Source organism: Ictalurus furcatus, chromosome 17, assembly GCF_023375685.1.
Source record: "Ictalurus furcatus strain D&B chromosome 17, Billie_1.0, whole genome shotgun sequence".
In the NCBI taxonomy this organism is placed as follows: domain Eukaryota; kingdom Metazoa; phylum Chordata; class Actinopteri; order Siluriformes; family Ictaluridae; genus Ictalurus; species Ictalurus furcatus.
The window spans coordinates 12,348,789-12,572,309 of record NC_071271.1 but is presented as its reverse complement, the minus strand read 5'-3'; the positions used below and the strand labels follow the sequence as shown (position 1 = coordinate 12,572,309).

General features: G+C 39.4%; 1 protein-coding gene across 2 annotated transcripts; it reads left to right on the top strand.

The window, feature by feature from the left end:
* Positions 1 to 6,277: 6,277 nt before the first annotated feature.
* Positions 6,278 to 116,767, top strand: dph1 (diphthamide biosynthesis 1). Of its 2 annotated transcripts, XM_053646422.1 has the most exons (12): positions 6,278 to 6,399; positions 10,614 to 10,763; positions 46,528 to 46,591; positions 83,422 to 83,543; positions 89,387 to 89,541; positions 96,527 to 96,648; positions 101,831 to 101,899; positions 102,741 to 102,897; positions 106,983 to 107,083; positions 111,164 to 111,242; positions 114,296 to 114,427; positions 115,596 to 116,767. In XM_053646422.1, the coding sequence occupies exons 1-12, from the start codon at positions 6,351 to 6,353 to the stop codon at positions 115,647 to 115,649; spliced, it is 1,254 nt and encodes a 417-aa protein (XP_053502397.1). In that variant the 5' UTR covers positions 6,278 to 6,350; the 3' UTR covers positions 115,650 to 116,767. The 2 variants fall into 2 exon arrangements, with proteins under 2 accessions (XP_053502397.1, XP_053502398.1); XM_053646423.1 differs by lacking the exons at positions 6,278 to 6,399; positions 10,614 to 10,763; positions 46,528 to 46,591 and adding an exon at positions 77,390 to 77,731.
* Positions 116,768 to 223,521: the final 106,754 nt, after the last annotated feature.

The following is a 223,521-nucleotide window of genomic DNA, read 5'->3' as shown; positions in this document are numbered from 1 at the left end:
TACCGTGTAAGTTACCTCTGTTTTTGGAACTGAAAGTTGAGGTTATCCATGAACTCTGGAGTAAATTTACCCAGGTAAATCACGTAATTCCTTCCCCAAATTGGCCCCATTACTGCTTGTTGCAGTTCTCATTTTTGACCACTAGGTGAAAAATGCAATAATACAAAAATAATGTCATAAAAGCTAAGTGGGGCAGTGATCATGCCCAACATCTAGAAAGTTGAGCAAATCAATTGAACATCTGCTTATCTGTCAAATACTGACATTTAAAAAAAAGTCTTTGTTAAAAAAAGGTGAACAACTGATATAAATTTGTTGAATGACTGATATATAAATGGTGAGGATCTGCACCGGCCCCTATGGATGAGACGGAACTGATACGAGATATAGACATATCCATAGCTTAATTGAAAATTAGATTCATTGATTGAAATGAGAAATTCCTTTATAGGGGACGTTGCTTTCATGAAGATGTAGCAATATAGATAAATGGCAGATTAAATAAGAATGGCTATAGAACTACCTCTTTAACATCACATTAACATTGCTTTTCATGATATTGTTTTTTTTTTCCCAGAACCTTAAAAGGTTTCTGAACATTGATGCACATGATGTTCCCAGAAGTTATTGGGCTTTGATATTGTATTAAATATCCTATTAGTTTGCACAAGGAGTTCTGCTGATGTTATCAGGGCTTCTCTAGGGGTTCACAAACGCACTTTACAGTATGCTAATAGATAACATTATTTAGCATTTTCATGCATTTAATTTTCGCTTCTCAGGCAAAAATCTAATATATGGATTATTCATACAGACAACTTAGAGATACATCAGTAATGCTCATTTAGATTTGAATTATATTTCGAGTTTTGACGTTCAGACTCACTATAATGTTGCTGTTACAGTTAATATAAAATGATTGATGATATCAGAAGGTTTCTTTTAGATTTTAACTCTAAACTGAGCAATTAACTTAGACATTTTAAGCCATACAGCATTGTTGCTGGCAGGCCAAGTTTGACCCAAAGTCCCAACACTAAAATGCATTAAATATTTGCAAAGGCTCAAGGTCTGTTTCCTCATGTGATTCTGTTAGCTGCATAAACACTCATTAGGCTAAATTTACATTTACGTCATTTGGCTGACACTTTCATCCAAAACAACTTACATCAGAGAGAGGATACAACTGAGCAGTTGAGGGTTAAGAGTCTTGCTCGAAGGTCCAACAGTGGCAGCTTGGTGGTGCTAGGATTTGCACAACCTTCTGATCAGTAGCCCAATGCCTTAACCACTGAGCTAGCACTGCCAAACATAATCATGAGCACTTGGTTTGCCTCTTAAATTTATATTCCACTGTTTTAAAGTGCTTCAACAGATGATGCCATCACCACCATCCGACATCTGGCCCTCACCCACCTGGACAAAAAGGACACCTACGTTCGAATGCTGTTCATAGACTTCAGTTCAGCATTCAAAACAATCATTCCTCAGCACCTGATTGGAAAGCTGAACCTACTGGGCCTGAACACCTCCATCTGCAACTGGATCCTGGACTTCCTGACTGGGAGACCTCAGTCAGTCCGGATTGGGAACAGCATCTCCAGCACTACCACACTGAGCACAGGGGCCCCCAAGGCTGTGTCCATAAAGACATGGTTTGGCAAGGTTGGAGTGGAAGAACTCGAAAGCCCTGACCTCAACTCTATAAACACCTTTGGGATGAACTGGAACACGAAAATCTAGTGGACAGCTTTCCCAGAAGGTAACAGCAAAGTGGAACTACATCAATAATGGAATGTTCAAAAAGCACACATGGGTGTGATTGGACAGTTGTCCACATACTTTTGGCCACACAGTGTACAGTTGACAGTTCACTGACTGATTCATTCATCTTCAGTAACCACTTTATCTTGGTCAGGGTCATGGTGGATCTGGAGCCTTTCCCATGAACACTGGGCATGAGGCAGGATGAAACACCAGGGCAATTTCAGGGCACCCTGCACACACACATTCCTTCATACATGTACCTAGGGACAATTTAGTATAGCAAATCCACTTATCAGCATGTTTCTGGCCAATGGGAAGAAACTGGTGAACCAAGCAGAGACCAATGCTGACAGTATGAGTGAATTTGTGAAATAACCAGTTGAGGAGCAATTTTCTTAAAGGAAACTGTATATAGATTTTGATTTGCTTTACATATTCACTTTATGATTATTTGGCTTTGTAACTGGTCCCATCAATGCTGCCATTAATTCTACTCGTTTTGTTTGGGTAAAATATAATGAACACAGAAGACCTCACTCACTAAGGTCATTATACTTATGGAGTGTATTTTTGACATATCATGCATGTTTCTTAAATGTGTACCCGTTAAAGTCACAGATTTTTTATTAGTCATTCATAATCATTCATATTGTTTAGTAAGTACTATGACTTATCTACTGAAAGAAACAGCATATACTTACAAGACTGAGCAATGTAAGTTCATTTTTTATTATATTTTACTCTCTATTCAAAAGAGGCCACATCATGGAACTAAACCCTAGATTACATAGATGATGGTAAATTTTTGTCACCATTAAAGCTATTAAAAATGTCCACCTTGTTATTATAGTATATATATATATATATATATATATATATATATATATATATGTGTGTGTGTGTGTGTGTGTGTGTGTGTGTGTGTGTGTGTGTGTGTGTGTGTGTGTGTGTATTATGGTTCAAGACATGTCATGTGATGTCACCACAATGCATATTCAGCCAAATCCCTCTTCGATTCACATGCATCGAACATGAGTACAGCATAAAGGTCTTATTTACCAACAAACATCACTGCAAAAGACTGTGCAAAACAATTTCATGCAAATGCAATACTAATTTGCCAATTCAAGTAGTTTTCTGCAAAAAAAAGCACACAACAAAACAGAAAGTTGCATCGCAAATTTTGAAAAAAGTTGCAGGAAAATCGAGCATTTTTGGCCTCAACAATAACGATTTTTTTTTCTAAAAACCTCCGCAAAATCCTGTACGGACAGCTCATTGCTTATTTTTTTTTTTGTTATCTCTAACCGTAGAATTTGCAACCAAGTATTCTTCAATCACAGTGGGACTTTATACTTAATTTTTACAGCAGCCAAAACTATTGAAATGTTAGACAGAGTACTTTAAAGATTTATTTTAATTTAATAATTTCACAGGGAACATTGTTCAGAATGTATTTTTTTTATTATTAATAATTTTATGCACACATTTTTGTAAACTATAATATTTTTCACACTATGGTTGGAGTTTAAAATCCTCACCAGAAACTCCAGGAACAGCGGTTTCATTTTGGACAAAAAAAAAAGACTCAACAAGGCTTTCAAATAACAGAAATGCACAACAAGCAATTTCATTCTACTCTCTTTTGAATACAGCGTCACTTTTGGGACAAACTCTCAACAGTTTGGACGAATAAAGCTGCACACACTTCAGCTCAGCAGCAGTGCTATCTTAACATTCCTGTCTCTCTTCAGTGTATAAAATGCTGAAATGCAAAAGCTTTGGAAGTAGAAAACATGCTGTGACACACTGTGGGCCTTCCAGCCAGCCGGCAATCTGAAGAACAGACAAGTGACTCATTTTTATCACTTCTCTCTACTTTCACAGCCAAACCTGTACCATCCAAGCAGCACATTAGTTAAAGAGTCACCGTCAATATACAAGACTCTTATTCACAGTTTGAGAATAAATTGGTTTTGTGAATGCTTGAATAATTGCAATGATTCAATTACAATGAGCATTTCATTAAAATAGATCAATTACACACATAATGTAGAATCTAGTTAACCCTAAAATGTCACTGAATCTATTTACTTTTTTTCTTTTTTCTTTTTTAATCTACAGTATTAGTATGAAAATTATAGAGTCTAGTCCTATTCCCTACATATTGTAAATTCCATTATGGGAATTTCCCCAGTGTGGGATCAATAAAGTTTTTATCTTATCTTATCTTATGGTTTCAAGGTAACCCATAGACTACATCATTTGGACACTAGGCTATTGCAGTGCTGTGTGGATTTTATTTTTATTATTTTTTATTATTTAATTATTTATTTATTTATTTATTTTTACAGTGGTGAAAATCACAACCCACTTTTGTAACAGTTATTATACTTATTATTGAATTTTTCTAGTTAGCCTATTTGACCGGTCCCTTAAAATGGAATAGGTTTATTCCAACCTTCAATAACTGAAAAACAAGTAGGCCTGTAAATAATGTTAACTTGAACCTAATGTGTTCTGAGCTTGGGTTAGTGCCTGTGTGGAGTTTCCTTTGGGTTCTCCGGTTTCATCCCACTGCCAAAAAACATGCCGGTATATGGATTGGCTAAATAAACTGCCCCTAGGTGTGTGTGAATGAGTTTGTGTGTGTGTGTGTGTGTGTGTGTGTGTGTGTGTGTGTGTGTTGCCTTGTGATGGATTGTTATCCAATTCAGGGTGTATTCCCAGTTGACATCTAGTATTCTTGGGAAGGTTCCAGATCCTGACCAGGATAAAGCAGTGAGTGAATGAATGATTGTTGCACAATTGTAAATAATGTTAATGAAATTTGTGCTGCAGAGGTCTGCATCATTTATTTTACTTTTAACATTTATTTTAGTGATTCTCGGTTGGGGACACAATGTCTTTGTGGTTAGCATGCTTGCCTCGCACCTCTGGAGTTGATGGGTTGAATCATCTTCTGTCCCGTGTGAGCAGAGTTTGCATGCTCTCCCTGTGCTTCCAGGGTTTCCTCCGCCAGTCTAAAGACATACATTGTAGGTTGATTGGCATTTCCAAATTGTCCGTGGTGTGAGATTGGGCCCTCCGATGGGTTGGTGCCATGAGTTCCCTGGGATAGGCTCCAGACTCCCCCTGTGACCCTGTGTAGGATAGGCTAGTCTGTTGGTTTATGGTACCATATGGAATCATGCTACCAGAAGTACAATGACAAGAATATACAACCCCTATCTCATGGAATGCGGAGCGCATTGGAAATTGGTCGGGCCCATCAGGCAATACAGGCAATACCCCCAAATAGTGAGTCTAATTCGTGGGTAAAGTGTGAGTCTAATTCACAAAAAACTTTTCTCTGGATCTCGACTTAATTTTCTTGTGAGCTTGACATAACCAAAAGCTGTTTTCTCACAACGTAATTTTATTGCGAGAAAATCTTGCGCTTTGTGTATGGGACTGGTGTTACATGCACTTTGGCATCTTCGCCATTATAAATGTAATAATTCCCTGCTGTAGAGATGGACTTTTTCTCCACCTTAAGAGAGAGGTGTGTGTATCCCCTTCTCATGTGTTGGACACTAATGTGGAAGTCGTCAATCCTGAGGGATGGGGTATTTTTGTAGGCCAACCCGGAAGTTAGCATCACACTGGTTCCCTCCACAAAAAGCCAGTAGGGGTTTTCCATTGGCTTTTGGATTATTGCAGGAAATAGGTTTATGATTCTTACATATTCCCTTCATTAAGATAAGATTCATAATTCTTTCACTTTGAAGCCTATACACTCACCAGAAGTAAAAAGCTAATGTTAGGTTATAAACGAACTACACGACAGTCGCATGACTTCAACGTCACACCCACTAAGCTTCTTGACAACTCTTTTCATCTTTAATAAAAAAACAAAACAAAACAAAAAACAACACAATTGGAAAATACTATAAGCTGATAAATCTACAAGTTGGAAAGTTCGAGTTGAAAAAGTGCGAATTTAAACACAACCAGGATGTAACAGAGAAGTTTTCCTGTTTGGCGTGATGACGGCTAATGTCCCTGACAACCTCTGTAGTAGCATTTAGCCACTTGTTAGCAGCCGTCTTTTTCAAGACACGTAAAAGCTTTGTGAGTGGAGTATTACTGATGTATTTTATGTGTTAGTATAAAACGTGAACATATATTGAGCTTGTGTTAACCACAGGCCTTATTTCAGGCATGTAACCAAAAACCCATTGACTAGGGGATGATGGATGTCCAGTACACAGGAAAATTAAATTAAAATGTTGAGATCAGGAAAAAAATAACTCGAGATCAGAAGAAAACAAGTTAGAGCTTCCATACAAACATGATACTCATGAAACAATTTAAGATTGATTCACCTAAATGAGTAGTATATACATTACGGTCTATTTATTTGTTTATTTATTGAACTAATAAGATATTTCAATGTTCTAGCTAAGTATATTCAGAAGGGCACTACGAAGCCAGCGGCAATGAATGGGTTTGGTGTCTGATGATATCGATGCGCGTTGAATCGCTCGGTGCTCCACTGATGATGCCTTTCTTCACCTCACGTGGAGGGGCTATGCGCTAACATGGCGGCGCCCAGTGGAGGTGTTGAAATCGTCAGTAAAAAGCCGACAGGTAAACATGCGTGTGTTTTTATCCTGATTATTCTGAATGTCAGGATGCAGTAATCTGTGATGTTTTATCGTCACTGCTCTCGCTGTAGATTTACAGCGTCTGTGAAGCAGTTTGTAGCATGCTGTACTAATGTGAGTGTGAGCTGCCCAAGACTGCTTGGTAGCCTACTAGCAATGGAGATCACATATATTATTCAATTAGCTTAATAATAATAATAATAATAATAATAATAATAATAATAAGCCACATGGGTGCCTTTGGCGCGTTGAGTTTACAGACACTTAATGTTTCTAAAGAGCACCTAAAACTTTTAGCTGTTTCCTCTAAACTCCAGTCAAATATCTGAATAACTGTCAGGGTTCTGTCACTCATTGTAATTTCCACCTTTCTAGTGCTTCACCCATGTAACTGAAACATTTAATGATCTCAATTTGTAATAATTTAACCATTTTAGTGTGTCAGATGTGTTTAAGCATTATATTTTAATACACATTCATATGTAGCATCTCTACCTAATATTGAGATTAAAGGAAACCTCCATCCTGAAACACATGCAGTATGTTTATATTGTAATAGTTGTGATGTGCTTAGGGATTTGTTGCTAATTTTTGGTTGGTGGTGTATCTTCGTTATTCCCATGAGAAATTACTGGGTGTCTGTCACTCTGACGACACAGTAAAAGGAAGGAGTTTTCTGTAATATATAAAACAAGGGATTGGGTTTCACAGTAAGGTTATATCCAGTGTAAAAAAAAATAGTTGAGAAAGTTAATTTTAGGCTCAAAGGTCCAGAATGCAAAGCAGCTATGTGATGCAGATGCATTATGTTATCTTAGATGCTTGCCTCCACTAGTTAAACTATGAAATGATAAGCATGATGGTGTTGATGGTGGTATTAGCATGAAAGCTTTGTTTGAGCAAAGTGTATAGATGAGGAGGTGAAATCTGGTCAGACTAAAAGATTAAAGTGCCGCTGCACCGTTTGCTGTAGGTAGAGATGATGCAAGGCTTACATCTTGCTGGTGTGAAAATCAGTGGGTAGGAAACCGAGAAAATAGTCCTGAAAGACATTTAAACTAAGAAAATCAACTTGGAATTTCTTTATAAAATAAACCTTGGACACCACTGAAGATCACCTGCTAATTATAAAGATAAACGTTGAATTTGTTCAGGGTGGATTTTTCTTATAACATTATCTTGTGACTGTAATCTGCTGATCATATTTTAGTGCTAGGCAAAATGGGTTTTTTTTAAGGATATATTCAACACTTGACGAATCTCTGCATGAATAGTGTTTGGTAGGGATGGGCAACATGGACTTAAAGTATATCATGATTTTTACTAGATAAGTAAAATGACATAAGATCTTGTTTTCTGAAAGAAAAAGATCATCTCAATTGAGTTTTTGCTTGAAACAAGCAAAATGATCTGCCAATGGGGTAAGAAAAATAATCTTATTCAAATGGAAAACAAGATTATTTTTCTTGTCTTACGGTCATTTGCTGTACATCTGATTTTCTGTAACCAAACCAGTCCCAGATTGTAGAGGTAGCTCCTCGTTTAGTGATAAACTCCTCCTCAGCTTCACGTCTGCCTTCCGCCGTACTTGTCTTCACTCTGCACGTGAGCTGCGAACGGGTCTCAGACCGTCGCACACAAATACGTCATCAACTAGGCTTTATCGTTATTATCGTGGGAAGACTAATTCTTATTGTGGGGAGAATTTCTACCGGTATTTCACACACGATAAAATATCGCCCAATCCTAGTGTTTGGTATCTAATATTTCAGGGATTCATCTGTAACTCATTATAAAACTTTATCCTGGATTTCTGTGGTTTGCTATAAATGAGCTTACAAGATATCGCTTTCACAATAATGCAGCAGAAACTAACTAATAACTTTATTATTATTATTTTTTTTTTTTACTTGTCACCCCTATAAATAACTCCAAAAAGGCCTCAAAATGAAAATTCTTACACTGTTTAAAATGAAAAGTCTGTAATTGAATACCATTAGTGAGTTTTAGACCAAAACATATGACAAAACATAATATCATATATCTATCTATCTATTTATCTATCTCTCTATATATAGAGAGAAAGATAACATCTGAGACATACATATACACACACACACACACACATATATATATATATTTCATATGTGTGTGTTTATGTATGTATGTGTGTATATATATATATATATATATATATATATATATATACACACACACACATACATACATACACACACACATATGAATGAATATATATATATATATATATATATATATATATATATATTCATATGTGTGTGTGTGTGTATGTATGTGTGTGTGTGTGTGTGTGTGTGTGTGTGTGTGTATATATATATATACACACACATAATCACAAAAGTGAGTACACCCCTCACATTTTTGTAAATATTTGATTATATCTTTTCATGTGGCAACACTGAAGAGATGACACTTTGAGATGACTACAATGTAAAGTAGTGAATGTAAAGTAGAGAGATGACTACAATGTAAAGTAGTGAGTGTACAGCTTGTGTAACAGTGTAAATTTGCTGTCCTCTCAAAATAACACACAGCCATTAATGTCTAAACTGCTGACAACAAAAGTGAGTACACCCCTAAGTGAAAATGTCCAAATTGGGCCCAATTAGCCATTTTTCCTCCCCGGTGTCATGTGACTTGTTAGTGTTACAAGGTCTCAGGTGTGAATGGGGAGCAGGTGTGTTAAATTTGGTGTCATCGCTCTCACACTCCCTCATACTGGTCACTGGAAGTTCAACATGGCACCTCATGGCAAAGAACTCTCTGAGGATCTGAAAAAAAGAATTGTTGCTCTACATAAAGATGGCCTAGGCTATAAAAAGATTGCCAAGACCCTGACACTGAGCTGCAGCACGGTGGCCAAGACCATACAGCAGTTTAACAGGACAGGTTCCATTCAGAGCAAGCCTCGCCATGGTCGACCAAAGAAGTTGTGTGCATGTGCTCAGCGTCATATTCAGAGGTTGTCTTTGGGAAACAGACGAATGAGTGCTGACAGCATTGCTGCAGAGGTTGAAGTGGTGGGGGGTCAGCCTGTCAGTGCTCAGACCATACACCACACACTGCATCAAATTGGTCTGCATGGCTGTCGTCCCAGAAGGAAGCCTCTTCTAAAGATGATGCACAAGAAAGCCTGCAAACAGTTTGCTGAAGACAAGCAGACTAAGGACATGGATTACTGGAACCATGTCTAGTGGTCTGATGAGACCAAGATAAACTTACTTGGTTCAGATGGTGTCAAGCATGTGTGGCAGCAACCAGGTGAGGAGTATAAAGACAAGTGTGTCTTGCCTACAGTCAAGCATGGTGGTGGGAGTGTCATGGTCTGGGGCTGCATGAGTGCTGCCGGCACTGGGCAGCTACAGTTCATTGAGGGAACCATGAATGCCAACATGTACTGTGACATGCTGAAGCAGAGCATGAACCCCTTCCATTCAGAGACCGGGCTGCAGGGCAGTATTCCAGCATGATAACGACTTTTGCCTTGCTCAAGAAGCTGAGGATGAAGGTGATGGACTGGCCAAGCATGTCTCCAGACCTAAACCCTATTGAGCATCTGTGGGGCATCCTCAAATGGAAGGTGGAGGAGCACAAGGTCTCTAACATCCACCATCTCCGTGATGTCGTCATGGAAGAGTGGAAGAGGACTCCAGTGGCAACCTGTGAAGCTCTGGTGAACTCCATGCCCAAGAAGGTTAAGGCAGTGCTGGAAAATGATGGTGGCCACACAAAATATTGACACTTTGTATACTATACTAAATATATATATATATATATATATATATATATATATATATATATATATAATAATATTAGATGTTGACTTGCACTTATTTTTCTAGCTGCGAGGTTTGCAAACTTTTTACAGCCAGGGACCCCATAGGTAATAACTATAAGAACTTGATAATAAATATAATTATACTGTCGTTTGTTTCTGACCTCCTGGCTATGCTTCATGGACCACCGTTATAGATAGCTGTATATTCTAGGATGCAGACAAAAAAGATGTAAAGCTAATCATTCGTGTTACAAGGCACCTAAAGTATTTTTAAACCACGGGACAAAGCAGTAAAAATACGTATTACATTTTTGTTTTCACAACTTTGTCTGAATGCATGTATGCTGAAACTGTATTGCTTTTTTATTACTGTGGTTTAGTGAAAGGCCCGAGGAGGGTTGCGAATCAGATTCCTGATGAGATTCTCAAAGACCCTGAGCTTCAAGAGGCAGTTAGTGTTCTCCCTTCCAACTACAATTTTGAGATCCACAAAACGATATGGAGGGTGAGACAGGTGAAAGCCAAAAGAGGTGAGTCAAATGGAGAGTTATTGATATTGTAAACAGCAGAACAGTAAATGCAGCAAGGAGGGTGTTCTGAATTGTCTGCCTGTTTCAGTGTGTGAAAAATCTGCTTTTTTTGTTTGTTTTTAAATGGTCTATGAATGTGAAGTTAATAATGCATTTCGAAGAAGGTGGGTGTCTTTTATATAAGAGTTGGACAAAATAATGAAAACACTAGAGAATGGATTTGAAAGTCAGATTTAAAAAAATAAATATATATATATTTTTTGCTTGGGAATACCAATTATTTTTCTCCACTAATATAGGAGAGATGACAGTATCAATAATCATTATCATTATGGATTCACGTACCAATTAGTGTTTTTTTTTTATTTTTTTTTTATAAATATTGTGTAAACTGTGCACCCTAAATAGATCATAAAATGATTTGGCTTGTATACAGTGCTGATTAAACACCATAGTTTAATCCACAAACATAATTCAGACTCCCATGTCATAGGAAATAAAATAAAAAAGAAAATAGAAGCTTGCTGCTGACTAAGAAGACTTAGCCAGAAGCAATATTCCACCTGTTTTTTCCAATCATCATGCCTAACGATCTGAAACTAACGTCCTTCCAGCTTTAAGTGTATACCCACAAGGCCCAATTCCATTGAATTTACTGCCATTGTTGACAGGCTACATACTCATTTTTATGTCCAAAGTACACCGTTTAGACTTCCAATAGAAACCTTGCTGATGTCTCCGGATTTAATTCTACTTAATTATTCTGGCAGGAGATTTTCAAGCACTGGATTTTTTTTTCCATCAATACCTGTAAAAGAGACATTTCAAAAACACACAAACATCACTCTACTTATGGAAGGAATATACAACCTTGACAATTCTCAGCAAAACGAATGACACTGAGATCGAGTGAGCAGATAAAGTTGGGGCAGATTTTGTATGGCGAGTAGACCTCTATATATCAAGGAAGCAGAGACACAACTTTCTGATACTGTAATGGAACCTGTAAATGGCACTGTAATGGCAGATTACTATGCAAATCTCTCCACTGGATTGTTGAGAATACATTTATTCAGCAAATTAATGAATATGTGCAGACACCATTTCTTAGATACATTGATGCCATCTTCAGCATCTTCAGTTGTTGCATAGTTTTTATTTCCTCCAGCGAAAGCTAGAGGTCTGACTTGTGTGACTAGCCTTCTTGAGATCCTATGGAGCACAGTGCAAAGTTTAGTTCCAAGTTTTTTTTTCTTGAATAATGGCCAATATTTGCCTATAACCCAAGTATTTATTTAGGATTAAGGCCTAACAGGATGAGCTGGGCTATGACTGACCTCACCATTTATCATACACTTTTCTTCCTCTCCTGTTGATTCTGCCCATATTGCACAGAATTCAGCAACTAGACCACAGTGAGTCCTGCTTGTGGCCCCAAAATGGCTGGTAAGACCTTGGTTTCCACCACTGCTTTTGTGAGTGGTTGCTGGCAGCTTCTTCACTGAGTAAATTTGCTCAGAGATTTGCCACCGTCAGCCAAGTCATCTGTGACTATTCGTCTTGCCTGTTGGACTGAAACACTAAGGTCTACAACCTTGTATACCCTTAGGTGGATGCATTGCCTGATTCCCGGTGGATTCATTATTCTGATGCATTGCCCTATTCAATAGATATTAACTTTTCTTTAGGGACTGCTAGAGAGCGGCAAATCCCCCTCTATGCTGAAGGACTGTGGATGGCATTTCTCTGGGGCCTCGTAGACTTATGGCTTTTCTGAAATAAGCAAAGCTCTTCTATCGCCATGATTCCCACTGAGCCCGACATGGGATCTACCTCTTGTGCTGGAGTACCTTAAGGTCCTGCTTTAAGCGCCTATGCAGGATGAACATCTCTGAAATCTGCAATTTAGGATTAAGGTCTAAGGGATTCAGGGCTACTAAGTGGTGTATATATAAGTAGCACTATTCCTACAGTGAGACTCCTTACCTTGGTAAGCCTGTATTGAGAGAGAATTATGATCTCTTTGTATATTAAGTTCCAATTTGAATAATACCTATTAGATGATTAGGCATTTCCAGAACAATTATGAACTTTTCTGGGAAAACTGCTGAAAGCGAATGATTTGACTTGCTACTTTAGGGTAAAAATAGTTGCTGGCTGCATTATTCTGTGCTCCATTCTTGTGTTTACCTTTCTTACCTTTTTTTCAGCTTGAATAAACTGCTGTCGTGTTCTGTTCACCTAGACACTGAGATGGAAAACATTCATATCTCTAGTTTGAAATTAGGGGAGGCGAGAGCGTATTTCCCTTCTAACTTTGGCACTTCATTATCCAATTCAATGACTGCACAATTACAATACAGAGCCTCTAGAATGCTCTTGGAAATCTCTTTCCAACTTTTCCACTCTGCATCCCTCCCCAGCACACACTCCAGAGCCCAGCACACATGTCCCAGAGCACAGCATGGCTTCTTGTCACTTTTAGACAGGTGAGATTATGAGTCATATGTGTTTTGCTATTAAGTAGTCACACACATTCAGCAAGCGAAGAATGGTGAGAAGGTTGAGGTGAAATCAGAACATTGGCAGATCCATTGAGAAAGTGAAATGTTGAGAGCACATTGCTGAATGAAGCCCTCTCAAGCCCACGTTTAAGTGAATCACAGCAAATAGGTGTTTGATATAGTGTGTTAGCGGGTGGCTTGTTTTGTGTGCCAGGTCCTTTCTGGGATCTCTCCAGGGGAATGTGTGCTGGTGTTTTGTTGTGTGCTCTGTTCATAAGAAAGGATCCTCTATCCATGGATATACAGGACAAAAACCATCTTCTCCTTCCCAAACCACATTTCATTCGCACTCTAAAGCCTATTCAGTCTTTTCAAATTATTACTTGTCACACTATAGGAGATGATCCCAAGAAAACCTTGGCAAAATGATATAACAGGCTGTGTCATAATGTGTTCTCCATGTTAGATTATATGACGAAAATCCTGTAAGGATAGACTAACAATTAAATAAACGTACAGTTTGTTTACATCATCAGTCAGCATGATCATTATCATGATCATTTCTATCATGGGTGGCTGTGGCTCAGGTGGTAGAGCGGGTTGTCCACTAATCGTAGGGTTGGTGGTTCGATTCATGGCCCACGTGACTCCACATGCTTGAGCAAGACACTGAACCCCAAGTTGCTCCCGATGGCAAGCTAGTGCCTTGCATGGCAGCTCTGCAGCCATTGGTGTGTGTGTGTGTGTGAATGGGTGAATGAGAACCAGTGTAAAGCACTTTGGAACCACTAAGGTTAAAAAAGCGCTATATAAGTGCAGACTATTTACCATCTTCATTAGTCACATAAACAGAAGCATTCTTCGAAATGAGCTTGGGATAACAAGGACATTTTTTCTGTCCGTTATTTTGTTTTGGTTACATTTTGCTGTACTTTTAGCTGTCCTGTGACTTTTGCGTAATTGTATGCTGTCTTCCTATTGGTGGCTTTTAGACAAGCTTCATAGTAATACTTATGCTTACACAGCAGAGATTTTGATGAATTAAATTTAGATACTCCTACAACTGGCTGTCTTTGCCTGTCTCTTGTTACGATGCTATTTTAATTGGCCACCAGTGACATTTTTGTCTATGGCTACATGCACATTAATCCGGATAGATCTGAAAACTGCATTCTTATTTCAAAATGCTCTCCGTCTACACTGGTGTTTTCACAGTTTACAAAAATTGCTCATCCTCACTGAAATGTCTGAAAATGCTTACATCCCTATACTGTTCATGCGTAAAAATGTAAGAAGCTTTGGTCTGGATCATTTTCATCAAGTTCTTATTTAAAAAGGAATCTGAAGGTTGTACAAAGTTAATCTTTAATGTTAATATTTAACAGTGCTGTCAAACTGGATTGGATGCAAGATTGGGGCAGCTGTGGCTCAGGTGGTAGAACGTCCACTAATCGCAGGGTTCGTGGTTCGATCCCCGGCCCACATGCCTTCACGTGCTGAAGTGTGGAAGACAATGTAAGACACTGAACCCCAAGCTGCTCCTGATGGCAGGCTAGCACCTTGCATTGTGTGAGTGTGTGTGTGAGTGTGTGAGTGTGTGAGTGTGTGTGAGTGTGTGTGAGTGTGTGTGAGTGTGTGTGAGTGTGTGTGAGAGTGTGTGTGAGTGTGTGTGAGTGTGTGTGAGTGTGTGTGTGAGTGTGTGTGTGAGTGTGTGTGTGAGTGTGTGTGTGAGTGTGTGTGTGAGTGTGTGTGTGAGTGTGAGTGTGTGTGTGAGTGTGTGTGTGAGTGTGTGTGTGTGTGTGTGTGTGTGAGTGTGTGTGTGAGTGTGTGTGTGTGTGTGTGAGTGTGTGTGTGAGTGTGTGTGTGAGTGTGTGTGTGAGTGTGTGTGTGAGTGTGTGTGTGAGTGTGTGTGAGTGTGTGTGTGAGTGTGTGTGAGTGTGTGTGTGAGTGTGTGTGAGTGTGTGTGTGAGTGTGTGTGTAAGAGAGCGAGAGAGTGTGTGAGTGAGTGAGTGAGTGTGTGAGTGTGTATGAGACACAGTGTAAAGTGCTTTGTAGAACCGCTAAGGTTAAAAGGCACTTTATAAGTGCAGACCATTTAGCATGTGACATTGCCCACCTTCTTGTTTGTTTTGAGTTAAATGGGTCACATGACTGATGCGTCAATACATCATGGTTCTTGAATATCTCTGTTTTCTTATTCCACACTACAACGCGAAAACGACGTTTTCAAATGTATCCACTTTTCGAAAAACACCGTGTCAGTGTGGACGGAAGGTCAAACCATAGAGAAAAAGTTGCATTTTCAAATTTATCCAGATTAATGTAGACATAACCTATAACAGCAGCATCAGTCTGAAAAGTCTGCTGACAACCCCAATGTTTTGAGGGTTTATTTAGGCTTAATATGTTGTTTTCGTATGTAATAGACATAACAGTTGCAATCAATGTTGATGCGATGAAAGATTGAAGACCCAAGTCACTAATTGTGTAATGACTAATACTTCAAAATTCATATTGCTATGTTTAATTAAACTGTTAGCCCATATTCATCTTGATTGAGACCTATCAAAAGCTGTAGACACTTCTCTCAAAAGAGCACTAAGCATAATTTATATCCATCCACTGCAATTAAAATATGACACCACTCAAAAGTTACTTAATGGAATCTAGCAATAAATAGCAATTACGGCTAATCTGAATTTGATAATTGTGACTAACTGTTTCATTAAAGCACTAATATTATTTTAATTGGCTGACAGTAAAAACAATTCGGTTTTACTTATCATGTAAAAGAATACATGAAAAGTCTTGGGTAAATTAAGGAGATCTGGGAAAACTTGTCAAATGTCACTGTGGCTAATTTCAAGAAAACAAATCCATTAAAGGTGAAAAATAGTTAGGTTTTTTTTCCCCTGCCTATAACATGCTTATAAACTATAAATATATTTTACAAAATTTACACAGGGATGATTTTAATTAGTTTTTAATCTTGCCTATCACGTTGGCTATGGAGCCAGTTTAAAAAATGTCATGGTAAAAATAGTCTGCATAAAGCTGTCTAAAACCTTGCTAGCTAAGCATGCTTTCCCCACAAAGTGACTGTCAGGCTTTAATCATGTTTGTTGGATTTCTACGTACCGTAAAGAACTGGACGTTAGCCTAATCAGTTTAGTTTGTAATTGGATACCGGCTGTCAGATCGATGCTCCTGCGCCGCAGTGTAATCTTTAAATGCAGTTTTCTTCATTTTCACTTTTGGGGTAATCGTATATTCAAAACATTCTACCTTTACTTGTGGTTGAGAAGTGTGCAAAAGAGAAACCTATTTTAGTTCAGGAAAGACTGTAGTTGTCAGAACTATATCTGAAGGGTGTGAAGGGTTTTCCAGGCCACCACCATAAGCCAAGAGTCATAAGGCATTCTGCATTCATATTAGCCTCCATGCTATATAGTTTGTTGCTCTAAAGTCTCCAAAGTGAGTATGACTTGCACAGTAACAGATTTGTCATTTGAAAATGTTTCCTTTAGTGCTACTATACAAGAGTTCTAGAGAAGCAAAGTGCGCAGAGTAGAGGTGTATGAGCCAGAGTAGGGTATTTTTTTTTTTCTGTTTTTTTTTTTTTTTTTTTAAGATTAATGTGGGGTTGGGGTTTTAGGGGTTAGTGAAGTGTTCATGGAAGAACGGAAGAGGTGGGTCTTTAGCTGTTTTTTGAAGATATCCAGATTCTAAGTTCATTCCACCACTGAGGAACAGTTAGTGTGAAGATTCTAGAAAGGGAACTTGAGCCACGCTGAGTAGGCACTATTAAGCGTCGGTCATTAATCGATCGCAGATTGAGTGAGGGAACGTAAGCCTTCAGGAGAGTGTTGAGGTAGGTGGGTGCTGTTCCAGACAAGGTCTTGTACGTGAGCATCAAGGCCTTGAAATTGATACGGGTGGCTACAGGAAGTCAGTGGAGGGAGATGAAGAGGGGTGTGATATGGGTTCTTTTGGGCTGGTTGATTCTGTAACCTTCTGTAACAGAATGTCTTGATCTTTGCTCATTAACAATTATATAGCATTATATAGAATTATGTAAAAATCTCTTAGTTTACATGCATTTACATAAATTTACATTTATGGCATTTGGCAGATGCCCTTATCCAGAGCGACTTACATTTATCTCTCTGAGCTGTTGAAAGTTAAGGGCTTTGCTCAAGGGCTCAGCAGTCGTAGCTTGGTAGTGCTGGGATTTGAACTCATGACCTTCTGATCAGTAGTCGAACATAGCTAGACACTAACAAGTCTGTGATGCCACAGTTTGCTGTTCTTTCCACTGCTGAGTGAACAATGTACCTGTGCTGAGTTTGGATACTCTTCCTGCTCCAGGACGTGTTGGCAAAGCTGGAAAATAGTGCAGAATGCTGATTAGTTACATGTAACTGTAACTCAATCACTGTCAGTTTTAGAAAAATAAAAAGCTAGAAACGATCAAACTACAATCACACTTCTATACAGTGCTTCCAGGATTTTGGGGTTTTGAGATCGCAAACATGAACACACAATCAAGCAAACTCTGCAATATTCAGAGTAGCTTGCCATTCATCAAATTTACCACTGAATTGGGCCAAGACGCATCATGTGACATCATCACAACAAGCATTCAGCCAAATTCATCTTCGATTCACGTGCATCGAACATGATCACTGTGAAAGAGCATGCAGAACAATTTTGTGCAATTGCAGTTTCGCCAGTTCAAGTAGTTTTCAGCAATACAGCACAAAACACTGCTCAAATTGCATTGCACATTTTGGAGGAAAAAAAAAAAGCAGCAACAAAATCTAGCATTTTTGTCCACAACGTTCACAAAAACTTCTGTATGGACAGACTACAGCACAGTATGGTACAGCAATCTGGTAATACTGTCATGATCGTCTGACAAACTTTTATTCTCAGTTTTAGGAAGCGAGATTGTAATTTGTCATTCTGTTTAGTAATTTTGGTTCATTTTAACTACCTGCCTGCTGGAATGGTTTCTTCAGAGTCTAGTGCACTAGATGCCCAAGAAAACATGATTTGAGATTCAGCCACAGTAAATGCACTGTGTTGTTCTAATGTTGTCAAATCTTGCACCCAAGTGTCAAACCCCCCCCCCCCCCCCCCCCACACACACACACACACTACGAATAAAGCATTGGCACACTTGGCTTTGCGTCACTTGTCACAATTACAACAAACTCACTGTCTCATGCTCAGTAGTGGATCCTGTGAGGGGAACACTTGAAAATGCCATGCACATATTAACTTAATATAAAAAATATTATACGTGATTTTAATATTTTATTCTAAGTAATTTGTAAAAAATTGTTTTTTTATATGATGAATTGTGATGGAAAGCATGGGTGTTGAGCAGGGTACAGGTAATCCTGGATTTGTAACTGCACTGTGCCGTGCCACACTTTCTAGTGGGGGGAAAAATATTTATGTTCCTTACAAGTGTTTTATCTTGCAAAGACTTGTGCCCCTGCCAAGTAATTCATGTCTACATATCCATTAAATTGCCAGATCTGGGGGGAAAATAGAACGCATACACAAAATGGATAAAAAAGTATTTTACTAAGAGTATAACCAGTAAAATGGTCACATTTTCTTTTAAAAGTATACAAGTTCTCAATGTTGAGGGTATGAAAACATTTCTATTTAGTAAAAACCCTGAGGTATGCTGAAATGTACAGCATTTGCTTTAAAAGCAAAGAGGGGAATTAAAACTAAAATCAATTTAGGTAGTACACCTGCACTGTTAATTCTTGTAATTGGATTTACATCCTTGTGAATTGCTGCTCCTTCTGTCTTCTTCTGATAATGTCACTGCTAGGTTTTGCTGACAGTTTAAAGATTATATCATCAAAAGTAGCATCAAGAACCTCACCTCAGACACAATACAGTGCTTGTCTGCTAGTCACATGAGTGCTGAACAAATACACGGCACTTCCAGAGAAGTCAGTGCAGGGAATGTATTATATGTTATAACATAATTTATTATACAGTACTAATAATATATTAAGAGTATCACACTGCACATGTGGGTTAGAGTCAGGTTCATGTGTATAAGGGATCATTTAATAACTTCCTTTTTTTTTTAGACAGCGGCTATAATCGTATATAACCTTCATTTCACCGGTGGCTTAGCAAGCTGCTAATTAAAGCAGATCTCACCAGAAAGGCTAATCGGATTAATTTGTCTTTGTGCTCAAATAATCAGCTGAGCAATGAAATAATTACGGTATGATGTACAGTACTGTGCAAAAATCAAAGGCACATGCAAAGAAATGCTGTACAGCAAAGATGCCTTCAAAAATGCAGAAATTAAATGTTTTTACATGAATAAATACTATAAAGTTCAGTAATAAATTGTAATAAATTAAACAAAGTCACAATTTAGTTTGACGACCTTTTGCTTTAAAAAGAATGTGTAGTCTCAGGTACACTTTCTACAGTTTTATAAGGAAATGAGCTGTAAGTTTTATTGAGCATCTTGCAGAAGAAGCCACAGTTCTTCTGGAGATTTTGACTGTTGCGCGCGCTTGTTATTTTTTCAGCAAAACCCAGCAGCCTTCATTGTGTTTGTTTGTTTTTTGTCTGAAAAGTGTTCTCTTATGTACTATACTGCTTTCTTTACTGACATACAAACAGTTTTCTGTAACACTTAATTTTGTGCTGGAAAACAAATGTTTGGAAATCTAATTTGTACTGACTCAATAATGTAGAAGTCCGTAAAATAAAAAATCTATAATAAAGTTTATGCAAAAAAAACAGCATGCTTAAGACTTTTGCACAGTACTGTGTATATGTGTGTTTCAGCATATCGCATCAGCAATTTGAAGTACAGTATAAGTGCTGGATTATAATCATGCTTAACCTTTTGACCATTTATTTTACCAAAAGTCTTTTGGTAAAGCTTGCGTTTGCCTGCTGCGTGGAATTATGCCTATTTATAGAACACACACACACACACACACAGAAGCACTGCAAATCTTGCCAGTAGAGTGTACAGAGTCCCAGAGCTGCACGCGGAGTCCATTTGACAGTATGATAGGCAGTAACATTTTGTTCTTTTGTCTGTGTGCAATGTTTCCAGTTATAGCAGCAGTAAGCACACTTGTGTTTTCACATCCACAGTCTTATTCCTCGGTTCTCTCCTTGTCAGCTTCATCTACTAGCACCTGGCATTTCGTCCCTTTCTTATGGCATTTCTGAGTTCATCACTTTCAATTGAGCAGAGCCTGGCCTTCTCATCACCTCCGAGTTGCTGGAAGGATGGATGGACGGATGATTAGAAGGATTTGTCAGCTTGTGCTGAGCTGAGTAACCTTTTACTGTTAATAAACTTGCCCTTTCCCAGGTAATGACCTGCCTCTGTATGTCCAGACAGAAGGAAGACCATCCTTTAACCTTTTATCAGCGAGGTGTAGGTGAACTGTTTTTCTTCCCTCCCTCCTCAAACATGACTCCTTTTCATGTTTCTGCATTTATTGCTTGTCATCAATTCTTTAATCATTTTGTAATTGTTCTTTTTCTTTAGCTCAGGCCTGTTAAATTAGTGTTCCTTTCATATTTCTGACTGTAATGTCCTTTCTGTATTTTAGAATTATTTATGCTATTTAATAGTTAATTCCCAATGAAAACAAAAAACAATACTTAAAAAAAATTATGATAATGCATTCCATGAATATAGTGCCTTTCTAACACTCAAGGTCGCTATACAAACACGTACACAAAGCAGGAAAAAGTAGTAGGAAGAATGAAGGTAAACATCTTGGGAGAAAAGGTATTTTTTTTACAACCCCAATTTCAAAAAAGTTGTGACGCTGTGTAAAATGTAAATAAAAACAGATTTGCAAATCTCATAAACCCATATGTTATTCACAATAGAACATCGAAAACATATCAAATGTTTAAACTGAGGAAATGTACCATTTTAAGAAAAAAATAAGGTAATTTGGAATTTGATGGCCACAACACATCTCAAAAAAGTTGGGACGGGGCAACAAAAGGCTGGAAAAGTAAGTGTTCCTAAAAAGAAACAGCTGGAGGAACATTTTGCAACTAATTAGGTTAATTGACAACAGGTCAGTAACATGATTGGTTATAAAAAGCGTATCTTGGAGAGGCAGAGTCTCTCAGACATAAAGATGGGATGGAATCTGGATGGAAGCATATGTTGCTCTAAATCCTGTATATACCTTTCAGCATTGATTTTGCCTTTCCAGATGTGCAAGCTGCCCATTCCATAGGCACTAATGCAACCCATATCATCAGAGATGCAGGCTTTTGATCTGAGCGCTGATAAAAAGCCAGATGGTCCTTCTCCTCTTTAGTCCTCTTTAGTTTAGAGGACGTGGTGTCCATGGTTCCCAAAAAGATTTAAAATTTCAATTCCTCTGACCACAGAACAGTTTTCCACTTTGCCACAGTCCATTTTAAATGAGATTTGGCTCAGAGAAGACAGTGGCATTTCTGGATCATGTTCACATATGGCTTCTTCTTTGCATGATAGAGCTTTAACCAGCATTTGTGGATGGTATGGTGAACTGTGTTCACAGACACTGAGTTCTGGAGGTGTTTCTGAGCCCATGCAGTGATTTCCATTACAGAATCATACCTGTTTTAATGCAGTACCGCCTGAGGGCCCGAAGATCACGGGCATGCAATACTGATTTACACCCTTGTCCCTTGTGCACAGAGATTTCTCCAGATTCTCTGAGACTTTTGATGATATTATGTACTGTAGATTATGAGATATTAATAGTCTTTGCAATTTTACATTGAGGAACATTATTCTGAAATTGTTCCACAATTTTTAGACAGTTTTTTGCAGATTGGTGAACCTCTGCCCATCTTTACTTCTGAAAGACTCTGCCTCTATAAGATTCTTTTTTTTTTTACTCAATCATGTTACTGACCTGTTGCCTATTAACCTTCGGCTGTTTCTTTTTAGTAACACATTTTTCCAGCCTTTTGTTGCCCCGTCCCACCTTTTTTGATACATGTTACAGCCATCAAATTAAAAAATTACCTTATTTTTTTTTAAATGGTACATTTCCTCAGTTTAAACATTTGATATGTTTTCTATGTTCTATTATGAATAACATGGGTTTATGAGATTTGCAAATCATTGCATTCTGTTTTTATTTACATTTTTTATTTACGTCCCAACTTTTTTGGAATTGGGGTTGTAAATTGAGTCTTAAAATGAGAGAAGAAAGTATAGACACAAAGGATCTGGGGGATGGCATTCCTAACGTTTGGGAGCTGTGGTGCTAAATGATCTTCCCCTCAGTCTGGTCTTGAGCACCACCAGTAACCCAGTATTGGACCAGTAAAGGACCTGAGAGTCAGAGATGTAGGGCAGTAGAAGCTCATAAAGATAAGGAGGAGCAAGGCCATGTAGTGCTTTGTAAGCGAGAAGCCAGTGTAATCGGCGGAGTATGTAACATTTTGTTTGAGTAAGGAATTTGAATGAAATATCTTCCCCAGCCTTCCCAGAATGTTACTGATTAGGCTCACAGCATATTTGTGCACAGACACTGTTATTTGTGTGTGTTCATTAAATGAGACTGCAGGTGTTTTGTGAATAAACCACTGCACCATTTGCTTAGCTTAATTCGGTTGTATGTCATTTCTGAATGTCTTGGAGTAGGGTTTTGTGTTGGGCTGTGTTTTTTTTTTTTAAACAATTCTTTTTATCCTTTACCGCATGCTCCTGAAGGAATTCTGATCGGTCCTCATCTCTCCCACATACACTCTTGACAAGTGGCACTCTTTCCTGGACATTTGATGGTGGCTTTATTTTTAAAGCCCTTGCCAACCCATTATAATAATCAAATTCTTACTGTTAATTATACCTCCCATGTGAAAGTCTACCACCGACTGGAAAAGGTTTTCTAAATTTCTTTACTCTGATATTTTCCTATGGCCAATTCAAGTTTTCAATTCAAGCTTCCAAAATACCATTCAGACTTAACCATCAGCTCCTCTTTGACCCCAACCACAGAACTTCTTTCCTGCTTACTTATCCTCTTTGTGCACTACTTTAGTGTAGAAGTTTGTGTGGTACTGGTGAATAGCTCTAACTTCCTTTTTTAACCATTAAAAGGAATGAGAGTTAGCATTATATAGTGGGGGCAATAAGTATTGAACGCAAGATTTCTGTCCAGGGAGTCAGAAGAATGGTCAGAAGAGTAGCCCAAGCGCCAAGGGCAACTCAGAAAGAGCTCCAGAAACACTTGGAGGCAGTAGGTACCATCGTCACAGAGAAAACAATAGGCAATGCACTCCACCGCCATGGCCTCTATGCACGCTCACCCCGCAAAACTCCATTACTAAAGAAAAGGCATGCCGAAGCTCGTTTACAGTTTGCTACAACTCATTTGGACAAGCCTATGAAATACTGGGAGAGTGTAGACTCTTCAGACGAGAGCAAAATGTAACTTTTTGGCGGTCATTCTACACACCATGTTTGGAGAAGAAATGGCACTGCACATCACCCTATAAACACTAATGCAACAGTGAAGTTTGGAGGTGGAAGCATCATGGTGTGGGGCTGTTTTTCATCGCATGGTACTGGCAGACTTCATATAATTGAAGGAACGATGAATGGAGCCCTTTACCGGGAGATTCTTGAGAAAAATCTTCTGCCATCCACCAGGATGATGAAGATGAGACGTGGGTGGATGTTCTAGCAGGACAACGATCCAAAGCATACAGCAAAGGAAACTCTCAATTGGTTTCAGAGAAAAAAATCAAGGTGTTAGAATGGCCCAGTCAATCACCTGACTTGAATCCAATTGAACAAGATTTAAACAAGACTTAAACAAGATTTAAACAATATATTTAGAAGAATGGGCCAAAATCACACCTGAATACTGCGGTCGAGTAATTTCTTCATACAGGAAGCGTGTTGTAGCTGTCATTACAAACAAAGGCTTTTCCACTTAGTATTAAATAAATTTCAGTTAGCGTGTTCAATACTTTTTTTTCTCCTGTATCAATTACTTTATTACACACAACTTCATTAATGGACTTTAATGTTTGGATTTCTTTATATGTGTGGATTTCTTGAGTTAGTACCAAAGTCTGGTGAAAATTTCATGTGCATTCTCATTGGAAATATATTTTATGAAAAAAAAAAAAATGTTGACGCGTTGATGTTGTTCAATACTTATTTCCCCCACTGTAATTATGCTGCACTGCAATTGCAATAATCAAGATGCATTATACTTGCATGTGGGCACATTGAAATGCCAAGAGAGTATTGTTCATGTTTGTAGAATAAAATCTCACAACTGAAAAAGTGCAACAAAGTTAATATGATCTTGCCTAGTTTCAGTGGCAAAATTTACAACCTTAACAAGCCACAGCTACCATGGAATATTAGATAGTTAAATGAGAGGACAATACAGCTAACCAGTGGAGTGCATGAGCAGCAATCTTACCTGATTTTGCCTCTTTCCATGAGCACAGTGCTTTACTAGTATAAGGTTCTGATCTGTACAAAATACACCATCAGTGCTTGGAAATCATAATTTGAAACACATTTCTAGTACTAGCATTTTCTAGCACTTTTGGTTTCTGAATTATTGACACTGTCACGGAGAAGTCTTGGTCATGTTGTCTCTAATTTTCCAAAAAGTTAAACACAGCTGTTATATCATCAAGTACTTACATCAGTTTGAGTATGACAAAAAACACAGTGAGCCGTGAGTAGGAAAAGCAAGGGTTTATTGCTGCTCACCACACGAGATCTGCACAGAGGGATGTCCCAGAGTGATCTGAAAGTCCCCTGAAACGGGGCTCCCTTTTTATACAGTTGAAACACCCCTGGTTTGCCCAAAATACCATTACATCTGATGTCTGGGTGATGTCTTGTCTGGGTTTTTTAGATTCTTTCCAATCCGGTTATTTTTGCCTCAGACTTCTCGAGACCTGTTGAGTTTGCATTTACTCGATCCGTTCTCCTTTTGTTTTTTAAAACCAACTTCTGCTTTTTATGGCATTTCTGAGCTGACTTTGAGTGAGGACATTTATCACCGGTGTGCTTTTTCTGCTTTATCATGGTTAAGTGTATGATTTTTCAGCATTGTCATTAGCATATGTACAGTATGATTTAGCAAAATAATGATTAGCCATTACTTTGTTATTCTGTTACTCTGGGTCTGTGTATGAGTGAGTTCATGCTCTTGGGTGTGTGTGCTGTGTGTTGTACTTTGTCTTTTTGGTCAGGCCCTAGGCCTTGCTATAATTAAGTTTTAAGAGACATTGTCTATATTATCAAAAATTCTTCATCCATCCATCCATCTTCTATACCGCTTAATCCTTTTCAGGGTCACGGGGAAACCTGGAGCCTATCCCATGGAGCATCGGGCACGAAGCGGGGTACACCCTGGACAGGGTGCCTATAGATTCTCATTCTCCATATTTTATTGTCCTTGTGTTTTATTTCTATCAAAAATCTTATCCGACACCATGCAGTACACAGTATGTAATCTGTCATGCCCACACAGTCAGGCATAAAAGGCAGTTTATGTTATAATTACATAATTAAGATTAGTTACAATTAAATAATTGTGAAGAAACTGTCTGTTTCTTGAATCTACCATTGGTAAATGCTTATTTAATGATCTTCAGCATCAGAATGTTTGAAAGTGTGTTGCCAGGGGCTTTTCAAAGAGTTCTGTTCAATCCTAATATACACTATGTGGATATTTCCCATCCCCTTAGCCTCAGAGTCCAAGAAATGTAATATTGTCCGGATTAGTAGTGGGCAATAGACTGCAGTTCTTCTCACAGGTAAGAAATAAACCTGGTGGCAGGTCCAAGTGTGGTGGATTTGTAGTTTAGGTGATACTGGGAGGAGTGTGGAAGATTGGAGGGTGTTTATGTTGGATATCATGGTTTAAGGAATGATCATAGATCACTATGGTTAGACATTTTTCCCATATAATCTTTTTCTAATGCAATACAGCGGGGGGAAAAACAAAAAGGCATTTCTTTGTTTTTCTTTCTTTTGTATTTCATTTTGTATTCCGATGTTCCGCAAAAGTGTTTTTTCTTTAATGCAAAGTCGGTAGATGGTGGCAAGCACCAGTTATCAGGGAAAATTTTATTTAAGGACAGGCAACAGAATCTATGTGAATAGAAATTAAGCTAACAAGCTCTGATTTAACAGCAGCATTCCATTTATTTGTTTATTTTGAACAATGCATGGTGCTCATGAAGATACTCGGGCAGTTCAGTGTTTTTGTTCCATGAATTGTTTGGCAAATTGGATATCCTTCTTCTTGGATGACACCATGATTATGTGTTGTTATCTGAAATGCTTCCACATTGTAAATTTAAGTTTTCTTTATTATTGTTTATTTAACTTTTTTTTTTTTTACTGAATATTTTGGTTATTGTATCCTTCTGTATTGATGATGTAACAATTATTGAGCAAGCAGCACAGCCCACATTTAACATGACCTGCTTGTATGAGGGCAACCTGAATCTTAAATTCCCTACAGTTTGTAATTCATGCTGTTTTTAGTTATGTTTGATTGTAATCTGTTAAATCTCATCATGTCTAGTTAGGATTCTGCTGCTCTGCTCTGCTCTGCTCTCTCCATTACCCTGGCCCGGTCTTTCCACTTTTGACCCTGAACGTCATTACCAAAATGTGAAAAACTGAAATTGGACAAAATGTAAATTTGTTCACTGTGTGGAAGAACTGATATTTTGATAGAATTTTGTGAACCAATAGAAATGTTCAGATTCCATTCTTGCTACAATAGAAACTACACAGTGCACCTTATACATTTACCACAGCTATATCTTGACCTGCCCATAGTGCATTATAAACTCCCAACTTCTGTTCTGCCAAGAGCTTATTTCATATCCCATGAAACATACCATTACATTCTGAAATTTTGGTAGCCAGATTTTCATGTAATGATATAAATATATCGTCCATGCCAAGCCTCTATACATAATAGCTTGGGATCCGCCCTTCTACTTGCAGGTTCATTTTTTTCCCTTAAAGACGGAAACACGCACAGGGCACAATCGAAAAACGGGGCAGGGATTCAGACAGGGAGGAGTTCATGTCTGTTTGATAAATGACTGCCAACTTGCACAAACTGCTGCACAATGTTTCACAAACTGTGGCACAATGTTGGACAAGCTAAAGCACAGCGTTTGCCATGTCTGATTGATTAAGCTTTTATTATTACCTTTTAGTAATCACATAAATTACAGGAAATCAGCAAACTTAAATGGAGGTTATTTCACTGAAAAGAGGAAAAAGCAGCACGGGCACTAACACTACTCCACGTTAATAAATTACCTAACAAGTTGGAAGCTGTTGTTTAAATATAGTGTGTTGAAATATCTACAATGGCACCAATCCTGAAATATTTCACAAGTGATGCCTAACAAACTCTAACATAATGGTGTGATCATAGTGCATTAAAAGTTAAATCTATATGGAAATGGGAGTTAAGAGTAGTGCTGAAAGAGTGTTGTAATAGTCCTGCTCTTGTGCTTGCCTTAGTTTTGTCTAGTTGAAGGTTGTCCATGGAACACATTCATACAAGGTACAATCATACAAGGACCATGACCCTACATGCAGTTGGTGTGGTATTGTACCAGCAGACCTTAATTGCAATTAGTGGTCTTGGATGAAACAAAACAGTGTACAAGTTTGCTATTGATGACACTTTTTCACAGGTCCTTGGATTTAGACTTAATCTGTGCCCTACAGACCTGCTGTTTTGCACTTCTAGCAAGATGGATACAATTGGCTTTGCCTTGCTTTTACCCTGGCTGAAAGATGTGTATTTCTGAGACCTTGAGAAGGTCAAGTACTTGCTCTGGGGTTCAAGTGAGCTGCTTTGCCTCTCAGCATATTTGGGTGGATGTATTGGTAGGTGCGTGGTTGCATTGAGGCCCCCTCCTTTGTCTTTGGCTGATATTCACAGTATTTGGGAAAATCTATTTAAAAAGAAAATAAAAAGTAATGTGGAGCCATGGTTTATTATTATTATTTTTTCCATTCATGATTTATTCATTTTTTTAAAGGAAAGAATAAATGTCTCAAAAAGCAGAGGCTCCATCATAGGATGATGGTTTTATGGATAAAAACAGAGAACTTCAGGGGTAATGACATACTCGGTTATGAATTTTGTGATCCTTTTTCTAATTAACATTTTACCAATCACTTTCTACAGCAACACACGCAAAGGATAATCAAGGAACAGGATAGGGATTTAATAAAAACATAAATAAATGGTCAGTGGCTGTGTGTGAAACTATTTTGCTGTATACAAGCACAATATCGAGAATCTCTATTTGAATTAAATGAATGTATCTTATATACAGACTCCAAAAATGGGCCTTTGCATTTGAGCACCTGAAATTAGCGGTGTATATACTCTCACTGGCTGTCACGATTCCCCCTTTAAGCAGCGTGCTCTGCCTGGGACATTCAGTCCAGGGGGCCGGGTCCGCCAATTAAATGGGATGACTCATGGCACTCCGGGAGTAGTGCCTTTTGGGGGGGTTCTGTCACGATTTCCCCTTTAAGCAGCGTGCTCTAAGCGCGAATGCGCGAGCACCTGCTTTTCCGTTGTTGATCGTAATGACATCTGGACACGTGTGTTTTGTTTATGTTTCTGTCATGTCTCCTCCCTGTTCTGTCATTGGCTGGGATTTCACGTGGGTCTGTATTGCTCTCAGCTGCAAGCAGTTTAGACGCTGATTATGTCCACATATATACCTCCCATCACTCAACGCGGAAGATTAATAATAATATGTTAGCGTTAGTTTAGTTCGTATCGTAGTCATAGTCACAGTTCATGTTTAAAGTTAGTTTGCGCTGGATTATCCGCTTCCAGTCCCTCGTCATAGTTCGTTTCTTGTTTTGTTTGTCAACCTAGATTCCTGCCTTGCCCCGTGTATGCCTGTTTGCCAATCGCCTGACCTCTTGCATGTTTTTGGATTACGTTTTGGATCACGTTTTGGATTTGTCTGCCTGTCTCTCTTTCTAATAAACAACCGTTCATCCTGCACTTGCATCCGTCCTATCTCTGCACCGTCACGATTCGTGACAGAATCTTGCACCAAAACATGGATGCAGCAGGAGAACGGAGGAGACGCAGAACCCGGAAGTCGACGCCAACCGTCCCCGCTATGGACTCTGTCCACTTCCCACAATGGACATTTATGGAGCTTCCTGATCCATTTGATGGATTTTTCGGTGCCCCTGAATATTTTCTGGTAGACTGTCAATACTATTTCGCCAGCCTGTTAGACCCTAAGCCAGAGGAGAAGCAATGGCTCCGATTCATGTGGTCCCGGTTCTTTGGACCGGCCCGTCAATGGGTGCAGCTCAAACTGGATAAGCACTGTAGGAACCTGGACAGTGTAGAACAGTTTGTGGGGGAATTCATGATGCGATTCGGGAGTCCGGAGGCGAAGGACGAGCTAGAACAACTTCTCAGGGGGGTAAGTCTGGCAGGCGAACCTGCCCTGCCGTTTACCCACTACTACAGGCAACTTCATGCAGAGCTCAACTCTGAAATCCAAGTCAAGTCTCAAGTCCCTAAGGTCCAAGTCCAAGTCAAGCCTCCAGTCCCTGAGATCCAAGTCAAGCCTCCAGTCCCTGAGGTCCAAGTCCAAGTCAAGCCTCCAGTCCCTGAGGTCCGAGCCAAGTCTCCAGTCTCTGACGTCCGAGCCAAGTCTCCAGTCTTTGACGTCCGAGCCAAGTCTCTAGTCTCTGAGGTCCGAGCCAAATCTCACGTCCCTGAGGACCGAGCCAAGCCTCCAGTCTCTGACGTCCGAGCCAAGTCTCCAGTCTCTGACGTCCGAGCCAAGCCTCCAGTCTCTGACGTCCGCGCCAAGCCTCCCGTCCCTGAGGTCCGCGCCAAGCCTCCCGTCCCTGAGGTCCGAGCCAAGCCTCCCGTCCCTGAGGTCCGAGCCAAGCCTCCCGTCCCTGAGGTCCGAGCCAAGCCTCCCGTCCCTGAGGTCCGAGCCAAGCCTCCTGTCCCTGAGCTCACGTCCAAGCCTGCAGATCCAGTTGACCAAGCTCTGCTAATATCTCAGCCTAATGACCAAATGCTGCTCGCGCCCCAGTCTGCTGACACGCACAGCCAAGTTCTGCTCGCGCCCCAGTCTGCTGACACGCACAGCCAAGTTCTGCTCGCGCCCCAGTCTGCTGACACGGCCAGCCAAGCTCCGCCCGCGCCCCAGTCTGCTGACACGGCCAGCCAAGCTCCGCCCGCGCCCGAGTCTGCTGACACGGCCAGCCAAGCTCCGCCCGCGCCCGAGTCTGCTGACACGGCCAGCCAAGCTCCGCCCGAGTCTGCTGTCACGGCCAGCCAAGCTCCGCCCGCGCCCGAGTCTGCTGACACGGCCAGCCAAGCTCCGCCCATGCCCAAGGTTCACCTGGTGACCTCAGAGCCTCAGCCTCCCTGTTCAGCTGAGGACATCGCTCAGCCTCCCTGTTCAGCTGTGGACGTCGCTCAGCCTCCCTGTTCAACTGTGGACGTCGCTCAGCCCGCCTGTTCAGCTGAGGACGTCGCTCAGCCCGCCTGTTCAGCTGAGGTCGTCGCTCAGCCCTCCTGTTCAGCTGAGGACGTCGCTCAGCCCGCCTGTTCAGCTGAGGTTGTCGCTCAGCCCGCCTGTTCAGCTGAGGTCGTCGCTCAGCCCGCCTGTTCAGCTGAGGTCGTCGCTCAGCCTTCCGGCTCCATGGCGGACATTGTCTCCCCACTACTGCTTCCTGGAGACCCACGCTCCTCTCCCTGGCCGCACGGAGACCCACGCTCCTCTCCCTGGCCTTACAGGGGACTTCGCTCTGGCTTCCAGTTCAGCTGGGGTTGTCGCACCGCTTTCATGCTCCACCGAGGACTTCGCTCAGCCTGCCTGCCTGGCTGTGGACGTCGCTCTGCCTTCATGCTCCGCCGAGGACGTCGCTCTGCCTTCATGCTCCGCCGAGGACTTCGCTCAGCCCGCCTGCCCTGCTGTGGTCGTCGCTCTGCCTTCATGCTCCGCCGAGGACTTTGCTCAGCCTGCCTGCCCGGCTGTGGATGTCGCTCTGCTTCCCTGCTACGCCGAGGACGTCGCTCCGCTTCCCTGCGCCGCCAAGAACACTGTGCAGTTTCCTGGCTCTGCCTGGGACATTCAGTCCAGGGGGCCGGGTCCGCCAATTAAATGGGATGACTCATGGCACTCCGGGAGTAGTGCCTTTTGGGGGGGGTTCTGTCACGATTTCCCCTTTAAGCAGCGTGCTCTAAGCGCGAATGCGCGAGCACCTGCTTTTCCGTTGTTGACCGTAATGACATCTGAACACGTGTGTTTTGTTTATGTTTCTGTCATGTCTCCTCCCTGTTCTGTTATTGGCTGGGATTTCACGTGGGTCTGTATTGCTCTCAGCTGCAAGCAGTTTAGACGCTGATTATGTCCACATATATACCGCGCGCCTCCCAGCACTCAACGCGGAAGATTAATAATAATATGTTAGCGTTAGTTTAGTTCGTATCGTAGTCATAGTCACAGTTCATGTTTAAAGTTAGTTTGCGCTGGATTATCCGCTTCCAGTCCCTCGTCATAGTTCGTTTCTTGTTTTGTTTGTCAACCTAGATTCCTGCCTTGCCCCGTGTATGCCTGTTTGCCAATCGCCTGACCTCTTGCATGTCTTTGGATTACGTTTTGGATCACGTTTTGGATTTGTCTGCCTGTCTCTCTTTCTAATAAACAACCGTTCATCCTGCACTTGCAGCCGTCCTATCTCTGCACCGTCACGATTCGTGACACTGGCCACTCTGGGCAAAATTCCCCCATATCTTTCATGGCCCCCTAATAATCTCCATCCCTGAATTGGCTACATCACTCTCCACTCCTCTCCACCAGTAGCCGGTGTGTGGTGGGTGTACTATGGCTGCACTGTGGCTGCACTATGGCTGCTGTCACATCATCCAGGTGGATGCTACACACTGGTGGTGGTTGAGGAGATTTCCCTCCATACTATGTAAAGTGCTTCGAGTGCCTAGAAAAGCGCTATATAAATCTAAAGAATTATTATTTAGTAGGAAAGCAACTAATAATTGTTAGGATCTTCTTTGCGCTCAGAAGAGCCTCAACCATTTTGTGTCCCAGTCTGGGTCCATGGATTCATGCTCTAGATGCCAAATTCTGACCCTACCACCTGTGTGCCTTAGCAGAAATTGAGATTCATCAGATCAGGCGACTTTCTTCCAGTCTTATACTATACCATTTTGGTGATTCTGTGCCCACTGTAGTGTCAGATTTCTGTTCTTGGCTGACAGACCTGGAACACGTTGTGGTCTTCTGCTGTTGTAGCCCATCCGCCTCAAGGTTTGATGTGCGTTCTGTTTTCTGCTCACCATGGTTGTATAAAGTGAGTTGCTATAGTCTTCCTGTTAGCTCGAACCAGTTTGGCCATTCTCGTCTGACCTCTGTTGTTTCCGCCCATAAAACTGTTATTTGCTTAGTTTTCACATCATTCTGTGTAAATCCTAGAGACTGCTTTGCATGAAAATTCCAGTACATCAGCAGTTTCTGAAATTCTAATATCAGGCCATCTGGCAGCAACAACCATGCTATGGTCAAAGTCACTGAGATCACATTTTACCCCCAATCTGATGTGAAATGAGAACATTTGCTGAAACTTTTGACCTATCTCTGTATGATTTTATGTATTGCACTGTTGCCACTTGATTGGCTAATTAAATAGTTGCATGAATGAGCAGGTTTACAGATTGATTGTATATGTATAATTAGCATATTGTTGCTACGTGTGGATCTGCATATATGACATCATCAGTACTCTGTGGATGTTGCACGTGCCGATGTTCAGTTGGCTTCGGCTTGTTTAAGTTTTGTGGTTCTTCTAACTGAATTAAACCTTCAGCTGTTTGCAAGTATTCAGTTGGGTATTTGGACAGTGACACAATTTTCGTAATTTTGCTTCTGTACACCACAACGGAATTGAAATGAAGCACACAAAATGTGACTGAAGTGTAGACTTTCAGCTTTAATTCAAGGGGTTTATTTTCCCTCCATTTTCACAGGCTCAAAAGTAACTGGACAATTGACTGATAAGCAGTTTCATGGCCAGGTGTGACCTGCTTCCTCGTTATGTCATGACAAATTAAGGAGATAAAAGGTCTGGAGTTAATTCCGAGTGTTAAATAGGAATTTGGTAGCTGTTCATGGGAACTCTCAATATACAGTCCAAAGAGGTATTGATGCAAGTGATGGAGGTCATCATTAGGCTGAAAAAAACAGACCTATCTAAGAGATAGCACCTAAAGTGGATGATCTCAGAACATCCATTCACAACATCTAGCCAAGTCACTCTGGAGGAAGTAGGCATATCACTGTCAAAGTCTACAATCAAGAGGCACATGAGTGAAAATAAAAAACAGAGAGTTCACCTCAAGATCCAAATCACAGGTAACACTCAAGAACAGAAAAGCCAGATTAGACTTTGGTGGAAAAATCTTTAAAAGCCTGCCCTGGAACATGATCCTTTGGACAGATGAAGCGAAGATTAACTTGTACCAGAATGATGGGAATTGAAGAGTATGGAGAAGGAAAGGAAGTGCTCATGATCCAAAATATACCACATCATCTGTCAGACATGGAGTAGGCTATGCTATGGCATAGGCATGTATGGCTGCAAACAGAACTGGTTCACTGGTGTTTATTGATGATGTGACTGCTGATAGAATTAGCTGGATGAATTCTGAAGTGGTTTGAGCTATACTGTCTGCTCAGATTCAGTCAAATGCTGCAAAACTGATAGCACGGTGCCTCCCAGTACAGATGGATAATGAACAAATACATACTGTGAAAGCAACCCAAGGGCTTCTTATGGCAAAGAAACTGAATGTTCATAAATGGCGAAGTCGGTCACTTGACCTCAACCCAATTAAGCATACTTACTTAATTCACTTACTTAAGACAAAACTGAAATCTGAAAGACCCACAAACAAACAGCAACTGTGAAGGCAGCTGCAGTAAAAGCCTGGTAAAGCATCTCAAGGGAGGAAACTCAGCATTTGTTGTGTCCACGGGTTCCATACTTCAGGCAGTCATTAAAATAATAGTAATAAAAATAATCCTTATATTTATAATTGTTCAGTAACTTTTGAGCCTGGGAAAATAGAGGGACTCTGCAAAAAATGGCTATAATTCCTAAACAGTTGATGTAATATTTTGTTAAAACCCTTGAATTAAAGCTGAATTAAAGTCTATCAATCACATCTTGATTACTTCATTTTAAATTCATTGCAGTGGTGTACAGAGACAAAATTACAAAACTTGTCAATATCCAAATACTTATGGACCTGACTGTAAATGCCAAATTCCTAATACAGTCTGCTGTTAGCATTTTTTCAGTGAACATTTTGATGACAAAGGCATGCTGTGTCTTCAGTAAGCATGACTAACTGCAGCTAATGGCAAATGCCAAGGTTGTTTATTATACAAGTCCAACTCTGAAAAAGTTGAGACAGTATTGAAAATGCAAAAAAAAAAAAGAAGAAAAAAGAGTGTCATTTGAAAATTCAGTTCACCCTGTACTATATTGAAAACACATTATTAACACATTATTTGATGGTTTACTTTGTGAGTTTAATTTATTTTTGAAAATAGACACTTGTTTCAAATCTGATGACTGCAACACTCTCCAAAAAAGTTGGGACAGTAGACTGTTTTCCACTGTGTAACATCACCTTTAGGACAGAAACAGATTTTGGAAGCTTGTTTTAATCACATTTCTGTGATATCCATGTTGAGATCTCTTTTTAATGTGTACATTTAATGTTCTCTTATTGTCAGAAAGAAGTGAAACTACCATGGATGAAGTGGGACTACCCCATCTTCAAAAACCCAATTTTACCTCTGCTTTTGTTGATCATACCAAACGCTCTTGACGGCTTGATTAAAAACAATGAGAAAATGCTCTGATGTCATTTTGCTTGAACACAGATCTCATTCTTCCTCCTGGCTTTGTTAATGTGCTTCTGTCTCTGAGACAAGTCTATCACCCACCCTCTTTTGTATCTTGTCTCCCTTATCATCTCGCTCATCCCGCTGCTCTTCCTGTTGTTGTTTCACTTGCCTGTCAGGGAACAGCAACTCTCACCTGATCTCACTACAATAAGGAAATTCCTGTTGCCTTAACTAATAACTGGAGCAAGTGGAAAACAGTTTGTGTCTATCAGAACAATGCTTACGGATCAAATTGTTTCACCAGGTAGCGAAGAGACTGTAAATGTAAGTTTAAAAAGTCATGCAAAACAGGTGTTTGACATTCTGATACTGTGTAATAATACATGGATATAATTTATACACAAGCATTTCCATCCTGAATTTAATTTTTAGTAGAAATTTTAGCTCGGATTTATGCTCCTGTGGATGGTTTTGTATAGATTTTGTAACTAGCTGTGTAGATCGTGCCTTCATATTGCACTATTCAGGCCATAACTGCAATGTCAGTGCCCATTGCAGAGCAATGTGAAGCAATTGAGGCAAAACAAAACTCAATACACAATACAACACTGCTGTTGTGTATACCAGGAAAAGTGCAGCGAGTACGAAGCAGCTGTGAAGGACGTGAAAACAGCATGCCTTATAACACTTTGATGAACAGGACAAATGTTCAAGTCTTAAGACCCTCCCTTTTTTAAGTGTTAGCCAGTACACAATTCATTAGTAGATAAAATGACTAGACAATCTTATTTTATCTGGTAAGAACTTGAATTTATCATGAAATAGGTGATTTTGCATATGTTCTATAGCTAAATGTAGTTTGTATGGACATATCGCTCTAGCCATGCACCAGCAGCTAGATAGGAACGCCTACTAATGACCAACAAAGAGCGACTTCAAACATAAAGCGAAAATCATGACTAGTATGAACACAGGATAGAGAGAAGGAGAGAAATATACTTCTTGCTGGAAATCAGAGCCAATCATGCTTACTTGCAGTTTTCTATGTACTTAGTTATGAGTCTGCTGGGAGTTCTGAGTCTTAGGTTTCTTTCCTATAAAATATTCAAAAGCTACATAGCCACACAGATACCACTACATTCAACTGCTCCACAGTAGAAATGTACAGTAATTAGACGTTCTTTGGGACTCAGGGTTTATGCTACTAAGACTGATGATGGTGTGTGATGATAAACATACCACTTGTAGTTCGAAATCAGTTGAGCAAATTGTAAACTTGTGCTACTTGGAAATGAATTCTGGATATAATTTGGATGCACATGCAGATTAATAAGTATAACCCACTTTCAGTACGTTTGGAGTGGCTCTGTTTAAGAAAGTTTTCATGGTTTGACAGTAATAGTGCGTGGTCATAACCTAGACTTAGTGATTCAGAGCAGGTCAGAGATCCCAGATGCAGGTCACAAGAGCTTTGTTCTTTAATGAACAGAGGCCAATGGTTTGACCTTGATTGTGTGTGTGTTTTTTTTTTTCTTCTTAAATGGTAATTTGTTTGAGAAAATGGGAATATCTAATTAATTAGGCAGTTAGAGCCTGGTGGCATTTTTGGTGTATTAGTCAGAACAACCTTGACACAACCTTTCAGTTTCTGAAAGTATCTTGTACTTTACTTTTTTTTTTTCACTTAAGACTTTTACTCAATACATTTCAGAAAAGAAAATCTTTACTATATAAAATCTGTATCTATTCATCACATTTCAACAACAAAAAAAGATCAGTTAATGTATTTTTGGAAATTATAAGCTGACTTTCAAGCAGTTGATTAAAATTCCCAACGAATCTTAAGGGGAACCTGTTGTGCAAAATTCACGTTTAATTGGTCTTTCAGAGAATCAGGGTTACAGACAGTAACCTATTGTTTTGTTGACAACCTAAGATGGAAATGTTCAGAGATTTTTGTTTCATGATGAAAACAAAAAAATAGAAGTAGCCCCTGGACCCATGAAAGTCTCTGATGAATTGTTTCTTCAACGCATAAAACTGAAAATGTCTGAAACAATCTACTGGACAAAAGTAAAACGTCTCGAAAACATTGGGATTTCATTATCTCAATCTAAACAAACAATAAACAAATAACTAAAAATGTTTCGACTTAGTCCATATCCAAACTCTCACTAACAGAAAGGGCTTACTAAAAGTAATGTTTAAAAAAAAAAAAAAATGCTTAAATAGTGCATGGTTTAAAGAAAGACATTTAATTTGTAACATAAAATAAGTTTCCATTTTGTACTTCTATTAATTATTTGATTTTAGAAAGAAACACCAACATTCAGTGCAAACATTCAGTACAAATCAGTTCATTATTAATAGACAAGATATTAAAGAGATGGCTGCAAGGTTGACATGCCCAGTCTGTAGTTAGCAGATATGTTCATAAGTCCCTGAGGTCCAAGTCAGTTCAAGTCTCAAGTCTCTGAGGTGGAGTCCAAGTCAAGTCTCAAGTCTTTGTTGTATTTTTAGCAATAGTTCTTTCAGCTAGTTATTGTAATTAACAGTGTATGAGGCTACAGTAAATCAATTTTGAAATATTAAAACTGAGTACTTCTACAGAATGTCTTGTTCATTTATTCAAAATTGTCTAATAAAGCACACAAGGTTTTACTTAAATCATTAATTAAATTTTAATACACAGTCAATTACAATCAGTTTAGACCATTTGGAATGTAGAGACTGTCACCATGAGAAAAAAACCTGCGGTGTATTTTGAGCTATTTGAGCTGCCTTAGTTTGCTGGGAACTTTTTGTAGTTCTCAAGTAATGATGGGTAAGGTAGTTTTCCAGTGAGCCCCAGTGGTAATAAAACCTCGTATTGTATAGATGCAATAACTTGGTAAACTTGTATATTATATGCATATGGTAGCTAATACCTGGGCAGGGGGGGGGGGAGCAAGAAAGGGACATGGAAACATTTGCATTTCTTGTAAATGGACAGCAAGCAATCCCCTGACAGCCGTGTAACACCGCAGCTTTCTTTGGATTAATTGACTGCTTTTCAAATTAAATGACACGACGATTATCACAAGGTAAGACTTGGCTATATTATTGTTTGTTGTTCATTTATATACAGTAGCAGCACTTCCAGTGGGTGATAAACACGTGCCTTCAGATGCGTAACGCGTGTATATAATAATGCTGCCTTGGTGTGTTTAGAGATGAATTGTTGTGATATTTGCTGCAGCAGCACATACTGATAGGGAAGGAATGAATAGCAAAATGGGGTAGTAAAGAGAGAACGTAATCGGGAATGCTGAACCAAAATGACTTGGGGTTTTTTTCACGATACTTGAAGTTTTGAGTTAGTTGTTCACGAGTCCAACTCAAGTCGCAAGTCATTTTTTTGTGACTTAAGTGCGACTCGAGTCCAAGTCACAGACTTGAGTTTCCATCTCTGGAAGTTAAACAAGTTGGACTGTATGCAGAAGCTAGCAGCTTAATAAAGCTTTTTCTTTCTAAAACTTGTTCACACAGAGTTTGTAATTCTGCTTCTCATTTGTGGAAACATCTGTCACATGTTCTGGTTTCAGATCTGTTTCCATGACAACAGATGTAAAAGCGTGATGGTAATGTGCCTGAAGACGAAAATGTATGATTTTGATTGTTTTCCAGATTTAAATTTTTATTTGTGTCACATTTATTTATTTATTTATTATTATTATTATTATTTTACAATAGACATTGCCACAAATTTAGATATAGATTTAGATCTTTAAAGAGCAAAGCAGAGATGACAGCGGTGAGGAAAAACTCCCTGAAAGAACAGGAGAAAAAAAAACCTCTAGAGGAACCGGGTTCAGAGCGGAACACCTCCTCTTCTGGGTCACATGAGAACTAGCTTTTGGTCCCATATAAATAAATTATAAACATATAAACAAAATAAATAATAAATATTTGGAAACTGAAGGACATGATGTTACAATAGCACAATAGTTTGACATCTCAAATTCTCATTTGTAATCTCATATGTATGAATTAAAGACTATGCTGTGTTCTGTACCTTGTACAACCCCAATTCCAAAAATGATGGGACAGTATGGAAAATGCAAGAAAACAAACAAAAAGAGTCATTTGAAAATTCAATTCACATCGTACTATATTGAAAACACATTATTTGATGTTTTACTTTGTGAATTTAATTTATTTTTGAAAATATACACTCATTTCAAATCTGATGACTGCAACACTCTCCAAAAAAGTTGGGACAGTTGATTGTTTACTAATGTGTAACATCACCTTTTCTATTAATAACACTTATTAAGAGTTTGGGCACTGAACACACCAGTTGCTTAGGTTTAGCAAGCAGAATTTTCCCCATTCATCCATTATGCATTTCTTCAGCTGCGCAACTGTACAGGGCCTTTGTTGCCTTATTTTGCGCTTCATAATGCGCCACACGTTCTCAATCGGAGACAGGTCAGGACTGAAGGGAGGCCCTGCTAGCACCCGCACTTTCTGCTTACGCAACCATACGCTTGTAATCCGAGCAGAATTTGGTTTGGCGTTGTCTTGCTCTGGATGGCAGCATATGTTGCACCAAAATGTGTACATATCTTTCTGCATTAATGCTGCCCTCACAGATGTGTAAGTTACCCATGCCATGGGCACTGACACAGCCCCATACCATGACAGACGCTGGCCTTTGGCCCTGATGCTGATAACAGCTTGGATGGTCCTAACATACTGTGTTTCTCTTCCCATGCTGGCTCATTTATTTTCGCTAGTTCCTTCCAGCTCATGGTGTGGACAGGTAATTCTGGACAAGTCTCTACACAAGCACACTAGGAATATCCCTCTGTCTAGGTACAATAGGTTAGTGGCATTTGCCACCCACTGTAATTTTTGCTTTAGTTAGCCTTGTTTAGGCAGGATTAGGAGTTATCTTTTTTCTTTTGCTTGGCACCATCTTTGGGTCCGCCTGTGTTGTTTGAATGGGTAATGTACATATTTGTGTTGACGCTAGCTCTAGTCTTTGTATAGTTATAACAAACCTTTACATGTACATAGTTTTGTTTTCCTTCCCTTCTATTTTTGTATATATTGTCAAATATTTGGGACAGTGCTTATTAAAAAATGCATGCCACTAATCTTGCCTTGCCCATGTCCATCTTTTCCCATCCATTGTCACCAGCTCTTCCAGTTGTTACTGCCTCAGTAACCCTAGACATAAATAGGGGCACATAACAATGACCATGTGATCCAAGTACAGATGTGTTCATCCCTGTTTATAGATAGTGCAGTACATTAGTGTATAATGAGTAATATGCTTCAGTTTGTATACAGTAGCTCATCTCAGACCAAATGTAGATTTTTATTGGAACGTGGAAATCACACTTGATTGATTGACCTTTCAGACAGCCTGCTATGGTTTTCTATTAATTTTATTACATTTATTACATCATTATGAGAAATTCATCTTAATTGTTTTTTTTTGTTGTTGTTTTTTTTTTTTTTTTAAACCTTGAGGTTCCTCTGAAGCCTATTTCAAGGAACACTGTGAAGTATTTATTTTTTTCCCCCTCTGTAATTTAGTCACCTTCCCTCCTACCAGCCAGCTCTCCCATCATACGACAAGCTACCAACCGGGATAGCTCCGAGACGCGTGGAGCTGTCCAACTGCATCTTTTAAAACTGCTGCACATACAGTGTCACAGGGCAGCATAACACAATCCAAGGATAGCACTATCTGCCCTCTTCCTCATATGTGAGCTTGCAGACCAGACCCTCCAGGATGTCACGATTTTGCGATCACATAAATGAATACAAAATCAAGCAAACCCTGCAATATTTGGAGGAGCTTGCAATTTGTACAGCAGATTTGGGGCAAAATTTGTCATTTGACGTCATCACAACATGCATTCAGCCAAAGCTCTTTTTGATTCAAGTGCGTTGAACATGAGTACAGCTAAAAAGTCTCGTTTACCAGCAAACATCACTGTGAAAAACTGTGCAAAACAACTGTGTGCAATTGCAATTTCGCCCAATCAAGTAGAATTCAAAAAGCACAAAAAACTTTGCAAGTTGCCTTGCAAAATTTGGAAGGAAAAAAATAACACAGCAAAATCAAGCATTTTTGGCCGCAACAATCACACACACGAGAAACAAAAAACTCTGCAAAATACTGTACGGACTGACAGACACATGATTGGCTAGTGTGACTGTGATTGACAGGGGAGAGAGTATGAAATCCCTCCCACTCAATATTTTTCTCCCTTGACTCTCGGCCATGAATGTGTGTGGCAGCGCCACCCGGGAGCCCTTGAATTGTTTTTAGAGATTGTGTTGTTTTTCACTCTTTTCATTTATTTATGCTTTTCTGCTAAACTGTTGTCATTAAATTACATGGATTTTGTCTTGACACAGCCAGGAGCCAGTATTCTAATTAAAGCATCATTTATCGATTAGCTTTGCTTGCTGTCACACTAATGGACTCACTCTTGCCAGTTCTCATCTCTTTCATACTGTTCATAGAAGCGTGTTTGTCTAATCCATGTTTGTTTCACACTGATTTGCTTTTTCACTCCACTGACCGTCTTCAGCTTTCTATATCAGATGTTCTCAGCATTTCATTTTGTCTATAAAGGATTAAAAAAAAAGGCCAGGGTTTGTGAAACTTTTTGTCTGGGTTCTTAAGTGTAATATCATTGCTCGCCAGAAAAGAGCAATTCAGCTATCCCCCCCCCCATTGAGAACCTGTTGTTTATTAAACCAGGCTATATTTTTAGAGCAACAGTCCAGACGATTAGCATCCTAATTTCCTAGAATATGGTACGTATAACCTCAAGGGTGCATCAGTAATCTGTGTCAGTGCTGCAGTGTGATGCTGCTCTGCTTACTAGAGCCACTCGATAGATCATTTCTCGTTTGTTATTGCCATGTTGTTCTCTGCATTATGGTGAAGCAAGAGAGAATGGTATACAGTACATGCAAATTAGAGTTCTAGCAAATCAGAGAAGTTTGTGCTGTGCTCTGTGGGCATGCTTGCCAGTCTCAGCGGTTCCTGACGAGAGTTCTGTGAGCATTCTGACAGGTATTCACGTCAGCCAACCAAACGTACAGGATGTGTTGTGATAATCATACAGCCCTGTCTTTAGTTATGTCACACTTAATTATGAAATGTTCAGCAATATTTTGTTGATCACAGTATGTAGAACTCCGATCACACTAAAGGCCCTTTCACACTGAGCATGGCGCGAATCGCCGATGAACGGTGCTTTCACACCGAACGTGTAACGATCAATCGCCTCCGGCTAATTCACGCCAGCTCACTAGGTGGCGCAACCCACTATTCAGCTGACAGGCCTATCATCTTTGACCACTGAGAAAAGAATTACTTACATTTTGGCACAATGCACCACAACACAAACTGTTAAGAAACACAGAAGCTAACTTTTCTTATTTTATGAGTATTCTACCCAGAAAGGGAGGCAGAAAGTTTTTTTTTTTTCATGTTTTTTGAACAGCACCATCAAACTATTTTAGCATAAAAGAAAGAATGTGAAATATAATGCAACAACACAGTTGAGGGACAAAACCTGTTTATTTGTGCAAGATAAATAAAAATAATTTTCCAAAAATTTAAGTTTTTAAAAGAGTATCAAATATAAGATATGTATATACAGATGAAAGAAGAATAATAATTATAAGAATAAAGGGTATTATAATTCAACACTATTTAAAAAAAAAACAAAAACTTTTTTATCAATGTTTTTGTAGTCGCTGTGACTTTTATCCCAGAGTTCTCTGTTCTCAGACACTAATGATAACAAGAACTCAACATCCATTCTCTTCTGGAATTCTTTCCTTCTGTATTTACACTGGTTTTCAAAACAGCTTTCTGTGCTATAGCGTGACCAATCTCGACCAATCAGCAGTGGCTCCAGGCAGGTGATCTAAAGCTCAAATCTAATTGTATAGCCCGTTTCATCACGGACCGACGGGGGAAAAATCGACACACTGGTCGAAAAAAACATCTCGCTTTGGTCCACCGTGACTGATCGCGCCCGGTGTGAAAAGCTCCATAGAGCTCTATTGTTTCAGTTCAAGAGCGTCATCGTGTCATACATTCGTGTTGCTTAATCGCGGTCAGTGTGATAGGCCCTGAACAGCCTTCTATTATATATTACTCTAATCATATCTAGACTATAATCATTCCATCATTCCAAATGTAAATCTCAATGGAGTGCAAGTACAAGCCACCCACCTAAATTCTGCCTGCTTACGTTTCTTTCTTGCATTCATTCTATTAATATACCCAGAACGCAGCAGTCTGCAGCACAATCCCCATTTTTAGTGGCTAATTTTACAGTAAATTCCAAAGTAAGATGTGTCTCACTTTGGAATTTCCGTTCTACTCAGGGACTGCTGAGTAGAATGATAAAAAGGCACCAATTTCAAAGATAAAAAATCCATATAAGATTATTTGCTTAATAAGTGTCTCAAGCCAGATGAATGTGGACTTTTGTGGAACAATACCCCAAGTGTTTGAACAAAAAATACAGAATACTGTGAAGCTGAAATACAAAGAATGGTATGAGCTGATTTGTTTCTAGCCCAGACTGTAGATACATGCAGCCTATCAGTCACAGTCGTGTCACATGATTAACCCGAGTGAAACTTGTGCTGATATTTGCTGACACATTCATAGCACATCATCAGCATTGCTTGAACATGAAACACAGTCGCAGGTGTAATGAACATGAACGAGGTGCATTATTTACTTTGTCATCCAAAATGCCTTTGGAGGAGACACTGAAAGTAGACAGAGTGAGTGCACATTGTCCACTCAAAGTACAAATTACACAAAAGGACAGATGGCAGAACTATCAGTTTTTTGGCTTCAGTGAAAGGGTTATAATTGTTCTGTTTAACATGTTTGGTGTTGAGTGTAAACAAAGTGGACCATTACGTACTTGAAACATTAAAACAAAAAATCACAAATCACAAATGCAGCTGCCTATCTGTCGTTAAATGTGTGTAATAGTTGCCCCCCCACCCACATTATTCTTATTATATCATCAATGAGACCTTATGATATGACACATGTTATCAACCTATTGATTTTAGCCCTTCCATCTAATATAATGACCAGCCATCACTGGTTCTACTGATAAAATAGAGCATGTAGTAGGAATCCACTGATCTCTCTTTTTCCATTTTTGATACAGGGCTATGAATATTAGTCAATAAAAATTTGATACTGACATCCAAGGAATTCTGCCAGTCTACCAACACAAAGCTAGCGCAAACAGCACAATAGCAAATGGACATCCATTAATTAATGCGTTATATCAATATGTAGATTAACCACAGTCTCGTTTTCCATTCACCACCATACAGTATTGCAGGCAATGAAACAGTGACATCTGTTATTAAATCTGTTATTAAAGGGTGCTGAAACATTTGAAATGGATTTTTATGTATAATCATAGAGTAGCCTTACTTCATTTCTGTAACCGAGATTCCAGTAACATTTAGTTTAAATGGCTCAGATGTTTGTCCTTTGTACCCCACTTTCTCAAAACATTACAAAAAACTTTCCAGCATTCTGTAACACCAAACTTCAATATAACTACACTGTGGTACATTGTGGAGAAGTTCAAAATGAATGGGTGTTTCATATGAGTACTAATTATCCATAGTATTTAAGATACTTACTGATATTATTATTATTATCATTTTTCTTAGCCATATTGTTATATATGTTGTATACTATATGGGGGGGTTTCACATTGGCTCTAGCTTTGCTTTTGCTTTGTGTTTTAAGACGAACGTTTAGGTATTATTATGTGTTAAAGCGCGGAATCTGTGTTGTCTCAGTGAACATTCACGACATAAAACACAACAAATTGTCATAGTATGTCACCTCACCACATGACGCAGTTAATGTTTGTATTTTTATCTTACAAACATAAGATGACAACACTGTCATAGTAAAAACTACAGTGTATGACAGTATAAATCACATCATGGTATGGTATATAATATACTGTATGCTGTTTAGCAGTATAATCACACCAAATAGTAACATAATGTAGCTATACACACTGCAATGTGTGCTCCTTACCTACTTGGTAATCTGTACCCCTGCTTATTCATGCAACTAACCAATCAGCCAATCTTGTGGCAGCAGTACAACATAAAATCATCCAAATACAGGTGAAGACTTTTAAGTAATGTTCATATCAAACATCAGAATAGGGAAGAAATTTGATCTTCTTGATGTGGACTGTGGCATGCTTGTTGGTGCCAGATGGGCTGGTCTGAATGTTTCAGAAACTGCTGATCTCCTGGGATTTTCACTCACAACAGTCTCTAGAGTTTAACAGAATGATGTGAAAAACAAACAAAAAAACCCTCCAGTGTATAGCAGTTCTATGGATGGAAATACATTGTGATGAAATCAATCAAGGAAGGATGTCCATATCGGTTCAAACTGAGGAGAAATTTCCAGTAACCCAAGCAGTCACTCTTTACAACCATGTTGAGCAGAAAAGCAAACTGGACAGGTTTTTTCAAACGATTAGGAAAACATGGCCCGTTTTTTTTCCCAATTCTGATGTTTGATGAGAACATTAACTAAAGCTTTTGACATGTATCTGCATGATTTGATGCATTGTGCTGCTGCAACATGATTGGATGATTGCATGAATGATGTGGTGTACAGGTGTTCCTGTAAAGTGGCCGGTGAGTGTATATATCCTGGATTTTAGCAATTCTAATTAATCAAGCAGTGTGCTCCTTGTAAATAAGGAATAGACTGTGAGAAATGTTTGTTTTATTGGAAACAATTCAGATCTAATTGTGAAAGATTGTTCCTGATCTTCAGGTTCATCACCGTGAGCCGCTTATAGCAACAACATGTTATTGTTTTACATTTGATTGTATCTCTGGAGTAACCTGATTTTCTCTACAAGTGCACTGGCCTTTAATAAAGCACTAATTTTGCAGTCCCATTAGGATCTGAGAGTAGCCAGTTATTTAAGTCTTTAAATAAAAAGACTGAGGCCTTCGCTGCAATATTTGTTTTAATATTTTTCCTTATTTAACTCTCATTTTGTATCTTATATATTTTCACAGATAGTGGTACTAATAGTGACTAAACTCTTTATAGTCACAGTGTGCTATATTGCAGTACATCTGAAACCCTAGGCCCTTCTGGTGTCACTCACATTTCCGTATTGCATTAACCAAGACTCTGCTTCTCTGCTTCACAGTGGCTTTGCAGCTTCCAGAGGGGCTACAGATGTTTGCCTGTGTAATTGCTGACATTATTGAGAGGTAGGTATACACACACTCTAACTTTAACACAGTCGCTCACCTCCCTGAGGTGAGTCGATCTGATATCGATCAGCTAGTCTTATTTTTAGTGAGTATGTACTGTGCAAAGAACAGTGCAAAGGTGGAAAGTTGATATGGATGGACAGTGTCAAGTCTAGGCAGTGTAAAAAGATTATTAAAAAGTGGGAGCTCACCATAATTCCTCACTGCAGCTAGAAATTAGACGCGTTTGCCAACACTAGCTTGCTTGCTACACTAGCTTGCTAGACTGCTTTACTTTGAATTGCACAACGAGAGCAACACTATTTTTCTTTTTAACTGCATCGCATTGCAGCTTACATAGAACATATTGCTTATGCATTCTGCCTTAAACAGGCAAACACATGTTTACAGCCAGCCAAACAGAAACTCGTCGTGTGCCAGAGAGAGGCATCGCTATAGCACCTTTTCAGCTCTTTTAAAGGGCCCACAAGCATTTACACAAACATGTTTACATGCCCAGTACGGTTTCAGTATATAACATATCTCAAATAGAGTTTGAGCATGTGCGTTGTGTATACGAGGTTGATTTATGTTGTATTTTTTTTTAATTATTATTCCTCTCTTCCTCTTTCCTATTAGGATATCCTCATATTCATGAGCATAGACATATCCTAGCCATCTATCTTGATACCACCACCACCTCCATGGCATGGAGCATGCCGTTAAAGGGCAGGGTGGGAGGCAGGACACTTTACAGCTGAAAACACTGCACACTGGGCATCACCATACACAAGATCAGCCAGTCCTGTTGTAGTAGAAGTACATGCTTCAGTTCCACTTCCCACCCCCCAACCTTTTTTGGGACTTTGGAGCAGGCCATTTGGTACATATCCACCTTTCTCTCACATCTCATGATGAATTCAGAAAAGAGCTTCCTAACACTGTAGCATGCCATACAATTCATCAGTGCAAGGCTATCACCCTGTGTGGCAGACATTATGGGGCTTACCATTCAGATTGAGTAGGCTGCCATATGCAGTGCAATCTTCTGTTGAGCATACTAGGACTGATGACAGCAGACACAGCAGTAATTTCCTTAGTTTTTCATAAGTGGGTTACCCAGGCTCTAGCTTTCTGGAGATGCGCCATTTATGATTAGCTTCCCTAAGGGCAAATCATGTGCCTTGGTTTTATAATGATCCAGTGGATGGACGCAGGGGCATGGCATCTCAATTTGTTGATGGACCTTTTCGCCAATGCCAAGTCAACACGTTACTAATTGTGGCTCTCCCAGCCAGAGCCAGATAGAATGCACTGGCCCATAACTGACTTTTCCACCTACTACATGCTTGTTCTGATCTGCTGTCTCAAATGGACAGAGAGAATTGACATCCTCAGCCAGGTCAAATGTGCCTATTTGAGAGGCTCGACCTCTCTTGAATCTCCAACTGCAGACTGCAGCATACCCTTAGGTGGAAGCTGTTCTGTGAATATTGTGTACGCCATGGGCTGGATTCAGTACATTGACACATCCCCCCCCCCCCCCCCAAAAAAGGAAAACTTTTCTCTAGGGACTGCTAGACAATGCTATAGTTCCCCATCTGTGCTAAAGGTCTACTTGGCTGCCATCTCTGTGTACCACAGCACCATGGAGGGCATCTCTCTGGGATCTCATAAACTTATGATCTTTCTGAAAGTGTTGAGGCACCAATACCCACCATGAATCCGTAGAGGCCTTGGTATACTTTCAGCTAAACAAAGTTTATGAGAAGTGTTGTGAGAAGTTTCACACATTCTGCAGTTTCGTTTTGGCTGTTGTGAATGAAAGCCTCAATCACTGTCTTTGTCTTGTATTGTATTTGTCCACGTGCATGACACAGAAAGCGAATCCTCTGCACGTCATCTGCAGTTGTTCATTTTCTCTGCCACATGAACATTTTCTCAGCAAGAAATATACAGAGGCCTTAACAGCATGGCGTAGGATATCCTCTTAATGCTGAATATGCTCAAGGCACTTATTAGCCTATGCAAGTTGCTGACCTGAAATGGATGTCTATGAAATCTGCCTTTTTTGCTAGTGATCAGTTTGGCAAAAAGAGTAGTAGAACTACATACCCTGGCAATAAGATTGTCTTGGATTCGTTGGTGGCCAGATGACTTATGGGAAGACTTTGTTGTCAGATCACACAAATTTTTAAGTCAATCAATGAATCTTGCAGCCCTCTAAAAAGGCAAACCAGCACATGCTGTCCCTGCTATGTGCCCTGTGGTATTATATAGACCAGATGACAGTTGTCCAATCCTCAGATCAACAGTTTATCAGGCACATAGGAATGTCTCGGGTGGTTCTTGTCTAAGCAGAGGCTGACCCACTTGGTGGAAAACATCACGACAATTAACTGTCTGGATACCCAACTCCTATAATGTCCTGCCATGCTCTGAAATGGGCATCACTTAGAGGCATAGATAGCACTGCTACCATCGTGATACGAGTGATGTCATTGCAGTGGTCATCTCTGATCACCTTTCAGGTTAGTCCTAAGGAGTGCCCTGTTCTTCATGACTTTGTAAACATACATTATCCATATGATTCTCGTACAGGGTCAAAGAACCACAGTTACGTATGTAAGTACCATTTTTAATTTTTCAACCCTATTAACCACTCATATTTCTTGTGCCAACTGAGTGAGAACTCTGGGAGAAGCTACCAGTGAAAGATGGCTATAGAAAAGTGGTGTCTATTGCAAATACTGCATCATACATCATGTTGAAAGGGTTTTGTATGCATATGCACATGCACAAGAAGGTATCCAGGCTATTCTCACAGTTCCTTGCAGTAGAGTATAGTTGCGAACATAACTATATGTATCCTGCAAGAAGATAATAATCTAGAACGTTATGGCAAAATGAACCAAAAGTAAGAAGCCAAAGTTTGGTCGTGATCCTCTCGGGCTTAAGAAGGTTTTGAAGAAGGCAGTGTATAACACAAGTTTTTTTTAATTTTTTTTTTTAATTTTTAAAAATATATATAACTGATACCATTTTAATTAATTCACTGTAAATATATTGTCTTAACGTTTTTCTATGTGTATGCAATTTAATGACCTGCAAACTATCATGTCACGATGCTGTGACCTCTCCAATTTTCAAAGACTTGTGGAGGCTGGTGAAAATACTGTTTACGTTGTAGTGTGGAAAACATCGCATTTTGGAGATGCTGATGTATGATTCTCATGTGATATCCACAGCTCCAAGATGACGGAACTTGTTGCAATCCTGTTTTCTGTATTTTAATTTCATGTTTGACTGCTTTGTAAAATATTCTAGGGATGCTGGGGTGTGCAAGAAAGCATATTTTATGTTAATATTGTCATAACAAACATACCAGCAATGTTGTAAAGGTCATGTGTCAGACACCCAGTATGCTTACCCAGCATGCTGTTTTCTGCCATTTCTATGACCATCAGGTCAAAATGGCATTTTTCAAATTGACCTAAGTCAGTATGAACCAGGTCTAACGATTCTAAAGTGTATTCATTGTATGTGCATTGACATTGGATTTATACATCAAGGCCTAAAATAACAAGCAGTAATATGCCTAAATTATCATGTTCAATAATAGTGATTTCAATATTAAGCAAGATAATCATGATGATTTTAGCTGCTATTGTATATGTCTAGCAGATCCTTTCTGTATGTGTGCTTAAAGCTTGCAGAATGTTGCAGTGTGGAGAAAAAATGCTCTCTGACTGCATGCTGGGTTGAAATCATAATTGTGGCAAATGGCCTATGAACTACTCAAATGTCTGAGCCGTTTAAGCTTTTAAGCCTGTGCATATGGTTATTGCTTGGTGAGAGAGTCTCAGTACCTCATGGCCATATGTCGGTCTACATGGACTTCACACATCACCTGTGAACAAGTGCCCAGCCATTTCTGATTCACACCTTCAGTCTTCTGTTGCATTTGTCTTGTGCTTAATTCCCTTCCTCTCTGTTTCTCTGTCTGCCCATCAGTTAGTGCCAGTCCTCCCTCATTTCCTTAAAGCATTTCATCGTTTAGCACATAGTTATCTCCCTTGCCTTCTCTTTCTGTGTGTGTGTGTGTGTGTGTGTGTGTGTGTGTTTCTCAAGTGACGTGGGTTGTGATAGACCCTTTCTTAGTCAGGCTGCTGGAATGGAATCAGCTTGAGTACTGTCCTCCTCTCTATTGTATTTGTTTTTTAATGCAGACCATGTGCAGAGTCTCAGTCCTTACTTACACTCCAGTCTAAAGCTAATGAGAGCAATTACTTTCTGCTAATTGCTTGCCTAAACCCCTGTCCCCTCTTGACACCAGAGTTCTGTAGCTCTCCCTCTGCCCTCCTGCAGAGATTCCTGCACATCTCCACATCCTTATATCATTCACTGCACAACAAAATCAACAGCATGAAATTATTAATTACAATGTTGAATAAACAAACACACACAGTTGCGCAAATGAATACTGTCATTTTCAGAATGCATAATTTTTTGAATATTTATTTATTTTTTTGCTGTAGACCACACCACTGATGAGTGCTTGATTCCGATTGGCCAGTTTGCAAGATTTATGTTATATATCGATTATATCATTCTAATCGATTATTGTTTCTATAGTAAGAGCTAATTCACAGAGACCTACATGGTGATTTAAAAACATAAATTATTGTAAAAACATTTTCAAATGTTGATATGGTGAAGTATATCCAGTGAGGGGATTTTAAAAAAAAAACATTTATAGGATATATTTAGGATATATTATATATAGGTCATATATTTATATGTATTAATAGTTATATACATTATAGTTATATACATTTATAGTGTGTTGTATACACTATGACTTTTGGCTTATTGTATGAAAGAATCAGTTTGTCTTCTTTAAGGTTTAGAAAATGATGAGTTTATAACAACAATACAGGTTGTGCAAAAATGATCTGTCTTTCAGGATATCTGGCTTTATTTTTTCTTATTGGATTGTGTGTGGGGGGGGGGGGGGTTGTGCATATTTTTGCAGATTCTTTTTAATTGAATTCTCTAAGTATTCCCTTTAATTTGCATGACTTAAATATTTATTTATGGCCCTTATTCAGCTTTATTGAGAATAAAAGTTTGCTAATTTAGTAAAGCAATAACCAGAGTGTGTATATGCATACTAATGACAAAGGGGGAAAAAAAGTCACCAGCAGCCCCTGTGAGATTTGTCATAGTTTCTAGTCTCTGGAAGTATGCTGGAGGGATAAACATTATTCTTCCAAAAGATATTCCTGCACTTTGTGTTTAGATAATGGTGCTGTAGATCTTAGTCTAACACATCAATCCTAAATTGCACATAGTTGTTCAATTGTGAAATTGTTTTATTTTTTTCACTATAAAAATATACAGGCACATACGCAGTACACGTACAATTTAATACATTATTGATGGGGAGTTTCAGATTTATTTTAAGTTTGAGCACTACCGGGCTCTACCAGAGGTAATAACATCAGATCAGAGAAAATGCACAGATAAAAATTTACCCGTGAAATCGGCCTTACTGAATGGCAGCCACATTTTGCGACAGCACGTCTTGTATTAATTTTGATATAACCGGATGGACAGGTCTGAGATCACAAATAAAATCCTCCCCTGGGTCTCTTGATGCCAGAGTGTGTCTGTCTGAGACTGATAAAAAAGGGTCAGCAGTGCACCATGTTGTGATTCATTCCATTTTTCAATCTCTGTAATGTTCTTGGGGTTTTGTGTGATCTTAACTTTTTTTCTTTAATCCATTAATTTCCTAAATCTGTATTTCTGTATTGCGGTTAATGAGCAAGTTTTGGAGGATATACAGAATTTTCTTACTAAAAGAAGAAGTTTTCAGCCATCTATATACTTCCTGATTGTGTCGCCTTGGCACGTGTCTTTTGAATTGGCAGATGATAATAGTGTTTGTTTAAACTGGCAGTAATTATAAAATTGAGGAAGTAGTAACTATTGACCGTTTATCTGCTGGTGAAAATCTAGCCCTGAGCTCTTTTTGTTGATGTGCCTTCGCATGAATGTATTCATCAATCTAATTAAAATAGCTTTGATTAAAGCAATGCTTGCCTTAAGGCCTGAGTGTTAAGATCATGATAGATCTAAATACTGTGCTTATTTTGTGCTGGGGATGATACTTTATTGGAAATACTTGAGTGTTCTTTTATGATGTTGGTATTCCAAAGCTCTGTGTTTACCTTCCTACTCCTTATATAAGTGCACCACATACTGTTGGCAGTGAAATAATGCTTTCTTCACCCTATGTAGTACACTATATGTGAACTGTATGTTCATACTGCAAGCCGGAAGTGTAGGTTACTTCTATGAAGACTGTCATTTGACATAAATCAGACATGAGCCTGTACATATGTATCTCTGAATCATAACCTTGTCCAGAAATTATGTTCTATTAAATATTTTACTCCAATTTAAATGTACTGCTGCTTAAAAAATTAATAGAGTGGTTAAGGAGGTAGAACAGAAAACTCAAAGGTGTAACGTTGGGCAACTAAAGTCAGATTCAAAGGTTGACACCTACAGCATTTATTTATCATTTTTATCTTATTTTACTTCTGTCATTTTTACACAGCTGAAACATGTAGGAAACTAAATGGCAAATTGTTGAAATACAGAATGTTTTTATTTTAATAATGGCTTATACAGTGCATCCGGAAAGTATTCCCAGCGCTTCATTTTTTCCACATTTTGTTATGTTAGTCTTATTCCAATATGGATTAAATTAATTATTTTCCTCAAAATTCTACAAACAATACCCCATAAGGACAACATGAAAGAAGTTTGTTTGAAATCTTTGCAAATTTATTAAAAATAAAAAACAAAAAAAGCACATGTACATAAGTATTCACAGCCTTTGCCATGACACTCAAAATTGAGCTCAGGTGCATCCTGTTTCCACTGATCATCCTTGAGATGTTTCTACAACTTGACTGGAGTCCACCTGTGGTAAATTCAGTTGATTGGACATGATTTGGAAAGTCCCACAGTTAACAATGCATGTCAGAGCACAAACCAAGCCATGAAGTCCAAGGAATTGTCTGGAGACCTCTGAGACAGGATTGTATCGAGGCACAGATCTGGGGAAGGGTACAGAAACATTTCTGCAGCATTGAAGGTCCCAATGAGCACAGTGGCCTCCATCGTCCGTAAATGGAAGAGGTTTGGAACCACCAGCACTCTTCCTAGAGCTGGACGCCCGGCCAAACTGAGCGATTGGGAGAGAAGGGCCTTAATCGGGGAGGTGACCAAAAACCCGATGGTCACTCTGACAGAGCTCCAGCGTGTCTCTGTGGAGAGTGGAGAACCTTCCAGAAGAACAACCATCTCTGCAGAACTCCATGAATCAGGCCTGAATGGTAAAGTGGCCAGATGGAAGTCACTCCTCAGTAAAAGGCACGTGACAGCCCGCCTGGAGTTTGCCAAAAGGCATCTGAAGGACTCTCAGACCAAAGATTGAATAAAGATTGAACTCTTTGGCCTGAATGGCAAGCGTCATGTCTGGAGGAAACCAGGCACCACTCATCACCTGGCCAATACCATCCCTGCAGTGAAGCATGGTGGTGGCAGCAGCATCATGCTCTGGGGATGTTTTTCAGTGGAAGGAGCTGGGAGACTAATCAGGATCGAGGGAAAGATGAATGCAGCAATGTACACAGACATCCTTGATGAAAACCTGCTCCAGAGCGCTCTGGATCTCAGACTGGGGCGAAGGCTCATCTTCCAAAAGGACAATGACCCTAAGTACACAGCCAAGATAACAAAGGAGTGGCTACAGGACAACTCTGTGAATGTCCTTGAGTGGCCCAGCCAGAGCCCAGACTTGAACCCGATTGAACATCTCTGGAGAGATCTGAAAATGGCTGTGCACCGACGCTCCCCATCCAACCTGATACAGCTTGAGAGGTCCTGCAAAGAAGAATGGGAGAAACTGCCCAAAAATAGGTGTGCCAAGCTTGTAGCATCATACTCAAAAAGACTTGAGGCTGTAATTGGTGCCAAAGGTGCTTCAACAAAGTATTGATCAAAGGCTGTGAATACTTATGTACATGTGCTTTTTTTGTTTTTTATTTTTAATAAATTTGCAAAGATTTCAAACAAACTTCTTTCATGTTGTCATTATGGGGTCTTGTTTGTAGAATTTTGAGGAAAATAATGAGTTTAATCCATTTTGGAATAAGGCTGTAACATAACAAAATGTGGGAAAAGTGAAGCGCTGTGAATACTTTCCGGATGCACTGTATATCATCCCGTCAGAAGCGGAGTCTAGGCTTATTAACTGGTTGGATTTTCTATACTTTCAGTGTGATGATTAAAACATAGATGACTCTTAGCGTTATGTCATATGCACGATTGAATTCAGTTCATTTACACCATCACTAGTATATACTATTAATACATTGCTGCCATGTACTGGATATATGATGCACTGCCGTAATGCTCATACTGGACCAGTTTGTTAATTATGAAACATGAGTAAAATACGAGTGAAAGAGTATTCAGGTACTCATTCGGAAACACCAACGCCTGTCAGGGCCACCGTGAGTACTTTGGCATGCGTGCTATTCCTGTAGGCTTAACTTGAAATTTCAGCTCATTAAGCACATCAGCATAAGGGAGATCACCCATCACCACTTCATTGTCCTTACTCATACTGCACAGATAAGCTGTAGGTATCAGCGGTCTGTGCGTGTGTGAATGCGTGCATGCCTTTGTTGGTGGGTCTGTCTGTCTGTCTCAGTTCTTATATAAGGAGCTCACACTGGGCAGAAGGAGCACCAGCATCATGCCCACATATACTAGCAAGAGCTGCCAAATCCACGCCTTTCCCTCTCTTTCTCTCTCGCACTCTCTTTCTCTCACAGAGCCTGACTAAGAGTCGTGCATACTATTCAGTGTGATAAGTGACCTACCTACACAGCCATGTGTTGCTCTGTGTCATCGATGCGAGATCTAAGAGTTCAAGAATGAGAATAAGACGGTCGGTTAATGGTGCCAGGTCTTGTATTCACTTTATGGAGGAACTATTAACTTACAAACAGTTAGTGTCCAGATTGAGCTTGTAATGTGACAAGGCTCATAAAAGGCTTGTGTAAAGCTGGTGATGTGCATTGTAACAATTCCCAGGGCTTGCTATTATACCAGCAGTGCCTGACAGTGCTGTTTTATTTTTATGCTAATGATGCAAATTCAGGTTGCAATCATAAACCATATTTATAAAAACAGAAGAGATATTTCAATTTGGAGTGGGTCATTATTTTCTCGTTGTTATTATTACGGTTTTATTTCAATTTAGTAAGTAAGTAAGTAGAGTTTGCTTGTCCCCCCCATTTCTAATGAGGTCTGACTTCAAGAGCACGTGATGATATCTCATGCATCAATGATACCAAATAGATACAAGGGAAGTTAACAACTTAATGAGGTAAACAGAAGTAATATAAGAAATAAAAAGGTGCATTGTTAAAAAAAAAACAAAAAAACATCGAAGACAAAATAAAGCTATTACTGTAATATTATTTCCCAACAAAAAGGTTTCCCATCATCTACATGAACACCAAGCATGAGTGGATGAGAAGTGTGACTCCTCCCACGGTGCTTTATAGAGGCATGCATGTGGTTGGGTTAGCAGTTGCACTTATGTGCATTAGATGAGATCTGAGAGCGCTGGTCCTTCTGGGCTTCTGGGCCAATTTGATGTGCAGGGAGAAGAGAAGTAGCAACACCTGAGACTGTCATCAGGTCACAGCTTGAGTAATGCAGCCGTGATACAGCGTGCAGTCACTACTAAGTCCATTAAATGAAACAGGTAGAGCAGACTCTGACACAGGGTCCCTGAGGCCAATATGGTGTCTGCTGTGAGGATGTACTGTAACGATAGTGATGTGGAATCGGTACTGTGTGTTGGTAGCAAATGGATAAAACAGTCAAAGGGATCAATGAAAGGTGAAAAGAAGATGGAGAAGCTGTTTAAAAAAAAAAGCTGTTGGAGAGTAAGAAATAGCAATCTAGATGTTCCAGTATATTCTGCCAGATGGCACAGAGGGCAAAGTGTCTGTACAAAGGGTGAGAGGACTTGCCCACAATGCTGATGACTTTGCAAATGCAGCATTTATGATAAACGCTTTTGATGGAAGGTGGAAAGGAGAGAACCCCCAATTATGTTGTCAGCTGTTGGCACTTTCTACTGTTAGGTCTTTGGGATACCACAGCAGTTAGTAACTGTAGAGCCAATTCAAATCTTGTTGTGTTTTTTTTTTAATCATAGAGATAGTTATGTTAAAACAATTAAGATAATATGTATCTAGCAGCTTACTAGAGAAAATCTAGACTGATTCTCATTCTAGCTCTAGTATAGATGACACTGGTCCATGTTGTAAATGATCTAAGATTCTTTTAACCACATATGCCCAAATGTAAGTTCCATTGTTTTATTTGGTCACCTGGAAAACTCTAGAAAAATATCTAGAGTACTCAGATATTTTTGCAGAGCTCCTGCACAAAATGCATAACAGCGGGCAGGTCTGGTAATCTAATATATTTGGTTTGAAACAACACTGGATACCGCAGCAAGGACATGTTATGTAGGGACCATAATATTGTTATTGTAATATCGTACAAGGTTTTTGAAGGGGGGGGATCTTGCCAGAAACTGAAGTCATTGCCAAATGTTTCAGCTATGAGTTGTGGTTTTCTCTCCTCTCACACAAAAATATTATTTGAGTCTTACTCGTGTCTTTATTTTCTCACAATATGACTGCATCTTTTGCTAGCTGGAGAGTTACATGAGTGCTTTATGCTGCACTTTATTATGCTCAGTTTTGTTTTCACCTGGTAAACATTTTACCATTTACAGTACCACGATGTTTCTAGTGCAGCAGGTGGTGCTATATATATATATATATATATATATATATATATATATATATATATATATATATATATATATAAGATTTTGGTGGTGTGCTTACCCATAACCCCCACACAGATACGTAGGTGTAGGTGCTTCAGTACATGAGTATAAACCAGCCTTAGTAGAATTGTCAGAAGACACAATGTACAGTATACTTTATACCAGTGGTCACCAACCCTGTTCCTGACCATCTAGACCAGGGGTGTCCAATCTTATCTGGAAAGGGCTGGTGTGAGTGCAGGTTTTCATTCCAACCAAACAGAAGCCACACCTGAGTCTATTGAAAGCCAAGATGAACTGATTAAACGGCTGGAATCAGGTGTGCCTCCTGTTTGGTTGGAATGAAAACCTGCACCCACACCAGCTCTTTGCGGATAAGATTGGACACCCCTGATGTAGACCTTACTGTAAGACTCAAGGCGATGATTAGATGGCCAGGTGGGCAAGATTATGTTTGGACCTAAAGTCTTCAGGAAGGTAGATCTCCAGGAACAGGGTTGGTGACCACCGCTGTATACGGTACACTGCAATGATGAATACAGTAGCAGATTCTCTTAATGGATTGTAAGGAACTTCACCAGTAATGAGCAGTAACTTGTGGTGGCAAGCCATAGCATTCTTTGTTGATGTATACACACAAACCACCTTCTCGAGCTTCCACAGTGAGTGATATCTTGTCAGACTGAATATTAGAAATATTAGGAAAGCTTTCATGTAGCTTGGTTTCCATAAAATAAAATGCTGCAACCTTGAAGTCTGATCTGCAAAGACATTGCATGGTCTATTCCTAAAGAGTGTATTCCTGAATTCTGTAATGCTGACAATGGTTCCAGAGTGGCACAAAGTAAATGCTTGTTTCCTTTTGTGGGGAGATTGCGAATTCGGATCCTGACAACGCCATAGTGTGCGGGTGTCTGTCAACTCTTGTATGCAGAAGAAGGAAGATAGCGCTTTCTTCCAAAGTGTGTTACGCTACCCTGTGATGCAGCATGAACAGGAATGTGAAAATATGTGGTTGGCTGGCTTTATCTGTCTCAGCACGTCTTGGCCTTCTTCCTAGGTTGGTAGCTGTCATATGATAGAGAAGAGCTGGCTGTTGGGTGGGAATTGGCAGGTGACCAAACTGGGGTGAAGAGGGGGCAGGTGGAGGGGACTGTCCAACAGAGTCTGGGGTATTGGTAAACATGGGAACAGTGTCTCTGCTGCACATGCTCAGATAAATTTCTGCAAAAACAAGCAACAAACAACAAAAGCATCCCCGCCCCCAGAGATGCCTCTGCCACCCTGGAACGCTGTTTGTGAGCGATTCAGTTTGATTGAGGAAGCAAAACGTCACAAAATATGTTCACTTTTGCATGGCTGAAGATGCTGACACCGCTACTAATATTCTCAGCCCCACATTTGACTTCGTTTTCACTGACCGGTAAATGCGGTGGCTTCATCAGCACTTCTCCTCCATTAAACCGCAGCCACAGTAATCACGCTCCTTGTGGACTTTTTCAGCGGACTCTACTCTCACACTTGTTTCCGATGATAAATGTTTATGTAGTAATGCATTACTACTTCGTTGCCTTGACGAGAAGTTAAAGCGAGCCGTCTAATTACACGCAGTGAGAGCCTCGCTGGCCCGGCCCTTGCTGTTGTGTCCCAGAGTCAACACTGATTATTTATGAAACAATATTATAAACATTGCACGGCCTGCATACAGCCAGGCGTCTCTGAAATAAGCCGCGCAGAGGACTTGCCTTTCCAGGCGCAGGCCTTTCTTGCGGTCTTTTGTCAAGGTTATAATCACACAGCTACACACAATCCTCTGTCCACCCACAGCTAGATCAACAAGCTCACACAATCTCTCTCTTTCTCCTCTCTGACTAATCATATTTGGATGAATTTAGGCATGTACACTGCCTGTATCCTGCAATGATTCAAACACTTTGACAAACACAGAAGCACTTCATTTTTCTGAATGTTTCTAAAATGAAAACTCTAGTTTAAAAGAAACCTTCACAATGAAACACTTCATGCTGTGGGGTGCTTATGGATTCTAGCGCTAATTTGTTGACTGGTGGTGTATTTTTGGTATTCCTACGTGAAGTTAGTGGTTGTGTGACACGCTGACGTCACAGGGGGACATTGCTAGCACAGTTAACAAGGATCTCAGATGTTCAGCTTTCACTGTACATATTACTGTAGCTATACAATGCACTTGCTGAGTTACAACAGACACTCAGCAAGTGATCTACAATATGACAAGCATGATGGCAGACGTAGCATGAACACTTTGGAGGCTGAGCAGACAGCTGAATAGAGATGAAGTGAGGGTTAAATGCCACTGTCACCACTATCAGCAGCTAGTCAGATGACATTGTGGGTACTATAGGAAACAGTGAAAATAGACTGACATGTCAGAGAAAGAAGTTTAAAATAAGAGTTCATCCGAGTTTCAGTACAAAGTAAATCGTGGCTGACATTAGCGATCATGTGATCATTATAAAGACTAATATCAAAGACTTTTCCTTTAACAAGGTTGCGATTTGGCTTGTATGATATTGATTTTTCCTTCATCGCAAATTATCATTCATAAAAGTGACGATTAATGATGTAATCATCAAAACAAAAAAATGCACAGAAAATAAACACTTAAAGCCATGGAGCAGTTCTGTTGAGTGTCATTAGGTTTGTATGTAAAAGACTGAAGAATCACCACGGCAGCAAGTTTCTCATTTCATGTAGAGTCCAGCATTCCTGTGGAGGAACCTATTTAGTCAACCCTTAAGATTTGTAGTGCTGCATTTTCTTTTCTTTATTTTTTTTTGTATGACTACCTGTTTTGTGTCTAAAAGAAGCACACCTAAAGTTTTTATGAGCAGCTAGATTAACCATGGTTTTGTGAAGAGCGGCTATCTTAAAGCACAGTCAGTTACGTTCATAATCGATGGGTTCATAATGAGGGCATAATGCACATTTAAAAAGGTATTTTAACAAGCTGTTTAATAGTAATGCTAATTAAAAAGAAGGGGAAAAAGAAAGCAAATGCAAGAGTAATACCTCATGCATTTTTACCATTTAAAAAGAGCTGGTATAAGAGTTAAATGGCATAATGTAATCTGATTAAATGTCACTGGACATCATGACAGTGTGGGATTGTGTAGGAACAATTAAGCTGTTACAGTATATCACAAGCCTCATCGTGATGCATTGCAGCAGATCTCTGCAGTCTCTGCAGTTAGTGTCAAGGCTGTGGGCTAAAATAGTTTAGCTCACATTTGTGTGTTATGGAAAGCAGCACTTTTCTTTATAACATACAGCCCATTATGTCCAAGCAGTTCTTTAATCACATAACACCCCTTGTATATAGTATCCAAAGTGCTAGGGGCTGCTATGATGGGGTCCCCCCGCCCCCCTCCATTATGCTGATATTAACTTGTTCCTAGCCTCCAGTTTGAGACCTAAGTAGATTTTCTATGTCAGGTTGGGGTTCCATGGTATTCATGAGACATTTGAGTTCCAGTCTGTTTTATTTTTCCTTTCACAAAAAAAAAAAAAAAAAAATGTGTGGGAGAGAAAGAGAGAACGAGTTGGAGAGCTTTCAAATGAGGGGAAGACCTTCATGCATGCAAATTTTCAGCACAGGCCGAATGGTGCACGCAGAGGCAAGTGGGTTCAGGTGATGCTTTTTTACATGCGAGCGTAGTTGGATTGACACTAACAAAGGTGCAGACACCAACCACAGAGTCTACAGTGGATTCAAAGGAGGAGGCACGAGAGTGATTTTAGAAAAGGGAAGCTCGACGTTGAGCAGAAAGGTAAACAAAATTTGATCAAAGCGAGTGAAAGGATACCAAGAGGGAGTAAGGAAGCACTCGTGATAGGCTGATGTATATTTTCCTGATGTGATAACCAAAATATCATGTTATCTCTGTATTAAGCAGCCATTTAAAAAACATGAGAAGGTGGTAAGACTTGCTGTCTTTTGAACCTCAGCACTCACACATGCACTTGACCTGACACTGGCATTATTATTAAACAGCAGTTTTAAAAATGGTTAAATTTGTTCATTGTTGTGTGTGGGGATAATTATGTTTGGAATAAAACATGACAGTGGTTACCTGAAAATAATCCATGCTGGATTAATGTGATATGGAGTTACCTTCCCAAATTGAATTATTTCCATGTTATTAATATTCCAATTATTTCCAATTACTTCTGGTGTGTGTCACTTCTTGTAACACAGGAATTTGTCAAAGATTACAATGTTTTAATTTATTAATTAACGAACCTTCACACATTTTAATGTTATGTTTTAATGTTAAGGTTATGCTATGGAATGTCCACGAGACAAGCTAGTTCCTATAATCTCTTGCAACAATAAACAGTAATTCCCTTGTTAGCATCTCCATTTCTTTCTCTCTTTCTCTCTCAAAAAATTGAGCTCATTATTTTACCGAGCAGCCTGATAACAGAATCTCCTCCGTCCTGAAGCCGTTGCAAAGCACAAAGCCTGTTACAAAGCTCTGAAACTCGAGCCTCATCAACAATTATACATTTTTCCTTGTTAATCATAATCACAATTTTTTGGGGGTTTTTTTCTTTGACTATTTGGAGCATCCGCTGTACAAGTTCCTGTGTATGAGAAGCATTAAAATATTAGAATGAGTGCATTAATCTAACCCTATCGTTCATAGTACAGCCGGAACTACTTTTCGAGTGGTGCAGTTGTACAAAAATAATGCACACCTTCTGATCAATCACAGTTGAGAATTCAATGTGGTATAAATCGTTTCGTACTTTATTCATTTTTCCATTTAAAGTGAGCATGTTGACATTTTCTAAGCTGAATCAGTACTAATGAAAAGAAGGTTTGCCTTCTCATATTGTAAGTTATCTAAAATAACATAACACTAAAATCAGAGGAACAAGTTTTATTGAGGTTGGCAACATTTGTGACTCATATTTGAGCCTAAAGATATAATCACAAGGGGGACATTAAGACATCCCATTCCAGATTTAGTTCCCCATTGCTGTTATAATAACCTCCTCTCTTCTGGGAGGGCTTTCCACTAGATTTTGGAGCGTGTCTGTGGGGATTTGTGCTCATTCAGCCACAGGAGCATTAGTGAGGCCTGGTACTAGTGTAGTCAGGCCTTAAGTGCAGTCAGTGTTTTCAATTCATCAAAGAGGTGTTCAGAGGGGTTGGGGTCAGGGCTCTGTGAAGGGGACTTGAATTCTTCTGAACACCATGTCTTCATGGAACTCATGTTGCACACAGGGGAACGGTCATGCTGGAACATGTAAATTGTAATTCTACAGCATACAAAGGTATTCTCGACAGTTGTGTGCTTCTAACTTTGTGATAAAAGTTTGAGGAAAATCCACATATGGGTGTGATGGTCAGGTGTCCACCAACTTTTGGCCATATAGTGTAAATTCAGGTAACAGTCACATTTAAGGTGAAACATCCATTGTGGGAAACTTTGATTTAATTGAGCAAAATGTATAGTTTCAATTTTTTTTTTAAATAACAGCATGAATAAGCTTAGGGTATGTGCTCTACGTCTAGCTGTATACAGCATGTGCTAGAAGATAGGAAACATTTGTACATCCATTGGGAGACTGAGTTATTTGTAGGTCATTACATTATGTTGATTTAAAAAAAATGCTGACAAAAAATAACTCATAGATGGTAATATGCACAAATGCATTTTAATTAGTACCATCATGACACTGTAACAAGCTTCATCACTATTGGTTTGAAATTGACCAGTTAAACATTTTACTCCGCCTCATCTATATACATGTACAATGCACAATGGCTATGCATAAAAGTGTTCTGTGAGTACCATGAGGCAGTCTCTGATAAAATGTACTGTAAAATGCATTGAAAGAGACCGAGCCGAGCCAAACCAAACACACCAGGTTCACTTCCTGTCCTCTCTGCCCCAGTAAGCTCCACGCTGACTCCTGGAGCTTGGTGGCTGACCTTCAAAGCTCATTGCGCCCCTCTGGCACTCATCAGCAGCCTGCCTTTGTGCCAGCTCCCTGCCAGGCCAGGATACATCCTGTTGCATCAGCATGCTTCGGAAAATCAGTTCAGCTCACTTCGGCTTCATCTTTGTCCTCGTGAGCTATAGAAAGCAGTATCAAACCTACCCTACAGGGTCACGTGACCACGGCACATTCTTCTCCATGCAAGGCTTCATTTTCAGACTAGAATTGATAGTGAAAGGCTTCCAGGATGCATAGATTCATCTTGTTTTAGAGGAAGTTAAGGTGATTATCTAGTGGCTTTAGAGGAAACATCTGTCAGAGCTTGATGCCGCTACCTATTCCTGGCTTGGTGGTGGCGGTAATATGTCATTTCTTCACTTCTGCCTATAAACTCGGAGCAATGTTCTGACTTTCCTTGCTCTCCTGCTGCCGCCTGAGGAGATGTGACAGTGAAGACCTTCACTACCTTCAGTACAATACAGAAGATACACTTTTCACAGTGTGTGTGGAGAGCATTTCATCCCCCTGTGGCGTGCCCCCCTTCCCGATGCCTCTCTAGTTACGCTGTTTTCTCTCATGTGTTTGTGCAAAGCAGATTAGATCACACATTTGTTAACATGACATCCTAAAGCAAATTACTCATCTGCTCGACATCCGCTCAGCATCTCTTTCCCTCTATCGTTTTCCTTCTCGTACCTTGCCGCGCTGGCTGCTTCTTTTTTCCCCCACATATCCCCTTTCTTCACTCTCTCCATCATGTTTTCCTCCTTGACTGTATACACCATTTCATTGTGCTTTCTTTCCCCATCCAGTACTCACATGCTCTCCGTCTCTCTCTCTCTCTATCTAACTCTGTTTTTTTTAAAGTGGAAATAATGAGACTGACTCTTGGCAGACTTGCCCTGATATCGAGGGATGAGGCTCTTCCTCATGGGTAATATCTCTGATCTTTGGGCCATAGTGTGTGTGTGAGCAAGAGGGAGAAGTGCGAACGCGCTCTGCACGTCTGAAAAATAATGAAATGAAATATGAGCCATCAGCAGGTGCACAGTATAAATATTGATGTACACGAAGTAGTGTGCGTGCATGAGTTTTTGCTAGGGTGTTGGAAGATGGCTGACTTTTGTACAAGAGTGTTGTTGGATGTTTGTCGTTCTGGTAGAAGATATTGTCTGAACGTGTTTGTATGTAGGAATTTAATGAGAACACGTGAGCACTGGATGTAAGGTGATTATGGTAGACCAAGATTGACAGCTCTTCATCTGCAGGTGTACTGGAGCATTGCCATCCCATTGTGTTCATCTGGCACCTCCCAGCTCACGTTGGATGATTCATCACTTTCTCCCGAGAGAGAGAAAAGGATGGATCTGAAGTGTCTGATGCGTGTCACATACCAGGCTGAGATCCTACACCTGCTACTGGCAGCAGACCAAAGGGATTTGCTGCCAGTCATGTGTCTCTAAACTAACTGCACCCACGTTAAGCTGCTTGTGATGAGCATTCCAGCGGCTTTGCGCTTTTCTCCCCTGTTATGAACCCTTCAACAGTGGTATTTTCACCGAAAACAAAGCTGTGCATTCGGTTCTGAAAGGATGATCACTGTTAGTTGTTCAGCTTTGAGAGGCAGGTGGTGTAATGGGTTGTCATGATTTTGGTAGTACTTGTGAACAGAGTGCTTCTGTCCCCTTGAGCTAGAAAAGCAGTGCTGTAGCTCATATATGACAAATGATGAACACAAACGCACATTCATCTTCTGAATTGCTGTTTTGAATACATAGCTTAACATGAACTTTGGATATGTAGGGTATCAAGATATATCTCTCCACGCATCTTCATATCAGAGTCATTTTCAGGAGAGCAGAGGTTCAACATGGTAATATTCAACATGGAGGCTGTATTACAAGAAGTTCTGCCTTTCACTGAAAAGAGCCAGTTACCTTATTAATAAAGACGTACATACAATGACTATCATATTCTTACATTTGTAGTGCTTATGTCCCTGCAACGTTCCTAATGTTCACCTTGACACCCTGTCTGGTCGGGATAACTCTGTTATAAGGTCCTACATAGAGCCTTTAGGAGTGAACTGAAGAATATATAGAGGTACTAGATGAACCCTTTATATTGTACAAGATGGTGGCACGTGCACAACTTGTGGAACAGCATCTTACAAGGTTTCACAGATTAGTGATTTATTTATTTTTTTACCTACTGATCTTACTTGAGCTGTATGTTGCTGCTTGCAGTTCTGTTTAGATGCTAACTGCAGTTCATTGGCTTTGTATTTCACAATAAATTAAAGTCTAATTTAATCTGCAGTGGTGCTTGAAAGTTTGTGAATTTTCTATATTTCTTCTTCATAAATATGACCTAAAACATCATCAGATATTCACAAAAGTCCTAAAAGTAAATAACTAGAGAGGAACCCAAATCGAAAGAACCCAGTTACACAAATGAGTTTCCGGTAACTGTTGATCAGTCCTGCGCATCGGCTTGGAGGAATTTTAACCCGTTCCTCAGTACAGAACAGCTTCAACTCTGGGATATTGATGGGTTTCCTCACATGAACTGCTTGCTTCAGGTCCTTCCACAACATTTCTATTGGAGTAAGGTCAGGACTTTCAGTTGGCCATTCCAGAACATTAACTTTATTCTTCTTTAACCATATTTGGTACAATGATTTGTATGCTTAGGGTCGTTGGCTTGCTGCATGACCCACTTTCTCTTGATATTCAGTTCACAGGCAGATGTCCAGACATTTTCCTTTAGAATCCGTTGGTATAATTTAGTATTCATTGTTCCATCAATGATTGCAAACTGTCCTGGCCAATATGCAGTAAAACAGGCCCAAACCCTGATACTACCACCAACATGTTTCACAGATGGGATAAGGTTCTTATGCTTTAATGCAGTGTTTTCATTTCTCCAAACATAACGCTTCTCAAAAATTTCTATTTTTGTCTCTTCCGTCTACAAAACCTTTTTCTAGTAGTCTTCTGGCTTGTCCATGTGGTCTTTAGCAAACTGTAGAAGGGCAGCAGTGTTCTTTTTGGAGAGCAGTGACTTTTTCCTTGCAGCCTTGCCATGCACATCGTTGTTGTTCTGTGTTCTCCTGATGGTGGACTTATTAACATTAGCCATTGTGCGAGATACAGAAGCCCTAAGCAGCCATGCATTATTAATTTTTTTTCTTCTGTTTTCTCGTGATCTCGACTTAATTTTCCTGTGTACTGGACATCAATCGTCTCGAAGTCAATGGGGTTTTTGAATGGGTTTTTGGTTAAACACCTGAAATAAAGCCTGTGGTTAACACAAGTTCACGTTTTATACTACGACATAAAGTACATCAGTAATACTCCACTCGGGGGGTAATAAAGTACTCTTGTACGTGTCTTGAAAAAGACGGTTGCTAACAAGTGGCTAAATGCTACTACAGAGGTTGTCGGGGACATTAAACGTCATCATGCCGAACAGGAAAACTCCTCTGTTACATCCTCGTTGTGTTTATATTCGCACTCTTGCAAATCAAACTTTCCAACTTGTATATTTATAAATTTATAGTATTTTCCAATTGTATTGTTTTTTTTTAAATAAAGATTGAAAGAGTTGTCGGAAGCTTAGTGGGTGTGACGTTGAAGTCATGTGACCGTCGTGTAGTTAGTTTAGAGCCTAATATTAGCTTTTCACTTCTGGCGAGTGTATAGGCTTCAAAATGTTATGGATCTTATATTACTGAAGGAAACATGTAAGAATCATAAACTTTTGTTGGGTTACAGAGCTTATTTTCTGCAATAATCCAAAAGCCAGTGGAAAAATCCTGTCGTTTTGTGGAGGGGGAAAAGTGTGATGCTTCCGGGGTGAACTTCCGGGGTGGCCTACAAAAATACACCATCCCTGCAGGATTGACGACTTCCACATTAGAAGGGGACACACACCCCTCTCTCTTAATGCCGAGATAAAGTCCATCACTACAGCGGGGAATTATTACATTTATGATGGCGAAGATGCCAAAGTGCATGTAACACCAGTCCCATTCACAAAGCGCCAGATTTTTTCCGGAGATCCAGATTTTTTTTGTGAGAAAACAGCTTTTGGTTATGTCAAGATCACGAGAAAACCAGGATAATGATAATAATAATAATAATAATAATAATAATAATAATAATAATAATGCATGGCCGCTTAGGGCTTCCGTAGAGACAGGCCTTTAGTTGTTTAGAAGTTATTCTGGGCAGAGATAGGAAGTAATGAAGTACTAATACTTCATTACTGTGCTTAAGTAGATTTTTCTGGTATCAGTACTTTACTATTTATATTTCTGACATTTTTTTTACACACATATCTGTATTTTCTACTTCTTACATTTTCAAACCAGGCTCTTTAGTTTTAATCTGTATTTGGTGGCATGATCAATAGTCTTCCTTGTCCCTGGCTATCATGCACAACAAGCGTAAGCTAGTCAAGGCAGAAGGTAACAAGAAGAATGGCTAATGTTATGGATGAGACGGAGGGAGTTAGTGATGTGGACATGACTGAGGACAGGGACATTCCTGATCACCCATATATGAGGGAGATGCTGGCTTTCAAGAATTCGCCATCGAATTTGAGAAAGCACATGCAGCTAAATTACGTGTTTTATTATTATGTCTTTCTTGTCATGAGCCAATTGAATGTTTTCAGTAATAATAGTCTGTTTGCTATGTTTGTTGGTCTGTAATGTTAGCATCAATTCACATAGGGGCTTTAGTGCAGCACGTGTTTGCATTAGCATTGTGAATTGTTTTATTTAAAGATAGACATTTCAAGCTTTCTTTAGACATATCTTTCCTGTTTGTGTGATAAGTATTCGCCGAGTTTCAGTTCATTTTTGAGACGTGTTTCAGAAAGAGACCGAGTCAGTTGAAAGGGCACCCTGTTTATTTTCTTTATTTTACACAAGATTTTAAGCACAAGGTTTTATTGTTATTCTGAGTAAAATAAAAGTAGACCCTTTATAGTTTCCAATGATGTCTGTATGGCCAAGTATTTGAAGTTGTTTCCGGTGTCACGAGAAAAAATCAGGCAGAATGCACCGGCGCGTGCGTCGAACCCAGAGGGTTAACTATGCTAGCGAGATACATTTATAAGGTTGACTAGCTCTCGTTTTTATTGGAAAGTAAATGAACTTAATTCAACATCAGTAGACCATATCACCTCTGGGTGTATAATGTTTAATTTAAGGAATTGTAATTCTGTTAGTTGAATTACTTTTCTATGTCTTGTGTGTCTGTCTGTTTCTTGTATGTACATCTCGTCACTTCTAGAGAAAGCACGTCACTCATTCGGAGAGATATACTAGTGATGTGTCGTTCATTTTGACCGAATCTTTAATATGACTCAGGAACAGCGAGTTGTCTCAGAGTGATTCGTTCATTTTGATTCGTTAATGCGCTGTAACGTCCCCATAGGTTCTGTACCGGAAACAGAAATGATTAGTTCACGTGTCGATTCTTCGCGTTCGAGTTATTGATTCTTCCGGTGACCGCCGCATAGACAATGCAGCATGCAGTACCGGAAACGGGATGAACGAACGACTCGAACCCAAAGACTCGAGAGGTGAACTAATCATTTATGTTTCCTGGGAACAGACTTGACAAAAGAACGACTCAGATCCGGAGGTGAGGTGAACTAACAGACTACCCTGAATACCAGCTAAGCTATTAATTAATCATTTCTGTACTCATAATTCGGCCTTGGCTACATTAACCTGTAGTTAATTTTTTACTCCAAATGTGATCGTTTGCCTAAGTACTAGATGTGTTGGGAATTTAACATGTAACATTTTAATTATATTCTGCTGAAATGAACGAAATGACTCCAAAAAAAATATTCCTTCATTTTGCTGAATAAGATTCAAAGATCCGAGTCAGTATAATGATCCGAACTTCCCATCACTAAGATATATCCAGCTAGTTTTTTTTCCTGTCAGCTTAGTCTTTTCTTTGCTTGTGTTCAACATGGTGGTTGTTCAACCTGGATACATTCATTAGCTAACAATGAAATGTAATTTTTTTTCTATTAATGTATTAATATGATGTGAGGTCCAGTTACCAGCGTGAAACTAAAACAGGTAGTAGTAATGGCTACTGTTTCCTTAAGTATATGTTAGAACCTATACTTTAATTTGAGTGAAAAACTGTAGTCAGTACTTCAACTTTTACCAGAGTCTTTTTAAACGAGTATCTGTAATTCTACTTGAGTGAAGAATGTGTGCACTTTTACCATCTCTGACCCTGGGTTCCATTGTGACCTCGTGGACTATTACACAGCTTGCTCTTGGAGTGATGTTTGTTGGTCGACCTCTCCTGGGGAGGGTAACAGTGGTCTTCAATTTCCTCCATTTATACAAAATCTGTCTGACACTGGAGTGGTCCAATTCTTTACAGATGGGTTTGTTTGTTTTTTAGTTTTTTAAACCTTTTCCAGAGTACGAATCCAATTTGTGATTTTTGCTTACCTTAGCTATAAAGATTTTGATTTGATCTCTGGTCTGAGAAGTTACACTTCCATACAAACATGCCAGTTTGTGATCCTACAGTATGTGCGTATTGAGTATCTGGAAAGAAAAACAAGTTCTTGTATGTGCTGAAGACTACAAATTATTATATTAGTCTGAAACTTGACAAATTTTGCCATTTAAAAAAAAAAAAAAAGTACTGTATATTCTTTTGGCATTAATGTTTTGACTGCATTGACGCAGATCTTGGACTGAACATAAAATAGGCCTTAAATCCTGCGGTCGCTATACCGCCGATGATTCCCATACTGTGGAAACAGCTTGCCAAGAGTCAGCATGTATCCTCAGTGTACTCTATATCTGTACCGGATCAGTATCAGGTATCAACTCTGTAATATTCCATATCAGTCAATACTCAAATCTGATATCAGTAACATATCAAAAATTATTTTTTTTAAAAAAATGGAATTACTGCCACCCTATTTATGCAGTTCATCTGAATTTGACAGCTTATTTAAAATGTTTTTGAAACCTCAGCTTGACTGTTAGTTTGGGGTTATAGTCCTCGTCTCATTAAAGTTCAAATAAATTGCAGTGTGATCTCGTACCTCTAGCATTAACATCCTGGGTGGGTTGCTAAGCTGGCCGTCAACTGAACTGATTTTACTCCTGATAGCATCTCACATGCTGTAAAACTATTAAAGAGTGAAAAGTCCGATGTTCTGACAGCTAACATCAAACTCGACATTTGACCCAGAGCTATTAGTACAAACTCATGTCCTTTTAAATATCTTTCACTTTGTCATCATTTCTTCTCGCCACGCTGCCTTCGCTCTTTTCCACTCGTCTCCTTTCCTCTCTCTTTTATCCAGCAGGCTGATGGGTGTTATTAGACAACGGGAGTAGGCTGACAGTGGCAGCGTTGCGGACTTCTTCCCACAAAAACTGACTGTCAACTCACTAAATCATTTTTAGCTCTCCTTTGGAGACTTTTAGAACAAACAGACACATGTTAATCTCATCTCTTTGAGCCCTAGAGCTACAGTGAGTGTAACACCCAGTACACAGTGGCATACAGCTATGAGATTAGAATATTTTTCACTGTTCATAAATCACACAGACAATAGCAGGAACAATTTGTTGTTTGGTTTTGGCAGCTAAAAGCTATCTGTCTTTGTGTATGTCCGCATTGTTTGTAGGCGGTGAAGAATAGTGTGCTTTCTATGGCAGGCCCATGTAACTAATTTAAAACGACCAGTGTGGGGACATACAGGTTTTTATTCCTGATCTCCTATAAGATATGGAGGTAACTGAGCTTAGCAGAGTTGGACCTCACACACACACACACACACACACACACACACACACAAACACAGAGGCTTGTAGAAACAGCTTTTTTCAGGTGACCCATATTTTTAAATGTGACGTAGACAACTCAAACTATGCATTTAAGTCTAGCACAAACACGCTTGCATAGTGAGGAGGATGGGCCTATGTGCTCTGTACGATCTACTCCCCCAGAGAGGGCTACACTCATATCAAAATCAGCATTCAGATGGCTTCATCTTCATCTGAGTTAGAACTAGAGTGGCAACGCATCTCATTAACGATTAGTTGGTCTGCGTGAGGCACATCTACTCATTACGTTACTTCTGTTCTGAAAACATGCTTCGGAGAGTAAATACTAAAGTTGTGTCCCAAATGAAGTACTGTACACTTACACTATGCACTGCATACTCTACAGTCTAGTGTATGAATTTTAGAAAGGTAATATCGTTTCAAATAGAACGCTAGCGGGTTTTTTACTAACCGGAAGTATAAGCCGCTCATATGCACGTAAATGCAACGCCGCTAGCTTTAGCCTAATACCCAGAGTCACCGACACTGACTTTCTTCAGCTTACTATTTATATACTTAGTTATATACTTGGTTTATTTTATATATAAGTATTTATGCATTATTTTTAATGGATGCACAAAAATCACTGAATTAAACTATAGTCCTAAATGAATAATATATATTCTGGTGCGTGTCTGTGTGTATTGGGTTCTTTTCAGTCTTATGTAATTAGACAAACAGTTGTGTAAGGTTTTAGTCTGAAGTTTATATTTGTAATTATCAGTTTGTGGATTTTATTTGAAATAAATGAAAAAAAATGGTACTGGAAGTTTACCCCGCCCCATCCGATTAACCGAAAAAATAATCGGCCAACTAATCGATTATGAAAATAATCGTTAGTTGCAGCCCTAGTTAGAACAGAGAATCCCACTTTGCAGATATACATCATTGTGAAGTGCAGCAGCAATAATACTCTGGTTCTGCTCTGCACTGTGTAGTCACTGGAGAGGCCAGTGCACAACTTGGACAGATTCTTCTTTTTGCTGCGAGTTTTCACCGTGCTGTCACAGGTCAGCTGTAGCGTTTCTGATTCCTCTGAAGGGTTCAGGTTTAATGGTGCTATTGATTCTGGGGTTTAAACGTCAAAGGGGTTTTCACCCCCCTGCTATTGTTCAAATCATCAAACATCCTCAGAGGAAGTATGCATGAAACTGTTAGTCCCTCCAGATCAATGAAGCACATCAGGCCAGCGATTTCTTTCTTTGAAAGACTAGTTTCAGTTTGTTTATTCTTGTCTGAAGTATAGTAGTAAAATGGGGATTCAAACCACAGCTTTAACGATTTCTGGAAACTTTGAAATTATTCACGGTGAATGAAAGGACAGGCCTGTCATTGAGATTTTATGCTTAGTTCGTTTAGGATAGGAAAAAATGTGACAAAGTTAAGCACTGATTCTCGTTACTAAATAATTTCTTGATCAAAGTGGTGATTGCCTTTCCCGGAGAAAAGCACGAAGCTGATCACCTGACCCTGAAATATTCTGTCTATACGAAAACTTGGTGCATGTATTACACTCCCATTTTGGCACACAGGCACGCTAAAAAAAATCAGCTGTTGAGTCCACTGCCTTTTATAAAGTGGAGTATTTTGACAGTGTCTTTCATCACCAATTTCTCAGGTGGCATTTCTTTTGATGCCAGTGCTTCATGATGAATAAAGCAGTGATTTCAAATAATGCCCTGGGCTGCTTCATCCTTAATTCTTTTTATAACACTGCTGTTTTTCCCTGTCATGGAGTCTGCCCCATTGCTCCTTACACCCTGCCCATCCCATGAGTTGTTATGTATGAGATTAGCTGTTCAAATATCTATTCACCTGCAGGGCAGCGTCAAGCAGCAAAGAGGATCCTCAACCAGTTTGCATTGTTAAACATACTGCACATACACTGATCAGCCATAACATTAAAACACCTCCCTAAACTTGTGTAGATCGATCCTTGTGCCACTAAAACAGCTCTGTACCCTCAATGCATTGACTCCACAAAACCTCTGATGGTGTGCTGTGGTGACGTTAGCAGCAGATCCTTTAAGTCCTGTAAGTTGCAAGGTGTCACCTCCATGGATCGATGGGGAATTTGGAGGCCAAGTCAACATCTTGAACTCTTTGTCATGCTCCTCAAACCATTCCTGAACAATTTTTGCTGTGTGGCAGGGTGCATTATCCTGCTGAAAGAGGCCAGTGCCATTAGGGAATACCATTGCCATGAATGGGTGTACCTGGTCTGCAAGAACGTTTAGGTAAGTGGTACATGTCGAAGTAACATCCACATGAATTCCACGACCCGTGGATTCCCAGCAAGTAACGGTGATTCGTCTTCCATTTCTCCATGGTCCAGTTCTTATGCTCATCTGCCCATTGTAGGTGCTTTCGGTGGTGGACAGGGTTCAGCATGGGCACTCTGATTGGTCTCTCTACGTGTATCAGTGAGCCTTGTGGACCAATGATGCTGTCGCTGCTTCACCGGGTGTCCCTCCTTGGACCACTTTTTGTAGGTACTAACCACTGCACACCGAGAACACCCCACAAGACCTGACGTTTTGGAGATGCTCTGACCCAGTCATCTATCCATCACAATTTGGCCCTTGTCAAAGTCACTTGGATCCTTACGATTACCCATTTTTCCTGCTTCCAACACGTCAACTTCAAGAACTGACTGTTCACTTGCTGCTTAATATATCCCACCCATTGAAAGGTGCCATTGTAACGACATAATCAGTGTTATTCACTTCACCTGTCGGTAGATTTAATGCTATGGCTGATCAGTGTACAACTGCAGCGTAGCACACAGCAATACCGCTGCTTCCATTCCATGAATATCCTGTAATCTGGATATTGTCTTCAGTTTGCCACCATGGCACCATATTATTACTAACAGGAATCTTTTGTGTGTGTGTGTGTGTGTGTGTGTGTGTGGTTTTTTAGCTTATGCTCATAATTGCAACTGTATTAGAATAGATAATAGGATAACAAATCCAAACTTTAATAATTCATCCTTCTAGAGCCTTACTCCCGATTTTTTTCTTTTCTAGGCTGGCTTGTAAACATAGCTCATCTTCTCTTCTCTTTTTTTTTTTCTTTCTCCTTCCTTCAAAAGAATGTTTCAATACAACCAACAATTGCTGGACTATTTATTTTTAGTGCTGTTGTTTACAATATTCAAAAATGAAACTTCTTACAACAGCAGCTAGGGTAACTCCAGCTAGCCTAACCAGATATTAACTCATCTTGTTTGTGATGATGTCACAAATATCTTAAAGTCCACATGGGGGAATGTCTTATGCAGGTTTGTTTTGTGTTTACAATACAACACAGTAGTTTTTTTTGTTGTTCTCTGCAACTATCCAAAGCTATGAGAACTTTGTGTTTGTGTGTGAGACTGACTATTCTGATATGTTTATATACGTCCATATCCACAGCAATATAGCCATAGTATTTACATCAATTATATTTTACACCATGTTATTTTTCACAATATAAACATTACTGCAAATTACTACTGAAATTAAATCAGTTTAAAGTTTACTACAATCTTTTACAAAAATCAACTTTCATACATGACTGTTCAAATTTTTATTCGAACAATCATGTCATTTCATGCAAGGAAATGAACCACAGAGGAAAAGACATCTTATTGTAATAAATTCTACTCAAGAGGTGCTGTGCCACAAACCACTGTAGCAGCAGTGCAGTTTTTACTCTCCTATTCAGAGGTGCATTTTAATAATTTCTTTGTATTTCATAGGTTTTTTTTTTTTTTTTTTCTTTTTTTTTTTTTGCTTATGTGAATTTGAGAGTCCTACAGGCATTCTGTATGTTACCACATGTAACTGAACATGATACCTCTAATTTATGCCACGGTGCAAGGAGACGTGAGATTTTCACGGCTAGGTGCTTTTTCTCCAAGCAGCTGTCATTCACCCTTTCATGCACAAAATTTCTACCTTTGCTGACAGGACTACACTCCCACTTCCTTCGTCATTCAAGAATGCATAAGCATATCACATGCTACATGGCACATTCTCAAAGACAAAGTGGAAGTAATGTTGGGAGCTGTGGTTATCCCTTCACATCTCACACGTATAAAATGTTATTCGAGTTTGCCTTGTCTTTAGTTTTGCTTAACATGCTATGATTCGTGTGTTAGTTTTGTGCTGCACTAATCTTTATTCTCAGTTTTTTGTTGTGTTTTTGTTCATTTAAAACGGCAATTTATTTGTAAACCTTCTGCATCTGCAGATGATGTGTATTCAGGAACAAATTTCACACATCATGAATGACAGTACATGAACAAACTGGAGAAGTATGTATTTAACCATACAGTATATACAGTCAAATATGATTTATGGACTGCATTAAAGCAGTCAGAATACCTGTTACCTACCAGGCCACTGCATTATGTGCATTATGTGCAGCAGTTTTGTAACTAGCAATAGTATATATATATATATATATATATATATATATATATATATATATATATATATATATATATATATATATATATAAATATCATTTCCAGCTATGAAAGAAATGGACATTTTACCATTCATCCAAGGAGCTTCAGAAGTTCTGCTGAATGGTGGGGAAATCTCCACCACTTAAACACTGTGTCTGATTCACACATCTAACAACTTCCTTATGAAGTACCGAATACTGATCAAGCTAAATAACTATGGAAACATACCTTGGGTAAACAAATCAAACAAAGAGACATTCGTTTGTGGGATAAAACTGTGATGGTTCCTGTTAAATCCACCTGAAAAAGCACTCATTACATTACAGGTTTGCAGGAATTGCAGGAACCAGCACAGGTATTCGGTACGGCTTGTAAAGCGTGGCTGTAGAAACGGCAACAAAATGTCAGCGTGCAGAGATGAGAGATGCACCACCTGGTCGAAAAGTCCTACAAAACCTGCTACGAGCCCGTCTCCAACTTGTTTCCAGCCAGAACATTTTGGCATAAGAGCTGTCGGGTATTGTTTCTAAACAAAGACGTTTAATTATGACATCGAGAACAGTTGTTTAAATAAAAAGGCACTTGATACACTGGTAGAGTAAATCGTATTCTGCCAGACATCTTTGATTAAGCACTGATGTATTGTGTTTGGTTGGTTTTTTTTTTAAGCTCCAGCAGCACTTTAGGAGAAGACACAGCTTTCAGCTGGTGCTGCTTCTCCCATGCTGGCCTTTGATCAAACTCCTGAGAAAGCTAAGCAAAGAAACAGAACAAAGAACTGAAAATAAATGTATTTGCTTTCACATCCACACACACACACAGAGCAAGAGAGAGAGAGACTGACCTGTAACCAGCTGTAACCTGTCCTTTTGATGAGTGGAGAGACATGTAACCTCTGGCTATGTGTGCATGTTAGTGTTTTCCATCTGGCCACTTACATGGAGATTAATAAGCCTTTTTACTGAGATCACAGGCTTTTCTCTATCTTAATTGCATCTAAATAGCATCACAGCTCTGATGTTTGAGACACAGAGTGCGAGAGAGAGAGAGAGAGAGCAAGGGAGGGAGAGAGAGATCTGAATTAGGAGAGCAATTTGGAAGAACCAAACAGTAGAAGAGCACGTCCCACTGTCTGATATCCCGCAGCTCCCATGTCCTACACTAAACATCTCTAGCACATTTCTAACCCCTTTTTGTTCTGTCATTCTGTTGCACCTGCAGGAAGACTGATGTAGAATCAGAATAGTTCAGTTAAACATTAATCTACAAAACGTACAAATGCCATTCGTAATTGCTTAATAGTCGAACATTTCACAAAAACCAATAGTTTTCCCAGAGCACCAAGCCAGCCTAGAAGAGCCCCCCCCCTTCCTCACTGTGTAAATGCTGGCTAGTATCAGGTCATGTCCATAATGAATGCTTTCATGGAATTCTGCCTGAAGGTTACTTCATCTAACTGAAAAGCAGAATACATATACTCTTTATTGTCCTACTGTACATATTCTCAGCTGCAGAACAGAGTGGGCTGAAATATGGGGGTGGAAAACACCAGGAACAAGGGAGCAATTTGTGTACATAAGTTACTCGTCATAAGATTTTTGATCTGACATAAAGGTGGAATCAATGACTACGTTTACATGGACAGCAGTAATCTAATTATTCACCTTATTCTGAATAAGACAATATTATGATTAGGTGTTTACATGAGTTGCTTTTAGAATACTCCTTTCATGTTCCTGTGTTACATGTTCTAGAACATAGATCGATTAACAGAACATGTCATTACGTCACCGCGCCACGCCGTCCGACGTTCCCTCCAGAATTTCACGTATCGACATACAGTTCGTCTTCCTTATGGTACCGTATACAGTTTTGGGTGTTTTTATTTTGAATTTTATGTGCAATTAATTATTTATCATGCTATACGTGCAAATAGACGACTGCTTGAAGCCATGGGCTGCCTCCCAAACTGCGTACTTGCCTACTATAGTAGCTGAAATACATGCAGCTCGCCTATCATACAGCAGGTAAGTACGCGGTTTCGGACACAGCCGTGCTCTCTTGTTTGCCGTCAAACGGTTGAGCACTGCCATGTGTGAACGTGTCCTGTCTAAAAATGCGGTGAAATCACCCACACGATGTTAATAGTGGAATTAAGCTGTGTACATGTCTGTAATGCACTTCGATAATGCGACTAAAACAGGAATACTCCACATGTCATCATTCGTTTTGTGTTTACTTCGAGTATGACCTTAATCGGATTAAGGTCCTCAGAAATCGCTGTTTACATGCTAGTTTATTAATCAGAGTACTGTCTTAATCAGGTTAATATCGGAATATTGTTGCACATGTAAACCTACTGAATGTTACATAAATCCCCAGCTCTATTCTCTGTCTCGCCTAAAGAACTTATGAGGTTAGCAGCCATTAGCATATGTTGGCAATATCATGACGTTTTATTGTCTTTGAATCGTGTCTCAAAGCATTCCTTACAGGTTCCTTTGCAGCACAAATACAGCACAGACACTGACTAAAGAGACAGCAAGTCATAAAATCCTCAGCCATCCGTTTCAGTTACACCCACAGCCTGCTGACTGCTCCGGACTTCGATAAATTAGTTGGAAACATACAGCTAAAACCAGCAATTCATCTATAAACTTAAGGAAAGACGTAGAACCGCTGGTATGTTACTCCAGTAAAAAATAAAAGTGCATTACTGTGCCTGTTCTTGGCTAGAATTGACTAATAATTCATATCCACAAGCAGTTTAACAATTAGACATTTGAGAAGTTATCGCTGATGTTTCTGAGCTGCTCTTGTTTTTCTGTGGCTCCTACTTCTCAAATGTCCTATGGCAACATGTGATTTAAAAACAAAAAACAAAGTGTGTCTAATCTGGTTAAAATTATTCTCGCAACCCAAAACTCTAGCATTCACTTAAAAATGTAGTAAGTTTCATCACAAAGCATGGCCAGGCCTGTCTACTTTCACAGAAAGGTCACATTTGATATTAAAACCACCAACCACGTGTTTGTTTTTTTCAGGAGCATTTCAGCAAACCAAAACCGTCATGGTTATCTAGTTTACTTACCTCTGCATCAAAAAAATGATGGTGGATGATGGGGGGAATGGTGGAGGGGGGAAGTTGAGTTATCACCCTAAAAATAAGCTCAAAGACCAGGCTTTTTCTTCCAAATAAAAATGGGAGATGAGGAAATCAACACATGAATCTGGAATGATTTGTGTAGTAGTTTTGAACTTTCTCATATGAACTGATACTGCCTAGAAAGCACCGCCCCCTTCCTTCAACCTCACATAGACTCATGCAACACCCTCGCTTTCTGTTGTGGTAAACAGAGAATGTTTTCATTTCATTAATGTGAAATAAATCTATCAATATACGTTCAGCTAAGCTAACATTATGTAAGTATACTGTGTAAACATCAGTTTACTGTATTTACTAGGCTTAACACCGGAATTACTGGTGATTATAATTAGGAGCAGATTAAAAAATAAGTTCCGCTTCTTTCTTTTTTTTCTCTCACTACCCACAGTCAGCACTCAGATGCTTTCAGACAGTGAAAATATCAGTTATGTGAACTGTCAAGCAGTTCCTGACTGTACAGCTGTTATTAATAATACACTCTCTGCTACTCTCCTTAAACTGGAAGTGGTGTAAATGCTTACTTCCTGTCTTTTTCTGGACAATCACAATAAATCATCATCCCTTTTTTTTAATAGGGGAAAATCTACATCACACAAGCCTAGTAGGCATCTAGTGTTAAGCAAAACAAGTAACTGTACCTCTCCACATGACTGCATTTAACTGCACAGCTTCAACACAATTCCATCCTTTCAGTTGCTGAGGAGACATTGCTCTGCTTTTAAGGCTGTTGAATGTACCTCTCATTCACACACAAAAAAGGTAGGCACCTTGGTGAGAGACAGGATAAGCGAATCAAATCTAACAAGGCAAATATTTATTTAGCTGATGAGCTCTCCATCTCCTTCTGCTTTACAAGCCTCATCGGGCCCAGCATGTCCTTCATGTGAAAACAACTATTACACAGAGGAAGAAGGGGAAGGAGAGAATGTACACACACACACACACACACACATATATATATATATATATATATATATATATATATATATATATATATATATATATATATATATATATATATATACAATATTGGACTGAGAAAGAAAGAGAAGGAAAACATGCAAGTAGTGTAACTTGGAGCGCTGGGGAAAGTTTCACACAATGTGGAGAAGACTTAGAGGTGGGAGGATGGTGTGGGAAAATAAAATGGAGCACACTCAGTGAGGGAGTAGACACATAGATAGTTTTCGAGACAGTGTGGTGCAGGTATCACCCAACCAGACAGCCAAAAGACAGGTATGTTTCTGTCAGTATGTGTTACAGTACCCTGAAGAAGAAAGAGCTTTGTGTAGACAGAAAAAGACAGAGAGAGAGTGGGGTATACATATACACTGAGTGTAAAGCTGAGCTCAGAGGAGCAAGATGAAAGCAGGATGAACAGTCTGACCAGAAAAGAGACTTGCTACCTATGTTCAGGGGTTTCTTTTTCTCTCTGTCTGTACAACTGTGTGTGTGTGTGTGTGTTCTATTAATAATACCTGTCCTAAATGTGTCTGAATTCCTATGCCCAGCGGTGCGTACCGAAGCCTCCTTTCCCTTTCTCGCTCTGTCATTATTTATGTGCTCTCCAGTCTCATGTTTATCCTGCATTTTAATTGTGCTCAGAGGAAGGACGGCAGCGGCGGGGCACTCAATACAAAGTGCTAACATTTAACGACCCCCGCGGAGGCAAGCAAAAACAGATCGTTGGCTCTTCAAACAAGTTCGCAGGGTCTGACCTACCGGTGCGTTCGTCATATCCCCGAGGCAGCAAGACCCTCAAGGTCGAACTGGTTTACGTCCCATAATCCCTAATTGATTGGCGTACACACTCTTGTGATAGGGATTTGATGATGCCTATTAGCTGACATAGCTGTTTAAGACAAGCGTATCTTATTACATTTGCAAGCATATTCGATCAATCTGCGTTTTAAGGGATACTCTGGCAATAAATTAAATTTACAGAATTGTCTCCTAATCCCGGTCAGCTGATTAAATTCAGGAGTTGTTTCCTTGTGCCAGGTTCATGCTACTGAGAAAAATGCATTTCTTAGAGGATGGAATGGCGATTTGTCCAAGCGTGTGTCCACATTATCCTCCACACTAACTAGTAGGGATTGTTGTATAAAAGGGGTGGAGACTGGTGGAAGATTGATTCTGTATCTGAGATGCTCTCATCAAGCACATTTATCTAATCCCAGCGGTGTTGCAAACTACCATTTCCAGACCTGCTGAAGCTATTCGTCTTCTGTTCCCACTGAGGTGATGTTCCTTTTAAATCAAGTAGAGGTCAAGTATTTTATCAGCGCAAACAAACGCTTCACCATTTTAGTTTCATAATATTTTACTTTCCTTGGTTTTTATTTGAATAGAGGATTGAAATGAATCTCAGTCGATTAAGCAGATTGAAGTAGTTTTACTAGTTATATTAATTTGCTTTTAAGCTGCTTTTATTTGAAAGTCTTGTGCATTCAATGTTCGGGACTGTTCCCATTAGTGTGATTGTGATCTGCACTTATATAGCGCTTTTATCCAAAGCGCTTTACACTGTGTCTCATTCACCCATTCACACACACACACACCACTGATAGCAAAGCTGCCATGCAAGGCGCTAACTTGCCATCGGGAGCAACTTACCGAAGGACACTTCAGTATGTGGAGTCATCTGGGCCGTGAATCGAACCGCCAACCCTACGATTACTGGACAACCCGCTCTACCACCTGAGCCACAGCCACCCGTGAAGATTCTTTATCATCTTCCTCAGATAAGCCCACAGCAAAAGCTGCAATGTCTTTATCTAAGTGGACGCGCCACCCTTTTTCAAGACATCTAAAACTCATTCACTGGTGGTGGACAAATCATAAATTCATTATCAAGAGGACGTTCCAGGATCTCATGTTTTGTCTAAAAGTCTTTGTCTAACATTTTGACTATGAGCTGTGGTTATCTCTTCTCACATCACACATATAAAATGCTATTCGAGTCTGGCTTGTCTTTAGTTTCGCTTAACATGCTATGATTTGTGTTAGTTTTGTGCTGCACTGTTCTATGTTGTCCTAAGTTTTTTGTGTTTTTTTTTTTTTAAAGCCAATTTATTTGTAAAACTTGTAAACGTAGGTCCTATTCATGACCATCTGCAGATGATGTGTATTTTTGCAGGCAACAGGATTCAGGAACAAATTTCACACACCATGAATGACAGTACATGAACCAACTGAGTATTATGTATTTAACCATACAGTATATACAGTAAAATATGATTTATGGACATCAATCAGGCTTTCTTTTTTCTTTCTTATTTTGGACAAGAGAAAGAAAATGCCTGTGTCCACTATTTTCAGGAATCTCAGACACGTAGTCTATTTGTTAGTGATTTCACCTCTTACAACATATTACAACATATTACAACATATTACACTGCCTTGATTGATTGATCTATTATTGTTCTGAACAAACTGTGATTGTTCAGGGTTTTCTCAAGTTTATTTCTTATGCTTCTCAGAAGCACTTCTTGCAAATTATAAACCAGATTTATTTTTTTGTACTGGAGCTACAAAGCTAAGGTTGTAACAGATCATTTGTTTTGATTTTGTTTTTTTGTTTTTTTGGTTTTAAAAAGAAGAATGATAAAATCTTATATAAAAGATTTCACGAAGCTATTCTGTTCAATTGAGTGGATTAACTATTACTCAGCATCTGCGTTTCTCTTTCTTTAACATTCATACTCTGATGTTCAGATCCAGTTCACTGTTATTTCATGAGAATCACAGATAACTATGGATCGAACAAGTCAGAAACATGTACATTTATTAACTTTTCACAGAAGACTAAATAGTATCTGTGAATTATTAACTTTAGTGAGTCTACTTTTGTAAAGTTCAGTTCATTTTGATGTAATCCTGTTATTTCACACGCACACACACACACACGTAGAGTATTGGATCTTATTCTTTTGTTTTTGCTGTACACTGAATACATTTGGGTTTGAGATCAAAAGATGAATATCAGACGATAGATCAGAATTTCAGCTTTCATTTCCTCATATTTACTTCAAGACGTGTTAAACAACTTAGAACATGGCGCCTTTGGTGGCAGGCGACCCAATTTTTAAGTGAACAAAAGTACTGGAACAGAAAATCTTCACGTAAATAACATTACTGTTTGATCGCATAACCCTTGCTTGCAGTAATTGCAAAAGCTGAAATTCTGGTCTATCGTCTCATATTCATCTTTGGATCTTGAATGCAAATGTCTTCAGTGTATAGAAAAAACAAAAAGAATCGGCCTTGCCACTCCAGTACTTTCAGAGCGGACCAGATATATGCTAGTAGTACGTATATATGAACTAGGAGTTCGATCCAGATGTACTGTTTGTTTGACTGGGCTGCTTGTGTGTGTCAGGTTTACAGGAGCAGACACACTGGTGATGGGTGACGTGACGTACGGAGCCTGCTGTGTAGACGACTTCACTGCCCGAGCTCTCGGAGCGGACTTCATGGTCCACTACGGACACAGCTGCTTGAGTGAGTCTCTTACACTCTGTTACCTTTGTAATAAAATGAGTTCAATATACTTAAAACTTACATTTTTGAAACTTACAATTTTGAAAAATTGCACTTAAAGTTTCCAATTCAATTCCACTGAGACACAGCAACACTTTATTCATTTCATTTGCATTAAATTCACATGCAATACATTTAAATCTCAAAAAGTATATGGTCTATACGGACCACCTATAGTTGTTTTGCTCATGCATTTGTTAATTATTAATAATTACTACTAATAATAATTACTTTGCAATGCACAAGATTCATTTAGGTTTCTTTTCCGATATCGAAGATCAAAAGGCCACAGAAAGGATTTGCCTTTAAAGAACATAAGTATTATGAATATTTTGATAGTATTCAGTCGGTGAAATTTGTTCTGAAACTGCTAATACACATCATGGTGTGGTGTGTATTACTTACATTCCAAGACACTTTGAAGTAGGGTAGTATCATTTTCTTCTCGGTTTCGTACACGCATGTCTATTTTGTATTAGGACCTTGTTTTAGCAGAACGCTGAGTGCCAGAGGGGGTTTGGGGTGGGGGTATTTCAGCACCTCTAAGGAGTCTGGAGATATCCCAACCCTCTCAGGCTGAAGCCAACCCATGGAGTCAGTGTGTCAAGAAGTGTGAGCTTCATAGATTTAGTTGTGTAAGTGCTAAGCAAAGCTGTCTTCAATAGCTCAGCGTGGAAACCATTCAACGTGCAGCATATGAGGGATAGCGGACCTTTCTAAGGCCCCTGCTGCACATTAACCCAGTGGATCAATGGAGGACGTGCATTAAGCTTGTCCTTTGGAAAGCACCTGCCTCGAGGAGCCTGGGCCCGTGCCTCCCGCCGCCAGTCTGCTGGCCCACATACAGTAGGAAGGAAATGCTAAATCAATACGGCCAATATATCTGTAGAACAATCCCTCCTCTCCTAAATATCAACACTCACCAGCAGAATATTAATGCAGTACCTGTAGCTCAAAGCCGAGGGTCAGCACACTCTGCACACGCACCCAAGCACTTGAGATTATTAGCTAATTATCTAACATTGTGTGGCTGATTATCTTCGTTGGAAGTAGATGAAATGAACTTTAACAAGGTCTTAATAGTCAATAAATTAGTTTGGTTAAAATGGTCAAAATTGACAGCGCTTTACGGGCATAACAGTTGGAGGTTGAAATCTCCAGGGACTGCACAGTTCGGTTCAATTTCAATTCAGGCTGCCATGAATATAAAACAAATCTCTGCATCTTGATGGAGTTTATGTTATACTATGGTTACATTTATACTAAAGTTACAGTACATTATTGTTTCTTCAGTATGACCACTTGCTGCTTTTAAACATTCCGTTTCTATGCATCTTGTGAAAACAGAAGATTTATTTCTGTTAGGACTGTCAGAACAAATTTCATTCTTATTCAAACATTCTTAATATTTACATACAAATGCGAATGTTCCAGGCCACGGAGTTATGATGTTATCTTACACAGCAAGTGTTACCCTTTCTGCAGCTTCATCCATACAGTGCTAACTAATGAAAAGCCAGCATAGCAGTGTCTGCATGACTCACAGTGCTCTTTTCATTGCTTGTACACTACCTGTGATGTCCTTGTTGGTTTAAAAACAGATTACTTAGGCTTGACGTAGCTGCTTAGCTGTTTTTAGTGCCAAAAATATACCTGCATTTGGTAGGTAGGTAAATATTAATTTCAAGCTCTATAAGCAGCTAATTTCCAATATGAACTTGTCGGAGTTGCTCTCTTTCTGTAACTCTGTGAGACTTGTTGTAGTATACATACAGTATAGTGCACTACTATGCCATTATGCTTTACCCTACCCTATGAAGTCACACTATACACTCCATGACCATTATTAGGAACACCATACTGTGTAGGATTCCTTTGGTCTAAGAATAGCCTCGATTCTTTGTGGCTGTTTCCACAAAGTATTAGAAACATTGTTGTGTTTCTGCTCCTTGTTGACATGAATGCATCACATAATTGCTGCAGATTTCACATTCATGCTGCAAGTCTCCCGTTCTAACACATCCCAAAAGTGCTGTACTGGACTCAGATCTGGTGTCTGGGGAGGTCACTGAAGTACACTGAACTCATTGTCATGTTCATAGAGACCGTTTAAGACGATTTGTGCTTTGTGACATGGCGCATTCACAAAGCATCATGCTGAAACTTGCCAATATAAGATTGTGGTCATAAAGGGATGCATGCAGTCAGTAACAATACTCTGTGGCATTGCAACAATGCTCAATTCCTATTAAGGCAGACAAGTAAAACATTCCCTACACCACTTCACCACTAGCAGCCTGTTCTCTTGACACAAGGCGGGTTAAGTCCATGGATTCTGGCTTTGGTGCCAAATTCTGACCCTACAATCTACAAGTCACAGCAGAAACCAAGATTAATCAGACCAGGCGACATTTTTCCAATCTTGAACTGTCCAGTTTTAGTGAGTCTGTGCCCACTGTAGTCTCATATTTCTGTTCTTGGCTGACCAGAGTGGTGTGATGTTGCTGTTGTAGCCCATTCGCCACAAGTTTCAAGGTGTTGTGCATTCTGAGATGCTTTTCTTCTCACCATGGTTGTAAAGAGTGATTATATGAGTTATTGTACACTGTCAGTTCAAAAAGTCTGGCCATTCTCCTCTAACCTCTCAGATCACCAAGGCATTTCCACCCTTAGAACTGCCACACACTAAATAGAGTCCAGCTGACGAATATGCTGTGGGAGTGAGTTCCAGAGCTTGGGTTAAGAGGAACCGAAAGCTCTGGCACCCATAGTGCTAAGTTTATAAGCTGGAACTGTGAGTAGAGAAGCTAAGGAAGATCATAGAGAACGGGCGGGGGTATACGGATGAAGAAGATCTGCGAGGTAAGAGGGGGCCAGATTATGAATGGCTTTAAATGTGAGCAGTGGTATTTTATAGTAGTATTTTATAACTCGTTGTTGGACAGGAAGCCAGTGGAGCTGAATAAGGGAGGGTGGGATATGGTCAGTGGACTTTGTGTGAGTAATAATTCTTGCAGCTGAGTTTTGAATCATTTGGAGCCGGTGGAGAAGTTTATCATGTACGCCAAAAAGGATGGTATTATTATGGTTTTCATGGGTTAAGAAGCAATACACAAATTATAAATGTTCATTTGGTCTGTGGTAGTATAAAATTATAGGCATATTCATATTTGAATACATTATAATGGTAACTATGTCATATAATTACTTTGAATGTGCTCTTTAAAAAAAAATTGACAATGCTAATGTTTACTACCTTTTTTCAATCAGTTTCAAATGTTCAAGTATGTAAACAGCAGTGTTGGGTAAGTTACTCAAAAAAAATCCACTAAGATTACTGATTACTACTTTAAAATTGTAATTTGATTACAATACTGATTACTGCATGTAAAAAGTAGTCAGATTACTAATTACTTTACTTTCAAGTTACTTTCAAAACCTATCAAACCTACAAAAATACACTACAAAGTGAAGCCCGTAGTTCTTCCAGTAATTTTAGTGTGTGTCAATGTATGACATGATCAGAAAAGGTTGGATTCATTATAAAACTTCCCTCAGGTGTTATCTCTGTTTATAGAACTACCAGACCAATAAAATATAAAACTTTTTTATAACTAGGCTAGTTTGGTGTCGCTAGGCAAGGGGAGGAACAGCTAAGCTATGGGTTTAGCTGCTACAGTGCCATGCAAAGTATGTTATCTTTCCTTATGCTCTGCTCATGTCATGTTCAGATACACTGGAACTCATATAAACATTTACACACCTTGTTTTCCTGCTCAGCATTAGAGGATGTTACTGTTTCAGTTTCAACTCCTTTACTGGTTTAAAAAAATGTAAAAATAAAAACAGCGCATATCCATTTTTCCTCACACTGACTGCTTTTGTCAGACTTGAAAGCTGTCAGGCAACAAGACACGAGTTTTTCCACGTATTTTCCTGTAAATCCTGTCTGATTGGTCTCCTCTCAGTTCAGTGAAGATATAAAATTACAACACTGGTCTTCTTTCACAGTTACGTAGAAACAAACTGCTCCAAGTGGAGAATTATTCGGGGCTAAAGCAAAAATCTTAGGGGCTACAATTTTCTTAACAATAAATTTGTAATGAAAGTAACATAATTTTATTGACATCAGTAACTGTAATCAAATTATATAAACTTAAAATGCAATGTGTTACATTACTGCGTTATCAGAAAAAGCTATTAGAATACAGTAACAGTAATTTGTGTTATACCCAACTCTGGTAAACTGCACAAATTTGACATGATGTTTTGTATAAATATAGTATGTGTGTGTGTGTATGTAAAATGCACGCTGTATGCTTTATCAAGCTGACAGCCAGCATGCAATAAGCTGCCTTGGAAATGAAGCATGATGAGCATCAAATATAACCCTGGCAAACACCAGTAGCACGTTAAATTCCGTTTGGCCTGACTGAGACCCCCGACCTCTGGCTGTCTCTCTCTCACACTGCTTTTTCCATCTCGTCCTGTCATCCTTCATTTTCACTGACATCATGACGCCTCTCACTTATGCCTGCTGTAGCAATTATGCATGAGAGAGGGGAGAGAGAGAAGAACAGAGAGGGAGAGGAGGAGTAGGGGGAGTGAAGATTCACAGTGCTTGTTGACAGAGATTGTAATCGCCCTATAAAGAGCCTCTGGGCTGCGGTCCTAATTGGCTAAAAGCACGAGTCACTTGCGCTTAAGCCTCATGTTTTTCTTCTCCTTCTTTTTCTTCTTTCAGTTTAATTTGATTTCCTTGTGGCCATAAAACTTTGTCCCAGGCCTGTGTCTGAATGAACATTTTTGATTTTGCTATATACTGTATATTAAAATATTTATCACCTCATCCATTTCTCTCCTCTGAACTTTTTCTCCTTTATCTATCTCCTTTTATTTTTTTCTGCCTTATACCACAGTGCTGTTGAATGCTCAATTCTGATTGGTCAGACAGTATTGACAAATTTTCGTGGCAGCTCTCAGTAGTACTGACTTCAGGGCAAATCACAGATTCATAATGCGTTCTCGTTTTTATACTAACACAGAGAATCGTACTGCAGACAACATCACTAAAATGGATAAAAAGCATGACGTGTCCTTATATAATGAAGAAAGAGTGTAATTATTGCCATTTTGCTGAAGTTCCTGACTTCCTGTTGTAGGAAAAGAATGAACTTGGGGGTGATTATGGCATCCTCCAGCCCCGCCCCCACCACCGGCGATTACTTTTTCTATAACGGCACGCCCTGTTGTGTTATTCCTTCTTCTCTCAGATGTTCTTCATATGCAGCCACGTTCAACCTCTTTGGCAAGATTAATCTCTCTGCTTTCTCATCCATCTCCTTTTGTATTTTTAGTTTCCATTTTTTCCCCATCATGGGTCATTATCTTTTTCTCTCCTCCCACACTAGTTGTATTACATGTGCCAGCATATTTGAAAAATTGCTTGTGTTTTTCTAATAGCAACAAAATGGCCATGGTATGAGAGTCCTGAGTGAATTGAGTAAGAGCTGCTATAATTATGACCATCAGCGCACTTAATGATAATGTAAGAGATTGTATGCATGGCTCACTCTCGCCTTCTCTATTTCTGTCTCTGTCTCTCCCAGGTCTGAGTAATACATGTAGTAATCGGTATTGATATTGCGCGTGCCTATCTTTTTGTGTCAGTCAGCCTTAAACGGAATCTCACATAGGGTCTCATACTAATGTTTTCTATTGTGATTATCAATTGCTGTCTCTCTCTCTCTCTCTCTCTGTCTCACTCCCTGTGTGTGTGCATGTGCGTGCTTGTGTGTGTGCAGTCCCCATAGATGCCACGGCAGGGATCAAGATGCTCTATGTGTTTGTGGACATCCAGATGGACACGGCTCACTTCCTGGACACACTCCGGTTCAATTTTCCCCCAGGGCACTCCCTCGCTCTCGTCAGTACCATCCAGTTTGTGGCTGCACTGCAGGTGACCTTTGACCTCACAACTCTCTAAGTTTTAACAAGCATGCTGTGTAACACTAGTTGGTTGGACGCATTTTTGTAGAGCTGTAGAAATACAATGTGGGCTAGATATTTGAGGTTAAGAAAAAAACTATCTAGATGCTGTATGTGTCCTAAAATTGTTTTAAACTAATTGTTTATCTAGCTATTTTAATGGATACAGGTTCTGTATTCTCTGTACTGTGTTTCTGGTTGATTTATTAAGATATGTTCTGAGTACTTTTTTTTTTTTTTTTTTTTAACCTGTTTTGTCCTATATGTCTTTAAAAAAAAATTGAATTTTTTTTGGCCAAAAGCATTGATTAGAAACAGCAAATGGACAAATGTAGGTCTTTCCATGGGTTAAGGAGAGAAACACAACTTTGGTGTTTTCGTTTATGTAAAAAGAATATATTATAAATGTTGCTATGAAACTGATTTTATTTATTATTTCTTTATTCTTTATTATTTCTTTATTCTTCTATTATGCTTTTTCAGATATTACCTTTACACATGCACTGTGTATGTTTGTGAATGTAAAAAGTCTGCAATGTTTCAAAAATCAAAGCGCACGACAAATGGAGTTATTGTCTTAGTAATTCCAGACTTTACTTCCTGTACATACCTACATACGTTTGTAACAAAAAAAAACCCGCCTCTGGTCTTCATTGGCTGCCCTACAACATTACAGTAGTTGCGTCCTGAAAGAGTTAGGGTCGTGTCTAGAAGACATTGTTTTCTGCATTGCAAAAGCAAAACCACTTTGCATGGACTCCCAAAGGACGAGGATGTAATGCGTCAGTGGTTAGAATTCATTTTAAAACGATACCACAGCAGTTCAACTCCGACCTTCATTTGTGTTCCCGTCATTTCACTGACGACTGCTTCTCAAATCTAGCTGAAGTCAACGCAGGATTTGCAAAACGATTATCCATTAAAGACGGGGCCATACCCACTTTATTTGCACCATCTTGTACCTCTGGAACACTACCTGTATGTATTATTAATTATTTATGTATGTATTTTCTACCGAGTGTTCCAAATGTGTGGTCTTGTGTTGTATACGTGTACAGGAAGTGCACAGCTGTAGGCCTGTTAGCTGTTAGCCTCTGCTAACCGGCTAACTCACGTCATTGTCAAATTACATCCAAACTTACCACTGAGAAACGTCCTGTTCTCGTCATGTTTGTGATGGTGGTTCGGGTTGATCTTCCGATGCATCACTGTCGGACTCGGGCTCAAATTTATAAGGTAACACCGACGACATTATTACTGAGCTGAAATTTAGATGTGATAATGGGTGTTTCCTTTCCAGCACACGCTGTAGACCAATCAGAGCAGAGTAGGATCTCTGAAAGGAGGAGTTTAGAGTGAATGGATCCTTGAACTAGTCGTTTGTGACACCGGAAAAAAGAGGTGATGCGGACATGTAAATTATGAGAAAATTAAAGTATTTTTTGCCCTTGGATGCATGTACACCTATTGTATGAGACCTCAAAAACAAAATTAGGCCTGTTTAACACAGCATAATAGGTGCACTTTAAAATGTTACAGAAGTCGATGGAATTATATTTGTGTCAAAAGTATTGAACGTAACTTTTTAGGAAACAAGCAAAAATATACAATATGAGAGAAGAAAAACACTCTGAAAACATTGAAACAGCAAATGAAAACCGTGAACCCAGTGGCAAAAATTTAACATAGTCTTCAAATAAACAGCATTCTTTAACAAACTTTCAACGATGGGCAAGGAGGAAGCAGGAACCGGCTGAGCATAAACATAATGTTTAATCATAAACAAAACTCAAACATAACAGGAAACACACAAACATAACACAAAGTTGTTGCCTTTCTATATGCCTAGGCATCTATGCTCTCTCTCTCTCTCTCTCTCGCTCGCTCGCTCGCTCGCTCGCTCGCTCTCTCCCTCCCACTGATCAGACAACTCAGTGCCTTGTGTGCGTCCTCACAGCCTGTCCCCTCCCCCTCCTCCTCCTCACAACGGTTCTCTAAGCTTCGTTTACGCTAATCATGGTTTATGAATGCACTGCCAGAGTTTTCGTTTACGCTTTCAAAATTTTCGGTTATACTCCACAAGTTCACGTTCGCCATTCTGACACAAATCTCACGTGTGGGCGAGGTTTAACAGCGATTTACTCTCATTGCCTAGTGAGATTTGGATTGACAGCTCAAGTGTCCAGCTGAGGATGATGGTGATAATGATGACAACGCCGCTCCGTAACGCTCCTGAGAGCTCATCTCGAAAAAATAGTCGTATGAGACTACCCAAACCTCAAATATTAATTACTGATTAATTACTAATGTACTGACTAAGTAAGTAAGTAATTTCCACTACAAAGTACAAACACTATAACTATACAGAGAACCACATCCAGAACACTCTCCAAAATTCGCAACACTGAAGTCTCGACTTCCTGCTCAGGGAGCTGACAATCTACTGTATATCTCACCCACATGTAAACTTGCAGAGAGTACACAAAAAGTTTGAAAGTGTAAAAAAAAAAAAAAAAAAAAAAAAAAAAATATGGCAGCGCATTCATAAACTATTATTAGCTAAAACAAAGCTTAGAAAACCGTTTATATACTATTCCGGACCTTCTTATTGAGTACTGACATGAGCTATTATGGTTAGTATTTGAATTTTTCAAACCTATCATGTCACTGTCAACCCTACTGAAAGATCTGTTTTGTGTACCATCTTTTTCTAGATTTTTGAATTTTTAGATTAGTGAATAATTTCGAATGTACGGTTAGAGTTTTTGATTTGAGACAGGGCTCATAACAACAGTCCTAACGACAGTGGAAAGTTTAAAAAAAATAAAATAAACATAGCCATTCAGTGTGTTTAACATTGCTGTGCATGATGTCACTAAACATTTTACAGTTTGACTTGGAAACCTGACAGACAGGTATTTTACTTCTGACGCGACATCTAGTGAATGTCACGTTTAATCTTTCAGATGTACATAAAGTACGCAGGCAAGTGTGTGAATAATCCCACTCATGCAGCGACAGCTTCTGTGCACGCCCACAAAGTCATGTGTCAGGTATAAGCTTGGTACCTCTGTATCACCCCAAACCAGCATGGCTTATTTTCTCAATTGTGTTTTATCCTTTATGTATTGTTTCACGCTTGATGTGACAGTGTAAACTGGCTGCGCCCTTTTAAACCCACCTCCTGACTATTTGAAAAGCTCACTCTTCCAACTAGACTGTGTCATGCAAGGAATATTCCAGAGCCATATCTCCCTGCAGTTATCCCTTGGTTTCCCACTGAAGCTTAGCAGGGTTGAACCTGGCCACTACCTGGATGAGAGACCTCTTAGGGAAAACTATGGTTACTTCTGGAAATGGTGTTAGTGAGGCCAGCAGGGGGCATTCACCCTGTGGTCTGTGTGGGTCCTAATTCCCCAGTATAGTGACGGGGACACTATACTGTAAAAACAGCACTGTCTTTCGGATGAGACTTTAAACCGAGGTCCTGACTCTCTGTGGTCATTAAAAATCCCAGGACACTTATCGTAAAAGAGTAGGGGTATAACCCCGGTGTCCTGGCGAAATTCCCCCATTGGCCCTTATCTATCATGGCCTCCTAATAATCTCCATCCCTGATTTGGCTACATCACTCTCCTCTCCATTAATAGCTGGTGTGTGGTGGGCGTCCTGGTGCACTATGGCTGCCGTCCATCATCCAGGTGGATTCTACACACTAATGGTGGTTGAGGAGATTTCCTCCCCCTTACTATGCAAAGTGCTTTGAGTGTCTAGAAAATCACTATATAAACGTAACTGTAACTTTGATTTTTAGTCACTTAGATTACACAACTATTACTAACATAATAAAATGTTTAAATGCTAGAGTAAGATGATAAAGGCTTTGGGGTCACACAAAATTCCATTCCAAAACACAGTGTCCATTTGATGTCTGAATCCCTGGACTAATAAGATATTACGTGTCCATGTATCACGGAGTAAGCTTATTTTACTCTCCTGGATTGGTAGCAGTTGTGCAATAGGGGAGACTCATCTAGTGGCAACAGCTACATTGGGAAAAATTTTGGTGAAAAAGGAATCATAGCTCACTGTTGAGCTCTGTATGTATTCAGAGTGAGTTCAGTGGGTCTAGACACAGTTATTCAATATTGCATTTAATTAGGCTCCTTTTACTTATATCATTTTAGTGCCTTTTATTAGTTAGTCCAAGTTTATTACTTGTTTTATTTTTTTATCTCTTTGCTCATACTTTATTTCTGTTTATCACTCTTTTTATTATTCCTTCTGTGCAATAGTTTGTTAACTTGAGTTGTAAGGCTTACTGGCTGGCTTTAGGACTGCACAGAGTGTTCTTTATTAATCATGATTGCAGTATTAGCACAGAAGGCTGCAATATGCAAGTGAACACTCTAACACTCAATCCACTGTTGTGTTCTGTGAACATAGTGACTCAGGATTCAGGGCATCCAGTGAATGTTTCTGATGGTTAATCATGGTGTTGGTGTTCTTAACATAGATTAGTTTAACCCAGGCAGTCTGTAGCTGTGACAAATCACAGCTTTACTGGTTTAATATATTGCAAGACACATAATCCTGTAGAAGATATGACAAATGTGTAGCAGTGTAGTTATATTCTATTTTTGTTCAAATCGTGCACCCCAGCTGGCTTATAGTGGAAAGTGCTTTGTATGAGGGGCTTATTGTTATATATTGTTACAACTAAATTCCGAAAAAGTTGGGGCAGTATGGAAAATGCGAAACAAAACAAACAAAAAGAGTCATTTGAAAATTCAATTCACACTGTACTGTATTGAAAACACATTATTTGATGTTTGATTAATTTAATTTATTTTTTAAAATATACACTCTTATTTTGCGCTTCATAATGTGCCACACATTCTCAGTCGTAGACAGGTCAGGACTGCAGGCAGGCCATGCTCGCACCCACACTCTCTGCTTACGCAACCATGCACTTGTAATCCAGGCAGAATGTTGTTTGGTGTTGTCCTGCTCTGGATGGCAGCATATGTTGCTCCAAAATGTGTACATATATTTCTGCATTAATAGTGCCCTCACAGATGTGCAAGTTATCCATGCCATGGGCACTGACACACCCCCATACCATGACAGACGCTGGCTTTTGGACCTGACGCTGATGGTCTTTTCTTCTTTGGCCCCGAGAACAAGGCGTCTGTTTTGTCCAAAAACTATTTGAAACGTTGACTCATCGGACCACAAAACACGATTCCACTGTGCTACTGTCCAGCTCAGATGAGACTGAGCCCAGAGAAGTCTTCGCACTTCTGGACAGTATTGATGTGTGGCTTCTGCTTTGCATAGTAAAGCCTGAACTTGCATCTGTGGATGCAGCGGCGAATGGTGTTGACTGAAAAGGTTTACTGAAGTATTCCCGAGCCCAAGTCAGGAAATCCATTACAGACTTATAAGTTTTTAAGACAGTGATGTCTGAGGGATTGGTGATAACGGGCATTCGGAAGTGGTTTTCGGCCTTGCCCTTTACGCATGTAATTTTCCTTGATTCCTTGAAACTTTTAATTATATTGTGCACTGCAGAAGGTGAAATGCCCAAAATCCTACCGATTTGTCTTTGGGGAATGTTGTTCTCAGAGTGTTGGATTATTCTCTGACTCATCTGTTGGCAGATTGCCGAGCCTCGACCCATCCTTGCTCTTGAAGGACTAGGGTTTTTTTTGGAGGCTCCCTATATACTATGATTAGACGATTGCCTCACCTGTTTCACATCACCTTCTTATTTCAACTTGACACATCGCTATTAGTCCTAAATTGCCCCTATCCCAACTTTTTTTGGAACGTGTTGCATGCATCAATTTCAAAATAAACATTTACCTTCACAAAACTATGCAGTTAATTAGGTAAAACAACAAATACCTTGTCTTTATACGTTTTTTGTTTAAATACAAGGCAAAGTATATTTACTTTTGCTCGTCTTTGTTTTTATTGGTATTTTCCATACTGTACCAACTTTTTTGGAATTGGGGTTGTACATATTTGTTGATGTTGTTTGTAGTAGTAGTAGTAGTAGTGGTGGTAGCAATAGTGTTGTTGGTGATGGTTGTAGTAATGGATGATGGGGTGGTGGTAGAAGTAGTAGTAATAATACTAGTAGTAGTAGTGGTGGTAGCGGTAGTGTTGTTGGTGATGGTTGTAGTAGTAGTAGTGGATATATTAGTGGATGTAGTGGTGGTGGTATTAGTAGTAGTAGTGGGGGTGGTAGAAGTAGTACTGTTGGTGATGGGTGTAGTAGTAGTGGATGTAGTGGTTTTATTAGTGTTTGTATTATTATTATTAGTGGTGGTGGTGATTGCTGTAGTAGTAGTAGTGGTGGTGGTAGAAGTAGTCGTAGTAATAATAATAGTAGAAGTAGTAGTAGTAATAATAGTAGTATTAGTAATTGTGGTAGTAGTATACACCAGCACATGCACTCTCTGTGACTTACTGTTTTTGTGTGTGTTTTTGTTTTGGATTTTTTTTTCAGTTGGCAGCTCTGAATTCTCTGGGGCAGTGTTGCCTTGTGCTATTTGCGGTTGTTGCCATGTTAGTGTTTGTAATGCCGTGTTGTGTTTGTGCCATGCTTGCTGTCTAGGCATTTGTATGGTGCTCAGGGTGGCCACAGTGGGTCGGCCTTTAATGTGTTTTATTCTCTGAGCTGCTTGATTTAAAGCCTCTAAATGATTTTTCTGTCTGATACGTGCCTCTGCTGTGCTGGTGTTTATTTGGAATGTTGTTCATCTCATTTATCTTTACTCGAAGTGCAGGAAAGTGTACCCTGGGTCACTCCCTTCCTTTTGTCTTTCGCTGCTCTCTCTCGCTCTCTTTCTCTCTCTCTCTCTCTCTCTCTCTCTCTCTCTCTCTCTCTCTCTCTATGTCTCTTTATCTTTCCACTAACAGTGATATGTCTGTCTCCGTCCCCACAGGCAGTCAGTGCAGAGCTGAGGCCAGATTACGAGGTTCTCGTGCCTCAGTGTCGTCCACTGTCTCCAGGAGAGATCCTGGGCTGCACCTCCCCTCGCCTCGACAAGCATGTCAATGCCATCATGTGAGAACATAATCTCTCCATTTCCCCTTCTTGCAGCGTGTGTGTGTGTGTGTGTGTGTGTGTGTGTGTGTGTGTGTGTGTGTGTGTGTGTGTGTGTGTGTGTGTGTGTGTGTGTGTGTGTGTGAGTGAGTGAGTGAGTGAGTGAGTGAGAGAGAGAGAGAGAGAGAGAGAGCAGAGCAAGGCTGGAGGCCATACATCAGTTTAAATGAAAAGAGCATCAGTCAATGTCTGTGAAGCGCTTGAAAACACAGTTAAAGGAAATACACTTAAAGGGCTGGGGTGTGTATGAGTATAGATGACAGAGGTACATATGAAGTATAGACTCATATATTCTCATATATCTCTCACACGACCTCATAAAACATACACACACATAAGCCTGTCTCACACACAAACTGTATAAATAGCTTTGCTGTGACCAGTGGCATCAAGTATGCTATCCACTTTTCCTCTCAGAGCGGAGTGCAGATACAGAAGGGCATACTTGTGTTTCAGAGATCCATCCACTCTTATTAACATACACATTGTGTGCCTCTGTGAACTAAAGAGACTAAAGAGCGCTGAATCTTCTGAATGAGAAATTGCATATTATTGCTTTGTTTTTGTTTTTTTTCTTCCAACTTGGAAAATTACATGCAAGTAGGTACATAACTTGTGGAAGTTGAAAGGGTTTCTCAAAGCTTAATAGAAAATACATCCAGTTGTTGCCTTTCTATATGCCTAGGCATCTACGCTCTCTCGCTCTCTCTTTCTCTCTCTCTCTCGCTCTCTCTCTCTCTCCCTCTCTCTCTCTCTCTCCCTCTCCCTCCCTCTCTGCCTACAGCAGCTCTCAGTGCACTTACATTTGCTTTCATAAATAACACAGTCAAGGCTGAATAACATACAATATAAAGCCTGGCAGTAAAGGCTTGGGGCTTCTAAGGCCTTAATGAACCCATAAATGAATTTTACCCATAAATGTAAAATAAGTAAAGCGACACACACAGCTTGCAGCCAAAGCACACGCATACAACAAACACAGAGATTAAAGTTCTTGTCCTGCATTGTTTTGTCTTTGTTGTGATATTATGATCTGAACAGCTTTTCAAACCGTCGGTGTGTGTGACGAGCACAATTTCACTATTCCAGCCTTTTTGCCACATGCAGCATGCCACTAGAAGCTTATACAATTCACTCCCACGTTTTTGACTTGCCACCTTTTGTAAAAACAAAAGCTTTACAGAAACGTTCCACTTCGCCGATCATTACAGATAAACGAGTTAGTCATGCTGCCTAGCTCATGCTTGACAAATCAGTGATGTTCTGTACCGCAAGCTCCCAAGTTTTCAGAAATTTACCAGCTCTGGAGCAGGAACTAAAAAACAAGCTTCTGCATCCACAGCCTAGGAATGAAACTTTGTAGGCCACTGTGACTGAAAAAGTGCCTTACTCAGCAAAGTGTATTGTGGGTGCATTATTTGAACACAACCTATTGTGAGATTTCATAAGCCCACTACATGTGGTGCCACTTCAAACACATAACTAGTTCCTCCTGTGCCTACAAATTTGAAAAAGGTTCCCTGTGTATGTTTGTGTTTATGCGTATAATGAGGTCGTGTTTGGGTTTTTTTTTTTTGTATTTGAAGTATATAGGTGGGTAGATTTTACATGAGCTTGTGTGTGGTTGTGCGAGTGTATGTTAATTAGTGTATGTGGGTTGTGGAGAGAGTGTGTAGGCGGTGGTGGCATGGCTCTGAGCAGATGCTCATGCTGAAACTACTTAACTAACATCGGTACCAAGTTAGCATCTTTGGATGATCAGTATGGTACCAACTCATGCTGATTTCTCTTTATTTGTTATCGACAAGTTTAGTTTTGGCTGCTGTGTAGTTAAGCCTTGTTACGTCCGTGCAGATCCTGCGTTACTCAAAGGCTCAGTATGTGGAAGATATTTTCTCTTCTTCTAAGAAACGCAGTACTCAGGAATACGAGTCAGAAAGTAAAAAAGACAAACCTTTGACATTCAGGATGTGATGACATGTGGGATTAGCTTTCTTAGCTTGGAGCCGATAGGAATCGAAATGATGTTATATAGGGGAAATAAATCAACCAATATCCACTGAAGGGACAGTGGCTAGTGCCTGGGCCAGACTAGTGGATAATTGGACCAATTTTAAAGCTGATTTGTTCCTTGTATTGTACAATGTGTCCTGATTTTAAGCTGGTCTTCTACTCCTAATAATCTTCCCAGATGATCCCATTATGTGGTACATGTTTAAAATCCAGTCTTAGCCCCTTTATTCATTTGAATTAATTTATTTGTATAGCTCTTTTAATAGTAGACATTGTCACAAAGCAGCTTTACAGAAGTCTGGATGTAGATTTATTTATTTTTTCCCATAATGATCAAACCAGAGGCAACAGTGGCAAGGAAAAACTCCCTGAGACAACATGAGGAAGAAACCTTGAGAGGAACCAGATTCAAGGGAACCTCATCTGGATAACACCTGATCATGGGATTATAAATCATTAACGTGTACAAATGTAGAAGAGTAAAGTCAAACAGTATTAAGTGTTCAGGATGTTAAATATGAACATATTGTGAATGAGCACAAGACAGAATGTATGATTGTAATAGCAGTTCTTAGGTACAAGTCTACATTATGAAGGTGAGATCATCCAATGAAGCAAGGGATAGACGTGGGCATGAACTACTTTTGGGAAGTGCAAATCTGTTGGGTAACCATGTGAGGCCATCCACAATGGCAGAAGGTGCTACAAAAGGTCCATGAAGAAGTAGAGCATGTATTCACAATCGTGTCCTGGATGCCGCTATTTAAAGTTGTAAATATTAAACATGTTCAATATTTACAACTCAATGTCCTATAGTGTGCAGGAATACTGACTGGCTTGTGTGAAAACAAAATTTTGACTTCAAGACTAATAACTAACGACACCCAAGCTTAATGCTGTGTTCAACTTCATCCAGAATTGGGAATTCGGAACTACTGCATTGTTTACCTCTGTGCATTTGAGCTATAAAGTTTGTGGTGGTGGGGGGGTTGTTGGAAGACGTTGGAAATTCTGTGTGATAAGCTTTAGTCAAATGCAGCGTAATTGTAATCTAAACATGTTTTGGGTTTGAAAAATTCCCAGGTATGGAGAGTCTGGATCGTTTTTTCCGGACTCGTAGCGTATGGTTCAAGTCATGTTGGAAAGATCATATTTACGAGTTGAACGCACACGTACGGCACCACAAAGTCGTAATTACGAGAGGGGAAACATGGGATTTTCTTTGAATTTCAGCCCACTACAATATAAGATTTATACAATCCTAACCAATTTCACAGAATTTTTATTTTTATTAATTTTTTTAACACCTTTCTCATCTTTCAAAAGATTTACTAATGTACTGTCAACTACAGATGTTGCATCCAGTGATTCCACCATGTTTTCTTAAGGACACGCCTCCAACTCGGAGCTCAGATTCAGAAATTCAGGTGTGCTAGTGCTATTCTTTTTGCATTGTCGTGTTTAGATTAATGCAAAATAGAGCGCTTAATGTTCAACATCAAACAATTTTTTTGTTTTTAAAAAAAATTTAAAAAAGGTTGACACATGGGTGTGTGCACGTGTTTTCTCAGAGAGAATGTTTGTGTATCAGGCCACCGGGGAATGAGAAATGCTTTTCATCAGTCTTCCTTTCACCACTCCACTAGCCAGTGACACACACTCGGGTATATAGTGCGTTACCTGAATATCATCACACACAATCCAGCATCTCACTTTAAACTCGGACGTGACGTCTAGAAAACAGCAACACGCCACTCTGCTTCAGCAGCCTACCCTTTTTTCAGACCTTACATTACTACAGCTATTGTATCATACCCTCCCAGCAATAGCACCAAGATTAACGGCTAATTAAATCTTAAGAGGTGGTGTATTTTGGGATGTATGGAGGATGGATATACTGACCATGAGAAAGGAGAGCTAGTGTTAAATAATAGGAAAGCTCCTCTACTCTGTCTCCATAGAGTTGAGGGAACTATACATCTACCTCTGTGGGATGGAGGGTGAAGAAGGGCATGTGTGTTTGGACCCTTGTTGTATTGTTAGGAATGCTTTATAGAGCAGGGAGATCTGTCCCGTTACAGTAATAAGCAGCCAGATCGCAAAATGTGCCATGCTTTAAAGGAGTACTTAAATGAGAACGTTTTCAAACCTGCAGCCATGAATGCACATCTTGGTGAAACCCAGAACAGCTTTGGAGCGGTCAAAGGTCAACATGCTTTTCTATAGACAGATTTGCATTAAGGTAGGAGCTGTGATCTATTAAAGTGTATTGTGCTCATGGGATTTAGCGCAAGGACTACTGGGCCAAACGCTCTACCATTTCTGTTCAGTCTGACGTGAATGTGTAACAGCTATTACGTTAGCGTGGCTGAGCGGCAGACCGTATTGTGCAAGGTTTGAATGCATGTGCATTTCGGTCAGCCTTTTGCTCTTTCAAGTCCATAGGGATGCCACTCATTGTGAGACCGGCTTTTTGAAGGCTGACTAATTAAGAGCTCTCTCTTCTTTCTCCTCCCCTTTTTTTTTTTTTTTTTTTTTTTTTTTTTTTTTATTTATAGCAATATTTATATCTTTAACTACTAACTAGTTGGCTGACCTGGCATACCATGTGTCCTTCTTCACTGCTAATGCTAGCAATTTAGTTTTCATTTGCTTAAGTATTTTTAATCTTCGATGTTCATGCTAGCCAACTAGCTTAAATGAGCTAACCTGGCAGGATTTCAAAGTCGTCAACACACATGAATGTAGTTCATATTTCACGTAACCTGAGTTACAAAACTCGGCTTACTCATATTTTTGAAGCACGCAGGTAAAAATAAAGTCTTGAATCAAATCTTCATTGTTTGTGATTGAAATGCACAGTGTAGCACTATTGCTAACGTTCTTTGTGTGTGATATGAAGGTAAAGACTTGTTCATATTTAAATACATTAATGCATAATACATCTAGAAATTAAAACAGACTATTATTATGGCTATATGGGTGTAGTGTATGTAATTGTGTGTGAATGTGCACCCCCCCCCCGCAACCCCCCCGCTGCTGTCCATGCTGTTGTCCAGTGTACAGAGCTTTGTTTTCTTTATCAATCCCTCCTTCCACTGTCTGATATTGCATATGTTTGTCAAGACAGATACCTTGGGGATGGACGATTTCACTTGGAATCAATCATGATCGCCAATCCAGATGTCCCAGCTTACAGGTAAACCTCAGAGGCCCTGCACAAAGAAATGATCACTGCATTTTCTCTGTTCATTAAAGGAGAACTCCACCTTGAAACACATTAAATATGTTTATAGTGAAATATTACTGATGTGCTAAGCAATCCTGGTGCGAATTTGTTGGTTGGCGCTGTATTTTTGTTATTCCTGTAAGAAGTTAGACATGCGCTGCTTTGACATCCTGCAGGACATTGCTAGAGCAGTTACAATGGCTTTTAATAGGAGGAGAAAAATGTTATCTCAAACATAAGTCAGGTTTCACTGTTAGCTACTAAAATCAAAAGAGCAAGAGCTTCGTTTCTCACCAATTTTCCAGCTATGTACAATGTCATATTAATGACAAATCCAACACTAAAGAAGTGGAGACAACAAACATTGGACTCAGAGTTCCAGAATGCAATGCAGTTGTGCTCAGTTACAGCACAGCCAGTTAGCGATCTACGAGATGATGAGCACAATGGCATTAATATATTAGCATGAAAGTTGAAGCTCTGGAACTTGATCTGTTTGTGAAGAGTGTACAGATGAGGAGGTGAGAGAGATAGACAGACTAAAGGAAAAAAAAGTGCTGCTTCATCAGTCTCTGTAAGTGGAGATGAAGCAAAACCCATTGATTCCACTTTCAGCAGTTACTCAAACAGCATTGTGCATAATGTAGGAAACCCTTAACCAAAGCGAAAACATACCAACATGTTTACATTTAGTAGTCAATTCAGAAGTTCTTTACAAAATAAATCTTGGATGCAAGATTTTTCTTTTAATAGCATGTATTCACCTTTCTTCTATATGATGGCAGCATACTGAATAGAGTGTTTTGTGCAGGTATGATCCCTACAATAAGGTTTTCTCTCGGGAGTATTATGACCACGAGGCCATGCGTGCTAACAGACTGCAGGCCATAGAGACGGCGCGCTCAGCCCAGAGGTGGGGTCTGATTCTGGGCACGCTTGGTCGCCAAGGCAATCCCAAAATCTTAGAGGTGAGCAATTAAACATTTATAAAAGTACCGTCCCCTCTGAAAGTATTGAATCGGCAAGGTCACTTATTTTTCCATTTTTTTTTTTTTTTTGTTCTACACTGAAGACCTTTTTAGTTTGAGATCAAAAGATGAATGAGTTGATGGATCAGAATTTCAGCTTTCATTTCCTCATATTTACATCTAGATGTGTTAAAGAACTTAGACCATGGCACCTTTGGTGGCAGACGACCCAATTTGTAGGTGAGCAAAAATATAGGAACAGAGTTTAAAAGTAAGCAACACTTAATATGTGGTTGCATATCCCTTGCTTGCAATAACGGCATCAAGCCATTAACCCACTGACATCACCAAACTGTTGCATTCTTCTTCTGTGATGATTTTCCAGGCTTGTACTGCAGCTTCTTTTAGTTTTTGTTTGTTTTGAGGTGTTTCTCCCTTCAGTCTCATCTTCAGGATGTGACATGCTGCTGAATTGGGTTAAGGTCTAGTGATTGACTTGGCCAGTCTTTTTCCCCCTGCTGAAGTCCTTTGTTGAGTTGGCAGTGTGTTTTGGGTCATTGTCTCGCTGCACGATGAAGTTTCTCCCAATTAGGTTGGATTCTTCCTCCCAATTAGGTTGTATTCTTCCTCCCAATTATATTTCTCGGTAAATTGACAGACAGAATGTTTCTGTAAACTTCTGAATTCATTCTGCTGCTACCATCATGAATTCCATCTTCAATAAAGATTATGGGGCCTGTTCCAGTAGCAGCCATGCAAGCCCAAGCCGTGACATTACCTCCACCATGTTTGACAGATGAGCTCATATGTTTTGGATCATGAGCAGATCCTTTCTTTCTCCACACTTTGGTCTTTCCTTCACTTTGGTAGAGGTTAATTAAAGTCTTCTTCAAACGGTGGATTGTGATACTTTCACCCCTGCCTTGTGACTGTTATTTTGGGGGTTTTCTTCACAGCTCTCACAATGTTTGTCATCAACTGCTGTTGTTTTCGTTGGCTGACCCGTTCTATGTCTGTTTGTTAGTACACCAGTGGTTTCTTTCTTTTTCAGGACATTACAAATTGTTGTGTTGGCTATGCCCAATGCTTTTGCAATGGCTCTGATTGATTTTCTCTCATTTTTCAGCTTCAAAATGGCTTGTTATTCTCCCATAGATAGCTCTCTGATCTTCATGTTGGCTTATCCTTTTTAACAACAAATGCAGTCTTCACAGGCAAAATCCAGACCTTGAACCAGGAGTAGATATTCAGAGCTGTTAATTGTCTAAACTGTCTTGTTTAACACATCTAGATGTACGTGAGAAAATGAAAGCTGAAATTCTGATCTGTCGTCAAATATTCATCTTTTGATCTCCAACCCAAATGTCTTCAATGTATAGCCAAAAATAAATAAATAATTGGCCTTGCCATTCCAGTTCTTTCGGACGGGACTGTATATATTCTACCAAATTTCAATTTTCCATTTAATGAATACTTAAAACGTAATACAGATACCTCCGTGCACGTATACACATTTTATTCCTTTTGCTGTAGTGGAATGTGTGTGGGGTCTTAATCAGTACTCAGGATTGGGAGGGGTCTTTTTCAACACCCCGTTGCTGCCTTTGCTTCTTTTGATCTGCTCATTTTTGTTTTTCTCTCATGTATTGTGTTTGACTTTGTTTTGACTGATCCTGTCTTAATTGGTATGCATAGGCGAAGGGAGAGAGACTCAAGGATCTTTCCAACATCTCCAATTTTGCTGTCAAATGAGATTTTTAAGCCAACATGAATCTCTCTCTGATTCTCATAACGCTGTGTCTCCCAAATGAGATCTATACAAATACCAATCTCAGACAAATAGACATTCAGATGAATATTCTGATGGAATAGATCTGTAGCTGTTGTCTGTTTCTGAGAGCAAGGCATTAGTTACTGTCAACCTTCAGCTGTCAAACTATCACGTGTGAAAAGAAGAGTTGAACTTGAAAAATTGGAACTCTAGGTGATTAGATACTTATTATTAAAAATAAGTCTAGTCAACTGTACCACACCTTTTTTTTTATTAGAATTGAATCAAAGCAGCTTCACGAAGGAGTAAAAAAAAAAAAAAAAAAAAATTGATTTCAGTGATTTTGATCAAGGCATGATTGTTGGTGTCAGACTGGGCTGGTTTGTGTATTTCTATAACTGCTGATATCTTGGGATTTTCACGCACAACAGTCTCTAGAGTTTATTCAGAATGGTGCAGTAAAGGAAAAACATCCAGTGAGTGGCAGTGCTGCGGACAGAACAGATTGGTTTGAGGTGACAGAAAGGCTACAGTAACTCGGATAACCACTGTGTACGATTGTGGTGGGCAGCAAAGCATCTCAGAATGCACATCACGTCAAAGGCGTGAGGCAGATAGGCTACAGCAGCAGAAGGCCACATCAGGTTCAAGAACAGAAAGCTGAGGCAGCAGTGGGTACAGACTCACCAAAACAGGACAGTTGAAGACTAGAAAAATGTAGCTTGTTCTGATGAATCTCAATTTCTGCTGAGGCACACAGATGTTAGCATCAGAATTTGGCACCAACAGCATGAATCCATGGTCCCAACCTGCCTTGTGTCAACAGTCCACGCTGGTGGAGGTGGTGTAATCGTGTGGGGAATGTTTTCTTGGCACACATTAGGTCCGTTAACACAAATCAATCATCGCTTGAATGCCACAGATTGTTTGAGTATTGTTGCTGACCATGTGCATCCCTTCGTGTGTATATAAATTATTATTATTGTTATTATTATTATTATTATTATTAACAACAAGCTCGGTCAGTGTATGTCTGGGTTTGAAAGTTTTAAATTGAATCTGGGACTAATAACAATTTAGGAAAACAAGAGTCCAACCAACCTGATATTTTCTTAACTCTTGGAATAGAGAACAAGCCAGGGCCATGAGAGTATAAATTGTCTGGAAGACAGTGCTAAACAAGTAAGACTGATAATATGGCGCCAGGTCTTGCAAAGATTTATAAGTCAGTAATAGTAATTTGTAATCTGTGCCAAATATAGTTGGAAGCAAGTGGAAGTCAGATATGGGTGATTTGGCTGAATTTCCTGGATCTGTAAGCAATCTGGCAGCAGCACTGTGAGCCAGCAGGTGAGGAGACTGGAACAAGTCACCGTTCTAAGTATATATCAGTCATTACTTTCATGCTAAGTTAAATGAAGATGTGTTTGCTCTAAACTCCGCCGGCTAAAATCTGTTCATCTACTCGGTAAAGAAGAGAGTGAAATATACTGCATTTCTTTATTTGTTGTTTGTTGAGCCTTGGGGCTTTGATGCTTTTAACAGCTAATGTTCACTCTTGTGATGTTCTTCACTAGAAATATGTATAGCCCAAAGGGTTTGGAGTTGTGTGTAATGTTCTTCTGCTTAAGAGTTATGTTTCATATTGCTTGCATGAAGTGTAATGTAGTAAGGAGGATGGGTGATCAAAAGAAGACCTTGGAGTGGTTGTGCATGCACACTAGAAAGTCTCAGGAAAGCCCTTTACTTTAAATGATATTGAGATGCATATATTGTCAATGTGGTGGAGATTTGAATGCTTCTCTCTGCACTGGGCATTCCAGGGGAACATGGCTTTGTAATTGTAACACACACAGACCAGGCAAGGAACGCTAAAATGCCTAATAAATCTTTGCAGTATGCGAAAATGCAGACATTACAGAGAATAATGTCCAAGTGTAACTGGTTATAGAGTAATAATGATATTTTGTCAAATCATTTCTTTCTATATTGCAGCACAGTATGTAATGGCCTAGTTCTCGAGTTTAAATGAGCTTCAGTACATTGGTCTGTTTTTGATTTTCTGTCTGGTTTGAGGTGTTTGATGTCTGGCAGCAGGATGAGTCCTGCCCAAAGTAGCAGTCTGGCCATTTTTTTGTATGGAACGCTAGACAGCCCCGGGTCATCTGGTATTTTGCTGTGATGAATAAATTTATAGTCATATTTCTTTTTTCCACCTGTATTAACCCCACATTCCCTCTGTATTTTTTTCTCTCTCCCACTCGCTCTCTCGCTCTCTCTCGCTTACTCTCTCGCTCATATTTCCTCTGTCTAGCATTTGGAGGAGAAGCTGAAGGCACTTGGCAGGTCATTCACCAGGGTGCTCCTTTCGGAGATCTTCCCAAGCAAGCTGGCGCTGATGGCAGATGTTGACACGTGAGTCTCATGCCATCTTCATGCAGAGTCACGTTCTTATTTGTACGCAATTATAACTCGGCTCATCCCCCTTCAAAAGATGCAGCCTTCCCCAAAACATCGGGTGCATTCATCTCAGCTTTAGTGCCCCCTTTGGGACAAGCACAGAAAGAATAGAGGAGGGCTTAATTTGACAGCCAGGGAAGATAACATTTGTGATGGCATGGCAACTTTGTTTCATAACTAACCATTGTTCTTTTACCTAGAGGGTACAGTGACTGTCATTTAGGATGTCAGTTTAATTACTACTAGCCCTGGAGTTTTTCTCTTTAGCAGCTTGTGTTATTGCGATGGGCAATGTTCGGATACACACCCACACTCAACGTTATTCATTAAGTCACATGTCACATCAAACCACACAGGCCAGATTTATTTCCTACCCAATGCACAGCACAGTGGTGTGTATGTTCTGTGCTGCAGCCCTGAAAGTAAAGGTTTCTATTCAAACTGGAAAGGTTTCCCATCTCTGTTGCATGAGCCTGGATTGAACAAGGAGGACCACAACCCACTGCTCATGCTGGCATACAAGAGGGGACCCAGATGGAGGGATACGAGGAAGCTGTACCAAAGTTCAATCCTGGAAGCTGTAACGAAGTTAAAGTGAGTGGATTTGGCCTTCTGCCTCCCTCGTGACTCTCTTACGCCTCTGGGAGCAACGCTGCATACATAATCCCAGCAGGACGTAACAGATAGAAACTCACTCTCCAGCCTGCTTTCACTTTTCCCCTGCCAAGTGCCACCAGCATCTGAAGCACATCATTTGGTGTGTTACATGGCTTCTGGTTTTAGCCTCATTTTGAACGATAATGCGGTCGGTGACGTGGAGTTAACCGGTTGACTCGCCTACAGAAGGCTGAATAGCATAATCTCCACAGGAGCTGAGTCTGATCCGTGCCCCCGGGTATGGATTCTTCACAGTACTAGACTGTGCGAGAGAAAGAACAGAGATAGCGGTAGAGTATGAAGCCCATACAACCCATGTGAACACATACTTGCAACGTTAGCATATACTTTTTATTCAACGCTTTCATGTGGTGAGCTGTTGTTCACACTACTCGCCCTCATGGTTATTTTAATTTCACCTACGCTTTCATTTTAAAGCACTACAGCGAAAGTGATAATGGTGATTATTCTTTGGATTTTGAATACTCGCATCACAGAGTTCTTGTTCCCTTTTTCGATACGTGATTTGTAATTATTTTGAATGCAATGCACTTCAAATTTGCATCTCAACATAAATCAGACACCCATGAAGTTCTTATTCACCTGATCTGGTATACGCCTGCCCATTTACTGCAGCGCTGCAAGTGAAACTGTGAGCAGAGGGTGAAGTGGCTAATTAAAATGTATTATTTCCTCGGAAAGTGAGGAGCGAGGCAAGATCCCAGACCTTCCTGGTGCAGGGAAGCCCTCCCCTTTTCGGTGCTAATCACATCTCTTTCCATTTCTCACACTCCCTCCCTCCATTAGACTCTTTCATCGGGGAGCCCGTCTCTCATTGTGTTGGTGGGTGTAATGATGATCTGAAGAGGCCTCTCATCATGGCCATATTCAGTGGGAGCCAAACCAAGGCATCATTACACCACTTTGACCTGTCATCAGCTCAGCATTTGGTGTCGAAGGGAGTGTACGAGTCCTCCTACACACCTCCTAGACCTTGGTTGGAGTGTGTGTTCTCCTACATGCTGTTCCCGCTTGCGGGCAAAGGGACAGCTGATTCTGCGCTTGAAAGTCTTGCAAATTAATTACTGTGCTAAACTTCAACACCCATGTTTGCAGCACCTCACACAGACCAAGCTAATATTAGCACTTAACATTGCTCACACTTTTTTTGGTCCAAGTAGCCTGTTTCAATCCACATGGCTCTCCAGAGGTACCCTTCTTTCCCCCCCTCCTCCTCCTTCTCCTCCTCCACTGTTTCTTCTCAGCCTGCAGGCTTGTGGGATCAGGAGCTGTGTACGCCCACACACCTTCACTTTTAAATCATCCCTTCCAGCTTACAGTGGCCTCCGCTAGAGACGCTCTCACAGTGAAACAATGAGAGAGGCACAGAGCCCAGTTTCAGTATGTGCTAGTCGCCTAATGTGAATAATGATGCTGGTTCTGAGACGTTCAGCTCAGAGTATCAGTTTTACTGATGGAAGTGGGATACGCTATTGCAGAGGATGATTTTGCTCGTTTTTTTTGAGTGGTTAGCTGGTCGATTGGAAAAAAAAGGTGGAAGCACTGCTAGGGAGCATTTTAGTTGAAGCCCCTTATCAATTCTGCTGTTCAAATCAAAACCATATAAGACTCAAAGCAAGTGTGAGTGTGGGAGAGAGAGGATGTCAGGATGTCAACTTGCCCACATTTCTCAACTTGAACTTTTGTACGCCTCCAGATGACGTTGTGTAATGCGGAACAAAATGTTCTTCTTTCACAGCTGTTTTTTTTCCCTTGCATGTGACCAGTTTGTTTTTGTTCTAACGTTTTATGACTGGCGGGCTTCCACCTCCCAAAAAAATGCCAATAATTGGATTGGCTAAAATAAATGGCCCCTAGGTGTGAATGTGTGTGAATGGTGCCCTGCAGTGGACTGGCTTCCCATCCTGGGTGTATTCCTGCCTTACAGCCAGTGTTTCTGGGATTGGCCCTAGATCCACCACAAACCTGGTCAGGACAAAGCAGTTACTAAAAGGGAGTGAGTGAACTGTCCAGTTTCAGTGAGTCTGTGTCTACTGTTGCCCCAGATTCCTGTTCTTGGTTGACAGGAGTGGAACCGGATGTGGTCTTCTTCTGTTGTAGCCCCAAGGTTCAACTTATTCATTCTGAGATGCTTTTCTGCTCATCACGGTTGTAAAGAGTGGTTATTTAACTCCTGTAGCCTTCCTGTTAGCTCGAACCAGTCTGGCCATTCTCCTCTGACGTCTCTCATCACCAAGGCATTTCTGCCCACATAACTGCTGATCACTAGATATTTTTTGTTTTTCACACCTTTCTGTGTAAACTCAATACTGTTGTGTGGGAAAATCCCAGGAGATCAGCAGGTTCTGAAATACTCAAACCAGCCCTTCTGGCACCAACAGCCACGCCATGATCAAAGTCACTGAGATCACATTTGATGTTTGAGGTGAACATTTAACTGAAGCTCTTGACCTATATATTAATGATATGATGTCTACCTGATTGGCAGGCTGGATAATTGCATGAAGGGTGTTTCTATTAAAGTGGCCAGTGAGTGTATATCAGCAGTGTTTAGATTTTTTGCAGCCAGGGACCCTTTTAACTGTAAAAATAAACGCACTGTATGAATGTTTTTAAATATTCATCTCTTTTATTCAAATGTGCACAATGATAATTTGTTTATTTATTACATATACAGCTTTTTATTCTTGAACTTTCCATCCACAGAACACATTCAGTCCATGTTGACTTTATTTATTGTCTTGCCTGTTTTTGAGTTATTGAGATTTGGATTGAACCCATTCAGCTAAGCAGTTAAGCAGGCTATTAACTGTAGAAACTAAATAATAAATATAACTTTATCTCTAGTTGTGATTTCTTTCACTTCTATCACAAAATGTTCAAAAACATACAGACCCCCTGGCTATGTATCACAAACCACTGGGGGCCCCTGGACCCCACTTTGAGAACCACCGATCGATATGACCTCTCCCTCACCATCTCCTCTCCTTTCACCCCCCCCCCCCCACACACACACTATTTTCCTGATTTCTTTTTCCCTTCTCATCTCTTTGCCTACTGTGTGTGCTAGCTCGATATAGACAAGAGCATGCTAGCATATTTGTTCTGGCTCACCTTTCCTCTGCCTCCTTTCCCCTCTCTGTTTCTCATGTTGCGTCCCTTTGTACTTCCTAATAAAGACGCAGCAGCTCAAAGCAAACATCTCTGCTCCTTAGGGTTGTGCAAATGTACTTTACATATTTACAACAGGGGACTCTGAGCTGCACACCAACGCAGTACTTTTGCACCAGAGCATGGAGTTGCCCTCTCCCATTTTAATCAAGTTCATTCTCTTTCTCGCCCTGTTCCTCTTTGCAGATGGGTTCAGATCGCATGTCCTCGTCTGTCAATCGATTGGGGCACGGCATTCTCCAAGCCCCTGTTGTCTCCCTACGAGGTACACGCATCTTACATTCAACACCTTTCACTATTAAAGCAGAGAGAGCGAGATCTCATTACACCTGCCACCTGGACCTCACTCGGCACAGCATCGCAGAAGTTATTTATGCTTTGAATAAGTCAGAATTCCACTTTCCCAAGGGGAAAATTGGATTGCCTTGTTAGTTTATATGCATGAGTACCCTGTGATTAAAAAGCATGCCTGTGTCTGACTGTCAGTGCTCTGGTTAAGATTCCCAGGAATGGTTAAATTTGGTATGATCCCTGATCCTCCATGTGCTAACCTTTTTGGATTTAATAAGGACACCAGGGCTGTAATTAGTGTTGGGCATGATTAGTCTCCTAATCGACTACCTGTTATGTAAACACCTAATTGATTATTAAAATGCTACTCAAAATTCATAAATTAGGTTTTTTTTTGTTTGTTTTTTTCCATATCTACCACACACACACACACACACACACACACACACACACACACACAAAATGGGCATATAGCATATTTTCTGTTGAAATGTGAGTTCATGGCACTGTTACCTCATTTTGATTTCATTGAGTACAAGATACTGTGAGATATGCAGTAATGGTGCAGACCTATTCAAATGCAGCCAAAGGTGCCATAACTTTAATCTCGGGGGAAGAAAATAGAATATTGTACGGATTCTTTTGTAAAAAATACATAATCGCACTACATGATGTGTCATCATCAAATCTCTAAGTGTGATCTATTATCTGTCTAATCTATTACATATGTTCTCCAATGCCATTACGCTGTACCCTGTGTACTGAGAATATATAGTGAAATAGCAGGAATTCTGGTTTTGGGTATGCAGAAACCATAAAGCCGATTTGAGAGATTTTTTTTCCCACAGATCCTGTAAATTGAAGAATTTAACCAAAAGTAAATAATCAAAGAAAATGAAAATGAGTCTGATATATTTGTGAAAATTCACAAAAAACAATGGCATTTCTTTCTCGTGATATTCGACCCAGTTTTCACCATCCATGGTTTCTGCAATGCAAAGGCTAATTTCAGCTTATAATTACAGTCTCATTAATATTTGACTTTATTTAGACACTAGGTTTATTCAGTTGGACTTCAGGTTTTTGCCACTTAACCCGGAAAGAAAAGGATGTGCTTAAGGAAAGTAAATCTCATTTCAGGACTCCTGTGTGTATGTTTACGCTCGCATATCTATTGATCTATCCTGCATATGTCTTGTTGGTATATCTTGAGAGCAGGATCAAGTGTTCAGAGATTTGAAAGGTTCTACGCTTCGCCGTGGAACTGTAGCGCCTCTCGCTGGCCAGCTGCCTGCATGCTCTCCTTTTCTCTCACACTCAGATGCATTCACTTGCTTTTCCTCCTGTCTCTCATTCTAATCAGATGTGATAAGTGCGCTAGTACATTCTGATTTATTCCATGACTAAGCTGGCCCTGGCTGCCACGAGACTCACCCTGCGGCGAGGGTTTTACAGATCGAGCCTCAATAAAGCCTCGTCACTCCACAGCTTTCAGCTGGCATCTTGAATATTACTGTTCAACCCCTGGACTGTGTGTTGAGCTCTTCTGTGGTCATGTGACTTTGTGATGAAACGTTCCTGTATTTCAAGTAGCACTAGAACAAAGCTTTTTCCGATTTGATTTGCTCCCATTTTCTCTTCCTTTTTCCTTAAAACGTATGCCAGGCTGACAGGGTGTGTGCTGGTGTAGCAGTGAATATGGTACAGGACCAGTTCAAATGAGAACACCCCATAATAAAGACCCTGACTTTCCATGACAGCTTGGTCTGTGTTAAATTTGGAGCACAGCAAATGGAGTATATAAGATAAATGCTGCTCTACTCCAACCCTGCATCTTAGTGATTTTGCTCTTTTTTTTTTATTCCTCCCATGTGTCTGCTTTTGCTATTGCAATAGGAAGCAGATGGGAGAGAGAGAGAGAGAAAGAAGGGAGCCAGTGGTTATTTTCAGTGCATCTCATGTTATATTTATAGTCAATAAGACACAGTTGTCAGCACTGGGATTAGCAGAACCAACTAGCACACAGCAGTCAGGAAGCCACGGACTAGGGCACAAGATGGAGAGACAGAGCAAGAGAATGAAAAAAAAACAACAGCACAAGGGGAAAACATGGCAAGGCTGGGTTTATCAAGAGCTCAGACAAAGCGAGAGGATGGATGGATGGGGCTGAAAGCAATAGCAGGGCGTGTGTGTTTTACTAGGGAGACGATGAGAAAAATCCATCAAATCCCGATTTGTTATTTGTAGCCGTGAGACACGTCTCCGCTAACGGACTCAGCATGAGGATTTAAAACTTCCATTATAGAGTATAATGCTGTGCTTGAGTGTGCCCTTATTTTGAGTGGATACGGAGGAATGAATATCACGTTAAGGATTGATGAATGCCTTCTGCATGCGTGCCGACTTATTGAGTAGATTTGTTTATGAGTTAATATTGTAAGAGTCCTCAGGACAACTGTTCATGTCCAGAATGTGCCATACTTTCTGTGCTATTAGAGCAGTATGTTGGAGAATATTTCATCCACGGGGCAGGCTGATGTGCCCACGAGCCCAGAAAAACACGTATTGATCCCCCCCCCTTCAGTGTCTCTTAGGGGCTTTCTTCTCTGATTTTAGTGTTGGAAGAATCTATGAATGTTCTTGGCTTGCATCTAAATCCCCAATCATGAGTCACAGCAACTGGCAGATCCATTTTGTGCAGTGCAACTGCAAATAGATACTTTGAAATAACAATAAAGGCACCAATAAAACAGGCAGCGTTCGATCAGGGCAGCTTTAACTGCTTCATAAATCCCTTCTGGATCTTTATGGGATTGAATGCATATTTTCACATGCAGTTTTCTCAGCCTCAGTCTTATTAATCAGCAATGTATGCGCAGTATATCATTTGATGTTTCTTCATAATAGGCATATGATTTGATTTCAGATCGACTGTTATCAAAGAAGTAAATGAAACAGGAGCAGTTGGAAGAAGCCAGATTTTATAAATGATTAAAAGACTCACTCTTGCTTTGGTTTACTCTTTAGGCGGCTGTAGCTCTACAGCAAGCAGAATGGCAGGAGGTGTATCCCATGGACTTCTACTCCAATCAGAGCCTGGGGCCTTGGACCCCTAAACACCCAGACAACCAACCCCAGCGGACGACAAGCAAACAGCAGGTTTGTGTACATGGCCTCAATTAGAGAAGAGATTGAGGTGAACTAGTATAACGATCACTAAAACAAGTGGTTGTTAACTCCAGTCCTTGGCGCAGATTGACGTTTGCTTACTCCTGACATTCCTAATCCAACTGATCAGCTCATTGTTAATATCGGAATGAGCTGAGCTAGGTGTAATGAGTGTAAGGAGACTGTCAAATGGTGCAGGGCAGGGGTTCTGCGGACTGGAGTTAAGAATCCTTGTTCTATATAATAAAATATGAAAAGCTGGCAATGACTGCGTTTACATGCACATCAAATCCCGTTTAAGGTCTGTATTTGGGTCGCATTAATATTCCAAATACGATGTTTATATGCGTACAGGCATCGGGATATTCCTGTATACATGGTTGTTGTAAGTATGCCTGAGTTGCCATTCCTAAAAACCTAGCCTACAGTTAAGCATCTGTTAGCACCCACAATTCCTTGCAGAATGAGCATGCACATGTATCTCCTTTCGGTGGATTTTCTAAATAAGGTTTTTACATGCAACAAATTTCAGATTAAAACAGGCATATTCCAGGGGCGGGAATCTGAATAATCTGAATTGGGTGATCGGATCGCAGCGTGTACTTGACTCAAAACTAATTAGAATATTATGAAATTCCTTTTAATATAAAATATTTGTGTGCATGTAAACACAGTCATTGAGATCACAATAGGTTAAACATCATGATGCACTTTTGAGTATTGTGGCTACTCTTAGGTATCAGTCTTTTACATCAATATACTTGCATGCAAGAGCCCATACTTGATTAGTACAAAAATTCGAGTTTAATGTCCAACCATTTCATATTCCCTTTTCCCCCATTATGTACTTAAAATTTGTTGTAAAAAAAAAACAAAAAACTATTTTTTCATAATGTAGCTCCTCTATATTCTTTATTATGCATTGTAAAAATACTTTATTATATAAGATGATATTTCTGCTCTCAGTGAGCCTGTTACAAAGGTAATATTTCACTTGTCAAGGTAGAATCTCGTTGAATATATTTATAGATACAATTATCTAACAATGAATGTCGGCATATTTGTCTGCTGTATTATGTTCAGCCATCGCATGAATCCATAATGAGCAGATAAAAATAAAGCGTAAGCGCCTCCTGTTGTTTTCTCTCCTCTCCTCCAGAAGGCAGACTCACACTGTGAGCACACTTTCCCATGTGGCTGCCAGCGCAAATGAACAGCGCACTCACACAGCAGCAGCCAATCAGTGCGCAGCCTTACCATCTGCAGGAGACAGCCAATCGCAGGCCTGCGTGCACCTCTGTTGTCAGAGCAGAGGGGATATTGGCACACACAAAGCACTACATCAAATCCGTCCCTCTCATAATATAGCAGGAGAGTGGTTCTGTGTGCCGAGGGTGAGAGAGAGAGATGGATAGAGTGAGAGAAAGAGAGAGAGAAATGACCCTGAGAGCACGTTGTTTGTTTCATATCGCGTGGTGGCTTCTTAAATGCAATCTTCTTGTCTCTGTCCTAGAAAGATCCTGCCAGACACTTTGCATTGTTGACCTTCATGCTTTCGATTGAAAGCAAAATTGAAATGCTCTGAGCAAAACGATACACTTTTCCCTTTTAGCTGTCATCGAGAGGTTCAGTGAGACAAATTGCAGAGCATGTCAAACTTGGAGCACGTTGTGTTGTGTTTTACCAAACGCAGTATTTAATGCACAAAGCCAAATTAAATCTTATAACTGCCAAACATTTTCCTGAGTAGGCGTAACTGCAGTATAACACAGGACAATGCAGCATCTCGTATCTGGATGTGAGAATGCAGCATTCTGTGACTGGATTCCATGTCTAGACTTTTTATGTACTGAAATAGCCGACTGTTAAACATTACTGAAGGTCCTCTACATTTATTCAGTAACTTCAGTAGCTACTTTATCATGCTCAGGGTCACATTGTATCTGGATCCTATCGCAGAAACACTGGATGGGATGCCTTTTTCAGCTGTGCAAAAGTTTGTACACCCTTTCTTTCAAATGATGAAATCAAGAAAGACATTTGGTACACGTTTTACAGATATTCATTCATTCATTATGACAAAGAATGATGCAGTTTGCCATTTTTACATTATGATAATCTTTTCAAAAAATATTATGGCTTCACAGTAAAAACAAATGAAATTATAATTAAGAATCCTTTTAATGTTCAACACCTCTGCTCACATACATGTAATTTGAAACATTATACCTGTATTATCTTTCTACATGCAAAGTGTCTTGTCTTAACCCTGTGTTTAAAATGAACAAAAAGCAAAAAAAAAAAAAGTAATAATAATAAAAGATTTAATCTTTTACCAATCTTTTATCTTGTTCTGTTTTCTTGCTTAAGGAAGGCTGTTTTGCTGGACAATCAGTATGATATTTACAAATGTGATCTAAATGTTGACTTTCGTTGTACATGGCTCTAAGGACCTTTCGCATCTCCTTCTGTCCGGATTTTTGTAAATGCCTCTGGCCTTGTTTTTCCCTCCAGTTACTTTTATTCCACTCTTTGGTGCTCTCTCTGTCTATTTTATGGGGGGTTTTTTTTTCATTTCTAAGTGACTGTTTTTACTGTTGGTAATGGTGTCCCTAAACACTTTATTATCTCTTTATATTCCTAATATTTTCTGGTTTTAGGTCTTCTGAAAGCTGTTTCTGATTGTTATCGACCCTTCTGTGAACCCTTTAGAATTTTCTATATTTCTGCATAAATATGACCTAAAACATCATCAGATTTTCATTCAGGTCCTAAAAATAGACAAAGAGAACCCAGTTAAACAAATGAGACAAAAATATTATACTTGGTTGTTTATTTATTGAGGAAAATGATCCAATATTACACTTCTGTGAGTGGCAAAAGTATGTGAGGCTCTACAACAGTTAATTTGTAGGTAAAATTAGAGTCAGGTGTTTTCAATCAACGGGATGACAATCAGGTGTGAATGAGCTCCCTGTTTTATTTAAAGAACAGGGATCTATCAGAGTCTGATTTTCACAATACATGTTTGTAGAAGGAGATTTCTGAGGACCTCAGAAAAAGAGTTGTTGATGTTGGTCAGGCTGGAAAAGCCAGGACGGCTTGCCAACATTGATGGAACAATGATTACAAAATTCTACAAGTGAATTCTAAAGGAAAATGTCAGGACATCTGCATGTGAACTGAATCTCAAATGAAAGTGGTTCATGCAGCAAGACAACGATCCTAAGTACAAGTCGTTCTATCAAAGAATGGTTTAGAATAAAGTTAATGTTGGAATGGCCAAGTCAAAGACCTGACCTTAATCCATTAGCCATTTTAAAGGCTGTCTCAACTGCAAAATCCTTCCATTGCCTTGGAACGTTCGCATTGCATCGTCGTTCACTACGTTCCCTTACTGGAAATAACATCATGTTTTCTGAAGCCTCTCAGCTCGAAAACAAATGGGGGACGAACTCTCAGCCAACTTCCGGCTACAAATGTAAGCTTGTTATCGTTGTTGTTGTAGCTCTCAAATGATTAATTACGTTAATGATTTTTAACTTTATTTGACGTTCTATATACGGTTTGAGTCTAATAACTTTTAAGTGTTTAATGATTTAAAAAAAAATAAAATAAATGCTTGTCTATGATTCTGTTTGACATATTATGACAGAAATACATGTGATTAAGATAACAAATTTATATGGCATATCAAACAAATATTTTTACGTTTTTCATTTTTAGTGATGTTTTACAACACGAGTACGTAGTCATGTCACCGAAAATTCAGTTATCAGTGTCCCAATGTGTAGAGACCCAGGGTTCTTACCAGTGCCCGAACTCATGTACACGATATACTGATTGACTTCCTACTGAACTAGGAGGCTGGTTGAGACATACCCTAGGCCTTAGTGTTCTTGTCCTAAAATGTACAATGCTGTCCTATAGCGCACCATTAGGCTGATTCGGTCCTTCTTGCTTACCTGAGTAGCTGGAGGGAGTACTACCTATTGATCAAATTTCTCTGACTTAGGGTTTGGTCTGCACGATTCTTTTTTAGGGGAGAAGAATAACAATAAGGAAAATAAGCAAAAACACTAATTTGGTGATTGGACCTCGAATTAGTATAATAGAACAATAATTAGTAAGTACAATTATTGAAATAGAACAATGATCAAGACGAAGTAAGAAAAAAGATGAAGCTGATATGATAAAAGACAAGATGACACAAAAGTTAAGTGGCAAGAGTGAATACAGAGATATATTGTCCTTTCTAAAATTAAGAAAGAAAAAGAAATTGGCTGGTTTACACTCAGATTTAAAAAAGCATCCTCTAGTCCAGCTGTGGTATTGGTTGTCAGTATATTGTATCTATGAAACCTTTCCATTGTGCATGTTTTTATAGTGCACATGGCATGCTAACCCAGCCTGCTTCTTGAAGTTTGTCTTGTAGTTTTGCTGTATTTGCACTAGATGGCGCTCTCTGCCTGCTGTATGTGAGCTCTGTTCTCTGCAGTGAACAGTGCTACTCAGAGCACACGAACACTAAAGTACTGATGGCTTTTTCATGGTAACGATTCAGTGGGTTTGAGAAATGGGGAACCATGTGTACTTTTGTAGCTTAAATATGCCTGTTTGTGATTACTTCCAGATGGGCTGGGGATCTCTCTCTGTCTTTTTTTTTTTTTTTTTTTTTTTTTTTTTTTATATAAAAGTCACAGAATTTTTAATCAAGAGATACTTTACAAACTTTATTAACACTAAGAATAAGATGGAGCACATAAACTTTGTGGGGATGTCTCGTGAGATTCTCTGATTCGTTTCATTTCATTTGAAAGTAAGGTGTGAAGTTAGGTGAATATAATCACCCATATTTTGAGATATGATGAAATTTCTTGAGTTGAAATTACTTGAAATGTATCCTTGAAGATGTAACAGGTAAAGATGAAACATACACATGGGCCAACAGGTGTAATAGTATGTCCTGATAGAATTATTGAATGATTATAGCATTATTATTTTAGATAGATCGATAGATAGGTAGACTCATTATAAAAATTAGTTGCTAATTAATGTGCATTTGTGTGTGTGTGCACGCACACTTGCATCTGTGTGCCCACACACGTGTTTGTGCTTTTGTATTTGTTGCCCATCAGGCCGGAGCTGCTGAAGTGGCTGCTCTTGTGAAGAGCCTGACAAATTGTTTATCTTCCTGAGACAGGAAATGCTGACTCACCTTGCCTCACTGTCATTTCCTCGGTTTTATTTCACACACACACACACACACATTTGTACAGACTTGTATTTCAGTACAAACCGCTACTAATAATCCAAATAATGATCATTTTTCACTAATTCCTAAATCTAATCCTAACTACAATCCTGAAACAAGACCTAGCAGAACATTTAATCTCAGTAACTCTTGAGAACAAGTTACAATCTGTCCATAACGTGAATGTTTTGGTGATTTGTTTGTGGCTGTGACTGAGAGTTTACTCTATATGCAGTCCATGTCACCAGTCCATCAGCCTCAAATTAAGAAGTCTCAATCAAAGGTGCTGCGCCCGTATCCTTCACTGTGGACTTCTGGGATTTTATTTATCTCCTTCTGAGTATTAGATCTGCTGCTTTGGGTTTCAATTTTTAAATCTAATCTGAAAATTTTATCTTTATAGAAAGTCATTCTCAGATAGTTAACGCTCTGGCCTGCTTATATGTCACCTCAGCTTTGCTCCCTCAGCTATGCTACGTTCTACTGTCCAACTTTAATCTATTTTCATTTTGATTTTCTGTTATTTTTATTTTATGTCCTTTTATATTTTATTCTCTATTACCTTTTGTCTGCTCAATCTGTATATTTTATACTTTTATTTACTTATTTATTGTTTATTTTATTTAAATAGTCATCTTTTTTTGCATGTTCTTATTGTCTCTTCTATTTCATGTTCTGTTTTATTCATTTTTGGGTTAATTTTCTCATTTCCAGTTTTGTTTTATTTAATCCGATAAGCTTATTTATTTTATCCACTGTTCACCCTTTTCTGCTGCTCGTATTATTCTGCTTGTCTCATTTCTGCCTTTAGAAAGAACTTTGTGCATAAAGCCTGAAATGTATTATTTATTATTATTATTAATAATAATAATAATAAATAATAAATAATAATAATAAAATATTGCCATTTACAGCAACCATGGAACCTGTGTCCAGGCTTCCAAACTTGACCAATTTTACTTTCCGCACTTCTAAATAAGCCTGTGTTGTAGGTTCCTATGAAGAATATTAAGGTACAGATATGCAAGCTTGAGTTTGAAGAAGCCACCATATTAATTAAACATATTATTTTGTGGTCTATGAGAAGACGCAGGCTGTAATATATTTACATCTGGATTGATGGATAATGATGTGGATCATAAGACAGGAAACAGACGTCACAGTAAAAGGTGGTGTAAGAGTTACACATGAGAAAAGAGTCTTCTGCAAACATGCGAGAATGAGACGAGGGTTGAAAACGAGGAATATATAAATATGGCACTCGTCGCTAGAAGCAAAAGTGAATTTCAGTAGCAAACGGACTCGATAGGATTCTGTCAGCCATTTGGAGGAAGATGTAAGTGATAATGTGAGATGAATCTGAAATGAAGTTGTGGGGGAGAGAGGTGTGGACAGAAGTGCAATGAGAAAGTTGGGCTGAAATGAGCTGCTTTGACAGGAGAAGAGAGAAATTTCAAGTGGTGAAATGGGATGACTAATTATGTGTGGGAGGTCAGTCTGCCCTGTGCTGGAAAGCCAAGAACACCCCTGCAAAAAGAAATGGCATTAAATCTCTGAAAACTGAAACGAGATGAGCTGATATCTCTCTGCTTCACTCTCATGTGCTTCTGCCGCTTAGTCATGCTTCAGTGATATCTCACTGTGTGTCCGCTTCCCTCTCCACCTTTCTCCCCTCACCATCCCAAAGGCAGGAAAACAGGAAACCAATGTGATGAGTCATACATGTTGCTATTAACAATGCCTTTAATGGGCTTTGTCCATTAGAAGAGCAGAGGCTTGCTTATGTAGCCTTAGTTTTGCCTTTTTTCCTTTCACATACATTATAGAGATTTTTGTGGACTCAAGTTATCTTTGCAATTGGTAATGCAACAATCTTCTCTCTGCCTTCATTATTGGTAATCAGGTGCGTTTATGTATAGTTCCGTTCTCAAGCTTGTTTGTTTATGTGGACCTTAATATTCTTCATAATAATCTATAACACATGCTTATATAGAAATTCAGAAAGTAAAATCTTTTCAGTTCTTCATTACTGGTAATCAGGTAAATTCAAAGCATCCAAAATTTGAATTTGAGAGTATTATAGTGAAATCTTTTACAGTTCCATTTGCATAGTAAGGGGGGGAAATCTCCTCAACCACCGCTAGTGTGTAGCATCCACCTGGATTATAGACGGCGGCGATAGTGCACCAGAACGCCCACCAAACACCAGCTATTAGTGGAGAGGAGAGTGATGTAGACAGTTCAGGGATGGAGATTATTAAGGGCCAATGGGGGAATTTTGCCAGGACACTGGGGTTATTCCCCTACTCTTTTATGATAAGTGTCCTGTGATTTTTAATGGTTTAATGTCTCATCTGAAAGACAGTGCTGGTTCTACAGTATAGTGTCCCAGTCACTATTCTGGGGCATTAGGTTCCACACAGACCACAGGGTGTGCACCACCTGCTGGTCTCCCTAATACCACTTCCAGCATCAACTTTAGTTTTCCCCAGGAGGTCTCCCATCCAGGTATTGGCTAGGCTCAACCCTGCTTAACTTTAGGGGGAAATCAAGCGAGAGCTGCATGGAGATATGCTATTTATCCATGTACTGGATAAAACTACAGTACATAAGAACAACTTTGTTTAGTCATTCTTTATTGTTAGACTGTAACACAATATTTTAAGTTCGTATTATATAGTCATAATAGTTTTGCAAAGAATTTTACAACTGCTATTAGATTTCCATTAATTAATTAAAAATGTTATAGCAGATGAATCATTCGTCTAATAATGTACACAGATTATTATTTTTTGTTTTCATAGAGGGTAAACTCTCAACATTAGCCTAACTTTCTGATACTTACTGCATTATAACTGGTTTCCTTCATTATCACTGAAATCCCTTTTCACCATCACTTTTACTGTCAGTGTCTCGGTGCTGCTCATCCTCACTACCCTTAACATACAGTGACTTCTAACCCAGTAACTTCAGAACAACATTAAGTGTCATTAATATGTAACAAGATTTTCCATTAAATCAGATCCACCAATAACTAAACTCGGTATAAAGTGAAAGGTTTTCACAATAATTAGCATGCAAATGCATGACATTTAATACAGCAATGCCACACGTGCTGCTTACGGGACTGGATCTTATAATTAATATAAAAGAGTAAATCTCAGGAACTGTCTATAATTGCATATGTACAGTGACAAATCATACAGTATTTAAATACAGCATCATTCAGAAAAACATCCAATGCCACTTTAGTTATTTGCTATTTTTGCCCAAAGTAATTCAAAAATCAATATAAAACCAGAGTTGTCTAGAAATGTGCAAATGTTACAGGATGGAAAATGATTAGTCCGTTACTAAAAACCACAGTGTGTTAATAAGTATACAGCTTTACACTTTTACCTCTGGCTACGACTATCTGCAAGCACTGAAACCTCTCATTCATTCTGATTTTCACACACACGCGCACACACACACACATGCAAATTGAGTTGTTAATTGGACTATTGTGTTGAAGCAATACCAAATAAACCTCATCTTCATTTCCTCAAATCACTTTATTATTTTATTCACATCAATCAGATTCAGCAAAATCCATAACACACATAAAGACTGTAATATACAAAAGTAAGCTTTATCTGATTCTTGTCCAACATTTTATTTGTAGATCAGATTTGCCTGGTTCACACAGATGTGATTTCTGCCCCCTAGCGACCATGGCTGTAGACTGTTACCAGAAATGCTGTTGCTACAGTAACAATCTAAAGCCACGGTCACCATGGAGACAACACGGGGAAGAAATGGAATTCGCATCAGAAACTGCAGATACACTGATCTGATTGGCTGGTTGGTTAAGACACCACCTACATGTGTAGATCAAGGGTTTACAGGAAAGGTATCATGGATTCTTTTCACTGATGTCTTCAAATTCAGTCAGTAGAGGGTTGCCAGGCATCAGTAGCCATGACTGTAGACTGTTACTGTACTTTCAGGCACTTTTAGCAGTAAGCAGTCTAGAGCCAAGGTATTGATGCACTGACCTTGGAAGCCAGTGCAGTTAGGAAAGTGTGTTGTCTGTAAGAAAACTGCATTATTGAACACAATGCTGCATATTTGATGTTACAGTGCAATAAAATATTGGCATAATAATAGTAGCATAAATGTGTGATTCAGATGAAGTTTATTGTTGACTTATTCACTGCTGAGATTTTTGTCACTGAAAATGGAGGGTGTTATGCACACTGAGTTGATGACGCTGATGTTTGTTCTAAGCGCAGAAAAGACTGCGGTGATGAATTTTCTATGATGAATTTGCATCAGTTGGAACCATTAATATTACGGCTGCCACCTGCTGCTGCAGCAGGTGCATGCTTAGAGAAAGAGGTTACATCGAGAACTGTAAAGTCCATTGATTTGTTCATCTGTAACGTGCTTTAAAGGTTCTATGTTAAACCCTGCAACCGCTTTTATTTTCCTTTCAGAGAGGGTTAAAAGCAGAACTTTTTTTTTTGGAAGCTATGGAAATTATGAAAGGAACCTTGTTTTCATGAAAGTGTAAGATTGCATTCAATAGAACGGGTAAAAATAATGCTATCACTATTACTACACTAAGCAGTTATAATCAAAAAGTTGGGAATTAGTTGAGTTAATGTTTTTGGTGTCCTTGTATGGATATAATAGTTGTGCAATTGTTCTAAATTTTAGCTTGCCATTATGTTTACTGCATGCTGGCTGTGGTGCTGAATTGTATGTAGGCTGTAGGCTTATTTATTGCTTATTTAAACCATTATGGATCGCAAGTGATTGAATATAATTACGTTTAGAGCTTTTTCAAGTATTAGGTTATTAGTATTCAGCACCATGGACAGCGCAGGCAGCCCTTAATGCACAGTATAGCGCGTGCAAGTCTTTATACCCTGCCAGGACGCACATGATTGGGCTCGTGCTTCTGCAATTCCCACACTGAAACTGGGAATTCAGCCTTGTTCTCAAGATATTTACGACTATAACGCTTATGAGACGTGTACACGCGACTGTGAAGCAGAGGGGTGTCCGGTGTTTTCCTCAAAGATTTCATTCCAGCCAAGCAGAAGAACTGCTGATAAACCTCATTTGTGGTTTGCTTGTTTGGAATGAAAATACGCAGGCAAACCAGCTCCGTAGGGATCAAAATTGGACACCCCTGCTGTAGGGTAATCCCCCTTGGTGATGTCAGCAAGGAAACGACAATGGGGAAGCCGGTTTCTGCCCGCGCCAGTAGTACCCTGCTGCACACGCAACGATTAGAGAGAGCTTGTTGGTTCCAGGAAAGCACGGGGTGTGTGGGAGGGACGTTTTGATTGGTTGTGCTCGTAGATCACTCGCCTCATCCTACCTCCATCCTACCCCCTCCCCCCTACCCCACGCTCTGCAGCGGTCGCAATGCGGTGGGCGGACGCACGCAGCCCTGTGTCTTTAAGGGCAGTATGGAAGTCGTCGGCATGTGCGCAGGAATGACGCAGGACTGACTTCATCCGCAGTACGTCACGACATTGAAATTTCGGGGAGAAAAAAAAAACACGAGATAATGAGCGACACGGACTGTTTGAGATATTGCCTATGTGGATATAAACTGAACTTGATACGCGGGACGATTTCCGGTCTTATCACTAAAATAGACGCTGGACCAAAATAGGCATTGACGTTGAGCCTGAGAATAGAAGACCCGGAGCAAAGTAGTGAAGCTTTTCCTCCTTCATCTCTAACAGACAGCACAATGCATAGTGCATTTCATCAATGTCTAATATGCAGTATTAGCAGCACATCCAGCATGTATATCCTATACTTGGGACTTTTTCATTAGGCTAATAATCACACATTTCTTGTTTTTGATAACGGCTTTTTAGCTCTCGTCTCCGAATATAAACACTATTGTTCTGGGGGTTTTTTGTTTGTTTGTTTTTGCAATGTCTCTTTATTTTTATTTTAGCACGTCCAAATCTAAAATTATGTTAGATGTTATTGCTATAATACTGTAGTTCAGCTGGTAATACAGCAGTGGGTAGATGTCTGTCTCTCGTGATCTCTGATCTGTCATAGCCCATGTGCGCAAAAGTGAGTCACACTGCAGCAACTACCAGCCACCGCAATTTATAAACTCGTTGTTTACAACTTTAGCCTATAATACGTGAAATATGCATGTTATCAAGTGCACATACATACATATACATATATATATAATATACACGCATATATATATATATATATATATATATATATATATATATATATATATATATACACACACATGATTTTATATATATATATATATATATATATATATATATATATATATATATATATATATATATATATATGTATATATATATACACACACACACACACACACACACACACACACACACACACATGATATATATATATTACACACACACACACATATATGAGATGTGTGTGTGTGTCTTCTGCATTTGTAGCCCTTGTTGTGTTTCAGTCTTAACATATAAATGATCATGGTAAGGAGGAGGTTACCTACCTTTTGTGAACATGAGCCGACCTTTCAGCGCTCCGAAGTGACCGCGTTTGGTATCTAGACTATGAACTTTAGGAAAATGTAGACTACTTGACTAAAGACGCTTCACCGCCGGTCACTGTCATGTAGAAAAGCTGCAGAAATGCACGCGCTGATTGTATCCACTCGTCCCCGTGGCTTGGTAGATGCTCGTGATTTGAGCGGGTTCTCCCATCGCTCGCGTTTTATAGACACACCATAGTACTAGTGATGGAGACGGAAGGGAGGGAGAGAGAGAGGGGGGGCTCATTCATTGAAAAACAGGAGCGACACCGGAGTTTACGTGTGCTTTTACGTCACTGTGGAATTTTAGTCCACAGGAGGACGCCAAGGGTTTCGCATGGATAGAGAGAGGGTCAGAAATACGCGTGAAAGACTGTCACGGTTACACCGCTATGGTGTGAAGCACCACCGACACGCGAGTGCTTTGGATTGATGGGTACTCGAGTGTCCTTGGTGCTGCTAGGCAAGTTTTTTGGCGCGAAAGCCAGTTGATATAGCAGAGCATGTGCTGGGCTTGAGGTGTGTGTGTGTGTGAGACAGAGAGAGAGAGAGAGAGAGAGAGAGACATCCATCTTTATATCAGTATAGATTTAATGCACAGGTTTATATGGCCATCTTTCAGTTACAGAGAAATTGTTGCAATAATCTATGATACTCTATTAACTGACACGTGACTCCAGGGCTACAAAGTTGCCACATTTTCATCCATTTGTAACTAAGAACCTGCTGCAGAGAGAGAGAGAGAGAGAGAGAGAGAGAGAGAGATGATCTGTAATGTAATGGTAGCTGGGCAGTTTCACTGGTTATGAATCACTACCCTGTCCAGCTCATTGGTTTCCAGGTCGTGTTGCCAGCATCTCTTTTACTTTCTCACATTCTCCCTCCTCTCTTGTCACTTCCGCCCACTCCCTCTCAGTCCCACTGCCACCCGCGCAACCCCCCCCCCCCCCCCCCCCCCCCCCCCCCCCCCCGCTGTTCTGTCTCTCTCTCACACACACACACACACCTCTCCTGACACTAGGTTGGATATGTTCCCATTTGTCTCACCGTGGTTCAAGCTCTCCTCCTCCCTGATGAATCACCTGTACTTTCAGCAGTGACCACAATGTGCTCTGATTAGAACATAGCTGCTGTCAGTGCTCAGATTTGTTCATGACCCCACTTGGACTTTACAAACAAGAGCAATTTCATATGAATGAAGTCAGAAGAAAAGCCACACTAGTTTTTAGTTTCATGTATGAGTGGGAATATTGGGATTTTCGCAACTCTAACAAAATCTTTGACGTAATATCCAGCCCAAGCATATTAACTATATTTCAGAAATATGACTAGCCTAGTGCAGATCATGCTTTGGGAGTTTATGTATAATAAACACCCACATTTCCCCCGGGGGCAAATTGGTTAGCACCTCCAGGGTTGGGGGTTTGATTCTCGCCTCTGTACTGCGTGCGTGAAGTTTGCATGTTCTCCACTTGCTTCAGGGGTTGTCTGCAGTACTCTGGTTTCGTCCCCCAGTCCAAAAACATGCATTGTAGGCTGATTTGCTTCTCTAAATTGTCTGTAGTGTGTGAATAGGTGTGCCCTGCGATGGGTTGGCACCCATAGAGGCTTTCCCTGGCCTTGTGCCCCGTGTCCCCTGGGATAGGCTCCAGGCTTCCCTTGACCCTGTGTTCGATAAGCGGTAGAGAAAATGGATGGATGGATGGATGGACTCACATTTCACCATATGAATATTAAACCCTACAGATTATAATTGCTGGCATTACCATGCTGAAGTTCATTATTCTCCACTAACAGGATGTCATGTTTTGCTGAATATTTTCCAATTCTGAAGTTAAGGAAAAAAAAAAATTCACACTGCTTGTCATGTTACCAAGATTCTGAATTGTATGAAATCCTCTGTCCCTTGGTGGCAACTTAGTTACAAAGCCCTGAAACTGGAGACTCCTTCCATAAATGTTAAATAAAAGACTCCTTGTAGAAAGCCTCACCATATCAACCATTTTTTCTTTGTTAAATAACATGTTTTTAATTTATTTCTTGTTCGCATTAGATTGTGTCCACCCCACAAGTCCTTGTGAATCAGTTGTTAGTATAGAATAAATAATATATTTGAACAAGATCCTTAATATAAACCTATAATTTGAAAATTATAGGAATAAGAAAATTAATCAACACATGAATAACCAGATTTACTTTACTTTTATTATTAGATGGACACTTTTATCCAAAACAGTGTAGAATTGATCTGAGTAGGTAAAGTCCTTGCTTACGTGCCCAGACGTGGCTTTCTGGCAGTTCTAGGATTTAACTCCTCCAATTAGCAGTTTATAATCTTAACCACTAAGCCACTGCTGCTACATTTGGGCAGGAAAGAGACAAATCTGAACACAGTAGTCCTTTACTTATGAAACACATATGGCCCTATGTCCACTGTGCTGTTTGAAGTTGAACGGTGAAGTATGCAGTTAGAGCACTCCACATCTCCGTGGTCTCAGCAGGCCAGGAGAGCAAGTTGTCTTGTTTTCGTTTCATACTTGGATTCTTATTTAATTTCTTACCCTTTTCGTTCTTTAGCCTAGTAATTGATATTCTAATTTCTCTTGGACACCAGTTATAGGACAGTTTTGCAGCCTGGAGGGCATCACATGGCAGATTTTAGTGTTTATACAGTATGTTCCATTTGGAACAAGGGGATCCGCAGTTCTGAAAGAAGCCTAATGTTCCTCATTGTTCTCTTTACATACTGCATATTACTTGTGCTTTGGCAGTGCTGATGTTTTAAATCTTTACATTCAAGCTGCATTCATATGTGCTAGAGTTCATATTGAGATACTCTATCATAATACTTAATTATACATGGTGGTGTAGATGGTAGCGTCACTGTCTTACAGCTCCAGGGTCCCCAGTTCAATCCTGAGCTTGCATTAATGTCTGTGTGACGATTCTGTGGGTTTCCTCCAGGTTTCCACTCACTGTCTAAAAATATAAAGGTAGGTGTATAAATGGCTCCTACAGTGCTGTGAAAAAGTATCCTGATTTCTTCTGTTTTTGTCCATATCTTATACTAAATTGTTTCAGAAGTTTAAATAAAATCTAGGATAAAACAAAGGCAACCTGAATAAACACAAAATACAGTTTTTAAATGATAATGTTATTTATTGAAGCAAAAAACATTATCCAATACCAACTGGGCCTGTGTGAAAATGTATTTGCCCTGTAGTTACTAATTCCCCAAATCTATGAAACTGCATTCATAACAGGGTTCAGCTGGACTAAATGCAACCAGGCCTGATTACTGCAAACCCTGTTCAATCAAATCAACACTTAAATAGAACTTTTTCAACAGAATAAAGTTGGTTAAAAGGTCTTACGTAGTAACACATGCTAAAACTGAAAGAAATTCCAGAAATGATGAGGAAGAAGGTGATTTGAAATACATCAGTCTGGGAAGGGTTACAAAGCTGTTTCAAAGGCTCTGGGACTCCGAAGAACCACAGTGAGAGCCATTATCTCCATATGGAAAAACTCAGCCCAGTAGTGCACCTTCCCAGAAGTGGCTGACCTTCCAAAATTCCACCAAGAGCACCGCAATGACTCATCCAGGAAGTCACAAAAAAAAAACCCAAAGACAACATAAAAGGACCTAAAGGCCACTCTTGCATCAGTAAAGGTCACTGTTCATGACTCCACTATCAGAAAGACACTGGGCAAAAATCACTGCTAACCCAGAAGAACATTAAGGTTCATCTGAATTTTGCCAAAACACACCTTGATGATCCTCAAACTTTTTGGGAGAATGTTCTGTGGACTGATGAGTCGAAAGTGGAACTGTTTGGAAGACAGGGGTCCTGTTACATCTGGCATAAACCAAACACCAAATTCCACAAAAAGAACATCATAACTACGGTCAAGCATGGTGGTGGAAGTGTGATGGTGTGGGGATACTTTGCTGCTTCAGGGTCTGGACAACTCGCAATAATTGGAAAAATTAATTCTGTTGTCTACCAGAAAATCTTAAAGGAAAATGTGCGGTCTTCAGTCCATAAGTTGAAACTCAAGCACAACTGGATTATGCAGCAAGACAATGAACCAAAGCATAGGAGTAAGTCCTAGTCCTAGAAGTAAGTGAAAGACTGATCTCCAGTTATTGGAAGTGTTTAGTTATAGTTATTGCTGCTAAAGGTGGCACAACAGATTTTAAGTTTAATGGGGCAATTAGTTTTTCACATTGGTGATAGGTGTTGTATAACTTATTTTTACTTCAGTAAAATAAGTAAATAAATAAAAACTGTATTGTGTGTTTACTCAGGTTGCCTTTGTTTTATGTTGTATTTTGTTTGAACACAACAACACTGTAGGTGTGAATATGTATATATGTTTCCCAGTTCTCTTGGAATAGACTCCTGTTCCATCAAGACCTTGGCCATGATAAAGATGACTCAGTGAAAACCATATTTATATAAAAATACTACACACAAACTTTAAATTAAACTTTAAACAGATTAAGGGACAGTTTCATAATGTGAACATCTGTTTGATTTGAAATCCAACTTAGTCAGTATAACTTAGTCAGTGTGAGATTGTGTGTAGTTATTATGCTACTGTGAAACACCCAATGTTTGAAATTCTGAAGATTATCGGTCCTAATCCTAGTCATGAAAAATAGATATTGAGATTATGGATCTTATAAAAAAGATCCATAATCAAAAAATTTATGGGTCCAAAAAAAATCAATAGATCTTACCTGTGCATGAGTTAATAGCTTAAAATTAGCTTTTTTATTCTGAGCTGATTGCATTTATAGTATGTGTGCTTTATTGAATAAGATTTAGGTGAAATCCTGCACCATCATAATGAATACTTAGTCATTATACTAATAATAAGTATAATGGCAATGAATCTGCTCTTAGCAGGTGATGACTATCGCTCAGCTCATCTTTAGTTTCATTCACAGACAATATTTGTATAAAACATTCTCACAAATTGTTACATGCTTAATGTGTTGTGAATTGTGGACACTACATTTATATCATATTACATCCCTAGCAATGTGGAGTAGCAGTATTCCTATTAGCTGTATGACAAAAAAAAGGATTACATTTTAAAATGGGTTGGCTTGTTTTTAAGTCCTAACTAATCTTAATAAGGCAGCACAAATACAGTAACATCATAACTACTCTAATTCTCAGATGTTTGAACATCTCATACGATCAGTCACTACAGCAGGGTAGTCCGCTCTAAACAGTTCTAAAGCATCTTAACCACAATTTTAATACATTTATAAAATATTAATAATAATAATAATAATAAATACACATTATCTCTCCTACATCTGATCGTAACTTCCTTTTTCTGTTGCAAAAAAGACAGAAACCCAACATCGTATAAGCTGTGCAAGCTAATGAGAGAGCCATTAATAAAATATGTGCACTTTGAAGCAATCCTAGCCATCCTACTCATCCAGAGATATCCACTGATTTCCCACCATCTCGAGCAGTGCGTAATTCGCTTCGTGAATTAAATATGAAATGCTAGTACGTCACTAGAAGCTCAGAACCCTACCTCCTCCCTTCTTTTATCCCCCGCTCACTCACCACCCCCAAACTCTGGCCTACTTAAATGGCAGCCCTGTTCTTCACTGAATCTGGAAGTGTTTTTCAACTTTCCTTTGCTCTCTGATGCTCTCATGTACCCAGAGCTTGAGTCTGTTCAGTCCGCCATCATGCAGCAGTGACGGAAAGGGAGAGAGAGGAAGAGATAGAAAAAGGAAGATGGAGAAAGTGAGAAGAAGGGGGGCTGAGGATTCACCTGCAACTTCCGGCTACTCCTCCCCCATCAGTCCGTCATCAGTATTCTGAGCCACTGCTCCACTCCACTGTGGTGTTCACGGATAGTAACGCCTCCTCTTCTGGCATGAGACGTCAGGATACACAGTTCAGTGCAACGTGAAGTAATATTTTTAACGTAAATGTGGTGAGGAAATGACGTAAAACGTGTGATGTCTGTTTATGAAACCCAGTGAATAATGTAGATGTATTACATCTCTGCTTGAATAGGATGGAAATTATTATATCAATCATACTGATTGTAATTACAAATACAATAATAAAATATTACAGTCATATTAAAAAAAAACTCTATTTTGTCATTTTTTTCCAAACGATTGTATATCTATTTTTTTCTAAAAGATTTTTTATTTTATTTTAATCATTTTTTCCTCCCAAATCGAGCCAAGCCCAGGCTGGTGTAGGTGTTCTCGGCTTATGTCATTAGGCAGACAGACCAAAAACTGTGAAGAAAGAAAATAAATTTTTCAAATGACTCACTCGGTGGCAAGTAAACCTTTAGGCTGACTCACTGATTTAGCAAAAGCGCAAATTGTAACGTGCTATCATAAATGAACTCAATGCCTTTGTTTTAGCACCATGTACCTCAGTGTAAAATATACCCCTACTAAAAGTTATTAGGGGGAAAAAGGCCCTACATGTCACAAACTATGCTCTTGAGTCCAAGGAAGCATTCGATTGTTGGAGGCTGTGAGGGAGAGGGTGAAACAGATGCGAAGTGGAAGCTCATGCTACAAGCAAATGCGTCATTCTTTCATCCTAACCTGTTCTCTGGGGGCCAGAAGCAGGCAGAGAGGGTTTCACACCTCTGCCAAAATCTCTTTCATCTCTTCAGCTGATTCAAATCTGGTGTGTCTCAGCAAAGCGCTACACAACCAAGTGACATGCGCTACTGTGCTGCATTCATAAAATATACATCACTGATTACATTTTTCAATTCTTTTTTCTTTTATAAGCAGTAGAACTGGATATACTATATCTTCACTTGTATACACATTTATACATACTATGTATTAGGCTTATTATATATTTTTCTTCCAAGGTTCATGTTCACTACATAAGTTTTTAACTGACAACATGTGCCGTCAATCTGTATTTGATTGAAATGATTTTACAGATGTACAAATTCTTCTTTAATGACTCTTTACTTTAATGATTCACTTTAATGAAAATAGGCATTATGTTTCTCTTTTTAAAGACTCTGAGATTTTTGTTGCCTTCCCCAGAACAGAAAACGTTATTTCTGTGGCCTTAGATTTGAACTGACATTCTTGTTGCATTACTAGACTGGTATGAGTCACTAATCTACTGCGTGGTGAATTGCTACCCATGCGGTCAGTCTGCATTTTCCTCTACAGTCAGTGTTTCAGTGCATTTGTAATTGTATGGCTGTCGCTGTACCATTATTTGATGTTTCAGTAGGGAGGATAAAGTAGTGAGGCATTTCCAGAGAAAGATGGTCCATGTGTGTCTGAGTCTTTTCATTTCTTCACATCTCACTGCCTGTGGTTTATTGCTGCATTAGACCTCCTGTGAATTTCACGATGTGTTCACACTTTCATCAGGTACACATTCTCTTTTGATGAGTGTATTTTGAACCAGTGTTGTGATTGTGGTATCAGTCATATTTTCCTCCAAATAGATAAAATAATTAATGTACATTTTGATCAGTACAATCTGAGATCCTATTTAAGATCTTGGAAAGTCCATAATCTGGTGCATGCATGAACATGGAAGGCTTATGTAGTATTTGTATGGCGTTCCTGGGTGTCTTCTTATTTGTTTGTTGTTTGAAGTCGTCTTCTATTACCCAAGTTCAGTGACAGCACTGAAAAATGAAGTAACAAGAATAGCTGAAGTGCAACAGAAGAGTTTTCCATCTCACCCAAAAATCTAGAATGCATCACTTAATGATTTAACATTGAGAATCAAATTGTGGTGATTCATTATTTTACATTTTTGGTTCTTTAATTGTTCGTAATCAGTTCATTAAAATGTTGTACTGGGAAAATATTAGTGGAGAACATGGTAATACAGCTATGAAATATTTATTTATTTTGTACAAGCAATGCCAAAAATGGAAGTACCATCTTTCATCAGGAGGGGGATGCAGTGAGCTAAGCTTTTACATCTATGCTAATTTTAAGTTAGCGTAGACGTTTACTGCACAGCTCCTGAAATACTGTCCTGAAATGCTAATAATCACTTGCTATGTTAATTGGTTGGTTTAGTAGTTTTCATAAAACAGTGAAAAGGCTGCCTAAAGATGTAGGTAACATGGGTAAGGAAAACCATACTTACATAGTTAGAATAAAACAGTCATTTGAATGAACATGGACAAAAAATTAGTATTGCCAGAATGATCTATTATAAACTGTTGTTTAGAAATGGTCCACCATAATGACTGCAGATCGTGCTTGATTTCAGTTCAAATAAATGTTATTTTTTATAGCATTTTTACCCCATTTTCTCCCTAATTTGTTCACCCACCAATCCCTACGTACCAGTCAGCTCTCACCTACTGTATCATATGATAGCTATAACTAGGGAGAGTGAAGGCTAGCACCCTATTTAACAGAAGACATTGTCACAAAGCAGCTTTACAGAATCCGGATGTTGATTTCGAGTCCTAATGAGCTTTCATTTGTCATTAGCCACAAACCCATTTTGACATATTCCACAGATTTGAAAGCTTGGAAGTTGAGTACATGTCATGGTGGGTAACTTTGCATTTTCATATATTGAGTGAATGAGTTCACACTTAGAGCATGCTGCATGATCTCAAAGGTGTGGGCAGGAGGCATGCAATCATCAATATAAAAAGAAATGTTTACTAATTTGTTTTTTTGGGTTTTTTTTTTTTTTTCATTTTGATGTATTCATTTAGCAAAAGCTTTTGTCCAGAACAGCTTGTAAGTGAAGTAGATTCAGATGAAGATTCCAAGCTCTGGTCATAAGCACAACATTTTTTTTAAAGATCAGTTGAAAATGAACCAAAAAAAGGCAGTCAATGGTAAAAAGAGAGTGATTGCTGCAGAAACAGAAAAAGATCCCCTGTGTTCATAGACAGCGTTACTGGCAGCTTAACTTTGAATCCAGTCAGATTGCTGGAATATTATTCCAAGGTGGAAAATCTTGAGAATATTGAGCCTGGGGATCTGGAGAAGCTTACAGCTTCAGTGAATTAACACTTACATTCTTTATAGAAATCCAGATGCGTATAAATAAACGAATCTCACTCTGTTAATTGAACACTTAAAATTTTGCGGTGTTGATTTGTATCAGACACCTCAGAGGTTCGCAGAATGCATGCTGAGGTCCTTTTGTTGTTCCTGACAACACACACATGCACACAACCAATGCATACACACTTGTTCTCTTTCTTTCTGCTGTTGCTGTCCACACAGTACATGACTCACAGGAATGACTCATCCCCTTCCCCTCCCCCACGACACACACACACACATATCATTGTATTATCTCTATGGGTAACCTTGGCAAAGCCAGAGTAAAAGAAACAAGATTTTTGAATTATGAGGGGTTCGTTTGTCCACCACCCTCTATCCCATAATATACATAGATCAGCCATAACATTAAAACCACTGACAGGTGACGTGAATAGCATTGATTATCTTGTTAAAATGGCACCTGCCAAGGGGTGGGATATATTAGGCAGCAAGTAAATAGTCAGTTCTCAAAGCTGGTGTGATGGAAGCAGGAAAAATGTGCAAGTGTAAGGATCTGAGCGATTTTGAAAATTTGACGATTGAGTCAGAGTGTCTCCAAAACAGCAGGGTTCCCACCACGGGGACATGGGGTGTTCCCATTGTGCATTACCCTCCAAAAGTAGTACAAGGAAGGACAATCAGTGAACCGGTGACAGGATCATGGGCACCCAAGGCTCATTGATGGGTGTGGGTGGCGAAAGCTCCGGGCAATGTTCTGCTGGGAAACCTTGGGTCCTGGCATTCATGTGGATGTTACTTTGATATGTACCACCTACCTAAACATTGTTGAAGACCAAATACACCCCTTCATAGCAACAGTATTCCCTAATGGTAGTGGATGCTTTCAGCATTATAATGCGCCCTGCCACACAGCAATTGTTCAGGAATAGTTTGATGAACATGACAAAGAATTCAAGGTGTTGACTTGGCCTCCAACTTCCCCAGATCTAAATCTGATCAAGCATCTGTGGGATGTGCTCGACGAACAAGTCTGATCCATGGAGACCCTCCCTCGCAAATTACAGGACTTAAAGGATCTGCTGCTAACTTCTTGTTGCCAGATACCACAGCACACCTTCAGAGGTCTTGTGGAGTCTATGCCCTGACAGGTCAGAGCTGTTTTGGCAGCACAAGGAGGACCTACACAATATTAGGCAGGTGGTTTTAATGTTATGGCTGATTGGTGGTTAGGGTCTACAGTGCCATTGTTGTGCACTGTGTACTGACTAGATATAGTGAGTAGGAAGCAATTCAGGATAGCCTAACTGTATTAGGTGTATGGTTTTAATGTTATGGCTGATTGGTGTATCTCCTTGCTGTGGGATTTACCTGGAAACTGTACCTGAAATGGCTTTTTTTTGCTGCCATTGTACACGAGAACATAGTTCACTAGAGATAATTCCTATAATGCAAATAAAAACAAGAAGCCTTGGGCTTTTTTTTCATCCCACATTAATATTTGCTGTGATTGATCCAATCACATGAGTCATTCCTCTATCAGATCATAGAATGCCATAGAAATAAAAGGATCGACATGGTGTACACTTTTCTCCTAACTTCAATTGCTCTAGCTGCCAAGCGAGAAATCCATATGATCTATATTTGATATAGTATGTAATAAAGGCTATGGATATAATATTAGTATTGTATTAGTATTACATTAGTATATTAGTATAATATTAGTATTGAATCAGTCTGTTCACATCGTTAGATATATTTTAGTTGTGCATGAGCAAGTCTTTTTTCTGACCAAGTGTGCACAAATGTTGCTGAGGACATAGATAAGCTTTCAAAAATGCAAACTAAGAATATGTTCAAGCTAGAGTGCACAGCATCCATTAATGAATAAACAGCTACAGTTTTACACTGCATTTATGTCCAGATGGACTCTAAAGAAAATTCCATTAGCAACTAGACTGTACAATTCAAATAGTTCTCACTGGTGGTATTGATTTAAATCGACTTGTTGACGAATGTTAATTGGTGATGAGGCCAAATAGATTTTAGCTAAAAACTGGCACAATTTCATTGCTGCATAGAGACATTCTTTTACTCTACTCTGTGATCGAAAACAAAAGGTCAAATTAAATGGGCTTCCTTGTAGAAACCCTGTTAGGAAAAGAGAACCCTTACCTCTCCAAAAAATGCATTTTCCCCTTGCAGATAGTGAAATTAAGGTCGTATCTATCTACCAACATTCTCTAACAATCCACATGAACGTGAAGATTCAGTGAGATGTAGGCTTGACCTGTTAGTGCTCATTAATCAGTGCTGTAGATGGTTGGCATTATCAGTGTGACCAAAGTTGAAGTGTTTACATGAGCACCAACTCACTGACACTGTGATACAATAAATGTAAGAATATGATATTACTTCATGTTCTTTGAATTCACAGACTGTATGGCATCTGTGATTGGTGGGTTTATCCACTAAGTCTAATTTTGTCTATTTGCTGTGAGTCTGTAGCTGTGTGGGTAAAATTAAATGGGTCACTTCCTTTTAAAGAGTAAGTCTCTGAAAAAAACAGATAGCAATTAAGAGACTCATTCTTTAAGGACTTGGGGTAAAAGTGTCCCTGTCAACTGTACTCATCTAATCAATGTTTCTTGTACCATCTCATATAAATATATCTGTATATTCCTGTTATGTATGGAATAAAACATGTTACCACACTGAAGTTCATTATTTTCAAATAACAGCATGTCCTGAAGTGTTCTATTTCACTTATATTACAGCAATTTGCCAACAATTACATTTTATTTAAATGAATTGTATGTTTTCTCAGTTTGTTATGGAACAAGTTATGAGTAATCACTTACATTATAGTAGATATAGTGGTTATACTAGTAGATACAGTATATAAACAGTTGTTCCCTCACCAGCCTTTTTTATTCTTTCATGAAGTTGATATGAATTAAAAACACAGCTTGTCATCGTACTGAGAAACCAGAAAATGTCAAATCCTCTTTTTCTTGAAGATTCACGCATGGTGGTATACTTACTGACTGTTACAAAGCACTGACACACAAGACTCCTTCTGCTTAAAGAAAACTTTATCAACAATCAGGTTTTTCTTTCGTAAATAACAATCCATTCATAAGACGGTTTAGATTGTGTGGGGTGTCCACCATACAAGCTCCTATGAGTGATCTCTTATTATAGAATAACTATTACAATTGCATTAATACAAGCCTGTGATTTGGCTTGTAGCCAGAACTATTGTCAGAGCTGCTGACCAATCAATAGCACTGTGGTATAAATCTAGTTATAGCTGAAGATTAGGTGGAGAGCTCAATGATGACGTAATTCAGTTTACTTAACTGCTTTACAGAGAAATGGTTTCATTTCAAAACTGTAAAAATGTATTCCTTTAGATACTTTATTAAAGCAAAATTGCCTGTTTTAAGCAGGGAATACTGGACACTTAAGGTTTGATTGGTTGTAGTTATTTAACCAACCTACTGTAGATCAATTTAAGACAAACAGATTTATAGCCAGATGATTTGTCTTTTGCACCTTTAGTACTTTATGGATAGTGAATTTAGTGTACCATTAAACTCAATACGGTAGGCTACATAATTGGACCTTGTTTTACTTTTGGTGTGTACTTACTTTCTTCAACAACAAAAAAATCATACACCTGTCCAGTTGGCGTGCTTTTTTTTTCTACAAGTACTTTTTCTTTTATTCCATTCACATGTACCTGGCAAGTGTTCTTAATATTGAATTAACAGTTGATAGATGAAACATGGATTTTCTTTATGTAAAGAAAACAAGCAGCAGTAAGCATTGGACACAAAAAGATCATGTTTATGTTAAGAAATACATCAAAATCAAACCAAACACTGCCAATTGACAAAGTTATATCTGACAAAGATCCAGAAGTTACTAGGAATTAGGATTAATGAACAGTCACCACAAGATGTCACTATAAGTGCAAGAAAAAGCAAACTGAAGCATCGGGAAAACACCAACATGGTAGAAGTCGTCTGATAGGTTCCTGTGTGTGCGTCACTGTCCGGGTCTGTGTTTGTAGCCATATCTGTCATTTTTCTCCTCCTGCACGTCAACACAACATTATGGACATATTGCTAATGACGTTTTGCAATGAACAGAAACCATCAAAAGGAATTTTAAAGCCAAATAGATGGAATTTATAACTGAATTTGTATATTTAAAGAGATATACTTTATAAGAAATGATGTATAATGATAGATATACATATATACAGTGGAATCCGAAAGTCTGAGATCACTAGCTTCTGTTTGGCATTCTTTTGCAATTTAACACAGGTTTTCATTACAAATGATATCATCAGCAATAACTTGACTGAAAAAGAATCTTAGAAATATTTATATAAATAAATATTTATAAATGTAAATATGAATTTCAGAATTTCTCATTATTTGGTACATCCACTTATGGCTTTAATGACAGCGTGCACTCGAGCTGACACAGATGCCACAGGTTTGTGTAAACCCCGATGATCCATGTTAGATCAAATCCATCGGCTGGACACAGGCTTCAGTGGAAGGGATAAAACTCATGGAAAATCTGATTTTCTTTTTCTTTTTTCTTTTTTTTGCACAAAGCAGTTAACATGGTCAACATCAAATCAAATTTGCTTACATGTAACTAGTGAACTAGAAATTGTGCAACATCTTGAATATTGAATAGGCATGCTGTTACACATTTCCTGTTTTTATTTTTGAATATTTATTTTTATTTATTTTTTTTTAATCATCAGATTTCCAATATGGTCTCATTATACAGGGTGTCCCAAAATCTCCATACACAGGAGAAATGAACACTTTTTAACAAAATGTCTTCCAAAATCTTTCATATTTTATGCACACATATGATTTCAATACATTCTTCTTTTGTTAAATGCATTCTTAAAGGCTATCTGGATGGATGGATGGATGGATGGATGGATGGATATATATATATATATATATATATATATATATATATATATATATATATATATAAAATGTTTTAGTTCAATGTCCCTTTATTCAAGAGACTGTATTTTAAAGATAATTGTTCCTTTAAGAATGCCTTTGACAAAAGAAGAATGTATTGAAATCATATATGTATTTATATAGTGCTTTCCACTAATATTGGCACCCTTGATAAATATGAGCAAAGAAGGCTGTGAAAATTTTTTTATTGTTTAAAGTTTTGATCTTTTGTTCAAATAATTCATAAAAATACTCTGCTCTCATGGATATCAAATAATTGTAAACAAAACAGGTTTATAAAAAAAATCTTTGTTAAATATATGTGTGCAAAAATTATTGGCACCCTTTTACTCACTGCTTTGTGCTACCTCCCTTTGCCAAGATCACAACTCTGAGTCTTCTCCTATAATGCCTGATGAGGTTGGAGAATATATGGCAAGGGATCTGGACCATTCCTCCATACAGAATCTCTCCAGATCCTTTAAATTTCAAGGTCCAAGCTGGTGGACTCTCCTCTTCAGTTCACCCCACAGGATTTCTATGGGTTTCAAGTCAGGGGACTGGGATGGCCATGACTGGACCCTGATTTTGTGGTCAGTAAACCAATGTTGTGTTGATTTTGATGTATGTTTTGGATCATTGTCCTGCTGGAAGATCCAACCACGGCCCATTTTAAGCTTTCTGGCAGAGGCAGTCAGGTTTTCATTTAATATCTTTTGATAATTGATAGAGTCCATGATTCCATGTATCCTAACAAAATTTCCAGGTCCTCTGGCAGAAAAACAGCCCCAAAACTTTAAAGAGCCACCACCATATTTAACTGTGGGCATGGGGTACTTTTCCATATGGCTACCTCTCTGTGTGCGCCAAAACCACCTCTGGTGTTTATTGCCAAAGATCTCTATTTTGGTTTCATCTGACCATAGAACCAGATCCCATTTGAAGTTCCAGTAGTGTCTGGCAAACTGAAGATGCTTGAGATTGTTTTTGGATGAGAGTAGAGGCTTTTTTCTTGAAACCCTTCCAAACAACTTGTGGTGATGTAGGTGACTTCGGATTGTAGTTTTGGAGACTTTCTGACCCCAAGACAAAACTAACTTCTGAAATTCTCCAGCTGTGATCCTTGAAGATTTTTTGGCCACTCAAACCATCCTCCGCAGTGCGTTAAGAAAATATAGACACGCGTCCAATTCCAGGTTGATTCATAACATTTCCAGTTGACTGGAATGTCTTAATAATTGTCCTGATGGTGGAAATGGGCATTTTCAATGCTTGTGCTAATTTCTTATAGTCACTTCCTATTTTGTGAAGCTCAACAACCTTTTGCCGCGCATATTGCGATATTCCTTGGTCTTACCCATTGGCATTCACAGCCTTCTTTGCTCATATTTACCAAGGATGCCAATATTAATGGAGAGCACTTATATATATATATATATATATATATATATATATATATATATATATATATATATATATATATATATATATTATAAGAAGAACATTGAAATCATTCTCAGGGCTTGACTGGGAAGCCCAAGGTTTCACAAGGTCACAAGGTTGCAATGGATTTTAATAGGAAACATGGTAAGCACATCACACACCACACTGTTGCCAAACTTATTAACAATTTCAAAAAGACTGGAAGTGTTGCGACCAACCACGAAATGGACATCCATGAACATCCACTGACAAAGGCACAACCGACGTGCTGCTGGCAAACATAGTGTCCCATGCATGGAGACTTTTGGGACACCCTATCAGTTATTATAAAGTACATCTCTTTATCTCTTTTTGGGAGTATGGATTTCTTATGTTGCATTCTTAAAACCACAGCTATTAATTTTATTACATGTTGTCTCCCAATCCTTTTGCATCCAGGACTAATGACTGGCCACAGTGTTGCACTTGATTTTGGCTCTAAAATACTAGGATTTCCTGTCAGTATTTCATCCAACCAGTGAACTAACCTCAAGTGTACTTGGCTCATTGAGCGCTAGTATTAAATGTTGTGCAAAAACTGCTTTACAACACTGTAATTAAAAGATCTGTTTAAATTAGATTGGAATTATTTGTACACAGTGAAATCCGCAGTTGCTTAAGACAGCAGTATTTGAAAAATGCCATCCACAATATTCTCAAGTGCTTTTTCAGAATCAACATGAATGTCACAAATTGTTTAGTATATTCCTTTAAAAAATCGCCTTTCAAATATTTACCTATTAGATACTATGTATTTGCATATTATATACATTTACATTCACTTATTTGGCAGATGCTTTCATCCAAAGTGATTATAATTGAGCCAAGTAGATGAAAGTTGCTCAGGGATCCAACAGTGGCAGCTTGTTGGTGCTGGAATTTGACCTCACAACCTTCTAATCAATAGACCAAAGCCTTAAAGTCCCCATGAAATGGCTTGGGTGCTGTGATTTGATTCTATATACTGACATCCACATTGAATCTAATTAGGAGAACAGCAAAGAGTTTAACAAGAGCCTATGGAAGATTTCTGTGGACTTTAATGAGGATGATAATCTAGAAGATGACATACTGTGTGATTTTAGAGTTATGTCATACATTTTTGCTAGTCAACTGTCAGCGGCGCCAATGGTGATGGAAAGCCGGAGAGTCGTCACTGGGAAGCATCTGATGTGTCTGAACGGTAGATAAAATTATACTGCTTACTCTTACTGATTGAGATGTCCTGACAGTGTATACAGATGAGATCACAATCTCCATCAGTCGAAGATAGCAAGACTTTGAACATCGAGCAACCCCAAGATGGTAAAACATTGCTGCAAATGAGCTGCTACTGTAGAGCAAGGCCTGCCACTGTGGGCGGGACATACACATTTTAGAGAGCATTTCACTGGATGACAAGAAGACTTATACGGAATGAGTCATCAAAATTCTTTTTGTCATTCTCCTGGAAGTGACAAACTATAAAATTCTAATGAGAATGTGTCCATAACTACAGGTACAAAAAGCCGTTGAACATCGATTTTAATTTCAGTGGCACTTTAACCACTGAGCCACCACTGATTCTTAGAAATCTTTTTAGAAATTGTCTCCCAAAGCCATGGCATTGATGAGTGAGTTATTTCTAATATTCTATTAGGATACATGCAGTAAAGTGTGGGTGGACAGACGCTGACATTACTCATGTTCATTTCCATCTGCCACCACTTGGACTTTGTTTAGGGAACATTGGTCAAATGCAAGCCGTTCCAGCTATGTGTAAACCGTATTGCTGCCATGTTGTCTCCAAGCTATTGCAATTTCCTGTGAGCTGGTCCAGCTGGAAAAGCACTGGCAGAGTGAAAAATAACTTTCAGAGAGTTTGGTGAATTGTTGTGGATCAGCTACATTCACAAAGCCGAGTGTGTGTTTTCAGCTGAGGCAGGAAAGAGTCTCAGACTGGAAGAATCACCAACTGAGGTTATTAATCTGAGTCATCCTTAGTGCAGGTACTTATGTGTTCTTAAGGCTGCAGGACTAGTCATAAGGCTTGATTATAGTTCATCAAATGTGCGTGCCTCCAAAAGACCCCTGATGAAATGTTACTTTATAATGAGAATTGATAGAGTTACTTTTTCCAGTTACATACCTTGAGTTACTCAAGTTTGTGATGTTCTTTGACGTCAGGAGAACCTAAAAGTGTTCCCAGTATAGCACTGTGTAAACATCAGAGACCATATGTTTATCTGAATAGTATGTATCTGTATAACATTAGGAGGAAAATATGAATAAGCATTACTAGAATAGAAGTAACAAGAATGTCTTACTGAATTGAGATATGGCCTGCATTAAATTTGCAATACACGTGACGCTTTGAAACTTGCACAAATACAGTATCTCGATCTTGTGGTCATCACACACACACACACACACACACACACACACACACAAAATAAAAACCTTCTTCACTGGATCACTATCATGGTTTCTTTCTAGCCATGACTCCCATACAGTCCTCAATCATGCAGATTGCTTGAAATGGTTTTCTGGTGCACTTTCGCTCCACTCTCAGCCACTGTACTCTGCAACTCCTTCAGAGTGACTGTTGACCTCACTGTGGCTGCCCTCACCTAGGGCTTGGGTACCGTCATGCAGCTTCTACTTCCTCACTATTGATCCAGCAGTGCTTACTGGGATGCCCAGCCTCTTAGATATAATTTTACGCTCTATTCCTGTGTGTGTGTGTCACCAGCACCAGCACAAATGATTCAGTTTACAAGTCACTGATTAGCTGAATTATATGCGCTACTCTGGGCTATTTCTGACCCACTACATTCATATTATTAGGTAATGCAAGTACTTCATTAGGTTTGCTAAAGAATAATGTATAATACATGTAAACACGGTCAAACAATGAATAACTGAAAAGTTGTATAAATGGCTCTAAAAACATCTGAGGACCAATTTTGAAAATGAGGACACGATTAATTTTTATACAGTCATAGTGCAAAAAACATACAATATTTTGCCATGTGAAGAAACGAAGTGACAAGACCAACCAGTGGGCTACTCTTTTCATAGATTTGCTTGCTGGCAACTTAATGTTAGGTAGCCTCTCGAAAAAAGCTATTTATTTAGCCACTAACTTGCACATTTGAACAGTTCATTACTTGTTCATTTCCTACCGTTGGTTTGTGCCCTCTTTTCTTCTTGCTTTATTTATTTATTTATTTTAAAAACATTCTGCATCTTACAGGGGCCCTGGAAGTTAAGACATCCTAAGTAACTGCTTCTGTGGCTCATACCTAGAAAAAGCCCTGCTGAGATGGAAACTACAACTCTAAGGGAGTAGAATTTTCAAGACGCTTCAACGGACATAAAGTCATAGTGTTGTATTTCAAATATATATATATTATTAAAGAGCAATAACCTACCAGACTGAATTTTTAACATCTGATGTTCAAACTGTCAAATCAATTTTTAAAAACTGGGCAATTTGAAAGTAGAAAATGCAGTGGAAGACCCAAAAAACTGTCTAGCTGATGAACAATAGTAAGTCAGTAGTAAGTAAGTTCCTTAAGGGACAGAAAGAAATCTAATGCTTGCTTAGCATCTGGCAGTGTCATCTGGCTCCAAACTACACTTCAGCTGCAGCTAAGAATGATTTTCTGCACAAATACAAAGCAAGGGGATATTGCACTACAGTATGTTAAAGATCATAGCAGAGTCTTATAAGACCAGATTTTAGATTTTTTTTTTTTTGGTTCATAATATCATCAGAATGTAAGAAGAGCTAGTGAGAAGTTTGATGCTCCATTTTTGTAGGTTTCTGTGTACAATTGTGGCAGTTCTGCCGTGGTTTGTGGTGTATTTTAGCTAACCTAGTGAGACCTAGTGAAAATCGGTGGAATGATGAATTAGGAGAAAGTTAAAGAGATATTGTGTGATAAGAAAAATTTCCTTTAGCAATAAAATGACCCCAAACATGTGGGACAAAGAAAAAAAAAGACAAAGTCAAATGTAAAGTAAATAGTAAATCTATCAATACATTTTGAGACATTTACCACAGAAGCATTTGAGCTGTGCATTCTGAAGGAGGTACATCAATTATTATTTTCCTATTATACCGCAGTTATTTCCAGTCCACTAATCTGGAGTTCCTCAGACAGATGCCAGTCCCTCTGGGATTTTTTGTTCACAGAAATTAATGCAAAATCAAATGAAAGCAAACTCTGCAATATTCGAATGAGCTTGCAATTTTTCTAAATTACTGCTTTTCTACCGATTAAATTAAATTAAATTACAGATTTTCTGCAGATTTTGGCCAAGACGCATCATGTGAAGTCATCACAAAGTGCATTCCGTTAAAGCCCTCTTTGATTCACAGGCGTTGAACATGAGTACAGCTAATAAGTCTCAACAAACATTTACCACCAAACATCACTGCGAAAAACAATATCCGAATGTTTCACACAAAAGTGGAGGCAAACTGTTTAGTACACCATGCAACATTGTGGTAGAACATAAAAGAAAATCAAGTCTGGTGAGTCACTGGCTGCTGTGTCTCAAATGCCAAGGTAAATAACTAGCTTGTGTTCTGATAAATTGCAAAGGAGTAGAGATTAACATAAAAGTACATAAAACAAACAATGGGCACTTTAAAATTAAAACTGTTTTTAAAATTAAAAATGTTTTTACATTTTATGTTAATGAATTTCACTGATTTTTGTGTTTTTTTATATGATTTTTTCATTTGCAAACATTTGATCATCTTTGAAATAATGCCGATTGATAGTTTTTAAAAGTTGATGTACTTGAACAAAACCAAAAAAAATTTTTAAATTACTTTTTCAATCATTTATTCAACAGAAATATCAATAGATGTGATATTCTTCTGTGGAAAAAGTAAGTACACCCTTGGCCTCAGGAGCTAGTATTGCCCTCTTTAGCAGAAATAACATCTTGTAGGCGTTTTGTATAATTGTCCACCAGTCTCTGACATCGGCTTGCTGGAATTTTTGACCACTCTTCCATGTAATATTCTTTCAGCTGCAAGATGTTTGGGGGTTTTCTTGCATGGACTGCCTGTTTCACATTTCCCAACAATATTTTAATGGGATTTAAATCCAGCTTTGACTAGACCATTCCAAACCCTCCATTTCTTCTTTTTGAGTCATTGGATTTGCTAGTGTGCTTAGGATCATTATCCTGTTGAAAGGTCCACTTTCAGTTCAACTTCACCTTTTGGACAAATCACATTATCTTCAAGCACATTATCATTTCCACCACTGTGCTTCACAGGTATGAGTTGCTTCTCCTGAAAAGTTGTCTTTAGTCTGCGCCAAACATGTCTGCTGTCACTATGGCCAAACAACTCTATCTTTGATTCTCATGCTCATTGGCAAACTGTAGTCTTGCTCTAATGTTCTTTTTTGACAGCAAAGGCTTTTCCCTGCACGTCTCCCATGCAGGTCAAATTTGTGCAATCTCTTTCTGATTGTTGAAGCATGCACTTTATGCACCAATCTTGAACACCTGATTAAAATTTTCCCTCAAATCTCAAAGATTTGAGGTGTGGTAAATGCAGGGGTGTACTTACTTATTCCATGTGACTGATCTGTGGGTTTTTTTTATTATTATTTTAGTTAAATTGTGAAAATTACTACAAAATGTCAGTTTTATGCGTCATTTGATAGAGTGTATCACCTTTATTAATAGGCATTGTTTCAAAGAGGATGAAATGTTTGTTGTCGAAATACCTAAAAAAATATATATCTTTCTGTGTATCTTTGAAAGCATCTCAGTTCGTACAGGATTTCGGGAGATTTTTTTGTGATTGTTGTGGCTAAAAGTGTTTGATTTTGCTGCAGCTTTTTAAAAATTTTTAGTTGTTTTTTTTATTTGTGGTAAACCGTATGAATTGGCGAAATTGCAAGCACAGGATTCTTTTTTAAAACTACTACCAGTGAAGAACTACTACAGTCATGTGAAAAAATAAGTACACCCCATGGAAACTGTTGGTTTTATTACTACCATTGTGATTATCTTATAAGATCAAGACATGTGTTAGAACTTTTAACGTCTCTTGAGCAAGTGTCTGCAACTGCAACCTGTTAGGTTGTCAGATTCTGTGTGTGTGTGTGTGTGTGTGTGTGTGTGTGTGTGTGTGTGTGTGTGTGTGTGTGTGTGTGTGTGTGTCTGTGTTTGACCTAACAGTGGTTTGGCTTCCTCTGCAGCATGGCCAGAGTCACGTCCCCCAACAGAGAGATGGTGGGAATGTGGTCACTTTGGTTGAGACCAACTCATAAAAGTCAGCATGCTGGCACTGTCCTGCTTCCCCTGCAAACAGGGAACCAGACACTAAGAGGGAAGCCACACAAGTACATGGCTTCATGGGAGTTTTCGGTTACACATACACACAATGTGGATCATCTGATCTGAAGGTCAGGACCTTTCTAAGCTTCCCTCTGTAATCTGCTCATCTTAACAAGTTTCAGTTCACCCACCATACAGTTTCCCTTTGAGAAGACTTTACCTTTTAACCTTTTGATCTTTTTTATCTCAGCAGATATTGTAACAGGAAATGGCAAAGATATAGCACACATTTTACACTAAAGGAACTTTTTGTATGTATGTTGCTTTTTTTTATATTTGCAAGTTTTGCTTTGGAAGGATTCATCAGCAGATCCAGACTTACATTCCACACTATTGTAACTACACACTTCTCCTGAATAATTTAGCAAAGAAAGAAAGAAAGAAGGAAAGAAACATCATGTGTTTTAATATTCTTATATGATTTACAAAGTAGGACGCACAGTGGCTTAGTGTTTAGCACATTTGCCTCACACCTCCAGGGTCTGGGGTTCAATTCCCGCCGGGGCCATGTGTTTGCGGAGTTTGCATGTTCTCCCCATGCTGTGGGGGTTTCCTCCGGGTACTCTGGTTTCCTCCCCCAGTCCAAAGACATGCATGGTAGGCTGATTGGCTTGTCTAAAGTGTCCATAGTGTATGAATGGGTGTGTGAGTGTGTATGTGATTGTGCCCTGCGATGGACTGGCACCCTGTCCAGGGTGTACCCCGCTTTGTGCCCGATGCTCCCTGGGATTGGCTCCAGGTTTCCCCACGACCCTGAAGAAGGAGTAAGCGGTAGAAGATGGATGGATGGATGGATTTACAAAGTAATGTCAAAGGAAAATAACTTGTTTAGGAACAACTTCAGATTATAAAACATGTCATGTATTTTAGATCTTAGAGAGTACATTCTGAAAACTAAAATTTATTGAAAAACATTAAATGCTGTGAAAAAGTATTTGCCTTTTTCTGATTTCTTATATTTTTGTGTATATTTCATACTAAATAGTTTTAGATCTTCAAACGAAATACATAATATAATACAACATAAAACAAAGGCAACCTGAGTAAATTCCCAATACAGTCTTTATTTATTTATTTATTTATTTATTTTTATAAACAAAAAAGTTATCCAACACCTTTCACCAATGTGAACAACTAATTGCCCCCTTAAACTTGTTGTTTAAAGGTTGTGCCACCTTTAGCATCAATAACTGCAACCAAACACTTCCGGAGATCGGTCTTTCACTTACTTCTAGGACTAGGACTTACTCCTATGCTTTGGATCATTGTCTTGCTGCATAATCCAGTTGTGCTTGAGTTTCAACTTACGGACTGAAGACCGGACATTTTCCTTTAGGATTTTCTGGTAGAGAGAATTTATGTTTCCCTCAATTATTGCAAGTTACCCAGGCCCTGAAGCAGCAAAGCATCCCCACACCATCACACTTCCACCACCATGCTTGACTGTAGGTATAATGTTCTTTTTGTGGAATTCTGTTTGGTTTATACCAGATGTAACAGACCCCTGTCTTCCAAACAGTTCCACTTTCAACTCACCAATCCACAGAACAATCCTCAAACTTTTTGGGAGAATATTAAGTTGTGTTTTGGCCATATTCAGTTGAGCCTTAATGTTGTTCTGGGATAGCAGTGGTTTTTAACCTTGCCACTCTTCCACGGATGCCATTTTTGCCCAGTGTCTTTCTGATAGTGGAGTCATGAACAGTGACCTTTATTTATGCAAGAGAGGCCTGTAGGTCATTTGATGTTGTCCTTGGCTCTTTTGTGACTTCCTGGATGAGTAGTTGCTGTGCTCTTGGAGGAATTTTGGAAATTCCTAGACTGATGTATTTCAATCAACTTCTTCCTCATTATTTCTGGAATTTCTTTCAATTTAGGCATAGTGTGTTAGTGTGTTACTGTGTTAGACCTTTTAACCAACTTCATGCTGTTGAAAATAGTTCTATTTAAGTGTTGATTTGATTGAACAGGGTTTGCAGTAATCAGGCCTGGTTGCGTTTAGTCCAGCTGAACCGTGTTATAAATGCAGTTTCATAGATATGGGGAATTGGTAACTACGGGGGCAAATACATTTTCACACAACCCCAGTTGGTACTGGATAACCTTTTTGCTTCGATTAATAACATTATCATTTAAAAATTGTATTTTGTGTTTATTCAGGTTGGCTTTGTTTTATCTTAGATTTTATTTAAATTTCTGAAACAATTTAGTATGAGATATACACAAAAACAGAAGAAATCAGGCAAATACTTTTTTACAGCACTGTACATATACTCTATGATCATAATATGGTCTTAATAGGCTCACAGTGTCTTTCTCTGCTGAGTTTATTACTGTTTATTAGTTATTTAATGAGATTAAGAAGCAGAATAATAAGAAGCAGGCAGATAGGACTTTGTAAAACCCAACAGTATTTGAACCCTTACAATACTAAGGGCAGGACTTTTTAAATAGGAACTACAAAAATAATACTAATTTTTATATATAAAGTACCAAAACGCTCACTGAATGCTGAGTCATCATAACCGCATAATGGTCCTCATGGAGCGGCTTCATCATATAAACCCCATTCTGATTTTTATTATTATTTTTTAAATATAGTTTCTCTATAGTTAATAAGAGACTAATAAAACCATCAAGCCCAACAGTTAAACTGTGCACAGGAAAGCGTTTCATCTGAGTGGTCCATTACGTTTGCATATTTTATTGTTCCTGTTTGTCCTCACTGTCCCACTGAAACAGGACCTCTGTATGAGGATATAGTCATCTGTGTGGTTTGTTGCTGTCTGTGTCAATATGCTGGTGTCCTTTAGGTGGACACATGTGTTTGACTCACTGTTAACAGTCTTTCCATGGACATGCCTCAACCATGTAAAAGGTGAACTGCAGCAGCAGCTGAAACTTATCACTAAACACGTTTTGTAAGGCAGCTTGGGGAAGCTTTGAATCCAAATGGCCTCCTTATTGAGAGTTGGGAGTTGATGCCAAGGTGTGTATAGTGAGAGGTGTGGTGTGTGGTGGGGTCTTTTGACTCTGGATGATGGGTGCTGATGCATCAGCTACTGTGGGCTTTACAGACACAGGAGGCATCTCAACCTACACACACACACACACACACACACACACACACACACACACACACACACTATCATGCCATCAAACTGTTAGAAAGCCTCTTTCCTGTTGTAAATCTCCAGCTTCCTTTTTCGGAAGGTAATAAATACATGGGCCAAATAATATATACAATAAGAAGTGCTTGTCCAAATATCTATTGATATTCCAAAGCACTAAGGGCTATCAACATAAATATACACTTTTAATATAATTAACAATAAAAATATGTAAAAAGTTATAATATTATATTTTATTTCAGAGATTTCTCTGATTACAAACATAAGCAGAGAAATTAATTACTTTATTTCACATCAGTAATTTCACATTCTTTAGGCATCATACAAACATACAGTTGATAAAGTCTGCTTAATTAAAAAATGTATATAAATATACACTACAAAAGTTTAGACACACTCATTCTTTATCATTTTTATTTTTTCCCCACATTTTAGAATAATAATAAAGTCATCAAAACTCTGGAGTAAGACAAATGGAACTATGGGAATTATGTTGTGATAAAAAAAAATCCAAAATAAATCAAAATAATTTAATATTTTAGCATCTTCAATGTATACACCCTTTTTGCCTAGAATTTCCAGAAATGTATTCGTGGAATCTTCTCAACCAATTTCTTGAGGAATTTCCCTGAGATGCTTTTTAAACAGTATTAAAGAAGTTCCCACCTATGCTAAACACTTATTGGCTGCTTTCCAGAATATAAGTCATCCATTTAAAAAAAAAAAAAATTGTGTAAATAAATTTGTTTTCTAATGAAACAAATGAATATTTCCACACAATTATATTTTTGTCTACAACACCTGTTTCAAACATTTAATCAATTAAAATCTTTTGACCTTCAGATCAAAAGATTTTTAAGATCATGAGAAACATTTCAGTCGAGTGTCTTTTGACGGGTATTGTACATATTTAAAAACCCGAGAGTGAAAATAGTTTAGTGGTTATTTTAAACAGATTTTTGAGCACAGTCTATAAATATTAGGAACATTATTTACGAATACGTTTTATGAGGTAAACGGTGTTTTTAAACATACAGTATGATAATGTGAACTCTATTATATCTCTAATTACTCTCTTAAAGGTTATAATACCCTAAAGAGTTATTTAGTTTGTCACTATGTACATTTAGGGAAAACAAGGATCCGTTTCTGTGGAAAACACTCTTTTGCAACGTTCTATGTAGGTGTTTAGGGTGATAACGACCTCTAACATTCTTTAATGGTTCTGGGAAAAGTGTATATCCCAATTTGTCTTAAACTATAGATAACAATTAAAATGCTTGTACAATATGCCAGTTTACATGCTGTGATGTGTGTTGTATGTGTGTGATATGAAAGCGGCTGTGGATTTGGAGTAAGGGAAGTAAGCGTGTGTGTGAATGGCTGTTAGACACGTCTCCTCTCACCACTACTGTTTAAATCACCATGTGACTAACTCATCAGATTGTCTCGTGTGGGGAGAAAATGACAGTTATTTATAAAGTTCATTTACAGTTGAATATGAATTAGGTATGATGTATTATTAGAATAGCAATTATTAACTCTACAGGCATAAATGAAGGACAAAGCAAAGTGAGGAAAGACTAGCAAACAGCAGATGTTATTAAAGGTAAAAAATAATGTATCAATGTCATAATACATGGTGTTTTGGTAATATAACTCTTTCTGTATACAATAAAGCTTGTTGTTTTCTGGTGGCTCTGTATCTCGGTGGTGCCTTAATCAATAAATAAGAGTGCAGCCATATGGATTATTAATAGAGAATGCATGATGGGAGTGTAAATCTGTCTTAACAGGGGTGTAACTATCTCTCTTAACCATTTGATTTGATTACAGTACAGACTAAAAATGCTTCTATTCTGACAAATAAAAATGAGCACATGCTATGACAAATAATTTTATAATGAATTGCAACATATATATTACAGTGGCATCCACTAATATTGGCACCCTTGGTAAATATGAGCAAAGAAGGCTGTGAAAATTGATCTTTATTGTTCAACCGTTTGATTTTTGTTAAAAAAGCTCACAAAAATACTATGCTCTCATGTTTATCAAACAACTGCAAACAAAACACAGGTTTATCCAAAAAGAAATATCTTTGTTAAATATAGGTGTGCAACAATTATTAGCACCCCTATAAACTGATATGAGAAAAATATATTTGAAGTATATTCCGATTGATATTTAAATGGTAAATGGTACACTTATATAGCGCTTTTATCCAAAGCGCTTTACACTGTCTCATTCACCCATTCACACACACACACACTCACACTCACACTCACACACCAATGGTAGCAGAGCTGCCATGCAAGGCGCTAACTTGCCATCGGGAGCAACTTGGGGTTCAGTGTCTTGCCCAAGGACACATCGGCATGTGGAGTCATGTGGGCCGGGAATCAAACCGCCAACCCTACGATTAGTGGACAACCTGCTCTACCAACTGAGCCACAGCCGCCCCATTGACATTTTTTAGTACACTTGGGTGACTAGGAACAGGAAATTGTTAAACCCTGACTTCCTGTTTCACAGGAGTATAAATATGAGGTAACACATAGGCCAAATTCCCTAGTCATTCATAACAATGGCTTAGACCAAAAATATAGCTGTGATGTGCGACAAAAGGTTGTTGAGCTTCACAAAATTGGAAGTGGATATAAGAAAATAGCACAAGCATTGAAAATGCCCATTTCCACCAACTAGGCAATAATTAAGAAGTTCCAGTCAACTGGAAATGTCATGAATCCACCTGGAATTGGACGTGTGTCTATATTGTTTCAACACACTGTGAAGAGGATGGTTTGCGTGGCCAAAAAATCTCAAAGGATCACAGCTGGAGAATTGCAGAAGTTAGTTGAGTCTTGGCATCAGAACGTCTCCAAAACTGCAATCCAAAGTCACCTACATCACCACAAGTTGTTTGGAAGGGTTTCAAGAAAAAAGCCTCTACTCCAGACGTGGTTTTGGGGCACACAGAGAGGTAGCCATATGGAAAAGTACCTCATGCCCACAGTTAAATATGGTGGTGGCTCTTTAATGTTTTTGGGCTGTTTTTCTGCCAGAGGACCTGGACAATTTGTTAGGACAGATGGCATCATGGACTCTGTCAAATATCAACAGATATTAAATGAAAATCTGACTGCCTCTGCCAGAAAGCTTAAAATGGGCCGTGGTTGGATCTTCCAGCAGGACAATGATCCAAAATATACATCAAAATCTGGAAATAATGGTTTCCTGACCACAAAATCAAGGTCCTGCCATGGCCATCCCAGTCCTCTGACTTGAAACCCATGAAAACCTGTGGGGTGAACTGAAGAGGAGAGTCCACCAGCATGGACCTCAAAATTTGAAGTATCTGGAGAGATTCTGTATAGAGGAATGGTCTCAGATCCCTTGCCATGTATTCTCCAATGTCCTCAGGCATTAGAGGAGAAGACTCAGAGCTGTTATCTAGGCAAAGGGAGATAGCACAAATTATTGACAAAAAGGATGCCAATAATTTTTGCACACTTATATTTAACAAAGTTTTATATATATATATAAACCTGTGTTGTGTTTGCAATTGTTTGATATCCATGAGAGTATTTCTATGTATTTTTTAACAAAACATCAAAAGGTTAAACAATAAAGACAATTTTTCACAGCCTTCACATATTTACCAAGGGTGCCAATATTAGTGGCGGGCACTGTATCTTCCACCATAACAATGTATTAATGCATTTTTAATCCCCCTAATGCATGTATAAGTTTTTGCTAGTATTCCAGCATTCTGGATATAAACATAATCAAGTTTGGTTTCTTTCAGCCAACTGTTGGTATCTCCAAGAACAGTTCCTATGAAGAAATGTTTAGTCTATCTATCAATGCAACCATAAGAGTCAAAATTCAAAGCATTAGGATTCAGAACTAATCTTTAAAGTCTTAAAGCAACAGCTGATTTGATGATATAATATAGATATTGTGATAAATTACATCACAGGGCGCTTTTCTAAGATATTATAGATATCATGACTGTTCTGCATTTTTAAAAAAAATAAATTTTATACAGAGTGACTAAGCAGCTGATCTAATGTTTAAATGTTGTGATTAATGTTTAAAGTTGTAAAATATATTTTTACAAATTTGTAATTATAGATTTTTTTTTCTCTAACAGTTTTTTTTTTTAATGTAACACAAATGTTTTGCTGCCATTTTGTTAGCAAACATACATATCATGATATGTAGAAATGACTTTGAGAAATGTGATGATTTTTTTTTTCATCATATCGCCCACCCCTAAATTTAGGACAATCTACAATACATATGGCAAATTACACATTACATAAGAAATAAATTCATTAATCAAGACAATAACTGTCATCTTCATGAAGGACACTACAGTAATCATAGCAATATATGGTTCTTTAGTGTATTATTTGAGTATATGCATTAGTTGGGTCTAGAGTGAAAAACCCATTTGAGTGAAATGACGCTAACATTGCAAATAAAATCATTTTAATTTGTGAAAATAAGTACATCAACAGAAAAGTTCCTTCGTTTTTGACAACCAGAAGTCATAAAAGCAACCAAATTACTTAAAGTGTAATTTATTAACACCTTATTTCCAATATAGTAGGTGATGTTGTGAATACATTTAGTGTTTGATTTATTTTATGTAGTTTATTTGAACCCCTTAAGCAGGTCGAGACTTGCATTCCTTACACTCATAACTAATTGTAGTAAGCAAATTAATAAGCAGTGGTTACTGAATGATAAGATAGGGGTTTTAGAGATTACACATTCTTTTTCTGAAGTATAAATACTACTTCCTGTTGATGGAGAAATATGTATACAAGTGGTTACTTATAAAAGGGTGCGGTTCATTTAGTTCATGGTTTTTTAAACTGTGAAGCAAACAAACCACACCCCAACAGGATCACTTAAATGCACAACTATTTAGCAACCCCTGTCTTAACCGTATTTACAGAACCCTAACAGAAATTACGGCTCTACCTGAGGTTGCATGTATGTACTGTAAATATATGTCAGGGGCATCTTTACAGTATAAAAGGTTCGACCAGGACATACCTCTAAGAATGGATGTGTTTATTAAAATGAATTGGATGGCACTGTTAACAGCTTCACTTCCATTAGTGTGGTATCTTGAACCAGGTCAACACGTAAACAGCTGAAACATAAGCCATCTTCATTTATTTCCTGTGCTGATCTTACTACAACCTGTCTGCATTTAATACAAAAGAAAACATACATTTACAAACCTTCATACCACACCATGACACTCCTCAAAACACCCCCACTAGAAGTGTTTTTTTGGTTTATTTAAAAGAGCTCAGTAGTGACGTCTATACCTCATCACCACCCATGTTCGTCAGTACTTATATTATACATATCAGTGTCATGAAGGGGTCACTTGATAATTTTTCTGTAGAAAAACACAGCTTCTGCAACCTGCAAGCTGACAAATGTACACATGGTCAGGAAAAAAAAAATGAAAAAAAGAAAATCTGGAGGTCAGAGCAATTTGTGTTGCGCACCGGAAGCTGGTGAGCACATCGCCATGACTCACTCGTGCTGCCGAGATGGTTATCTGCAAGCCGGGGAGTTATCACCGCACCGTTACCCTGGTTACGGCTGCTCGTCAGCACTCAACTTGGCTGTTGCAGTATAAGGCTGCCATACTTCTGGGAATCAGAGATGTGCGCGGCTCTACCACCTGAATTATTCCGTACATCAGGAGAGATGACGTAACACATACAGAGAGAAAATAAGTGTGTGTGGGGTGTAGGGTGTGGGCTGCGTGAGTCGTACTGCTGACAGTTGATGTCTTGGGTGGGTGTGTGTGTGCGTGTGTGTGTGTGTTAGAGCTCTTGCCAGGCTCTTGCCTGTTGTCCTGAGATCTCTGCTTCAGCTCAGCCAGCATGTGGCTCTGCTGTGGAATTAGCAGGTGACTCTTATGATAAACACCCTGTGCCACTGCACTAACAAAGAGCTCCACGCTGCACCGTAGCCTTGTGTATACAGCCCACTTGTGTGTGTATAATATATGAAAACACTCTTATCTCTTTGTTAATACTCTTGGTGATTTATGGGTATTTAGGTGCTACTGTACCCAGCCAGAGTACTTACCGTGCTTTAATCATCTGTTAGCTTAGAGTTACATGTGTATGTGTCTGGCCTTACCAGTCTTACTGTTATTACAGGCTCTTACAGACTAATGGCGCGTGCCTTAAGGTCCTCATGCTTCTTAACTACTTCTTTACTGCTCTTGGCAGTGGCTCAGTGCCCACTTATTCACGCTGGTTTACAAGAGTAGACTCTGATGAGGAAGCTGAGGGTGGTCTGGTTGTTATATAGAGAGCTAAAACAGTCGAGACTGCTACAAATGTGAGTAGCACAGGAGAAGACCTGCATGGTATCCAATACAATACAATTGTTTGCAACTTTTTTATTTGGATTGTTTGCTCTTAGATTTTCTTTAGACTATGGGGCTGACCAATTTAATTAGAAAAATTTAATGTTAAAAACTAATTTGAAAAGTAGCACAAGTGTACACGTGTAATCTTTATGATAAAGTCACATATGGGAGAATAATTTTGTCAAAAATGCTTAAACAGTATAACGTATTGGCAACTGCTGGAAATCATGAAAACAGGACATATTTAACAAACATCATTATAAACATGGAATGGATGGATGGATTGACAAATGAATGGATGGGTGGGTGGATGAGTGGATGGATGGGTGTATGGATGCATGGATGGATAGACTGAGAAATAAACAGATGGGTGCATGGATGAGTGGATGGATGGATTGACAAATTAATGGATGGGTGGGTGGTTGAGTTGATGGATGGATGCATTGAGAAATAAATGGATGGGTGGTTGGATGAGTGGATGGATGGATGAATGGATGAATGGATTGAGAAATAGATGGATGAGTGGTTGGATGAGTGGTTGGATGAGTGGATGGATGGATGGATGGATGGATGGATGGATTGAGAAATAAATGGATGGATGGATGGATGGATGGATTGACAATTGAATGGATGGATGAATGGATGGATAGATAGATGGATGGATGGATTGACAAATGAATGGATGTGTGGGTGGATAAGTGGATGGATGGATACATTGATTGAGAAATAAATGTATGTGTGTTTGGATGACTGGATGGATGTATTGACAAATGAATGGACAGGTGGTGGATGGATGGACGGATGGATGGATTGAGAAATAAATGGATGGTTGTGTGGATAGATGGATTGACAAATAAATGGATGGATGGATGGTTTGACAAATGAATAGAATGGTGTATAGATGGATTGAGAAATAAATGGATGGGTGTGTGGATAGATGGAGTGACAAATGAATGGATGGCTGGCTGGCTGGTTGGATGGATTGACAAATGAATAGAATGGTGTACGCATGGATGGACGGATTGAGAAATAAATGGATGGGTGGGTGGATGAGTGGATAGATGGATCTTATTCACTCTTAATAAGAAATTTGTCCATTACAGAAGCCAAAGAACATGTGACATTAAATACTCTGAATAAACTCATGAAATACACCAAAATACACCTTAAAAACACATCTATATTTAATGGGAAACTGTGGCAAGTAAAAGCGTAAGGTCTTATGATGGTGTTGAATCTGCGGAAACATACGAACCACAAGAAAACTGGCCGATATGATCAGTTTATCTGTAGATTCTGCCTGTTCTGGCTTTGTCACTTCGAAAACATCAGGGAAGCTAGAACAATACAATGATCTATTAGCATCACATTTAAAATGGGAATGTGTCAGCAGGTATTTTTGTATCAAATGACTTCACGTTTCAGTCATCAAAAGTCAGTATGAAGGGAACCCATTTAAAAGAAGTGAAATTCACAAGCATGTGTGTAAAGCATTTTTCATTTGTGTTGATCAAAACTCTAATACTGAGGCATTCAATTCAATTCAATTCTAATTGTATTTCAATAGCACTTTTAACAATAGACATTTTGACAAACAAACTTTACAGATATCTTGACCTTCGCCTCTAGGTTGCACTTTTTGATAAAATCACTTTTAGTGTTTGGTTGTACCGCAGCAGTGATTCTATATCTCCAGCAGAGAGCAGGCTTTTCCTGTCACTGAGCCTTATTTGCCTGATCTCTGGCTCTGACTCAGGAGAAGCTTTCCACGCTTCACTGATCAACTGCTCATCTCTGGCTGCGGTGCATGACACATTCATTTAACACTGCACACTAACACTCAGCATCTCTCCCCCCCCACACACACCCCACCCCCTACCCTCTCCTCCTCCTGCCCTGGGGTTCGGAGTGTCACTGGGGCTGCTGTGCTGGTGTGTGTGTGTGTGTGTGTGTGTGTGTGTGTGTGACGCTAGCCATGACCAATAGCATGGCTGGACTAAAGGCCAGAGCAGGCTGAGAGGTTATGAGAAAGACTCAACCCTCCTCACCCTCGGCCCAGCTGACTTCTGCTGCTCTCACTCCGAGCGGCGCTCCGACACACACACACACACACACACACACACACACACACACACACACACACACACGCATACACCACTGTTTGCCTTCTGGCCCACCAGAGAGCTTCAGTATTTTTCCTTTCTCTTTTTTTGAGATACTTACTGTTATTTATGTGTTTAGAAGAGACAGGCCTCTTATCGCTTGTTGACTCACAGAAACATCCACTGCCTGTATTTACTATTTCAGCACTACCACACACTCTCTCTCTCTCTCACACACAATAACCTTGACGTTTCACCATGACCCTGCCAGATGCTAGGCAGCTCCATTAAAACCAGCTCTTACCCAGAAGACATAAGACATGATATGCCACAATTTGCTGTGTATGCCACAATTTTATCTCCTGACATGAGCAAACATTGTGGTCGTGTGTGTGTGTGTGTGTGTGTGTGTACACAATTGTATATATCTAAATTTTTATCTTTTGATAAACTCTAAAGTGTTGTACCTTCAATATATATCTCGTGTAGCTTTAATCAAATCTAAGATACATAATTGGACTGTAATGATCTTTTCCTCACGTATGTATGATATAAACGTAGGCTGCATGCACTTTTCTAGGTAAACGATACAACAAAATGTACAAAAGGTGTACGCTTGACTCTATCACCCTAGCAACATGAAATGGAACAGTTTAGCACTTCTTTTCTGAGAGTGCATTCACATTGGCGTCTCTGCTTCTGATAGTGAGTGTGTGGTTGACCTGCAGGTGAACTCTTCACCCCGAGTGCACCATGTTACTGTGAACTGCTGCCACAGCAGGCAGAAGTGAAACTGATGTGTGAGTTTCTGGGCTGCTGGTGTACCCACGCTCTGAGTGAGCCACACGCCGGAACCTGTGGCGCCGGGCTTGCTCTCTCACTTTGTCTCTCTTGCTCTATCTCTCCTGCTTGCTCATTCTCTTTCTTTGGATTTATTTTTTCCCCTCACTCCTTCCCTCCTTCCATCTCCTGTCCACTTTATCTTGCTTCTCATTCTCTCTTACATTCTTTATCATCATCATCATCATCACTGCCATCTCTCTCTCTCGCTCTCGCTCTCTCGCTCTCTCTTTCACAATCATCCGATACATTGTGGTCTCATTTGTACAGATGTGACCGCACACACGTTTGCAGAGGCATGTCGGCACGTACTCAACTGCCTCTGAACACGTACCACACAACAGCCAACTGCTGTGCGTACACACACATATACACACATATACACGCTTTTCATCTCTGTGAGTGTCTTCTTATGTATTCGCTTACCTCAGAGCGCTACCGTGAGAACTTCGCTTTCACAGTCGTGTGTGTGTGTGTGTGTGTGTGTGTGTGTGTGTATATATGTATGTATGTGTATATATATATATATATATATATATATATATATATATATATATATATATATATATATAAATAACGAGTGGGGAAATGTGTGGTTGGTGCGTGCATTTGGGTACTCTTTTATTTTCTCTCGTTGCTTTGTGACTAGATCTGACACTCTTAGTGCATCTTTCATAATGTTTCAAAATATTATTACTTCCCAGGCCTTACAACATCCAGAGTTTGCAAGTGTCAGCATTCGGCCTTTTCTGGGCCACTACTGAGAATATAAGAGTGTGAGAAAGAGAGAACTTGAGAGTACAAGACTGAGTAAGCAGGGGTATTTTTTAGTTGTGGCAGATTTTTTTTTCCACCAGACTTTTTTCCCCTTTCTCTGAGTGAGAACTGTGATGCAAAGGACACCAGATTGTGTGTGTGTGTGTATGTGTGTGTGTGTGTGTGTGTGTGTGTGTGTGTGTGTGTGTTTGTATGAGAGAGAGAGAGTGAGTGAAGAGGAAGTGTTCTGCGATCCATTTGTGTGTATGTGTGTGATTCACTGATGAAGTTTCCAGCATGGGGCCATTGCCGTACAGCTGCCAATATCAGCGCCCCCTCCTAGTCGAGTGTGTGGGAGTGGGGCAGGGGGCATGCTGGGAGACAGCAGGACTATTTATGTGGGTGGCAGTGCCCAGAGGCCAGCTTCTCCAGATCGAACGCATGTGATTCCCATCTGTTTCAAAGAGGACTGCCTGGGTAGGGCCGTGTGTGTGTGTGTGTATGTGTGTGTGTGTTTGAGAGAAAGAGAGAGAGAGACAGTGTGTGAGTGTGAGGGGGCTGCATTGGTCTCTGCTCCATGTACAAAGACAGCAGATCCACTCTGACAGATGCCACTGTCCAGACCCTCATCACAGGAAGTCATTCATATTACGATTTGCTTATCACAAACCCTCTGCTGGCTCCGCTGGGCGGCAGTTGGCCTCCCGCTTGACAGGACGCAAGCAGCACTTCCTCTCATATTCCAGCTGTACCTGCGTCTCCTTCTCACAATCGCCCGGGCGCCCATAAGTCCTTCACTCTAATAGCTTGTCAGTGCATGTGCGTCGACAGGACGCACCCTTTTGCGAACAGGATCTGTGTTAATGGGGCCAGGAGTGAACTCCAGTGGCCATAGCGTAGTGTGAGATATAGGACACTCTCAAATTAGAAGCCCATATGTGGACGGGAAAAGCCATGCTGGCGCATTCAATGTCATGAAATTAATGTAAAAGCCATTTGATTTGGGAAATGATGGAGTGGGAGAATGTGTTCGAGTCCCTGTGTGTGTGTGTGTGTGTGTGTGTGGACTTTTGAGAAACTCCAATGCTTTCTTACGCCACCAGTTCATCACTGTGTCATAAGCTGCCCATGCCCTCATACACGCACAAACCCTGTTACCCCCCTGTGGAGTCCATTTCCTTTGTAAAGGGCATGGGAACTCTCATGATTCCTTCTACTCCTCTCTTTCCTCCTCTTCTCCCCACTGTGCCCCTGTCCCTTTCATCACCCCCTCCATGCCCTCTCTCTCTCTCTCTCTCTCTCTCTCTCTCCAGCCTCATCACCACAGCCCATCCTTTTTCAACCCTCTCCTGAAACAGCTCTCCTATCTCTCTGTCTCTATATCACTCATTTACCCCCCCCCCCCCCCACCACCCCATTTCTCTCTGTATCATTCTTTCATTTGAACTCTCTCTTCCTTTCTCTCTGTCTCCTTCACTCTCATATTTATTTCCTGCCTCCCTTTGTCCATCTGTGCCCAATTTACCCTGAGCTGGGCTTGTTTTTTTCCTCGATAATTTGTTTTTGATTCCCTGGAATTAGAAAACCATTGTGTGCTCACTTGCTCATACAAAACACACACACACACACACACACACACACACACACTCACACACACACACACACACAGAGTAATCACTGGTTTACCCACCTTCTCTTTCTCTCTCTGTCTCTCTCTCTCTCTATCACACACACACACACACACACCACGTACGCACACATTTTTATTGTATTATTCTATAAAAGTTCCTATAAATCACTGGTTATTAATCGGCCCCAGACGGCCCTCCCTCCCTCTCTCCCCAATCCTTCTGCGCGCAAACACAGACCAGATGCATAGGAAATGGGATGGCAAGAAGGGCACCCAGGAGACAGACTCTGCTTTTTCTCTTTTTTCTCTTCTTCTTAGCTCTCCCGCTCTTTCTATCTCCCCCCTTTTTCATCCTTTCTTTTTCCGAGAAGCTTCATTTATGTAGAAATGCCCAGACCCCAGACTCAGAGGAAATAAAGTTTAAATTAAAGTTTAGGGGGGAAAAAAACAAATTAAATAATGAAAATAAACCATTCTCTCCGGCCAAAGAGCTGGTGTGTGGGATTGAGGTTAAACGTCCATCCCTTTTTTAATAGCAAGTGAGGCTTTGATTCCTACTGGTTGTTCAGAACACTGTTTAATGAATAATCCACACATATTGTAGAGTGAGTTTATAGAGATAGATATGCTCTTGCACATCACATCTAGAAATTGTTTCATTTACCACCAATCTAATCAGGCAGCTTTGCTCATTGTTGGATATGTTGAGCCTGTGCTGTGTCAGTCCACCACGCAGTGTGATTTTTCTCCACTGAGTTTATGCGCTCTGCATGTCTGACTCACTTTTCAGCCTTAAGCAGAACCCCTGCTGTTTGCCACAGAGTACGTTGCATGATTTCCTCCTCATCTGTTCTCCCTGTCTGATCAGCATTGCTCTGATTGAGACATAGAGAGACACACCTGTCTCAGACCAGTGAGAGACAGTCAGAGTGAAAGTGTTGAGAAATGCCACCAAGGAAGATGATGTGAGTGAAACTGGATCAATTGGCCCCAACCTGCTGTCAGCCCCAGCCTCGCAAAGCAAGAACACACTCCCTGTGTGAGAATATGTGAGAAATGTGCGCCTTGGCTGCGGGGACTGGCTGTGAGGGCGTGGGGGGTGCTGTTTTTTAGGCACACAGGGACAGCCAGTAGAGTTCTTCCAAGAGCAACATGGTGCTGTGCTCAGTGCTGGAGGGGATGAAGGAAAGGATGGTCTGCAAAGCTTGGTGGAGATTTTTAGGGTCCCTGACTAGAGATGAACGGAGGGCAAAAGGAACTTTTATCACATGACTTGGTTAGGCACTGTTTTTAACGTAAATTTCCCCGCAGATTCATAACGAAACCTAGAGTGAAACTGTAGAGATGTTTTAATGAAGAGGCAATTAATAGATTTTGGATTCCAAAAAAATGACACCAAATATCAGAGAAATAACATCTGTCTGAAGACAGCGATGGCCTGGACATGGACTTGATGGACATGACTTTGACTTATGTCTTGACTTGCTCTTAAACTTAAAAGATTTGCATTTTGACTCGAGCGTAAGATCTTCTGATTTCCTTTCATCATGAATGTAGGTGACGTGACTACACTGCTGTCTGAAGATGAGCTGGGTGGGACTGAAGCTGGAGAATTTTGCAAGGTGAGGGAATTTGTTGATATGAAGCAGGCGGATGCAGATGTTCAGATTTCCACATTCAGCAGCCGCATTGACCATGGGCCTGCCAGCCCTGTGTAAAAAGCCCTGCGTTGCTACAAATATGTAAATATGTTGACTTGGAAGGATCATCTCTTCCCCGCCAAACGTGCAGTGCCTGGGAGTGCGAGACAGTGAAGAGCAGATGAAAACAGCTCCAGGATCCCTTATAAGGTCCTGTTTTGGTCTCCCACACCAGCTTCCCATCACATCCCTCAACTGGGTCAGTCTCACTTCAATCTGAGTACGTTCTGAACACAGACACGATTTACACCCCCACAAGCAGCACTGTCTCACACACCATCGGGGCCCATAAAAAACAAATACATTTGAAATCTCACACTCACTCTGCTACAATGCAAACTTCAGCCTAACACACACTCATGTGCAGCCATAGCAGTGCTTAACAGCAGCTACGCAAACCTGACGACAAGTGGGCTGTTTAGCACAGTCATCATTGCTTTCTGTGTTGTGTGTGTGTGTGTGTGTGTGTGTGTGTGTGTATGTGTGTGTGGCTTACTCATATCTGTAATGCCCCTCTCACCGCCTTCCCATGCCACAGCTGAACTCTGCATGCCCTCTGATGGGCTCATGATTAAAAAGGGGAAGGAGAGAACGAAAAAAGCAGAAACCTCACTAGTTCTCATTTTCCATGGTGCTACCTCTTTCTTTGGTATGTGTGGTTGGTCTCACTCTGTGTATGAGTGTATGTGTGTGAGATGGGTATCAGTCCAGGGCTGGGTGGCTTTGTGGGTACAAGCCTGTGGTTTGAGTCTCAGTGAAGAAAGAGTTTTGAGCTGGTTGCAGGCTCCTCCGCTGCCACATTGAGACATACTGGCACCACAATGGTAGAGCTTGTTCCTTTATACATCCAAAATACGGAACCGCCACAGTGTGTGTGTGTGTGCGTGTGTCTGTGCGCGTGTGTGCGCACTTGTGTGTGTGTTATAAAGATGGAAAAAAAGGGGTTGAGAAATATGCTTTTGTCCTCATGTCCACTGCATCTGTTCATAAGTGTGCATAAGTTCAAACTGTTCATCAAGCCGATTATATCTGGAATATTTGGATTATTGCAGCCCGTTGGCTCTAGTGCAGACTGCTGATTAGGTTGAATAGGAAACATGTCATAAATTCTGGAGTGTCGGTGTGCTTGCCTGATCTCAGATCAGTAATGAGGATCCTGTGGATGAGATGTGCACTCGTTCAGGCTGCCCCATGCCCCATTTGCATGTCAGCCCAGTGCCAGCAGTGGGCCCAGGTTGAGCTTGGCTGATTGCTCTATCAGGTTCCTGGCTCAGCTACTTCCTGCCCCTGGCTCCTTGCAGCTGGTATTGTTCTCAGGGCAGTGTGGCCCCCTGCTCCTTTAGCGCTGCTCCATCCATCTATCTTTTCCCTGAGCTGGCAGCAATCTGGGCACTCTCCACACTGTTGGCCTCAACCCCGGCAGGATGTGGAGCTCAGCATTTGTGTGTGTATAAGTGAGTGCATGCGTTTCTGTTCTTTTTTTTCTCCTTCTTTTTTTTTCTCTGATTTTGGGTCTTGGCTGACTTTTTTACCTCTCAAAGAATTTGGAAAGGCCATGAGATTTTTTTTTCTGCATGATTTTCAGTACTGCGCTCCCTCTCTCTCTCTCGCTCTCTCTCTCTCACTCTCTCTCTCTCTCTCTGTGCCTGCTGTGGCTTCTCAGTAATAGATTTCATATGTTGCTGCAGTTGACATCAGTCTTAAACTATTTTACATGTGATCTGTGATATTTCCTGAGGAAATCTGTCAGATATTTATTAAAGGATAATAAAATAAACCTCTCTTGTTCTCCTCTCGCTTTCTTTCTCTTGTCCTTCTCTCACTCTGTTTTTTTTTTTTCTTGTATACCTTGTCCCTTCCTCTCACTGTTGGCTTGGAAGCAAACTTGATTGTATTATTGTAGTTACTCATGCCTTTAAATGTTTCTTTTTTGGGAAACAATTTCCTTCCATTCATCGGATGTGCTGCATGCAGGTCAGGACTGGGTTGTGTGTGTCTGTGTGTGTGTGTGTGTGTGTGTGTGTGTGTGTGTGTGAGGGGGTCTGTTGCACTATGGGGGTCTCTTCCATGCTTTATTTGCAACCTCTCCCCTCCTCTTTCTGCTTCTTTCAGTTCTCTAGACATAATACAGTTTCATGTACTGCGTTGCTTTAGGCCACTGTCTTATTCAGGACGCACTCTCATACATTCAGTAGACAGCCATGACATTAAGGCATGCCACAAGATCCAAAACATGCTTTACCTTATAAAGACATTCACACTTTTGTGCCGAGTATATGTGCTTGCACTTCTGGAAATTTTGGAGGACAATGTGTTTTGCTTTTCACAAAAAGTCTCAGGGTATGACCGTGAATACACTTATATGGACCTCTCCTTACTGGGACTCCTGTATCAGTCGAGGACTGGTCTCGAGATATATGCAACAAAGTAATTGGATTATTAATTAATTATTACAAGGTGTCCAGGACCTATAATTATTTTTTTTTTAGAATTATTATGATTACATGATAAGCATTTCATAAACTCTTCTAGTAAGTCACTGCCACTCATTCACTCTTTTACACACCTCCAGTGTGTAGATATGGTTTAAATAATCTAATACATGCCCACCTGTTCATCCTCAAATAAATTGTTGTTCATGCCACTGAAAAACACTGAACATGTGTTTTCTATTCACGAATTGGCTAAATAATTTTGCTCGCATTTTAAGTCCTCATCAACTCTTTAAAAAGCATTATCATTATAACAGTTTTTTTTTTTTAAACTTTATTTTCTTGGTTATGGTTACATACACTGAAACATCATTACTTTCTAAATTTGAAGCGTTATTACTTTCCTTAAATTGTAAAAGTTGCAAAAGGAAGCAAACCATACGGTTTTACTTTCAAGACCAGAGGAAAGTAAGTAATTAAATGCACGAAATAGCCAGCAACCACAACAGTGATGTTAAAACCAGAACAACTTCCAAATGTTATGAAGAAGGACAGACTTAAATTAGCTTAAATTACCCCCCACCCCAGATTCATCCCAAATCTCTGTTCTTGAAATGGATGTGGAGCTGGCAGAACACCAGGACTGCTATGGAAATGTGAGGCATTGCATGTTCAAAATTTTGTTGGCTTGTTTTATTTTAATAAATGGTAACACTTTATTTGGATAGTCCACTTTAGAACATCTACAAACCATTTATGGACTATCATGAAATCCTATCAGCCTATAAGTTAACTCTCTACATGTAAAATGAGGTATATAAATATTTTTTTACCCATCCTTCAACAACACATCATACAATTTTCATGAGTCCACATGAACTGAATTTGAAATTGTGATAAGACTATAAATGACCTGATAGTCGATGAGCTACAGAAAATCAAGAGCTATAAACCTGACTTAAAAAAATTAATAGTCTATAGAGTGTGTTTTGACTGTCTACTAAACATCAACAACCATCGTTGATGTTAACTTATTGTATGTACTCTATATTGCTTAGTGGTTAACACGTATGCCTCTGTGGTTGGGGGCTCAAATTGCACCTCCACCCTGTGTGCGTTGAGTTTGCATGTTCTCCTCGTGCTTTGGAGGTTTCCTCCAGGTACTCCAGTTTCTTCCCCAGTCCAAAGACATGCAGTGTAGGCTGATTGGCATTTCCAAATTGTCCATCATGTGTGAATGTGTGTGTGATTGTGCCCTGAGATGGATTCGTACCCCATCCAGGGTGTCCCCCACCTTGTGCCCCGAGTTCCCTGGGATAGGCTCCACGGTCCCTCAGAACCTATGTAAGATAAGCGGTATAGAAAATGGATGGATGGATATATATATATATATATATATATATATATATATATATATATATATATATGTATATATATATATATATGTATGTGTGTGTGTGTGTGTGTGTGTGTGTGTGTGTGTGTGTGTGTGCGTGTGTGTGCGTATATATATATATATATATATATATATATATATATATACGCACACACACGCACACACACACACACACACACACACACACATATATATATATATATATATATATAGTACTATATGACTATATATATATATATATATATATATATATATATATATATAGTACTATATGACTATATAACAACATTGTAATGGCATTTGTTGATACATCTTGTGACTTTCAGACTTTCTGATTGTTTAGAAATTTGCACATGTCATTACAAATGTCATTGAAATATTCTAAATCTGGATATACATACAAGTAATAAACCTCAATCCAAAGCACCCTGAAGTTGATGAACTTAGAATAAAAGCACATCTGGAGACACTGGAGACTCGTTCCATAAATATTAAATAAATGTCACCTTGCAGAAAGCTTAACCATATCAACAATTATACTGTGGGTTTCAGAAGTATGAGACCAGATTGAAATAGTTTTAATTTAAAACTTGAAATAAACAGAACGTTAAGAAATTTTAAACAAAGAAAGGAAATGTTCAATATCTTGAATATTCAGTATTTCTGGTTTTGATCTCTGTTTAAAGTTAAGAACATTTGTGATATTGACCATCTTAACTCCTTTATACACCAAGGTCAGATTCTCCTTGTGTCTTATTTCTTCCATTGAAGCAGGTGTTCAGATGACACTTAGATTTGATCTAAGTTGGATCGTCAGGTTTTACACAAACTTGTAAAGTCTATGCAGGTTGAGTACACACCGTCATTAAAGCAAAGTGGGGGTCATTCTGAAATACATGTAAATATTTATAAGATTTCATTTTTCATTCAATAATCTAATTTGTATTGAAAATGTTGTATTAAATTAGAAAGAAAGCAAAATATTAGCATTTTCAATAGTGGTCTAAAAGCCCGTTCACACCAAGGAGGATAACTATAACGATAATGATAAAGATATAGTTCTAAAAATCGTTCTAAATATAAAAAGAATAGCAGAGTCCACACCACAACTATAACGATAACGGCACAGAGAAACGATATCGCTGGAATCACTTTCAGAATGATTTTTTCCCAGCTGATGAACGATAAACATATTGACAGCCAATCAGAATCCATCCACTTTAAAGAGCTCGAGCACTTAAAGCAGCAGACAACATAACTGCAGCACGCACTTAGAATAAACAGAACAATATCGTGTGTTGTTGTGGACACTAATATAATATATATCTTTACAGTTATTTTTATAGTTATCGTTCTTGGTGTGAACGGAGCTTAAGACTTTTGGACTTCACTGTAAATTTTTCTTTTGGACCCACTGGTCCACCTATTATTCACATTAGATGATTATAGAGTGTGTGCCATACAAGTCCACGTTAATTGGCCTACAGTATGTGTTACCTCGTATTTATACCCCTATGAAACAGGAAGTCATGGTTGAACAATTTCCTGTTCCTAGTCACCAGGTGTACTAAAAAAAATGTAATATCAATAGGAATATACTTCAAATATATTTATCTCATATAAATTCATTGGGGTACCAATAATTGTTGCACACCTATATTTTATATATTTATTTATTTATTTATTTGATAAACCTGTGTTTTGCTTTCCATTGTTTGAGATCCATGAGACCAGACTATTTATTTATTTATTTATTTTAAAGTTCAAATAGTTATAAAATAAAGACAATTTATTTTTCACAGCCTTCTTTGCTCATATTCACCAAGGGTGCCAATATTAGTGGAGGGCACTGTACATGTGATTTGCCTTGAAGCTGGCACTATGTCAGAGCTGTGTAGTTATAGGAAATTAAGCAGCACTTTCTGACCCAGATCTGACAATTCAACAGCAATGTGGTATAATGCTGCAGTGACCTTGTGTCATTATGGAGTGATATCCTTTCCTCAGAGGAAATATTGTACTACATCACCATCGCTTGTGCCTACTCCACGGTTGAACTAAGAGCTATCTTCATGGAGTACATGATCCTACTGAATCACTGTGTCTCCCTTGTTAAATAGTGACGAAAGGCAGACCATAAGCTGAGGAAATGTCAAGTTTCCCAGCATCGGTCAGTCCAATGTTCCAGTGCCACGTGCTGAACCTTATGACCAGCAGCAACCCAGAAGCATGTGACTGCCAAGCAAAAAATAAAAAATTACAGAAGTGCTTCTAACCTATATGAACTCACCATATTAAAAACAATGGCCAAGAAGTGTTGTTATTCCTTGTGATAAATGTACCCTCCTGTCTCAGTATACTCCCAACCAACTATTTGGTGATAATTCAAAGGTTTTCATTGGAAAAGTATGGTGCTTCTCATGCTCACAAACGAATGTATGTCATATATCACATCCATTATTTGTTTTTCATGTTCCTTTCTTTTCCCCTTTCACTTCATTGCCTGGAACACACCAGTGCTGGAAAACAAACATATCAGCACTTGGCATTGTGAACCCTAGAATTGCCCTGTGTCCCCGCTCCCCTCCTTCTGCTTTTCCCTTTCATCCCGCTCCCAGCAGTACACCCGGTTCACTCTTTCTGGGGTCCCCTGACGGCAGTACCCATAATTCACCCAGAGACACAACACCCACACCATGCGCTCACTAACCTTTATAGAGCAGCCAAGACGCAGCAAGAGGGGGAGTGAGGCAGGGGCTGGGCAAATACTTTCACTGCCTCTCATCGGGCCCCTGACCATGAGCAAGGCCAGGCCATGTACAGGCACCCACTGAGGCTCAGAGCAGTTCAGCAAGAAAGGGAGAGAGAGAGAGAGAAAGAGAAGAACAGGGAAGCAAAGATACAAAGGGATGGGGGGGGGGGGGGTTGGGGGTCAAGAAATTGACAAATAATCTGGAGAAACAATGACGCTAGAGATGGTTGTAAAAGTGATTGATTAAGTCGTGAAGGGAGATGAACAGGATAGACAGAGACCTGAGAGAGCAGTGACAGCGATTTGGAAGCAAATGGAAAGGGACAGAGGGAAAAGAAGAAAATGGAATTAGGGTTCAATGTGCTTGCTTTTCTCAGCATATGTCTGTGTGTCTGTGCATGAAGATTTATTTGTTTGTCTTTCTGTCACATTTGTAATGAGTTTCATATTGCCAACTGACAGACTTGCATCAGCAGCACAGCACACATAGAAAATCCTAGACTCCTCTTTCTCCACCAGTTCCTTCTCCTCTCTAGTCTTCTTCACTATAGGAATCCCAGTGTACATAACAGCCATCATATGTTCACTGCAGACCTGACTGCCTCTCAGCACATGGCAATTAAATTCATTCATTCACAGAAAAAAATTCCGGGTTGTTCAGAACCAACAACACGGGATTCCTGCCTATCTTGGGAGCACCCATGTTTAGCATTTAATTTATTTGTGATGTCACACTCCACAGTTGTAGTTAATGGCTCATATGAAAATAGACACTCAGGGCTTTAAGAATTTTTCATAAGTATTTCTTTTTTACCTAGCCTGTTAGGTTTAAATGTCATAATATTATTGTGGCAGTTGTATGCAGTGTTTTACTTTCAAAAAAGTTTTAGTTGTGCTGTCCATTTTGAATTGTTTGCCCAGCAGGGGGCTCACACCCCTCCCTTTCCCATCGACCTGCTCAGCAGCAGCTAAACACAGCGTCACGATACTCTACACACAGAAACCCAACAGAGTGTTGACTAATCTTGTAAAAGACTAGCAGCGCTAAAATAATTTTCTATACTGTTTATCCCACTGGGTTGTGGGTAAACTGGTAAACTGGAGTCTGTTCCAAGGAGCATGGGGCACAAGGCGGGGTACACCCTGGACGGGGTGACAATCCACATACACACACCCATTCATACACTACGGACACTTAGAACACGCCAACAGCCTACCATGGGTGGCGTGCACACACAGGGCCACGGTGGGAATTGAACCCCCAACCCTGGAGGTGTGAAGCGAACATGCTAACCACTAAGCCACAGTGCATGTAAAGCCATAGTTATGTACATTTGTAGCTAAATTTGTGATGGTTTGTAAACACACCATTGCAGTTTTGACTGCTGCTTGATGCAGTTTCTATGCAGTCTAGTATATATTACACAAAAGCGTTTGACTATAAATTACATCTACATGCAACATGCAAGCATTTAGTATTTAAAAATTAAGTATCATTTAAAAAAAAAAAAAAAAAGTTTTTCTATGGAGCCTATCCCAGGAACACTAGGTGTCTGTACAAACCTACAGGGATGTGTTCTGGAGGTGGGACGAAACCAGAGAACCCAGAGGAAAATCACACAGACGTGGGGAGAATATGAAACTCCACACAAACAGTAATCTGAGCTCAGGATGGAACTGTGGACCCTGTGGCCGTGCCACTATGTCTATTTCAGAAGTATGATATAATAGCATTAGGTGTGACTGCTGCTACAGGCTCAACTGCAGATGGAGTCACAAGCAACAGGTGTAATTACATCGATTGTGACCGCTAGCAGAGATACGATTGCATCTATTGTGAATGGTAATGCAGGTATGTTTGTATTTGAAGTCACTGCTAGCATAGGCTTAATTCCAAGTTCTTCTGGTTGAGTTCTCATCACTTGGAAATAACTCGCTGTTTCTGAGGATGGCCCCACATGAACAGTATAAAATATCAGTGAGATTACTGAGGATGGGACCACTTAAAAAACATGAAGATAGCTTTCAACTGCAACTGATATGAACAGTTTTACTATAATGGCTTCTATCATGGCAATTGCCATGAACAGTTCTGCACTCAAATCTCCTGGTTATGAATTTCCTGGTTACATAAGTGCACTTTTTGACCATGTGGTACGCAGTTATAGAAGGGAATTATTTATAATTGCACATCTCTTGTCACCCAGATGAGTATGGGTTCCCTTTTGAGTCTAGTTCCTCTAAAGGTTTCTTCCTCATATCATCTCAGGGAGTTTTTCTTTGCCACCATCGCCTCTGGCTTGCTCATTATGGATCATTTAAAATTTATATCCTGAATATGTATATTTCTGTAAAGCCCCTTTTTGACAATATCCATTGTTAAACGTGCTATAGAAATAAAAATAAATTGTTATATATATATATATATATATATATATATATATATATATATATATATATATATATATATATATATATAAAATATTGCAACTCAATTGTGACTGCTTCTTTTAGGACTGTTAACACAGCCATAGAAGTGTTCATCTGTTAGGACTAGTACCACAGAAATAATTTATTGTGTGTAATATCATTGCTGTAACTGCATCTAGATTGTCTGCCAGCAGATTTATCTTTAGTCATCTCACAGGCATAACAAAATGTAGAGTCAATGTAAGCAGAAGCACTACATCTGGATTAACATCTGGGTTAGCGTTGCTCTGGGGACTGCCATCCTGAGTTCAGATTGGTAGGGTATGTGTGAGAGAAGAGCTCAGGTAGAATCTGGCTGATTGAATACTCATGCTCTTGTTGAAGTTGAGTTCAAGCATTTAGGAGCCGGCAGTCTATCAACACTGGATTTGGACAATAGGAAAAGAATGTGTCAGGAGGAGGTTGTAAATGGTGGGCTTGGTGATGTCTGTTGAGCTGCTTCATAAGCCTGGACATCTTTCATGTTATCCACTTGAAAAGTCCCTACTGAGATGTTTACAAATATTTTTACTATATGGTGTATTGCTTATCGCTAACTCGAATGCAAATGGACTAGTTTGGATGTGTCACATTTTGATGAATGTGGCGCGCCGCAGTCAGCAGAGACTGGACTAGGGAGCATTCCTCTACGAGGAGCTCACTAACTGTGGTCTGGAGGGTGTATCTGTTTGTGTGTGTGGGATGCAGGGCATGTGTTGTTACTTGGAATTGTGACTATCACATGCACACATGCGAACGCTAGCTCTGGGAAATGGGCATGGTGGAGTGCAGCTGAGTGAGTGGGGAGTGTGGAGGATTCAGAAAATGAATTAAGTCATTTGGGCTTTACTGCAAGTCACACCCTAGTTCAACGAAAAGGCAGAGCGTGCTGCAATGTAACCAAGAACTCATTCCAAATCAATAAGAACACACACACACACACACACACACACACACAATCTAAATCAAGCACCCCTCTCTTATTATTCTCCCCCACCTCAGGAGACTCAGTTTTCTTGGCAGTACTCAGGAATAAGCCACCTGCAAACCCTCCATCCCCCCCTCGCTTTCTGATTGTATGTGTCTGCTCTTTCATATTAAATAAGCCTCTCATATATTAGTTGAGCTCCAGATGAACCTGCGTACACACAGATGCACAGACTTACCTAACATGCATCAACAAGCATCTGCACAGAGGACCAGAACTTTAGACATAGCTGCTCTCATCCTTGCTCTCTCTCTCTCTCTCTCTCTCTCTCTCTGGTTCTGCCTCTCTAACTCTCTCCCTTGTTCCTAACCTTTGACCTTTCACTGGGACTGAAAGTTCCCCCTCCACCTGGGATGGAGAGAGAAACAGGGATTTTTCCAGAATAAATTATTGCCTTCTCTCTCCTGTATTCCAACACTCCCTCCTTCGTTCTCTTACTTTATCCTCTGCTTGGCTCTCCCTTGCCTCCTTGCCATCTCTGCCAAGAGGAAAGGCATGGCATGCAAAAGGCATGTGCATTCGTGTTTTTACATTTAGAACCTGGGACATTCTCTGTGTACTTTTACCAGTAATATAGCTGTCGAATGGTAATGCAATGGTATTGCAATCTCTTTTGCAAGTCATGTCCCTTAATATTTGCATGAACAGTTATGGCATTTGGCAGATGCAATTTAGAGAAGTACTTATTTACTTGGAAATCATATCCATTTGATTTTCATTTGCTCATTTGGCTGAAGTCTTTTATCCAGGGGTGGACAATACTTGCACTTGAGTAATTGTACTTTGTTGCTTTACTTAAGTATTATTTTGCCATATTTTATACCTTATTTGAGTAGTATTGAAATTGAATAAATCGTAAATGGTCTACACTTATATAGCACTTTTTTTAACCTTAGAAGTTCTACAAAGAGCTTTACACTGTGTCTCATTCACACACACCAATGGTAGCAGAGCTGCCATGCAAGGCACTAGCTTGCCATCGGGAGCAACTTGGGGTTCAGTGTCTTGCCCAAGGACACTTCGGCATGTGGAGTCATGTGGGTCAGGGATCGAACCACCAACCTACAATTAGTGGACAACCCGCTCTACCACCTGAGCCACAGCCACCCGTACTCTTATTTACTCTTACATTTCCAGAAAAAACCTTTACTCCTTACATTTTTATTTAGACCTTCAAAGTACTTGTTACAAATCTCAAAGGTTTCTTCTCTCAGGCAATGACTATATGCTATACTTCAATTTTATCTCAGTTTTTCATACAATTATTAAAGCATAGCATCCTATAAAGTTAATCAGTGTGGAAAGTTAGCAGTATCTGTGTGCTCCTGAATATGGCTAAGCCACTGAACTCCTGTGTGGAAATTAATGATGAGCACCCCTGGCCCTACTTCAGTAAAATATTTCAATACACTGGAGTAAGCAAAGACACGTATAAAATGAGGCGTCTCCTTTTGCCTCCCTAGAAAGTATGAACTCCATCTAATTTGAAAAAGCATGTTAAGGTAAGTTTAGCTAATTTGCTAACATTAACTAGGTTTTCTTTGCTAATGCCAGGTTGCTAATGCTAAGCATTAATTCCAGTAGCAAACATAGACTGGCTAATGTTAATATTGCAAACTTGTAGACACTGAATGTGTTTTTAATTCCAACTAGCAACTTTTAAGTTCACTTGAATAATTTTTTGGCTGGATACTTCTACTTATAACTGAGTAAGATGTTGTTATATTATATATACTTTCCTTTAACTATAATTTCTCAGTACTTTGTCTATCACTGTTTACGATTAAGCAGATAAGGGTTAATCAATCAGTAGCCCAAAACTTTAACCACTGAGCCACCATTACCCTTAGAGTCTGCCAAAAAAAAAAAGCCATTCCAGTGTTCTTCCAGGGTTCTTTGTATAAATTAAGGTGTTTTGCTTCTCAAAAGGGTTCTGTTTGGAATCTTTCTAATATTTGGTTCCCCAAGTCAGACAACTAAACATCCTTGAGGGTTCTAGATTATTATTTTTTTTAAATAGTGCATTGTTGCAAATCATCCAGAATGTGAAAATACCAAAATATGAGAAAAAAGCATAATATATGAGAAATTTGATAACGCATGGTTAGTGTTCTTTCATGGAACACTCAGTAAAACGCAATAATGAAAGACAATGAAAAGAGTCTTAATGCTTGTCAAACATGGGGCTTGGAGGGTGGCATGTCATGCGGTACTTTTGGCTTAAAGTGCTAATTTTATAGTGTGGGATTTGATTATTGTCAATAATTAATTCATGCATGTGGACAGAACACAGCATGGAAGTAAAACTAGTAAACTGGAAGACCGAGGACAAGTCAGGCAACTGCACTCTGGATTATTAAATTAAAATGAAATGGGTAAATATGTTATGGCATGTGAAGGAAGACCAGCCAGGAACCAGTGGGAGAAGTTAAGTCTGGAGATGACAAGGGACTGAACAGCAACTCAGTGGAATGTAATTACACAGTATCCACTACCAAAGCTGTTGGCATCAGTTATTTGGTGGAATTTACTTTTCAAACGTTTGTTCGTTCATAACCTGCAACTTCTCTCTAGGCAGCACGGTGGTGTGTTAGGTATCTCATAGCTCCAAGGTTCCCGATTCAATCCTGAGCACTGCTTACCATCTGAGTTTCACATGTTCTATCTATGTCTGTGTGAGTTTATTCTGGGATCTCCGGCTTCCTTTCACCTCCCAAAAATGTGCCAGTAAGTGGAATGGCTACTCTAATAAATTGCCCCTAGGTATGAATTTCTAAATCGCCCCTAGGTGTGAATGTGTGTGTGCTTGATGTCCTGTGATGGATTGACATTCCATCCAGAGTTTCTGAAGATGAATGAATGAATGAATGAATGAATGATCTTCTCTCTACTTTTACCACCAAGTCCACTGATGATTGGCTAACAAATGACACATTCAGTAATTTAATGAAGAATTTCAACCTCAAGACATATGGCTGACAACTCCCTTATTTCCAAATAGCTCAAATGTCTACACTGCAAAAAACAAACATCTTAGCAAGTGAAAACATCTTGGTTTTTGTCACATTTATGTAGTATTTCCTATTATAAGAATAGAGTAAATCAAATATATGATTATTACACCCTTTTATTGACATTTTTACTCATTTTAAGCTTGAAATAGTTTTGTTCAATTGGCAGATATTTTTTCTAATTTTCAGAATTTATTTCTGGAAAGTTATCAGAATGATCTGCCAGAAGAATAAGAAAATCCAAAGTGTGAAATGTGTAATAACATCTAAAAACAGACAGAATAATAATATATTTGATTTGTAATAATCTCATGAGAAATATGAGATAAATAAGTCTTTATTCAAAATATATTCACTTGTCAATATATCTTTTTTTTTGCAGTATAGTTATTTCTCCTGTTATTCTTCCTTAGTTTTCTTTCAGCTGTACTCCTTTTGTCACTTCCCTGTACAGTGCTGTGAAAAAGTATTTGCCCCATACTGATTACTTCTGTTTTTGTGTATATCTCACATAAATTGTTTCAGAAATGAAAACAAACTCTAAGATAAAACAAAGGCAACCTGAGTAAACACAAAATATAGTTTTAAAATGATAATGTTATTTGTTGAAGCAAAAAGTTATCCAATACCAACTGGGCCTGTGTGAAAATGTATTGGCCCTGTAGTTACTAATTCCCCAAATCTATGAAACTGCATTCATAACAGGGTTCAGCTGAATTAAACGCAACCTGGCCTGATTACTGCAAACCCTGTTCAATCAAATCAACACTTAAGTAGAACTTTTTCAACAGCATGAAGTTGGTTAAAAGGTCTTACCTAATAACACATTATGCCAAAGCTGAAAGAAACTCCAGAAATTATGAGAAAGAAGGTGATTGAAATACATCAGTCTGGGAAGGGTTACAAAAGACCATAGTGAGAGCCATTACCTCCAAATGGAAAAACTCGGCATAGTAGAGAAACCTTCCCAGAAGGACCTACAGGCCTCTTTTGCATCCATAAAGGTCACTGTTCATGACTTCACTATCAGAAAAACACTGGGCAAAAATGGCACAAATGGAAGATTGGTGAGGCAAAAACCACTGTGAGGCAAAAACTCAAGCGTAACTGGATTATGCAACAAGACAATGATCCAAAGCATAGGAGTAAGTCCTAGTCAAAGTAAGTGAAAGACTGATCACTCATCGGAAGCGTTTGGTTGCAGTTATTGCTTCTAAAGGCTGCACAACCAGATTTTATGTTTAAGGGGGTAATTAGTTTTTCACGTTGGTGATAGGTGTTGTATAACATTTTTTGCTTCAATAAAAAAAAGAAAGAAAGAAAAACTGTATTCTGTTTACTCAGGTTCCCTTTGATTTATGTTATGTTTCGTTTGAAGATCTAAAACTATTTAGTATGAGATATACACAAAAACAGAAGAAATCAGGATGAAGCAAATACTTTTTCCCAGCACTGTATAAATGTTTTAAATCAGCCACCTCAAAAAAGTATCAGAGCATCTTAGGATAAAATACATCATCAAAATGTCATCCCTTTTCCGGTTTTCTGATACAGTAATTCCCCAGCAATTGAACTCCAGATCATCCCTATGACTGCAGCACCGATCTTACTGCAATTTTGACTCTGACTTGTGATTACACTTAATCTCCACCCAATTACCTACCACTGACTTCATGCATAAAATGTTTGTGTGTTTACCCATGCAGATCAGCTCGGAGCCTCACCATAGCTGGCATTCACTCACTGTAGTCTTTATTTTCTCATATAATCTCCATGAGTGTGAATTTCTCACAGTGGTTTGATACATTAGACTAAAGTGGTTCAGGTTAATTTGCCATGAATCATAAAAACAAATTGGCTCAATTAAGTGCAAAGGCAGTGAGACAGTCATCAGCAAGAGACCGTTCTCAGTCCTGGTCTTGTGTGTGTGTGTGTGTGTGTGTGTGTGTATGTGTGTGTGTGTGTGTGTGTGTGTGTGTGTGTGTGTGCACGTGCCTGTGTAGCGGCAGATCAGGAGACATAGGGCCCGGCTGGGCCACAGTGTGTTTGACTGATTGTAAACCAGCGAGCCCTGGCTAGTCTCATTGAGCTGTAGCCTGTGTAGGAGCGAGCCTGGCCAGTGTATTCCTGCTGTGTGATAGAGCACTGAAAGGCAGCACACACTAATATGTCTCCGGCTTGACTTGTCTCTCTGAAGCTTTTCCAATTCAACAGATCTGTTTACAGTGCAGAGAGAACACATTTATTGTGTTTACTGGGATTTATGCAGAGTGCAAGGTGTGTGTGTACAGTGAGTACAGAGGCTGAGATTTAAGTATGTGTGACTACCTGTATAAGTGTATATGTAGTGCACGTTTTATATAATGGAAGCATGCTAGATAGTTTTGTGCACAGTATCGCAGCAGAGTACTCTTGTGTGTGTGTGTGTGTGTGTGTGTGTCTCTTTATGTGAAACCCATTCCACTAGTGGCAGAAGCCAGTGGGCTAGGACAGTGTCATTGACACTGGACAGGACTGTTGTTTATTCCAGAGCCGCCTCTCAGGGTCTGTCGCCCCATTAGAACATCAGGTTCTTCAGTGAAGCCAAGCAACGTTGAGGGTCACAATGGCTCCTGCATTCCAGTGGCTACATCTGCAAACTTCATTCAGGCAGCACACAATGATAGAGGCTTTATTTCAAACAGGGCTCTATAAAACATGATTTCTTTTCACCAAAATTCTGTTTTAAATTCTCACACATTTAGGGGATTAGTGGTTAGCATATTTGCCTCGCACCTCTGTGGTTTGGGGGTTGGAATCCCACCTCCACCCTGTAAGCACCAAGCTTGCATGTTCTCTTCGGGTATTCCAGGTAGTCCAAAGACATGCGCTGTAGGCTGATTGGCATTTCCAAATTGTCCGTATTGTGTGAAAATGTGTGCGATTGTGCCCTGTGATGGATTGGCACCCCGTCCAGGGTGTCCTCCCTTGTTCCCCGAGTTCCCAAGGAGAGGGTCCAGGCTCCCCCACGGTCCTCTGTTGGATAAGTGGTATGGAAAATGGACGGATGGATTCTCTCACATTTAAATTATTGAGTTTCTGTGGCTGTATTAAAGTATTAAAATACCACGAGTCCCTAGAGATGGATGTGGTCCCTCAATGTTTTCTTGCCACTGGCATCTTTGGCTTGTTCATTAGGGAACTAGACCCTGATTTTTGTAAGCAGCTTTGTGACGATAATTATTAAATCACATTTATTAATTAATTGATTATATATATATAAAATTGTATTAATTAGTAATAAATAAAACAGGTTTGGTTTGATTTTTTTTATTAATATTTTTATACTCTGAGAAAGACAAGTATAGAACACAACAGAGGTAAACTTCGAATCTCTACTACTGTACATATATCTACTTTTCATTTAATTAAACAAGAATCCCTTTTATTACTGCTAATAAAGGCATGTTAGGTCATTAATGCAAAGGCAAGGCAAGAGTACAGTGCTTGTATAGCACATTTCACACACAGAGGTCATTCAAAGTGCATTACATAGGCTAAAATATCAATAAAATGAAAAATATATAAGGAAATTGAATGATAAAAAGAAATCAAGTTGAATAAATGAAATAGAAGAAATTTTAATGAAGATTAAAAGACAGTTTAGAGTTGTGAAAATTGCAAAATACACACTGCTAATGCATTTGTAACTGTTACAAGCTTTAATAAGCAGCACTTGCCTTTCCAACTTGTTGCCTGATATTTAATGTGCTCATTTTGTTTGTACTTACTCAATAATGTATTTGATTTGATTTTATTTGATAGTTGAAGCGTGACAATTTCTACAAAGAATAGCTCTTGCTGTAAGATTTGCTGTTTTTACTGTTATTCTGGTCATGTTCTCTGCATTGTGGGAATTATAAGGAGTACATAAAGAGTCTCTCACACTCATTTCATCTGTTGTTTTTTTCTCCTGAAAGCTGAAAACAAGGTTTGCATTTCCTTCTGCTGATGAGTTACAGTCAATATAGATCCTGTGGTGTGAAATAGTGAAGGCCTTTTTCAGGTTTCTGGGCCATCCCTAGCTAATATTGCAGCTGTTTGATGGCTGTGCAGGTTGAGTGTTTTAGCATATTGCGGAAAAAAACTGCATCGGCTGTAAGCTTGTTAGTGCTGACTCATATGGATTCAGGTTGCGTCCTCATTTTGAATGTAATTGCTTGATTGTTTCACTTTTTCATGGTTTTGGTGGTGCGATACAGCTCCTGGATGTGGGAGGACGATCCTGTTTCATTGTCTTGACCAACTTTTCTAATGCTCATATTAATGGTAATACATGACACAATGCGTTTCTGGTCAAACTAGTGATAAAGGCATGTACTATATTTATAATTGTGTGTGGGTGTGTGTTTTTGTTTGAAAGACTGGGTGCTGCTGGGCTTCACAGCTGTGTCATGAAGCTGTTCCGGGAAACACTGGACATGTAAATGTTTACTGGCCTCTGTGTGTGTGTGTGTGTGTGTGTGTGTGTGTGTGTGTGTGTGTGTGTATCCTTGCCCCCAATCTCAGTAGAATAAATAAAATAGAATGAATAAAAAATTGAAGTTTCTTTTTTATAACAACTTCCTACACACTCAAGGTCGCTTTACAATTAGAACGCACTTATAACACAGCACGAGTGGGGAAAAAGCATGTGACGTGTCATCCTGGCAATCAGAACTGGGTTATACGTACATAATCAGGCACGACTCATCTCAGACAGTAATAAAGCATCATATGCGTCTCTGTCTTTTTATCTCGCTCACTGTAGTTACTGTGTAATGGATCTCCTGTGGATGGAGACGTATGGTGATGGTCCCTCTCCTCACGCAATCCGCCCAGACTCCGTGCACATGGGTCTTCTCAACGCCATACAGACTAAACATGCTTAACCTGGCCTTGTTCCTGCTTTACCCGCATTTTAGGCGTCTGCACACACACACACACACACCTGTCTGAGAGATGAATGTCCCAGGAGTCTTCTGGATTTCTCCATGGAGCGGGTCGGAGCTGGAGACAGCATACATCAGAATGTCACCTTGAACTTCACGTGCGCTTCTCTCATATAACTGCATGTCTGGGGGAAATGAGTCTAGTTTAACTACATTTCCCAAAACCTGGAACTGTTCACCTTCAACTCGCAGCTATCCTACTGACAGGACGAGATACAACGTTGTCTTTAAAGCAGCGCTGCGTCTCAGTTCTTTAAAGGAGAGTTTCAGTTTTTTTCCTGTGAAACTAGAGATTTCTGGTAACTGATAACTAGATGATTCCACAATTGCCATTTGTGACAAACTGCTATTCCATTTACAGATATTTATCTAAATTAAAAGACATTTTAAACATGGGTAACAACAACCTTCACGGCAATTATGTGCATATGTCAGATCAATAACTATAATCTATGTAGAGCTGTAAGAAAAAACAGGGCCATTTATTTTGCCTGTCCCCACTCACTATAACTTCGCTTTACTGTAAAATATACTTTATACAAAAATATGTTATTTCTGTATTAATGTGTAAATCCACTGATCATATCAAGCCTGAAACATCCTTTTCTTTGACTCATCCATTACAGCTTATGAGAAAAATGTACATTTTATTTGTGACCCAGACCATTCACTCAACTTTGTTACCTCACATTCACTCTTGTGAAATATTCCAAATATGTTTAACAGGAATTTGCATCATCCAAATTTCCTGAAGATCCTGGGAAGAAGAAAATAAAGTTCCCTCATTCATTTTTCTTTATTTTCAGTGATATCGTGATAGTGACTGACAACCCTGTTACCAAAATGATGCAAAAATTATTTAAAAAGTGAATTTTTACTTACACTGACCTCATGATTAGCATGGACAGTAATTAATCACATTTTGCATATTAGCTAATTCTATGCTAAAAAGCTTACCCTGTTTTACTTTTTTACACTTTTTTATTTATAAAACAATGCAGCCAATGGCAGCAGAGAAAGAGATGGGAAACATTTTTGATTACTCCTCCATATGGGTTAACATATTTTTAATGGTTAAATACATGCTTTCTTAGATTCAGGGTTAAACAGTTATCTTTTTTAATGTGTTTTTTCGACATGGACCATTTAGTTTTATCCACCATCTTTGGGGGAAATTCACAAAGTACTGATTTAGATACATGTATCATTTTAGGTACTTTTTTTCTTCTCTCTCTCTCTCTCTCTCTCTCTAGTATCTCACACTACAGCCTGACTGATAAGTCTGGTTGGAGGTTCTGTGATGATATGGTCTGCAACTTATGCACAAATTTCAAAGCCTTATAGCTCATGTAGGTTTCAGAGGGGTTAAATTATTGTGTCAGGTAGTTTTTCCTTGCCATTGTCGCCTCTGGCTTGTTCATTACGGATATTCTTAATTTATAAGTTAAAAATGTATATCCTGTATGTATATGTTTCTGTAAAACTGCTTTGTGACAATGTCCATTGTTAAAAGCACTATACAAATAAAATTGAATTGAATTGAATTCCCAGTCATGATATGAAAGATCCATTAATCTAGGTATTGTCAGCATCCTAAACATAAATTTATTCAAATTTTTTTTATATGGAGCAGCTAACTAGTTATTAGTATAAGTAGTGTAATTCATGCCACCTTTGTCCTACTTCTGATAGTTTCCCAGCTCTACATAGATTATACTGACCTCCAGACCTACACTTAGGCTATGTTTGTTACTGACAGTTAAAGATGATCTATTGTATCACACTCAGAAAATGTCCTAGTGGGTCACTTCACTGTTTACACTGTACACTAGTGCTGAGTTTGAGTAAATACACTGTAATTGGGACTGAAATGTTCCTCCTATTTTTCCAAGATTTACCAGTGTTGAAAGATGAACCGTGACCTGTATGTGACTGAAGGGAAGGAGTGAGGATGTTAGTGTATGACTGCATTTGTTTGTAAGACACGTGTTATCTAGATTATTCTTATTACTTGTGCCAGAGAAAGTGGTAGAAAACGGACCGTGAGGACAGCATCAGCTGTATGTATATTCTGCATGTGAAAGTGGTCGTATACCCATCCTCCCTACTCCGCCTCACTCGTTCCCTCTGTCTTTTTCTCTCTCTGGCAGTTCAGGGCAGATTTCTCCCACACTCATGGACGCTGGGCTGTGTGGCTGTGTGTTTATGTTGGAGCCCGGACTTCCTAGTGGCAGCCTGCACCTATCTAAACATCCCCCCGGCCGCTATTCTGTGTTCCCGGTCTCGCACGCCCCCCCCCCCCCCGTGTATCTCCTCTTTTTTGCTGGAATTTCTTGGACAGAGGGGCTTAAATCGAGAAAAGGATTCTGAACGACGAAAGGAGAATTCTTACACATGGACACATTCCACCGAGCTCTCGTCCATTTCATGTTCCATTCCTCCGTTTCTAACTGGAGAGATCCTGACTGAAGTTCCAGCAGGCTGTGGGCCCGTTCACACACACACGCGTGTGCGCGCGCGCACACACACACACACACACACACACACACACTGTGTTGCAGTTTCTTTCACCAAATAGTCCACCATGGACTCAGCAAAGTGTTGAAGCATTTTACAGGGATCCTGGCCCATTCTGACCTTCAATGTCTTCTACAGTTGTGTTGAGTTGGTGTGGATTTCTACTCAAAATACCTCGTCTCACCCTTATCGGAAGTCCAGCAGCCTGATGACAAGGCAAGCTACATAATGAGGTGCAGCTTTTTTAGTGGAAATTGCCTGCCACATCTGGTAAACCTGAAGTAAAACTGTTTGTTTTTTCACCTTATCTTCTTGTTTCATGATAAGACCACAATAATACATTTTAAATATTATAATTTTTAATTAATAATAATAATATTTGGGGTTGGGGTTCAATTTCCGTCTCCGCCCTGTGTGCACGGAGTATGCATGTTCTCCCCGTGCTTTGGGGGTATCCGCCGGGTACTCCGGTTTCCTCCAAGTCCAAAGACATGCATTGTAGGTTGATTGGCATCTCTACAATGTCCACAGTGTGCAAATGGGTGTGTGAGTGTGTGTATGATTGGCACCCTGTCCAGGGCGCGTCCCCGCCTTGTGCCTCGAGCTCCCTGGAATAGGCTCCAGGCTCCCCGTGACCCTGTGTAGGATAAGCGGTATAGAAAATGGATGGATGTCCAGTTCACATATATTTAATAAATGTTGCAGTACAATTTTAGTCTTTGTGTAGTTGTATTTTCTTTCCTAGGTCCACTGTCTCATTAGCATTTCAGACTTACATTATGTATTTGTATTTTCTTATATGTTTGCTTTTAAATGTTACTGTTACAAATTGAGAAATAATCGGCTGTTCTGCCTTATTATAAAATTGTACTTGAAAAAACCCTACTGTAATGGATTCTGCATCATACCATGCCTACTAATAATGATCACATGAATAGACATGATATTAAAATAACATTTAAAAACTACCTAGCTAAATAACCATAGAGAGAACATCTCTCTCTCTCTCTCTCTCTCTCACACACACACACACACACACACACACATAAACATGTAAATACTTCCAAATTGGAACACAATTTGATGACATCAAAGCAGATGAACACGTTTTCCCAACATTTTTTTAACTAACCTGTGCCCACAGGGTGGACTGCACTGAAATCAATGTCATATGGAAGCAGTACACTCTTGATTTTATGGCATGAAGCATTGTCCTGATAAAATAAATATATTTGTACAGCTATTTCACTTCTGCCATGCTGTGAAAGGATGCACAAGATTGCCCAACACACACCATCACACCACCACCAGCCTGAAGTGTTGATGCTACTGACCCAATAACAGACTGAAATACTTGTAGCAAATAAGAAACAACTCCTGCCTTATGGCCAAATAGGCTTCAGATCCAATGTGAATGGAGTGCTGTAAGAATGAGTCCTAAAAACCCAGAAATGACTTAGCATTTTTGCACTTCCGGTTCCATCATCCCAAAGTCAATGGGTTTACTGAATGGGTTTTTGGGTAAATGCCTGAAATAAGGTCTGTGGTTCACACAAGCTCAATATATATTCTCGTTTTATTCTACAACTTAAAATATATCAGTAATACCCCACTCATGATTTTGTTAAGCTTTTACGTGTCTTGAAAAAGCCTAAATAGGCTACAGAGGTTGTCAGGGACATTAAACGTCATCACGCCGAACAGGAAAACTCCACTACTACATCCTCGTTGTGTTTATGTTAGCGATCTTGCAATCTATTCCAACTCAAACTTTCCAGATTGTAGATTTTTCAATTTATATTATTTTTCAATTCTAGTGGGTTCTTTTATTGTAGTGCGATAAAGCTTCGTGGAGGTGAGGTTGAAGACATGCTGCCATGGTGTAGTTCGTTTATAGCCTAACTTTAGCTTTTTACTTCTGCGATTTGTATTTAGGCTTCAAAATTCATAAACGTTGTGTTCATTTGTGAAGATTATCTTGATGAATAAAACATGTAAGAATCATAAACGCTTGTTGGTCACAAAGCTTATTGTCTGCAATAATCCAAAAGCCAATGAAAAAATCCTATTGGCTTTTTGTCGAGGGAAGCAGGGTGATGTTAACTTCCGGGTTGGCTTACAAAAATACATCACTTTTGCTGCGTTCTATTTGACTAGTGTAAAGAAGCTACTGAAGATGAATGAATAAAAGAAACAGCCCAATTGTTTTTTGTTTGTTTGTTTGTTTGTTTGTTTTTTGCCATTAAAGAAATGAGCTGGAGTAACTCTTGAACCCTGTGTCATAAAACCAACATAATCATATCATAAACACATCGTAGGAGGTGACATTAGAGTTTATGTACAATAACACATTATTGTATCAAATGTTACTATTACTGGAAACACTGGTGCAATAGCTGTCATAATCACAAGCCATGGCAGCTTATGCTCCATGTTATTTTGTTCATTTTTAAGTGCACTCTAATTAGCATATGTTTGGTAACAGATGTTGTACCACAACCTAACATTTTAAGTTAAATGTTAAAAATCATTGATAATGCGTCATAAGTCAACATGAAGAAAGAGTGATAGAGAGCACTTAGCATGTAGTAGCAAAAACTAGTATGTGGTAGACTATAATGCCACCAAAAAGTGACATGTTACTATTAAAATTATAATAATGGACAAGCTGAGACTTTAAAAAAAAAATTAAAAAGCAGCAGCACTGCTATTATTAACTGACTCAAACTTCCCTGGCTGGCATTGAGCCTCTTACACTGTTATGAGATGCTTAAATCATTTTTATTGCCTTAACTTTAATAATCCCTCTTTAACCTGACTCTGCTTCTCCATCTTGACTAATTTAATACCTGAAGTCAGTTACAAACCATAGCTTTCACATGGATTCACCTATTAAAGGACCTGGCATGTGTGCAGTGGTTTGTGCAGTCAGGTGATCTAAGTTCAGGTTCATCTTGTGATTTCTTTGCGGTATGCCCTTCCTTAAAAATGCTAAAGATTTGTATGTGTGTGAGTATGTGTGTGGGTTTGGGGGTGTTCAAACCTGTTTGAACTTCCTGTTTCAAGGCATTCTCACTTGACATCAGTGCCTGACCTCACTAATGCTCTTGTTTCTGGTTTCTGCCGAATAACCAGAAATCCCCACTGCCATGCTCCAGAAAACTAGAGGAAAGCCTTCTCAGAGGAGTAGAGGTTTTTATAATAGTAAAAGGGAGACAAACTCTATGTTAATGTCCATGGTATTGGAATGGGCACATATGGAAGTGATGGTCAGGTGTCCACATACTTTTGGTCATGTAGTGTATTTCATGGTGGCAGAATGACTTTGTCGATGTAGACTATGTAGATTTCTCATACAGCTATGTTATAGTGGCAGAAAGAGATACTCTTTATTGAAATGGCATAGCAACAGCTTGACACTCTATACAGTTACAGTATGTCATAGTGACAGAATGAAATACCCTATATAGATAGATATGGCTTAGCAACAGCGTGACACTATACAGTTATGTCATAGTGACAGAATGACATACTTTATACAACAATGTCATAGTGGCGGAGTGTCAAACTCTATATAGATATGGCGTAGTGACAAAATGACATAGCACCTGTGTGATATAATCTAAATAGACATGCATTAGTGACAGTGTGACATATTCTACATAGACCTGTCATAGGGGCAGAGTGTCATATATTTATATAGCTATCATAGTGACAGATTGACAGACTCTATATGCAGTAGTTGCCATAATAACAGACTGACATAGTGATGTGGCATACTCTATGTAGTTATTGTGTGTGTGTGTGTGTGTATATATAGATAGATAGATAGATAGATAGATAGATAGGTATTACATTCATGCACTTTTCTGTTGTTGTTGTGCGCATATACCTTGTACCTGGAAATAATCTGCTCCATGCACTCCACTGATTTTGTTTGGCTCCGTTTTTTTTAAATCAATATTACACTTGTAAACCAGACCTTCTGTGTGTGGTGTGAGAACCTGCACGTCATGCCATGTTTAGCAGTGTCAGTGTGAGCAAAGTGTGTGGAAGATGCTGGTGTGTGATTTGAGCCTACAGGCAAGCTAGCCCAGTGAAAGCTGCAGTGAAAGCTGCAGTGAAAGCTGCAGTGAAAGCTGCAGTGAAAGCGCAGCCTCGCTGACAGATGAATTGCTCTAATTAGAAATCCATAACATCCTGCCACATGGCCGCCTTATCCCCAGCACATTTCCTTCTCAGGCCCAAGCTGACGACATAGAGTCCTCAGTGCTGCCAGCCAGCCAGCCATACACACGTTTCCCACACTTATACCTTCCTCAGTACACACGCCCACACACACACACACACACACACACACATCCACACAACACTTCGACTTTTTGTGTCTGAGACTCCCCAGTTCTGTCTCTATCACTTCCTGTGTTTCTTTTGCCCCACTCAGTCATCATCATGATGTCTAGCATATCTCTCTGTATTTTGCTCTCACTCTCATACTTTGCACCCCCCGCCCCCCCTTTTCCTCTGTCTCTATCTATCCTCACTCTTGTCTTCCTCTCCAGCACATCCTCCCCTCCAGGCTTCATCTGGTTAAGTCTGTGTAGAAGAAGCAGTGAGAATGTGGAATTGAAAATTGTGTTGAGATTTGAAAAAGGTCATGAAACATAACTTGTGATTTCCTGTTCCTGTGAATTTTGAACAAACCTTAATAACAACATATTGGCTTGCCTTGCTTTATTGACTGCCCCAACATCCTCCATCATATACCATATATCAAAAAATTTTTCCTCTCGTTTTGCACACTCTTTCCTCTAACCATATCAGTCCACTCTCACTCTCTCTTCATTCTCTTAAGGATATCCTTCTCTCTATTATTTCTGAGTGATAAAGCATGTTTATTGCATTTTCTACACAGAGACAGAGACCTATAAGTGGCAGAAAAATCTCAATTGGAGTTAAGATTAGATCTACACTTTCATTTCATACTTTGCTCCTGTATATGACCACATGAAACCCAGAAACTGGCTTTGTGTGCTTTTTTAAATAATTTTTTAAAAATTAAATTAAAGGTTTGATCCTCTGAAGCACAATAATGTGAGACACTAATGTGTCTTCTCAACTTGCCTAGTCCAAAATACATATGGAGTGTGTTTCGCTGAAAGCGATTATTTAAAAAAAGTCTAAAAACACAATAAATATGATTTTTAAAATTACATTATTTAGTTTGTTACACTCTGACAGGACTTTGAAACGTCTCATTGTCTGGGGCAGACTTAGCACTAGGCAAAGGTATAATCCATAAGCCCCCTAAAATGCAAATTATGTATTTTTTAATTATTAATGTTAAACAACGTATGCTGAAAATTTATATATAGATGTTAATACCTGAAATAATTCATATTGTGGTTATTTCAGCAGCAACCAGAGGACACTGCTGCGCAGCAACAAGCATCACAACAGAGAAAGGATAATCGAGGCAAATGTGTGTAATTGAATAGAGCCCTATTCCTATATTGTGCCTAGGACCCCCAAATCACTAGATCTACTCCTGCTCATTGTTACAGTAATGTTAATAATGAATGTTGAACCATGCTCTTCATTTACAGTGGTGCTATTTGCTTATCATCATGCAATTGTTTTTGCAATTTTGTATGTGTGTTTTGCAATTACTTCAATATTTTGATTGTGTGCTTTTTTTCTTTCTTTTTTTTTTGAAAAATGTAGCTTTTACAGATGAGTAACAAACTAAAGAAAAACCAACATAAAAGAAGGCCCAGATTTGCATAGGCTACATGATGAGGTGCAGTGCAAAACGCATAAAGTAGCTCATCACACAAACTGCATCTGGGTCTTGTATTATTAAACATTTGATCATAAATATATCGTATTTAAAAGTCAGCAGTCCAAAAGTATCCCAGAACTCGTATGGCAACATTGTTTTTTACTCCTTTGAGTAAGTAATTTACACTTTTTTTTGGACGCACAACTGGTCACCGCTAAAAGTTGCACAAAGTTTAGTAAGTTGAAAGCCACACTCCCAATTTCTCCACCCTTTTTTGTGTCCACTTCCCTTTTTGTGCACAGTCCTCCTTCAAATGCACATCTATGAGGGAGAGAAGTGCATTGAGCATGTGTCTGAGTGCATATGTGCATTTAGGTTTGTATGCCATGTTTTCTATATAAAATATAGTTTTTTGTGCAGACTGTAGTCTAATTAAAAACAGTAGTTTAATAAATCTTCAATACAGCTTCAATGCACAAGTCTGTGGAATTCTACTGGAGAAATATACACTATTCTTCCCAAAGATATTCCTTCAGTTGGTGTTTTGATGATGGTGGTGTAGAGTGATGTCTAACACATCGCTCCAAAATCTCCCATATGTGTTCAACTCGGACCTGGTTACTGTGAAGGCCATTGAATATGATTTACAGCATTTTCATGCGTTTACTGAATATGGACGTTGTCATCCTGGATGAGACAACTCCCATCAGTGTAAATGTATTTGTATTTGTATTGACCCTGACAGCAACATGCCCCCACTGCATAACAAAGCCACCAGCTTTGATATGTCATCTGTCTTTATTTCAAAAGAGTAAAAGAGACAAAAGATACTTTAGTAAGTTTGAGGTTAAGGTCAGGGGTAGGTTTAAGTGTAACATTATTTAGCTACATTAATACATGAGTGAATAAAAGTACCTCACAGAGTGTTCAAGTATGAGTCAGTGGTGTTCGGAGGTGTTTCTCTGACCAGACTGTGGTTGTGCATTGTGTTGATGGGCTGGATAAAGAGCTGGCACAGGAGGAAATCCTAATAGCTCTCTCTCTCTCTCTCTCTCTCTCTCTCTCTCTCTCTCTCTCTCTCTCTCTCTCTCTCTCTCTCTCTCTCTCTCGCTCTGTGACCATGTGCTCTGCCCTATGTCTGTCTCCACTAAATTACTATATAGACATGAGATATATGAATTTAATGTCAAGACATCAAATGTGTTTTCCTTGAAGTCTTTTTCCCCATTTTCTTTTCACTTTAAATTTGTCCCAATCTTGGTGTTTTGATGTTTTCCCTTTTGCATATCTTTCTTTTTCACTTCAGATTTGTCCTGATTTAGATGTTGTGGCTGGGGAAACCAAAGAGGAAGGCATATCATGCAAATGTCACATCATCAGCTCGAGCCACCAGCCAAAAATATTGGATGCGTTTTGCTTCCAGCTGTCTGTAGGTATGAACTTCAGCACTGGTTAATTTAGTGATATCCACTATTCACAGGTTTTAATATAAATAAGTTGGAACTACATTGGTAGATCCAAAGCCTTTAAAGCGTATCATTAAATTGATGAAAACCTACTCATAGGCAAAGTTAAAATCAGGCCATTTCTGTAAAAATAGTGAAGATATTAGTTTAACTGCATTTTACAGTATTTCCAGTAGACAAAATTTTTTTAAAAGGTATGTCCAACAATGTCTCCTCTTTTCCTGTCCATACATCCAATAGTGAATTAACATGATGCATAAATAAAAAAAGAGTTGTCCAAACGGTGTCATAAGTACCATAAGCAAGTAAATCCAAAGAAAATGATATATTGCACAAAAAAAAGTAGTTGTATTTGCTTTTTTCATTACCATAAAGACCTCAATTTGACACCATACAGACATAGCAGGATTCATTACATGTGAACTTCACACTCTCACCCTCCCCATTCACTCACTTTTGTTGTGGTCACGTTATGTTTTGTGCAGGGGCAAACGCTGCTCCGCTGACCCGAGATCATCTGGACTGTGCTGTTTTAGTGGTTACACTGACCCCCAGGGGTCAACAGTGGATCACTTTCTGCCCTCCAGCAGTGAGAGTAGGTGCTAATGGTGAGTGAGAGGTGTCGTGTGAGTGTAGAAGACTGACCGTAAATGCCCAGCACAAGTCTCACGTCTGGGTAAATGCTTTGTCAGGGTAAGTAATGCTACCCCACCCTGTCTCCCTTCTCTGCTGTCTATCCCGCCCATCAGTTGAGTCATAACATATGTGCACACCCACACACACACACTTACACACCCACATGCATACACACGCACTAAATGACAGTGCCAATTTTGATTCACAGGGCTGAGGGTTTGCACTATATGCTAGATTAGCATTGTGTTCTGGGAAGCCAGTAGACATCCATCCGAACATACAGTTGGTGCTAATTCCTAGTGACATCAGCATCAGTCGGAGACACTCACAAAAGCTTTCGAACATTATACACGGTCCCAAATACACCATGTACCATTCAGTGTGGTTTAGGCAAATTGTATTGGAATTATTGTTTTCCATTTTAGCTTTACTTTGACCTCATAGACACACGCACTCACACACACACTCCTGCCTTCATGTTGAAAGTATGCTGATTTTTTTCTAGTGCGTTTGCTGAGAGAGAGAGAGAGAGAGAGAGAGATTGTTGGGCCACAGTAGAGCGCCGCACGGCGCAGCTGTGGCACTCCCAGCTTTCCCCCTGATTGCTTTCAGCTGGTACTTGAACCCTGAGCCTTTTGGGTTTTGGAGGCCAGCCCAGACCCCACAATCCCCCCAGCGCCCCATCCAGCTGCCTGACCCCTCCCTGACCCCGCGCAGAGGATAGGAAAATACGAGCCGTGCCAAGCCAGAGAGACTCTTTTATTTTGCCTGCTGGCATGCTGCCGGTGACCAGGGCTTACATAATGGGAAACATAGCAGGACCCAGGAGAAACCAGGCCCCCTCCCCTCATCTAACCCTCCCCTCCACACCACCTCCTCTTTTTTTCCTCACCCATCTATCCTCCTCTCTCCCCCTCCCCAGTGCACTCTCTCTGCTCCCCTCTGTCTGTGATATATCTTTTGGGCCCTCGCGCTTGGGCACATTTATTACAGACGCCCTCGACACAATCCTGAAGCCCAGCCACCAGCAGCACAACGGCCCTGCACGCACACACTCTTACACACACACGCACACGCACATGTGTGTGCACAACAGACACTTATGAGCACTCGTGTGTCCACAAACAGATAGCAGTTATCTACCTTTCAAATGTATTTACAAGTGGTTTTATATATATATATATATATATATATATATATATATATATATATATATATATATATATACTGTTGGCATACATTGATGCTACACACAGGAAGCCGTATTTTAAAAAGAGACTTCCAGCTTTAGTTGTGTATGTAGATATTCACCTGCATACTTATATACTGTGTCAATGTGAAAATGTACAAAACACACTCACACTAACATTTAATCTGTGTGCATGTGTGTGTAGCTAAGCAGGATCAGATGGAGGTTTGAGGTTGTTCCATGCAACTTAGTGTGGTTACTGATCCCCAGTGCCACCCTGGCCTCCTCCACTCTGTCCTCTTGTGAAACTAGATGAGTCTCTCCATCCCTTCCTGACTGTGGATGTGACTCATTCTGCCAGAAACCCAGGAAATAAGAGGCAGTGTGTGTGTGTGTGTGTGTGTGTGTGTGTGTGTGTGTGTGTGTGTGTGTGTGTGTGTGTGTGTATTATGGGTGTATGCAGAACAACAGACATTGAGATATAGCCTCTTCATGAGTGTGAGTGAGTATCTGGCACTGGACTGTTGTACATGTGGCAATGCGAGTGGTTGGCTTATCTGTGCTTTCACTCATTCTCTGTGCCAGCTGCCTTGGATAGCAACAGTTAGATCCCAACAATCTTGACATCAGGTTTCACTCCCATATGATGTAATACTGCCCAGCTCCATGCTTTAATATTAAACATTCCTACCTTACTTAAGAGCTTTTACACCTATTAGCCATTAGCCTGAATCTGAGTGAAATTAATTCTTTTGGTTTGCACAGGCTATCTAGGCTCATCAGAGAGACACTATGAGAGAGACTAATGGCCTGTATGGGAAAGATTGTGGCTTTAAATGTGGCTGGATAAGAAAGAAAGGCTGTCATTCATTGGTGAGAAATTGCAATGGAGAATGTAAACAAACTTTTGCAAGCCTGCATGGAAATCCCTAAATTCGACCAAGCATGAAGAACACAGAGCTATATATATATATATATATATATATATATATATATATATATATATATATATATATATATAAAAGATTAAATAGTAATATGAATGAATAATCTAAAAAACATCAGTATTTTGTGAACTGTTTCCAGCATTTTTTGTGTGTGTTCTTCGCCCCAGACATCTGCAGCACTCCTGCTCTGTTTTCCGCACTCACTTTGCATCACACATGTCTGTTTAGCCAGCTAAAATGTAAAAAAAAAATACAAAAAAAATAATGCCCGTCTGTAACTCATAATCCATAGCATGTTTGGTTTACATCACAGCTAAAATGTGTTCTCACTGTATTTGACCCAAACTACAGTTCACTTAGAAAAAGACATGGACTGCCTCTGGAAAGCAAGGCCTGCACTTCAGTGTGCCACATTCATCTGCTTGAATTAACCACACCAAGGGGGTAAACACCAAGAGGGTAAACACCAAGGGGGTTTGCCTCAGGATGCCACTATCTGTATCTGTATCTTTTTAGTGTTATAAATATCTATATGTGTATACAGATGTCAACTAGATGCGGGTGTAAGTGGACGTCTGCTAAATGAATAAGTGTAATTTTCCATGAAAACAGTATATAACAACAAATTATAGTCCCCCTATGATTTTCTGGTAATAATTTGTTAATAACAATGAAGAATGTAAGAAAAACATGTGCAATGAATGTTCAAGTTAATCTTTTTTTTTTTTTAAAGAATTAAATTATTTTTTGGAGACCCCAGCAGAGGTATGCTGCCTTGTGCACAGTATGAGGTCTGCGTGGACTATATAATGTGCCGGCTCTACTGGGAAGTGACAGGGTTCATTTTAATAAAGGAAATATTCAACTGAAATCATATTTGCCCGAACACTACACAAAACGACCACAGGCTCTCAGCATCATGGCACAGAGGGTCAAGTAGCACCTAGAGCGATGACACCAAACAGCGCAAATAGAGTTTAAGGGGCAGAGCACAGCACACATTCCTTGAAATCAACACAGACACGCTATAGCAGTCAATTCATGGCCATGATCTGGCCTCCAAGTCCCCACAACGCCATTATTTGTACACACCCAGCACCTGACACCTGCTCTGCAACCACTTCTGACTCTCTGGCTGTTGCCTGAGGTCAGAACAGTGTGAACTTCGCTGCATTATACCCAGCACCCTGTCAGAGCTTGTCAATTAAAGGAAAGATGCGTCACCAAAGCCAACCTGACATCCGACTCTCCTCCTACACTTTTATTCTAAATAGAAGAAGAAATTTTCAAAAATGCATCATTCATGTGAATGAAAGTAACCTAATGAAAGTATAATGTGGTGATGTTTTGCCATGCCACGTCACGCTGATTTGCTTCTGCACATGATGAGAATCTTATGGTGCTCTCAACGCTCATCATGGACCATGCAATTTTATACGTATGTCATAAGGAGGCGATAGAGGTCACTCTCAACTTCAGCTGTGGTCCAACAGAGCTCCCATCATCCTCCTTCTCTCCTCTTTCTCCTCCAGCTCTTCGAGTGGTGTGCCTGTGGCCCTGGGAAGGTCTCGCACAGAGTGCAGCGAGATTAAGTCATGGAGGGGTGTTGAGGGAAAACGCTGACCTCTTATCCTCCCTCACACTCTGTCTTTCATTTTTCAGCCTGTCTTTTTTTTTCCACCAAATTTTCTGTCCTCCTCATGCTCCCTTTCTTCTTGCCCTGCTGTCTGCCCCAGAGTCTCATAGATTGTAATAATAGGAATAATGATAATAATGGTGACGGTGGTCGGGATGGTGATGTAAAGAAACATAATATTACAATAACAAACACCCTCTGCAGCCAATGGCCATGGACTGACCTCTGTGATAGTGAGTGTGTGTGTGTGTGTGTGTGTGTGTGTGTGTGTGTGTGTGTGTGTGTGTCTGTGTGTGTGTGAGGGAGAGGAGAGCATGGTTGCTGGCATGCTGTATATACGGTCACTTCCTCTCCAGTTTAAACAGAGCAGGCTGTGCTGGCAGTCTGCACTCCCCTCTCCAAATGGTTTGCATCATGTTTAAACCCCCCTGCCACCTCCCATTCCTTCCACCCCCCCCCCCCTCACCCACTCTCTTGCGTTCTCTTTTCCTCCCTATAAATCATCAAATATCTCAAATGTTATGTGAATCTGAAAAAGAGAGGACTCTTTCCTTTCTTTCTTTCCCCCTGCTGCAAGGGCATAAGCAAAAAGCCATAAAACAGATGGAGAATCTTTTTGCTGTGAGTTATCCTCCAATGCATCTCAGGATCACAAGGCCTACGCTGTCCATCAAAAGTTTGGGGGCACCTTGTTGTTTTGTAAAATATTAGGGCTAGGGCTGTCTGTAATGGACTGGCATTTACAGTCACCTGACCTTAACCAAATCGAGCTGCTCTGGTTAGATCAAAAGATTCAGTTGAGTTGTCCAACCAGCATGACAAACATCCGTGGCATTTATATAAAGAAAGTTGTGAAGCAGTTATGGACTCTATGGCCAATGCACATTGATGAATGTAGAGTTTAACAAATTTTGGTCTCAAGTTATTGTCACAAAAGTTGATGTTGTTCATCTAAAATTACTTGGCCCAACAGATCTTAACCAAGGCATTTTTACATGCTAATTAACTCTAACTAGACTCTTGAGAGAAGATTTTATGCTTCTTGCATAAAAAAAAGTTATCCCTGTGCACGACTAAAACTAGGCTCTGTGGATCCATGTGAAAACATCCATCCATCCATCCATCCATTTTCTGTACTGCTTATCCTACACAGGGTTGTGGGGGAGCATGGAGCCTATTCCAGGGGACTTGGGGCACAAGGCAGGGGATACCCTGTATGGGGTGCCAATCCATTGTAGGGCACAATCACACACACATTCACACACCATGGACAATTTGGAAATGCCAACAAGCCTACAACACATCTTTTTGGACAGGGGAAGGAAACCGGATTACCTGAAGGAAACCCCCGAAGCATGGGGAGAACATGCAAACTCTGTGCATACAGGGCAGAAGCAGGACACAAACCCCAAACCCTGGAGGTGCGAGGCAAACATGCTAACCATTAAGCCACCATGCCCCCTCATGTGAAAACATCCATGCATCCATCCATTTCCTGTACCACTTATCCTTACTGGGTCATGGGGAAGCTGAAGCCTATCCCAGGGGGCATGGGGCACAAGTTGAAGTATAGCTGTTAAAATTAAAGACAAGGTAAGAGAGCTCTTCTTTGAGGAGAAATTTGCACAGCATAGACAGGCTCATTGAAGCTGGACAGCTGAAGTCCAGGCAATGTTTTTCCAAACTATCCAGTTTCAGTGTGTATGTGCCCACTGTAGCCCACTGCAGATTTTTGTTCTTAGCTGTTGGATGATTGAACACATTTTGAGTACAGGGGAGGGAAGTGGTGTACATTTCATTTTTGGATAAACTATTCCTTTAATTGCAGGCCAAGGAAGAAAATGTATTTAATAATTTAAATAAACATTTCTGAAAAGGAGGAAGCATGGTGGCTTAGTGGTTAGCATGTTCACCTTGCACCTCCAGGGTTGGGGGTTCGATTCCCGCTGCTGCCCTGTGGTGTGTGTGGAGGTTGCATGTTCTCCCTGTGCTGTGGGGGTTTCCTTCCGGTACTCCGGTTTCCTTCCCCAGTAGGCTGGTTGGCATGTCCAACGTGTCCGTAGTGTGTGAATGTGATTGTGCCCTGCGATGGATTGGCACCCTGTCCAAGGTGTACCCCGCCTTGTGCCCGATGCTCCCTTTGATAAGCTCCAGGTTCCCCATGACCCAGTAGGATAAGCGGTATAGAAAACAGATGGATGGATTTCTGAAAAGGATAGGTGTCTCCCAACCTTTGAAATCCAGTGAGATGGTCTGCCAGACTGCTCCCAGACACATGCTGCCATGTATAAGAAAAGCTGTCCTGGAAAAGCTCAGAGCTTGTTTGTACTCTGAGACAGGTGAATGACTTTCAAAGGATGGGTGTTCAATATTATAAAGCATCAGAGGAGTGTGCTGCAGTGCTTCTGGATCTCATTAATACAGAACATAATTATCTGAGGTTAAGTGTCATTTAAGGTGTTAAAATGTTAGAAATATTGAAGCGCATCTGGAAATGATTCCCAGAGTAATCCATCATATAGCGTGTGTGTGTGTGTGTGGTAGAGAGAAAAGGACAGAGCCATGGACAAAGTGAGATGACAAAGAGACAAAGTTCTGCCTAATGACACAGAATATGTCATGAGCTGTGGGTGAGCTTTCAATCTTCAGATTCTGTACTTCTATAGTTCTTTTATAGGCCATAACATATCACCCTACTACTGAGAGTTATCCACTGACTGGCTGGCAGTGTGCGGGTGTGTGTGTGTGTGTGTGTGTGTGTTGCTAGTAGCATGGGTGGGCAACAGATCAGTAGAGAATTAGAAAGAGAGGGAAACTAGGGACATCCCCTCTCCCAACAGCCCTTGGTCCCTCTCCAGCACTAGATCCTGTCTCTCCTCACCTCAAAGCGCCAGTGATGTGCACTCATCTGTGATTTACATGTTTTTTTAAACAAACAGGTGCGTGCATGTATCACTTTCATATCTGATCGACTGCTGATCATGCTCATTAGGGTGCAGATTATGCGTGCTCACTGACAGCTTCACCGGGATGGAATATTAAAACATTTTGCTGGAGGCTTGGGTTCAGCTTGGAATTTTATGCAACTGGAACCAATCATGGTCATTAATTACAATTTTGCTGTATTCTTGCCAGGAACAACACTCTTCCAAAAACCGTCTTTCTCTTCTTGTTTCGCTCCATTTCAATCTTCTGCCCAGATGCCCAAGTGTGTGTGTGTGTGTGTGTGTGTGTGTGTGTGTGTGTGTCAGTCTGTCAGTATGTCTGTCGGTCTGTCTGTCTGTCTGTCTGTCTGTCCAATATGCGTGTGTGTACATGTTTGTGTGTGAATGAGTGTAGGTGTGTAAGCATGCTTGTGCTTGTGTATGTAGGCATGTTTTAATATCTTGAAATGTTTTAATATCTTGTGTGTGTGTGTGTGTGTGTGTGTGAGAGAGAGAGAGAGAGAGAGTGTGTTTGTGTTTGTGTGTGTGTGTGTGTGTGTGTGTGTGTATGCATACATGTCTGTGTGTGTGAATGAATGGACATAATTCCGTGTGTATAGCTTCAATGTGCCTGCTCATTTGAATTTCAAAGAGCCTCTTTTCCTCCAGGGTGAAGTCCACTGACTGAACTTGCTGCTGACTGGATAGCAATCAGAGAAGAGCTGAGAGAGTGAGGGAGATATAGACATACACACCTCAGGGCCTGGCTCAGGTGAGAGAGAGAGAGAGAGACTGTAAGTTGTTTCCATCGTGTAAAGAGTCGATTTAAGAGGCAGCTGGAGAGAAACACGATATCTCTCAACACTTTACATCTACAGTTAAAGATAATGTACACAGGACTTTCTGATGTACCCATGCGTGCCTTAAAATTCTTCTCTCACTTTCTGCATTGTGTGGATGAATTTAGCAACATCTGCACAGTAAACTCTAAACTCGAATACACGCTAACTTTTTTTATTATTGTTAACACACTGACTCACTATAGCATCTTATCTCATATGTCTATGTCTGCATTACTTTTTAGTATTTTTCCAATGCCCAAAATGAATAGGCCTGTGTTTTATTGAAGACATTACTTCTGTGGAAAAGCAATGTGTCTGTTCACTTCTGCCTTCATGTACAATGTGAGACACACACACAGATGCACGTCTCTGGGTGCCAGCTGGTCATTTATACGCGTGGTGATGCTGAGCATCTCTCAGCACTGGATGGGATCCAGTGCCCAAAAGCTTCTGAGCTTCCATTCTGCTCTAATTGTCTGTGTCTGCTTTGGCTTAGTACCTAACAGTGTAACAGTCAAACTTTTTTTTTTTAATGAAAAGTATACCCTTGTTGAGTTTGTGAGTCAATTATTACACAAACTTTAATGGGCCCTTTTAAATCTGAGTTTAAGTGCTTGTTCAAGAAAAATCTTTTGAAATAGTTAGAGGCAAATAGTTGGTGTGTGTGTGTGTGTGTGCACGTGTGTGTGTGTGTGTGTGTGTGTGTGTGTGTGTGTGTGTGTGTGTGTGTGTGTGTGTGGAGGTATGGGTGTTTGGATAGACAGGTGTGTTCAGCTTATTCAGCACTAGGTGATGGTGAACAGAGGGGTTGGGACTAACCTTGCATCATGTGAGTGGATAATAGAAATAGGCTGACACTGAAACCCTATCTAGCAGGGGGTTCAAGCCCTGAACTCCCGGTTAATAAAGGGCTGTTTTTACTGCGAGAGAATTCCTGCATGTTACACATGGCCTTAATATAGCACACATTTCACGAGATGAAAAGAATCACACCCGCATTTAAAGTAAGTGGTGTGTGATTTGTGAAATGGATAGTAAGGTATTTCATGTGGTCATGTTTTCACACCAACCATTGTGTCTTAGCAGCCAAAGTCAAGATAGAGCAATGGATTTCCTATCGACAGATAACCAGTTATTCAACAACAATAAAAACCCACCCTGTAGCAATTACAGCAGTGATGGGAAAAGGTACTACTTAACAAAACTGATCTAAACACTGACTTGGGTAAATGTACTGCTACCATTCACTTGACTAAAAGTAGTGATCAATAGATTACTCAAATAAGAGTAAAAATGAATCATCTGGTGAAACTCTCCTTGAGTAATTACTTTACAAATGACTTTTCTATATGTCTATAACTGACACATCTCTGAAAATGTTTTTTTTTTTTTTTTTGGAATAATTTTATTAACTAACCATGTGAGCTATGCTGATGTGAACGCCAAATAAAATTATATTAAAACATATATAATTAAAGGCAACGTTAGCCCACTAGCTAATGTTGCCTATAGGCTGTAAGAGCACTTTGATATATTTAAAGCATCAAAAGATCTGGCTAACTAGTTTAGCTCACTCAGCTAGCCACTGGCTTACCTGTAGGTTTCTCCACATTGATAGTTGCATTGTGAAATCGTGATATCTCTACACGTTTTTTGCTAACATCATTTGTTTGATAAATTGGTACAGGGATGCTCAACTCTCTCAGACATTGCTGCTGCTAAACATTTGACACCTGAAGTACAGACTTTCGGTACAAAACTGCTTTATTTTGATTCAACTGAATTACTTCAAATTTACACATATCACCTTTTAATTGGTTCTCAGTCTTCCTGGGTTAAAAGCATTTTTTGTGACTAAAAAGACATGTATTTTAAAGTAAATGTACTATGATGTAATTAAACAAATTAAATGAATTGTACTATGTACCATTACAGTGAACCATGTACTCAAGTACTGTAAGAATTGTACATGTAGTTCATTACTTTCCACCCCTAAATTACAGTCTGAATTTCACAACTATACAAGCTTAAATCATTTGTTGTAGACATTTATAAACCTACTAGATTAGATATTAGTATGAAAGCCCATGCTGAAAACCTCAGTTCATCTGGAGATGGTTATCAGACTCTGACTTCCTTGTTGGATGTGGAGTATTTGTAGCTTGATGAAGTGCACTTTCTCTATCTAATAGGAGGTGACAGTGATAAAAGCTGACTGTAGTATACAGTAACAGGAATGCGTTCCCCTCAAGACCAGGCTGTGTGTCTGTATAGGGTGAAGGTCTTTTATGAGTAGGTCAATTCTCTAGAGTCTCCAATGCCTGGGTTGCCAGGTCTAATTGCATTGTATCCTCATGAGTTTACATTTTGTATAGATGAAAGATGACAGCTAATGTCTGACTGTTGATGTATTTTGTGTATACAGAAAAAAATGGGCAAAATAAAGGTGGCTTTGAAGAGTGTTCAGGGTTTGAATTCAGATTATAATTATGATTGTGTGATTTTACAGCTTTTGGATCGCCTTAATATAAAAAATATTTTAAACATAACCCATTTTAATTATATCTGCAATGTGTACTGGGCTATGCTTGATATAAACTAAGAACCTGGCATCTCTGTCTCAGAGCAATTCATCGCTACCTATTTAGTGTAGGTGGTTTTTGATATTATAATCTATACATCCATCTGTACCGCTTATGCTACACAGGGTCAAGGGGGAGCCTGGAGCCTATCCCAGGGGACTTGGGCCACAAGGCAGGGGACACCCTGGACAAGGTGCCAGCTCATCGCAGGGCACAATCACACACTACAGACAATTTAGAGATGCTAATCAGCCTACAACACATGTCTTTTGTACTGGGGGAGGATACTAGAGTACCTGGAGGGAAACCCCAAAGCAGGGGGAGAACATGCAAAGTCCACACACAAGGCAGAGGTGGGAGTCAAACCCCCAACCACAGAGGTGCGAGGCAAACATGCTAACATGGCTCTCATATTATAATCTATATGTGTGATATATTTGATAGAGCTGGGCAGTTTGACAATATAATATAAATATTGTGACAGATTGTATCACAATACACTTTTCTGAAATATCGTAATTAATGTAATAGCTTTTTCTATTTAAAAAAGAGATTTGATGTTCAAATTTTGTTCCATTTTGAATCTTTTAAATTGTAAAAATAAAAATCATAAAATAAATTAATAAATAGATGATGATGATGATGATGATGATAAAAATAATAATAATAATAATTCATTATTAGAATGTATTCATTTTTCAGTTTTAATCCATTTATTTTTGTAGATATTAAATTAAAGTATCGCCAAACTATTTAAATTTTTTTATACTACAACTTTTTAGCAAACCTATTTTTGTGAAACACACTGTGTATCTTAGAAATGTCTTTAAATATCGTGATATTACATTTTTGTCATATCACTCACCCGACTCACTCCGTGTGTGTGTGTGTGTGTGTGTGTGTGTGTGTGTGAGTGTGTGTGTGTTTATGTATGGGTCACACACTCCTGTAGCAATATTCTGGCCTCTGTGTGGCTACAGGTGCTTCACATTACCACTCCTAAAACTCCCGGAGAGGAAAAAATTACTGGTACAATTTGTTTGGGGCCAAAAGGAGGAAAAGAGACAGGAGTAGTGGAGTTGTGCTGAATACAGCCAGACTTGACATTTTAATTCATGGCCTCTGATGTCTGTTGAATTCTTCAGCAAGGCATCCCAACCAAGTGCCAGAAAAGAGCATATTGTTTTTGAATTGAAGTTATGTGCAATTTTGAATGGGTGATTGGTTTTTCATGTGTGCCTGTTTGTGTGTGTGCATATATGTATGTGCGTGTGTGTGTCTCTGTGTCCTGTATGCCCTGTGTGGTGTGTATATTGTGTGCATGTCCATTATCTCTACCAGGCCTCTCTGCTGGAGCACTGCCACATTCAGAGCAAAGGTCATAAGGCCAGAGGGTCGTAGAGAGGTAAGAGCAGCAAGAGAGGAAGCAGGCTTAATCGGAGTGAGCCTGGTAGTTTCCTGTATGCAGGCTTGGCACAGAGAGCTTTCTGTCCTGAATGTGGGCCTGGCTCTTCACCCGCTTCCCTCTCTAATTCAATCACAGCTCCTCACCAACCCCTGGCTGCTGTGTGTCATACTAAACTAAGCCTGGCTCTCCGACTCACACCTTCGTTGAAACAACTCCTCAGTACTCACTCTGGGGATGGGCTATGTACTTATATTTACTGCACATTGCTGTTTAATATCAGTTTCATCATTTTTGAAGTGAGCATCATTTTAAACCATTAAAAAATAATAGACAATAATAAACTGCTTAATATTTTTCCTAATGAGAAACAAACTACTAACATGGCCTAGGAAATTCTCTATATTATTACCCTAATGAAAAAGCTAAGCTCTATAAATTTATATGATTATGCATTTATATGGAAATACCCCCAACATGTTCCTGCCTTCAATAAATAGCTAGACTGCTAGGTAACTGCTATCAAACTAGCTCACGTAACAGATAGAAATGATTGGGAGTTTAGTATCTGATTCTTGATTCTTGATTTATTTAACAGTGGGGATGTGGGGATTTGTTTATTTAACAGGGATTTAGTATATAACCTTAACCCAACTCTAACCCTAACCCTTTTTTCATCACTCATAATAATTACTTAGTATAACAAAAGACAGTTTTTGCAGCTAAAATCTTCTGGGTACCATGTCATCCATTAATTATTGTATAACTAATTATTGTAACTAATTTGTTACAATCTTCATACAGTGAAGTGCAAAAATTTGCATCCCCCCTGATTTCTGGGTGGGGAAAAAAGGAAAATGTACTCTATTATTGACACATAAGTAAGTAAATGAATAAACAAACAAATAAATAAATAAATAGCCTACTCAAACTGCTTTTCAAATATTATATTAATATTAATGGATTAATTTGCATTTTATATATAAAACATTTTTGACGTCAAATAATATTTGTTGTTTAATTTGTAAATCTTGTTTTACTTGTTGTGTATATAACTTTATATATAATATAATTTTGCTATTTCAAAAATACATGCTGAATTATGACCGTTATTTCTCAACAGTTCAATCACCAAAATGGCTCTGAAGATCTGTGAATCGACTCCCTGCGTTTACCTCAAAGAGCCAATTAAAAGAGCCGATTCGATCATGAGCCGATTCGTTCATTAGTCGATTCATTCGCGAACGACAATTTCGTTCTCTTTTTTTAATTTATTTTTATTATATTTGTAACAAGTATAGATTAGACTGGTGTATTTCTTTAAAAAAAACATACATTAAACATACAATGAGTCAAAGTATATTAATAAGAAAAAAGTGCAGAACAATTTACGAACCACAAATGACACACGACACATCACTAATCCTTCCCTTGAGAGAATCGATTCTTTTAGGGATTGATTCGGAGTAGGGAAAATAAAACAGCTACGGAAGTTTTAGCTCTCTTTCGTCGTTTCTGAAAGAAATATAATGTTTATTATTTACATTTAGATAGAACAAACTATTGGGCTATATATAAATAGATAGCACGTTTTGGCTAAAACATATTGTATCGCTGACTAATTAAATTAGCGCACAAGCTTAGTGCAACAAAAACTAAGAAGCTAGAAAGCTAACAAAGACGTGCAGTATTTTAAGCTGTACATGAGCATTTTTGTTGCTGGCATTAAATCAGTGGTTGATTTTTTTGTTCGTTTGTTTTTTACGGAAGCCCTAAGCGGCCATGCATTATTATTTTAATTTTTTTTTCTGTTTCCTCGTGATCTTGACATAACCAAAAGGTGTTTTGTAGGCCAACCCGGAAGTTAGCATCACCCTGTATCCCTCCACAAAAAGTCAGTAGGATTTTTCCTTTGGCTTTTGGATTCTTGAAGAAAATAAGCTCTGTGACCAACAAAAGTTTATAATACTTACATGTTTCGTTCATTAAGATAAGATTCATAAGCTTTTGAAGCCTATACACTCGCCAGAAGTAAAAAGCTAATGTTAGGCTATAGATGAACTACATGACGGTGTATTAACCACAGACCTTATTTCAGGCATTTAACCAAAAACCCCATTGACTTTGGGAGGATGTCGAGACCACGAGAAAACAACTTTTGTTATGTCGAGATCACGAGAAAACAACTTTTAAAAAAACATATCATATTGTAAGCTTAGAGTGAGCTGTGTAATTAGCCACCAATGAAAACTGCAGTGGAGTGATGAAAGTGTATTGTGGTGAGACAATAGTTTACATGGCAACTTAAAGTTTGTGTTGTCAGCAAAAAATCAGTAAAGTCATGCAAACACACCCATCATCAGTCTAAAACAAGTAACACAAACGTTCCATACACTTCACATTTTGCCACTAACAAAAGAGTAAAATAATAAATTACATTATATGGACAAAAGTTTGTGGAAATCTGACCACTGACATCGGCCTGGGGTTCAGTTGGTGTTTCAGTTCATCCCAAAGGTGTTCAGTGGGGTTGAGGTCAGGGCTCTGTGCAGGTCACTCGAGTTCTTCCACTCCAACCTTGACAAACCATCTCTTTTTGGACCTCGCTTTGTGTACAGGAGAATTGTCATGCTGGAACAGGTTTGGATCTCGTAAATTTAATTCTACAGCATACAAGGGCATCTTACACAACTGTGTGCTTCCTACTTTGAGGCAACATTTTGGGGAAAGAACTACATATGGGTGTGATGGGCAGGTGTCAACAAACTTTTTGGTTCCATAAAGAGATGCACTGTTCACAATACTGACACCACATACTGATTAGGTATGACAGGGTTTGTTTGTTGGGGTTTTTTTTCCATTTTCTGTTTACACAGCCCAAACAGTTGTTATAGCTAGTATTTCATTGTGTTTCCATAATATCCATTGTGAGAGACAAGAATTGCAAAAAAAGAAATCATACAGAATATTGTTCTCCTGCATTAATTGCTGCCTAATAGCACGCTTCCTGTTGAGCCCTGTGTCATATTCGCCCTTTGTATCTTTCATAGTTTGAATTATTTTGGCAGTGCTTAAATGTGTAGCATTCATATAAAGTCAAGCAGTAGTGTACATTTCATGAGTACTGATTTTTCAAAATGGCTTTTTCTTTGACAGGTTATTAAAAAGTATATTGTACTTGTCTTTACATTTGAGTTTGGCACAAAGATGGCAGACTGAAAGTGTTTTGTTCATGTTCATATATATATATATATATATATATATAATATCTCAGTATGACTATTGGGTACTTTAAACAGCAGAGGCAGTACCAGCATGAATGTCGATATCCCCCCAAAGGCTAATATTGTATCTGTCAGTGGCTTTTATGCGGCCACCACAGCTGCTTTTTGGCTTTACTACCGTACAGCCTCTGCAAATGATTACTGCACTGACATAAAAGTCTACCAAATGTGCAAATCAGTGCCCCTATCATTATGCAATTTGCATGGATTAGTGTTTTACTCACATCACATAAAAGCCTAGTAGACTGATGTTCAGCTTCAGCTTGGTGCCTACATGAAACCGTGGTGTGCTGTGTGGCAATTTACTGACTGAGTAAGAAAAAGTAGGATGAAACTCACAGCATGGTCAAAGACGGCCTCGTGTACACTCAAGATGTTTAATTATTGTGATGTAAGACATTGGCTGTGTCGTTGCTTTGGCTAAATCTGTTGGCTCGTTGATTAACAGACTAGTTTTCACCTGCACAAATGGGAATCTTCAATGGATGTGAACTTTATTTTACAATGTATTTGTTTATGAATTGCATGTTTATTTGTGTGAGTAATATGTGACCTCTGTAAGGGGTTTACACAGTGGTGCAGCAGGTAGCGTTGCCGCCTCACAGTTCCGCTATCCCCAGTTTGACCATGAGCTCGCATTACTGTGTCTGGAGAATCACGTGTTCTTCCTGTGACCACGTGGGTTTCTTCTGGTTTCCTCTCACTCTACTCTTTCTTTATAATTGCCACACACATTCATGTATGCAGATGTGTTTGTGGTGTCTTGCGATTTACTGGTGCCCCATCCAGAGTGTATTTCTAGTGTTCCTGGGATGAGTTATGAATTCAGCACAACACTGACCAGGATAAAGTGGTTAGTGAAAATGAATGAATGATGAGCTTTATAGGTGTAGACAGGGGCATTATGAGAACTCTTTCAAACTGCCTGGGTCCAGGGGATAGATTGGAATTTAATTGGTGGGTACCAACAGGAGTGGTGAATGTACTTGCTATTATACGTTGAGTTCCCAACAAAAGTGGCATGGTGATTCAGCAGGTAGCATTGCCACCTCACAGCTCCAGGGTTCATGCCTGTTCTCTCTGGGTTTCCTCCAGCTTCCTCCCACCTCACAAAAACATGCCAGTAGGTGGTCTGGCTAAGATAAATTGCCCCTTAGCATGCATGAGTATATAAATATGTGCGAGCATTGTGTCATGGCACCCCATCAAAGCATGTGAGTGAAACGGAGCGGTGTGACGCTCAACTCAATAATCCGCTCTATGCAAGTGCGCTCTGCTCAATCACTCACGTCCCAAGCAAACACTCCACTTGTACTGCTCATGCTCACCGGTAAAACAAAGTTCGCTCAAATCCTGCTCCGACATAAAATTTCTCTGTAGTATACTTGTTTCTATTTTCTTGAATAAATGCCTCAATTACATTAGTAGAGATAATCATTTTTGTGCGTGACATTCTGTTACAGGCTGTGCCTTTTATTCATTTCTATTAATTTTTAATGTATATTTCTCAGTTTTTCAAACCAGCATTCTGGGTTCAGCGAGTGGAATCTTAAGAAAGGTGGAATTATCAGTGCTCCGCTATCCGCTCCACTCTGCTCACATGCTCCGCCATCTTGCACCCAGTGTTCCTGGGATACACTCTGGATCCACCATAACCCTGACCAGGATAAAGTGGTTCATGAAAGTGAGTGAGTTCTCAACATTATAAATAAAAAAAGTTTTTTTTTTATTCTGTAATATGGATAAATCTATTAAATTGATTCAAATTTGATTCACATTTAATTTATGAAGTAAGCTCAGTGATGAGTCTAGTAGAGCTATGCTGTATAGCTATGCTGCTAATTAAGAGATCGAATGCTTTGTAATGACTTTGTATAATTGTGTAAACACACAACACTCACGTAGCACTTTATTAGTAACACTATACTAATACTAATCGGCAGGGCCTCACTTTTATCTCAAAACAGCCTCAATTCCTCATGGCATGGATTCCACAAGATGTTGGAAACATTCATTTGAGATGTTGGTCCATGTTGACTTGATTGCATCACGCAGTCCCTGCAGATTTGCAGGTGCACTTTCACACTGTGAATCTACCACATCCCAAAGGTGTTCTATTGGATTCATATCTGGTGACTGGGAAGGCCAGTGAAGAACTGTGATCTCGTTGTCATGTTCATGAAACCAGTTTGAGACGACTTTTGCTTTGTCACATATGGTGCATTATCATGCTGGAAGTAGCCATTAGAAGATGGGTAAATTGTGGCCACAAAGGGATGCACATGGTCAGCAACAATATTCAAATAGTCTGTGGCATTCAAGCGATGATTGATTTGTGTTAACAGGCCTAAAGTGTGCCAAGAAAACATTCCCCACACCATTACACCACCTCCACCAGCCTGGACTGTTGACACAAGGCAGGTTGGGACTATGGATTCATGTTGTTGGTGCCAAATTCTGACCCTACCAACTGTGTGCCTCAGCAGTAATTAAGATTCATCAGACCAAGCTTTTTCCAGTCTTCAGCTGTCCAGTTTTGGTGAGTCTGTGCCCACTGCAGCCTCAGCTTTCTGTTCTCGGCTGACGGAAGTGGAACCTAACATGATCTTCTACTGTTGTAGCCCATCTGCCTCAAGATTCGACTTGTTGTGAATACTGCAATGCTTTTCTGCGCATCACAATTATACAGAATGGTTATCTGAGTTACTGTAGCCTGAGTGTTCCATCAGGTCAAACCAGTCTGGCCATTCTCCATTCATCTCTCTCATGAACAAGGTGTTACCGTTCACACTGAATGAATAGGTGTACAGGTGTTCCTAATAAAGTGCTCAGTGAGTGTATATAGTGTATATAAGAATTCACTTATATTTCCGTCAAACTGTAGTACAAAATCTCAGCTCCACTTGTTGTTTACATAAACTAAAGGAGTTATAACCTTATAACCTCTGCCTGCATTATTCTGTGCAGTACTTAGACCAGAGCCCTGATGAATAGATTAAGCAGGTGGAAGGCTTGTTAGATTACATATGGTTTATTGATTTAATGCATAGGGTTTTTTTGTTTTTTTGCTACTTCTCTTTCACATTTAGGGATAGGTGATGCCTCCCTCCCTGGATACCTACATTCTCTGATCACAGGTCTGTGAAGTGGAGTGACAGTGTGGAGCAGTGGCAGTGATCAGGAGTGGAGTTCTTCCTGCAGGGCTATTTGGACAGGAGGAGCCTCCGCTGGCCTTCAGAGCTGGAAAGTATGTGTACTGTGGCCACTGGCCCACCTCCCAGCCTGGGAACGGAAGCCGGGAGTCGCCAGGGAAAACAACTAGACAATCAGGTAGGAGAGAGAGAGGGAGAGGGAAAGAACAGCACAAGAGAGAGAACATAGGCAGGGAAAGTTAAGAGCTTTCTCAAGTGTAGTTGTGGTTTTGAAACAATTTTCACTGGCTATTTTGGTTCTTACTGTATAGTAATCAGGAGTGTGTAAGTGTGCATGTGTGTGTAACTGTATGTATTGTTTTCCTGACCTGGTTCACTGTGTGTTGAAAGCTGATCCTGTAACAGAGCGTTTGTACAGCGTGTGTGTGAGGGGTGTTGTTTTGGGGAGCAAGTAGGTATTATTGTCTTTGTGCCTTTGTGAAGTTTTTACATCGATTAGCCTGAATATAAAAGGAAACTGTTTGTGCTTTTTAGTTTTTCAAATAAAAGTAACATTTCTGGTGTATAAAACTATTTGTAACTGTGTGTGTGTGTGTGTGTGTGTGTGTAAATAGTGACAGTAGCCAGCAAGGGACACAGTGGGTTCAGGCCAGGTGAATAGGAGCAGCCTGTTTCCAACAGAGGGTCCTGCTGTCCTGCACGTACATCATGTTTGAGTGGGGGTCTCTCTCACTATCTCTCACTCTCGCTCACGTTTTACTCTTTCAATTTCTCTCTGAGCTGAAGGATGAATGCCTCAGAACTGAATGGAAATGATGAATGATGAATGGTGGAATAAGGTAGTAGTGAATGAAAGGATTGTGGGAATGTAGGGAATGAATGAAAGCCTGGAAATAATAAATGGTTTTAAAGGCAAAATTGGGCTGCATTCAAACTCTGCAAAAAAATAACTGAATGGTTTGAACACATGAGTGTCTGAGTGCAAGAAATAATTACAAGCAGTATATTATTAGCTTGGGAACATGGTGTTGCACAGCGCATTAAACATAAAGTATGATTATACTGTACATGTGATCATACATGTAATTTATTAATTCTGGTGCTTGAACTTGTTAGTTCAATTCACCCTATAGTGCACTATTTGGGTGTCCTCCATTTGTAGTGTTGTATATGTATTTTCAGTGGACGAACGTTTTTTTTCCGAATAGTTAACTATATTATTCTCTTTAAAGCAAGGAATAAGTATGACAAGGCAAAGCGATTTCTTTTAGCTTGGCATGGTTGCTGGAGCAGCTAACAATAATATAAATATATTATTGTTGTTTAAACACCGATGAAGCCAACATGTACTGTACATGTTCTGTTTTTCTGGTTTCAGTTCGCAAACTAGGCCTAATTTCATTCTAATAACATTCTGAATAACATTCACTCCCAAGTAAGTGTTGTCCAAATTTAGTCCAGTGTCTCCCTATTGCTGCCCTTTACACAGCTGCTACAGTGAAAGAGTGAGTGAGAGAATGATTTCAAACAAACAGTGCAATAAGAGATGGCATAAATCAGTTAATAAAAAAATAAGATAATAGAATCTACCTAGTTTTCAAATCTCATTTGTCATTAAAAACACTCCATTTGCAAATATATTAAAATGTGTAATTACAGGAAATACTTTTCGTTAAGTGCACTGATTAATTGCTATGGAATAAGTGATGGTGGTGTTTGTTGACGATGAGTAAAGAGGATGTTCTGGCAGATAGAGCGAACGTTGTGGCGGTTTTGGCTAGGCAGTGGAGAAGAGAGAGTGAAAAAGAGGGGTGTAGAGATAAATGTCGTTATTGTATGAATATATGCACTCTCGTGCAACAGAAATGATCAAGCACAGCACATATTAAAAAACACTCCACAGTTCAGAATTGAGAAGGGTTCAAAAAATTGTTTTGCCAAAATAAGCTTGTCATTTATTTGCAGTGTTCAGTATATTACAAGAGCACAGCACGTTTTCATCATATTTGTGTCTTTTGTTTTTGCTTTTTTTTTTTGCTATGCTGTGCTGTAGGATCATTTGTACTTCCAAATGGCCAGTGATCATGGAGCAAGCACAAGATAAAACATAGGATGATAGCATCATACAGGGTGTCCCAACAGTCTCCATACATAGGGGAAATTGATACTTTTTTAGCAAAATGTCTTCCAAAACTTTTCATACTTAGTTCATATATATATATATATATATATATATATATATATATATATATATATATATATATATATATATATATATATATATATACACACACACACACACATATATATATATAAAATTTATATATACTTTTTCTGCAGATAACCTTTAAGAATGCCTTTGACAAAAGAAGAACGTATTGAAATCATTCTCATGGTTGGATCAGGAAGCTGTCGCAAGGTTGCGATGGACTTTAGTAGGAACCATGGTAAGCACATCACACACAACACTGTTGCCAAACCTATTAACAAATTCAAAAAGACTAGAAATGTTGCAGACCAACCTAGAAGTGAACTTTCACGAACGTCCACTGACCTTCATGGTGTACAAGCAGCGTGGTGTATGGAGACTTTTGGGACACCCTGTATTTTCTTGGTATTAGAAGCATTGGAAGCATTCTTAGTATTACAGTATCATGCGGTAACCTGATACAGAGCAGTGTAATTATTAGTGAGGACAGGGTTAGAAATATATAATCATGGTGTGATTGGGAACTCAATCTGCTTCTTGATCTGTTCAAAAAGTCCTTCATTTTTGTAAAAAAAAAAAAAACAAAAAAACACACACACACACCTGTGTAACTCATGACATTTTCATAATGCCATACAATTGGATTTGATTATACATTTTGCGTTAATATTTTTGTATTTTGTACACTAGCAAATGTGTTTCCTATCATCTTGTGTGCATCTGTGGGTGTTGACTCATGTGTTAGCACTCTAGATCATTGTTAGGATGTTTTTATATTAGCTCATTCTTTGTCTCTATGTTGCCAGTAAATTTGGTGAGTCTGGTATTTAATTAGTTTTCTTAGACATTTTATTGAACATATTAATTATATGAAGTTCATTGTCAGTTTAGATGTCTCATTTATGTTTAATAGCTAAAACTGAGTTGTTTCAGTCAGTTTATTTTGGAGTGGGATGACATAAAAAGTCTGCAGTTACATCTCCTAAAACAGGTTGTAAGTAACATAACAGGACATTTTATATTGTGTCCTGAGATGGCATTGCATTGCTGCTAAGTGTTGAATTTGGCAGGCGGTAACGGAAACGCAATTTCGGACCAGCAAAATACACTTTCGCCTGCATAACAATTGAGGCCACGATACTATTGGTAATTCGAGAAACTGCATTTCGAGTCGAAAAAATGCTCATCTAACCCATTCAGATAGTTGATTATTACAAAACTAAATACATCAGTCCCTTAGCTCCCGTCTGCAGCATCTACAACCCCCCAGTTTAAAGTCCAGGTGTGTTTCATGTCCATCTGTAGCCCATAAATAATCTACAAATCAGCTGTATGCTTTTCAGTGAGAGGCTTACTCATGGGCCTCCATCTGTCTTTCTGAGGAAATTCTATCCTTACAGCTATGTTAAAATTCTTAAGTTCTCTCACCTCTCAAGCAAATGTGTAGCAGGAGAACACGATTGTGGGGCAGACGGCAGGACTGTCCCACGCAGCTGTAGGGAATTCACTGTCACTCAGCTCTAATGAGCAGAGAAAATGTGTCAGCTCCAATAAAGCGAGAGACAGAGAGGGGTGTGTGAGAGAGAGGGGGAGAGAGAGAGAGATTTCATTTCTTGCCGTGTAGCATTTAGACCTTCCTTTGCAACAAGGTGCTTTATTTATACTTGTCTTTCATACCAGTAGAATCAAGAGGCTGTTCTCAAAGCAGTACTAGAGTAACATAGTGTCCTTGCATAATGTGTCCTACAGGAACCATGACCTATAAGACCACAGAGACGGTATTGTGTTTTTTGTACTAAATGAACTATGGTACGCTGAATAAACCAGCATCTGATTTATGTCTTCAAACAACTGTAAAAATTAAAAACTTTAATGATTCTCTGGTTCTTAATGTCTGATCCATTCAGAGAGTCTGCATTTTTCATTATCATTTTTTAAAATGACATGCTGGTGGTGGGGATGATTATTATTATTACTACTAGTTTTTACTATTGTTATTATTTAGTTATTAAAGTCATAAGTCCAGTTGAATGGGTTTAAAATTATGTCAGTCACACAAACATGTTTCTTAAAGGAAGTACTTAATTTCCTCCGTGACTTAAATAAATAACGTCAACTTGAACTGTAATTTTCATTGAACTAGGAAAAGTGATCAAATGATCCAAAACACAAGTGGTTTGGGTTTCTGTTTGTGGAAATTCAGGAATTAAAATCCTCTAATGCCTCTAATAAATAAATTTGATGGTATGCGTTTGTCTAATGTGCCTAATATTTAAACATTTGGATTAGGTTAATACATTAAATCTGTGCTCGTAACAGGTTCCATGGAAATGATTTTACGCTGGAAGGGACTTTCTTTATCACATTCTTTATTACTAAAGGCATTTGAAATTATATGTGGGTTTTTTTGTGCCAGCTAGTATATGAGGTGCTCATGAGGAGGGTAGGCAAGTGGGGCTAATGAGGCTACTTTGTGCATGTGTGTGTGTGTGTGGTGTGTGTGTGTGTGTGTGTGTGTGTGTTTGTGTTTCCCTGTGTTTGTGGTACGTGCCTCAGTGACTGTCCATAGTCTCAGAGGGATTGAACTGATTAAAGCAGGGATGAAAGTGGGGGACAGTAGGAAAGAAGGGGAGCAGGCTGAGACAGTTTCTAAGGGACGTTCGAGTGGACGTGACATCCCCAGCTGGGCTGTGACATCACTGCTCTGCTGACAGGAAGTGAGGGAGGTATTAGGGAAAGAGGGCTGTTGTGGTGGCGAACGGAGGGGTGGTGACATCAGAGTACTGTCTGGTGCACACAGCTGGGTAAACCAGGGAACTCAGACCATACTCTCTGAGAGTGTGTGTGGATGTGATTGTGTTGTTAGAATTCCTTTTGTGTTCGAATTTTAATTACATTAACAAACCTTGAATGCATTCACAAGCCTATACTTATATACTGCTACAGAAATCTTATTAGAAATGTAAAATAAATGTTTCAGATTCATTTTTATTTTATTTATCAACACTAATGCTTTTTGTTTATGATATTTAGAGTTTTCATTTCCTAGGCTTCTTGGGATTTATTGACAAGTTGAGGATGAAAAGTGTGTAGTTTCCACAGTCAGTGATGATTTGGGGGGCCATCTCATCTGCTGGTGTTGGTCCACGGTGTTTTCTCGAGTGGAGAGTCAATGCAGCATCTACCAGGAGATTTTAGAGCACTTCATGCTTCCATCTGCTGACAAGCCTTATGGAGATGCTGATTTCCTTTTCCAGCAGGACTTGGCACCTGCCCACAGTGACACAACTACTAGTAACTGGTTTGCTGAGCATGGTATTACTGTGCTTAATTGGCCAGCCAACTCTCCTGACCTGAACCCCGTAGAGAATCTATGAGAGACACCAGACCCAACAATACAGACGAGCTGAAGGCCGCTTTCAAAGCAACCTGGGTTTCCATAACACTTCAGCAGTGCCACAGGCTGATTTCCTCCATGCCACGCCGCACTGATGCAGTAATTCATGCAAAAGGATTAAAGCCCCGACCAAGTATTGCGTGCATATATTTACATACCTTTCACAAGGTTGACATTTCTGTATTATAAATTCTTTACTCTAATATTTTGAGAAACTGGATTTTTTATTTCCATGAGGTGTAATCATCAAGATTAAAACAAAAAAGGATTGAAATATTTCACTTTATATGTAATGAATCTAGAATATATGAAAGTTCCAAATTTTTAATTAAATTACAGGGGAAAAAATGAACTTTTCCACAAAATTCAAATTGTTTGAGATGCACCTGTAGTATATTATTATATAGCCTAATAGAGCATAATTTGATATAGAGACAAAAAAGACCTACAATAAGTAGCTGTTAATTCTCACCTATTTACACGTAATATCACATTTCAAATTTAAAATATGTAACTAATAATATGATAATATGGGGGAATATTGGGAAAAGTAGTAAATAAATGATATGCATTTATTCAGCTCTCTTTTCCAATATCAAGTAACATCTAGGTAAGGGTTTAGGAAATGCATGTTTCAGCAGACTTCTATTAGGCAACTTAAAGTGTAGTATGCGATCAGGGAAATTTGGTCTGACAGCCATATTTGAAATATAGACTCAGCTCTGCTGTCTGTATCCAAACCACTTAGCCTCTGTCTGCCACTGTCTTAGGCTCAAACACAAACACACACACACACACACACACACACGCACACACATACATCAGTTTGCATGAAAAGGCATTCTTAATGGAGAATAGCAGTGGTGTCAGAAATGCTTTCCTGTCTTTATGAGCAAATTTGTTTCCTTGTTTAGGGTATAGCTTACACACACTCTTACGCTCACTCATTTCTCAATATGCTTGCCTCAGACCGTATCAACATTACACACATGTATGCAATTGGTCATGCAGGAAACCCTTCTCTCCCTCAGCAGTACTCTGACACACATATAAATGCATAATGTCATTGCCACAAAACACAAACACATACACACATTCATATGTGCTGTCATTTTAATATCACCTACTACATTACCACTCTTTCACTGATGCCTCATACACATGTGTGAAATGTACTGTGAGAAAGAATGTGTATTCTGCTAGAGTTAACAATGTAAATAAAGACTACTCAAAAAATTTCAGACTGAATCAGATCGAATCAGACTAGTTAACCTGATGTAACCGTGATGGCCTTGATGTCATCAGACAACATCCTTTTGAGACCTTAATGGAATACTCCAGTACTCATTGACCTTAATCTCTATCGACTGCATCTAGCATATGTGCAGTTTCTTGTTCAAATCCCACCTCCGGTCTGTGTGCGCAGAGTTTGCGTATTCTCCCCATGCTTTGGGGGTTTCTTCTGGGTACTCCAGTTTCCTCCTCCAGTCCAAGGACATGTGTTATAGGCTGATTGGCATTTCCAAATTGTCCTGTGTAGGATCAGCGGTATGGAAAATTGATGGATGGATGGTTTACGCAAAACTTTTAATGGAATTCCCAGGATAATTACATCAAGAGATAATTACAATACACTATTATATCATGCAAAATTCAAAATAATGGTTACACTCTATGAGCAAAGGTCTTACGATGAAACACACATGAGACGAGTCTTATGTAGTCCTATGAAAGTCTTATGTAGTTTTAGCCATCCATCCAACTCTAGACCAATGCAGTAAACAGTAATTGCAGTTACACTTTCTTGAAGGTTTTGTTGGGGTTTTCAGGTAACTGACTGAATTATGCATTATGCTGATTTAGAGCTTACTTTTCAAACAAATTTGAGTGAAGAATAAATAAAAGTGTTCTACAAGTATACATTATCCCAGGGGCCTGGGACAAGTGGATTTTCTGCATATGTGATTTGTTGTTTTGTTTTAATCACAGTTGTGCTGTAGATTCAACAACCAAAGAAAGAAAATAAACTGCAACAGAAAATGCTTCTCGTTTGCATGCTTTACAGATTTAACACCAAATGGGGCCATGGTGGCTCAGTGGTTAAAGGCTCTGGGAGTTCAAGCCCCAGCACTGCCAAGCTACCACTGTTGGGCCCTTGGGCAAGGCCCTTAACCCTCAATTGCTCAGATGTATAAATGAGATAAATGTAAGTCGCTCTGGATAAGAGCGTCTGCCAAATGCCATAAAAGGTAAAAGGTAACATGTAAAATGTTTAATTACAGGGGGCATGGTGGCTTAGTGGTTAGCAGGTTTGCCTCACACCATGAGGTTGGGGTTTGAATTCCCCCTCCACCCTGTGTGCATGGAGTTTGCATGTTCCCCGTGTACTCTGAGGGTTTCCTCCGGGTATTCGTGTTTCCTCCCCCTGTCCAAAGACATGCGTTGTAGGCTGATTGGCATTTCCAAATTGTCCGTATTGTGTGAATGTATGTGCGACTGTGCCCTGTGATGGGCTGGCACCCTGTCCATGGTGTCCCCTACCTCGTGCCCCGAGTCCCCTGGTATATTCTACAGGCTCCCCCATGACCCTGTGTAGGATAAAAGTGGTACAGAAAAATTTATGGATAGATGAATGGTTATTTAATTAATTACAAGTGATATTATCAGCAACAACCAGTGAACAGTAAAATTGTTATAGAATATTTACCTGAATTTGAACATTTATTGGTATGTCTCCTGTTTGCTTTAATGATAGTTTGCACACTAGCTGGCATAGGCATCACAAGTTTGTATAAAGCATGATGATTCACGTCAAAACAATGGGAGTGTCGTCTAAACATGTTCTTCAGTACGAGGGATAAAGCTCACGGAATATCTGAGTTCCAAACGTCAAAATGTTGAATATTTAAGCTATTGAACATTTCCTTTTCTTTGTTTTAATAATTTCTTTCAAACTTTCTGTTTATTTCCAGTTACAAATGAAAAAACAACAGAATTTCAAGTTCGTGCTTGATTTTGCTGTGGTTTTTCTCTCTCCAAAATTTGTGATGCAAATTGCAGAGTTTGTTTGTGCGTTTCTTTGCAGAAAACTATTGAATTTATGAAATTGCAATTGCATGTAGTTGTTTTGCATGGCCTTTCACAGTGATGTTTGTTGGTAAACGAGACCTTTTAACTGTATTCATGTTCGAAGCACGTGAATGGAATAGGGCTTTGGCTGAACGCATGTTGTGATGATGTCACACGACATCACCCAAACCTGTGGAAAATCTGCAGTAATTTTGAAAAATTGCTAGCTCCTCCGAATATTGTGGCGTTTACTTGATATTGTGTTCATTTCTGCGATCGCAAAATCCTGGAAAGACTAACTAATGCCATTAGACTTTTATTATAAGTGAGTTTTGAGTAAACACACGCTTTACAGATGAGATAATATGTAGATTCATTTGAAATACATATGGGCCCATATTACAGAAACGTCCTCACTGAAATTCTGTCTTATCTGTTTAGTAACCATGGTAATTACAGTTAGACTCTCTAAAAGGACAATACAATCCCCATATAACGTATTGTGATTCTGGATGAGTCCAAATGAAAAAATCTGTTTACTGTTATTATTGGACATTCTGATTAAATGTCCCTTAGTGCTTCCTACAGTTATTTTTTTTATTTTCTTGTGCCAAAGCATCAAGCTTTGGGAAAAAGCCTGGCTGTTTTGGTTTTTGTTTTGTTGTCCTGGGACAGTGAATTTGTGATCATTTCATCTTCACAGTGAGACCATCATTTATGAACTCAAGAAAGGAGCTGTGTGTGTGTGTGTGTGTGTGTGCAGATGGATGGCCAGCTATGGTGAGCCCAGGAGTACAGTGAGTTAAGGGGTGGCTAGAGGTTTCCACATGGCCTGTTTGAATGTGAAACACATGTTAATGTGTGGGTGGAAGAGGGAAGAGAATGTGAGAGGGTATCCATGTCTCACTGTGTGAGAACGCCCTACTTCTCCATCTGCGGGACCTGTTGATAATATACTTGTGTGTGTGTGTGTGTGTGTGTGTGTGTGTGTGTGTGTGTTTCTTGACTTTTTCTTGACGATCGCACCATCTTCTCCCACACCCCTTTATTTCCCCATCTGGCAACTCACAATGATGCAAATCAAATTCAGCACCTCATCTATAGGAGGCTCTGCCACATCTGGCCTCCAAAGTGATGGGTTAGTGTGTTTGGCACTTGTGCCGTGTATGTGATATATTTCACGTGCGTCTGTCCTTGAGTTTGTTGTAAAATAAGAACAACTACAGTGTTTAGCATGGACATGTATAAGTTTAGTAGGGACTTTTTTCCTCTCTCTGTTCTGGTGCATGTCTTCTTCGTATTAGGGTGTGTGTGTGTGTGTGTGTATGTGTGTTTCTGCTGTCTGGCAGCGAGGAGCACTGTTGCAGATGGCAGAAGGGTGGGAGAAGTGTGTGGCTGCATTAATATGGCCTGCAGTTCTCGTTAGCTCTAATCAGGGGCTTCCTGTACCGAGAAGAGCCAGGGTTCACCTTCCCGAGAGTGAACACTGCAACTCGCTCTCCCGCTCTCCTCCTTATGTCCCCCCTCATCCCTGATTCTCTCTCTCTCTCTTTCTTTCTCTCTCTCACTTCCTCCTGAGTGCGCACTATAACCTTCTCCTCCTCCCAGAGCATTCAGTACTGTCCCTTTCCCCTCAGTTCTGAGTCCTTTCCCTGGCTCTCCCACTGGCTCCAGCTGCCATGAAATGAGTTGGAAAATGTAAACCTGGGAGAGGAATCTTTTCCATATTCATTCAGGCTGCTGAGAGGCTACAGATAGGCAGCACGCAGCGGCCAGAGCAACTAGAGCGCACATACTGTCCTGGTGTGAACTCCAGCAGGGGTCGCGAACCGCAGCCAGAACTGAAAGAGTAAAGGACGTACAGCTCTGGTTGAAACAAAAGGGCCTCTTTGTGGTCCTGCTGGCACTATACAGAGGTAGGATACAAAGTCAGAAAAGTGGACATCCTGTATACGGTCCAGCACAATGAGACGCACCCACATCTTACTGCCAGTCCCACTGCCGAGACGTTTGCTCTGCCACCTTTGTGCAAAACACAGTGCCAGTACAGCAATGTTTCATAACTGCGCAGGGAAATGTGGACCAAAACTGAGCAACTGTTTGAGGAACTAAAACAAAGAGTAGATTGAATTTTGGCAAATTGGGACGCATGTTGTTCCAACCTACTCTTCCCCTTGTCTGTATTTTTCTTTCCCATTCTCTTTCTCGGCTGGCTTTTAGCGAGCCCTTGGGTTAGATTGATTAATGCATTTAAGATGTGGAAATAGGATATTGGAATTGTTGCCTTTACCACTCTCTCCTGCTTCCCCTGTTTCTCCTGCTCTCCCTCTCTCACACACTCTCTCTCTCCTCTCTCTCACAGTCTTGTGCCTTAATGCACCTTAATAGACACTTTGATAGATAGACTGAGAGAGACTGGAGAGATTCGGTTTAACTTTCTATGCTCTTTTGGCTGCACACTGTTTTGCGTGTGTCAAATACTTTTTTTTTCTCTAGAGTTCGCCCCCTTTTTTACAGTGCCCTGGGCTTTGCAACGGATAGCTTCCCCCACCCTCATGCTCCGAGCGGCCACCCCCACCCCCAGCGCTGAACCCCGGCCAGCCCCAGCTGCCTGGCCAGATGTGGGAGAAAGGGAGAGGCAGCGTCCTACAGGGGCCAAAGGCCTGAAAACAGAGACAGGCTGCAGAGAAAGGGAAGGTGAGAGAATGAGAGAGAATAGGATGGAGTTGGAGAGGAAGGTTGCGATGGACAATTGAAAAAATATCCGAGCCAGCACACTGCATTTATCTGTAAAGTAGACAAGCAGGGAAATTCAAGTGCTTCTCTGTATACTCCACTTGCTTTCTCACTAGGAGAATATAATTTGTTCTGTAAGTGGCATTAGTATTGTGCGCTGATGGACAAGCGAGCACTGAATGAACCGTACACTTATCACCATACGTACACTTAGCATGCGTCTTGAACAGGTCCTCCCAAGGTTACAAGATTTATGGGCAGTGTGTGAGCCTTCTTACACCATACTCCAGGGAGTTCTCTGATTAGAGATGGTGGAGTGAGCAAACACACGCTCATACACGCTCTTGTACGCTCTCACACACTCTTGCACGCTCTCGTGCATGTGGTTCTAATTACACACACGGGGAGTCAAGGGCCCAGTGTCATCTAAAACATGGAGGCAGATTTACACTTGTCCTCTGGTGTTCTGCGCTCAGGTTGGTCCTAGCCAGATAATTGTTACACATTACCCAAGCCTATTTATCATGTCAGAGCAAAATCTCAGCTGCGGAGGTTAATAAGTGTGTAGGTCGTATCCAAATGGGTGGCAACGTGAAGTCCATTTAACGTATGGGATTTTATTATAATGAGAAAACAGGTGGACTGAAAAAGTTTAAGCCAAACCCTTTTGGTAAAAGAGGTGCTTGTGGAAGTATCATGTCTCTGAAAGTCCATGCTGTTTTCCCAAAGCGAGGCTCCATTTTGCAGCCTGAAGCTCTTTTATAGTGACACTTAGCAGCATTTGGCTGTTAAAATTTAAGTGTGGCATTTGGATGTGAATTCAGTTAGTAAAGTGTGCTCCAAGTGTTCTTGTGTGAACTCTACACCTCCTCGAGTTTAAGACCAGTGTTAATATGTGAAGCCTGTAAACGCAGGAGTGAAATCAGAGGCTGCGGTGTAGTAGCTGACTCTCAACAAGGTCCTTACTGTACACTTTTTTTGCATTTCATATAGTAGAGAGAGACAGAACAGAAGAT

Bases quoted from the DNA above. Each gene is read 5' to 3' on its own strand.
- dph1 (XM_053646422.1), top strand. From the start codon at position 6,351: ATGGCGGCGCCCAGTGGAGGTGTTGAAATCGTCAGTAAAAAGCCGACA. The intron at 46,592-83,421 runs GTAGGTATACAC...TGTGTGTGTCAG, and splicing joins ATTGCTGACATTATTGAGAG to GTTTACAGGAGCAGACACAC. The intron at 83,544-89,386 runs GTGAGTCTCTTA...GTGTGTGTGCAG, and splicing joins CTACGGACACAGCTGCTTGA to TCCCCATAGATGCCACGGCA.